The following is a 288,358-nucleotide window of genomic DNA, read 5'->3' on the forward strand; positions in this document are numbered from 1 at the left end:
AAGCAGCATCACATAGCGCTTCTGCCCGCGACAACGCCTCTAAACGTAGTCACGGTGGGTGGCAGGAAATTGCTGGGAGGACAAGTTGTGCAACAGACACCTCCCATGGAGATGCGGATTGGACATCATAGAGAAGTCATTAGCTTCAATGTCACCCGCCTGTCGGACACGCCTATAGTACTAGGCATGAGTTGGCTGGAGAGGCACAGTCCTGCGATAGCGTGGTACCAACGGCAGATCACCTTTTGCTCATCGTACTGTGCTCAACATTGCATCCAGTCCAGCCAGGAGGAGGGGGCGGAGCAGCAGCTGCAACTTGGCATGGTGCAGGCAGTTCCTCACAAGTACGAGAGTTTCCTGGAGGTTTTCTGCGAGAAGGAAGCTGACCAGTTGCCGCCCCACAGACCTTACGATTGCGCGATCGACCTGTTGCCGGGGGCGCAGCTGCCGACTGCGAAGCTGTATTCCATGTCTGAGGACGAGATGCAAGAACTCAGGGAGTTCATAGAGCATAATTTGAAGCGTGGATTCATCCGGGAGTCCAAAGCAGTGGGGGGCAGTCCTGTGTTTTTTGTAAAGAAGAAGGACACGCCCCAGAAGAGACTCATTGTGGATTACCGGGCCGTCAATTCCATGACCAAGCCCAAGGCCTTCCCCATGCCCAAGATCGATGACCTCCTAGCGCCTGTGCGGAAGGGCAAGATCTTCACCAAGTTGGATCTGCGTGGAGCGTATAACCTCATCCGTATCCGGGAGGGCGATGAGTGGAAGACGGCCATGTTCACGCCTCTGGGCACGTACGAATACAGAGTTATGCCGTTTGGTCTCCAAAATGGATCTCACGTCTTCCAAGCCTTTATGCATCACGTGCTGGCGGGGCTCCTCTACAAGAAATGTGTGTGTTTCCTCGACGACATCCTGATCTTTTCGGAATCGCAGGAAGCTCATGAAAGAGACGTGAAAGAGGTCTTGCAGAGACTACGAGAACACAGGCTCTACGCCAAGTTAGAGAAATGCCAGTTTGATGTGACGGAGGTGGATTTCCTCGGCTACAAGCTGTCTGACAAGGGGCTGGCCATGGACAGCGTCAAGGTCCGCGCCGTGTTGGACTGGAAGAGCCCACGCAATCGGAAGGAGGTCCAGAGATTTGTCGGGTTCGCCAATTTCTACCGCAAATTCATCAGGGGTTTTGCAAAGGAAACGGCAGCAATCACGGACACTCTCAGTTCCAAGAAGAAGAAGTTCGCTTGGACGGAACAGGCGGAGCACTCTTTTAAGAAGCTTAAAAGCCTCTTCGCTTCCGAGGAGCAGCTGCTGCACGTGAATCCGGGCAGACCCATGCGAGTAGAGACCGACACCTCAGACAGAGCGGTGGGAGCCGTGCTCCTGCAAGAAGATTCGCAAGGAAATTGGAGACCCGGTGCCTTTTACTCCCGAAAGCTCAGCAAGGCGGAGCAAAACTACACCATATGGGACAGGGAGCTGTTGGCCATTCATGCTGCCTTCAAAGCGTGGCGACACTTCCTCATAGGAGCCAAGCACACGGTGCAGGTCCGTACGGATTACAAGAACTTAGAGTATTGGCGCATGGCGAAGCTCCAGAGCCAAAGACACATGCGCTGGGCTGAATTCTTCGCGGATTTTGACTTCAGGATAGAATACATCCCGGGGGATTCCAACGTTATAGCCGACGCGCTCTCCAGGAAACCGCAATATCTCGAGGAAGCAGCGCCAGTGGCAGCCAAGCACATTTTCGCACCGCAGGCGTGGACGTGCGCTACCATCGCAGTCGACCTGGACGCGGTGCGACGTGCGTTGCAAGTGGATCGATTTGCACAATCCAAGATGGAGGCGCTGCGCAGGGGTTCGCAGAGAGACGATGAGTTCCAATTACACGATGGGCTGTTAACTCACAAAGGTGCCCTCTACGTACCGGGCGAAGAGCTCCGCGCAAGGGTTCTGCAGCAGTTGCACGACGCCCCCAGTGCGGGCCACTTCGGCAAGGAGAAGACAATAGAACTGGTGGCCAGGGACTTTTGGTGGCCCCAGATGCGGGGGGAGATAGCGGATTACGTCGCCAGGTGTGACACTTGTCAGAGGTCCAAGCCAGTGCACCAGAAGCCAGCGGGGTTACTGGAACCGCTGGAGACGCCACAGCAACCGTGGGAGAGGGTGGCGCTGGACTTCGTCACTGACCTGCCCAGCTCCAGAGGCAAGACGGCGGTGCTGGTGGTGGTGGACCTGTTCACCAAGATGGCGCACTTCATTCCTTGCGCGAAGGTGGCAACGGCGGAACAGACCGCCAAACTCTTCGTCGATCACGTGTTCAAGGTGCATGGGCTGCCGCAATCCATCCTGTCCGACAGGGGGCGCCAATTTGTTTCTACTTTTTGGCGGAAGCTTCTAGGTATCCTGCACGTCAAGATCAACCTAACGTCGGCAAGGCATCCGCAGACCAACGGCCAAGCGGAGAGAGTCAACATGATCATGCAGCAGTACCTGAGGTGTTACGCCAATCAGCGCCCGGCGGCGTGGGTGGACTACCTGCCGATGGCGGAGTTTGCCTACAACAACACGAAGCACGCGTCGACGGGGGTGACGCCGTTCTTCGCGAACAATGGTCGTCATCCCAGAACCTTCCCGGGGTTCGTAACACCGGGAGAGGGGGTGACGCAAGAGGCCGACCAGTTCGCAGCAGAATTGCAAGAGGTGCACGAGGAGCTGCGGAGACATTTGGAGCTAGCCAAACAAGCATATAAGGTGCAGGCAGACAAAAACAGGAGAGTGGGAGAGGACATCCAAGTGGGGGACTGGGTATGGTTAGCGGCCCAAGCGATGCCAGCCAGGTCGTTGGCTAAGAAGAAGCTGGGACACAGGCAGCTAGGGCCATACCAGGTGGAGGCTAGGATCAACCCTGTAGCTTTTCGACTGGCCCTCCCCGAAGGTTCCAGAGTGCACCCGGTCTTTCATAGGTCGGTGCTCACTCCCTACAAGACCCCGCACAGGTTTCAGGAGTCTGAAACAGTACCGCACCCACGCACAAAGTCACCCGAGAGGGAGGGGGCGCCCAGGGCCGAACCACTCAACGAGGTCACTGAGATCCTGTACTCGAGATGGGGGGTAGAGGGAGTAGAATACTTTCTAGCCAGAGAGGGTACCCCGGCCAGTGGCAATATTTGGGTGCCGGACTACGCTTTAGACGAACCTCTTCTGAAAGACGAGTTCCATGCACTTTTCCCGCATAGACCCATGCCAGCCGAGTACTTTGATGACTGGCTCTTTACGCCCACACTTTCAGACAGTACTTTCAGGGGCTTTTCTTCCGCCGAGGAGAGAACGCCAGACTCTAGCCCGCCCAGGGGATCGTGTTCGGGGGTAGACACAGAAGCCTCTTATTGGTGGGACGAGCAACCAGAGGAAGACTGGCGCAAGAAATGGCTGACGGGGCCTTGGCAGGCAGCACCAGATGAAGTAGCAATGGAAGAGGGAGCCGAGAACACCTTGGGTGAAGAACCCGCATTCGAACACACATACACCGAGCTGCTAGCAGAGAACATTGAAGCAAACGAACTGTATCCTGCATCTACCTCCGAGGAGCTACGGCTCCCACGACCTGCCTCCGATGGCCGGGAGGGGGGAAGGGGGGGCTTCGAGGGGGGGATGGATGTCAGGGGTTCAGGGAGAGAGGCGCAGATGAGGGAGGAGACAGAGAGCGAGGGGGAAGGATTCCAGGGTGACGAGGAAGAGGACGACAATGACCCAAGATTGTCCATGAGTCCGTCCAGTGAATCGGAGGACTCCCAAAAGGGAGCCCCTCTGGTCAAGCCAAGGGGAGCTAGAGGGGGAAGCAGTCAGGAGCAGGGAAACGAAGGGGGAACCCCCAGTGGGAGTTGGAGATCGGGACCGGCTGCTCCGCCGGAACAGAGTGAAGGGGGTGGAGTGACCAGTGTGTCAGAAGGAGCAGAACAGGAAGCAGAGAGGGGAAGGAGATCAGGGCAAGACGTCCTGCCGGAAGGGGAGGAAAGTAGTATCGAGGGCAGTGTAACTGTCGAAGGGAAGGTCAGGAGCAACGTACGTGCGCCAAGTTCAAAATGGGAGGCGCGCGGAAGTGAAGAGAGTCCTGGGGAGGAGCCTGGTCCCAAAGCCCGAAGGAGGGGGGAGGAGGCGCCAGAGGATTCAGCCTCTGGGGAGTCCCGAAGGGAGAGAACACAGGGGGGCAGAAAGACCCTGCGGAAAAGGAAAGAGAGGAAGAGGTGGACCAGTACAAGCCTCTTAAACTGGTGTAGAGGCGGGACTGACTCAGAGGGGACTTCAGCGGTCTAAGCGTAACAGACGTAGAGTCACGGAGCTCGGATGTGAAGCTAAGAATGTTCTTCAATAAAAGCTTTTGTACATAACCCGGACTGGACTTTGGTCTCTTGTGAGCTGGGACCACGGGTGACTCTGACAGTATGTAACCCAAGGTACCACTGTACTTGTATAACCAGAAAATGTCATAAAAACACAAATTTTTATCAGGAATGTAAAGGAAGAGGAGGAGTCAAGCTCCAAAGATGACACAGCATGTCGGAGAGAGGTGTACTGCGGTCCCAGCACATGCTTGCCATTTTCCTTTTTCCATGCAGGATACTTCTTCGCCTCTGCCATCCCAACCTGCTGCTGCCAGGGGCACACTCCCCCCTCCCCCCCAGACACACACTGATCCAGGCTGGTCTAGAACAAAAGGAGAGCCTGCTGAACCAAGTGAAAGGCCCATGTAGTCCACCATCGTTTCTCTTTCTTTTTAACAAAAGAGGATATCATTCAATGCCTTCTTTCTCTTGCTTGCTTCACACACCGAGACGTGAAGCAGATATCACCAATATCTCTATAAGGAGCAGAAGCAACTTTTCTTTATTATTATTATTAATTTTTAAAAACAACACTTCGTAGAATAAGAATAAAATGTAAAAACCGGAGGGAGGGAAGGAGGGAGGGAGGGAGGGAGGGAGGGAGGTATACTATATCACTATAAGAATTAACAATTAAAATTCCATATATGTTGCTGTTGTTGTTTAGTCGTTTAGTCGTGTCCGACTCTTCGTGACCCCATGGACCAGAGCATGCCAGGCACTCCTGTCTTCCACTGCCTCCTGCAGTTTGGTCATACTCATGCTGGTAGCTTCAGTAACACCATCCAACCATCTCGTCCTCTGTCATCCCCTTCCCCTTGTGCCCTCCATCTTTCCCAGCATCAGGGTCTTTTCCAGGGAGTTTTCTCTTCTCATGAGGTGGCCAAAGTATTGGAGCCTCAGCTTCAGGATCTGTCCTTCCAGTGAGCACTCAGGGCTGATTTCCTTAAGAATGGATAGGTTTGATCATCTTGCAGTCCGTGGGACTCTCACGAGTCTTCTTCAGCACAATTCCATATATACTCAGCCAATATATATTTTGTGTAACGGACTCCTTCAGAAGGTGGTGGACTCTCCTTCATTGGTGGCGTTTAAGTAGATGTAGGATGGCCATCCGTTACGGATGCTTTAGTTGAGATTCCTGCATTGCAAGGGGTTGGACTAGATGACCCTCAGGATCCCTTCCAATTCTCCAATTCTGTGATTCAAATAGGCATTTGTGTAATAGGCACAGTAAGCATCTCTGCTAGGAAAGCAGAGGAACTGTATAGAAGCCACTAGATGTCAGTATAAGACAGAAAATGCAGAGTAGCTGTCAATTTATCCAGGGAACTTTAGGAACAGGAATGATTGACATACTGATTGACAGATTAATTGTATAAATTTGGCTTTTTAAAAAAAAATGGGGAAGGGGTTAATTGCACACATTTAAAGCCACAACATTAAAAAAAAATCAGTTTAAATTTAGACAAAGCTGCATAAGAACTCTTGTTCCATATTCACAAGTGGGTTCTCTTGTCTGATCTTATGAGCTGGAGCTGAGGTCACATCCATACCATACATACCATACATTTGCATACCATACCATACATACCATACATTTGCAGCAGCAGCATATGCTTTAAACTGGCATAGGTTTCCTCCCCAAAGGATTCTGGGAACGGTAGTTTGTTCTGGACGCTGAGACTTGTTAGGAGGCCTCTCTTCCTCTCACACAGCTACAAGTCTCAGAGTGGAAAACTGTGAAATGTAGATCTGTGAGGGGGAAAGGGGGTCTCCCAACAACTCTCAGCACCCTGGTTTTATGTCAGGAACAGGGAACCTCTGCACTTTGGGCCAAATGCAGCCCTCCAGGCCAATATGCTTGTTCCTCAAGATGATCCACATACCAAGATCCTCAACAGATCCTCTGCGCTCTCCTCAAGTTTCCTTAAACTATGATGGTGCTTTGTTTAACTAGATTCAGATATTGGGAGGTGCAGGGGGAGGGGGGTAGAAGCCTCTGCTTTTTGTGCAGCTGGAATCGAGCCCAGTTCAAAGATAAAAGTCACCTTCCTTGCTCCACTTCCCTATGCCTCTGATCCTGCCCATTGCTGGCATACAGTCTCTGGAAGGTTCTCCTCAAGTGAAAACAGTCCTTGTGCCAGAAAACATTCCCTATATCAGTTTTATTATGCTCCCAGGCCATTATCAGTGCAGATGAAGAGAAGACTATAAAGATAAAATCATAGTAAACAAACACACAATCAAATCACTGCTGAACTGCACCCACAATTGTGAGGTCTGAAGAGATGAAGGTGATGCCTCCCCAGCTTTTGCCGTTGCCTGTGAACCTCCTGTGATGTCACAAAAGGGCATGGTGGCTGAGCAGTAAAAGGCAGGTATTAATGGAAGGAAGAAGCTCATGAGAAGGAGGCTTAAGGGAAGCAGGGGCAGGGCAAACTGGAGAAACTTGGGTTGGCTCCTTCCTACCTACCTAAGTTGCCAACCTCCCCCTTTCTCAGGGCTCCTATCCCTGTAAACAGAAGTCACTGTTGATTGTTTAATTCACACTGAAATTGAGAATGCCTGTATGTATTGCTGAAAGGGCTTGACTGGAAGATTCCGCTGAAACTAAAGAAGAGCAAGAGCAGGTCTCTAAGCTCCCAGATGAGGTGATAATTAACTGTGATGGTTCTCTGCTAGCTAACGTGTAGTGTTTAACCTTAGATCTGGTGGTTAAGGTGTTGAATTGCAAATCACCATTTTGAAGGGAGTTGCCTTTGGTATTTTGTTCCCAACCAGAGTGGGTGTAGATTTTGCAAATGACTCACTCCAGGAACTCAGCAGCCTTGGGGCTGAAATGCAGGCTAATGAAGAGAGAGAGAGCTATGTTTGTCAGCTCTGATTATAAGTGATTTTATTTCTAAGATGGGCCTGTGCAGGGCATGCACATGATCTTATGGAACGGTTTGGATGTATCGTTTACTGTTGTGTGTGTTTTGTTCTGTTTTGAAAAAAAGTTCTGCAAGTAAAGCTTTGAATAATATCTAATGGGTCTGAACAATGTTTTATTCCAAAAGGAGTCTGTTTTTATGCATCCAGTTGCTTCATGCTGTGCAATATTAATTTCCGCAATAGTCACAACTGATTTGAGTCATATTGTGAAAAGGAGGGGATAAATTCCTTAAATAAAATACAGGTACAGATACCTACTTCATGCATTATCCTGGCTGCACAGTTGCCTCTGGGGGACTGAGCCACCTGGGTGCTGTTCTGCTTGCTTCGCTATCTGAGCAAAGCCCACATTGTTGAGGCGACGAGTCTTGTAACCTGTCTGCTAAGCAAAGCTAGCAGAAAACGCCGGTGACATTTCCGTCCGCTTCAGACCACGTGCATGAAGGCGCCTCTTGACACAACCAGCATAACAATGGGGAGTGACATGCACACAACTCAGGTCCCTGCAGACAGCAATGGATGGATCAGGCCTGTGTGCCAGCAGTCCTCCAGCTTTCAGTGACAGATGCCAGGATCATGAACTCCCTTCAACAATGCTCTCCCCCACAGCGATCCCTGGGTCTTGGCACAAGCTGTATGCCGCTTGTTAAAGGAGAACTGTGGGGCAAAAGGCTAGGGTGCAAAGCAAGCCATGCAATGCCTTTGCTTTCAATTAAGTATTGAAAGGTCATGGTGGTCGAGCACGGTGTCAGATGGAAGACACGAAGCACAGCTAATAAAAATGTTCTGTTGTGGACAAATAAGAAATTCTTAGAGCACCAGTGGAAGGGAGGGTATCAGCTTCATTTCCACTGGCTTCTCTGAGTCGTCCAATCGTATGTCCAGGCTGTTTTATTTACTCTCAGCTTGTTGAGACATCTCCAATTAACAAATAAGTGAAATTCCACTTTGCGACTCCTACTCACTTAATTCTAAAAGCCTTTTGCAGTTGCAGATAGCAAACAAGACAAGTGAAAATAATATCATCAGATACTTTCGGAAAAATAGGTGGGAGGCCTCACAGATTTTGTAAAAGCAGCTAGTCTTTGTTCTGCTTATTTTTTTGTTAATGCTGTATCTTATTGTCCCTAAATGATGTGTCTTCACATCACATCTAGTCTGCTGTGAAGAGGAGAAATTTTGAGGAACCTGGTGCCTAGGGGCCAAATGCAACTCTCCAAGTCTCTCCAACTATTGGGGTGCTCTCTGGGCAACACCCCCTCTCCTGGCCATCCTCCTCAACAACTTTTTTCCAGCTGGAATGTTTCCTTGGAATATGATAGTGCTTGTTTGGATGGGGGGTGGTATATGTGCTTATAGAAACCCCTGACTTTTGCAGGTTGCATACTATCCACTAACTAGCAGCAACATGCATCTTGGTAGCAGAAAAGAAAGGAAGGTAATTGGGACAACCCAAAAGCTGCCATTCCCTGTCATCTAAACACCAGTTAGGAAATGTGTGTTGATAGGGCTGGCCCAAAACACTTTGCTGCCTGAGTTAAAGGATGAGATGGTGTCTTCCACCAGAGGGCAGCAGGCTACCTGAAAAGCTGTGCAGACACAGCTCTGCTCTCAAACACCTTAATACCACTACTAGTTCTGCAGGTTCTGCCACCTGAGGAAGCCACCTCCCTTTGCTTAAAGGTAGGACCGGTCCTGGTGCCCATGAAAGCCCAGGCCATTCTGTTCTGGCAAGCTTCTGTCGGAGATACATTTCATTGACACTGTTCAGTTCTGCTGCCATTTTATTGTGGCTGTATTGTCGTTTTAATGGGTTTTGATGCCCCTCCTGTTGTTTTTATTGTTAGCCTTGTTAGCAGTCTTGGAAGGAAAGAAGTTCCAGTGTAATCCTATACCTGTGTTGTCAGAAATAAGCCTCACTGAGTTCAGTGGTACTGACTCCCAGGCAAGTGTATATTGGATTGCAGCCTTAATAATATAAACACCACCCCCCCCCCGTGATGTTTACTTCCACAGTTGCAAAGGCTCCTTCCCTGCAGATGTTTGTGCTCTGTGCATGTCTGTCAGCTATGGGGCCAGATGGCATGTCCTGGGACAGAATGCATGAGCCGTTATTTTGAATAAGGCAATGGTTTGGTGTGTGAGTCCCCCACAACAATGGGCTTTCGAGTTAAGAACCACCACCTTGAATTCAATTCCATTTCACTTTTTTTCATTTTGAATTGCTGTACCCAAGGCAGCTTACAAACCATAGAAACAACAAAATATACAACCAAGGTCATGCATTCCTATAACAACCCGATCCAATGCAAACAAGTCATCGTGAAAAATGTGGCTACGAGAATAAACAGCTTAAATCATAATATTCAATATTTTAGTATAATGCTACATGATAAAACCAACTCTTAAAAATAAGCAAACGATAAATTAACAAACAAAAAAATCACTCCAAACCAGTAGATTCTAATGAATTAAATTAAAGAGTGAAGTCACAATACATACAACACAACATACCATGTAAAAAAAGATCAATGGAGCAGCAAAGGCACACAGATTGTAAAATTACAAAATGTACACACATAGCCTGGTCCCTGAAGCCATGTGTTAGCAAGTACAGCACACAATGGGGGGGGCAGTGACCTTCCATAACATGGTGGGCTCCATCTCCCATCAGCCCCAGTCACAATGGCCAATAGTCAGGGATGGCAGGAGTTTTGGTCCAGTGGCATCTGGAGTGCCCCAGGTTCACCATCTCTGTAATACAGCTTCCCTGGAACAATTTGAGTCTGCCTCCAGCCACCTGCCCCACAGCAGGAACAGTCAATGGTATTCCAACTATTTGAAACTTCTGTCACACATGTCATGAATTTATAGCAGTCAGCCCTGGGAAGTTAGAAAACTGTGTGTCAATGGGGCAGCATCTCTCTCCTTCAGAAATGGTGCCACCTACATAGCAAGTGAAGTTGATAGAGGGATGTACAACCTTTACTACTGAAATATACTCAGAGTCAAGAGTGGATTTCATGCTCTTTATTCAGCTCATAGTGGTGAGGAGGAATGGAAGTTCCCCCAGAATGTCAGCTTTATATACATTATTTACACAATGGTCCCCATGTGATTGGCTAATTCCGGGATTCACCTGTAGGCCAATCAGGTTGCGGATTTACTTCCACCTGGAGCTGGATTCGGTGGCTCCTGTGGACCAATCAGACTGCTGCATTCTGAATCCTATTGTTCTAGGACCAATCAGTCTGCTGCCTTTTGGCTCCTATTCAACCCAGTACATAACAACTACCAACAAAGCCTGTTGATCAAAAAGCAGGATGGAATTCACACTCTCTCCTAGGCTGCTCACTTCCTGGGATGAATGCTGTCATCTATCACAGGAATGACTAGCTCATCCAGGCCATTGGGATTCCCTACTGGCACCATTTGTATCTTGTCTTCCTTCCTTCCTTCCTTCCTTCCTTCCTTCCTTCCTTCCTTCCTTCCTTCCTTCCTTCCTCCCTCCCTCCCTCCCTCCCTCCCTCCCTCCCTCCAAGGAGCTTAGGATGTATGGCATTCTCCCCCTTCGTCACTACAACTCTGGGAGGTATGCTAGGCTGAAAGAGCTTGGCTAATGTAAAGTTACCCAGGGATTTGATCTTGAGTCTCCCCAACCCTTGTCCAGCACTCTGATGACTACACCACACTGTCTCTTTAGCACCAGACTGTCTTTAAGGTAAAACATAGCTTGTTGTGTTGTTGCTGGAGAAACTCAAGTCCAGATTCTGACTTTAGCAACTCAGGTTTTGCCTGATGTTCCTGAGCATCACTGAGCTGAAAGAAATCTATGCCATTCCACAAACCTATTGTTGTTTATTTATCTTTGTTTCCTCTTTTTAGAGGTTTGGTTGCCTCTTTTGTCTTCCCTTTAATATACATTAATCTGTGAAATGTAACAGCATCAATGAAAACACAAATAAAATATTCCTGGAATTTATTCCTTCATCACTTTCCCTGACTAGCCTGAGTTCAGGATTCTGGGTTGCCTTGGCAACAGCTGATGACATCAAACACTGTACAATATGGACAGGAAAGGAGAAATCACAAACAGAGATGGAAAATTACTAGCCAGCAACTTTTAAAGGGTTTACAGAGAGGCCGGAAAAGAGCAGATAAACAACTCCAGAACCAGCCAATGTTTAAGAGATCCAGAATTTCACCAAAACACATGCAGGAAAGAGACAACTGAGCTGCAAAATTTTAGTTTGTCATCCAATTCCTTTATCTTTTTTTCTGTTTCTTAGTCGTGCACTACGTGCTGTGTTTTCCTTCAGCACTTGCCGAGACATCCTGTGGGTTTGCAGAGGCAGGATCAACGTTCGATGGCTGCAATAACAAGCAGTGGCTTGCATTGTTCAAAGAGCTCATTGCAGCCTCTGTGGCACGGGTATTCTGCTAAAGGTTCCCGCAACCATGAAAGTGCAACTAGGTAGCCCCAAGTCCCTTTAAGTGCGCATTGTGGCAACTGGAGCCCTACCAGCTTTAGTCTTATTGGCTTCCCTTTGAAAAGAATTTGAGGATGGTGAGCTTAGAGCAAGGGATGCACCTTATAGTTTAGATTACACAAATATGGAGTGGTAAGACACTGCCTGGACTATGTCGCTTCATGCTGAATAGGGATGGACAAATCTGACAATTTGGGTTTCAGTTTCTCATTTTTTCCAGCCTTAAATTCAGTTCCCCACATCTCTTCAACAATCTTCACTTTTTATATATTAAAAAACTATCCTCCTGGAATTTCATCAGCATTTTAGGGCGCATTTCTCCTAAGTAGCACATTCATGCAAAATGATTTTACCCATCCTTATGCATTGCTCTATGTAATTTCCCCCAATATGATTTTTTTTTTGCACCCATCCTTCAGCTGGAGAAGTGCACCGCAAAATGCAGAGAAGTTCAAATTTCAAAAGATAATTGGGTTTTGGTTTGTGCACAGTGTGAATGAGATAGTTTCACATCAAAATGCTAAGAAAAATCCCCCTAACACACACAAATAGTTCATCAGCAAAAGGGTTCACTGGTATGTAGCCTATGGTATTTTGTTTGTTCTTAATATGGAAGAGCATCCAATCATTTGAATATACACCCAGCCAATGGTACACGCCAGGAACAATTTGGCAGTTTCTACAAACTAGGTCTCAGTCTCTATTGTGTTATTTTTTCCAGACGTTGGCAGGTGTGGGCTAGGAAGGGCAAACACTCAAGACCATTGGCTTCTTCTGCTCCTTAAATTTATGGTTACAAATAAGGAAAAGGAGCCATCACTGCCTGTCTAATCCTTTATGGAACACACACTGTTCAGTCCAAGTGTACATTGTCCCTAAGCCAAAAAATCTGGAAGGCCAGTGGCCAGATTAGAAGAGAAAGTAATGCAATATTGTTAGATATTCTCCAGGCAGCCCAAGAATAACCCTGCGAAGAAAACCACGAGCCATTATCCTCCATTTATGCCAAAGGCAGCCACTGAGGATCTGGTCCTCTGAGCGTCATCGCCTTGGAATGCATTTTCATTAAGACCAGAGAACGAACCGTGTCAGCTGGTCTCTGTGGTGGTGATTCATTGCCAGTCAAGCTATGACAATGCCTGTGCCAAGGGCCCGTGAACTTTGGCTGGGCTTCTGACACAGCAGCAGTAAATATTATGGAGGTGACATGACTGTGCTCAAGTCAGGCAATGGCTCTGATTTCACAGCCATTATTTGCAGGGATGAAGTCATCCTCTGTCCTTAAGGTCGTTTCCCACCAAGGACAACCCAGAGGGGTTTTTTTACTGCTGTTTTAGACTGAGGTAACCAGGGCTTTTTTTTCAGCCGGAACTCACAAGAACTCAGTTCTGGCACCATTCAGGGGCATTCCAGGACCTCTCAGGTCAGTGCCATTGCCATTCTAAGAGAATATTCACAGTGTGTTCAGGCACTTCTTTTTCTATAATAGTAGCACTGGAGGTAACCATGGTTAGCCGATCGTGAGGGCACTGCAAGCACTGGTGGATGGGTCCCATTGAGACCAGGAGGGTGGATGGCAGGGAGGCTGGCAGAAGGTGGTGCCAGACCCAATGAGGTCTACAAGGGCAGCACTGAGACAGAGGAAGAAGAAGATGGTAGTCAGTGCCACCCCCTTGACTGACTGTACATAAGGAGACAGGGATATGGGTGCAGGTTCTGGTTGGAGTCTGACTGAGGTTGGTGGGGTGGTCTTCCATTTGCCCAAGTGGACCAGCCCTCACTGACTGCATTTCTAGTTCTTCACTCTTGGTTCCCCTCCTTCATTTTCATTGCTAACCATGGTTAGTGTTACTTATGTACCTTAGTAAGGTAAAGGGACCCCTGACCATTAGGTCCACTTGTGACCGACTCTGGGGTTGCGGTGTTCATCTCGCTTTATTGGCCGAGGGAGCCGGCGTACAGCTTCCGGGTCATGTGGCCAGCATGACTAAGCCACTTTTGGCGAACCAGAGCAGCGCATGGAAACGCCGTTTACCTTCCCGCCTGAGCGGTACCTATTTATCTACTTGCACTTTGACGTGCTTTCGAACTGCTAGGTTGGCAGGAGCAGGGACCGAGCAATGGGAGGTCACCCCGTCGCGGGGATTTGAACCGCCGACCTTCTGATCGGCAAGTCCTAGGCTCTGTGGTTTAACCTACAGTGCCACCTGCGCGTACCTTGGCCATCGTCAAAGCCTAGGTGAGCGAGCCAAAATTGCAAGGTCAAGTTTATTTATTACGTTTATGCACCATCTTTTCCTCCAAGGAGAGCAAAGTGTGCACGGGTTCTCCAATTCCCTGTTTCATCTTCACAACAACACTGCAAGTGGATGGCTGGCCCAAGGTCACCCAGGGAGCTCCACAGCCGAGTGGATATTCAAACCCTGGTTTCCAAGGTCCTAGTCCAATGCTCCAGCCCTTGCACCCCACGAGCTCTCATGCTGAGCTGGGAGAGGACAGCAGTTCTTCCACTTTTTACTTTTTACTCACTGAGAGAAGGTGAGGTGTATGCTGGCTGGGACTGGTGGGCAGCTGTAGTCCAAAGGATCTGGACAGCAACAGGTTGGTAGGGGCTGATTTAGGTGTGTATGTGTATTTTAATGAAATGAACAGGGTGAAAGATTATGAGTCCAAGTGTGTGCATGGATATCAATTTAATAGTGTTTAGATTTTTTTTTTAGTTGCTATTTTGTTAACATTGTTTTGAAGATTATAAATGCCTTATTGATTTCCTAATCATATAATATGACATGCTGTGATTGTGATATTTAGCTTATTTTTAATTGCTGGTTTGTTCCATAGGTTATAATTGTTTTACTGATGGTTTGTTACTTATATGATTTATGCTGTACTTTCTGCTGATCTATTACCTTATTGCTGTTTATTGTTTGTAAGCCACTTTGGGATTTGTTTGAATGGGAAGCAGCATAGAAATACAGACCATCAGTCATTACCTTTTGACCTGCCCTGGTATGTCAACTGAGCTGATTTTTCACCATTACTGGTAATAGTTTTAGTGCTCTGCTAGTTTTAAATCTTGTTGGTTTCAGTGCAGTCTTTAATCACATTTGATGCTTGCATTAATTCAATGTAAACTCCCCTGGAAGGCAGCATATAAATTAAATTAAATAAATAGTAGCATGCAATGGGTATTTTTATTTATACAGCAGAATAAATCTGCCGTCATGACACATGCTGTCCGCACTAGTAAAGCAGTGTGAAGTGGCAACCTGTCAGGATCCGTTTCCCTGCAAATAAAACACAAGCTTAACTGCCACATACTATTTTATAATTCCAATGAAATTCATCCATTTACAAGGAAGCATTTAAAACTTGGCCTGCACAACATAAGATGTGTGGGCTGGTGAGCAGACCTTTCCTTTTTATTTGGGATCTCCTGAAGGAATTCAACTATAATTTGTGGTCCTTTCTTACATAAGGGGAAACAGCTAAGCCCCCCTTCAGACTATCAAACCTGATGGATGGGTTTGTGGGGAAATGCCTGTGTCACTGCTTCCCCTGGATTCAGAGGTACAGGGTAGCCAAGTTAGTACCTATTTTTGCAGGCAGCAACCCATCTCATTCAACGTGAAAATTCCTAGGAGAGTGTGTTTGTGTGCACTGGCTGCCTAACTCCACAAGGAAAGTTGATGGAGATGAGGAGGAGGAAGGGGAGCAAGGAGAGAGATGAAGCTTCTTCTTATATGAAAAAGAATCCTGTGGAGTATGTGGGGGCCTGTGAAAAAAATGGACACTTGATGATCGAGGGTACAGGAGTCCAGCAGAGAGCTTCACCTGGAAGTCCCTTTTTTTGGTTGTATTACATTGTACTGTCAAGCAGCAGTACATTAGATGAGAAGTAAGCAAGGTGGAGCTAAAGAGATCTAATGTCAGCTTTGTGCCAGTTTCTCAGCCCCCTGTGCAGCCCCCTCTGTCACTGAAACAGGACTATTGCAGCAGCTGCTGTCAAAAATCTAGCACAGAAGCTCATAATAGCAGTCCCATAGCCACACTTCCAAGGGGAGTCCAAAAATGCAGGCAGCAAGGTCCATAAACTACCCAGCTGCTCTGTGAAGATGTCATCACTTCTGGGGTGGGGGGAAGTCTCAGAGCTCTGTTTCCAAGAACAGCAACATTCCCACTGATTCGACTTCACATTTCACATTATTCTGCTGCTGTCTGGATAACCCAGCTCAAGGGTTTCCAAACTTTGGTCCATGGACCAACAGTGGTCTTCAGGCTTCATTCAGGTTGCTTGCAGCATGACCACATTAAATATCCACATTGATTTTAATACATATTTCTATTGCTTTGATGATTTCTTGTATTGTACTACAGTTCGGATTAAATGGAGTGCAAAATTTATTATAATAGAAAACCATATGAGAAATAAAGAAAGCCATAAAAATACAATAAAAAGCGTACAGCATCTAACACGGTGCATTGCAATTGCTGCAACATACAGAACAATTATTAAGTGGTTGTCGGGCTGGGCAGAGGAGGAGGAATGGTGGAGACTGCCTCCCCATCCTGGCCCTTACAGAGAAGAGGAAGAGGGAGACAGTATAGATTTACAACAGGAGGTTGAGGGAGGTCACAGCTCAGAGGCAGATGAGGGGGGAAGTTGGAAATAATGGGAGAGCCGGAGCAACACCCAGCTGACATGTTGTCATTAGAAAGCATTGCAGACCCACCATCTCCCAGAACCCGGCGAGCATTAAAAGTAGGAGAGCAAAGAGCTCAAAGACAGAGAGCACTTAGCGGCACCCGTTGAGGAGGTGATGATGATGACAAATGAGGAAGTGGGAGGGGGGTGGAGATTCACTTGGGATAACACCATTATCCAAGAAGTTCTATAGCCTCTCTCTGTAAAGTTTGAACTGAAAAAGGACAGTAAGAAACTTTTCTTTGTCTTTATACTTTCCTAGGCAACCAGCTGGGAGCCACTGACAGCATTCTGACAGTGATTCACCATATAACATTTACTGCACATGTAACTTGTAGCTTGTTAAGATACAGTTGTGCATTTATCCACTCCATGTTTACAGTATCTCCAGGCTTTGTCTTGCACATGGCACCTTAGTATGTTTGTTGTTTGAATGGTTACAAGTCTATCTCTATTCTAGCTATTATTCTAGTAAATTTGGTTTTATACTTATAAGCCAGTTTGTGGTGTTGTTGTTTTGTTGCGTTATTATTACTGTCACCACATTTGATACTTTGTGTATATACTTTGCAGCGGTTCACCAAGACCACCAGCAATTTTCAAGTTGTCCAAGGAGAGAAAAGTTTGGGAACCACTGACCTAGATTGGGAACCACTGTCAAATGCACCGAACCAGCTGTTTTCGGCATTGCGTTCTACATTTGGGGAGATTGTGGCAGATTCATTGCAAGCAGCAGTGGCACAGAGCATCCAGCCAAAGCAGTGATGCAAAGGGATGGGATGGGAGTGCATGTTCAAAAGTGCCTTTTCCTAATATTGATAATTCCATGAGCTCATATGCACACACACACACACAAGTTATATAACTTGGGAAATAAATTTTAGTTGGGTCTGGTGTCACGAGCCAGCCTTTTCCCCTCTGAAAACATTTCTGTGTGGACAGTACGTCTCCTGCTTCGGAAAGCAGCAATTCCACTTGTAAATCTTGCTTCTTGACAGACAGGGTTGGAAGGAATTTAAAGCAAAGATGCCTAAGTGGTTTCAGATGTAAGGGCACAGTATGTCTTCCTGTGGTATAAATGCCAAGATAGGGAGAGACTTTTTTAAAAAAATGGTTTTGGGTTACTGAGCAGATCAGTAGGTTGCTGCTATCTTGTGTTCACCAAATGTGTTTTTCCAGGCTGGCCTTAGGTCTCACATGCACTGTATTCAGCCTATTGCGCACTCTGATGTGGTGTGACCTTATCACCCCTGAGGACACCTGAACTCTCAATTATGGCCAACTCACCAAAGAATCTGAAATAAGCTCGACATCGTCCTGGCTGCATGAGTAATGTATTTATTTAGCCATGGGAGAGAAATCCATCTATGTCAGCTCTGAAGTCAGTCCCTCTTTTCAGTTCCAGCCATTTATAATAGGAACATGCAGAGCTGCCTCATACTCAGACTGACCATCTAGCTCAGCATGGAGAACCTCAGAACCAGAGACCAAATGTGGGACATTATCTAGGCTATTGACACTCACAAGCAACACCTCTCAATGTGAGCCAAGCTGCACTTGGCTGGAATGTGTCCTTGAACCCTAATAATATTTCTTGCTTGCTTAGATGTAGGGTGGAAGGGGTGAGTAGAAACTAGCCTACTGTAGAAACGACTGCCTCCCTCCCTACAGACCTTCTTGGGTGTTAACATATGCTGAGGAGGGTGTTTTCTCGGTGGTTCCTCCACTCTGAGAGGCTTCGGGGGTGGGATGGCTCAGGAGAGGGCACCCCCCACCCTGAGTTGTGGAACTCCCTCACCTCAGATGTGCATCTGGCACAGCTTCCAATGAATACTGAAGAAGCACCTCCTTACCCTGGCTTTTGTGGTATCTATTTTTGGGACCCACCTTGTTTTATTGCAAGTTGCTTGAAAAGCTGTTTTTAATCTTGTGTCTTGATGTTGTAACCTGTCCTGGACCTTGGTAAGTTGTTGTTGTTGTTGATGATGATGATGATGATGATGATGATGATGATACTTCATCACTCTACCCACTTTAGCCTCTGGCATGTGGCTCCTTAGAAGGTTGTCCTTGGTCTACACCAGGGTTTCCTAAACATGAGTCTCCAGCATTTAGGGATGGTGACTCTCATCATCCCTAGCTGGAAGGAACAGTGGTCAGGGATGATAGGAATTGTAGTCCAAAAATAGCTGGTCCACACTATCTAGCGCATCAGCATTTCAGGCATTTCAGACCTATCTGGAGACTGAACTTTCTGCATGCAAGGCACATAATCCACCATTGACCCTTGACCCTTCCCCATAGAGCAGAGATTATTTGCTCCTGCATCTCATCCATACAAGCCATGCTTTGCTTCATAGGTGTTTTTTTTCACAAGTTGCTCACTGTTCTTTCAATTTGTTCTAAGTCATCCACCAGGGGATATGTGATCCTCCCTTGTGTAAGTATTCTTTTACAGCCCCATTCCAATGGTGCTTACACTTCTCTAAGTTTAAGTGTGCATAGGATTGCAGCCATAGTTATTTTCTTGAGCAAGATATAGGGTTGGATTCAACTGACCTGGCTCACTAGCAGAAGCTAGTGCAAGGACTCCCATCAGCGCAACAGGTCTCCCCTCTCTCTTTCCCTCTGTGCCTCCCCCAAATCTGCTCTGGAGTGTTGGGAGACCCCTGAAACAGCACACAGGGAGGGAGGGGCAGGACAGGAAAATGTGGACTAGATCCAGCAGACCCTTCTTATGTTCTTAACTTAGATTTGAATGAATGGAGAGATTTGCCCTGGCAGCTGTCCTTCTGCAAGCTCATGAGATTTCATCTGGTTTATTTAATGAAATACTTTCACCTAGTTTGTTACTTGCAACTGTTTGAGAATTTCAGCTGGGAAGATTTGCATGTGTTCTGAATCCTGTGGCATACCAAGTTCTCACACTTTTTAAAAACAAAAAACAAACCTAACCGTTCTGATAAGATTTCTGCCCTGCTCTGATTACAGTCTGGAACAAGGTTTAACTTCCACATGATCAGTGTTTGTTTGTTTTTTTGCTAAGCCATCATGATCCACAGTAGCCAATGCAGTCTAGGACTCATGTGTTTATGGGCATAAAATATTTCCCTGTGCATCTAGAAGAAAGCCATCATCTTCCTGACTGGTTTCTCTCTGCTCAAATCACCTCAGTCCCAGTTAATGCAGTTGACTGCTGAGTAGATAATTCTGTGCTGTACTTCCACCAGTCTGAGTGGATGACAGACTTACATCCCTCCTCATGTCTTAGAGCAAAGCTGGCACAACGTTCAGGTTCTCAGGTTGAGGGAAGGTCCATAGCTCAGTGATAAAAGTGTCTGCTTTGCACACAGAAGATACCAAGTTCAATCACTGACATCTCCAGCTGGAGCTTATGGGAATGCTCCCCTGCCTTGGAAACCATGAAGACCTGTTGTCAACAAGTGTAGACAACACCCGTGGTCCATTCCAATTCTACAATTCTATGATTGTAGTGGTCTGAGTCTTAGACTGCATTGGTGTCAGGGACTGGACTCAAGAGGGCAAGATGGAGGAGGAGGAGGAATGGTGGAGATCACACACACACACACACACACCCCTTTTCCTGGTGCTGCAAGAGAAGAGGGAGGCAGCCTTGATTTACAGCAGGGCTTTGAGGTGTTGGAGGAAAGTCAAAGCTCAGAGGAAGAGCTTTGCTTTGTGCTAGAAGAACGGGGGGTAGGGGGCTGTGGCAGGGCAGTCAGATGACACATTGTCACTAGAAAGTATTTCTGACCCCCCCCCCCTCGCCCAGAACTCAACTTACGTTAAGAGCACAGGAACAATGGAATCAGAGACATTTGACCACGAGGGGAGGACCATAAGGGAAGATGCTGCTGCTGGGAAGGAGGGAGGAGGAGCCCAGTTTGGAGCAACGCCACTGTTAAGCCTTGTGTTCTTTTGTCTCTCACTATTAGAATTGAATAAAACTCATTAAAAAAGGACTCTACCTTGTTTTCTCTTCTCTTGCTGAAACTGGGGGAGGAATAGCTTTCCCGAAGCCTTGACAGAGACTTGACAATTGGCTGCATTGGCTGGCCCTGAATGGCAGACCTGTTCTGCCCCAGTCACGTATAAGCTGAGGGAACATGGAGGAGGGCAGAGAAACGAGACACTTTACTTCAACCTGGAGGTTCAGATATCAGCTCTAGGAATCCAAAGTTTGGAACTCCCTCCTGTTACGTATCAAGGTGGGCATTGTCTCTGTTATAATCTCGGCACCTGTTGAAGACCTTTCCCCTCCACCAAAGCTGTTATGTGGAGCTTTTCATCCCAGTTGTACAAGAGCTGAACTAGAAACGATGCTTTTATATAGCTTTTTAAATTGTAAATGGCTTCGGAGTGTTACATGGGAAGCGATTTACAAATGAGATTAAAACAAGGAAATGAACTAAATGTTGAGGGCACTCCATAATGAGTTATATTTGTGGAGATGAACAAAATGATTTATTCTTATATCACCCAGCACAGGGTATTTATCCTGTTTCACCCCAGATGACTGCAGAGTTCAGAACGAAGACAGCACAAATAATGACACAGCAGTTTTCAACTAAGTGACCAGCTTCCAGAACCAGAGGTGATTTGTCCTGAATGTCAGAAAAGACAGGTTCTGAGGGATAAAGCATGTACGGGTCAAGGACAAACAAGCTATATCTTCATTAAATAGGACTGCCGTGACAGAAATCAGAGGTGGACTGATTCATCATAACATTGCCTAGCTTAGATGTTTCAGCCTATTTGCATTTTTGCCATGACTTGCAACAACTTCTTCTTCTTTAATCAAATTAATTCCTAAACAACAAACTGAGTCAGGAAAGTACAATAATCCCTAATGATTTTGCAGATAGTCAGGCTTGTATTTCAAGGTTGTGTTCAAGCACCAAGAAAACCTGAGGAAATAAAAATGCCATAGCCTGGTGCCCAAAAACTGACAATCTTGATGCCAGGAACCTCCCAAACTCCTGGCACACATCCACTTTAGGATCTTTTGATACTGAAACCTGAACAGCCTCCAAAATCTGGCACCTCAAGGATCAATAAGGACAACAAAGATTAATGGTATCAAAAGCAAATTAGCATACCTACACACACAAAAAGTGAACAGATGTTCATACGCACTGTTGGTTCTAAAAGCCTCCCTAAAAATATACAGCACAAGTAGGATGCATTACACCTAGCCAAGAGAAGGGGGGCTGTGTGTCCACAGCAATAAAGGTAAATTATTCTGAAACATCAGCCTTAAGAGACCCCCCAAAAAACACCAAGAAACTTCCAAGGGTGAGTGTGTGAGCATGTGAAGGACTTTGTGGAAAGAAGCAAAGATGGGCACAATTTCTTGATTTTAATAAATGAAATTAGTTTGGATGCGATTGGAAAAGGACAAAAAGTCCAGTTGTGGAGAGCTCCACTCTGGGTGCCGTGATCTCACACAATTTCATGCAAACATCTCACCTGAAAAAGTGCTTTCTCCCCCTGGAAAAAGAGTGCTTTTTGGGAGACTGCAACCTTGCATGGTCCCGAACAAAGCATATCTTTTGGGCTCCATAATCTTGCACGGAAGGACAGGTGGGAAGATTTGTGTCCCCGCTTGGGCACTCAATATGTTGGAGGGCATGTAATGTCTATCCTCATATCTCAGACATGTTATATGGGCGGCTTCTGAAACACTTGACACACCAAAATCAACTTTAAACAAGCATAAAATGCAATTAAAACAAACAAACCGAAAGAGAAAACAGTATAAAACAGGCATAAAATCACTCAACCCTTTGCCAGCCCTGAAGTCCTTTGCTTCTCCCACAATCTCCTCATTCACTAGCTAATGACACAATCATATTCAAGTGACTGGCTGACTAACAGCATTCGACTCCCTATGATAGAAAACAGAGGGTTGATTCAGAGATTACATTCCAGTGGGACAGGAGTTTTCATCCTCATAGAAATGTTGTCTGTGAGTAAGAATGATAAGAATAGCATAGCTGGATCAGGCCAGAGGTTCATCATGATCACTTTTTTTATTTCCATTACACTATTCCACAGCATTCATTTCAGTGCAAAGGAATGACAACACAAAAGGGTTAAAAATAGTGGGAGTTTGAATAACTGCAATGAGTTGTAAATGGGGCTGTCTCTGAAAACTGTCCAGAAATATTAATTAATCCAGAATATGGCTGTGAGGTTGCTAACTGGTTCTCAAGTTTTAGCTGCATCACTAAAAAAAATTTTAAACTTGATTTATTACCATATAAGTTTCTCTGACTTGCTTTTTTATTATATGGCAGCCTATAAGGGCTGGGGGGAAGGGAACCTAGCCTCCTTCAGTTCTGTCTGTTCTTGGGCAGTGCACAGAGTGTAAATTTAGCTCTGATATGACTACAATGAAGTTAGTATGCAACCAATGATTCATTTGCCCCATTTGAGCTCTCAGTTGATGTCATTTGGGAATGGCTGGCTGACCTGCTGAAATGCCTTAGGCACATAGCACGGAAAAACAAGGGAATCTTCTCTCGTTACATGAGAAACATTATATGCTTTTGCAAGCAGCTATTTTATGAACGACCACCACGAAATAATAAATCACTTCCTCAAAGTAAACTAAGAAAGCCAAGTGAAACCAGCTATTGCTGTTCAGTAAATCACACTTTGCATCTCATTAAAGAATGCTCAGGACTTAGATGATTCTGCACAGGTAAGGCTTTAGTCATCCAAAAAATGTCATGATGACCACCAGCTTGGATAGGATTCAGACAAATTCATTGAGGATAAGCCTTTTGATGGCCACTAGCCACAATGGCTATGTTATACCCCCAGTGTTGGAGGAAGTACACTTCTGAATGTCAGTTTCTGGGAATCATAAGTGGAGAGAATGCTCTTGCACTCAGGTCCTGCTTACAGACATCTGCTTGGCCACAGTGAAAACAACATCCTAGATTAGATGAGCCGTTGGCCTGATCCCTCAGGGCTCTTATGTTTAACCATGCTTTTCTTCCCATTCATAGGCTGGGAACTGTAGTAAACAAAGAGTGAACTGAAGGAAAAGAAGCCTATAACACACTTGGGATAGAGACAGGCTATTTTTGAATGCACAGAATCATGGCCCAAGCCAAATCCTGTGGTCACGGCAAACCCGCAGTATGCAGTTCAGCTGTGCATGCAAAAAGCTGCCTTAGTGTGCAGCCCTTTATTGATGAATAAGAGTGATTGACTTTTTAACTGATTGATAGCCAGGATATTTCTGGCATTGCCTAATTCCAAGCATTTTCACTAACTGATTTGCCTGAGTGCAAAGAGCGAAAACCATCCCATTAAGCAAATTCCGCTACATAAAACACGTTTTACTGTCAAACCGAATGCATGACTAAGGTACCTTTAGAGAGGGCACATACAGGTGCTGTTAATTTCCATCACAGCTGTGGCTGTCCTGCGTCACCCATGTTTACCATATCCAGTGTCCCATCTGCTGAGGTGAAATGCAAGCCTGGGCTTTTTAAAAAAAGAACACTGTCAGAGTAAGGATCCTCTTTCCATGTGAGAAATGCTTCCCATACTTTCCAGCATCATAAATCCCCACCACCATCTATTTAAATCCCTACCATTCCCTTCTGCCAGTTACTTGCCACAGGGCAGCCTTAACTAAGTGGTGTTAACGCAGGGATGGGTGAGGAAGCCACAGGCAACACAATGTCTCCAGAAGAACAGCTGAAGAAGAACGCCCCTGCCCAGAGGGCCATCAGAAAGATCCGTACGGCTAGCCTTGTCATCAGCTTGGCACGGGGTTGGCAGCAGTGGGCATCTGACCACCATACGAAGCAAGTCCAGGAGCCCAGTGGATGGGTGCCCTCTGAGGAGAATTCCCCAAGGGAGAGGGTATTTCCAAAACCACCAACCGATTTCAAGAAAGACCAATCGAAAGATGGAGTGTCCTTTCCATCAGTACATCAGGAGCCAAAAGAAAATGGAGAGCAGGCCCCAAGTGAATCAAACGAAGCCCTCCAGAAACTTAACATCAGAAGCAAAGAGGTGACAAAGACCATTGTAAGTAAAGCCTATGAAAGAGGCAGTGGTGTGAGCCTCCTCAGCGACAAGTATGAAAAAGACAATGGGTGTTCGTCAACAGACAAGAGTACCGAAGACATTGATAAGCTTCTCAGTGGCAAAATGTCCCCTACAAGGAGGAGGAAGTGTTCTAACCTGGTGTCGGAGCTGACTAAGGGGTGGAAACAGATGGAACAGGAAGATAAGGCCGATGAACCGGAACTACAGAATTATCGTAGCGACAGCTTAGATACCGAGGACAGCGGTTATGGAGGAGACGCAGAGGAGAAACTGGATGCTGGCAATAGTAGCCAAGAAATACGGACTGTGAGGATAAAACGGCCTTCATCATCACTGTGAGTAATTGTTGAGTTTTCCAAGTATAGGTCTAGGTGGGCTTCACAAGGGCTGCTTCACCCAATGAGCCTGCCAGGTGGAGATCCGCCCCCCTTGAAACTGCTTCCATCTGATGGATGCTTTATTTATTAAAGGCATTTATTATTATTTAAGGCATTTATACACCATTTGCATTTCTGCAAAGTGGGCTCATGTTCAGTCGTCACTACAGTGTCTCTCCCATGATGCTACATCAAGAACATTTTGGCAGTGGGTGGAGAATAAGTCATTGGGTGTGTGATGAACTGGTCGGCACAATGGCCCATGTAAGGACCCATGAGGAGTCCTCACACAGAAGCAGTTTCCAGTGACCTTTGGGTATAGCAGATGCTAACATGTGCAGTAAAATATTTTTTCAACTGTCTTTGAAATAACCCTAACAATGGAAATACTAGGCTATGGTTGGTGGGTTCTAGTCACATGATAGCTCCAGAATTAAGGAGAGGTTCAGTAGCTTACAGCAAACGTTGGTTTGCACAATTAAAGTGGCTTAAAACACTCTGCTGCAACAAGATAACTGAATAAAGAGGTTATCTGGAAGACCCCTGAACCTACATTACTTGGGGTTAGCCAACTTGGGTAACTCTAGCACTGGTGTTAAAGTTTTCAGATGTTTCCATCTGTTAGCTAGGTGCTTCCATGAAGTACAAACAAAAACCACGGATGCAACAGCCCACTGCCCTTGTTTGTTGTCAACACCTGATATTCATGCCTCTGGAAATGAATGTTCTATTTAGCTTTATCATACCTAAGGGCTGTTGCTAGATCTATCATCCATTAATTTGTATAATCCTTTTTCTATAGCCAATGAGTTTAGTGGCCACCAACATGTCACATGGCTAAACATCCTATTTTGTCATCTACTGCATGTATAGAGAGATTACAGGGGGGCTCAAACTTTGGCTATCACAGATCTATAAAGATTGATGCTGATTAGATAGATAGATAGATAGATAGTTACTACTAATACTCTACAATTAATTACCCACCACTCACCTCTAAAAGAGGGACGCGGGTGGCGCTGTGGGTAAAACCTCAGTGCCTAGGACTTGCCGATCGCGTGGTCGGCGGTTCGAATCCCCGTGGCGGGGTGAGCTCCCGTCTTTCGGTCCCAGCTCCTGCCCACCTAGCAGTTCGAAAGCACCCCTAAGTGCAAGTAAATAAATAGTTACCGCTTTATAGCGGGAAGGTAAACGGCGTTTTCGTGTGCTGCGCTGGTGCTGGCTCGCCAGAGCAGCTTTGTCACACTGGCCACGTGACCCGGAAGTGTCTCCGGACAGCGCTGGCCCCCGGCCTCTTAAGTGAGATGGGCGCACAACCCTAGAGTCAGACACGACTGGCCCGTACGGGCAGGGGTACCTTTACCTTTACCTTTACACCTCTAAGAACAAAGTAAAACAACTGTTTTAATACATAACTGTTAGAATAGCTACTTCTAGTATCCTAGTGGACGAAAGTTTGTGTTAGCCACTTGGAGAGACAGAAGGAGATGCTTATTAGCTTACTCTGTAGGAGAAAGCTGCACACAGCTGGATTTTGCCCTGGCCCTCCCATGCAACTGGCCTTTATGAAATGCCAATTATCCACACAATGCAAATCTGGAAAGAGGGACAATTTCCGATCTGTTGTTTGCAGGAAGAAAAACTACTGCAAAGTACCTATAGCTGTGTGCAGCCACTTCACCTGCCCTGCCCTGCATAGAAGAATAATGACTGCAACATTTTCTTTCCTTAAAAAAGAAAGAAAGAAAAGCATTTGGCCAGAACCACATGAGTTGCCACCAGACGTGTCATGTAGCAATTGAACACACCAAAGGAATAATGACAAGAAAGTGATTTATAGGATAGGTTCGCGACACCTGCAGTTCTGTACTTTCCCCACATTTACTTTTCAGTTTCATTTACGTGCCCTTCAACTTAAGCCACCATTCTCACACAGCTGCATAGAGGAAAGGGTGATAGTTTTGAAAAACCTTTCAGTTTTTGCAGTGCTGATCATTTCCATACATAGGAACATTGGAAGCCGGAGTATACTGAATAAGACTGTTGGCTATCTAGCTCACTATAGTCCACACTGATTGGCAACAGTTCTCCAGGGTTTAAGACAGGATTCTCTCTCAGCACCTGGAGATGCTAGGGTTCAAACCTGGCGCCTTCTGCATGTAAAGCTGATAGATGCTCCACCACTGAGCTACGGTCCTTTACCAGCTGGAGGAGATGCGGGTGGCGCTGTGGGCTAAACCACTGAGCCTCTTGGGCTTGCTGATCAGAAGGTCAGCGGTTCGTATCTGCACGACAGGGTGAGCTCCCGTTGCTCTGTCCCAGCTCCTGCCAACCTAGCAGTTCGAAAGCACATCAGTGCAAGTAGATAAATATGTACCACTGCCGCGGGAAGGCAAACAGTGTTTCCATGCACTCTGGCGCTTGTCACAGTCCTCTGTTGCACCAGAAATGATTTAGTCATACTGGCCACATGACCCAGAAAGCTGTCTGTGGACAAATGCTGGCTCCCTCAGCCTGAAAGCGAAATGAGCGCCGTAACCCCATAGTCGCCTTGGACTGGACTTAACTGTCCAGGGGTCCTTTACCTTTAGCTTTCACCAGCTGGACCTTGAAATCCTGAACTGAGCCCCCGTCTTGGGAGTCCTCAAAGTTCCAAGGCATTCCTGTACTTTTGCTTTTTTAATGCAATATTCAATTATTAGAAATGTACCCAAAGATATAGCTTATATATTGTTTGTTTGCTTCCTTACACACACACACACACACACACACACACCACTTGATTGCAAAAAACAAAAACAGAAAAACTTCAAAGCAGTTTACTAAAAGAATAAAACAAGAAGCTCAGGGTTCATCCCTACAGTCCCCAAACATTAACCTCACAACAACCCTTGTGAGATTGGCTGGCTATATCCTTGCTGAACGTTCATGAAATACTAGTCTGATATTGACAATACTCACCAAATTTTGGACATTCACTGTCACTTAAATAATTGACATAAAATAGCAACATACCTTGTCCTGCAGTGGAGGCAGGAGAGAACAATCAAATGATATTTATCTATTTTGGAATGCTCCTAATCTAGTCTGTTTTACTGCCAGAGCAACCTGGACTCCCCGCCCCCCCATCCTATTACCAAGCTGGCTTCTCCACTCATTTCTGTATCCCTGCATAGTCATTCACACCTGTTTAAAGAGGGTGTAAAACTATCACAGGAGTGGGGTACTGGCTTTCGCACCCACTTGAGACTGTGTAAAACCTTCAAGCTGTCAAGGATCATGGCCAGTCCACTCACCCACTTGAACTAGAAACCTAAAATTAAGACTGGTGGGACACTGCCAAGCAGGCAAACTTCCTGTTATATATAGTTCTGTAGTGTTCATTTTGACCAATGGCCCAACATTTCTTTTCTGTATTCCCAGTAACTTTGGATGGCTTCGTTGCCAATTCAGATCTATTCCTGAAAAGAAGAGGGTCAAATTTGCCACACATATACAATTTCCACTAAACAGCCCATTCAGTTCATCCTGGATTAACCGAACTACTCACTAAAAATAAAATGCAACCGTAGTGATGATGTAAGTAACCTTTAGCCAGTGTCACATGAACTTCTCAAATATTTTCTGAAGAGCTTCACCTTAACACGGCTGTTCAGAAGCGGTAAAGAATTATTTTATTTTATTTTTATTTTGCTGGCTCCCAGCATAGGATTTTCTCTGGTGCTGTTTTTATTATATCTGCCAATTCTTTTGTTTTTAACATCCCTCCATAAAGGTGCCTTGCAAGGATCTGGCACTAAAAAGTGTGCTAGAAATATATTAATAAAGATTAGTATGTACCTTAAAATCTAAAGAGCAATCTTAGGCCAATCCAGCCATGGTTAGGATGGTAGACTAGGATCTCAGAAACCAGGGTTCAAATCTTCAGTCAACCATGAAGAATGCTGGTCACCTTAGGTAGGCCAGTCATTCCCCCCCCCCCCTTTTCAGCATAGCCTACCTCACTGAGGAGTTGTAAGGATAAAATGAAGAGGGAGAGAACCATTTATGCCACCTTGACCTCCTTGGAGGTCAAAAGAAAATGCAATAATAAATATTCTATCTCACTGCCTCAGGCAAACCAGCCCTCAGAATTAGTTTTTGCAGGCCCATGCACCTCTTTGCATTGGCTTTTCACATTTGAGGTGTATATGTTCAGGACCCACCTTGTTTTTGTGATTATAAATTGATTTAAACTGTTTTTAATATTGTGTTATAATGTTGTAACCCACCGTGGAGCCTGAGGTTGAAGGTGCCCACCTTAAATCATCATCATCATCATCATCAATGATTAGCATTGATTTGTACATGTTCCAGCGGTATTAATTTTACCTCATGATTTTTCTCTCGTTATGAGTCAGATTGGCGAATCGCTAAAGATGGAAGAGATTGGACTATCATGTGAGGGGAAATTTTCCTTCAAATCAGTGTCAGCCTGTGAAGGAAATTGCCTTTAAAAAATTCTGCCTGTGAGAAAGAAAACCCTTGGGCTGCAATACATCCCTTGCCAGCTGAGTGTCCGCTTGAAAAACACAATAGTCTCCCCCAAAACTTTTGTTACTCCACGTGTAGAAAAGCACAGGTTGACGTATAGCTAATTGGATGGCAGACTTGGCTGGAAAGGGTTTCAATTTCTCCTCCCTTTCCTCACATGCTCCTGCTCCATCCGCACCCATTGGCATCTGCTTTACCTAAACACTGAACCCCCCGTTACCTGTAATTTGGTTCTCACTCAAGCAATAGACCTCTGTGTGGATTGTACTGCCAGATTGCCAATGGAGATGCCCACAGAATTCAGTCCGTTTTCACAAACAACCATTTCCTGCACATAGAGAGCTGGCCAGTAAGGAACATGGCTAGTCTAAAACCCTCCCTAGCATCTAGCTTTCTATGTGTAGGGGCTATTTTTTGTATGGAGGGGCATTAAATCACACAAGGTCGCACCTGCAGAGTCACCTCATGTGAACCTCTTTTTTTTTCTTTTTTTTTTTTTGCAGGATAAAGATGCTTTAAATAAAGAGAAATAAATATAACTTGGTCTCCGTACTCTAGCAGTAACTATCTGGCATTACATTGGTGTGGACAAAACACAAACCACCCACACTTTGGGCTGTGTTAATAGGACACCGAGTGTTTCCCTCCCTATTTAAAAAACAATGCCTTCGAGGAAAGTAACAGGCAAGTGGCATTGAAGAAATCCCGGTGTGTTTATACAGAACTACAAAGTTTTGAATTCCACGAAGTTGCAAGGTCGTTTTGAAAGACCTTTGCATTTCCTCAGTATGCCTAGCTTGGCTTGCATCCAGATGGTTGGTTCTCACATGGCTGGCCTAGCACTGAAGTGGCAGGGAAACATACCTTTGAGGGAGAGGGAGAGGGAGAGGGAGAGAGAGGGAAGAATAGTTCCCCTTTCAGATTGTGTTTGCTGTTCTGATCACAGGCAGACTTTTGGTTCTCAGATTTCAGCAGCGCCCTGTGCAATGCTAAAATTCAGCACCCCCTCCCTCACACTCTGTTCTACAACATTGTTTTGGCGCTCCCTTAAGTGTGGCACCCAGTGTGACCAAACCAATCGCACCACCCTGTTCTGATCCTTCTGGTGGTTAACAGGTCTGAAAGAACTCTCAGAAATTCAAAATTAACAAGCACATTTCTAACCTTCCTTTCCTCAATGGAACCAAGTCATGTACAAGACTTCTCCCCTACCTCTCTCTCTCTTTCTTTCTTTCTTTCTTTCTTTCTTTCTTTCTTTCTTTCTTCTCACAACAGTACTAGGGAACAGGGTTCTAAATTGCAAGAGGAACCTACTACACACACACACACACACCAGGCTCTTCACTTAAGACTCCCCCCATCCTGCTAAAATAAAAAATCAGGGAGGCAGCAAGCGCATAATGGCGGAAACAAGTCCAGCAGACATACCTTTGCTCTTCCTCCAGCGTGACTGTAATTGTGTGAGGGGAGAGCACTAAAAAGGGCTTCTGGGATGGTGCCCAGTCTAGCTCAAGGACACCCAGTGAGCTTTATGGATGACTGGGGTTTAAACTCAGGTTTCCCTGTTCTTATTTTGACATACACCACAGTGGCTCTGGACAAGATCACTGCTATATACTGTAGTAATGGGTAAACCCTACTGGCTTCACTGCAGGCAGTTTGGGTGGAGAGTAGAACGTTTGCATCCAGCTCCACCAGAATTCAGTTCAGTCCACTCCTGACATGTACCACAAGGTCTAGATCAGCCTAGTGCCCTTCTCAATGGCACATAGCTGTGAAACACAAAGATCCTTCCCTGACCCTCAAGATGTTGCTGAACAGTAGTTCATGGCCAACAGTTAGGGACGTGCTAGAGGACCACACGTTCCTGCCTCTGCCTCAGACTATGTGAAGTTGTAGTCTAGAGTTGCTGGTAAATGCCCTTGGGTTCCATGTCTGTTAATGCTACCAGCCTCAAGGAGAAGCCCAGTGCTGGATTAAACCTTGTGGAGGCCCCATGGCAGTCAAAATCTCATGGTCCCCCTTGTGCTCATGCTCTAGTGGGATAATATTGAGCTGAGAAATCTTGATTGTAATTTTCTTTCAAAATCAAATCAATATTATTTTGATCCACTGTCACCAGGCCCCTAAAAAGCATAAGTCAGTGCATGCTTTGCCTATTTGGTAATCTGGCACTGCATAGGCCACATTCACACTGTACATTTAAAGCACTGTGGTACCACTTTAAACAGTCATGGCTTTCCCCAAAGAATTACGGGAGCAGGAGTTTGGTCAGGGTGCTGGGAGTTGTTGGTAGACCCTTATTCCCCTCACAGAGCTGCAATCCTCAGAGTTCCCTGTAAAGATTAAGGCATTCGGGGAACTGTAGTTCTGTGAGGAGAATATGAGTCTCCTAACAACTCTCAGCACCATTAACGAACAACAAGGAAGCCATGACTATTTAAAGTGGTCCCTTCTGTGATGCTTCTGCGGTGTGCCTGTGGCCATAGCGATGGTGATGTTCTGTGAGTCCCCGTTTTGTTTCTGATAATACTTCTGACCCAATCAATTGGCGTTTCCCAGCATTAGGCTGCTAATAGTACAGAGGACTCAGCTGGCCCTTTCTAATAAAAAAATGAAAAATTGAAAAAAGAAATATGAAAGGGAAACAGAGGCAGGAAGTGTCACAGCAGAAGATTCCTATGAGAAAGGAAGAGAGAGTCGGCGTTAGATTATGTTTGGGTGTCAAAGCAGCAAACCAAAAGCAAAACAAGTGGTGCTAATCTAGCCCACTAAGGAGAAGATTAAAATGGGAAGGTGATAATAGTATTTAGTTTGAAAGGAGGATTAAAAGAACTAAGTGGGAAGAATGGAGGGGGTGGGAGCAAATGTCAGAGGCACAAAGCAATCAGAAGTTTTAAAATAGGATCCGGAACTTAAAGCATCTTTGCAGCTGCTTTCCTTTCCCTCACCGCTTCCAGCCTTTGTAACTTTGCAGGAATCAGACAAGGAGGAAGGGAAGGCACGCAAGGCCTAAGAAGTCATAGACCGGGAGACTGGGAGAGGACAGCTGCTGTACTGCATCTGCATCTGCCTTCTGCGTGACTGAGCAGATAGCAAAGATATCAGAAAGAAGGTTCAAAATATAGGTACTTTGGTGAGCTATAATGGGTTTTTTCCCCTCCCTGAAGCTTAGGAGTACCATTTCACTTAACGTATTTCACATGCGTTGTCATTGGACTTGTAACAACAGAGGGACATTCAGCAGATGGAATGCTGTTCGGGCTGACCTTTCCAAGTATTCATAGCTTGCAACCAGCATGCAAGGTTGTCCAGGAATTCAGAAAACAGAGCAGCGGTTTCAGAAGGGGGACGGCTGTAAACAGGAGCTGGGGGGGTGGACAAAACTAGGAGCAAGTGGCCCCTTTTGCTGTCAAGGGCTGCATTTCCCTCGGACAGGGTTCCTCAAATGGTGGAACAGGGCTACCAGTGAGCCTCAGCTCCAGGTGGGCTCCAGTGCCACAGCCTCCTCATTCAGCAGCCCTACCCCCTAGCTGAATCGAAGACTTTTGGTTGGAATTATACCACCCCCGTCAACTCCCCATAGGCTGGGCAAAGATGATTGGGAGATAGAAGTCTAGATGGGAGGTGTAGTTTTCTACTGGGCCAGAGGAGGTGTAAAAGGAACGCCGCAGCTGTATCATATCTTAGCCCTTATTGTACCAATTTTTAAGATTCCGTGGGCACAGAGATGCTTTTGGTTCCTGTGCCGTTAACAGTGAAATTTGTTTCCTTGGGATCTTCCAGTGGAACTGTGAAGAATTTTCGATTTGGACAGGCTGACACAGGAAATGTGTGATTTTATGTATGTTTTATTATACTACAGCACTGTGTGGTATGGTGGCTAGAGTGCTTCGATGTCCGCCCTGGAACTCAGAATCATTGAATCATAGGACTGTAGAGTTGGAAAGTACCTGAGGGTCATCTAGTCCAACCCCTTGCAATGCAGGAATCTCAACTAAAGCATCCATGATAGGTGGCAATTCAACTTCTAGTAAAAAAAAACCATTCAATGATGGAGAGTCCACCACCCTCCAATGGGGTCCATTTCACTGTCAAACAGCTTTTACTGTCAGAAAGTTTTTCCTAACGTCTAGTCGGAATCTCCTTTCTTGTAACTTGAAGCCATTGGTTCAGGTCCTATCTTTCAGAGCAGGGGGAAAAACCAAGCTTGCTCCATGAAGCTCACTGGGTGACCTTGGGACCATCATTCACTTTCAGCCAAACTACATCAAAGGTGTGTTGAAACCATCAGGTAAGGTTGCCCTCCGCCTGAGCTCATGGGACAAAGGACCGTGCAGATACAGCAAATAATAAGCCAAATAAAGGGTTATTGTTCTTGACAGGAAAATAGTAATAATGCAATCCTGAACAAAATCTGGCGTTCCAAGATAAAAGAGATGGCAAGGAGACAGTTGTAAGCATGCTCAGATGAAGCTATTATAAAGATGTGACTTTTAGAATTGGTGATAACATGCCACCTAGTGGCCTGCCCTTTAAAGCAAAAGATGAACAGTACTAAAAGGCATTCCGTTGCCATTTAATGCAGTTCAAAAACCCATCTATTTCTTGGTTCTTTCAGTGCAAACAGAAACGTCAAGGCCTCCAAGAAATACAGCCCTGTCCACAATCTGAGAGGGAGATGGGAAGACTGGGCAGATGAGCACATGATCACACAAAAGCTCAACCCCTTCAGTGAGGAGTTTGATTACGACCTGGCCATGTCCACCCGCCTGCGCAAAGGAGATGAAGGCTATGGCCGTCCTAAAGAAGGTACAAAAACGGCAGAAAGGGCCAAGAGAGCGGAGGACCACATCCACCGAGAGATGAAAGACATGTGCTTCATCATCAGAACGATGGCTCGGCACCGCCGTGATAGCAAGATCCAAGTCACTTTTGGTGACCTGTTTGAAAGATACGTCCGTATTTCGGATAAGGTCGTTGGAATACTCATGAGGGCCAGGAAGCATGGGATGCTGGACTTTGAAGGAGAAATGTTGTGGCAAGGCCGGGATGACCATGTGATAATAACTTTGCTAGAATAATGCTATTCTTCATGGGATAACCCAAAGCATTATTGATTCCTGGTAACTCCTGTCAACTATATGTTGACTACTCCAGCTGAGACATCCAAGTTCTTCTTGGGGTAGCCAGTGTTTTGGACTATGATACCCATCAGTCAGCACACCCATTGGTCAGATCATGGGACCTGTAACCCATAATAAGTAATAAGTAATGTCTACATGTTACTAGCAAGTTCATGCTTCTTCAGCCAGTTTTATAAGGCTGAACTGCACAGAGTAGACTAGCATATAAGGGAATGAAGTTCACATTATTCAATCAGAATACAAGTAGCATTGCATGTGTTCAATATATACTGTATGCTTGTTGGGTTTAAGAGTGGTAACAGCAGCAAATTTATCTATTAACATTTGGAAGTAATGTTCAAGTACCCCGATACCTCAGTTTTAATACTAAATCAGTGGAAACTGGGGCCTGAACTCTTAAGTTTATGGCATTCTTTCTACATGACATTTCAGGTGACTGGAAAGAAATCCTAGACTAAGTATAATAAACTATACTGTAGCATTACTTATATAAACTGTGCAATATGCACATTTATATTTACTAAGTCACGATAAACTTCAGGATGGCATCAATTTTATACACTATGTAAGTCAACCTGTAGCTGCTTCAAAATGTATAGCTGGACTATTTTGCTGTGTTTAATTATTTATTTTTATAACTATGTATTTATGACGCTGATTGACAAGTGCTTGAAAAACGTATGGGATAGCCTCCGGATAAACAGTACAGTATTATACTTTTACTGTTTAATGTTAAAATGTACCAAAACAAAATCTACTCCTACCCCATGTTTTCTTTCAAACTGAAAGATCACACATCTTCTCACAGAAGAAAAAATGATGTATGACTATTTTCAGTCATAAAGCTAATATTGTCAGAAATGTTTTCCAGGCATTACAGATAGGTTGGCAAAAATGTTTTGACTCACAATACAAACTTATTTATTTGCAGTAAATTCCTTATTTTGCTAAGGAATAAATTTCCTACATATATAGGCATGGAATGAGACTTTAGAGATTTGCATACTAACATTGTTTGCAAAACAATTGCTTTGAAATAAGTGGTGAAAAAAGGCAATACTCTCCTTGAACAAAAAAACTGATTGCTTTTGAGACTGCAAGATTGAGTTCTAATGTATCACTTCAGCTCTCTCTATATGTGATTTTATTTTGAAGATTGTTTGCCCTTTATAATGCCATTATTTGCTTAGGTTCTATACAGAGGTGTGTGCACTTTAGAGCTGCTTTGAGTACCAGTAGTTCTCTAGAATGGGGTCACAAGTGTCCCCGGTCTGCAGATCGCAAGGGTATGTTGTCAAAAAATAATGTGTTGGATACTATTTCTGCCAAATACAAAAACCATCAATCATCAAATTCTTCTTGTTCTTTTACATTAGCAAGAAAGCATTATACACACACTCTCTCTTTGGTTGAATCAAACGCTAGTCCAACTCAAAGTTGACCCATTGAAATCATAACCTAAATTAGTCATGTCCTAATTTCAATGGATCTACTCTGAGCAGGACTAACACTGGAGAAAACTTTATACGCACGCAGGCACACAAGGTGGGTTCCATTGCATTATTCTGATTGGAAGCTATTCTTTAAGGTGTTGCTTACTATACTATATTGTGACATGCAGCAAGCAGAACAACTGTTGCCTATTTCTCCTGAGTCACTGGAGAGGATCCACTACAGAAATTTCTCACCATAACAATCAGAGGGGGTTAATCCTAGATTAAAATGTAAGAGCCTTGCTGGTCATACCAAGGTCCATTTCAGCTAGCATCTTTTCTAGCAATGGCCAGCAAAATGCCCACCAAGAACCTATAAGCATCACAGAAGGGAACAGCCCTACCTGTGACCAGTAGCCAGAATTGTATCACCTCTGAACATGGACATTCCATGCAAGTATCATATCTGTTTACGTCATCTCAGTTCCCTTGATTCGAGTTACCACAAGTCTAGCAACCCCGAGATGAGGATGCTTGAAAATATTTGCAGATGCAATTGCAGTCAAAATCGTCAGTAAGTATTGATCAACACGAACTCTGCAGTTGCAGACAAAATCATCAATAAGTATTGATCAACATGAACTCTGCATACAGCTACAATGAAAAATATTTTTGTTGGGTTAAAGGAAGATTCTAACTAGGTAAAAATTTCAAAGGGCCTTTATAAACCTGTAACAGGGACGCGGGTGGCGCTGTGGGTTAAACCACAGAGCCCAGGACTTGCTGAGCAGAAGGTCGGCGGTTCGAATCCCTGAGATGGGGTGAGCTCCCGTTGCTCGGTCCCTGCTCCTGCCAACCTAGCAGTTCGAAAGCACATCAAAGTACAAGTAGATAAATAGGTATCGCTCCGGCAGGAAGGTAAACGGCGTTTCCGTGCGCAGCTCTGGTTTGCCAGAAGCGGCTTAGTCATGCTGGCCACATGGGTCATGTAGTCCAACCCCCTGCAAAGCTGTACCCCGGCTCCCTCGGCCAATAAAGCAAGATGAGCACCGCAACCCCAGAGTTGGTCACGACTGGACCTAATGGTCAGGGGTCCCTTTACCTTTACCTTTACCTAAGATACTATTGACCCCTAATACTGTCTACAATGATACTAGGGAAAGTAATCTGTCTATTATGAAAAGACAAAATATTGGATTTTTCACCCTCTATGCTTCAACTGCAGACGAAATAGGTTCTCCGCCAAGCATTGGTAGGCAAGAAAAACCAATAAATTCAAATAGCATTTTGCAGGGGCACCAATTTCTAGAACCTTATCACATGGGGTGGCATTCAATTAAGTTTCACTGAGAGTAGCCCTACTGGGTTTAATGGACCCTAGTCATGGTCATTAGTTTAAATGGGTCTACTCTGAGTAAAACTTAACTGAATACCACACACTGCTTCTCAGTTCTCACAATATGGATGAAATTGTCCCCAAATATTGGTAGAATAAACACATGGGTGTCAGAGAGAGCAGCTGAAACACAATGCAATTCAAATCTCATGACGACAAAAATTTGGACCATGTGTCCTGCCCCTCCCTCCCATTTGATTCCAACCATTGACAAGGTTAAGAATTTGAAGCATGGAACTACTGGTAAATAAAATACAAGAGGGGCCTGGAAGGAAATATTGCAATGTGGAATATTCCTAGACAATGCCCCCAAATAGCCATTCCAACCTATTTTCAGTTCATCATCCATGAATGCGGCCACTGAACATTCTCAGTCCTCACTGGGTGTCTTGGGGATTTTGGGGAGTAAGGGGTTTAAATTTTTATTTCTGCAAAGCTTGGGATCCTCCCAAGTCTGCTCAAACCTCCATCTTGTGCACGGATGGTGCTGTCTTTCTGCTACTGAGCTCCAGCATTCACACTCTGACAACTGGAAATAAGAGGTAGAATCATACGAATTGTAGGGTTGGAAGGGATCCTGAGGGTCATGCAGTCCAACCCCCTGCAAAATGCAGGAATCCCAACATGCGGTCCCCCATCCAAATTGAAACCATACCGGTAACAATTCCTTCTTTCCTTCAGGGAATGTGTGTGTCTAAATAAAGTCCCAACTCAGGTTTCATGTTACATGTACTTAAGATTTATTTGCTCTATATCAGTATGACCTTATAGTACTTAAAATCCATTACAGGATTGTTTATAGTTAGTCTTAAACCCACAAAGACAATAATACTGCTGTGGAAGACCAAAGGGGAGAAAAAGCCATTTAATTTATTTACAGTTTCATTTGTAAACATTTAATCTACATATATTGTACTATGTTCTAACAGGAGTAAAGAGCTATACATTGAGACAGAAAACGATGCCCTGTATGTTTAGTTGTATTAAGCATGAGCATATTGTAGAGATAGAACACCCCCTTTCCCGTTACCACAGCAGTAAACATCCTTCCGATAAGTGTTTGAACTTCTGAAAGAACTTTATATTAGCGACATACAATACAACTACAGCTAATGATTTAAGCCAAACCCTTTGGCTTCTTATTCCATTTCTAGAATAATTTAAAGTGCTAGAAGCAACCCGTCAATCAACACTTTCTCTCTCTCTCTCTAAAATAACAAAAACTACTTTTAAACATTAATTTACAAAGAAATATATACAATGTTCATCTGGAACAGCTGAGATTTCAGCACAAAATCATTCACTGTCACACTTAACAGCTTTTTTTTTTTTTTCAATTTTTGCTTTTGCATAAACATAGAATATAAGCTTTGAAACAAACTGTTGTCGAGCGATTATTGCCACAATGGCTTTTCGGTTCTCCTACAAAAGTGAACGAGAGCTACTGATTAACTGTATTTTAGCCTGTCTTGTTTTTCGTTTTGAGGTCACGGAACAGTAAAGTTTGCATATTACAAGTCTACTGGGTTACAATGTCTACCTAGAGTACATTACCTCATTGAATCAGAGCTGGTGCTAACTGCAGTTTACAACATAGATCCACTCAAAAGGAAAAAGAGAGAACACCACACCTATATTTTTTCTCTTTTTTTTGGACAGGAGCAAGTCTTGGAGACGATGTGCTACAAAGCTACAACAGAAAAACTATAAAACAGTATATATATCTATATATCTGACACTTTATGCTGTTTGGGGGAAAATGCATCTGTTTCATAGTCTTAGAACATATAATGCCCCTGCTATAGCTATGACTTCTCCACTGCAATACGCTCACTTTGTCCAACTGAGCATTGGTATTTTGTTTCTCTTGACCATGTAGCTCAATCGTTACCCAACATTTGTCCCAATCCTGCAGATCATGAACAGCTTGTGCAAAATACTTCAATACAATCAATAAGGGCAGCTACATTTTTACTGTTAAATACAACAGACATGAATTCTCTACGCATGAAAGGAAATGACACCGTTGAATGTGGATGAATACTTTGTCTAGTAAGTGGCACCATCTGAATGGTTAAAAAAAAAAAAAAAATGGCCCAGACTGATCACTGTCAAAAATTTCAGAATCTCCATTTCTCTCTTATTTAGACCAATAGGGGCATGTTTCACTACAGTTTGTATAAATAAATGTTTTCTCAATGAAATAGCCCAAAAGAGTATAAGAAAGCTTTGGAGTAGTGGGGATAGGGGAGGGGGAAACCCAGGGATGACAAGCCACATGACAAGAGAGACCTACCTTCCCCTACAAAGTAAAAACTCCAATTATGACTTATGAGAGCTACATCCTTCAAAAATATAGCAGGCTGATTAAAAATAACCTAAATAATGTTTTATGTAAAGGTATTTAGATGGCCATGCAGAGAATTTTGAAAGGCATTGCTGCATTATATTGCTTCAAGGGCTTTTTGAGCTGCACTGATCCATTTCAGGTTTGGGACAACCTTTTGTAGTAGCAGTTTATATTTTATTCAAAGCCCCAAATTTCAATGTCTTGAATAATGAAATCTTCTTTCTTAGAAAGAATGCGATTCCCAAATGTTTTGCAAGAATGACTTCTTCCATGGTAGAGATCGCCATCGAGCCAAAGTGCAAATTCACCCCTGGAATATGGAAAAAGAATTATTTCTCCACAGTAGGAAGCCACCCTCCTTACATAAATTAACACATACATGATTAGAACTCAAGAACAACAGGCATGTTCCATTTCTTTTCCATCCCTGAACACAATTGCAACTGCATTTGAAACCAGCGCATTTTGCTAGGAATTCTTTCCTTGCCATAAATATTTCTGCATCCCTTTTAACTGAAGGGTGAACAGAGACTAATCAGTTAGCATTAAGATTTTGACTGTTTAGTTACACCTATTTAGTTACACACACTACTGAAGTTTGGCACCTGCAGAGCACAGAACAGAAATGCAACCTGGTCCCTCACTAAGTAGTTTTTGATCTAATAAAACATGAATCCAGTCTTCCTTGTATTCATCCAACACTGAAACACCTGAGGGAAAGGTTCAGAGAATTTGGCAGAAGATGAGAGGCCCGGGGCAGAAAAAAAAATCAAACTTGGGAGCTCGCATGAAGATGGATCAGCACATCACTATTAATCTGCAAACACCACATAGAATTTATATGTGTTCAATGTGTTTCACACACAATCTTCTGGCAATCATTAGAACAACCCTGTGAGACAGGTCAGTATTCATCTCTCCTGTGTTGCACAAGGAATGAAGCTGAAGCAATAGTGGCTCACCTTAGGCTACATTGAAAGTTCCAAATGTTTGAAATGCACAGTTTTGAATTCACAGCTCAGTGTGCTAGCCGTTATGCTATACCTGCACTAAATCTAACATCTGGAGGGCACCAGATTGCAGAAGGCAGTGCAATAGGGAACTGGTGACCCTCCAAATGCTATTTTTTTGGGGGGGGGGGTTCAACTCTCAACAGCTGCAAATGTCAGGGATGATGGGAACTGCACTCCCACAGCATCAGATTCCTGCCTTAGAGCTATTCTCTCTACATTGCTTCACCTCCCACTCTTCTCTCCATATCTCGCTGCCCTTGGACATTCTGTTCATATGAAGGGAATATTCCATTTCAACTGAAACTGTGAATGAAGGTTATACGGGAGAGAGAAGGAAATACTATAGGAAATGATAGCTCGGAAACAATATTTAATGTAAAAGAAGTCATCATGGCCATGAACAAAGGGGATTAATTCTTGGATGTGACCCAAAAAATTATATTTGCAAACACTGGTAAGTGTATAGATTTATCAAGAAGCAAAAGCATTAAGATGTCTAGAAGCAGATAGAAGAGGAGAAATGGTACAGTGTCTTAAGAAGACCACTTCAAAGTGAGTATATATATGAAAAAAGGCTGTAAGAGCTGCATTTATAATCAGGACTGCATAATTCCTTCAAAGTAATGTTTTATTATTCAAGTATCATAGCTACAAGGTTCAATATAGTTAACAGCATACCACTTCTGTATCTGAGGGGTTTATCTGGTGGAGGGGGAACCCACCATAAAAACCAATCCTTAGTAAGAAAATAAATAAATTCATCACTCACCCTCCGCCACCAAAAGCTAGGGCATCCATGTCGCCTTTAAGAAAGAACATATTGTCCCCAGTCCACGTGAAAGTCTAATGTTAAAAGAATGAAAAAACAACAGCCAGACACAGTGATTATGTGAAATTACTACTCCAGGGAAAAAATGGCCGGGGGTGGGAGGGAAGTAAAGCAATGTCAATGGTTTTTGTTTCAGAGAGTGCTATGGATAATGCTTTATAAGCAGGACCTGCTACAAAATGTTGCAGCATGAGCCTCCTATGCCTTCTTCTTGGATATACTATTCCTGCATTGCAGGGGGTTGGACTAGATGACCCTCAGGAACCCTTCTATCTATGAGTCTATTATGCACCCTTACCAGGTTTGTTTCTTGATCTTTCCTCAAAAGAGACAGGTTTTCAGATGTATTCATAGTAAACCCATAAAAATTAACAGACATAACTTGTCACATTGGTTAATTTCAGTGGGTCAATTCTAAGTAAAACTTAGCTGAATGCCACACTGAAATTTGGCATTCTATGGCCACAGAGCATGTTTAAGTCCTCTACAGAAAATGAATTTCATAACTGAGAAGTCACTGTTACATATGCTCACTGAAGCAGACCCTCTGAGCTAGATCTTAAGGTCCTTTAAGTAATAATTCCCTTCCAAGTCATTCAGGGGCTTATGGGCAATAACTGAAGTCAATTATTAGTATAGAATATTATATGCACACTCACACCAGGTTCATCTTATTTTAAGATGACACATAATCATCTTGCAGTTCAATGACATTCCTTCTTAGGGCAATTTTTTAAAGAACTGCTTTATTAGAGCAAAGTCCACAGACAAATAAAGCAAAACATTAAAATTACAATCAAAAGGAGAAGTTATAGAAAGCTGACAAGAACTTTACATATTCTCTGAAGGGGGCTTTTAAGATGAGTATCAACAAAAGCATAAAATTCACATGTTAATTATGCCGTATTGTATCAACCAACCTCTTTTCGTCCTTACCTCAAAATCTGGACAAAAAGTAAAAAGAAAGGTTTCTCCAGTGCCATAAAAACCATCACTCACTTTAAAGGGTTCGGAAGCTAGTGCCCCAAAGATCTAGAAAAATAATAATTAAAATGACCTGGTGTTCATTAGGTTTCTTTCCTTAATATATCTGTAAGCAGTACAATTAGAACTCTGATACGTTCTTTCTTCATGTCCAGATTAAATTAGATCCCTCCACTAATTTCTCTTCAGATTGAATGAATTCACCGTATTTTTTGCCCTATAGGACGCAATTTTTCCCCTCCAAAAATGAAGGGGAAATGTGTGTGCGACCTATGGGGCAAATGCAGGCTTTCGCTGAAGCCTGGAGAGTGAGAGGGGTCGGTGCCAGCTCGCAGAGTTGCCTGCATGCTGAAGCCTGCGCGCGCTGAGCTCAGCGTGCCCAGACTTGGCGCAGCTCTCCGCAAGGCGCGGGAGCCCGCCGGGGGGGGGGGGGACGACAAAATTTTTCCCCTTTATTTATTTCCCCCCCCAAAAAAAAACTAGGTGCGCCTTATGGGACGGTGCGTCCTATAGGGTGAAAAATACGGTACTTCTCCTTACTTACAATGCTGAGCTAATATTAATTATCTTCAGGAAGGTATTTAATGTAACTATTTTTCCAAGGCAATTCCGGATGGCAGCTTGCTTAGGAACTAGATAATCAACTCAGGAAACACAAAAAGAGGTACTTATTGATGCAAAAAATAACATAAAGTAAAAATAATAGCAGTGACTGACTGCCATTGTTAATGTCTATGATGATTAGCCAATTTGGGACTGCAGTTATCAGAGTAGGATCACTGCAACTAATTTAGCTTGCTTTCAGCAGGCATGCTGATTCAGTGTGCCTCTTATACAAGCAAATCAGTTTCCTGAAAACCCAATAGAACAATCTTGAGCCTTATCCTGCTCAACTGAGCTCCACCCTTCCTCCTCCACCTCACTACCTCTGCTTTCCTATTCTGCTACAGTACAAGACTTGCTGCTGTTTTATTGGCTCAGAGCAAGAAATGTGCAGCTGCCAAAACACAGCACCATAAAATGCAACTCTGGGGTGCTATCTATCTCCTGTGGCCCTGTATAACTCTTCTCAGGAGAATGAAGGAAAGCAGAAGCAGTAATCATAGCACACCTTTGTGTTTTTCCAGATGGACTGAAATTAGAGGTGGAGTAGTGCTTTTAGAGCCCAACATTCACCTTGTGCTTGAGAAGAGCATTATGAACCACAGAGATCTGTATTTCCAAATCAGGAAAAAATAAAACCTAGTGACATTAGTAAAGTTAGTTCTGATATTTTGCTGCAAATGGCCAAGCCATGTGCTATGGCAAATTAAAAAGCCACTACAGTGGTACCTCGAGTTAAGTACTTAATTCGTTCCGGAGGTTCATTCTTAACCTGAAACTGTTCTTAACCTGAAACACCACTTTAGCTAATGGGGCCTCCCACTGCCGCCAGAGCACGATTTCTGTCCTCATCCTGAAGCAAAGTTCTTAACCCGAGGTACTATTTCTGGATTAGTGGAGTCTGTAACCTGAAGCGTATGTAACCTGAGGTACCACTGTATATAGATACAATATGCACTCAGGTCTTAAGGTTTGGGGCTCTATGTGGTTGTAATACAAGAGTCTTCTATTTTAGCACCCTAAATTTGTTTTAAAAAATTGTGGCAGATGAAATAGACACCTAAGTACTTTCATAGACAAAATACTACTTCCTACAGCACAATAAATGTGCCAGCCTTTAAAGGGCCACAGGACCCCAATAACAAAAAAAACCTTGCTATATGTCATATTCCTCCTATCTAGAGTAGTCACATGTAAGCCAGCCTCTGCCTGTTGAGACCTCTGAAGTTTCTCCAGAGACAGGAAAAAGAAGATAGAAAGGATTGCAGAAACACACGCAAGCAACAGCTTCTGCCTACTTTTCTCCAGCCCCCTGCTCCATTAAAGTTAAGCAGAGAAACAATACTCAGCACTGGCTCATTGCTCCTCTCCTGTGAATAGTGTAAAATGTAGCTAGGCTATACGATGGTTAATTTAAGAGGTTTTAAACTTTGGGGTTTGTTTGATTGGGGAGAGAGGGGAAGAATAGTGTTCATTGTTTCCTTACCTGTCCATCACTGTCTTTGATTACCATTAGTACTGGTGTGTCCAGCCCCATCATGGTTCTGTACAGGGTCTTCAAGCTCATGCCATGCTTTGCAGTACTGTAGACAAGGGTCCATGGATACCCAATAGTTCGTGGTGGAAGATGTTTTGTGAGCTAATAAAAAACACAGATGCAAATAATGCATGCATACTGAATATACTGGATTAATTATTTTAAAATAATAATAATAATAAATCTTTAGGATGAGACAATTCAGACACATATGACCTATCTTCCTTCTGCTAGACTTCTGTATTTCATTACTCCAAGTCCAACACTTAAAACTGCTTTACACAAAATAGTCGTAATATTTAATTTCAAACCAACAACAACAAATGGGACAAGCTGTATTTTTAAAGTTAATTGCTTGAGCTGAAGTCACAGGGATTTACTTCCAACTAAAAGCATTTAGGATTGGGCTGTTAGGCACAATGGACAATCTGTCTTGCCCACATCAGAAACAATTCACGGGATCTAAATTGTTTCGCTGAATGTCCAGCAGATGTTTTGTAAACTAATACAGGTCTCAAACAGGATACGGTAAAGATCAGAACTTCACCTTTCATTTTCTATTACTTGCTGAACCATCTAGACATACTGTAATTTGTGGGACACATTCCCATGGCACCCAGTTACTGATAAGTCATGGTCAGTCACGATCACCTCATGTTTTCACAGTGACCAAACAGATGCCCATGGAAAGCACAAAAGCTGGACAGGAGGCCAACAACACCTGTGCTCTCCACCACCTCTGATGCTGGAGGTAAGATATAGCCATAATAAATAGTACCCTCCCCTCATCCTCGGTTAAGGAACATCTTATCCTGGATTAACAACCAGATACAGTACATATAATTTCTAGTCCACCATAAGTGGATTATTCATATAATTATTATACAGAGAGAAGGAGCACAAATATGAATTATAGACTAGAACTAACTTAACTAGTTTTGAACCTTACCAGAAGTATTTTGGAGCCAGGAGCCAGCCAGTATTTTGCAGTATTACTTCAATAAACCAATCACATGAACAATTTCCTCCTTTTATGCTTAATTGATTTTTGGTAACTTGTTTATACCAGCATCTTCAGGAGAAGTGGTGCAATATTTACTTCAACACTTCAGCTTTTTACAGCAATGTTGAATAAAATGTCATAGCTATCATTTTGAGGACCGGCATACCTTTCTTATTTCATACCTTTTCAATTTGCTCCGCTTGTAACAATTCACTGGGGTCATTAAGATTTGGCCGAAATGCCTCAGGCTCCAGGGTCGCCTTTATCGTTCCCTGTGTTGAAGGTGTATCTTCCCTTGTGGTGATCTGCAAAGATGGAGGAAAAATTAAATAAGCATTCAAAATACCATGCAACATATCTGAAAATCTGAAAACACTTGTTAAAGCTTTCAAGGCCTATACAACTATACTCTTCCCTATTGTAAGATAGCCACAGCATGCTCCAGTATACAGTACATTGAATGACATATTAAAATAGCTTCTGGCTTTTTCCCTCATCACATATCTTCTGTAATATTTGAAATAAAAGTTTTTAACCGCTTGCAGAATATTTTCAACTGGCATGGCACAGGGCCAAATGTGACAGATGGCAGCAAATTATTGTCTGCACCAGTCCCATCATTCAAAGAAAGAAAGAAAGAAAGAAAGAAAGAAAGAAAGAAAGAAAGGAAGGAAGGTAGGTAGGTAGGTAGGTAGGTAGGTAGGTGAAGGCCCATGCTAGCCCAATTGGGAGAAAACCACACTGGGAGGAGACTATTTTGCTGTTTAAATTGGACCTCCCCAATCTCCAGCTTTCTGCGATTTAAGATAACCCAACACAAAAATAATCAACCATCAAGTTTAGCCAGGCTCTTAAAAAGGGGGGGGTGATCTATTAATATTTTTCTAGTTAATACTATATTAATTTGTGTTTACATTTAAAGGATGCATAGAAACTGACCCCCAAACAGGAGCCACAGTACACTTCACCATCCACCCCAAGTAGCAAGCAGCTTCTTCCCACTGATGAAATGCAAATGACAAATGTACTCATCAGTGATTCAAATGCTGATAAATACACCTGTATTTCTCCCTGCAATGCCTTGACTGGGCCACCTGCCCCCCCCCCCCTTTAAGCACAGCATAATGTTTGCCACTTTAAGACAACTATTTTTAAAAGCCGAAAAACATCTTAGGGAGGAGTATCAGTCAGTAAGTGTTGTGCATAGCCAACTTCTGTTGGAAATAAGCAAAATTGTTGTTTGTGTCCCGAGCTTGATTTCTGGATATTGTACATCAGAACAAAATATGATGAGTGCATTCCAGTGCTCAGATTAAGTACATAAATGCACACCAAAAAGCTTCCATTCTAATTTTGGTGAATTTAGTAAAAAAGGAGTTTATTCTCTCTTTTGGAAATGTCACCTTACTGATTGGCACAGTGTACTTACATAGGGCAGAATTACACATTCCTGTGGCAGATCCCGAAACAAGAAAATGGACATCTACCAAACAGCTTTAGAACCGCAGGGTGGGAAAAGATTTCATGCAAAGCATGGGCTACAGGGATAGTGATGCAGCTGCAATTTGGGGGGGGTCGTCTAATATGCCCAGTCGCCTAATACACTGGGCAGCTCCGCGCCGGGAGAAAGCCACCCAGCATGGAGCTGAGCCTGCCGGTTCGCTGCAGCTGCTTCCGAAGCAGCAATGGGGGCGGGCTCAGCTCCGCACTGGGAGAAAGCCGCCCGGTGTGGAGCTGAGCCTGCCCACTGCTGCTTCCTAAGCATGGAGCCCGCCTACCTTATACCTGGCGTATAAGGTGACCCCCGACTTTTTAACCTCTTTTACGGGGTTAAAAAGTCACCTTATACCCCGGAATCTACGGTAAGCAAGAAACATCAGCTCGCTTTGTAGTACAGCTCAAGATTTCTTTAAATAGACTTTCTCTACCTTCCTGAACACATTCCTGTTGCCATTTACATATGATCATATAAGTTGCTATAGCCAAATCCTAGGGGCTGTGGGAGCTTCGGTCCCCGCAAAAAAATATTTGAGGGGGCTGGGCATTGCTATTCAAATGGTGTGCATGCACAGTGTCATGTGATCGACTATGTGGGGAGGGGCTTACCTGGGCCCCCGCAATATTTCATTTAAGTTGGCATCCCTACAGAACCATTATGTATGTATGTATGTGGGGTGTGTGTGTGTGTGTGTAAAACACAATTATTTTCTGAAACACATCTATCTTTCGAAACTCCATTTATGGGTGGGAATGCCCTCTGGCATCCAAATTTTGGACCGAGATTTTAAAGATTTATTATTAGTAGTAATTATTATTAAATGTCCTATCCATGTTTTCCCACAATGCCCTTTTGAACTTGTGGGATGACCTAAGGAATTACGTGGCAGCTGGCTGCAGTGAGAACTTCTGTGGCTCAGAAATGAAAGACACTATAGGACTTTAAAATCTCTCCTTGTGGTACAACAATATTTCAGAGAAAATAACTCACAAACATGTTTCAAAGGATAAGGAAAACCAAGAACATTCCTATGCAGTTTGGTGGGATTTCATTTCTTTCATGTCAAATCTTCGCCACCCAATTGCCAAGTTTGGTGATCATGATGTGTCTTGCTCCTTTTATTTTTTTTCCCATTACCTGCTCTCTGTTTGTTTGTTTGTAAAATAAATCTGTACTGCTCCTATGTTTTGTAACTTTGTTTGGGTTTTCTTTTTTGTCTCTACTTTTGATTTTACATTAAAAAAAAACTCTGTTAGAAACCCTCCCTAAACAAACCTCCTCAATTCAAGGAAAAGGAACAAAAAAGTCAGAGATATTCTTTAACACATAAGCAACCCAAGCATACTGAGCTATGCAGTTTACTGAGTGCATGGCTCTTTTATCTCCTTCCTGGTCTTTTTTTTATTATTCTTGCAATCTTTGTATAGCAGAATCTGCAGATGTTGACATGTAAAATAAAAAAATGGTTGGGCTTAACATGTTATCCAAACTCAGGTTAAGCTCTCTCCTCGCTGACCATGAGTTGTACCTCTCCTGGCTAACCACAAGGTTTGTTCTTGGCTATAGTTTGTGGTTAACGAGTTGAGCGAAAATGTTAAATACCCATTCCATGTAAACGTTTTCCCACTTCTTCTAAGAAAGAAGTATTATCACACAAAACAAAAACGAATCCAAACATACACATTAGTTACAAACTAGAGAAAGTTATAGTATAGTTGCAGGATGTGGTGCATTTGTCTCAAAAATGTTAACCAGTGATGCTGCTGGCAAAATGTTTCATTACAATTAAGAGAGAATTTGCAGTCCTGAAGCCCATCCTATCCCTTGACTGTGTTTAAGGAGTACTCCTGTGCCACAATTTCTCTTTGGAGAAGGAAACAAAGTTTATCAAGCATTATTTTAGCTCTCCTTCCTATTGTATAGTGGCAGGTGCTATTTATATACGTAAAGGTAAAGGTAAAGGTACCCCTGCCCGTACGGGCCAGTCTTGACAGACTCTAGGGCTGTGCGCTCATCTCACTCTAGAGGCCAGGAGCCAGCGCTGTCCGTAGACATGTGACCAGCGTGACGAAGCTGCTCCGGCGAACCGGCACCAGAGCAGCACACGGAACGGCGTTTACTATTTATATATTTCCAGTTATTGTGCAAATAGCTATTGTACAAAAGCCAAGTTTATCTACTGATCGTATTCTGAAATATGAATACAAATATCTGAAAAGTACAAGCAATTCAGCATCCAAAGTTAGCAAATAATTCATATGCAAACAGGTATTTTGCTGAACCGACCAAGTGACATTTTTACCCATAGGAATATAATAAAATGTTGGTTCCCCCATCTATTCTTTCCCCATACTGAATTATATCCGCAATTATAAGAGGCTATCTTTTGGAACATTGAACCTATTAAAGACATTATCCCAAAGCAGAAAAAGTATCCTTCACTCACATTATCGGGACTCTTAGCTCATTGCTAGATAGCATAAAATAGGTCAATAAGGCACCACTTGAAACATTAGCTTTTCTGGTAAGCAGAATTAGGAAAGCAATGAAAGCATTTTCTTCCACATTTAGCCAATTGTAAATATGAGCCAGAAAGACAAAGATTTTAAAAAACCCTTTCAGTTCAGTCCATATCTCAGTTAAGTTGAAACATATTTGGATTTATACTGATTTACTCAGACTGAAGTGAATGGCATTATAGAGGCTTAAAATCCAAATGCTTAGCCAAGCTCTGGATCAGAGCTTTTATTATTCATTTGATAATATTCAATACGGTTTATTTCTTCAAGCTTTAGAAAATGCTCGTGCAGTTTTAAAGATATGCTTTCAGTAACAATGTACACAACTATCTTCATGTGTACATATGCCAAAGCGGAAAGAAGTGTATCTGCTGAGAATGCAAAAGTGATGGCAAGAAACTTAGAAAGAGTTGGCGTTACCCAAGAAGCTTAAAGCAGTGGAGTAAAGGGGAATAAAATTGTACATCTAGTTTGTTCTTTTGACTCAAGACAAGGGGTACCATTTGGCCAGTGCAAAGTATGAGAAAAACAAGCCTCTTAAGTGTTGAGCCATACATAGGGCACTTCTTTTAAGCTTTCTGACTTGTGGCCAATGATAAAGATGATCCTTCACAAACATTTAAGGGGGTTCAACTAATATTGCAGTTGGGAATTGGGGCTAAAGCAAGCTCTTTGCATTCTCTTTTGAAATGCTCTTAATTCAACGCAAACTTCCATCCCAAGCTGTGAAGTAAGTCCTCAGCAGTCTAGAAAAGATGTGCAGCAATGAGAGCAAAACTTCAAAAAATAAATAGACAATTCCCTTGGGTATAAAATAATTAGAGCTGAGCCAAAACAGTCTTTTTGGTTCTATTTTCACTTCTGTTATTGCCTCCATTTTATGGCACGGTTTCACCTACTAGCCCCAAATTTCACCCCCGTTTTTTTGTCCAGGTCCTGAATTCTAAAACGTAAAGGGGCTGATTTTTAAGATTCAATGGTACAGTGCAGCCAACCCCTTCGGCCACAGTGAACCTTAGAAAGCTATCCCAACCCAGAGCTAAAGTTTACACAGAGTTCCTTTATTGCGATCCTGCCAACCTTGTCTACAGCCACAGAGGATGGAGAAAAACATACCAAGAGCATACAAAGGAATCCTGCATGAGGTTTGGCTTAGGGGAGCCGGGAACTGGTTGAACAGTCTTCAGTAACCACACATCTTCTGCTCAGAAGAGTAGAGAGATTCTCAAGCTGCGTTCCATGTGCTTGCTCAGGGTCTATGTAGTTCCCATGAGCATTAAAAGCAGCCTTGCCTTGGGGAGCTTTCCTTTGGCTTTATCTGATCTGTAACTAGCATCCAGGATTTGGACAAAACGTGAAAAAGCACTTTATTTTAATAGATTTTGCATGCAAAATTTGCATGCATTACAATTTTGATATGAACATTGAAAGTTGCAAAAGTTTGGCTAAGCTCTAGAAGTGAACCACTTGCCACAAATGTCATAGCATTCAGCCATACCACTACATAGGGAGACAAATTCATGAGGAATGAATTTTCTGCTGGGTTCTTGCAGTGTTGTAACCAAAACAAACACAATGAATATGAGACTAGTCTGATCAAGGACACTACAGAGAAAGAAGTTCTAGCCTCGGGATGAGGGCTGGTTAACTACTTAAGAGAGCACCTTGAGACGTCTGCAGAGTGTGCGCAGTTCTTCACTATTTAAAGCATCGATCCTGCGGTGATACTCAGCCACTGACACTACCTGAATATGGAGACAGGAAGACAATAATTCCACTCATAGTTAAAGAAAAATAAAGAGCAAGAAAATAAATGACAAGATTATGGAGACATTGGGCAAGGTAAAAAAAAAAAAAGGACAAGCAACATACAAAACAAAACATAAATGAAATAAAATGTAATTAGACGTTTATCATTGTAGTGATGTGATGCTCGGACACATTTCAAATTTAGAATGAACACATATAACAACAGACGTTCCCAACAAAATAATACCAGAAATCTGATATATTTTCATCGGAGAAGCACATCTTATAAAATAGTATGTAGGCATACACATCACTAAATAGTTTCCTTTCTTAAATATTGCCTGTCCTTTTTAGCTGGGCATCAATGCTGACTGATGAAAAACAAGTATATCCTATAACAGCTTAGATGTTAAGTGACCACAGTGCAGTGCCATCAATGGTTTTGCATTCTTCTTAGAACACTAGTATATCAGATTACTTATAAGTAATAAAACTGCCTAATGTTAATTGTGAAAATGCATGCAGAGATACGGTTTACAAAACTATTTGTGTCTGTAGAAGAGTAAGCAATTATGTAACTATAAAATAGAATATATAGAATTTTTTATTTTTTTTAAAGAACCAAAGTGATGGAATCGAGCCAGAACTCTCAATAAGCTTAACTTTTTCTTCTTCATTATAACACAGCAGCTGTAGATTTTAAAGCAACTAACTGCAGTGTCAATCCCACTGCACAATAGTACCAGGGAGGCTGGTTGCCTCCATCCAACTTTAAGGATGTTTCTGGAATCTCACACCAAGGATTGGATTATGGGAATTCATGTGGATTACAGGTGCAGTACATTAGCAACTACTAATATACTAGAAACAGTCTTCTTTAAAAATACTGTTTGTTTTCATGAAAGAAAGAAAACTAATCTAATTTCTGTATTTTCTGTTGACCAAAGAAGCCATTAATGCTATTAATATTACCCCAAATTGGGCTGCATCCAACAAAGTCATTCTGTTAACAAAGGAACTTCCAGTTGCACAATGGAACTTCCCCTCCCTGCAGACCTCCTGCAAATTTGTTCTCAAGTTTTCCCCAGCCCCCTGGAGCAGATTAGTGGGCGTGTGGGAGTCCAGTTGCACAGACACAAGTCCTAGCACTAAAGGAGCTACTTTGTTGGATACAACAATCTCAGGACTGGGCTGAAAGACACGCCCCTGTACTTATCATGCCCTCAGGACTCTCACAAGGCCATCCACATGCCTCACTGGCCCTGCTCCATGCCCTCCCCCCAGAGAATTTCGCCTGACTGGAATGTATCTGTGAACTATGATAATACCTTGAGAAGGTGCATATTTGTAAGCCTCTGGCTTGGGTGTGGCTGGAATGCAGCCTATTGTATACAGCAGCAGTGTCCAACTGGCCGACAGGTAGATCGCCTGGGTGATCCTGGTCAATCACAGGCAAGTAATGTTCCTGCCTCCCTGGCCAATCGCCCCCCCCCCAAAAAAATGCACGCTTTTTGCTCTGCCTACTTATGCCTCTGGACCTTCCAACCACTGGCATGCAAGCACTAGCATGAACAACTGCCCTACAAGGAAAGGTAACAACATTTGGGGCTTTGGAGGTTTGTGTGGCACGCACACAGCAGAAATATAAAATAATGCATCTTGTAGAGAAAGAAAGTGAGGAGGCATTACTCTCTCACCTATAATGAAGCTAAACAGTGGGAGAAGCAGGACAAAGTGAAATATTTTATCACAGAGTACATAGTTGAATGGTAAAATTTGCTACCAGGAGATGTGGCGATGGGCACCAATTTAGGAGCTTTAAAATAGAATTACAGAGATTCATTTACAAAATTTATATACTGCACAATATAAAAATCTCTAAGCATTTACATAGAATAAAATAAAACTTTTAAAAAGCTAAATAAAAACAGAACAAAATTTGAAGAATTTACAGAAGGTAAGGCTTTCAACAGCTGCTAGTGATCATAGGTATTTGCTACCTGCAAGGATCAGAGGCAGCAACGTGATTCTGAATGCCTGCATCTGGGTAACCACAGAAAAGGTCTATTGCCTATTTCCTGCTTGCAAGCTTACCACAGGATCACGTTATAGGTCTTTATATATGCTTAAGTCATAAAACAGTGTTAATAACACAAGCATGGGTAACCTAATTAACACCTGTTCCTCATGATACACTGGAATGGTTTTAGCAGGGAGCTACAGGTGAGACCACATGGTATTCTGTCAGTTTCTCTACAAACATCCTAGGCAGTGATTAAACCCTCTCACAAACCCGAAACAGTATGGTGTCAGCAATATTCTGCTGACACACAGCTCTACTTATCCTTTACATCTGTAGGTGTGGCAGTAGATATGCTGAACCACTGTAATGCCTCATTAATGGACTGCATGAGAACCAACAAACTGAAGCTCAAGCCAGGTAAGGCTGAGGCATTGTCTGTGGGTGGTTCCCTAGACTGGATGGATGGGAGGCTGCCTGCCCCTACATGGGCTACACCCCTTTCTGAGGGAGCTGGTACACAGCTTGGGGTTACTTATGGATTCTTTGCTGTCGTTTGAGGTTCAGGTGGCCTCAGTGGTGCACAGCCCTCCATCAGCTTGGGCTGGTGGCCCAGCTGCACCCCAATCTGGACAGGGATAGCCTCCCTTCTGTTCTCTATGCTCTGGTAACCTCTAGGTTAGATTACTGCAATGTGTTATTTGTAAGACTGCCTCTGAAGATGGTTCGGAAACTTCCACTGGTGCAGAATTTGGTGACCAGGTTGCTTATCTGTGCAATGCTCTCCCCAAGGAGGCTTGCCTGGAGCCTTCATTACATATATTTAGGTGCCAGGAAAAAGTTTCTCTATAATGTTCTATGCCCTTTTAAATGTGTTTGTGGGACGGGGAGATATTCTTGTTTTTGTTTTATTATGTATTTTGTGCTCTTATTTTCATTTTTATGTTGAGAACTACCCTATGATATTTGTATGAAGGGCAGTATACAAATTTAATAAATGAAATAAAAAAATAAATAAGGAACTTCAATTCTATTAGCTGTGGCCTGAATCAAGATAGTGGCTGTCTGCATTTGTACCCCCCTACAACCCACCCATGCCAGGATGTCTTATAGTATTGCTTTAGGAAAGGTCAATGTTGTGACCTTTAAAAAACATATATTAAAAAAACTTTCACACAACTGTCTGCCTGCACTTTTTGAATTTAGATTTTCTCTCCATCCTTATTCCTCTTCCACAAACATGTGTGTGCATAGCTGCCAACTTAGGATAACACTCAATATACCTGATAAAGTGGACTCTAAGCCTTTTTATCAAGGGTTGCCAAGCTTTATTGGACAGTGGGAACATGGGCAATTTTGAGAAGATGCTGTGGGTTCCAGTCACAAAATGGCTGAACCATGGGCCATAACATAATGCAATATGCTGCCACAGAAAGCGACATAATCCCAAATAAATACAGCATGTATCCCTTCATAAAAAGACATATATGTAGGCGCCACTGTGCTAGCTCACAATGGTTAAGCTCTTTGCACTTCTCCTTTGCTAGGAATAGAAGGGAGGATGGGTGCTCAATCCTTGCATTCAATGAAGTCTGGAGACGCTCGAGGAAGTGTTTATTGTAGGAGAAACCAAGTCAGTGCAAACATGAACTGAGTAGTTACAGATAGGTAGCCGTGTTGGTCTGCCATAGTCAAAACAAAACAAATTCCTTCCAGTAGCACCTTAAAGACCAACTAAGTCAGTTCTTGGTATGAGCTTTCGTGTGCATGCACACCATGTGGTATCTGAAGAAGTGTGCATGCACACGAAAGCTCATACCAAGAACTGACTTAGTTGGTCTTTAAGGTGCTACTGGAAGGAATTTGTTTTGTATGAACTGAGTAGTAAAGGCAACTAGTCTCTTGTGCACTGTGAGGTACTGGCACACATACACACAAGCCTGCAGGTGTAGATATGTGAAGTTCCAGAAAAATAGGAAAAAATCCAAGGGAAGAATTTAGCTCCCTTGCTTTGGAGGAGGGAATAGGGGGCACAGAAAAAAATCTAGTTCTCCTCCCTCCAGATTTCTCCAGGGTACTTCACCTTCTTCACATATTTGCACAGGTACCATGTTGTCAAAACCTCATCCAAGATGTCACACATCTAGCCTTTGGGGGAAATGGTTACAATGGCAGGTGAAGTCTGGATCCCCAAACTGAAATTAAGAGCATACCAAATTTCATTTTAATCCATGTTAGAAATGGTCACATGTAAGGGCAGAAGGGGTTGGGAAAGTTCATGCAATCATCTATGCAATCACGGTGAACATTTTACAGATCTGTTCAAGCAGGTAAGGTAAAGGTATATGACCCCTGGATGGTTGAGTCCAGTCAAACGCGACTATGGGGTGCGGCACTCATCTCACTTTTTAGGCTGAGTGAGCCAGCGTTTGTCTATAGACAACTTTCCAGGTCATGTGGCCAGCATGGCTAAACCGCTTCTGACACAATGGAACACCATGACAGAAGCCAGAGCACACGGAAACACCATTTACACCATTTACCTTCCCACCACAGTGGTACCTATTTACCTACTTGCACTTTCAAACTGCTAGGTTAGCAGAAGCTGGAACAGAGCAATGGAAGCTCACCCCATCGTGCAGATTCGAACTGCCTACCTTCTGATCAGCAAGCCCAAGAGGCTCAGTGGCTTAGACCACAGCACCACCCGTGTTCAAGTACCAGGAGTTAAATGAGGATGTACTCAACCAGTGAAAACAATTAGAGTTAACAAAGAATACAGAAAGAAGGAAAGTGATTCAAAATAGCTAATACGGTACACATTTTAAAATCAAGACCCCTAAAATGCTGTTTCAAGTTACTTCAGAATTAAATAAAATAATTTTTGATTAAAGGAGGGTAACTTTCAGAAGGCCTACAGAAAGAACTCTGTTCTGGTGCTGCACTGCAATAATCTCAAATGACACCACACAAATACATTCAGAATTGAATGCAATAATTTAGTTTTTTACCACCATCCTGTGCAAATCCAGAGAAACATCTCAGCTATGTAAAGGATTCCAGGCAGCATTCTTATACCCACCCTAGCACTTTCTCTTTATTGTGCTATCTCACATATTTAGTGCTTTGAGGACGCTACTCACATTTTACAAACTCTGGGTTTTAGAGCATTGTGAGAGTGAGATGACAGGCCTCAACTTGATGTAAGACTTAAAGGAGCTTTACCTTTAATTATGTGTCAAAATGTTTGGTAATGGAGACATCTTATTTCAGAAATAGATGTACAAGCAAGAAAAAAAATGTCAAAGTATGATTTCTATACCTGCATGCAAAGTTTCTCCCCATAGATGAGTCACCATTTTCCATTCCTCATTTCCAATTACATTACATGTATTATATTATGTCTATCTCTAAACAAAGAGAATAGAATGCAAATGACAGTGCCTAAAAATCCTAAAAAGGATCGAAACTGATGCAATTACCAAGACACAGAAAAAATGTGATATGTTCCCCCCCCCCGGCTTAATTAGTCCCATTTTCCAATTTCAGATTCTTAAATCAGTATATCATGAAATACCATTATGACAAACATAGAAATACAGAATTTGGCACCAAGTACAATTCCAGTTAGCAACTGCTTACTGTGAGGAAATACTCCTCCCTCCTGAAAGACGAATTAGTTTATACAAGTCACAATAAGTTCTGCAGAAAGTAGCCTTGCAACTACAAGCAGAAAATCCATGCTTTTATGATGCACTTGGTTACAGAACTTCTCTCAAGTATTCCACATGCAGTTCCTTGCTTCCTGTTTCTGACAGTTACACAAGGGACTCACTGAGCTACAGTGACAAGCCAGACACATAGTGACTATCCTCCATTTTATTTAAAAAAACCCAACAACTTCAGTAGCACTAATTGCTTCCTACGAGTCATTTTCAAAATACTAACATATAAAATAAAGATAAAATAAAAATAAGCTAACTTCTGCACACTGGATTTCAGATTCAATACAAGGTCTTGGGATACAATTATTCAAACTTCATATTTAACATTTGGAAAACATGCGTATTTTTAGATTAATGCTATGGTTTGTAAATAATCTTTAGCTAAAATACACAAGAACAAGCAAGTTGCTATAACAAACTTCCTAAAAGGCATTTTCCCTCAATGCCTACAACAAATTGCTACATCCTATGTTTAAACCAAATCACTTTAAAGCATTATGCTCAGGTTGCAAAGTTCAACTATTAAGTAAATATTGCACTGTTTAGAATTACAGTATCTTTGTAAGGCAACAATTATCTAAAATTCTGCTGGTAATCTTAGAATTAATAAAGCAGGAACTACTGCTAGTTTGCCATGGTATCATCATCAAAATGACGGCCAAAACATCAATAAAATATTTCTCAAAGGAATTACCAGGGTATATTTATTTTTCATTGAATGGTGCTTTCTTCCTTTCTTGCCATACCAGAAACGAATCATTTCCCTTGGAAAAATAAATTAAAGCAATTTTAGCTTTACAGGAGGATTTCCACACAACATTCTCTCTACCTGCTTTCAATTCCAGGCACAGAAGAGTCTTGCTAGAAGACAGAATAACGTGCTAGTCACAGACAACTGACTGACAGGACAGAACGCTAATCGGTGAATAGTATGCACCCACTGGGGTGTGTCTTGCCTGGTGAATGAACAACAGGAATGTTTCTATATTCAAGGGAGGTTGTAGTGCACTAAAGTGCTCAAAAGGCTGAATAGTTTAAAGAGACAGAACAGTATTTTAGAATCTAGTAAGAATTATGTCAAAACAGAACTGCATCTCTTCAAGAACAGTGTTAACCCACAATTAATTACATAAAATGAAAACTGCCATTTGTTTCAGTTAACTAATTTTAATAAGCTACACTTGTTCTTTTTTGTAATCACAACTTTTCTGGAAGAAATTTGATCGACATTTTGCACTTAAATCTTTGCAGAAAAATATGCTTTTAAATAACACACATTGCTGAAAGTATGCTAGCCAACCATCTCAGATGTTCTGTCTGATACAATTGTGTAGTTGAGAAGTATCAAAAGGGAAAGAGGGAGTTCTATGCATGTAGGTAGACAACTGGGCAGTGTCTCATGGGATAACCTGAACCCCAAGTTTCTCAGGTGTAAATGGAAGTAACAGTGCCATCAATATTAACATTTTGAAATATTTTGAGGGGGGGGGGATCCTTGAGCACCTGAGACTAGAAGTAAAGCATTACAGACACAAACATGTATATTAAGCACACCCTGTAACTCAGTCTCACAGACACACACAGTATACCCCATGAATACTGATTGTATATGCAGTATACAGTCTGTGTATGCAGTGACATATAATAGTACAGTGGTACCTCGGATTAAGTACTTAATTCGTTCCGGAGGTCCGTTCTTAACCTGAAACTGTTCTTAACCTGAAGCACCACTTTAGCTAATGGAGCCTCCTGCTGCCGCCGCGCTGCTGGAGCATGATTTCTGTACTCATCCTGAAGCAAAGTTCTTAACCTGAGGTACTATTTCTGGGTTAGTCTGTAACCTGAAGCATATGTAACCTGAAGCGTATGTAACCCGAGGTACCACTGTAGTACAAACATGTTTCACAAAGTAGCAATTTCACAGAGTTCTCATTACTCTAGCTTAAACATCTAGGAAGAAAGTGATAATATGCCTGTACAAGCCCCGAAAAAGAATTACGCAGCATGGGAAGTGTACCTTCCCACATCACAATAATGTTTATAAAGATGTCTTGTTGAAGGGGCACAAGCAAGATTTGTACCGATAAAAAAATTCTTACATGAGCAGCACAGATTTTATACAAAACCCTATTTAAAAAATGTATCATGTTCTTTGTTCACGGAAATGAAGTGCATTTTGGCCTTACAACAAAAGATAGGCAACAACAACAACAACAATAATAATTGTTTGGTGCCACCCAGTACGTTTCATCTGCAGCTGGGGTTTCCCCAGATTGCTGGACAGGGTGAAAAATATAGACAGGTGAACAAAGGATTTAAGTCACCACACAACTCAAACCTTTGCACTACAGCAAATTCCCTAGGTACATTTCTTTATTTCATATGAAACCTACTCACATAAATTAGCTTTGGTTGCTACGTGGAAAATATGTATATTCTCCTCCTTTCCCTGCATGTGGAGAGAAGAGACAAGACGTGCTATGCTCTGGTCTACCACACACCCCTTACATTTCACAATCGTTCCTCAGAGGCAGAGTGTTATAGACTTTACTAGCTGGCCTGAGGTCCTGCAATATACAGGCTTTTCCTCTACACACCCATCTTGGCAGGTATTTTGCTGGCTTTGTAGATGAAGATTAGATGGAAAAACCTGATCACCTTCCTGTCAGACAATCCTGACTGGAAAGCATCATCTGTACAATGAATTCAAAATTGGAAGGATGACAGAAAGAGCTGAAAGGTGCATGTGGTGCAAACAGGCTGTTATTGGATAGCAACAGCATCACTGTGTGCGTGTTCCCCATAACCAGGTCAAGCAAGACATAGCTGACTTCCCTTGTGAAGCATAAAGTTGTTGGGGGGTGTCTGTCTCTCCATTTCTGTGTTATGCCACACTGCCTATGGGAGCCATCCTGCATTATACCACATCTTCCCTGTGGCGGTGACTGGTACTCCCAGTACACTCGGAAAATTGAAATGTGCCTACTAGTCCAAAAGGTTTGGCAACCCTGAGCTAGGGAGTTAAGAATTCACTCTCACAAGATGCAGTGATGGCCCACAACTTATTTTATTTATCATATCTATATCTATTGGCCTTCTTCCTAAAGGAGCCCTGAGCAGCAGTTTGGATGGCTTTAAAAGAAGATTAGACAAAGCCATGAAGGCTGGCTATATTCTATCTCCACTGTCAGAAAAGAAGTGCTTTTGAATACCAGTTGATGAGAACACTATTTGTGGTTCTGGGCTTTCCATGGGTATCTGGTGTGAGAACAGGTTGCTGGACTAGACGGACCTTTGATCTGAATCAGCAGGGCTCTTATCTTCTTATGCAAAGGTAACTTCTATCATCAGGTTACAGGCAAGAGCCACATACTAATGTTCCACTAGTGTTAGTAGTCTTTATTTACAAAACCTAAGTTGTTTTTACAAAAACATCATGATGCATATTTCAACATGGCTAATCTCAAATCGATGATAACATATGGGCCTCTGGGGGAAGTTATTTTGTTCTAGTTTGTTACAAAAGCTAGTTCAGGATTACAGATGCCAAGTTATTTCAGCTGTGTGCAATGCACCTTGAAATTATTTGTGTATTTTGCTATTCCCTTGATACAGGATAGGTAGCAAAGTTGTTAGGAAGAATCACTAAAAAGGGAACACAAACTGAGAGGAAGAAACTAAGAATTTATTTTTTACAGTACTGTAGTTTCAAATTCTTCTAATGACCAGCTGGAGTGAAAAAAGCTCAAGAGGAGAAACCAAAAGTTGGTGGCCTCTCAACTGCACCAGGAGAGACCACCTGAATCCCTTCTCTTCTGTCCGCAATCACAGCCTGATATAACAGGTACTGCAAAGTGGCTGCTGAGGGAGGTTGATATAATGGCTGCTGTCAGGTGACAGTTCTGCCAGGTGCTTTATAGGAATATTTAAATCAGCGCAGTATGAAAAAAGTATTTGATTTGTCTCTCGCAAACACAATCATATGTAGCAGTACACCTAGGGAGAGCAATAATATGAAGTTGACTGTTATGACAACATGTCATCTTACAAGGCTTACACTCTTTTAAAATGTCAATTTTGCCCTCAAAATTGATATATGACAATGAATGGTTTACAACCTACACATGCACATTAAAAAAATAAATCCTGCCTCTTGTCAAAAGTTAATTTGACCTTGATACCTTTAACTTTGACATAACACGCAGGGAGACTTGCAGAGGATTTGAATTCTCAGAGCCATGAAGATGAATGTAAAGAGAACAAACTAAAAACAGTATTTAGAGACTGCAGAATCTTATTTCAAGGCTTATTAAAGAAAGGTGGGGGAAAGTTTCACGGTTTATTAGTAACGGGAATTAGTCCAAATATTGGAAAGCATCCAAATCTTAATATTTTCAATAAGCATTACACCTGCTATTTGTATCAATACAGGATGTGGTTTCTTAAAAACAGCTTCCAATAGAACTGGACACAGGTCAAGAAGATTTATTCTACTGCAGCTTAGAAATACCTTTTGCAGGTTATTTATTTATTTTTAGGTTAGTGTGCAGGTGTTACTGGAACTGGAGGGCCTGCCCTAGAAACTGTAATGCAGGTGACCTTCTCTCAAGGGTTGTATTGAGAGAAGTTGTATTGTTGTATACCAACCTCGGAGGACGGTGAAGTCCCCCAGAATTTTTCTTATAATTTGGCATAATATTTGAATTGTTTGATTATTGAATAATATGTATAACTCAGAATATATGATGTGGTTTGATTGGATTGTTAAAATGGAAAATTTAATAAATAGAATTATAAAAAGAGAAAGATAAGTTGTATTGTGCTGGCAGGAGGAGCAGTCCATAAGTTAATGGCTCCTCCTATGTAGAAAAATATATCGCATCTGATGTTAAACAGAAAACAATCTGAACAGGTATTTGCATTGGAAAGACAGTTCCAACAAGCTTACAGTCATTCACCTTTTTACTATTTACCTCACCTACCAGCATCATGCATTAGTAATTTTGTGTTGAAATATGCAATGCATGCACATTTGTTAATTGTCTTACACAAAATTGATTTTTTTTAAGAAAAAGTTTGCGTTACTGTATGTATATCACACACAAACCTAACTGTTAAACTAACAAACCACACTCTTGTAAACGGCAGTAAGCACTCCATTTGAATTCCTTTTTTTTAAAAAAAAAGACTTGACAGTACAAACCCATGCATGTGTTTAGAGAGGCTTACTCCAGTGAGTGTGCGTGGGAATGCAGCCAGAGATGGTAAAGATGTAATCTGGTACCTTTCTGTAGGCGTAAAATGCTGCTTTGATCACTGTTATATATCACTAAAGTCCTTCTTCCTTTTTTCCATCTGGAAAGTGCTGAAGTGTAAATTGGGTGAATTTACAAGATAAACTATGGACTTGATATACTGAGAAGTAAATGGTAAAGTTGGGGACCAGCAAACAAATGTTCTGTACATCAAAATAATTTAGCCCAGAACTGTATGTTGCTGCCCTCATAGCTGAAATCAGACCTTTGTTTCTAGAATAAAGGTAAAGGTAAAGGTACCCCTGCCCGTACGGGCCAGTCGTGTCCGCCTCTAGGGTTGTGCGCCCATCTCAGTGTGGGGGCCAGCACTGTCCGAAGACACTTCCGGGTCACGTGGCCAGCGTGACAAGCTGCATCTGGCGAGCCAGCGCAGCACACGGAAACGCCGTTTACCTTCCCGCTAGTAAACGGTCCCTATTTATCTACTTGCACCCGAGGGTGCTTTCGAACTGCCAGGTTGGCAGGCGCTGGGACCGACAAACGGGAGCGCACTCCGCCGCGGGGATTTGAACCGCCGACCTGACGATCGGCAAGTCCTAGGCGCTGAGGTTTTACCCACAGCGCCACCCGCGTCCCTTTTTTTCTAAAATAAGTTTAATTAAAAAAAAAAACACACACAAACCAGAAAACCCCCCCACAAAAACTCCAAACCCCATAAAACGCTTAAAGAGTAACAGAGGCATTAAAATGTCTATCATCAACAATACTGCTCAGCTGTTTCTACCTTTAACACCATATATGCAAAGGATCAGCACTAGCTTTTCTGCATTTTTCTCTCTCAACAATCCACAGCTTTACACCAGCAATATTTGAGTAGGTAACTTACAGAATGCCCCCACACACTAGGGAATTAATATTGCTGTTTCACTACACAAACTAAATCAAAGACAGGCATACTCTTCCAGTAGCAATAACCTACTGCTGGCAAGAAAGCCATGAAATGGTTGACTTCAGGAATCTTTGTCCTGAAAGCTCCTGTAAGAACAGCAGAGTATACTAAAAATGGATATAACAATGGTCACTTGCGTTCCAAAAGAGCAACTCAGTTTTCATTATTTCAATGTCCAAACCATAACTTCCTCTGCTTTTTATGCTCCTTCCCTTTAAAATGAACCTCAAAAGACTGCTAATACGAGATTCAGATCTCTCAGAAAAGAAAGTGCATGGACTAAAAGCATTAACCTTTGTAAACTGACTTTTGCTAGGATATTCATGAAACGCTCTCAGTAATCGCTGAATTCCCATAACAAAAAGTATATAACTATATACCTATTATATGGAAATTTTATTTTAAGTCTATTTTAGATTCATAAAATGGCAATATCAAAATACTGAAAAACAAATGTACATTAAATAAACAATCAATAAAGCAGAATTCATTGTTTTCTATTCCAGAGGTGCTTCATTTTATATGTAATCTGTTTCTGCACAGATGTCACATTAAAATTCACTCATATTTTCCTGTCTTGATTTCGCAACTAATAAAAAAATACAGCAGATTCTGATTTAAATCCAGGAGTAACACACTGTAACGTTTAGAATCAAGACCAGCAACTGGAACATCTACAACATCTACAAAAGATGAACCAAGCAAGTCTTCATGAGCACAACAAGCGTACACTGAGTCACATAATATTATGGAGTACATAAGTGCGTGTGTTTAGGAACACCAGCACACAACTAAAATAACATGTTAAGCGTATGTACATAAATACATACATACATTATACTAGAAACTAAGCCCGGGCAACACGAACATTTGGTTTATTACATGTACAAATTAACATGCAGGTCTATTTTTCCTTTCGCAAAACAGTACAAAACTGCATATATCTTTTGCAAGGTAGCAACTGTTCGAGCCAAAAGCTCATCGGTTTCTTTAGCAATGAACAAATGTAATGGTAATCTGACAGAACTTTTCAAACTGGGAAAAAAAGCAGGGTGAGGAGTGGGAAGTGATTGAGATAAGTAAAATAGTGTGGGGTGGGCTCAATTCCTTCTCAACAAGCTTGCAATTCATGGAGAAGAAAAGCTGCTGGGAATGAAAGTCTGATAAGGAAAATGTTTTACGCATTCCCTTCTCCAATTGCAAATTACCTCTCTCCAAAATGGCTTTTCCAATTTAAACATAGTCAGACTACATGTTATATACACACCTGCATGTAACAGTAGTTTGGCTCAAAATGCACCCTAAAAATAGAGATTGCATTTAAAAAATCTAATTTATATTTTCCTCAGGGACATTCTTCATATAGAAAGTTGAAATCTTTCAAACAAAAGCTAGGTCTTCCAGTCACTAAGAAATCTTTAAAATCACTTACCTCCCACTCCTTAGCAGATGCTTCATTAATTGAATCTTCACTGGCTTCAGACTCAAATTTTTTTACCACCATAAACCCAGGCTCTCTACTTATCTCCTCTGTATCTGTATATATTTCTGGACTCCACTGAACAAAAAAGGCATACAGATGCTCAGTCCTTTCAGAGAGCAAAAGAGAAAAGTAGTTACTGAACTTTCAAACTTACAAAGACCTATACATGTTTCAAATTTCTTCCAAATACCTTTCCACTGTTGCTTATACACTATTCTCTTTGAAAAGAAAGAACTTGAGTGAATGTTCATTACAATTTTTAATAATGTATTCCAATGAAAATTTAGAATACAATCAATCAGAAGCATAAAAGGGACTACTGATTTTTCTGGAAAACTATTGTATTGTACTTCATTCTTTCATCACTCATCCCTAAATAAAACTAGTAGTATCAAGAGCCATCTTTCAATTGTTTACAGGCATACTGACTAGTAGCCACTGAAAACCTTATCCATGAATTTGCCTAAACAAATTTTAAGCCATCAGCACAACTTGCGACAGTGAAGTCCATAAATTAAGAATGTGTGTCTTTCTCAGGCATTAATAATATTGGGGAAGCCCAGGTAAGCCCTGCCTCGCATAATCGGTCACAAGATGTGGTGCGCACACATCATTTTAATGGCAATGCCCATTAACTTTTTTGGGGGGTGGCCCCCTCAAATATTTTATTGGAGGGATCAAATGGACCTCGGCCCCTACGAGTTGGCTCCTATGAGCTGAAGACTTTCAGAGTCTGGTAGAAAAATAGTTTGGTATACTGAAAGAAAGCAGCAATTGTTAAGCTGAAAAGTGACAAGGCACTCCTTTATGATGGCTATATTTACAGAAAAGCATTCCCATCTTACCTTTCTTGCGGCACAGCAAACCAGTACTCATGTTTCTTATCTCTCTGTGCATACTGTTGCATGGATGCACTTGCCTGTGATACAAATGTTTTTCTCATTGGCTTGCCAACTCTGAGACATAAGAACTTGTGTAATCGATGTCTTCTCTTCTCCTTTGTTAGAGAACCTTTCATTAAAGACGATATTAAATGTCAGGTCTTTCTTGGCAAGTTTGATCAGGTAGTTTACTAATGCAGCAAAAGCAACATGGGAGGCAGCAGTTACAAGTTACTGGTCTCTGCAGCCACAGTAGGTGCTGTGATTCTCCAGTGGTTTGACTTCACCCCCAGAGGCACACTCCATTGTATCTTGAGTCAGACTGATGCCAACAACTTATAAATCTCTCTGCTTTTATGCAATTGCATGCTGGATAACCCCTCTCCCCCTAATTGTGCCCTTCCAGTTCCTGTGATAATTGCATTCAGTCAAAAAATATGTATACCCTTTCCAGTTGCTCTCTTTTCTCATAGCTTGAACTCACCCAACAAAGAATCATTTTCTCCTCATCTGTGCAACTAAAATCTCTGGTTATTGTGTCTTGAGTTTCTCAGTGTTCTTTTCTTACAAACACTTTGTACTGGATCCTGAAATCCGCTGTCTGTTCTTTTTAAATACTTCCCCCCTCCCTTTTCACAGGATTCCCCATTTCATCTATTGAAACGCCTTTAAATGCTTTCCTTCTCTATCTGAACTGTCCTCATTACTTTATCTCTGTGCACTTTCATTCTTCCAAAACTAACCTTTGAAAACTGACTTTGGTGTATAAGCCCAATATAGATTGGAATCCAAGTACCTGAAAGAGCATCTTTCTCCCTACCAGATCAGGCCTTAAGGGCTGCAGGAGATGGCCTGGTTGTAATTCCATCAAAAGCCACAGTAGTATGATGACACAGGGCAACATCTTCTCTCTTATGGCATTCCTTTCCATTGGAGATACAGATGTTCAACAGCTTTGCATGTAAATACATATTTTGACTAGGCCAATGAATTACCTTTTTGCTACTGCTTTCATTATTGTTGTGGGTATGGATTTTACACTATGGAAGTTTACCATAATAAATAGTTGACTTTATCTACTTAGGTTGAGACTTTTATTCTAGTATGGCCTTTTATTGTCTAGCATGGCCTTTTATTCTAGTATGGCTTTTTATTTATGATTTTTATTGTCTACTATGGCTAGGCAAAATCAAGTAAGTGACTGTTGCGTCTGAAACAAAAAGGTTATAAATTTTAAGGGTCCCACTGCACATAACAGTATCTTCTATTAGCAGTGGGGAAGTTGGTGGCCTCATCCCCAGTCAGCATGACCATTGGTCAGGGATCATAAGAATATAAGCAGAGCCTGCAGGATCAGGCCAGTGGCCCATCTAGTCCAGCATCCTGTTCTCACAATGGCCAACCAGATGTCTGTGGGCAAATCCATGTTAGATAAAGCTATTTGTTGTTCTCAGAAAATTAATGTATTAAAAGCATTTCTCTTCCACCTTTCCATTAAAGGATCCCCAAGTGTTTCATGCAAAGAATGTTACATGAGAAAAATGCTAAATGTTTCCTTAACTGGCATAGCTGTTGCTCATAATCTACAAACTGCGTTCTGAATATAAACGTGATAAATACTTCCAAGACACGTTTTATCACTAACAACGGGAGCTATTCAATGATGTGTGATAAGGTTACCTCAAATAACAAGATGCTAAAAAAACTACTTTGTGTTCATTTAATTTTTTTTAATAATAAAGACAAACTTATGACACAAATTTATATTTAATCATCTTTAATGTAGGCATAAGCAATTCTTCCAGCTATGACAACTACTTCTCTTCATCTGTCAGTGGACTAAGCTGGTATAGGAATGGGCTATATTTTCCAGCCACACCACTGCTAAAAATATATACATATTATACTCTAATATTTACTTACTTACCTTCTATTGTTCCATCAGCTATTGCTACTTTGTGCTTCATTTCCTTATGTGCATCTTGGTGCATGTTGTCCCTTTGTTGTTTAGTTTGTTGCATAGTATGGCTCTTCCAAAGTTTCCGCAGCATATCAATATCTGTCTCAGAATCTTGAGTTGGCTCTTTCACAAGTTGCCCCTTATTTGTAGCATCCCTTTTAGAACCATTTTCTTCAGAATGCAAACACTCCTCACCTTCTGGTACATTTTCCTGATCTGTGCCATGTGGTGTCTCTTCAGCATCAGCAGTAGTTCCCTCTACAGTGTCTTGTACTTCTTTTAGTGTTGTGTCTGCCGATTCTGAACCCACAGTATCGCTAACAGACTTGCTGCTGTCATTCAAAGGATGTTCTAGACTGGAGTTTACATTACCAAGTACATTGGCAGAGTCTGAAATAGCTGTTACATGTTCTGTGGCAGTCTGATTTACTGTTTGGACAGATTCTGATGAGGCTCCAGAAGATTTGTCTTGCCGAAGTTCATCCGAAGAAACAAGCTCCTCCCTTATTGGAGAGAGTTCTGATTCAGTGAACACATCTTCCGAAAGAGACTCCTCTGTGCTCCTCGGAGCAGTGCTGGCACTATCATTCCCTGTATCTCGCATCCTTGAGTCCATTTCATCAGTATTGCTTCTTGCGATTTTCCTGAAATGGTAGAGATCTTTTACAGACAATTGATCCACATCACTAAAAGAAAAGGGGGAAAAAAGGGGGAGAGAGCTTTATGTTAAAACCAATAAGATAAACAACACCTATGTTTTTACTAGAATCATAGAGTTGGAAGAGACCACAAGGGCCATCGAGTCCAACCCCCTGCCAAGCAGGAAACACCATCAGAGCACTCCTGACATATGGTTGTCAAGCCTCTGCTTAAAGACCTCCAAAGAAGGAGACTCCACCACACTCCTTGGCAGCAAATTCCACTGTCGAACAGCTCTTACTGTCAGGAAGTTCTTCCTAATGTTTAGGTGGAATCTTCTTTCTTGTAGTTTGGATCCATTGCTCCGTGTCCGCTTCTCTGGAGCAGCAGAAAACAACTTTTCTCCCTCCTCTATGTGACATCCTTTTATATATTTGAACATGGCTATCATATCACCCCTTAACCTCCTCTTCTCCAGGCTAAACGTGCCCAGCTCCCTTAAGGCATACTAGCCACATTTTAATTGTGTAAGTTGGGAGGCTTAATGCATATGACTCTCCATCAAACTCAATTCCACAGTGTACCTGATTTGCTTCTTGCTTTATGGCAGATGGATGGATGGATGGACCAGATACGCCTTATATTTAAGCACTAGCATGGCAACCATAGGTGAAAAGGAATTGCAGGCAGAAAGACACAGGGAATTCAATGCAGGGATAGCAGTTTCCCCCTCCTCTTTATCTAGCATAAGGGTCAAGCAGGGGCCAGAGGAGAGATGGAATTCTGTCAAACTGCAGTTGGCTAGTCATTTATTTCACAGAATCACAGAATTCTAAAGTTGGAAGGGACCACGAGGATCATCTAGTTCAACCCCCTGCAATGCAGGAATCTTTCACCCAAAGTGGGGCTCAAATCCACAACCCTGAGATTAATGCTCTACCTACTGAGCTATCCCTCTTGTTTATTTGATGGTTAGAAACATTTGAGAGGTCAGAATAGATGCAATTCCATATTCTCCAGGTCTGAATTTTGCACAATAAATGATTTAAACCAAGGATGTCCAACAGTTCAATCAGGATCGACTGGTTGATCCGCGGGAGGTTCTGGTTGATTGCTGGCTCCTTTTCCTTTTCCTTTGCCGCTGTAAGAGCATCTGGACCCACCCTCCATTTTTGCATGATCACTGGAACGGAAGACGAAGTTTTTGCAGTGAGGTGGATTGTTTGTTTTCATAGCAATCTTTTGGTGAGTGACTAATCCCAGTGTGGTGTAGTGGTTAAGAGTGGTAGACTCGTAATCTGGGGAACCAGGTTCGCGTATCTGCTCCTCCACATGCAGCTGCTGGGTGACCTTGGACTAGTCACACTTCTTTGAAGTCTCTCAGCCCCACTCACCTCACAGAGTGTTTGTTGTGGGGGAGGAAGGGAAAGGAGATTGTTAGCCGCTTTGATACTCCTTAGGGTAGTGATAAAGCGGGATATCAAATCCAAACTCCTCTTCTTCACTTTTGCCAGAACTCTCCAAAAAACGGAACTGTCCTCCCTAATTAAAGCTCAACAACTTTGGCCTGACCGCCCCCCCCCCCAGGGGTAAATCACTGCCATTATTTTTTCCCCTGTGAGTAGATCAGAGTCCCTTGGGGGTTGGACATCCCTGGTTTAAACAAACCATTTTTTTGTACAAAGTACCATGAATGCAGTATTGTAAAATGAGGCAAGCAGTTGATGACTGGAAAGAGATATTCTATACTACAGTGATAAACACGATATATTACAACTGCAAGTACAAAACGGACTGACATCTTGTTAAAACAGTATATTATAAAACTGAATACAAATGTTCAAATGAAAAATAATAATGCTGATGTGATGCTGAAGATAAGAAGATGCAAAACTGTTTCTCTTTCTTCTTTTCAGCTTTATATAGGCAGAAACCTTTTACTATTAAAGTGTTTCTTAATGCCAAACCATTTTTTACTCTTGAAAGTAAATAAAATTATTCAACAAAGCTCAGAAAACACATTAAAAACCTTTTCTTTTCACTCTTTATCCCTCATCACTTCAAAGAGCAACATCCAAAGGAAGGCACATGGGCTTGCCTGTGTAGGAAAGGCTTTGGGCACTTGGCAAATACAAAACCAAAACCATACCCTGCCCTTCCTCCTGAGAAATGACCTGAAGAGAGATACAAGCTCATTTTCCTATTGAATGGAATCCTCCTCCCTCCACTAAGCTTAAAGCCCAAGAGAGGAGCTAGGGATTTCCCCTGAAACAGTGCAACAGGCTTCACTATGAGACCAAATTTATCTATTTGCTTCCCATAATATGATTGGGGGAAGTTCCAGTGTGGTGATAAGTATTTATTTTTCTGAGTATCTCTAATCATTAAAAACTTTTATTAAAAAAAATATCGTTATAGGTTATCTCCAGCCTAAACATTTGTTTACGTTACTGAGTCTGTTCTGCCACTAAATCAGTTGGCAGAACTCAAAATACCCTATAAAAGCAACCTAATAATCATACTGGTGGAACATCATGATCTGCTGAACTAAATATCTTTCCCAATATGAAGTGATAAAGCATGGAGTCTTGGGATCAGATCATGAAACAAACTCACGGCATAATAGAACAAAGTGACCTTAGGTATCCTAACTGGAGTAGGGAATCACATAACATCTGTTTTAATCACAATTCCAAGATGAACTGAGAAAGATTTTATGCCAGCACTGAAAACCAGAAGTATGTGAAAAACCTTGGGGTGGTATCCAATAGTAGTTATACTTCAAGTATACTCTTTGAAATCAATAGACCCTTAATCTGTTTACTTTCAGTTATGAGTATGACTTAGATGTCATGCCTGATGTGGTGCCGCACACAGTATTCCCACATGGTGGTGGGAAGAGGGGAGAATCAGGGGCAGAGCAATTTTTTTTCACGTTTAACTGAAAAAGATTAATCTTCTTAAATATTTTGCAGGAAAAAAGCATTCAACTGCAACCAATACTAGTTAAATGTGTATAGCTGATTAGTGGAAGTTGGTGGAAATATAAAGATAAATAATTGTAAAATACTAAAGAGAGAAGGGATTATGCTTCAGCAATAGCAGAAAAAACCTGGTTGGGATATCACAGGTATTTCTACTCTTAAGAGCAAATGGGAGACGGAAGACATAAGATGGGGCAACACACTTTTATCTCCCTCGCTTTTTAAAAGTACATAAACATAGAACCTAATTAAGACTTATTTCAAAGGCTATGAAAGTGGCAAGTGGCACAGAGCAAATATTTAGCAAAATCTTACACCATCTTAACTTGAGAACCGTTGTCTAAACTCTGTTCTTCAGGTTCCTAAGACACCAAAAGCATAGAAAATATTTCTACTAATAACATATTTAAATCCCAAGAGAATAACTTGCCTTTAATTTTCTATTAAATAAAAAAGCACACACATCTAATATTCCCTGCACGTTTTTAGCTTACCTACAACATTATTAGACAGAGATGTGCTACTTTCAGAATTTGCTAGGATTGTATTCAATCTGATAATCAAGTGACATGGAAAACTTTTCAAGGGTATGTTTCAAAAAGCCATGAAGTAAAACATGTTTTCAACTCCGCTTGAATTGAGCTGAAACTAATTCTTTTGTTCAGTGGGGGGAAGCAAACAAAGCCAGGAACATTATCTTCACAACTAAGCTAAAAACAACAAAAAGGAACACTGTCTTGAAGGAAGGGCGGGGGGAGAGATCAGCTCTTTTTCTCTGTAAAAGTCATCTTATTATTAGAGACAAACGTAACAAAAGGTGAACAATATGAACCACTGTGTATAATTTATACTGATTACCTCTTCCTAAATGTTGAATTTTAATGCCTTTGAATTTAAGAAAAATTAAGCTAGTCAGCATTAAGATACTGGCTTTTCCCACAGTCATCATTGATGCAAAAAGGGGAAAGGCTGTGCTGAAGTTGGAAAGAGAACATACATCACATAAACAAAAGCTAGAGCCTGTCATGTACTTTTTGTTGCCTTAAGTCTTGAATAAAAGACAATTTGTATGATGACATAGAAACCACTACCATGCAGTTTAAAAGCAAACTTTGTATCTATAAAAATGTATTTATCCACATACACACACAGAAAGAGAGAGAGAATCTAATTTATCTTACATGGGTAATGAATCCTTTACTTTGCCGTCTACAATATCTTTATACATAGCAGCTGACATCACTTCTTCCATTGGACACATGATGCCATAGTCTTCACAACCATTCTCTTGAACCAGTGGATCCATTTTATGTGGATCAAACATTATATTATTTGGCGTCACTAGCAGCACACCATTGACTGTTCCCTAAAATAAGAAGAAAGGGGGCGGGAAAATGTTTGATGACCTAAGATTAGCCAAACGGTTTTCAAAGCATTTCTACAAGTAACAGCACTGAATACCTAATACCTAATACTCAACACTCCTGTAAGCCAGTGAAGGATTGTAAACCAATCCACGAGGAAAACATTTTTCCCTAGTAAAAAAAGATGCCTGAATCAATATTTAGCCATCACTGTTTTAGAAAACAAACAAACTTAGGTCTGTTAACTAGTAAGACTTTTCCCTCAGCGTGCTAGCAATTGGGAAGAGACTCTCTTCCACCTAGATTAGAGAATTTAAAAATTAACTTTATGAAAGCATTTCATGAATATGAATGGGACTGGGCTAGTATCACCTTTGCTTGAAGCATTTAGTTCCAAAGCTAAAAGGCGGTGGGGAAACACCATCAATTTGCCTCTAGTTTCTTTGCATAAATAAAGCAACAGAGATGCATGCTGAGAAGCAGCCTTCTCCTGGAAACCTACTACAGTGGTACCTTGGTTTAAGAACCTAATCCGTTCCAGAAGTCTGTTCTTAAACCAAAGCCATTCTTAAACCGAGGCGCACTTTCCCCAATGAGGCCTCCTACTGCCAGTGCCCTTCCACCATTCGGATTCCATTCGTAGACTGAGGTAAAGTTTGCTAACTACTTCCGGTTTTTCAGAGTTCGTATACCAAATAGTTCGTCTACAGGGCTGTTCTTAAACTGAGGTACCACTGTAAATAGAGGCATTAAAAAAAAAGAACCTAATCAATCAGAAACATATTAGATTGGGTCCAGTTATGCCCTTTCTCTGATAATGGAAGAGGAGGCAATTTTCACTGGTTCCCCTTTCTCACTACAGCCCCTCAAAGATCTACTCCTCCAAAACAACGAAGAAGGTGGTGTGTTTGGTTATCTGGCAAAGGAGGGGGCTAAACTGCCTCATGGCTCCCTTCTGTCAGCAGGCTTCTGTTGGATCACCAACAGCAAGGGTAAAACTGGATTCAGTCCATGGATTTAATTGAATGTGTCTTGGAGCTCCATTCCTTGGTATGCACTTAAAGTTTATGAAAGTTTCAACATATGGTAAAAAAGATTCAGAATCTAGCTCAAATAAGTTGCAGCAATTACATAGTTAACGTAAGCTGCAGCATAAATGAAATCAAATCATGCAATATCTGCATTTAAAATAGATTGTGAAATTCACTACATTTTCTGCTTATTAAATAATGGTTTTATGTAAGGCATGTCATTTCTTAAAGCTATCTAATGATTTATATAACCGGAAATGCATATGATCTATTATTTTTGGAAGGAGAGAGGTTTTGGCGAAAAGCGCTAGCGGCATGAGGGACCAAGAGAAACGTATTCATAGCCACAAGTTATTTTTATTACCAAGCACCATGTAATAATTTTAGAATGTGGAAACAGTTTTTGCAAAAGGTAGGAAATCTATAAGAGGTATACAGTGGGAGCCTAGCTGAACAAGGAATATGAAGAACGTATTATGAGTTTTGAAAATCTAAGGTTACTAATGAAATAAAAGAGCCAAGCAAAAGTTAAGATGGTATAGTAACGAAGCTCAGAGCAAATGGAAGCCTTTGGCCAATTTTTAAGGCGGCGGGGGTTCATCAATATACAGGATTAAACCAATGTAGGTTTGTGGATGAACAGAAGTCTAAAAATACATTCGTGGACTTTTAAGTTCACCTGTCTTGGGACAGAAAGAGAAGGAATCAAATCAAATATAAACACACAATAAGAAAGATTTGAGCTGAAAATAGCAGGCACACACTTCTAGAAAACTGCTTTATTATTTTTACTGAGAAAGTACTGAGAAAGTTATTTCACATGCCATACCGAATGCACTGCCTTTAAGAAAGATGTAAATGTTTTGACAGTTTTTCCTGCACAATATTTTGGCACTACCAAGCCTCCCACATATTTTATTTTTTAGAAGCAGGCGTAATTCTGCTTTCAGCATTGTCTATCAGTTTTCCGAAGCCTAAATTGCATTGATGGCTCTCACATTTTCCTCAGTGTTCTTCTCCTGATATAATTGCCTACTACTACTAGATCTGAAAGACAATGGGGCAAGTCTATACAGTTAGCTTGTATCTTACATAGGGGTCATGTTCCAGGGATAGCACATAAAGGTGAAATTGCATATAGTGAAAACAACTCATTGGAACCGCCCCTGCACAAGCACTCTTATCTTCCTGAGCCAGCATGCAGAACAGGTCTTACCCTCCAAGGGAAGCAGAGAACTTTTAAGCTCGCAGTCTTGTTCACCTAGTATGCAAGGTGGAGAAGCTTAAAAGTACTTTCCGCACAGGGAAAACCCAGCACCAAAAGATCTGTTAAGCTCTCTGCATTCTGTGTGTTTAATTTGTGAAATTTCAACTGGCTGCCTGTCATGCATGTAAAGTTGCAACCACGTAAGTTAAACGCATGTAAGTTGTGAGTCGACTGCACTAATTTGCCTCAGAAAGCAATACATAAAACTTGTGGCTTGAGAAATTTGCTGCTACTTCTAGCCACTGGTATAAGAAATGAAATAATTCAAACAGAGAATTACACAAATACAGAAATACTGTGGAAATGTGCACACATAAATGTAATTATTTCTAGGAAATAATGGAACACACTATCTGTATGTGATCCTCTTATGTGCAGCCTCTGTTGATTTCAAATCCACAACTTCCTTCTATTTTACCAAAACCTAATATTATTATGTCAAAAGGCTGGGGTATTGTTTATGGGATTTTGTTGAGAGGTTTTGCTACTGCTATTGACATTAAATTTTTTGGATCTTTATTTTTAGACCTTATTATTTATGTGAAAATTGCTCAGTTTGGTTGTGTACTTTTTGATGTGTTTTATTTATTGTTTAGGACTACTTTTGTTGTGTTTGTAATTATGTAAATCTTTTCTTGTTGCAAGCCGCTTTGGGTGGCCCAAAAGTGGCATATAAATGTATGAATATGAAAGTGAAAATCTGTAATTTACAAAAATATAGATTTGATAATTTTAAGTTAAGGTACATTTTAATTGGTGTGAATTAATTGCCAGTAAATCTCAAAAAATGGAAGACCCTCAAATAAATAGCTGGAGCATGACGCTAGAACCTTCTGTACCTTGCTGTTGGTTATGTATTTGCAATTGATTTTGAGAAATTTTTCTGTGAAAGCTTCTTCCTCCTCTGATGTGGATGATACAACTCTTGCAGGCCGAACACATGTGTAAACTGGTGTGGGTGTGGCTTCTTTTCCATGGACCCCATCTGAATCCTACAAAGGGAAAAAACAGTACTATTTTATAATGACCAAAATTAACACTGTACATTCTTTTCCAAATCCTAGAAATCACAGCTTTCAGTTTTTTGAATTTTTAGCTTGGATAGTCGCAGCAAATTTATAAATAAAAAATATACAATATAATATTCTAGAGCCATGGGTACTGTACAAACTCTCTGGGTAAAAGATAGATAGAAAATCCCTATATTAGCATAAAAATCTATAAAGTATGTTGAAGGAATCTACAGCCCCTTCCTTAAACAATTTTTTTCTAGCCCCCACCCCTAACCCCACACCAAATTTAGCGCTGACAGCAAAAAGTCCCACTTACCCCCCCCCCCAAAGGAGACACCAAGCTGGTAATAATGCCCCTTCCTCAGCTGATCAGTTATGTGCACATGTGAGTGTCTGGGATGGCTACACCTATTTTTAGCCTCACTCAGTGCTAGCATGTGGCCCCCAGAGAGTTGGCCAAAGATGAATGTGGCCCTTGGACCCCCAAAAAATATTAGCCACCCCAGGTCTGAAAGCAAATCCTTATAACTCTTTCAAACAATCTAGTCAAGATCTTTGCCAACACAGTTTTTGATTTAAAGACACCTCGGCACCAGTCAGATGAGCGCAGTTTCAAACATTATCCCTTCAGGAATGTTCTTACAAGTTTTTAAAAAAGTTGTTTCCCTTTATTCCAGCAACGTACTTACACTTACAGCTGTCTTCTCAGCCTCTGCTTCTGAAGATGTAGGTGATAAAGGACTTATAGGACTAAGTGAAGGAGAACTTTCCACACTGGAAATATATTCTGGATCAGGAACATATAAAATCTGTAAAAATAAGCAAAATACTTCCAATTGAGATGTCATCACCAGGACTGAAACGTAAGTAAATTAAGATGGAAATACATTTCATACAGAGGCTTTGTGTAAGAGATGCTTCAATACATGAACAGACAATTATGAACTGTCACTGTAACTACTTTGAATTCTCAGTGTTCTTTTTTTTATTTTGTGTTCCTCTGATCTCACTCCTCCATGCCACATGTGAATATATGCCTGCATCAGACAAATGATTCATTTAGCTCAGTAGTGCCTACACTACTGGCAGCAGCTCTCCAGGGTTTCAGACATGGGGCTATACTACTCAGCCATGACCCTTAAGAACGTCAGAGCCTGCAGGATCAGGCCAATGGCCCATCTAGGATCCAGTTCTCAGAGTGGCCAACCAGATTCCTTATTAAAAGACTTCTGCACATGATTATTGGTCAGTTGAGAGCTGAGTGGATGAAAAGATGTGGTAGATGTAAGGAGAGTGATGGTAGCCGAGTGATGGTGTGGAGTTGCGTTTTTAGTTGTAGTGCATGCAGTTGAATGTCCTATCTCTAGTGCCTGCCATAATCCTGACTTGTTGTTATACAAGAACCAGAGATCACAGTTTAAAACAAATGCTGGCTAGTTAAACAAGCCAGTTTCATAACCCATGACTTGAAGTGGCTAATTTGTTTGGTTTAAATCATGATCTCTAATTGTATGTAATGAAAAGCCTAGATTCTTTGGAAGCAAAACTAAATACTAGCAATGCCCTTCTCCCAGCCGTGCAGGAGGCAGCAATGGGAAAGCAAGCAAGCAAGCTGGAGGCTTTGCCATTGTTTAGTACTAAGTCTTCTTTCCACTTAAAACATAGAAGTGGACCTGGAGTTACAACTTCAATCCAGATCCAGACCAACAAGGGATTGGTATTTGATCTGAGGTTTGTGGCAAGTTAGGGGAAAACCATTCTCAACCATTTTTTTCAGATTTCCTCCATGGCACAATTAGAGCAGAGTCAGGACCTGTCTTAGACAGCCCGCGATCAGATTTCCCCTAAAAATAGTTTAATATATTTGCCTCAGTTGCTCAGTCTCCCATATGCTATATAAAAGGAAGTACCTGTCCAGGAACGACTGCTCTGGAAAATAGCTTGTTTAACTGGACCAGTTCATTAGGTGTCGTATCAAACTTTAGGGCAACAGTATTCAAAGAATCTCTTGATTCAACCTGTTAAGAAAAGGTAACTAGTGTTGAAATACAGTATTCAAGTTCTATTTAGCTTCAATTCGAAAGCCTACCAGTCTTTACAACCTGTCCAATAAAATATTCTTGTCCAAATCCAACAGGCAGAATGTGATTTTCTTGATCATGCAGCGGCTTTGCAGACCCAGTTCACATGAACAAGCTTTCCCTTGTAAGCTTAGCGTGGCACAGGTTTATCACTAATTCCCAGAATGGAAGATGGCAGGATTTTCAAGGACATGCTCTATGGAGCTGCCTCAGGCACCAGGCCCATTGGCAGACCAACTCTGTGTTACAAGGATGTCTGTGAATGTGACATGAAGGCTGGCAACATCAACCCCACCAGGTGGGAATCCTTTGGAGACGACCACAGCATCTGGAGACAATCAGTCAAGTTGTGTATCCACAGCAGTGACCAAAGGAGGAATGAGCACTGGGAGGAGTGCAGAAAGAAGAAATGCCATGGTACAACTGCAACAGCACAATCAGACGCCTTCATCTGCCCTAGCTGCAACAAGGCATCTCTCACACACATATCTGTCTCTACAGCCACAGCAGGCGCTGTAACTCCCCAATGGTTTGACTTCACCTCCGAAGGCACACTCTTCCATTGTCTCTTGAGACAGACAGATGCCAACCAATAACTAACCGTATCCTGGTTCTCCTGGATATGGTTCCTAAGGAGCTTCCTATTCATGTTATTTTCAAGATCACTTACTGGCCTTAAGCATGCAGAGAACTGTACAGTGGCACCTCGGGTCAAGTACTTAATTCATTCCGGAGGTCCGTACTTAACCTGAAACTGTTCTTAACCTTTTTTATTAAATTGGCATATCACCCTTCATCTGAAGATCTCAGGGTGGTTCACAGCATAAAAATACAAGGTAAAAACACAAAATACATAACAAAAACAAAAACAAAACAATAACCCTCATTCCCCCCACCTCCTCCCAGAGACATATTTAAAGTAGTACACAGTGCTACTTTGGATACAAACCACGTCTCCTCAGAAATAAATATTATTGAATTCAGTGTGACATTCCCAGGTGAGTGGGTTTAGGACTGTAGGTTTAACTACCTGCCTTGGAAATACCATAAGATAGAAATTCAAACAAACATACATGCTACCAGTGCATGGAAATGGGTGGGGACAGGGAGAAGAGGCAATACTTTGTCAGTAAGAGGAAAGTGAATAAGGGAAATGAACTCCAAAGTATTATGCAACAGCTACATTTAACATTTTAAGGTAGAAAATTGTAACAGTGTTGGATGAAAGGTTTTCAATCTCTTCTGTAATCTGTTATCACTCTAGGATGGAACATGCAGTAAGAAGCAGTAGAACTGGCAGTAATGAAACTGTGAGGGTCTAAATTACTACTGCTAAACATTGTTTTAAATCAATGTTTTAAACTCCCTGCCAATTAATTAAGAGTGGTATATGTTCTGCACCTTATTTAGTCTGAATACTACAAGCTTCTGAAACAATACAAATACTTAAGCAAGGTACTACTATATTGTGATTCTGACCATGACACAGAAGGGTATATGGTTCACTGGAAGCTATGTCAACTTCCACAACAAGACTTTCTGTAAGTGCTTGAAATATTACTGACCATACTACCAAATACACCAAATTATAGCCAACTGTCCAATATTTTACACCTATTTATACAGATACAATACACATCACATTCAGTAATTGTTTTTAATATTGTAGTTAATAGATTTCTGGAACCCACCCTGGAACCACATGGCAAAGACTGGGTAAACAATCTTAAGTTATTGCAGAGGTTCAGAGAAGCAGCATGTATCTGGTTAATGCAAGATACTGAAATCCATTTTGTTAAACACAGAAGCATGAGAGCTGACAGATCAGCCTGCATCACTTTGTTTACTCCAGTAATTTGCTTAATATGAAAGAATAATTTTACTTCCTAATTACATTTCACGCTTATACTGATCAGAATTTCTGGAATTCCAGCCAATCACGTTGTCAGTGCAACTTCAGAGTACATAGTAGTTTTACTGTTAAAATATTTACAAAAATTATCCATGTTCTTAATAGCATTTTAGTTTAAAGCACATCGTTTTTATTTTAGAAATCAGATTAAATTATTTATAACATGCCAGTTTAATGTGCCAATTTAAATATTATAACTTTATAAGTCCTAGTTATACAGGCAATATGTAGCAAAACATTTCTTAATTCAGTTTCCCTTAGTAACCAGAAATACGAAACACTCGACTGCAGCACTGTTTGAGGGTCATTTGAAGAACGTAACAGTTACAGAAAGGCTCCATTTTCAGATACTGCTGGAAAAAATAGAACTATGCTTCCAAGTAGCAAGAGATCAATGGAAATTCTGAGAACATAAGAATGTTATTCAAAGGCCCTGCAAAGATGGACTAACATCACCATCACCTGCATTCAACGGACAATGCTGAAAGCTATAAAGGCAGTAAGGTATTTTAAAAATCTGGTTCTTTCTTGGAAGTAAAATAATTTGTGCATCTAAAGGAATGTCCTGCTGATTTACAGTTATTTACAACTTGATAACCTCTACAGGAATACTAGAAAGGTTAACTTTGCCTCTCCAGAATTACACTGCATCATTTCTGAAAAGACTCAAAATAGTACTCGTCAATCCTGTTAAGGTGATCAGCTGCCTGCCAGAGCTACAGACTGAATAAACAAAAAGGTAACATGCATCACTTTTCTTCTTAAATAGCATTCAGAAAACTAATATCCAAATATTAAACATATCCAAATCTTTATAGATTTCTCTTGCATATTATGTAGGTGAGTAGTTACTTACTGTGTACTCTATAGTCCCTTTAGGCTTTTGAAAAGACATTCGTCTCCCATCTTTCTTGTCTAGGGTCTTTTTCTGGCCAGTATCTGAAAAAAATTGAGGCAAGGCACGCGTTACATTCATTTTTCTCTCTCTTTCAGTATTGTCACAGACTGCTGACTACAGCCCCGTGGGCAGACATCTATTTCACCAGTTACACAGCTTATACCCTGTGACTCTCAACTCAGCCTAACACAACTAGCTGCCAGAACAGGGACTTCACTCCTCTGTTTTGCTTTAAGGATTTGACCAATATAAGCTACTCCAGTGATTGGGAATATCTTCCTAGTTTCACAAATACCTGCAAACATTCAGAGTGTTATCAATTAAAAAACACACACGCTGTATAACAAGAATTGTATAGGACAAGGTTAAAATAATTCTAACAATTATAACATCAATTAGTTCTACACTGCACAGGATATGTCCATAAGCTGCAACAGACTGTGCACAGCTTAGTAGACACAATTTTAAGATGCAGATTTCAAAAAAACATTAGCATTAACACAAAGGATGGGCCTTTTCATGTAAAGTTGGCCTTCTGTATACAGATTATATGCATGTCCTTTTTAAAAATTATAGTACAAATGTTATGCAATGTCATGTTCCACTCAGAACTACTTTGCACCACAAATGCTAATTTGTAAGGAGCTGTGAACTCAGCTCAGAAGTGGCCAATTCACAAGGAAATTCAGACAACGCCCCTCCTCCCTTTAACTGCCTTTCAGTTACTTTTCCTCCTATTTATTCCTTGAGCATTTAAGTAAATCTGAATAAGCACACCAAAGAAAACAGGATGTGGGTGGAAGAAGCACATGTATACAGCCTGTGAGATGTACAAGTGGGAGATGGTAGGTGGGGTCACAAAATTCATTCAGATACTAAGTGTTAGGAAATGGCCCAATCAAAACGGGGGTGGGGACGGAAAGCAACACAAGGAAATTATATTTCTCCTTCACAACCAAATTTATCTGCATAGATTTTTATACTTTCTACTAAAACTGTTCTTCATTCCTCTGTCGTATCACAAGATTAGTTATCAAAACGATAGATGCCATCAGATTAAATGATACTAAAACGATAATCAAAATGATTTCATTTCAAGAGGAAACACTGAAAGTTGTAACTATTCCAATTAAGTTATTAAAAGTGTTGTAGAGGACAAGCCTGTAAGACAGAATAAGGAATTGTTTGAAAACCCTTCACTATGTATAAAATTTCACCTTTCATTAAAAACCATTTGATAGCAACCTTATACTACAAACCACAACTTAAATCTCAAACATCTGGTAAAGGTGCCATTATTTTTAGCTCTATCCCGGAAGGTTCTTACTTCCACATCGGGTTATCAGAACAAGGGTACTCTATTTAGTAGGAGTAATTTCCCAACAGTTCTTTGACATCCTACTTCCTATGTAAAAAGCAACGTTGGTTCACCCACACCAGGATACCTTTATGAGAAAATGTCAGATTTGCCCATTAACCCTTTTCCTCTCTTCTTTTACACGCCAGAGGAAGAGAATGAAACTAAACACAGCACCCTTTGACATTCAAATTTGAGGAAAGGTGGTTTGTTTCAACTATGGTTAGTAAAAATAACAGACAATCTGAATCCACTGTCTGATCCTGGCTTGTTCTAACCATTGTTTAAACAAACCACAGTTCTGAAGTTTAGACATAACAGAGTACTGTGGATAGTTTAAAAGGAAATCGGGAAGCTCTTCAGCCTCCTCTAGTAGCACGGTAAGCAGGGGGAGAGGATAGAGGTATCTGAGTGCTTAAGTATCAACCATGGTTTCCTACTGATGAAGTTTTTCCTGTAGAATTAATCATAATTTAATGTGATATGCATTAGCAGGATTGAGCCATACAGCAAGCCTCAGACTTGCATACTACCTTCTTTCCCCACTCCCCTAGCTGTGACAAACTGTGGTTATTATTAACTATACTTGTTTCAAACAAACCAATTCAAAACATTGTTACTGAAGTTGCCTTGTTTAAACCAACCAAGATTACACATGGTTCTAGTTCTGGACATAGCAAGCTATGATTAATCAAAAGTGGAAGCAAATACTTCTGAACTCTCCTCCCAGCAGTACAGGAGGAGAAGAAAGGGAGAATTACACAAGGCTGAGGCCCTTCCTTCACTTATTTACACTAGTGGATACCACAATCCATTTCTGAAACATAAAAAGAAGCAATGTTTAATATAATAAAAATCGGCAAAATTAGAGGTTCTCATTACTATTAAATATGTTAACTACCTGAATTTATTTTAATTATCAATATGGATGTGGTAATAAGAGAAGCATTATGATGCTAACAAAACTGAGATACATTAATGCATTGTCATCATGTAGTGTTTCTAAAATCCTTATTTTCACCTTCATCCTGAATAATTAAACAACATTCAATCAGAAGAAAATCAAGGCCTTTAACTTAGTTAATAAGAAGTACTTTCAATAGCCGCTGAACAGCTGGTTCAAGATAGCCTTCAGATACACATTATTGTTCCCACATACCAAGTTATCTACGCAGATAAGGTACCGTAATTGTGCAGAATTAATGAGCAGCAGGAAACTGGGATCTTTCAACACATACCCCAGCAAACCTTCCCCATTCCCAAGCCTGCTTGATATCCCTAGGTTGAATAAAATACTACAGGTATAGCCCAATCCCTGCAACCTTTACAGTCCTATACAGAAAATGCCCCATTCGGAACAATGACATTCAGAGGTAAGTCAAAGGGCTGGAGTGTTCAGCATCAACCCTTCAGTGCACTATATGAGTCTCCACCGATTAGAGCCAAATGTGGCAAAACCTTCAGAAGAGCAAGTCTTTAAAAAAAATATATGAAAAGAAGAATTGTATATTACTTATTAACATTGGCATGTGAATCTGGAAGTACACAATACTAATTCAAATAGAGATGCACACAAACCAGTGAGACAAGATATACCAGTTATATAATATTGCATTTACATCCAAAACCATTTAAGATACACAAGGTTAAATTACAATTTCCCAGCACCATGGAGCACGTATACTTTAGTTTTTACATTTATTATTCTTTTTCCTAGCTTGTTATACTGAATCTGATCATTGATCCATCTAGCTCAGCATTTTCCACTGACTGGCAGTGGCACTCTAGGGTTTGAAGTCTTTTCCTGACCAATCTGGAGATTCCTAGTTTTGAAGCTTGGAACCTCTGCAAACAAATAATGTGTTCCACCACTAAGCTACATTAAAGCTTAATATTGTACCAGAAACAAGCATCTATGTTGATCTTTCTATTTCTTGGATGAATTATTTGCCATGATTATTTGACACATCTTTACGGACAGTCATAGGCTACAGTTGAAGGCGAGACCAAAAAAAACTTGGCTAGTTCACCTAGCTGAGGTTGTGTTTGTGAAGACAAAGTCAAAGGAAGGACATATTTTAGAGGGCACTTTCAAAAGCTTCAAAATAGGAACAGCTAAGCACTGAAAGTGTTTCAAATGCATTATCTCTGTAAACCTGTCAACATTCTGTAAAGTACAGTTGGTTTATTTACAGTATTTATGCATGGCACTAAAACAAAGCTTGCAACACAAAACAAATTAAAATTGAATAAAAGCTTCACAAAAATAAATCTAGTGCAGCAGAAAAATCAAGAAGCAGAGACTAAACAGTGGACTAAAACAAATTTACCTGGTCAAAACATATTTAATAGGCCAGGAAATTAAAAAAAGTATTTGCCTAGTCATTACTAATAATCACTTCTTTATTTCTGCAGTTTCCTAAGAACTGCATCCAGAGAGATGCTGAGAAAGAAAATCTATTGAGTTTATGACTGAACTGAAATTTGAAAGAGAACTCTCAGCTTGCAGCTCAAACTCTAAACCCCCAGGTTTATCAGACTGATAATTATTTATGCTGGCTGAAAAGTTGAAAGTGCAAACCCCTGAAAACCTATCAGTAAGCAACAGATATAAAATCATTTTTGACAGCACAACTAAGGGTGGCATGCTAAACTGAAGCAAGCTAGACAATTATAAAGACTTCAGACTCACATCAACTTCAGTCTTGTTCATACCTCATACACACAAGATTATGTAAGCTCAATAGTTGTTATCCCAGAAGAAATAAAACTTGAGTTTCATTTGTCTGGCTCACACGTACCAAACTATGAGACAGACTGGATGAGCAAGTTTGCTGGTACATACTGTCAACGCTGTGGTCATTTTACTCCTCCCACACTCCTGGGAGATAAACCATGGTTGGCTTAGCATGTCCAAATCCAGTCTGATGGTTTGTTTGGAGCAGGACAAACCACAAGCTTGGGTAGAGATGCAATGCTAAGCCAAACCATGGCTTTCCTCCTAGTAATGCAGAATGGGAGAGGGGGAGCGGGAGGAGAGAGAAGTAATGTGTCTGCAATTTTATTAAGGTGTGCCAGCAGTCTTGCTCACTCATGCTAAACCATACTTTGGATTATTGTTACATGTGAATAAGGCCACCAATTTCAATTTAACTGAACTACAAATGCAAGCAGGTTAATTTTAAGTGAGCTCACATATTGCTGATGCAAAATAGCCACTCGCTCCAGCATTCAACACCCCTTGCTTAAAAACAACTGTATGCAACTCCTCTCGTTTAAAGCTATTTCAGCACTTATTCAAATAGAAACTTCTAATTACTAGGGTTTTACTACCCTGAACAGCCATTAATGAAATACTATGTTTTATTAGAGCAAGACCTGTCATTCAGGCTAAGAAAGGTTATTTAAAATAATTTCAAGTAGCAACAATTCCAAACTCTCCAATTTTCAAATCTTAAAAGAAGAGAATGAAGGGTAGATTAGGATAGAGAAAATAAAGATGCAACTCTTAAGTATCTATAGCAGGGATGGGGAACTTGTGGCACACCAGATGATGTCTGAGTACAAGACCAATTATCCCTGACTATTGGCAATACTGGGTGGGGCTGATAGAAGCTGGAATCCAAGAACACCTGAAGAAATGCAGTTTCCCTGATCTATGCAGCTTTTCAATGAGCCTGGTTAGAAAGATAGCATAAAAATTCCTATGTCAATAAATACAGAGCAATAGATGAGCAGACTAAACAAGCAAGTGGTTAATTCTTTTCTGCCCTGGTTTGGAAAAACTGCATATTCAGTTCTGGAATGCACTTCTTAAAGGATGGGGGAGAAGGCTCTTCACATTTTTATTAAACTGAAATATGGAGTTTTATGCATTTCAGCTTAAGCACTGCCCACTTAAATCTCTTCTTTTGCTACTTATCTCTGTTCTCTTGGATGGATTACGAAGGACATCAAGAAGTATTCTTCCTTTTTCTCACTTGAGCTTTTATACTTTTCATCATCACTCTGTAGATCAAGGTCTTTCCATGTATTAGTTGGCAGTAAAGCCAAGTTTATGACCAAGTGTACACTTGACAAGAAGCTGTCTGATTAATGTACCTTTATGTACGGTTCCCATATTTCAAAAAGTAAAAACTAGGACACCATTATAATGTGAATAATGGGGAAAGCAACTTGAATTTGAAAATAAACTATCACCAACTCATCTGTTGTCCTTTGTTCCCTTTTATGAAGATTTGAAAATTTGTTTCTTAATTTATTATTATTTATTATTGGTGGAAACCAAGGAGCTAAAAGTGGCATACGTGGCTCTCTCTAGCTTCATATCAGAGGAGAGAGAAAGGTTGTTTTCTGCTGCTCCAGAGAAGCGGACACGGAGCAATGGTTCCAAACTACAAGAAAGAAGATTCCACCTAAACATTAGGAAGAACTTCCTGACAGTAAGAGCTGTTCCACAGTGGAATTTACTGCCAAGGAGTGTGGTGGAGTCTCCTTCTTTGGAGGTCTTTAAGCAGAGGCTTGACAACCATATGTCAGGAGTGCTCTGATGGTGTTTCCTGCTTGGCAGGGGGTTGGACTCGATGGCCCTTGTGGTCTCTTCCAACTCTATGATTCTATGATTCTATGATTCTATGATATTTTCCATGGAACCACCCTGTGAGGTGGGTTAGGAAATAAATCCATATACAATGTACTGATGTTGTGCAGCCCATTGGGAACACAGGGTAATTTACAAGCCTCACAACATTTGCATTTTGATAGGCAGATAAGGAGCCACTATCAATATTCTCTTTGACTATGCATTTCAGAAGAAAATGCCTATGGAAATTAGAGATGCAATCTCAAGAATAGGCCTATTATGAAAAAGCATTTTCGCTACCAAAAACACCCTAAAAGCTCAGAAGTGAATGACCAATAATGAAGCCAACAGCCTACTCTTAATGGTTTCAGCATTGAAACCCTTATCATGCATGGTTAGAAGAGTAGGCTTTCCCCTCCTCATCATGCTTACTCCATGGGTGCAGAAGGGGGAGAGGAAGCAGGGCTTCAAAACTTTCACAGACAATTAGCAGCACTAGAGGTGGCTTCCAGTGTTTATACCCTCTGGCATCTACAAAGGCTCTTCTACTGCTTGTGGCCCTCCATATGTTGTTGGATTCCAGCCCCTATCAGTCCCAGGCAGTATTGTTGGTGCTCAAGGATGTTAGGAAGATACATCTGGAGACTGAGGAAAGTTCTTCTAGGACCAACCTACAAAGACTATTGGGAATGTGATCTTCTTCACTTCCCGGTGGTCCCAAGCAACCTACAGAACTAGAGGCACTGAGCAAACCACTGTTTGCTTGTGAAAGCAAGTGAGCCTTGATCTCAAGGAATGGCCACCGCTACCTCCAATCCCCCTCACCTGTTCTCTCACTCCAGAGGTACAGCAGGGTCTACGCCTAGAATACTACCCTAACTGCCCTCGCTCCAAAAGAAAAAGCAAGTGTGCAAATAAATGGCAGAGGCTCCTAGGAGCTTGAGGCATGTGAGCAACCAGGCTGCTTTCCGAAACTGGCCCAGCCCTCCCTGCTGAGCTTTGACAGGGGAAGGAACTGCTCCTGCAAAGCACAGCCCTTCTCTTCTTGCTGCAGCTGCAAATACAACTTTTACTACTCTCCCCCCCCCCACCCCACCCCATGCTGGCAAAGTGATTGTATTGGTCTTGAGCCACACCTCTTTCTTGCCCTCCTGATTTCCAGGTGTCACAGCTGAAAAGATCAGGCTCCCCGGCCCAATCTCCACCACAACAAGCAAGTCGACATGTGAGAGGAATCCTTGCGCAGAAACAGCTGCCTCTGCACACCCACCCAGCATGCCTATATCTTTTCCCTTTGGGTGTCATCGAATACAGAGGAGGAGGAAGACCACGGGTAGACTACATACAATATGTGTGTGTGTATACACTCACATATAATATTGTGCATGCACAGAAAATACATATGCAACACACATGTACTTACTGACAAACACACACGTACATAGTCTGCATGTGGCGATATATATATATATAGATATATATATATATATATATATATATATATATATATCTCACATACATACATTTATGACATATATACTGCTGCCTTTCTGAGCACTTCCAATATTGGATAGCTTCAGCATGCTCAGGGACCCAAAGTTTGGTGTCCCTTTTGTAGTAAATGTATACTTTCCCGTGCATTCTGCAATCTCCATTGGGCCCACACCCAGCCTTCTTACACTTGTGGGCCCGAGTTTCTCCTGACAGCAACGCAAGGCGCCAGTTCCCTTACTTACCCCGCCCCACCTCTGGGATGGGATGAGGAGGGGAATGGGGAGTCCCCCCTAAACACATCAGGATGCCCTTCTCTCCCCCACCTGCAACCAGGCTTGAGAAAGGGGGCGGGGGGCTCTTCCAACTTCCCGCCCCACCCGAGCTGAACTCTGGAGGCCCGCTCCGCCTCGGCTTCCTCATGGCTCCCCAGAGGCCTCCTTTCCCCCGACCCAAAGTAGCCCTGGCCCTAGAGAAGCCCGCATTCCTATACCTTTCGTGACGTGTGTGAGGGCGGAAGGGGAGAATAAACGGGGGGGGGCGAGGAAAATTTCTCCCACAGGACCCCCTTCCTACCGCCCCATAAGCGGAGTTCCTCCTCTCGAGTAAACCCCGCACCGTCCCGACCCCTCAGCGCCACGGGGAGGCCTCCTACCTATCGGGGGCTCCGGCTTGGGCTCCCCCTCGTGCACGGAGTCCTGGAAGTGGACCTGGCGGGGGCCCCCGGAGCCGGGCGCGGCGCCCCACAGGCGGCTGGCGGTGCCCCTCAGCAGCCGGCTGCTCTTGCCCGTGAAAGTCGTGAGGTACTCCATGAGGCGACACGGACGGGGAGCGCGGCGCTTGGAAAGGGTCTTCTCCCCACTCCGAAGGCCGGGGGGGGGTTGAGGGGGGGGGGTCGCGCCGCCTGCCTCTCGAGCCTCCCTCGGAGCCGGGGGCCTCACAGCCCGCCCGCCCGGAAAGCCAAAAGGGCCGGCCAGAAGGGCTCGACCCGCAAGGCGAAAAGTTGGGCAAAAGTTTTTCTTTGACAGGCTCCGCCTCGAGGCTGCGGCGCTTAAAGGGGCCGCGCCGCGCGGCGTGGGTCGACGTAGTACTGTACTATCTATCCTAGATGTGTAGGGTTGGAAGGGAGCGCCCGGGTCATCTAGTCCAGCCCTCTGCGTAGTGCTGGGGTCCGGCGTGGGCTGGAACCACCGATCTTCTGGTTACCGGACGCACCGACCCACTGCGCCATGGTGGCGGCCGTACAACAGTTTATTATTTTGTACATAGATGTGTGTGTGTAGGTACTACGTACACACGTACACACTACGTACGTGTGTGTGTGTGTGTGTTTGTCGGTAGGTGCGTGTGTGTTCCATGTGTATTTTCTCTGCATGCATGCATGCATGTGTGCCCGTGTGTGTGTGTGTGTGTGTGTATATATATATATATATACACACACACACACACACACACATATATATAATATACACACACATACATATGCACACATACATATGTGTATGTGTGTGTGTATATATATATATATATATATATATATATATATATACAGTGGTGCCCCGCAAGACGAACGCCTCGCAAGACGGAAAACCCGCTAGACGAAAGGGTTTTCCGTTTTGGAGGCGCTTCGCAAGACGAATTTCCCTATGGGCTTGCTTTGCAAGACGACAGCCCATAGGGAAATCTCCGGGACAGTGGGGAAGCGCAGCTCGTCTTCCCCGCTGTCCTCGGACCTCCTCCAAAGCCTGGCGGCGGGGCGGGGACACCTCCTCCGGCCGCCGGGCTTCGGAAGGATGCCCCGATGCCGGGCGGCGAGGTGGGAACGCCTCCCCCCGCCGCCCGGCATCGGAACGATGTCCCGAAGCCGAGCAGCGGGGCGGGAACGCCTCCCCCCGCCGCCCGGCTTCGGGGCGGGAAAGCCTCCCCCCGCCGCCCGGCTTCGGGGCATCGTCCCGATGCCGGGCGGCAGGGCAGGAACGCCTCCCCCCGCTGCCCGGCTTCGGGGCATCGTCCCGATGCCGGGCGGCGGGGCGATAAAGCCTCCCCCCGCTGCCTGGCATTGGAACGATGTCCCGAAGCCGGGCGGCGGGGCCGCGAAGCCTGGGCGCGCTGGCAACTCTCCGCAAGGAGCGCTCCCGCTGCTTGCGGAGAGGTCCGCGAAGCCTGTCCTGGACCCCTTCTGAAGGCAGGCGGGGGGCAAAAGTCTTTGTCCCCCCTGCTTGCCTTCCCAGGGGCTTTTAAATCGCCCGGACAGCGGAGAAGTCCTCCGCTGTCCCGGGCGATTTTAAAATGCCGCCCGCCAGAAGAGGTCGGGGGAAGGCGGTTTCCATAGGAACGCATTAATTGATTTTCAATGCATTCCTATGGAAAACCGTGCATCGCAAGACGAAAAACTCGCAAGACGAAGAGACTTGCGGAACGAATTAATTTCGTCTTGTGAGGCACCACTGTGTGTGTGTGTGTGTGTGTGTGTGTGTGTGTGTGTGTATATATATATATATATATATATATATATATATATATATATAAAATATTTTGTTACATTGTGCGAAGTTTGAGCAGGCCAGGGCTGAATTGATTCTACCCTTGCTGGTGCCTTTCCCGGGAAAGTCAGAGGCTCACTATGTCAGGTTCCTACTGGAAGACCGGACAAAAGCTAGAACTTTGGCAGTGGCAAAGTTTCTATCGGTGGTTGCAAGAACAAATGAGCCCTATATTCCAAACAAAGTGCTTGATTAACCTGAAGGTAGGCTGTATGAACTCTGTATTGATTTGTAATGTTTTGTTGGTCTCTGGACCGTAATAAAGATTGTTGTTGTTGTTGTTGTTGTTATATATATATATATATATCTCACATCACATCGCACACACACCATATTGTATGTAGTCAGTGGGATCTTGCCTCTGTTTGTGTGTAACACATACACGCCATGTATGTGTGTATTTGTAAGTACATAGATACATGCCCTCGTATTCCATGTGTAGTTTCTGTGAATGTGCTATATAATATATATGAGCATGTGGGTGGCTGATATTTCCATATGCAGTTCTGATTAGTGTGAAGTTATGGATAAACCTGTGCCCAGGATTGCACCTTGAGGCTTTGTTTCAGCAAGGATTGAGGGGTTAAGGGGTCCTGCCAAAAGTTTTACATAAAAGCTGTTTTTTTAAAAAAGAAAAGAAGGGCTGTTAAGGAAATAAGTGATGCAAGGCCATGCATATTTCCTGTGAGGCAATTTGTTGATGGGCTGCTAGTTTGAAGAATGGTTTTACTTTTGTTCTCCCAAGAATTCTGCACTTGAAAATACTCACTTAAATCCTTTTTCTTAAACTTAGATATGTGATGGCTGTTTGTGACTTACTCATGATGGCAGGATTTGGATTTTTTAAAGCATTTGTATGTATTGGTGGGAGTTTTTTTAAGGCCAGGTAATAGCAAGTATTAATATACTGCATTATAGTTACACATAGGTTTGTGGTACGGGAGTGAACTCAATTATTGAGTAATTTTGACATGTGTGCTTTACACAAGAGTTCGACATCTCATACAATGCTCTGAGTGGCCGCAAATAGCACAACACCCATTTACTTGAGGCCTAAAGCTGGCTAATGAGCCCCACTTTAAAAAAAATTAAAAAAATTACATCACATAAACAAGAGTTCAGTCATTGAGCAAATGACTCAGTCACTTCTGTAGGAAGAACAGCATGTCTTGGAAATATAATTTAAAAATATAGATGCCCTGTATTTTTACCCAAAGCTAATTTAAATAGTTGGGTGTTTCAGCTATGGCTTATACCTGCAGCCCTTGTTTGTGAAAAAGTGCCTAGAATGGAAGACCCCTTCTGAAGCTTGATTAAATCCATTGCCCATTATTTTCCCACATTGCTTGTAGCAAATAAACCATGTGGTAATAAGAGAGTGGGTTCTCATGGTCTGTTTGCTATGGAAAATGTGGGGAAACGATGGTAGACTATTGTGCCAAACAAGAAGTAGAACTACAACTGGCAGTAAATAAATTTTCTGCTTTTGGTTTCTCCTGCTGGTGTTTACTGGCACAGGAGTCATGGCAGGGAGGGCTGAAAGCCAGAAACTCTTGTTACTGGTATGTAGGCTGAGCTTGCTATGTGTCCACTTCACCCAGGTCTAGATTTTTCAGTGTAGACCAACATTTTACCATAGTTTACCACACTCATTACTAATCAACTTTGGGAGGTATGATAACTTACCCTCCATGCACTGCTGAGGGAGACCCCAGGGTGGTGAAAAGGGAGAGGGCCTTTTCAGTTGTGGCTCCCTGTCTGTGGAGTGCTCTCCCCAACGAGCTCTGCCAGGCACCTTTGTTGACATCCTTTTGGCCCCAGGTAAAGAGTTATCTTTAGGACACGGGTGGCGCTGTGGTCTAAACCACAGAGCCTAGGACTTGCCGATCAGAAGGTTGATGGTTCGAATCCCCACAATGGGGTGAGCTCCCATTGCTCCTGCCAACCTAGCAGTTCGAAAGCACGTCCAAGTGCAAGTAGGAAGGTAAATGGCGTTTCCATGCGCTGCTCTGGTGTGCCAGAAGTGGCTTAGTCATGCTGGCCACATGACCCGGAAGCTGTACGCCGGCTCCCTCGGCCAGTAAAGTGAGATGAGCGCCGCAACCCCAGAGCCGTCCGTGACTCGACCTAATTTGCCTATCTAAAGACTTATCTTTAGATAGGCAAATGTGATATTGTTTTGCTGCCAAAGCTTCCTGTGGGTGTTATGGGGGTTTGTTTTGTTCTGTTTTTTTGATATAGTTTATTTATTTTTATGTTTTAAATGTCTTGTAAATTGCTAGGAGACCTTCGGGTAACAAGTGTTTAACAAGTGCAATAGTAATAAAAAGGTTGGGTTTTTTTATTTAAAAAAAAGGTAAAGGACCTCTGGATTGTTAAGTCCAGTCAAAGGCGACTATGGGGTTGCGGCACTCATCTTGCTATCAGGCCGAGGGAGCTGGTGTTTGTCCACAGACAGCTTTCTCGGTCATGTGGCCAGCATGACTAAACCATGTCTGGCGCAACGGAACACTGTGACGAAAATCAGAGCACATGGAAATGCCATTTACCTTCCTTCCACAGTGGTACCTATTTGTCTACTTGCACTGGCGTGCTTTCGAATTGCTAGGTTGGCAGGAGCTGGACAGAGCAACAGGCACTCACCCCGTCACAGGGATTCGAACCGTCGAGCTTCTGATCATCAAGCCCAAGAGGCTCAGTGGTTTAGACCACAGCGCCGCCCGCTCCCCTTCAATAGTAATAATAATAACAAATAAAATGGATATATTATAATATTTTGGTACTATTTTCACAATTAACATTACTGGTTGGTTGGTTGGTTGGTTGGTTGGTTGGTTGGTTGGTTGGTTAGTTGGTTTTACAAGTGCAGTATATTATTAAGATTTGGTTTTTAGAGTTATTTTCTTGGTTGGTAATAACAGCAAAGTTAAACTTCACCTCCAGTTGCCACCCTGCAGTTGCAGAGCAGAACTAACAGGAAGAAAGGACACCAAGGTCCTGCCAAATTTCACCTGCAAATGCCTATCTTGGTGAGGAAAATCACTGTAAAGAGTGGGAGTGGTGGGTGGGAAAGGGAGGAGCTTTTGCAAGTGACTTTCTGTGAGTTGAATCATAGAATCATAGAATCATAGAGTTGGAAGAGACCACAAGGGCCATCGAGTCCAACCCCCTGCCAAGCAGGAAACACCATCAGAGCACTCCTGACATATGGTTGTCAAGCCTCTGCTTAAAGACCTCCAAAGAAGGAGACTCCACCACACTCCTTGGCAGCAAATTCCACTGTCGAACAGCTCTTACTGTCAGGAAGTTCTTCCTAATGTTTAGGTGGAATCTTCTTTCTTGTAGTTTGGAGCCATTGCTCCGTGTCCGCTTCTCTGGAGCAGCAGAAAACAACCTTTCTCCCTCCTCTATGTGACATCCTTTTATATATTTGAACATGGCTATCATATCACCCCTTAACCTCCTCTTCTCCAGGCTAAACATGCCCAGCTCCCTTAGCCGTTCCTCATAAGGCATCGTTTCCAGGCCTTTGACCATTTTGGTTGCCCTCCTCTGGACACGTTCCAGTTTGTCAGTGTCCTTCTTGAACTGTGGTGCCCAGAACTGGACACAGTACTCCAGCTGAGGTCTGACCAGAGCAGAATACAGTGGCACTATTACTTCCCTTGATCTAGATGCTATACTCCTATTGATGCAGCCCAGAATTGCATTGGCTTTTTTAGCTGCCGCGTCACACTGTTGGCTCATGTCAAGTTTGTGGTCAACCAAGACTCCTAGATCCTTTTCACATGTACTGCTCTCAAGCCAGGTGTCACCCATCTTGAATTTGTGCCTCTCATTTTTTTTGCCCAAGTGCAATACTTTACATTTCTCCCTGTTAAAATTCATCTTGTTTGTTTTGGCCCAGTTCTCTAATCTGTCAAGGTCGTTTTGAAGTGTGATCCTGTCCTCTGGGGTGTTAGCCACCCCTCCCAGTTTGGTGTCATCTGCAAATTTGATCAGGATGCCCTTGAGTCCATCATCCAAGTCGTTGATAAAGATGTTGAATAAGACCGAGCCCAAGACAGAAGGAAGAATTATACAAATAATAACCCACTTCTCGCCTGCTGATTCTCCCCTGCTTTCGCTCAAGTCCTGTATTACAGGAAAAGTGGGGAAATGTGGGATTGGTCTTCTGTGCAAGTTTTGGCAACTCACAGTCCCCGTCCTCCCCTTGCTGGTAGATTTGACCGCTCCCATCACTTACCACCCAATAAAATGGCCAAGAAACAAGAGGCCAAAATTAGCAAAAGCTTCAAGGCACAGGAAAGTTGTTGTGTTTTTTTAAAAACAACAACAGAGGGTTAAGGTAAGAAAAGGTAAAACTATAGAACAGCATGTGGCGGTGACCTGTAATTACTCTGGGGACAAATGTGGTGCCAATAAAAATAAGTGCTAATTGCAGCAGTGAATGCCAGGCATACTGCCAGTAGATGCTGTGGAGCTCTCAGGGAAATTCTGCTTGCACAAATGGCTGCTGAATAACTCCTGAGGCACTCTTGCCAAATTTCCATGATACTCTGGTCTTCAGATAAACATGTGCCAAGCAAAAAGGTGCCTTATTTCTCTGTTGTCGATTAAATCTGAATTAGTTCTTAAATGTGAAAAATCTACAGTGTGATCATGTCCCTTCTATATATTGTCCAGGGGTACATGCATGAGATGGATATCTAGCGCATAGGCTGGTGCATGTAATTTTGAGGAGCCTGGCCAATGCTTACAGCGGGTGACCATCAACATTCCCCTTAGTGAGAACCAGCAGCCCAGTGGCCCTAGATAGTCCTGAATCGTGCCATTCATATGCAGCAAGCGCACCAACTCTTAATAAATAACCTTTACCTATGAAGGGCTGTACAAAAGGGCACATTTTGCCAAAGGCCAATTGCCCACCAGAATGCTGCATTGACAAAAGAAAGATGGGAAAAACAACCCTGTACCTACTGGAGTTTTTAATGATAATATTTATTTTTAAGATTAATATGAATCATAATATCCAGCGGCTTAATAGAAGATCCAACATTGCAGTTCCCTCCCTAGTTTATGTTCCTATCCTTTCCATTCGCAGGCACAGGACCAATAAAACTCATGTTATGCAGAGACCACTACATGAAATGATATCTGGGGGGAAATGAAGAGGAACCCATTTCAGTTAGTCTTCACTAACACACTTGAAGAACAAGGGCCACAAAGTGCTTAAAAGTATTAGTCACGACCCGGTTGTTGGTTTTTTTAAAAAATGAGCCATCCATTTATTGACTGCCAAACAGGAAAGTTCTAGCCAGTTATGAATCCCAAGTACAGTAGCTGTTTTCCAAAGCCTAAGAATAATTTCCTTAGCTATTATAAAAGCTCTGCAGAGACAGGCTGCCTGTGAGTCAGACAGGGCCCATGCTATTGGTACATAACCTAAAATATCATAAGTAAACATACAGAACTATATTGATTGACATGCTGGGAAGGACACCCATCACAGGCCAATTCCAGAGCATAGGTGTTGAAGTTGCACCTCTAGTTTGCATCTGATTCTACAACATATGTCAGGTGAGAAGTGACTTATTCTCCTGTGGTTAATGTTTAGTTGAATTAGGCCTACCTCGTATACAACTCTTAAAGGTACAAGAGAGGTCACATGGGCTAGAAACTGCAGCACTATGTGCAACTCATCTTCAGTCACGTGATGTTTAGCAAAACTCAGACTACATTACTGCATTTCTTCTAAACATGCATATAAAAATTCCATTATGCTTTTTTATGTGGACATTTTTTTAAAAAAAATGAGATTGCTAATGTACAGAAATCAGGCTCCACTCCTGAAATCTAAACTGAACTTGAATAAATAAATTTTAAGTGTCACATTATATTTGATTATTTATTTTATAAAAGTATTTACATACCATTATATCATGAAGTATCAGGGCAGTATACAACATTAAAACACCGAACACCTTTAGAAACAATACAGATAATCATGAAACTGACTGGCTAATAAATAAATAAATAAATAACACAATTTAAACAGCTACAAAGGCCTGCCAGCATAAAAAGATCTCCCAAGAGTCGCCTGAAAGTCGAAAGTGCCTACTGAATCTCTGCTGGAAGAGTGTTCCATAGCATTGGACTGGAAACATTAAATTTCCAACTTCTAATTGAGGCAATTTGGGCCTCTGTAACACAGGGGGCAATTATTTATTATTTTTATTAAATCTGTATACCACCCTTCATCCGTAGATCTCAGGGTGGTTCTTGTATAAAAATGCAAGAGAAAAACACAAAATACATAATAAAGACAAGAACGAAACAGCAACAACCCAATTAACACCCCCTCCCCACAAATGGGACGCGGGTGGCGCTGCGGGTTAAACCACAGAGCCTATGACTTGCTGATCAGAAGGTCGGCAGTTCAAATCCCCGCGACGGGGTGAGCTCCTGTTGCTCGGTCCCTGCTCCTGCCAACCTAGCAGTTCGAAAGCACGTCAAAGTGCAAGTAGATAAATAGGTATCGCTCCGGCGGGAAGGTAAACGGCGTTTCCGTGCACTGGTCTGGTTCGCCAGAAGCTGCTTAGTCATGCTGTCCACATGAACCAGAAGCTCTACACTGGCTCCCTCGGCCAACAAAGCGAGATGAGCGCCGCAACCCCAGTCAGCCACGACTGGACCTAATGGTCAGGGGTCCCTTTACCTTTACCCCACTAATAGTGCTCTTCCAGATTATCTCAGTGATCGAGTTGGGAAATAAGGGCTCAGGTGGTCCTTAAGGTATCCTGCACCCAAGTTGTTTAGGGTTTTGGAAATGGACACAAGAACCTTAATCCTGTCCGGGTAGCATATGGCAGCCAGTGCGCAGCTGTTTTAGCAGAGGTACCACATGTTGTTGGCTTTCTGAGCCACTGCATTCTGCATCAGTTGGGAGCTTTTGGACCTATCCCAAGAGCAGCTCCACACAGAGTGCATTGTAGTAATCTAGGAACAAGGTTACTAATTCGTGGGCCACACTGTCCAAGTAGTCCCAGTCCAGACATGGCTGTAGGCTGACGTACCAGACTAAAGCGGTAGAAGGCACTCCTAACCACATAGGTCACTTGGGCATTTTTGTTGAGTTTCCAGGATCCCCCTCCTGCCCCCAAGGCTCGTACCTGTTTCTTTAGAGAGAGTGTATATGACTATATTTCAGTTTATAGCTCAGGGTAAAGAGCTTTCAACAAATGCTGAATCTAGGAATTTTTCATGCACAAGCCTCTTTGGAAAGTATCCTTCCATTAGTTTAAAGTCATTCCTTTTGCAAAGGATTGCTGTGGCATTTCTGTCACAGATCTTGCTGCATTGTTCTTGCAGGCTGAATGACTGCTTGCACAGCAATAATTAGAATTAGATTCCGTTTTTTGTGTGTAACATTTAATTTCAGTTAACAATCTCAGAAGAGTTTTATGTTTAACATGCATTCAGATTTTACTGTTATCTTATGAAGTCTAATGAGCCTAAAAGCAGAAAAGTCATGCCTGTCAGATGTTATTTCCTAGATAACTAACTCTCCTGCTCCCTCTGTGGCTTGTATAGGATCTGAGAAATACATGCTGTTAAGTTCTCAGTATTTATTTTTGCTTCTAAAACAATTACAGCTTGATCCTGTGCACGTTTATTGAAAACTAGGTCCCATTACATTAGTGGGTCTTACAGTGCAATCCTATACATGTTTACAAAGAAGTAAGCCCCCGTGGGTTAAATGAGGCTTAAAGTAAAAGGTAAAGGTACCCCTGCCCGTACGGGCCAGTCGTGTCCGACTCTAGGGTTGTGCGCCCATCTCACTTAAGAGGCCGGGGGCCAGCGCTGTCCGGAGACACTTCCAGGTCACACGGCTAGCGTGACGAAGCTGCTCTGGCAAGCCAGCACCAGCGCAGCACACGGAAACGCCATTTACCTTCCCACTATAAAGTGGTACCTATTTATCTACTTGCACTTAGGGGTGCTTTCGAATTGCTAAGTGGGCAGGAGCTGGGACCGAAAGACGGGAGCTCACCCCGCCGCGGGGATTAAATGAGGCTTAGGCCTCCTCAATATTCCCTTTTTATTGCGCATTCATGATTATGTGTGTTCATAATGCTATTGGGGCAGCACACGTGATCCTGCTTTCAATACTGTTTGTGCCTGCAAAAGTTTTGGGGCAGTCACACTACTTCATTTCCGATCAGTGCATATCCTGTACCTTCTTGCTGAAATCCTGTACCTTTTTTATCCCACAAATGTTCTGGTTTAATTTGGTCCCATTTTCATTGTTCTGTTGACCCTCTGAACAGCAATAACATGGCAGAAATGGGGAAGAATCGCAGAACAAACTAAAGCACAATAAACGCACAACTTATGCACCAATTATTGTGTCAAGAACGCGTTGCAGATTATGCCTGCAATAAAACGCTAGACATTTCCTATCCTTTATGGTACTTAAAAAGGAACGTGGGTGGCGCTGTTGGTTAAACCACAGAGCCTAGGACTTGCCGATCAAAAGGTTGGCGGTTCGAATCCCAGTGACAGGGTGAGCTCCCGTTGCTCGGTCCCTGCTCCTGCCAACCTAGCAGTTCGAAACACAACAAAGTGCAAGTAGATAAATAGGTACCGCTCTGGCAGGAAGGTAAATGGCGTTTCCGTGCTCTACTCTGGTTCGCCAGAAGCAGCTTAGTCATGCTGGCCACATGACCCGGAAGCTGTACGCCGGCTCCCTCGGCCAGTAAAGCGAAATGAGCGCCGCAACCCCAGAGTCGGTCACGACTGGACCTAATGGTCAGGGTTCCCTTTACCTTTATGGTACTTAAAACATCTGCTACTTGAGATGGGCTGCCTTACCATGGCCATATTTCCACAGAGCTCAACTGGGATTCTCAACAGCTCCCCACTTGCAATTCTCAACAGCTTGTATTCAGAGGAAACTGCCTCTGATACTGATGGTAGTTAAGGCTGGGCAATACCTGGTTTTCAACACTGTGGCATATCACTAGCTAAACATTGTGATATACCAATATATCACGATGTCTGAAATAAGGATGGAGCTATATAGAGGCATTGGCTGGCTTCACGGTTTTTCCTGCATGGTGATTTTTGCCCATGCCTGCTCTTGTGATTTGCTACCCACCGCATAAGGTAGGAGACAGCTGAGCCGTCAGAGTTAACAAGAGATGCAGGAATCGAGAGAAGCATTGGCTGGCTTCACAGTTTTTCCACATTGTGATTTTTGCATAGTGCGTGCGCGCGCACACACACACATCATGATCTGCGATATATTGTCAGGTCAAAAATTATGAAACCGATATCACAATATGGACTTCAAATCTGTTTCAGACGATATATCAATAATATCGCCCAGTCCTAATGACTGTACACAATCATTCCTGGTTCTCTTCTCTCACTGTAGAAGACATAAATGTTTGAGGCCATTATGACTCTAGCTTTTAGTGTCAGTTTAGTACTGGGGACACCCAAGTTCGTATCGCCATAAACCTAATTCTATGTAATCTGCTTCACAGGGTTGTCATGAGAATAAAAGTGGACTTGGGGAATAATCACAAAAAAACAGCAAGATAAAAATACAATAAATTCCAGCTTTTGTCACCCTCCTTTCTTTGATATTTGTCTAAAGAATAATGACTTTGCTGTGGCACCTAAATAACTGAATTGATTGCCCATATGATGCCCTGGTACACAGTTGGTGCTTAATTCACGGTAGGGGCCTCCATGTAATTATAGTATGAAAAGTACCTGGAGCACAGAATTTGAGATTTCCCAGAGTGCCTTGGTAATAAACAAAACACTGTGCACAGCTGAGCAGTATTAAGACACATGGTCTGTAAAAAGTCTTTGTGCCTGGCAACCTGAGAGACAAAGAATGTGTCAAGAGTAATCATACGCTCATTTCTCATAATCGTATGACTAGCCTCAATCTGAATATCAACAACATGATCTGCAGATTATGCACAGCTTGCCTTCAGCCTCTGGAAGTGCATATTTTTGAAATTTATGCCAATAAACTGTTTCAACAAACAGCAAGCAGCTTTTCTGATAACTCTTTTGCCACATGCAATATTTCCCCATACCAACTTTTGGATCAGCCTGGACAGCTAAACTTGCAAGGCTGGCTTTGAAAATATTTTTTGCTACTTGTTTTCAGTTTGTCAGTAACAATACATTCCATGTATGTATGTATGGATTGGCATGTAGGCACTAAAATATGTGTGTGTGATACACTTTTCAGGTAGTTTTCTTTTCATGTACCATTTAAGTTACTGTTCAATTTTGTCCCTGCTGACTTGGTGTTATTCTAAAATTAATCACCAACTTCGTTAGTATAAAAAACTATAATGCATATACAGTATTATAGTCTAATCTAATTAAACCTGCTTCACGTGTCCTGTATTCCACCTTAAGACTCTTAACAAAGTACATACTTAATTCGTTCCGGAGGTCCGTTCTTAACCTGAAACTGTTCTTAACCTGAAGCACCACTTTAGTTAATGGGGCCTCCTGCTGCTGCTGCCGCCACCGGAGCACGATTTCTGTTCTCTTCCTGAAGCAAAGTTCTTAACCCGAGGTACTATTTCTGGGTTAGTGGAGTCTGTAATCTGAAGCGTATGTAACCTGAAGCGTATGTAACCCGAAGTACCACTGTACAGGGCAGGACGTTACTTAAGACCACCTTATTATCCCTTGTACACCCAGTACATAGCTGCAACAGTGGCAGACTTTGGGCACTCAAATTACAGAAGCACTCTGTGTGATGCTAAAATTCAGTGCTCTCCCCCCCCCCCACTCCTCTTGAGCTCTGTTCTACAGCATTGATTTGGTGAGACTTTTAGGGTGGTTGCGCCACTGTAAAACCACATCTGGCTTCAGTCTGAGGGAGATTCTCTTCTGAAAGTTCCATAGATCTCAGAAATGCTGGTTTTGACCTATAAAGCCTTAAGTCTCTCAAGACCATAATAACTCAAGGACTGGTTCTCTCCATATCAACTGACCCAGACCCTATGATCAACTACCCTAGAAGGAGCGTTGATGTACTACTAACCCTCCTCTAACACCTCACTTGGTTGGAATGCTTATCTTTTAATGAGGATCTGAGAGTGAGCTGGGCTAGGTAAGGAGCAGATCTCACTTCCAGGGGTGCTGTGGTCTCTCTTTAGCTTTCTCAGAAGGCAACCAGAGCTGCTCTCCCAGTCCCTAAAATGCTTCTCCCCAGAAACAGCTCCACCAACTTTCAGTGGTGACCACTGGAATAGGTACCACGGAATAGGATGAGGATCTGGAGATAAGAGTGATGCTTTTTCAAACTGTTCTGTGGAGCCCAACAACAAAGGCTCCTCATGTGTTTAGCTGAGCACTCGACGGCTTGGAAAACTTCCTTAACTTGTGCTCATCAGGCTGACTCTTATGCTCATCAGTGGCAGCCATGGGGAAGTGCTATGTTCAGATGGGTTGGCATGGGGCCTAATAGACCAAGGTCATTGCCCCATGTTAACCTTGGAATATATCCCAGAACTCTCAGTCATGCGCAAGGATTCCATGGCAGACATTCAGGGGTTAGAAGTTGAAAAACTGGAAAGCAGAGTGAGACTTGAGCTCCAATCTGTCATCGGACAGAGTGCTGGATACTCTTCCACAAGTCTCACACATACATTTTGTTTCAACCTCATCTGCAAAACAGAATAATAATCCTGTGCACATATGTTTGGAGGCCTATCTCACTGATTTCAATAGGACTTGTGCCAGCAATGGGAAACTTGTAGACTTCTAGATGTTGCTGCACTGCAACCCCCATCATTCATAACCCTTGGCTGTGCTGGTTTGGGGCTGGAGTCCAAATACAGTGGTACGTCGGGTTAAGTATTTAATTCGTTCCGGAGGTCCGCTCTTAACCTGAAACTGTTCTTAACCTGAAGCATCACTTTAGCTAATTGGGCCTCCTGCTGCCGCCGCGCCGCTAGAGCACGATTTCTGTTCTTATCCTGAAGCAAAGTTCTTAACCTGAAACACTATTTCTGGGTTAACGGAGTCTGTAACCTGAAGCAGCAGCAAGAATACTCATTGCAAAGCATTGGAAGACACAAGACCTACCCACCTTGGAAGAATGGCAGATGCAAGTAATGGACTACATGGAATTGGCGGAAATGACCGGCAGAATCCGAGACCAGGGAGAAGAGTTGGTGGAAGAAGATTGGAAGAAATTTAAAGTCTATCTACAGAAACACTGTAAAATTATTGAATGTTAATGACGTTGGAATGAAACGAAATGGTTCTGGCATTAAGGCAAAATAAGAATATGCAAGAATAGATTGCTATCAGATGAAAATTTGAAGTTAGAATATGTGAGGATAAATAATCAAGGGTAAATTAAGAGGGGATGAATTTGCTGAACAAAATTTTTTTAATGGAATACAAAAAAGGGAGGTGTGAGGAAGTCATGAAAATAAGTAAATGAGTGGTAAGACATTAGAAAGAGGGATTTTTATTTATTTTTTATTTTCACGTTAAATTTTGGTTTTTGTATTTTCTTTGTGTGTTCTTTGTTTATTGTTCACTGTTTTGTAATCCTTTTTTTGTTAAAAACTTAATAAACATTATTTGCAAATACAGTGGTACCTCGTGTTAAGTATTTAATTCATTCCGGAGGTCCGTTCTTAACCTGAAACTGTTCTTAACCTGAAGCATCACTTTAGCTAATTGGGCCTCCTGCTGTCGCCGCGCCGCCGGAGCACGATTTCTGTTCTTATCCTGAAGCAAAGTTCTTAACCTGAAACACTATTTCTGGGTTAACAGAGTCTGTAACCTGAAGCGTATGTAACCTGAACCATATGTAGCCCGAGGTACCACTGTACATCTGGAGGGACTGATTTACACCTGAGTAAGTGAACATTTGGGTTAAATATAAAAAAGTGATCTATGGGTGGTATTCAACTCAGAGTAGACCTACTGAACATTATACTCATTCATTTCAACAGGTCTACTCTGAGTAAGACCTAGCTGATTATCACCCTTAGTTCTGCATTAGAAGCCCAAATTGAACATACCTTTCATTTGTGAGTAGAGCATGTCTTCAGATCGCTGCAGGATCAGAAACAGCAAGGGCTGAATTGGCTTCAGCAGAGGCAGTTCTGCTTTTATAATGGTTCAAGCTCCAAGCTGCAAACGAAGTGCTTCGCTGCTAGGGATCGGCTCTCATTCACATGAAGTGCTCCGAGGAGTGGGGTGCCTGCTTCCTTCTTAGGAAACAGGCCCTCGCTGCTATAGTGATTCAGTCACCCCACTGGAATGACTCTTAACAGTAGCCACAGGAAATGTGTGGTTATAGAACTAACTGAATTGGTTACAGTTAGTTCTGTAATACACTGGGACAGCAAACTCTTTTTGAGGTCTGTTACTGAAACTAAGCAGAAGCAAAACAGACAGTCTTCAGACCATTTTAATCATTCAAGGACACACATCTCAATGTTAGCACTTAAAGGAGGAATAGGGAGCCATTATGCTAGATCTAGGTATGAGGGACAGCATTGTGCTGGGTTCAGATAACCACCCACTGCTTCCACTTTGGGAACTTACCCTAGCCTGCCCAGTTGTTAACAGCTGAAACATGCTTGGTTCATCAAGACCACTACCTGTTTTGGATTAGTGTTTTTCAATGTGGAATTTTATCCTGCTGTTCCTATTATTTTGCTCTGTTATATATTTCTGCCCTGTGACGATATGGCAAAGGGTGCATTATCCATTTTATAGATTGTGCTCTAGCTGTTTCCTTTTTGTATGTTCCCTCCTTTCTCTCTAGGAACTTTTATCCTTCCCTTTCCAAAAAGCATTCCTGGTGCATTGCACGTTGCTTGGGATATTTTATTTTATTTTGAGCAAGTGATCTATAAATTAAAATGTATGTATATATTTATATGTTTATCTGCTCTCCTGCCACACTTTTAAGCAGTGTGCACACTGCTTGTCCGCACTAAACCACAGCTTGTTCTAAACTAAGCACCGGGCCAAAGTCTGAAAAGCTAATTCCACAAGCGAATCATGCAGTGATCTCATTGCAAATTAGCTATGTTCAGTTTCTTATTAAAGATCCTGGTTCAAATTCAGCCTTGGTTGTAAAGAGCGAAAATCTAATTGAAATCAAAGTTGTTTTGCCTTCTTGTGAGCATATTGCTATTTTCCCCAGGGCATTTTTAAATGCAAAATGCAATTGCATCACCATATCAGGCCTCGTCTGCTACACACTACTTATTTAAAATGTTTAAAATACAATTGCTTTGTGCCTCCATTGTCTCTAAATGCAATATATGAGCATCTAAATGCAACAGATATATATTTTTTCAGTCATTTGAAATAACCCAACAAACCTGTTGTTTTCCTTCTCTATAATTTTGCCCATCTAAGCTCCAAACATTAATCTTCCACCAGGCATGAAGAAAGTGTGGTTTACTTGCTTGCACAATTCAAATGGTTAGCAACTGAAAACGATGAGCAACAAGGGACCATGATAATATCTTAGCAAAACATGGTGCTGCTTTATATAGCAAAGTATTTTATAGCTGCTACAATGGGTTCCAGGGGGAAACATACTGGATGTGCTCTCACAAGGGAAGTGGGACACTTGAGACAGAAGCAACCATGTGTAGCGAAGACAAGATGATTTAATGGGATTTGCAAAGCCCTTGTTGGCGTCACAGCAGAAACTTTAAGAGTTCTCCAGATATCAGTCAAAATCTATCCTCCAGTGGATTTTAAGCTCACATAATTGACATGATATATGTGAGTTGCTGAGAGATCTAGTGGGGAGGAGTTGGGGAGGAGAGGGTTAATGTAGCCAAAAAGGCTGCAAGAAATAGTAGCAAAGATGCGAGATGCATTTTTTTATTGGGGATGAAGCCAGTGGATGCATTCTGAATGGCTGGGAAATAACAAGAAGGTCCTGGAGCAGAGCATGCTAGTGATTTTGAAATATATATTCCATGAAATTTACATACCGTTTGACTGTAGAAAAAAAAAACCTCAGTGTGGTTTACAAAAGGGATAAGACAATAAAATTATCACTTGTAGAGGCTGGGATGGAGCTGACCTGCATATTTGTGGTGAGGATGGCACCAACAGGTATGGACCTGCCTACTCCATGTGCCTGCTTCTTGGGAGAAGAGTGATGACAAACCTAGACAGCATCTTAAAAAGCAGAGACATCACCTTGCCGACAAAGGTCTGTATGGTTAAAGCTATGGTTTTCCCAGTAGTGATGTATGGAAGTGAGAGCTGAACCATCAAGAAGGCTGATCGCCGAAGAACTGATGCTTTTTAACTATGGTGCTGGAGGAGACTCCTGAGAGTCTCATGGACTGCAAGAACATCAAACCTATCCATTCTTAAGGGAATCAGCCCTGAGTGCTCACTGGAAGGACCGATCCTGAAGCTGAGGCTCCACTACTTTGGCCACCTCATGAGAAGAGAAGACTCCCTGGAAAAGACCCTGATGTTGGGAAAGATGGAGGGCATAAGGAGAAAGGGACGACAGAGGACAAGATGGTTGGACAGTGTTCTCGAAGCTACTAACATGAGTTTGACCAAACTGCAGGAGGCAGTGGAAGACAGGAGTGCCTGGCATGCTCTGGTCCAACAGCAACTCCATGTGTTTACAGAACACATGGAGAAACACTTGTGAAAAGCCCTATAACAGTTCACAGTATGCTAGGCATGTTTACCTGGAAAGAGTCTGTGGAGTTCCATCCCAATAAGTGTGCTGACCCACCCATTGGAATGACCAGAACAACCTATATAATGTCCCAATATATGAAGATTGGGCTACAATGCAGCCAAAGTTAGGAGTTGTAGTCTCATTTGTTTTGATGAGATTGATTTTAAGGACATGTTTTACTTTCTGTCAAAATCACTGGGATATAAAATGTTGAATCTACAATTTAGTTCTAAGCAAACTGGTTCATGAACCCGTAGCCTAATTTTTGGTACTCTTAACTTGCCAGCATGTCACACCAGGTCACAGACATTACTAGTAATGAGATAGCTACAGATCTGGGGGATTAACTAATTAATCAGGAAACTGTGACTGACAAGGAGAGCCTCTAGCACCAAATATAAATTGGCTTGTTTTCCTATTCTCTTTTTAAAAATAAATACCCACAGCACATTGTGAAGTGCCCTCTTTTTGTTTACAATGTAGAAAACTAATGGTGTGAATGTATAATACTACACAGTGAATGTTATGCCTAATGCAGAGTTATGCAAAATTAGGTAGCAGATAATATTAAGATTTCAGAGCCACACTAGAAGAATAAAGTGTTTCAAATGACTATATTTTGAGCGACAAGAGGAATCAGAGTTTTGTGGTTGAAGCAGAGAAGGAAGTTAGACATATCTAATGATGGAACAATGTTCTTGTGACCCTGTGCAAAGGACTTATGACCAACATTATTGCTGTTTTAAAAAACCCCTCAGTATTTTAGCTGCACAGCAGTTCCTTCTGCATTGCCAAAGTCTTGAAAAGCTAACTTAATGGATAAAGAATAAGGAGAAAGGGGGAGGAATGTTAAAATTTAGTTATGTGTTTTGGTTTTGGTTTGTTTTTTAAAGCATAGCAAAGATCTTGTTTTTGGAGTAATGAATTGGATTAAAATTAATGGAGAGTTAAGAAAAAGAATGTAAATCAACTGCATGCAGAGTTCTTGAAATATGGGTTAGGTTTTGTTATGAATTCTTACTGTATACTCGTGTAAATTCGTATAAGTAAAATCAAATTCATATCTACATAGATACGTAAATAAAATAGAACACATAGAAACGTAAATAAAAGCATCACAAAAAAGAGGAAGCAAATTTGCATAGTCGTGTGTGTGTGTGTGTGTGTGTGTGTGTGTGTGGACTTTATTTAAATTTTACACAGGAAAAGCCAAGCCAATTAATTTCCCATCCAAATGACACCAAATAAAACTTTTAAATCACTCCAAATCAGTAGTTTGTCTTCAATTACTTTTCACCTAATTAATTTCAAACTCAGATACTGCTTTAAAATGTAATCAATTCCTCTTCAGTTAATTACTACCATCCATCAATTATAATTACCCCCCACAAGTTAAATTCAAAATAATATAGATAGATGATAGATAGATAGATAGATAGATAGATAGATAGATAGATAGATAGATAGATAGATACAGATAGTGTAAAATTCCATTGGCAGGCAAGAGTTTACTACTAGATAAGGTGCCCAGCGGTAATCTGACTCCACGTTGACTTAATAAGCAAGCCATCAGCTCACGGCTGAGATTTAGAGGTATAAGAAATCTTCCCTTTAAATCTAGGTCTTTCAAGGGGTATACGTATTTAGAAAGTTGTTTGTTTTTCTGCCATGTTATGGATACAGACTCTTTGAAGACAAAGCTCTCAACTCTGATAGTGTATATGACTTGATAACGTTTATGGACAAATAACTGCTCACTTGTTCATCTCTCTAATCGTTCTGCTTACTTCAAATCTAATTTCATGCATAGAAACAAAGATGCTTCTTTTAGATTAATTACTTCTTTTGGCACACTAGCGCACACTACATTTTTCAGTATTAATGGAGTCATCTAAATACGAAGGTTTGGATAGGCTTCTGTAACATTACAGAATAATGTTATTCTGGCATAACATAAATTAGTTATCATCTGCTTCCCACTATATTTTACAGAGTAGCTATCAGGCAAAATGTTTCATGTAGGAACAGACAACCTAAGCTCACTGTCAAAATGTATGATGCTTTAAAATTCAACAGCAAAGACCTTGCAGAAGTCAGATCACTCGTTCTCTGATAACATATTAAAGATCAACGATGTATTAAGAATGTAAACTTAAAAGTACGACAGATTCTTCACTGTGCCTTTGGTTTACTAGAAGTCTATGGGAAACTAAAAGTTTTGGAAGAAGCTGCAGTGTCTCTCCCTGGACAGTGCCCCTAAATAAGAAAAATAAAAAGTTAAGGCTGCAATCCTAGGCATGCTTAAGTTCCATTTAAGACAGTGTTCCATTAAGTTTCATTAACGACAACCTTACATCCAAATGAACATGTATAGGATCCAGGTACATATATCCATGTTGTAAGTAATTGTTCTTGTTTGTGGCAGTGAATGTTATCGCCTGCTTTTTATAACCAGTAACAACTTTGACCCCCCACAAAAAGGTCAACAACCTACTGAGATGCAGGTGGCACTGTGGTCTAAACCCCTGAGCCCTTGGGCTTGCCGATCAGAAGGTCGGCGGTTTGAATCCCCACGACAAGGTGAGCTCCTGTTGCTTGGTCCCAGCTCCTGCCAACCTAACGGTTCAAAAGCATGGCAGTGCAAGTAGATAAATAGGTACCACTCTGGCAGGAAGGTAAACGGCATTTCTATGTACTGCTCTGGTTCACCAGAAGTGGCTTAGTCATGCTGGCCACCTCACCCGGAAAAACTGTCTGCAGACAAACGCCGGCTCCCTCAGCCTGTAAAGCGAGATGAGCACCGCAACTCCAGAGTCATCTGGGACTGTACTTAACTGTCAGGGGTCCTTTACCTTTACAGTGTACTACTGGTAAGACCTAGGTTCAAATGCCAACTCTGCCATGAACTCGTAATCTGGGGAACCGGGTTCGCTTACCGGCTCCTCCTCTTGCAGCTGCTGGGTGACCTTGGGCTAGTCACACTTCTTTGAAGTATCTCAGCCCCACTCACCTCACAGAGTGTTTGTTGTGGGGGAGGAAGGGAAAGGAGAATGTTAGCTGCTTTGAGACTCCTTTGGGTAGTGATAAAGCGGGATATCAAATCCAAACTCTTCTCCTTCTTCTCCTTCTTCTTCTTCACTGGGTAATCTTGGGCCAGTCCCCATCTCTCAAATGCAACCCACCTCTCAGAATTATTATGTGCATAAAACGATTTGGTCGTAGCAGAGGTATAAATGTAGTTAATAAATAGCTTGAATGTTAAGAGTTGAGATCAACATGCTTCAGCTAAGCTAAAATTATATCTTAACAAAATTATGTTCTTCCTGTTTGGAAGGGGAAGAGAGATGGCACAGAACAGATGGCACCTAGCAGATGCTTAATATCCGATCAATTTCTGTGTATTTTTGTATTCCATCCTTGTATCTGTACAGTTTTAGTAGCTTGTTTTCCTTCTTTAAAAAACAACTGCATATGAGTGGCAAGGTATAGATTTTAAGAGCTTTCTCCAGACAGTTGTACTAACTTTCTTTGGATTCATAGCTGATGCTGTTTACCTGATGGTTCTACTTCATAAATATGTCTTAAGGTTACGCTAAGGAGCTGAATTTTTGTTCATCAGCTAAAATGTGATTTTGGGGAGCATGGCTGCCTCTTGAATGAAGGAGGCCAAGGGCAGGGAAGCCCTGCAAGACCTAGCAATGGTAGCTGTCACATTGCCACCATGTCATCATATGATGAACCAGGTCCAGCCAAGAGAAGAAGTCATGTGGACAGACTTTTGGCCTCAGCAGGAAGGACCCAGCATTGCTAGAACTGATCTGCAAGGTTATATAGTCAAACTTTATGCAAATCTGTTGTCTTCTTTTCAGGTTACGTATTTTCTCATATTTTTTTGGCAATGCATAAAGGGTGGGAAACCAGTGGACCTCCAGATGTTTTGGGACTCTCATCAGCCTCACCCAGCATGACCAATGGTCAAGAATGACTGAAGTTGTAGTGCATCAAAATCTGAAGGACCAGATGTTCTACCAACATAAGTGGTCACCCTATTCTCTCTCCCACTACCACCTGATAATTTGGCCTAGTCACTGTTTGGCTGGAAACCCTCTTAGGAACCCTGTGTGTCACCTTGAGCCTCCTGGAGGGAATGTGGGATATAAACAAAATGAGTAAATAAATGCCAGCAAACACTTACTAATAAACCATCTGTACTTTCCAACACAAACGCAAGTGGATAGTAGAAGGACTTTAATTACAGTAAACATTCCACACCCCTTTTCCACAAGCTGAAGCGCAGAAGCCTGCAAAACAGGTTTCCCTCTCTTGCTGAGCTCTAGATGTTTATATGGGGAAAGGCTGCAAAAAGGTGGGCGAAATAGAAGACCTATAATGACATACAGCATGAATTGGCATTAAAGGAAGGGGAGAGAGAGGCTGCAAGCAGAACAAGCTTTCTGAAGAAAGCTGACCAAGTCATATCAGATTTACAATAAAACCAACAATCATCTTCATCACACAAGGGAGGTGTTCTCAGTGATGGGCTACCCAGTGTACTAAAACTGCCATCTTTGCAACAGAAGTGCAAAGGTAAACAGAAGTTTTCAGAGGCAGAGGTGCACTAAAATGGAATGTCCCTTCTTTGAAAATATACTGAGGCATGCTGACACATGGTCTTATCAGTCTTATCAGGCTGGCAGACCCATGTGTGGTTAAACTGTCCGTTGCACAGGCGGGCGTAGGAAAGGCCTACTTCCTCAATTTAAAAGATGCATACATCTTTCAAATCAGGGTTCCGCTAGGTGTAATGATTTAATGACCTGCCTGTTTCATGCAAAACTCAGATTTGGGAGAAATCTGAGAGACATACACACTGCAATTAAATTCGCAGCTATTTGGGAGCAAGCCCCATTGAACCAAGTTGCTTCTGAATAACTATATTTATTAGTCAACACTAATCAGGTAGAATTCCTACCTCTTGTGCTGCTATTAGGCTTAGGAAAAGGCTTAATAAAAGGGAAGGTTTAACACTTTCCACTTCCTGCAATACATATAAAAGTTTCTATGAGCCTTGGGAAGGCTGCTCAAGAAAGTACACAGCCCTGTAATCTGCTGGGTACAATTAAACATGATTAGCATGTGGATTATGCAATGGCTGTTTCAAGTGGCTGCTCTTTATTAGTAGACTCTTAAAGAATTATTGCACCATGGTTGTGACTATGTTCTTAAGCAATGGTAGGAGGAGACAATTTCAGAATAAGAACATAAGTAAAGCCCAACTAAATAAGATGAAGTGTACAGCATTCTATTTCCTAGTGACTCTGATCAATGTGCCCGGGCCTTAGTTCAGTGGTATAGCTGCTATCCTGAAATAGTGGTATAGAATACAGAAGATGCTACACGAGCTGTAGTCGTATCTGGATCAGGATAATTTTTGGCCACTGTAGTCCATGCACTGGTAACCTTGAGACTAGATTGCTGCAATGCACTATAGGTAGAGCTGCCTTTGAGATGGGTCCAAAAGCTCCAACTCATGCAGAATGTAGTGGATGGACTGTTGATGGAGGCAGACAGCCAACAGAATATGGTCCGTCTGCAAAAACATCTACTCTGGCTGCCAATATCTTACTGGGCCAGGCTCAAGAGTCTTTTGTAGATTTACAAAGCCATGCAAAACTGGAGTTGAGGATGCCTTAGGGACCATCTGAGCCCTTATATCCCAACCTGATCAGGGAGATTATCAGGAGGGCTGTTAGTTATCTCCCATGTTATAGAGACCTGATTTGCCTCAACTGGAAGTTGGGCATTTGGTGTCATTGGCCCCATGCTGCAGAACACTCTCCCAGCAAAAATTTTGACTTTCAGGAATTATTTGAAGAGTTTTTTTATGCTAACAGCCTATGAAGTTTTTTTGTGAGTTGCCAGTCATTGCTTTTAAAGGCATTTACACTGCACTTCAGCCACATGACTTCAGTCTACAGACAAACACCGGCTACCTTGGCCTGAAAGCTGAGATGAGCGCCACACCCCATAGTCGACTTTGACTGGACTTAACCATCCAGGGGTTCTTAACCTACACGGCTTTACCCCACCTGCAAGAGGGCTGTATATATACTTTTATAAACACATAAAGAAATAAATAGCAACAGCAGACGCACAACAAGTTTTACTGGCCAAAATGATCACTTCCACACTAATCGTTCACCCTTCCTTATTGTTCATTTGATATAACCAGTAATATAAGCTATAGGTTATATTACTTAGACTTAGATTGTGATGGACAATGTGACCCAAAATACCATCTTAAGTTTTTGCTGCTAGGTGAAAGACCGGTACATGGAGGATAAAAGGTCAGAGAGGAGAAGAGGGCTCTGTTAGCAGGTTCCAACTCACCAAATTAAAATTAATGCACTTGACAGAGTCTTGTTTAATGCCAGACACACCTTTCTGAATGCAAAAATCCATGTCTCCCTGAGGCGGTCTGCTCCATTTTGAGATAAGCTATTTTGACAGTGGAATGGTACAACCTTAAATATGGTAAACTGGTACAGACTGTAAAAATCTGCACATGATCATATATTATTATTATTATTATTATTATTATTATTATTATTATTACAGTATTATTATCAGCCTTAACTTTTCTTTATCCTTTTCGGCCAGCAGTCTAACCAGGCAATTTCTTTCTGCACACCACTGCAACATATTTACCAGATGTCAACACAATCTAGTTCCAGTGTTTCCAACCTAATTTATGTTTCACTCCTAACACACGAAAGCTCATACCAAGAACTGACTTAGTTGGTCTTTAAGGTGCTACTGGAAGGAATTTGTTTTGTTTTGTCCTAACACAACGTTATTTTCCTACCTAGATGGTAGAAAGTGCCTTATCTCAGCAAGAAGCATGTGCCCACATTTGGCGAAAATCTTGGTTGCAAGGCCAGGCGAGACCTTTGCAAAAGTGGAATCATTTGCCAGAACAACTGCATCCTAAAATATACCAGTTATTCATATATATTGCTTCACATTCTTCAAACAACAACCTCTCCTCCTGCCATCACCACCTCTGAGTTCCCCCATATCCAAGAGATTTGCAGTGGAGACAGTATCCCAATTAAAACATGTGAAAAAAATGCGTGACTTTCCTCTGAGAAAGTATGTTGGAGGCATGCAACATGGGCAGTGTTTGTTGTTATTATCATTTGTTTACATAGCAGATATAAATGTGGTCCAGCAAATAAAAAAAATTGTTGCTCTCAAGCATCTTGCGGATTATACAGTACAAAATGCAATGACCTCAGCATGCTTTATAATTACCTTGAAACCCGTACGTAAGCCCCAGACCACAATGAACCAGCTGAGATTTTCTAGCTGGTCTGGTGAACATCCAGTCCTTTGCCTTGGACACAGGCATCACTTTACCATTACTGTTATGGAAATTTAAGGGCAGAACAGTTTATGGCTGATTACATAAAACAAGACACCTAGGGATAAATGAGAGATGGGCCACTCCATCAAGGGATGGTCTCAATTTTACTCAGGACGGAGAGAATCCAGCCCACCTTGTTTAAAGCAGGGCTGGGGAACCGTCTTTCCTGTGACAAGCGATTGACCCCCAGAGCAGACGGTAAGCAGAGCCAGAATTGGGCTGAGTTTGCAGCACTGAAGAATTCTGCAGCAATTATTTACCCTTGTGTAAAGAAACTTTCCCCTCTCTCTTCCCCTTGCCTGTGCCTTCCCCATATCTGCCTTGAAGGGTTGGGGGAACCCCCTAAGACAGATTTAGGGGACACATGGGGGGGAGGAGAGGACCCCATTGTGCAAATAGAAATCTGATGGAATGTTCAAAAACTTTTGATACTGTACAATCCTCTCTCTCTCTCCATCCTAAGCTATTTTGCTGCCCAAGGAAAAGATGGGTCCCCTCTCCATTACCCATACAGAATCCCGCTGGAGTGGAAGTTGAATCTTAGTTTCTCATTGGGATGGCACAGGAGGGCAAGGGTATCACTAACCCCACTGGCTATGTTCTACCCTCCCTGTTGGAGCCAGGATGCGTCATAATACGATGTGCTGAAAAATCGAAAGTGGGGAAAGTGGGCACCTGGTGAATTTCGAACACTGGTGTGGTGGTGTGATGGCCTGGGACTCGGGCTTGGACTCAGAACCAGAGGAGTCGCAGTCCGCATCGGATCCTTTGCCTCAGGCGGCATCTGAACCAAGTCTGGGCCCTGATTCTGAAGAGCCCCAGTCTGCACAGGTTCCCCTGCAATAAGCACCAGCTGGGCTGAGTCAAGGGCCTGAGCCTGCCCTGGCTCCAGATACGGGGATTACCTCATTGCCTTCAGCTGGGCCATCGCTTACAGCTGCTCCACTACCGGGTGGGTCAGGAGAGGGTGAGGTGGCCTCTGGGTCTAGTAACCCACTGACATCTCCTGAGCTGCAGAGACTGAGGTCTGAGATAAGGAGAGACCTGAGTACTCACAGGAGGAGTGCTCACCTTCAGGTGAGACAGGGAGGTGAGTCAGCAGGGGATCAGGACTGGCTGTTACCCCGACAAAGATAAAAGGCTGTCGGACCCCGCCCCAGGTTGCGGGAGCAACATTGCTGTTTGTCAGAACCTGCCTGAGAGACCCTGTGCCTGACCTTGCCTGGTTATCTGCCTCGTGTCCTGCCTTGGCCCTGTCGGACTGACTCCTCGTGGAACACTTGGATTCAGGACTGGACCTGGACTTTGTTACTCAAGTTACCCCTGGGACCAGCACAGGTGATATGGGAAATGCAATGAACTGGACCGTGTCCTGAGGGGCAAACAGATATGCCTATAGGGCTGTATTTGGCTCCCAGGAATGAGTTTCCCCTCCCCTGCATAAAGCCCTAGGGTCCACACCAATTGTTTATGCAAACAGCCTGAGGCCAGTGGGTCTCCCTGCATCCTGTGGCATCCAAGTTCTGGGTTCTGGAACCAAGCTAGCCAGCCCAAACCCTGACTCCTTGCTGCTGATGCAACTCTGTCATAGCACCATTATGTCTTGAAATAGGATCTTGGTCCCTCAAACCACCAGCACACCTGGATATTCCACAATTGCTGCTGCCAACCCAGCACATGGTCTCCTTATGATGCCACCCACGTGTGTCGTATCATAAAGCCATATGGCAGCTGGAACTGTGGCGCTGGCAGTTACTGGGAAGAGGGAGGCACACAGATGGGTATCCCTGTGAGCATCTATATGCTTCACTGCCTTGCAAATTAAGCCAATCTAGGGCCAATCTGTTGGCAGCACATATGGTACTTGGGGAAGCTGCAGTATGGAATCCTTCAGGTTACTTTTTTATAATTATTTTTTTAAAAAACACACATTTTTCTAACAACCGAAAAACTAAAAAAAGGAACTCTGGGCTGGTTATCTCGTGTAGAAAAACACTAAGTGTGAAAAAAGCAGCAGCTGGGAACTCCGCAAGGCAGTAATCAAGCAGGAACTGCGGAGAACCCCCTGCTGACTGAGCGACAAGAAGCCCAGGCTAGAATGGGAACTGTCAAAACACACAGAGAGAAAAAGCCATTCGGAAAGCAGCCCAGGCAGGGAATCAGGGAGGGTGATGAGTGCAATGGCTGGAGCTTCAAAAGAAAAATGGGAAGCGCCATGGAGGTTCTGCAGAAGAAGATGGGAGGAGATGGTAAATGCGGGGGGGGGGTAGTTAAGAACAACTTCTGCTAATGCTTTATGGCAAGGATGGAGAACTTTAGACAGTAGGGGACAAATATAGTTCCTGGGCTCTCTATCAGGCCCCATGGACTCTCCCCAGGACACACCCCTTCCCCAGCCACTCCAGGTCACCTTGGCAGTCATGGTTTGCACCCTTCTTGAGTGTTTTGGATATGTGTCCTTGACTCTTGACAATGCCCCTTGCTTCCCAGGTTAGAGGATATGTGCAAGTGTGTGCAGAAACATGCCTACTGCATAGAGGTGTCATCCACTATTTCTGCTCCATTCACTCCTGCACGTGGCTTCCAGAAAAAGTGCCAGGAAGGAAATGGGACCCTTGGGCTGAAACAGGATCCCTACTCCTGCTCTAAGGGAATGGATGTTAGGTTTGGGGAAACAGTGGTGGCTTAAAGGTTGTCACAGGAAGCTTCCTTATGCTTGACAGATTAGTTGACCACCTAGTCCAGTATCGTACACTCTGACTGGCAGCATAACTCCAGGGTCTCGGACAGGAAGTTTTTCACGTATCCTACTCCAATTTGTTGGCATCCATCTATCTCAGGAGACAATGGAGGCGTGTGCCTTTTGGGGTGCAGTCAAACTGTTAAAAGGTTGCAGCACCTGCTGTGGTTGTAGAGGTCAATAAGGGAGAGACATGTTTTGTTGCAGCTGGGGCAGATGAAGGCATCTGGTGCAAGTGCACCATGGTGTTTCTCTTCTCTTTGAGCTCCTCCCAGCTGTCATGCCTCCTCTGGCCACTGCACAATGTGTCTGTCTCCAGGTCCTGCAGTCACCCGCAGTCACACAGCAGGGTTGATGTTGTCAGTCTGCAAGTCATATTTGCATACATCTTTGTAGTGCAGAGTTGGTCTACCAACAGGCCTGTTGCCTGAAACTAGCATGTCCTTGGGAATCCTGCCATCTTCCATTCTGTGGGCATGATCAACTCAGAATAGACATCGCTGATACAAAAGTGCAAATATGTTGGGAACGTGGGCTTGGGAGAAGACATCTTTGTTTGAGACTCTGTCCTGCCATGTGATGTCCAAAATCTTGCTAATGTAGCACATGTGGAAAGTGTTGAGGCATTGCTCCTGACAGTTGTAAGTTGCCCACGACTCACTTCCATAAAGCAATGTGGTCAACATGCAAGTCTGGTAGACCTTCATCTTGGTACTGGACATTAACATCACATTCTCCCATACCTTGTTGGAGAAGCGAGCTATTGCCATACCTGCCTTTCCAATACTGTACATTTCTCCAGCACAGCATCAATGGAGAGGTTGCTGGTTATGGTGGAACCCAGGTAGGCAAAGTGTGTGGTCATCAGTGCTGAAGCTTGGAGTGCTGAAGACCTCCTGACCTACAATGTTGGCCTTTGTCTTTATAACTGAGGATTGAACCAAAGACATTTTGCATGCAAAGTGTCTTCTGTCACTGAGCTCTCATCATTGTAATTTCTCACAACCAGTAACGTCCTCAGCACAGTGATCATTTGAATAACCACAGTGCTTTTTTCTGGGGGGACGCATACCCCTAAACATTTTGTGAATCTAAATTTGGTCTCATTGAGGGGCAGTATTTCAATATGAGTAGGAAAATGAGAGTATCCCTAAACATTATTAATTTTTTTTAGAAAAAAAGCACTGTGAATAATAAAAAAAGAAAGCCTAAGAATGATTTACACTCACATAACCTTCTTCATCTACTGAGAAGCTGCCATTGTAACTTGCAGAGAACATATTCCAGCACCTTGTTCCATCCTGACAACTGCCCCATAGTGTCAATGGGCCACAGTAACTTGCTTCCCTGTTATTGCAAGAAATCTTACATTGCAGACAGAGGCTATAAATATGCATTGAGGCAATTTAAATCCCACATGGCAGCAGCCTAATTTATCATTTCACAGTATCTGATTGTAGGTCAGGTTTTCACCTCACCCATAATTGTGCAGGGTCATGTCTGTAGATTCTGTCGCAGATATGAATATAATAAAACACCTGTCTGACCTTGGAGGAGGTCATAATCACTGGCAGAAAGAAAGAAAGAAAGAAAGAAAGATAATAAAAAGGAAGTTAGAATAAGAAAACAAGGTTGAAACTGGGCAATCGTAAGATTATGACTCCATTAATGAGGAAACATTAATGCGTTTTGTTAGCTAGGTTGCTCCCGCAATGAATAAAATGACAAAGAATCACAGCTAGCATGCAGCAGGGGGCAGCAGCATACTAAATATGAACTGGAGATTTGATAACGAACTAAAGAAGTGACCATGTACATTTCCACCCTCGCTCTCTTTTGCAATTTATGTATTCTGCTGCTGGCTATCTTGTTTTGCTTTGATACCTCCAATCCCAGAAGGAGACAGGGAGGGAGCATGACAAAGATGGGGGTACTTTTTCACTTTTTATCTTTCCTCACCACTCCCACCGGAACAACCATCTCTGTGCAAGTTATCACTTGATCAGGAACGGCAGGCCTTAAATTCACAGAACCATAAAACTGCATCTAGTCATCTAGGGTCATCTAGTCCAGCCACCTGCAAATACAGTAAACTGGCACATCTGAATGGGACTCTGAGTGCAGATGTGGGCTCTGCAAACTGTATTACTGTTAGTGGTGTTGTACTTGGATGCATGCCCCAATCTGCTTTCTAACTGGGATGGAGACACACTTAGAAAGCATGTCAAATTTGCACTGTGCCAGAAGCCGGGCAGCACAGATAGCGACCACTTCTGCACTTAGAAGCACGTCAGCTGGAGTCTTTAAACTATGAAAAAGCATCCCTGCACATAATTAAAAGATTTCAAGTAGAGGAAACTTCAGCTCAGAAAATGAACTCAAGAATTCCTTCCCGTAAACCCCTAAGAGAGGGGGACGTGGGTGGCGCTGTGGTCTAAACCACAGAGCCTAGGGCTTGCCGATCGGAAGGTCGGCAGTTCGAATCCCTGTGACGGAGTGAGCTCCTGTTGTTTGGTCCCTGCTCCTGCCCACCTAGCAGTTCAAAAGCACGTCAAAGGTGAAGTAGATAAATAGGTACTGCTCCGGCGAGAAGGTAAACGGTGTTTCCATGCACTGCTCTGGTTCGCCAGAAGCAGCTTAGTCATGCTGGCCACATGACATGGAAGCTGTCTGTGGACAAACACCAGTTCCCTCAGCCTATAGAGTGAGATGAGCATGCAACCCCAGAGTCGTCCGCGACTGGACCTAACGGTCAGGGGTACCTTTACCTTTAAACCCCTAAGATACCACCTTCTTGAAGTTTCCAGGATTCTTTTGAGGGGTGTGTGTGAAGCTATCTTACAGTATTTGTGCCTGAAAGTCAAATTCTCTCCCTGCCCCCCCCCATTTGACCTGTGAGGAAATAACCTGCCTTACAATGTACAAGATTGGGGAGGTGGGTGGAATCAGGCTTGAAAAATGTTTGCCTGAAGCCATGAGTTCTCCAAAGCTTCCCCCCTCTATTTTAGAAGCAGTTTCAATTGAAATGGCTTGGTGCTATCCAAGCTAGCCCCCCACCCCCACTCCCCAATTGACTGGTGGCTGGACAGGGAGCATGGAACCACTGGTAAAAGAGAGCTTACTCTTTCCATGTTAGGAGCGGTTTCAATGCAAATGTCTTAGTGCTGCTGGAACAGCAAAGCCCCTTGTGTTGTCGTTCCCAAATGCCCGACAACCAGCTGGCTTTGGGACACTTAGGAAGTGCTGCACAACAGACTTCTGACAGCTGGGTGGAGCAAGCCACCCATCAATCACCTGATGTCACAGTGACGTAAAGTTGGCATGTGGGATGGTGCCAGAAAAGGATCTGGTTGCCAGCTCAAAAAGGTTACTCACCCACCATTTAGAAAATCAGTCTTAATGGCCCAGTACCTGGCTCCCTATTGTTTCTCAATGGCTCTGCACTTAGCTAGCCCAGGCGAGTTTGCATAACCTAACCCAGGAATTTCTTGTCTGGCACAGTTCTGCAGCTTGCATTTTCCCTCCATATCCCTAATATTATCTAAATATCACTGTTTGTTAATTCCTACCATTCACTAACAGACTCTAATACCCTAAATCTATGACAAGATACATAAAGGTAAAGGACCCTTGGATGGTTTAGTCCACTCAAAGGTGACTATGGGATGCAGCACTCGTCTCGCTTTTCAGGCAGAGGGAGCCAGTGTTTGTCCACAGACAGCTTTTTCGGTCATGTGGCCAGCATGACTAAACCGCTTCTGGTGCACGGAGGTACCTATTTATCTACTTGCACTGGTGTGCTTTTGAACTAGGTTGGCAGAAGCTGGAACAAAGCAACAGGATCTCAACCCCATCGCACGAGTTCAAACTGACAACCTTCTGATCAGCAAGCCCAAGAGGCTCAGTGGTTTAGACCACAGCATATTAAAAGACCACAAAAGAATGATTTTATTATAAAGGGGGGAAATAACCAAAAAAATCTATAGGCAGCCGTAATAAAAGGGGGGGGGGAGAGAAGAGACATGAAATAGCAACTATTCCAAGGGGCAGTCGATTGACCCCATTGCTCTCAGCCAACTGAATCGAGCTCAGCTTCCATAATCTAAAAAGCGGTTTTATCTGCTGAAGCAAATGATCTGAGCTTCTTAACTTTGGCATGTCATGATAATGGGTAATCCCGAGGAAAGCCATCCAAAGAACTAATTCCAAGTGAAATAAGTTCGTCGTTTCGGGTGGAATGCAACATGGCACTATAGCTTGCCAGATAAAATGATCCCTCCTTCTTCTCCCTCCCCCCACGTGCTGTTCTGGAGGTTCTAGATCACCAGAACGTGTCGGCATCCAAGGCAGCTGATTATTTGAGGATTCAGGTCAGACAAGCCTGTTATCTTTGCATTATGTATGCTTTTATAATTGCAAGCTGCTTTTAGACTTTTATGAAGTAAGTGACGAAACACTGATGATGATGATGATGATGATGATGAAACACAGCCAGTGGTTCCCCTCATAAGAAATATAGGTGTCAGAATGCACCTTTCTCTCATATGCTACTACTTAGGACCTGGTGGAGAGCCACATTTGTTTAGCACCCAGGAGATATGTAGGCATTGTACAATTGCTCTGCAGATAAATTTATTTATTTACTTTAAAGCTCATTGCAGGGGGGAAACTCTGAAACCACAGTGCTGTCAGCTACTGTCCTCTTCATCACTACAATCCTACCCACCCACGAGCTGCCGGCGGTGCTATAGCCCAAGCTGTGCAGACTGAGTGATCCATAGTTGCCCCAGCATTTGTCAAAGTGATCTACAGCTACAATCTTCAGACTAATACAACAGTGCTTCTTCCTCTGCACTGTGTGGGCTTGGAGTTGCACAGCTATTCCTGGCTGTGATGGTTCTATCTGTCAGGCCATCGCTTGCGTTAACTAGGCACCACCATCAGAGTCCAAAGAAAAAATGCATGTATTCTCTAACTGAGTATACAGATACATGCTGAGCATTTCCTCTCGACATAGTTCTTATACCGGGAGTTTACAGTTTTGTCCTAGATGCGGGTGGCACTGTGGTCTAAACCACAGAGCCTAGGGCTTGCCGATCAGAAGGTCAGCGGTTTGAATCCCCGCAATGGGGTAATGTCAGGGAACTGCCATCGGAAAGGCAGGTGGTGGAGGGGCTCTCGGAAGCTAGGAGAGACTCAGCAGCGGAGGAAGGTACCAGCAGGGGGAGAGAGGGAGATCAGAGAGAAAGTGAGTCGAAGGGATGGCTCAGGGAGTCTTCCAGCGAGAACAGTGGAGAAGTCTCAGGACCTCCTATAGGTACACCCACTCCTCGCCGGAAACTGTCGCGCAGAGAATCCAGAAGACGCGTTTCCGTTAAGGAGCTTTTATGCTGGAGTAGATTCCGTAAACGCCCACTGTCGGATACTGCCAGCGATTAAGGGAGTCATGTTTAAGGGCTCCGCTAAGGACAGAGTTTGAGAACCATGCCCAAACTCTGAGGGACTAAGCTTTTACGCACAAGCAGCTCATCATCCCATCACAGCAATCCGACAGTCCCTGAAAGCCGCTTGTGCAAGGAGAGGCATCATGAGCAACCCAACCGGAGCCGGAGACGCAGGAGGAGCTGGAGCGGGTCCAAGCCTGGAAGAAAGGTACAGGGTGTTGGAACTCCAGCTAGCGCTGCAAACGGCGAGGCTCGAAGAGAGGCGGGCTCAGGATGCAGACAAGGGAAAAACCACCCCACTCGCAAGGAAGGTGCCAGGGTTGGTGCAAAAGTTTGGGGGTGATCCCAGAAATTATCAAGCCTTTAGGACAGAGATGCAATACGCCCTCAATCTGCAGTTTGATGACTTTCCCGATGAGGAATCAAGAGTGGCGTTTGTCATTGGGCATCTCGAAGGGGGGGCGAAAGACTGGGTGAGGCCCCTGATGGCAGCGAACAATGACGCTCTAAAAGACTCGAGAAAGTTTTTTCGCGCCATGGACCTGATGTTTTCCAGCGAGATTGAGCAAGGGGTGGTGCGCAGACAGTTGATGGCGTGTAAACAGGGGAACCGATCCGTCCGAGAGTACTGGACAGAGTTTACCATGCTCATCCATAAATTGGGGTGGGACCTGTCTGCGGACCCCATTCAAATGCTGTTCGAAGAAGGGCTGTCCTCGGGGGTGAAAGACGAACTTTCCCGCGCGCCCAGGGCGGAGTCTATGGACCAGCTGACCAAATCCGCGCTTGCCATTGGAGCGCGCCAGGAGGCGAGAGCCTTGGAAAAGCGGGAAGGGAAAGGGGAACGTTGGAGTGAGTTCCGCATTCCAGAGATGCCAGTGCAGCATCCCCCGCCGGCAGAGCCGATGGAGATTGGAGCAGCGCGCGCGCGCGGAGCTTCAAACACCAACGAAGGGCGGAAGAAGGAGGGAAAGAGCGCCAAGAAATGTTTCCTCTGCCAACAGCCAGGTCACTTTGCCAGAGTCTGCCCTCAAAGGAAGGGATGGCAAGGAATGGCGGGAGCTGTTGGGGGTGAAGAGGAGGGGGTTAAGGAGCAGGTAAAAGCCAACGCCTGGTTGCCAGCATCGGGGCACAGCAGCCGGGTCAAAGATCAGTGAATGTGCCCAAACCTGAACCCCCAAGACCAGCGCTTGTCGTAGAGGTGGTGCTAGAGCTACCAAACGGACATCCGCTAAAGATAAAGGCGCTATTGGACTCAGGCAGCTCCTGCAATTTCATGAGCAAGGAGTTTGCAGCTGAACACCAGATACAGACTATCCCCTTGAGTAACCCTTTGCAGGTGACAACAATTGATGGGAGGGAACTGTTGGGTGGAGAAGTTAACCAACAAACTGTCCCCATGATAATGAAGGTGGCAAGACACACGGAAGTAATAGCGTTCAATGTGGCCACCCTGGGAGGAGCGCCCATCATATTGGGAATGAGCTGGCTAGCGCTGCACAATCCGCTAGTGGGTTGGCACCAGCGGGTAGTTTCCTTTGGGTCAGCACATTGCCTAGCACACTGCAAGGAGGGGGAGGCTCAGGGAGGAGCCCAGGCCACTCTAGCAGGGATGGAAGTAACAGATAAGGGGAAGGTACCACGACAATACGCCAATCTGGGTAACGTCTTCAGCGAAAGAGAAGCAGATAAACTGCCCCCGCATAGACCCTTTGACTGTCAAATTAACCTACTCCCAGGAGCCCAGCTGCCAGTGGGCAAGCTGTACGCCATGTCCGACAGGGAGATGCAGGAGTTAAGGGAGTTCATTGACAAGAACCTCAAACGAGGTTTCATCAGGGAGTCACGAGCGGTGGGGGGTAGTCCAGTGTTCTTCGTGGACAAAAAAGACATGAATAAACCCAGATTGGTCGTGGATTACCGGGCCATAAATGCAGTGTCAGAACCAGTGACTTTCCCCATGCCCAGAATCGATGACATTTTGACCCGAGTGAGGAAGGGGAAAATTTTCACCAAACTGGACCTGAGGGGGGCTTATAACCTGATACGAATGAGAAAGGGAGACGAGTGGAAAACTACCATGTTCACCCCCTTGGGGGTCTTTGAGTACCTCGTTATGCCCTTTGGTCTACAGGCGGGCTCAGCCTGTTTTCAATCGTTCATGAATCACGTCCTGGGACCTTTACTTTACAAAAACTGTGTGGCATTCTTAGATGACGTATTGGTGTACTCAGAAAATGAGGAGCAGCATGTGCAGGACGTAAGAGAGGTACTGAGCAGACTGCAAGCAAACCAGCTGTGTATGAAACTGGAGAAGTGTCAGTTTCATACCAGAGAGGTGGAATTCCTGGAGTATCGTTTGTCAGACAAGGGATTAGCCATGGATCCCAGCAAGGTTCAAGCGGTACTGGAATGGAAGACACCTAAAACAAAGAAGGACGTGCAAAGGTTCCTGGGCTTCGGAAACTTCTACCGGAAGTTCATCAAGAACTTCGCCCACTTAACGGCGCCCATCACGGATTGTCTCAGCAGCAAGAAGAAATTTGTCTGGACGGAAGAGGCGCAGCGAGCGTTCGAAAGGTTAAAGAAGGCGTTCGCGGCGGAAGAACAACTTTTGCACGTGGATCTGCGGCAACCGATGAGAGACCGACGCATCAGACCGAGCGGTGGGGGCGGTGCTTCTTCAGCCGGGAAAGGATACGTCGGAATGGAGACCGTGTGCCTTCTTCTCGCGGAAATTGAACAAATCCGAGAGGAACTATACCGTGTACGACCGAGAACTACTCGCCATTCATAAAGCGTTCCGGAGATGGCGACACTTGCTGACTGGAGTGCAGCACAAGGTCCAAGTGCGCACCGACCACAAAAACCTAGAATACTGGAGAACCGCCCGAGTACTGAACCAGAGACAAGTGAGATGGGCCCAGGAGTTCTCCAAATTCCATTTTGAAATTTGCTACGTGCCAGGGAAGGAGAATGTCAGAGCGGACGCTCTCTCCCGAAAACCAGAGTATTTAGAGGGAGAGGGAGCGCCAGAGGAGAGACATATCATCCCCAAGGACCACTGGGTGTGTGGGGCGGCATTGGTGGGGCCGAGAGAACTGGTAGAGGGAACCGAGAACGATGAATACGCCCAAGAGAAGCTCAGAGGACTCCGGGGAGATGGAGAGAACACAGGGGGGTTTGAGGAAAGGAACGGAACGTTGTATTACAAGGGGGCACTGTACATACCCGAAGGAGAATTGAGGGGCCGGGTACTCAAACAATTGCACGACAGCCCCACAGCGGGGCACTTCGGGCAACACAAAACCATGTGGTTGGTTACCAGGGAGTTTTGGTGGCCCAAGGTGAGGGAAGACGTACGAGAATATGTAAGGGGGTGCGGCCGATGCCAGCGAACAAAAGGGGAGAGGCTGGCACCAGCGGGGCTACTGGAACCCTTACCCACACCAGAAAGGCCATGGGAGGCAGTATCCATAGATTTTATGACTGATCTGCCAAAATCCAAAGGGAAAACAGCTGTCATGGTGGTGGTAGACCTATTAACTAAGATGTGCCATTTTATAGCCTGTTCGCATGCAGTCACAGCGGAAGAAACCGCCAAGTTGTTTGTAAAACATATTTTTAGGTTGCATGGCGCCCCCTTGAGGGTGGTCTCAGACCGAGGGAAACAATTTACTTCCAGGTTCTGGAGGAAGCTTATGAGCTTACTGCACGTAGAGGTCAATTTTTCGACTGCCCGACACCCAGAAACAAATGGGCAGGCGGAAAGGGCAAACGGGATTTTACAACAATACCTGAGGTGTTATGTTAATGACAGAGAAAATGATTGGGTAGATAAGTTGGCCCTGGCAGAATTTGCCTACAACAACGCGGAGAATGTGTCCACAGGGATGAGTCCCTTCCTGGCTAATTATGGGTGTCATCCCAGGGGATTTCCAGGAGAAGGAGGGGAAAGATGGAGTGTCCCGGCAGCGGAACACTTTGTTGAAGAGATGGAAGCGATCCACCGGCAACTCCAACTTAACTTAGAGAGGGCCAAGGAAGAATACAAGAAGCAAGCAGACAGAAGCAGACGGGAAGGTGAAACCATAAGGGTGGAGGACCGGGTGTGGCTATCCACCCAAGGACTGCCGTTCAAGGGAGGGTGTAAGAAATTGAGACCCAAACGGCTGGGACCCTTTGAGGTCATACAACAGGTCAACCCGGTGGCATTCAAACTCAGGTTGCCCTACCACATGAAACTGCACCCAGTATTTCACAGGTCCTTACTGTCGCCGTACCGAGAGGGGCGGGAGTGGGGGGGACGTGAGAGGGAGGTTACTCAAACACCAGTCATAGAAGAAAGGGAACGCAACATGCATGTGGCAGAAATAATTGATTCCAGGTGGAAAGGGAATCAGGTGGAGTACTTGGTAGAATGGGAAGGGGAACCGGAGTCAGAAAACACATGGGTACCGGCAGAGGAGGTCAATGACGAGGTTTTAATAGAAACATTTCATCAACGGTTCCCAAGGAAACCTCCGCCCGTGTTTGAATCCTCTGATGATGAGGAGTGTTCTTTCCGGGGTTTTCCATCCTCACCGCCAGTAGAGGAGGGGGCGGGAGGGGGTGAAGGGGGCCCTGGAGGGGAGGTGGATGTCAGGGAACTGCCATCGGAAAGGCAGGTGGTGGAGGGGCTCTCGGAAGCTAGGAGAGACTCAGCAGCGGAGGAAGGTACCAGCAGGGGGAGAGAGGGAGATCAGAGAGAAAGTGAGTCGAAGGGATGGCTCAGGGAGTCTTCCAGCGAGAACAGTGGAGAAGTCTCAGGACCTCCTATAGGTACACCCACTCCTCGCCGGAAACTGTCGCGCAGAGAATCCAGAGGACGCGTTTCCGTTAAGGAGCTTTTATGCTGGAGTAGATTCCGTAAACGCCCACTGTCGGATACTGCCAGCGATTAAGGGAGTCATGTTTAAGGGCTCCGCTAAGGACAGAGTTTGAGAACCATGCCCAAACTCTGAGGGACTAAGCTTTTACGCACAAGCAGCTCATCATCCCTTCACAGGTAAGCTCCCGTTGCTCTGTCCCAGCTCCTGCCAACCTAGCAGTTTGAAAGCACGCCAGTGCAAGTAGATAAATAGGTACCGCTCCGGCGGGAAGGTAAATGGCATTTCTGTGCACTTTGGTTTTGGTCACGGCGTCCGGTTGTGCCAGAAGCGGTTTAGTCATGCTGGCCACATGACCTGGAAAGCTGTCTGTGGGCAAACACTGGTTCCCTTGGCCTGAAAGCAAGATGAGCGCCGCAACCCCTTAGTCGCCTTTGATTGGACTAACCGTCAAGGCGTCCTTTACCTTTACCTTTTACAGTTCTGTCCATAGATAGGTGAGATACAGCATGCAAAATCAGCAGCCAAAAAAGGATACGTACATAATGGGGACATTTGACAGTTACGTTGCTATTTACATACATCTGCTCTGGTGGCTCAGCTGGTAGAGCATGAGACCCTTAATCTCAGGGTTGTGGGTTCGAGCCCCATGTTGGGCAAAAGATTGCTGCATTGCAAGGGGTTGGATTAGTTGACCCTCGTGAATGATGTGAATGATGCACTTTGTTCATCTCCAACAAAAGGCACCTCTACTTTGGGAAAAAGGCAGACCCTTGTGGTCTCTTCCAGATCTACAATTCTATGATTCTATGATGAATGTAAGCCCCTTCCAGAAGTCAAATGTTTTAGGTATTCCTCTGTTCCCTCACTCTCCAAGTTCTTCATTTTTTTGTCCTTTTCTCTCTGCCTTCTCTCCATTTTAATCTTATTATTTTTTCTTTGAGGGGGAAAACTGTGCTGAAAAATTTGGCACAGCTCTAGTGGTAACATATAACCTCAGTTATCCCTCATATGGACTACACAAAAGACTCATGCTCACTTTTCATTTTCAGTGGCCTGTATTTTATTTTGTAACACAGATAAGGCCTTAAAATTGGGGGGGAACCCAGGGGGGAGAATAGGTTTGCATAAATCCCACTGGAGCTTGTAGCTTAGACATTTCATTTTCCTCTGGGTTATACTCATTTCAGCACATCTACACTATATGTGTTTATCTGCTTTATAATACCTCAGCTCCATGGCATCTCTAAAAGAATCTTGGGTGTTAGAACTTGGGGAGAGTCTAAAAAATGTCCCTCCCCCCTTCACAATCTATCGGCTTAGGAGAAAGGTGACATTTTCTATTTTGGATGCGAACCATTAAGTATCAAATGACATCACTCCCATGAAATACTCAGGACAGTGTGACCCATTAAGCCTCTAAAACGACAATGGAATTACACTACGTGTTGGATTAAGTTAGTAGGGCTTCAGTCCCACTGAAATAAGTGCAGCTATTCATGATTAACTTAAATCCCATTGATTTCAGTGGGCCTTCATATGTCGTTGGACCGCAACTCCAATCAGTCCCAGCCAGCATGGTGAATGGTCATGGATGATGGGAGTTGTAGTCTAGCAGTGGAAAACCTCTGAGCAGTAGGCCTAATTAGGCCCGGCAGGAGCCCTAATTTGGCCATTTAGGCAAACCACACCCAGATAATGACATCATTGTTTATTGGCCAATGGGGTTTCTAGTCAGCATATTTTAACCCTGGCACTGAATGGGAGACCCACTGGAATTGGTTCCACTTGGCAACTCCTCAGTGGAGCCAATCCCTGCCGAAAGCGGGACTTGCAGCTACCACAGATCAGCTGACCAGTGGTGGCTGCAAACCTCACTTCTTTGTCCCTCTGCCATCATCAATAATCGCTTTCAATATTGCATTCATGTTGAAATAAAGTTAAGACTTTGTTAGGATTTTCAGTTGGAGTCCTGCAGTTGTCACTGCACCTAACAATAGAATAGAACACAGAATAATTATGCCCTAAAATATGTTTCAATCAAACATTATAAAAGGGAAGGACTTGCATTGTGGAATTTGCACCCTGTCAGAAGAACATAAAATATCCTGCCAGATTGTACACATAACATTTCAAAATGTTAAATACATGCAGTCTTAGTTTTTTTAGAATAATTTATATAAATGGTATTTGAGATGCAAATCTAACTTGGAGCTGTTATTTTTCAATGCTTGCATAAACTTTTTTTATTCAATTGTCTTGAACGGGACACTTGAGCCACTTTTTACAAACTACCATTGATGGGAATTGTTATGGCAGAATCACTAACCTAAATCGTATGTATCTGCAGTACAATTTGACTGGCCACATGGAAGCCAGATTTAAGCCCGTGCAAACTCTATTAATTGGATTTTCTTCAGGCAATGCATTTATTTTTCTAATTCTCATAGCAGAAAGTAAAAATTCAAGAATACATAAAAGAAGCTCATATCTAGTCTTGTCCTCGGAAAAGGCTATGGCATATTACAAATCAAGAAATATGCACTAGAGAGTGCTTGAGAAACTCTGTCACCCCTGGCCAACTGGAAAGAAGGTGTGAGGTTGCAGCACTTTGGAACATGAGCATATACTGGTGTCTTCCTGAACATGCACCCTACATCGCTGTCTTTCGGCGGTAATGACCATCAACTTGCATGGCTCTGAAACTCATTGGAGATTTTTAAGCAGAGGTTTGATGGCCATCTGTCATGGATGCTTTAGCTGAGATTCCTGCATTGCAGAGGGGTGGACTAGATGAAACTTAGGATCCCTTCCAACTCTACAGTTCTGTGACTCTGAGGACCAGGCAGATTCACAAAGGACAAGACTATCAATGACAACTAGCCATGATGCCTGTTATGTACTGAAGTTCTCACCCTAGGCCAGCAGGGGGATACTGTAGATAGTTTTCACTCAGGTCCACATATGCAAATAAGGGATTGAAAGTGACGTTCAGTGACTTCCGGAGGCGGCGCGAAGGGTAATGGCTGCCCTTTCCTTACGGGAAGGGAAGCTCCGCACGAGAAAGGGTCGTCCGCTACGGCGCAGCGGAGACCCAGAAACGGAAAACCGCAGGCAGCAGAAGCCTGCGGTCCCGGGACCCGGCGGGCGCCAGAAGCGGCCACCGAAACGTTGAAGGAGCCTCGTAAGGGGCTCCGGATCGCGGAGGAGGCTGCGGCGCTGTGGGTCGTTCCGCAATCGGCGGAGTGAAGCCGCGTAGCTGTTGCCAGTGAGCGCTGACCTTTCTTCCTGAAATTTATGCTTTAAAAACAACAACCCGTGAGTAAACAACGGACTGTATGTAATTCGGGACTTTAAAAAATTAAATTTGGCTGAAAGCGGATTGACGAAAAACAGGAAGTCCGTCTTCCGCTCCCATTGAACTTGAACGCAAAGAGCGTGGAAGAGTGGAGGCAAAGAGAGACCTTTTAAACTATTCGATCTGAGCACCCATTGAACTTTATTTTAAGTGGAATAAATAACCTCATGTGCTGGACTTTTATGAATTTTAGTTATATTTTAACCTTTCTCCCTTTGGAGCTATATTTTAACTAAAAACCCCAGGCGCTGGAACTGCCTGAGAAACTGAGCTGTCAGCTTGCAGTTTGCAGCTTGGATACTTTGAATCTGAACTTTGAAACAATCTGAGAGAGTCTGAACTTGTAACTTTGAAGCATTTGGATTACCAGCTTACACCATCAGAAATACTGTTGTTGCACTAAACCTTAACTCTGCTGAAAAATCTTTTTATTGAAGGTTCTTGGACTTAGAAATTTGACTTTATTTTAACTGAAATTGATTTCTTCCCTGAAATATTTTAAACTCCCCCTAGAGGATTTGGGATTTATAACAGTGACTTTTACTTTACTTTCTTTTTCCCGGCTCCTTATTGACTGTGACCATCTGTGCTGGGGCTTTCTCATGGGAACAACTCAGCTTGACCTTGAATTTTAGATAACTTTGGAATGAGTGGTACAAGAAGGAGAGGAAGAACTAAACAAACAACTTTGACAACTTTAACCGCAGCCTCACAGGCACGTAGATCATCTGTGCCTACTTTGCCCTCTGAGGTCGAAACTGTTTCTCTGCCACGGGCAGGGGAGGGAGAAACTGAGGAATTACAACTGGAAGATATGGCCTCGGGGGCAAGCACTACTATTTTAGAGAAAATTTTTGAAAAATTAGAATCTTTGGATAAGAAAGTAGAATCTCTGGACAAGAAAGCTGATGAGCAAACATACAAAATTGAGCAGAACATAGAATGTTTAAATAAATTATCTGGACAAGTCGCACAGAATACTCAAGCAATCGGAGAATTGAAGGAGGCTGCAGGGGAAAATCGGAAATTGGCTGAAGATACCAGCCAAAAACTTGAAAATTTAGAACAAGAGGTAAGACCACTCTGCAAGCAAGTAGGCGAACATCAGACCTATTTGTCCATGCTTGAACTGCGGAACAGGGAGAGCAATTTAAGGATAAGAGCAATACCAGAAGTGGAAGAAGGCAACCTAGCTGAATTTCTGACTAAAGAATTTTCCAAATTTTGGAGTTTAGAGGAAAAGGACTTTAAAATTGTTTCAGCTTTTAGGCTCGGAAGACTTCTAAAGAAAGAGAAGCCCAGAGATTGTTTGATAATATTGAGGTCAAAGGAGGAAAGGGATAAGATTTTGGGCCTACACTACGGAAAGTCACTGGACATTTTGGACAAAAGAATTGAGATCTACAAGGATATTCCTAAACAACTGCTAGATCTTAGATCTGACTATTTGGAGTTGACAAGACTATTAAGGAAGAATTCAATCATCTTTAGGTGGGAATTTCCTCAAGGACTATCTTTTACCTTTAGAGGGAAGAAGATCAAAATCAGAACATCGGAAGACAGAGATAAATTTCTGAACGTATACGGAGAGGACCTTCACAAAGGAATTGATCAACTTCCAGGGCCTGAAACACCAGAGGCATCTGCACCCTTGGACTCTGAAGATTCTCTGAACAAGATACCACCCCTTGAAAAATAACCAGATTTATTCAGGATGTCTCTGCAACTTTTGAGTTGGAACATTAATGGCTGCAATATCCCGGAAAAAAGGAGGAAAATTTTTCATATATTAAAAAAAGAACAATTGGATATTATTTGCTTACAAGAAACACACGTGACTAGGCTCCATAGAAAGGTGTTAATAAACAAAAGACTTGGTCAAGAATTTATATCTTCGGACAGAGTAAAGAAGCGAGGAGTGGTGATATATGCAAAAGAGAGCCTGTCACCTAAATTCTTATTCAAAGATGAACATGGAAGAATATTAGGAATTGAGATACAACACCAAGGAGAAAAGATTCTGATATTAGGAATTTATGCACCAAATGACGGGAAATCGGAATTTTACAAGAAGTTGCATGAGACTATGCTGGACTATCTGGACTACAACAACATCATTATGATGGGAGATATGAATGGGGTCGTATCGACAAACATGGATAAGTCACAAAATCAAAACGTTACAAAAGACGGCAGACTACCAAAGACCTTTTTTGAAATGGCTGACAATATGGACTGGATTGATATTTGGAGAACTAAGAACCCCCTGGGAAGAGAGGGAACATTCTTCTCTGAAGCCCAACTGACTTGGACAAGAATCGACCAAATATGGATATCTAGAGGTCTGGCACCCAAGGTCAGAAAAGTGGAAATCTGCCCAAAGACCTGCTCCGACCATAATGCGCTGAAGATGGATATGACACTATTGCCAACCGGCTCCTTTAGATGGAAGATGAATGATAGCTTGTTTAGAGATCAGGAGATTCTCAAAAAGGCCCAAAAAACCTTGAAGGATTATTTTGAAATAAATATGAACACTACGGTGGAAAAAAGAACTATCTGGGACGCAAGCAAAGCTGTGATGAGGGGGTTCTTGATACAACAGAACACTGTAAAGAAAAGAACACAAAATGAAAGGAAAGATAAGATTTTGCAGAAAATTAAAGAATTGGAGAAGAAATTAAGATCAAACTCGAAGTCACAGCCGATTCTGAGAGAAATTAAACTATATCAAGCCCAATATTCTAAATTGATAAACCAAGAAATAGAATGGAAGATTAAATTAATGAAACAAAAAACTTTTGAATCGGCAAATAAATGTGGAAAACTGCTAGCTTGGCAGTTGAAGAAGAGACAGAAATTAAATATAGTTACAAACCTAGAAATTGAAGGAAGAAATATCCAGAACCCCATGGAAATTAGAAAGTGCTTCCAGAGATACTTTAAAAAATTATACACTCAAGGGCCGCAAGATGAGGTTGAGATTAAACAATTTCTGGAAAGAAATGGATTAACAAAGTTGTCACAAAAAAACAGATTAATCCTGAACAACAAAATAACACAACAAGAGATTGAACAAGCTATCCAGAACATGCAACTGGGCAAATCTCCAGGGCCAGACGGTTTGACCTCCAAGTATTACAAGACATTAAAAGACTATCTGACCCAACCAATGATGGAGGTCTGTAATGAAATTATGGAAGGGAAGAAGGCGCCGGAATCGTGGAAGGAAGCCTTTATCACATTGATACCAAAATCTGAAGCTGAAAAGACACAACTCAAAAACTATCGTCCCATCTCCCTTTTGAATGTGGATTACAAAATATTTGCAGACATTTTGGCAAGTAGATTTAAAAGAGTGCTTAATGAAGTAATTCATAAAGACCAGGCAGGCTTTCTCCCAGGTAGACATATGTTTGCAAATACTAGGAACATTATTGACGTTTTGGAACTTTTGCAAACAGACATAAATACAAAAGCAGTGTTAATTTTCATAGATGCGGAGAAGGCCTTTGACAATATTTCTTGGAAATTTATGAAGGGAAATTTGAATGAAATGGGAGTGGGACGGGGGTTTGAGAATGGGATTGACGCAATATATTCAGAACAAAAGGCCAAACTGATAGTTAACAATGTGGTTACAGAAGAGTTCAAAATTGAAAAAGGAACACGACAAGGCTGCCCGATTTCCCCTTTGTTATTCATTTCGGTTCTGGAGGTGCTCTTGAACTTGATCAGAGGGGACCGGTTGGTGGAAGGGATTCAGGTCGGAGCGAAACAATACAAATTGAAAGCTTTTGCAGATGACCTAGTTTTGACTCTGCAGGAGCCAGAATCTAGTACGAAAAGAGTATTACAACTGATACAGGATTTTGGTCGGGTGGCAGGATTTAAATTAAATAAACAGAAAACTAAAGTGTTGGGGAAAAATTTGACAGATACAGAGTCGGAAAGGTTTCAGAGAGAAACAGAACTAACTATGGTTAAAAAAGTAAAATACCTAGGGGTAAACATAACAGCAAAAAACCTGAGTCTATTTAAGGACAATTATGAAAAATGTTGGTCTGAAATTAAGAGAGACTTGGATAGTTGGACAAAATTGAAGCTTTCTTTGTTAGGCCGAATTGCTGCTATTAAGATGAATGTATTGCCAAAAATGTTGTTTTTGTTTCAAACATTACAGATTGTGGACAAAACGGAGTGCTTCCGGAAGTGGCAGAAAGATATATCTAAATTTGTCTGGCAGGGCAAAAAGCCCAGAATTAAGTTTAAGATATTAACAGATGCGAAAGAAAGAGGTGGCTTTGCCCTGCCAGACTTAAAGTTGTACTATGAAGCCGCAGCTTTCTGTTGGCTAAAAGATTGGCTACTTCTCGAAGACACTGACGTGCTGGACTTGGAAGGTTTTAACAATGCTTTTGGTTGGCATGCATACTTATGGTATGACAAAGTTAAGATCAATAAGGCCTTTAAGAACCATATTGTCAGGAAAGCACTGTTCAATGTCTGGACGAAATATAAAGACTTATTGGAAAACAAAACTCCAAGGTGGCTCTCACCTCTGGAGGCTAAGGCCCTAAAAAGACCCAATATGGAGGCCAAATGGCCAAAATATTGGGAATTATTAGAAAAAGATGGAGACAATTGGAAATTGCAGAGTTTGGAGAAAATGAAGGATAAGGTGCGAGACTGGTTACATTATGCTCAGATTAAAGAAGTTTTTAAAAATGATAAAAAGTTAGGGTTCCAGGTGGAGAAATCGAAGTTAGAAACAGAATTGTTAGAACCCAAAACCAAGGTATTATCTAGAATGTATAACTTGCTGCTAAAATGGAACACACAAGACGAAATGGTTAAATCGGCTATGATAAAATGGGCACAGGATATTGGGCATAACATTATGTTCGAGGACTGGGAAAGGTTGTGGACCACTGGGTTGAACTTCACTGCATGTAATGCTCTGAAGGAAAATGTTATGAAAATGATATACAGATGGTACATGACCCCAGTTAAACTTGCCAAAATATACCATTCGTCTGACAATAAATGTTGGAAATGTAAAGAAAATGAAGGAACATTCTTCCACCTCTGGTGGACATGCCCTAAGGTGAAGGCATTCTGGGAAATGATATATAATGAGCTGAAAAAGGTATTTAAGTATACCTTCACTAAGAAACCAGAGGCCTTCCTTCTGGGTATTGTCGGCCAGAAGGTGTTAAAGAAGGATCGAACATTTTTCATGTATGCAACAACGGCAGCAAGGATTCTCATCGCAAAAAATTGGAAAACTCAAGATTTACCCACACTGGAAGAGTGGCAGATGCAGCTGATGGACTATATGCAACTGGCCGAGATGACTGGCAGAATCCGAGACCTGGGAGAAGAAAAGATGGAGGAAGACTGGGAGAAATTCAAGATGTATCTACAAAAACATTGTAATTTGTTTGAATGTTAAGAAGGATGCTAGATTATAAAAAACTGGCCACCACTAAACTAGACTTAAATTTGATGATAAGTGAGACTAAAGAAAATATAAAAACTTTATTGGAAAAAGTGTTAAATTATATTGGAATGTGTGGACATGAGATTGTAAACAAGTTGATAATTTGTTTGGAAAAATTCTTTTTTTAATGATGTAAATGGGAGAGGGGGACGTGAGGGAGTCCAAAGAAGTGAAGAATTTGTTGTTATAAAAGTAAGATTGTTTGATGTGTGCATTTATATTTTAAAAAAAAACCTTAATAAATATTTTTAAAAAAATGAAAGTGACGTTCAGTGATTGGATAGCTACAGAAAGTGGTTACTGTTGCATTGTAGTGGAGCTTTATATAAGCAGGCTGGCTGAACCCTTCAGTTCAGTTCTGGCCTATGAATAAACAAGAGCTGTTTGAAGAATCGCTGTGTTGTCTGATATGTTCACCCACAATTTAACAATGCCTATGTATTACCCCCACTATTATAGACACTATGCATCTGAATGCCTGTTGCTCGGAATCACAAGTATGGAGAGTGACGATGTTACAATTGCTTTGTGCATGAGCCTACATGCATACATTGTACATAGGCCTAGGGACCGGATTTTTATTTATTAATTACAATTATTTGTATGCTGGCTTTAAGCAGAAAGCAAAAGTGCTTTGGGATGTGAAGGTATTGGATATTTTTTTTAATTAACTTATTGGTGAGTTTTATGTCCACATTTGGTGTATTTCAAATGAGACCCCTGCTTGGAGATTCCTGCGCCTGAAACATCGTTGAAAGAAGCAGGAAGGATTTTGATAAATAGCAGGGTCATTTCTCAGCGCCCCCTTGACATTTCCGCCCATTTGTAAGGCTGTTCGATTAGGTTACAGGCATATTAGCCAGCTGCCCTCCTGCGCCCCTGCTTTCCTCCTTCATTGTGGAAATGATTTAGATCCATATTGCTTCCTTCATCCCTACATAGAGGGAATGTCTAATAAGGACTCTTTGAGGATTAGCATGAAAACAGGCATGTAAAAGGAAAGTAAGCCTGGCAGTCTAAAAGCCTTGTTAGATTTAAATCCACTTTGGATTCTTTTGCACTACCTAATTCAAAGTTATTTATTGCAGGGATGCGAATGTAAGAACACTGTAAGGAAACGCATTCAATCCAGCTTGAGTTTCTCAAAGAAATTCTGTAATCAGTTTGACTCTTTGGCCTTAGTAAGAAACAGGATCATTAGGCTAAACAACAATGTCAGGTTATTCTCACTATCAGATTTAACCACTTGAGTGTCTGGTTTAATATCTGAAAACACATTTCACGCACGCGAAAGCAATTAATACATTGCTGGCACATAAGAAAGCATATATATATATATATATATATATCTATATATATATATATATATCTCCAGGGGAGAAACCCCAGTGGTTTTAAAAAGATCTTTATGGCTTTAGGAATGTGTAATCTATACTAAGTAAAAGAGAATTGTGTCAGCACTACTGTAGAAAATCGATGCATTACAATAATCAAAGTCCACTAATGGTGCTTAATAGGTAGCTTTTATGTAGTATTTTTAGACTGCGGTCCTATAGGTACTTAGGTGAAAGTTAACCCCACTGAACTTGGTGGGACATTCTCTAGACTTGGCATATTTAGGACTGTGCCATTACAGTATTCAAAATGCTTCATGTACATTTTTGTGTCCTAACCTTTACAACAACTCTACCATGTCAGGCAACCTAATTATTACGCCCATTCTGCAGATGGTTGGGCTGAGGCAACCTAACGAATTCTTAACCGGGATGAGATTTGAACAGGGGCTTCCTGACTCACAGATTAATTTCAAAACCACTCAAACCCTCGTTGGAATTTATAAAACTGCAGCCAAGTGTGCCACTTCTGCCCCGTCTGTGCCAATGTGGCATGGTTTGAAGAGGGCTGAAATGTGTGTCCACTGAACATCCTTATACATTTCCTTTCAACCAGGAATCTCAGACTGCACAGGGCTGTCCATCATGGGGAGACTTTTATGCATGCTCAAGTGAATTCTTATATTGTTATTAAGATTGGGGGATGATACTGGTTGGGTCCCTTCTGGGCCTGGGATTCTGTATCCGTGAAGTTCATAATCCAGTAGAAGAACCAGATGAACTGGTCAACCCAGTTTCTTTGTGGAGCGAATAGCTCTAGCAGGGCTACCCTCATCAGTCCCTTAAAGAGAGAGAGCCACGCTGCAATAGTGATCACAGGAGATGCTTCAAGGAAGATGGAGGTGGACCTTTTCCCACCTCACTTGGCTGAATGCCACAACATCCTAGGGAGGAGAACAATAGGCCAGGAGGGCTGGGTGTGTGTGTTTTGGGCTGGGCTAGAGGCTGGAGAGAGAGGCTTGTTTCTCTCGGTGTACTGAACCAAAGCCAAGGCCTTTGGGGCTTCCCAGAAAACCTAATGGAGACGCAAGATCCGTTGGAGTGCTAACGCTGTGAGCCCTTCCATCCTGTGCTCAGGCTGTATATATGTGAAAATAAAACCAGATATCCTAACGATACCACAGTCTCCATTAGCCTTCATTCCAAGGAAGCCAAACTCTGGGTAAGTGCTAGGACCCCTGGAATCTCCAAATGTGCAGAGATTGGGGTGCATGCAACACTATAATTATTATGAGCCAAATTCAATTAATGAGTTCTGCTAGAGGACGCCTGCAGAAAGACTTCCATGAAAACAATTAAGCTTTTTACCATTTCCCACCTTCGTGCCCAGCACGTGTGCCCCAAAATTGATTCAGGGCGGCTGGGAGAACCCCCAGAGCAGTGTGCCAGGGGAGGAGAGGGGAGAGCTGAAATGCAGCACTCATGGAAGAATTGCCAGAGAACTCTGTGCCTGGCATCCAATCTATTTCTTCCCCTCTGTTGTTAGGTTAGTACCACTCAGTGACTGTACCGTATGTTCAAACCAAGAAACTCTCTTTATTAGACCACCTTCAAACTTCATATTAAAGTCACTCTTCCAGTACAGATGGGTCCTTGGTAAACAAATTGACAGCTGTGGACTCTTTTCTAGAAATGCCTGGAGAAAAGTCTGGCAATGATTATGTTGTTCAGTAAGCAGAAACTAATTCCCACCAGTGTATGCACCCCCAGACATTCCCCCTCAGTCATCAGATCTTGATTCACAAAGTTATTAGAATTTCAGAGATGATCTTCAAGCTGAACATCGTATTGATCGGGCAGCAGACGTGAGATCACTGACTTTCAGAAGTAGCCAAGTGCAAACAGTGCGGTTCCTAGCATGGCCGTGGTGTTTGTGTGTTCCTTAAGCTCTGGCATAACAGAAATAAATTCAGTGGCTTGTGTCTCGATTCTGCTCAAAGTTTCCACAGCAAAACATCCAGAGGATAGACAAGCACCGATATGGGAGAAGACGAGTACAGTCATACCTCGGGTTAAATATGCTTCGGGATGAATATTTTCAGGTTGCGCTCCACGGCGACCCAGAAGTAACAGGGCGCATTACTTCCAGGTTTCGCTGCTCGCACATGAGCAGATGCTCAAAATGACGTCGCGCTCACGTGCAGAAGCGGCGAATCACGATCTGCGCTCACACAGACGCAGGTTGCATTTGCTTCAGGATGCGAACGGGGCTCCGGAATGGATCCCGTTCGCATCCAGAGGTACCACTGTACAGTGGTACCAAGCAGTTACAAACTTAATTTGTTCTGGAGGTCTGTTCTTAAGCCGAAACTGTTCTTATAAGCTGAGGTGCACTTTCGCTAATGGGGCCTCCTGCTGCCACCATGCCACTGGTGTGTGACTTTTGCTCGCATCCCGGGGCAAAGTTCGCAACCAGGAGCATCTACTTCCGGTTTAGCAGAGCTAGTTACCCAAAGCGTTCATAAGAGGGATGGTACGTAACCCGAGGTTCCACTCTATGGGGGAACTTTGGCCCTCCAGATGTTGTTTATCTGCAACTCCCATCATCCTTTGCCTCTGGCCATCTTTGTTGGAGCTGATAGGAGTTGTAGTTCAGGAACATCTGGAAGGCTAAAGCAACAAATGCAAGACTGACTGTTGGGGGAAATAACTTTGAAACACACAATTCTAAAAATGATTCATTTTGAACTGAATATGATCGACTCGTTAACATATTTTCATGTTTGCCCTGCCAACAGTTATTTAAATTCTACTGGCCTCAAATCCCCAGCAAAATATGAAATGGTAATCAAAATATTAAGATCAAGACAATGATTAATTTGTTCCTCCCTTCCCCACATTGTGCACTGACTTGTAGCATCTCTTCGAGTATGGTGTTTATTTGGGGCAGATTGCCTCTAGAAATGAACTGCATTTCAATAGAACCACCCATTTTAATAAACAGACAGAAAGACTACTAAAAATATTTAAAACAGTGTACCCATTTTGTGCCATCTTTATCATGCTCGAATGCATTGTGCAGTTTGAGACTTTTGATTTTATGTTTTATTCCACGCACTACTAGAAGAATATATACAAAATGTTTTCCCCCACCCCAGTTCTGCAAATAGGCTTCCCATTGATGCACAATGCTTTACAGTTACACATTTCTGAAATACAAACTTAATTTATAAGCAGATGATACAAATTTCAATGTGCTTCATTTTGGCTGGATCATGCCCTTCCTCTTTTATGACTCATTATGCTTTTTCTTGCTTGCCTGATTATATTCCTGATCTTGAAACTTTCTAAGTCATTTCAAGTGGAACATCACTGATGGCACATCTCATACCTCTGACCTTAAAATGATGTATCTTGGTTGTTTGGAATTCAAACAGCTTGATTCCTATAGCCTTATTTAACATAACATATGCTGTCTACAGCTCTAAAGACATATGAACCATAGCATAGGCACGTTATAGTATCTATAACAAGGAAATGGTAGAAATGTTTAAAAATTGAAGGGATTATAGGCAACATATCCATATTAATTTTGCATAACTGTAAGGATGAATCTTGTCTCACTGGTCTATGGCTTGAAGACATGCCTTTTTTGTACACATATGTCCATTTGGACATATTCTGATGTAGCAAATTATATCTTTTGGGGATCAGATCTTGGTTGACATTATTCGAAGGCCAGAATATGAAAGCCCCAGCTCAAAAATGCACTGGGAAAAAGAAAAAGGGGAAATTGCTTTTATATGCATTATGCCTACATATTTAAATGTGGCAAAAGAACAATAAATTTCTAGCTCAAGAAAGCTGAGGGCAAATAGTAAGATACAGTTGATTTTATCAGAGCTTTATGTGACTCACAGCAACCCAGAAGGCCAATATTGTTATTCTAGGCCAGGCATCCCCAAACTTGGCCCTCCAGATGTTTTGGGACTACAACTCCCATCATCCCTAGCTAACAGGACCACTGGCCAGGGATGATGGGAATCGTAGTCCCTAAACATCTGGAGGGCCGAGTTTGGGGGTGCCTGTTCTAGGCAGACCCTCCCTTGAAGAAATCTCCCCAAATTATGATTCTTCAGAAATGCATGACTATGAGAATAATGTAAGTAAACAAGCATACCATGAATTTCCTTACTGTTTTTTTCCTTACTGTTTTTCAGTGCGGTGTTTTTTTTTAAAGGAAACAAGATAATTCAAAGTGTCAGCAGATCAAAAAAGTTTTTAATTACATACCTAAGTAGTCACATATGCTCATATTCCATTAGCAAAAAAATATTGTCAGCGAGAGCCTTGACATCTTATATCAACAACTCCAGCAGCGGATTATTCTTGCCTGTGTTTTGTTTTGTTTTTTTCCCTCACAGCACCGGAGAAGGATGCACATTTTATCTTATGCAAATTAAACAGATTTTTAAAAATTAAAATCGCTCTGGCATACCAATTAGAGTCACCAGACTGGTGGTGTGCTGCTGCTGCTTACTGTTATATAGCCCCCCCCCCCCCCAAAAAAAAACCCTATTTGGCCAATTAGCAACTATATTTACAAAACGGTAGCTGTCATAAATGTTGAATATTTGATGGCCTGAAGTTATTACATGCTCCTATGTGGCTGCCTCGAATCAATATGGAATCCTAAATGTTACTATAAAGCGGTAAATGCACGAGAAAGAACAAAGAAAGCAGGCTTGGAAATAATCCCCACCGTTTGCAAAAAAATAATAATAATGTGCTAAGAGACAGAACTTCCCCTTAAGCCAGGGGTTATCAACCAGTGGGCCGTGGCACCCAGGGGTGCTGCAATTGATGGTCAGGGGTGCTGAGGGCAACCCTAGTCTCTTTCCCTCTTTCTTTCTTTCTTTCTTTCCCTCCCTCTTCTGATGCCCTCTCGCATCTCTGCCTTGCAAAGCTGTTTGCTGCAGCAGCCCTGGCTACAAGCTCCCCAGGTGAATGGTGCCTCTGGGACTGACCAGAGGGTGCTGGTTGCCAGGAGCTGAGGCAGCTCAAAGACCAGGGGGTGCTGCGGAGGCTGCCTGGAGGACTCCCAAGGAGAGGGGAGAGGAGAGGAGGCTGAGGGAGCACTCCACAAGGGAGGGTGTTCGAAAAAGGGTGAGAGGCTGCCAGCTCGGCAGGCAAGGGATGACATAACTGGGCTCCTGAGCCCCACAGGGGTGCCACAGAAAAAGTGTAGTTGGTCAAGGGAGACGTGGACTCAGAAAGGTTGAAAACCTCTGCCTTAAGCAGATGGAAAAGCTTTGAGGTTTGCCACACTATCCTATGGAGGTTTACTCAGAAACAAACCCCACAAAGCTCAAAGGAAATTCCTCTGGCAAATGCATTTAGGATTGTGGCCCGAGGCCTTGTTCCAAACTGCATAGAGGCACCTTCTGTGAGCAGAGGGAACCTCACACAAGATGCCTCCATTCAACAATTAAGTACAGTGGTACCTCTGGATACGAACGGGATCCTGAAGCGAATGCAACCTGTGTCCGCTCGTGCGCAGCTTGTGATTCGCCGCTTCTGCGCATGTGCATAACATCATTTTGACCGTCTCCGTATGCGCAAGTGGCAAAACCCGGAAGTATTGCGTTTTGTTACTTCCGGTTCGCCATGGAGAGCAACTGGAAAATGTTCAACCTGAAGCAATTTCAACCCGAGGTATGACTGTATAAGCTTTTCTGCTGTATCAGTCCCACTGAGCAGTGCCTCCATTCTCTAGCCACCATTGGCAAGGATGGCCCTATCATTAGGCAGACTGAGGCATAAAAACATAATAAGACACAGCAGGAGGGAAGGCAGAGGTAGAGGCAGAGTTTTGGTGCTGACCTCAGCCTCAGCCGAGTATACCTGAAGGAGCATCTCCATCCCAATCTCTTGGAGGTTCTCCGAGGGTCTTCTGCTGGTTCCCTCACCAGGCGAAGGGCCTTCTTGGTAGGGTGCCCTCCCTGTGTGAAGGGATGTTCTCTTTCTATACCAGTATAGTAAAACATTGGTTCTTTTCTGTGTGGCATTCTGGGAGATTCTGGGAATCACTACTACCCTCCCTTCTTGCCTTTCTTGAAACACTCAAGTCTCACCTTTAATCCTATAGCTATCCTTATAATCCTTCCTGCACATACCAAAGATGTACCAGGCGCACAAGCACTCCGCTCTTTTAGTTCACCCTAAGTTCACACTGATATATTCTTCTTCAATATATAATTGATTATGTGCTCTTATGTTATGATCATAACATTAGTAATTGCTTTAGTCATATTATAATCAATCTTAGTTATAAGTGGATTAGGAGCTTTCATACCTGTCTAAGTTCTACCTTGTTTAACAGTCTTTGAACTAAACAAATTCCTTCCAGTAGCACCTTCCAGTTGGTCTTTAGACCAACTAAGTCAGTTCTTGGTATGAGCTTTCGTGTGCATGCACACTTCTTCAGATACATGCACACGAAAGCTCATACCAAGAACTGACTTAGTTGGTCTTTAAGGTGCTACTGGAAGGAATTTGTTTTGTTTTGACTATGGCAGACCAACACGGCTACCTATCCGTAACTGAGTCTTTGAACTATTGAAGATTAATGTGTATATGTAATCCTGCCTTGTACCCGCCTTATGCATATGTTAACCAATCAGCGATGAGTTTCTTTGTCTCTATTTTAACCAATCAGCCACTAGCACACTTGTGGCAATGCTTGATAATACTCAATAAAAGAGAGACTCTGAGAGCTTGCAAAAAAAGGACGTCTCTCGGATCAGCAACTACTTGTCTGTCTTGATTCCCCACTCCTACACCTGTGGAACACCCTCCCTTCAGATGGCAAGGAGAACTACACAACTTTTAGAAGACATCTGAAGGCAGTCCTGTATTGGGAGGTTTTTAATGCTTGATGTTTTTATTATGTTTTTATATATGCTGTAAGCCGGCCAGAGTGGCTGGGGAAACCCAGCCAGATTAGCAGGGTATTATTACTACTACTATTATTATTATTATTATTATTATTATTATTATTATTATTATTACAAATACAATTACATATACTTAAACTTGGTTACACTTTGGAATTGATACTAAAGGGTTTCTGTTAATTTTTAAAGATTTAACAACAAAATAGGTACAGATTCTTATGTAAACTACTCATTTAGGAACCTCATGTCTATACCACAAAAAGAGCATTTACCAATAAAAAACAAAAAACCCACACAGAATTTTGCATCCCTACTGTTACCAAGGAAACTACTTATGTTATCCACAGGTTGCACCAAGTCCGCTACAGTTGGCTTATCACTCACAAACAGGTAGACGAGTGCTCAGGAAACAGAGACGATTTCTTTTCCTCTCCAGATTCTGTGAGCCAACATTCAAAAGAAAATAATTGGAACAATCTCTCTATAAAAGCAGTGTGCATTTGTCGGGAATGTATAAGTGTGCTACTTTATTGTGTTGTGTTAATCAGAGTTGGAAGTATCTGGGTGTTTGTTTTGGAATGGGGCATGACAAAAGTAGAACAAAATTGGTGCAAATTTACCAATGAGCGCAAATATAAATATATGTTGTGTGTGCTCCTTTCTCTCAGGGTTTATTTTATGTTATGGAGGGTTACGTTCTCAATATAAACCTACTAATCTATTAAGATAACCAACAACATCCCTCTTTTGTGTCCAAAATCCATGTTTGCCTGGGAAATGCCATAGCTCAGTGGTACAGCAATCACCTTGCATGAAGAAGGTTCCAGCTTCACTCTCTGGCATCTCCAGGTAGGCTTAGCCCATACTGAGCTAGACAATACTGAGATACATGGACCTGACTTGGAATAAGGCATCTTCCTCTTTTATGGAAAAGGTTCTTCTAAGTGGCGGCACTGAGGCTCCAGAACCTCTTCCTTAGGAAGGCCTGTCCCATAGACATCTGCTTCAGAATGAAGCCTTTGGCTGTTAGTAGCTTCATGGAAGTCAGCCTGATGGTTTATACTGTAGCTTCTGTTCTTCACTGGTTTTATCTGCTTCGTTTTGTTTCAATATGATGTTTCATTGTTTTGGACTTCTGAACTGCTAATATATATATATATATTCCTTTATATTTTACTGTTAGTTACAGAAACATTGTAAAATTAAGGAATGTTAGAAGGAGGCTGGAATGAAGTTATGTGGCTTTAGCAGAAATATTATAAAGGATTAAGTAAAAATAGATTGTTAATGGATGAAAGGAGGAAAGGTAAAGTTACATTATATTAAGATAAATTATAGGATAAAAATTGGGAAAGATGGAAAGGATTTGCTGAAATAGGTAACCGAACTAGAATACAAAAAAGGGAGGTGGGAGGAGGTCAAGGAAACAAGTAAATGAAAGATAAGTTATGGGAAGGTTCGTTGTGTTTTTTAATTGTTTATATTTTTCTGTTTTTCTGTTTTTTATAAAAAAAAATTCTATTCTCTTCTTTCTTTATTGTGATGTGTTGTTAAGTTTTTGTTTAACTTGGAATTGTCTTTTTTTCTTTTTGTAACATTTAAAATTTTAATAAATATTATATATATATATATATATATATATATATATATATATATTACTGTTAGCTTCTTTGAATGTTTAGGAAAGCTGTGAAATAAATATTTTCAGTCATTCAATTCATTACGTTGCCACTATCTTTGTGCCTGAATTGTGATTTCTTTTCCTTCAAAATGCTAATGGTGTTCTTACTAGCCAAGGTGTGGGACGCCTCTGGCCTTCCAGAAGTTGCTGAACTTCTGCTGCCATTAAGCATGCTTGCTGGGGCTGATGGGAATTGTAGTTCAGCAACATCTAGAGGTCCAAAGGTTCTCCATACCTGCACTAGCCTGTACTGTATAATAATGGGAACCTACTCCTAATGATGAATGTCCCATCGTAGAGCACCACCGCTGGTCCTAGAGCAGTGGATGGTTGCCATTGTCCAGGGCTGAGGCTCTTCCCTTGAGACCGAGTGGGCAGAAGAAGTTGCGGATAGGAGCCAACTGATGATAAAGATGCCAACTCAGAAGAAATCCTTACAGTGCTTGGCAGAGTCATTTGGTCCCTGGCAGCTGATGGTTTAAGAGAATGCAAGAAAGCACAGGAAAAAACTATGATGAGGCAACTTATGTTACAGTGGTACCTCGGGTTACATACCCTTCAGGTTACATACGCCTCAGGTTACAGACTCCGCTAACCCAGAAATAGTACCTCGGGTTAAGAACTTTGCTTCAGGATGAGAACAGAAATTGTGCGGCGGCAGGAGGAGGCCCCATTAGCTAAAGTGGTGCTTCAGGTTAAGAACAGTTCCAGGTTAGGAACGGACCTCCAGAACGAATTAAGTATTTAACCTGAGGTACCACTGTATTTCCACCAGAGACAGATTAGCAGTTGACTCTGTGTTGACTGTAGATACACATCTCACTGGCTATATGAAACTAGTCATAGGGAACCAGTTGCATGTGCCCAGCAGTGACTTAGGAGACAGATACTGTTATGTACTGAAGTTCTCACCCTGGGCCAGCAGGGGGATACTGTAGATAGTTATGCAAATGAAGGATCGAAAAGTGATGTTCAGTGATTGGATAGTTTTGTACGCAAATGAAGGATCGAAGTGACGTTCAGTGATTGGATAGTTTTAGAACGTTGCAACAGTTACAGTTGTTCTGTAGCTCTATACTGTATAAGCAGGCTGACTGAGCTCCTCAGCTTAGTTCTGTTCCAGCTTACAAAATAAAGAGCTGCTTTGGAGAAATTGCTGTGTCGTCTCCTATGTCAACCCACAACTTAACAGATACATGTCTCACTTTGCTGCAGAAGATGCATGCAGGCAGCTCAGATAAACATTAAAATGCAAGTGGATATGTGCATCCAGATCCCCATTAGAAATGCAGGTGGAAAGCTTCTTCCGTTTACTGACCTCTCTTGTTGAAACAGGGCAGCAGACAGGAGGTTTATTAATACTGCTGCAAGAAGAGTTTATTTAGTGTGTGTGTGTGTGTGTGTGTGTGTGTGTGTGTGTGTGTGTGTGTGTTTTAAGCACTATCATGCACATTTCCAGACTGCCATGAACAGCACAAGAAGCAAACTCTGCTAAGCTGCCATTTGAAATGCATCTTAGCTTTGGAGGGCCGAATGATGATGTCCACTTTAATTATTCCTCTCATTTGCCCAGCATGAACCTGTTTGAATATGCAGCTCATTATCCGATAAATATTGACTCTTAACCATGTGGTTTGGGATTAGCGTGCCACAAATTAATGCCACCCAGGAAGAAGCAAATCCAGTTGAGACAACTGGTGGGGGCAGAGGACCTGCAACTTATGCTATGTGTTAATGCAATTTCTTAATCCATTTATCATGGTAACGATTAGCCCATGTTGCTTGATCTTAAGACATTGATTGCTTCTGGCAGAGAACAATGTACCAACAAGGTCGGAAGAAGGTAAACTTTTCATGTCAAGTCTCTTGCTGGCCTAGTTAAATTAGTGAGACAGTTGTTAACTACATCATTGCCTCCTGTATGAAGAACTGTATGATGGTATGTGTGTGTGTGTGTGTTTCCTACACTTTACTATGCCATATGCAGACCCTCCAAGTGTCCCTATTTTCTAGGGACAGTCCCAGATTAACAGAAGCCATCCCAGTTTCTGATTTGATCCTGGAATGTCCCGCTTTTCCTGAGGATGTCCCTATTTTCATCGGAGAAATGTTGGAGGGTATGCATCTGGGAATACAATGGTAGGGCCTATGTTCACACTGCAACCTCTAGTTCAGCAGTTATGTCTTCTCCAAATAATTCTTGCAACTGTATATTTGTGCATTGAGAATTCTCTGTTATTATTACTAATTTCGGCTCCACACACAAAATTACAATCCCCGAGTTTTCCTGAAGAGAAGGAACGGCTATAAAAACAGTGTTAAGTCTGTGGCATAGAGTCAGAAGAGCTTATTAATCAGAATTTGGGGGGGTGGGGGGTTGGAATCCATTTTTATTCTTTAAATTTATGTCCTGGTTATTTAAGCCAGTAATTTAAGGTTTGCTTGTATACCAGAGGTATCTGAGACCATTCACAATTCAAAGTGTTGGTGCTGACCTTTAAAGCCCTAAATGGCCTTGGCACAGTATACCTGAAGGAGCATATCCACCCCCATTGTTCAGTCCAGACACTGAGGTCCAGCTCCGAGAGCCTTCTGGCAGTTCCCTCCCTGTGAGAAGTGAGGTTGCAGGGAACCAGGCAGAGGGCCTTCTCGGTAGTGGCACCCGCCCTGTGGAGCGCCCTCCCATCAGATGTCAAAGAAATAAACAACTATCTGAGTTTTAGAAGACATCTGAAGGCAGCCCTCTTTAGGGAAGTTTTTAATGTTTGATATTTTATTGTATTTTTTATATTCTGTTGGGAGCCGCCCAGCGTGGCTGGGAAAACTCAGCCCCAGATGGGTAGGGTATAAATAAATCATCGCCATCATCATCATCACCATCACTGTGAAAAACCATGAATAGAGGCTGCATAACACTTTGGTTGTGCAACAGCTTGTGAATTAAATCGCACACTGAAGGGAAGAATCTGGTTCATTTTCCTTGTGCCTAGCTGCCTGATACCACATCAGACCATTTGCCCACCTAGCTCAGTATGGGTGAAACTGACTGGCAGCAGCTCTCCAGGTTTCAGACAGAAGTCTCCCATTCCTACCTAAGAGGTGCCAAGGATGGAACCTGGGAGCTTCTGCTGTCGGAATCTCCGCTGCGACCGAGCTGATAAAGCCCATCTTCCGGAATCGCCCTCCGATGTGATTAACAACCTGAGCCTTTGATGAGGCTCCAGGCACATCCCCATTCAGCAGAGAATCAAAGCAGCACGTGGAAGTGATGAGATTTATGGCTACATCGCTGTGCTTTATTTCTTACTACGCAGACAGAAAACACATCCTCTCTCTGTGAGAGCAGAGAGCAACTGAAAAACAAAGGAACAGGAAATCAATAACGTCACATCCGTCTCCCATCTCCGGTGAGACTTCCAACGGTAGGGAATGTGTGGAATGCAAAACAGAGTCTTGTGACTCCAAAGCACTGCACAGTGGCAAACAGAAACTAACATCTGCATGGAAAGCAAGTATTCTGCCACTCAGCTACGACGGCCTTTCCCCTTTTGGAAGATAAGGAAGTCTGGGTCTCTTCAATGCCAGGATAGGAAGCAACATTGATCCACTATGTATGCACCTTGAACCCCATCATGAATTATGCTATTAATGCAACAAATAACTAGACTCAGTGGTTTCAAAGCTGCTGTCTTTGCTGTCTTGCTGGGAGTTTTCCATGTTCTTCTCGCTAGCCAGGAATGGGAAATCTATAAGAAGTATTTGTAAATATATTCCAGGAGTTGACTTCTCTTTCCAACCAACGGCACCCTATATTTCATTGCTCATCCTCCTTTCAGCAGCGATACAACACAGTTCGCAAGCCCGTCATGACACGCAGTAAAATGCATATAAAAAGCCACAAAAAACAAGACAGATATATGCTACTACATGAGGGAGCTGTTAAGCGTTTCAGATGTGGTGGCTGAACCTTACAGCTAACGCTTAATTCTCTGCTTTCTAGTCTATCAACAAAGATTTAAGATAGAATGTCACATTTGGGGCTGATGCTGTCTCTTGGGAACTGCTCACATATTAGGCAGAGAAGCGATTAGGCAGCTGCGCAAGGCTGCTTACAGATTTGCTAAGAGTAAGGAAACATATAATTATGCAGTTTGGCGTTTTATGTAAAACAAATCATTTTCACTGCCATCTTTATGCCTCCTTCTCTTTTGAAAAATGAAGCCCCGGCCCATTTGCCAATTAATAACCTTCACTTTTTACACCTTAATGAGAAACAGCCATAAAACTCCTTGAATAAACGGGGGTTTCAGCAGGATCTCATACGTAGGAAATTGCAAAAAGTTTCTAAAGAGCCCAAACACATCAAACACTTGGGTTCAAAACACTAATTACCACCAATCCACAAAATCTGCTGAGGTGTGCACATTAGTCAATATACACTTGCTTTAGGCATTCAAACTCCCTACTCTCAATGAAACCTTCAAAGTGGATTCAGATGTCAAAGAATCTTGCATAGAGGAAACTGTCTCATACTGAGTCTTGCCATAGGTTCATTTACTGCAGTACAATGGTACCTCGGGTTACATACGCTTCAGGTTACAGACGCTTCAGGTTACAGACTCCGCTAACGCAGAAATAGTACCTCAGGTTAAGAACTTTGCTTCAGGATGAGAACAGAAATCGTGCTCCGGTGGCGCGGCGGCAGCAGGAGGCCCCATTAGCTAAAGTGGTGCTTCAGGTTAAGAACAGTTTCAGGTTAAGAACGAACCTCTGGAACGAATTAAGTACTTAACCCGAGGTACCACTGTATTGTCTAATATTGACTGGCATTAACCCTGTAGGGTTTCAGACAGGGCTTTTTTCAGCAGGAACTTGCCAGAACTTAGTGGCACCTCTCAGGTGGGCGCAACTGCCAGTATAAGAGAACAAGGGAGGTGTTCATGGTGAGTTCTGGCACATCTTTCTTCCAGAGAAATAGCACTGGTTTCAGATAGAGGCGTTTGGTTACGTGCTTGGTTAGGGCCACCTCTTCCTTCTAGTTTTGACTTGCTGCATTACTCCATCAAGGTTATCCAGTCAACTTTGCATGGAGTAAATTGCATCCAATTTACAAGTTTTGGTGATAGTCTGAGCACATGGAGGAATTATTTTAAAAGGTGCATTAAAAAGACAAGGAATGGTTTTAACCCTCTTTCATTGCACAGATTTTTGATCTGAATAAGCCTTTTATTAATAAGGCAAATACAAAACGCCGTATTTTTTAATAAAGTCTTGTTTGTAAGTGTCAGGGAACTGCCATCGGAAAGACAGGAGGTGGAGGGGCTCTCAGAAGTCAGGAGAGACTCAGCAGTGGAGGAAGGCACCAGCAGGGGGAGAGTGGGAGATCAGAGAGAGAGGGAGGCGAAGGAATGGCTCAGGGAGTCTTCTAGCGATAACAGCGGAGAAGTCTCAGGACCTCCCATAGGTACACCCACTCCTCGCCGGAAACTGTCGCGCAGAGAATCCAGAAGACGCGTTTCCGTCAAGGAGCTTTTATGCTGGAGTAGATTCCGTAAACTCCCACTGTCGGATTCTGCCAGCGATTGAGGGAGCCATGCTTAAGGGCTCCGCTAAAGACAGAGCTTTGCTAAGCTGAGCAAACTCTGAGGGACTAAGCTTTTACGCACAAGCAGCTCATCATCCCATCACAGCAATCCGACAGTCTCTGAAAGCAGCTTGTGCAAGGAGAGGCATCATGAGCAACCCAGCCGGAGCCGGAGAAGCGGGAGGAGCTGGAGCGGGTCAAGCCTGGAAGAAAGGTACAGGATGTTGGAGGTCCAGCTAGCGCTGCAAACGGCTAGGCTCGAAGAGAGGAGGGCTCAGGATGCAGAAAAGGTAAAAGCCACCCCACTCACGAGGAAGGTGCCAGGATTGGTGCAGAAGTTTGGGAGGGATCCCAGGAACTATCAAGCCTTTAGAACAGAGATGCAATATGCCCTCAATCTGCAGTTTGATGACTTTCCCAATGAGGAATCGAGGGTAGCGTTTGTGATTGGCCATCTCGAAGGGGGGGCGAAGGACTGGGTGAGACCCCTGATGGCAGCTAATAATGACGCCCTAAAGGACTCAAGGAAGTTTTTTCGCGCCATGGATCTGATGTTTTCCAGCGAGATTGAGCAGGGAGTGGTGCGCAGACAGTTAATGGCGTGTAAACAGGGGAGCCGATCTGTCCGTGAGTACTGGACTGAGTTCACCATGTTGATCCATAAATTGGGATGGGACCTGTCTGCAGAACCGATACAAATGCTCTTCGAAGAAGGGCTATCTTTGGCTGTGAAGGACGAACTTTCCCGGGCGCCCAGGGCGGAGTCTATGGACCAGCTGACTAAATCCGCGCTGGCCATAGGAGCACGCCAGGAGGCGAGAGCTTTGGAGAAGCGGGAAGGGAAGGGGGAACATTGGAGGGATTTCCGCATTCCAGAGATTCCCGAGCAGCATTCCCCGCCAGTAGAGCCGATGGAAATTGGAACAGCGCGCACGCGCGCAGTTTCAAACCCCAGTGAAGGGCGGAAGAAGGAGGGAAAGAGCGCCAAGAAATGTTTTCTCTGCCAACAGCCAGGTCACTTTGCCAGAGTCTGCCCGCAAAGAAAGGAATGGCAAGGGATGGCGGGAGCTGTTGGGCGGGAGGAGGAGGGAGTTAAGGAGCAAGTATAAGCCAACGCCTGGCTGCCACCATCGGGGCACAGCAGCCAGGCCAAAGAGCAGTGAATGTGCCCACGCCGGAACCCCCAAGACCAGCGCTTGTAATAGAGGTGTCGCTAGAGCTGCCAAACGGACACCCACTAAAGATAAAGGCGCTATTGGACTCAGGCAGCTCCTGTAATTTTATGAGTAAGGAGTTTGCAGCCGAACACCAGATACAGACTATCCCTTTAAGTAACCCTTTGCAGGTGACCACGATTGATGGGAGGGTGCTGTTGGGAGGAGAAGTTAACCAGCAGACTGTCCCAATGATAATGAGGGTGGCAAGACACACAGAACTGATAGCGTTTAATGTGGCCACCTTGGGAGGAGCGCCCATTATTTTGGGGATGAGCTGGCTAGCGCTGCATGATCCGCTAGTGGGATGGCACCAGAGAGTAGTCTCATTTGGGTCAGCGCATTGCCTGGCACACTGCAAGGAAAGGGAAGCCCAAGTAGGAACCCAGGCTACGCTAGCAGGGATGGAAATAACAGATAAAGGGAAGGTACCACGACAATACGCCGACCTGGTTAACGTCTTCAGCGAAAGAGAAGCAGATAAACTGCCCCCGCACAGACCCTTTGACTGTCAAATTAACTTACTCCCAGGAGCACAATTGCCAGTGGGCAAGCTGTATGCAATGTCAGACAGGGAGATGCAGGAGTTAAGGGAGTTCATTGACAAGAATCTCAAGCGAGGTTTCATCAGAGAGTCACGAGCGGTGGGGGGCAGCCCAGTGTTCTTTGTGGACAAAAAAAATACTAATAAACCCAGATTGGTCGTGGACTTCCGGGCCCTAAATGCAGTGTCAGAACCAGTGACTTTCCCCATGCCCAGAATCGATGACATTTTGACCCGGATGAGGAAAGGGAAAATTTTTACCAAGCTGGACGTATAACCTGATACATATGAGAAAGGGAGACGAGTGGAAAACCACTATGTTCACCCCCTTGGGGGCCTTTGAGTACCTCATTATGCCCTTCGGTCTACAGGCGGGCTCGGCCTGTTTTCAATCGTTCATGAATCACGTCCTGGGACCATTGCTTTACAAGAACTGTGTAGCGTTCTTAGATGACGTCCTGGTGTACTCAGAGAATGAGGAGCAGCATGTGCGAGATGTAAGAGAGGTACTGAGCAGACTGCAAGAAAACCAGCTGTGGGTGAAACTGGAGAAGTGTCAGTTTCATACCAGAGAGGTGGAATTCCTGGGGTACCGGTTGTCAGACAAGGGATTGGCCATGGATCCCAGCAAGGTTCAAGCGGTACTGGAATGGAAGACACCTAAAACAAAGAAGGACGTGCAAAGGTTCCTGGGCTTCGGAAACTTCTATCGGAAGTTCATCAAGAACTTTGCCCACTTAACGGCGCCCATCACTGATTGTCTCAGCAGCAAGAAGAAATTTGTCTGGACAGAAGAGGCGCAGCGAGCTTTCGAAAGATTAAAGAAGGCGTTTGCGTCGGAAGAACAACTTTTGCACGTGGATCTACAGCAACCAATGGGAGTGGAGACTGACGCCTCAGACAGAGCGGTGGGGGCGGTGCTTCTACAGCCGGGAAAAGATACGTCGGAATGGAGACCGTGTGCCTTCTTCTCGCGGAAGTTGAACAAATCCGAGAGGAACTACACCGTATACGACCGAGAACTACTCGCCATTCATGAAGCGTTCCAGAGATGGCGACACTTGCTGATTGGGGCGCAGCACAAGGTCCAAGTGCGGACCGACCACAAAAATCTAGAATACTGGAGAACTGCCCGAGTACTGAACCAGAGACAAGTGACGTGGGCCCAGGAGTTCTCCAAATTCCATTTTGAAATTTGTTACGTACCAGGACCAGAGAACGTCAGGGCGGACGCTCTCTCCCGAAAACCTGAGTATTTAGAGGGGGAGGGAGCGCCTGAGGAAAGGCATATCATCCCCGAGGACCACTGGGTGTGTGGGGCAGCATTGGTGGGGCAAAGAGAACTGGTAGAGGGTACCGAGAACGATGAATACACCCAAGAGAAACTCAGAGAACTCAGGGGGACAGGGGAGAACACAGGGGGGTTTGAGGAAAAGAACGGGGCGTTGTATTACAAAGGGGCACTGTACATAGCCGATGGGGAACTGAGGGGCAGAGTGCTCAAGCAGTTACACGACAGCCCCACAGCGGGGCACTTCGGGCAGCACAAAACCATGTGGTTGGTTACCAGGGAGTTTTGGTGGCCCAAGGTGAGGGAAGACGTACGGGAATATGTTAGGGGGTGTGACAGGTGCCAGCGAGCGAAAGGGGAGAGGCTGGCACCAGCGGGGCTATTGGAACCCTTACCCACACCAGAAAGGCCATGGGAGGCGGTATCCATAGATTTTATGACGGATCTGCCAAAATCCAAAGGGAAAACAGCTGTCATGGTGGTGGTAGACCTATTAACTAAGATGTGCCATTTTATAGCCTGTTCACACGCGGTCACAGCGGAAGAAACCGCCAAGTTGTTTGTAAAGCATATTTTCAGGTTGCATGGCGCCCCCTTGAGGGTGGTCTCAGACAGAGGGAAACAATTTACTTCCAGGTTCTGGAGGAAGCTCATGAGCTTACTGCACGTAGAAGTCAATTTTTCAACTGCCCGGCACCCAGAAACAAATGGGCAGGCGGAAAGGGCAAACGGGATTTTACAACAATACCTGAGGTGTTATGTAAATGACAGAGAAAATGATTGGGTAGATAAGTTGGCCCTGGCAGAATTTGCCTACAACAACGCGGAGAATGTGTCCACAGGGATAAGTCCCTTCCTGGCAAATTATGGGTGTCATCCCAGGGCATTTCCAGGAGAAGGAGGGGAGAGATGGAGTGTCCCGGCTGCGGAACACTTTGTTGAAGAGATGGAAGCAATCCACCGGCAACTCCAACTTAACTTAGAGAGGGCCAAGGAAGAATACAAGAAGCAAGCAGACAGAAGCAGAAGGGAAGGTGAAACCATAAGGGTGGGGGACCGGGTGTGGCTATCCACCCAAGGACTGCCGTTCAAGGGAGGGTGTAAGAAATTGAGACCCAAACGGCTGGGACCCTTTGAGGTCATACAACAGGTCAACCCGGTAGCATTCAAACTCAGATTGCCCAACCACATGAAACTGCACCCCGTATTTCACAGGTCCTTACTGTCGCCGTACCGAGAGGGGCGAGAGTGGGGGGAACGTGAGAGGGAGGTTACTCAAACACCAGTCATAGAAGAAAGGGAACGCAACATGCATGTGGCAGAAATCATTGATTCCAGGTGGAAAGGGAATCAGGTGGAGTATTTGATAGAATGGGAAGGGGAAGCGGAGTCAGAAAACACATGGGTACCGGCAGAGGAGGTCAATGACGAGGTTTTAATAGAAACGTTTCATCAACGGTTCCCAAGGAAACCTCAGCCCGTGGCACGGTTCGGGAGGGAACACTTCGGCACCACCGATGAGGAAGAGGAGTTTGAAGGGTTCCCAGAATCAGGGGTGGAAGAGGGAGTAGACTCTGACGAGGAAGAGGACTCAGGGAGAAGAGACGGGAGGCAGTGGAGAGAAGTGTTTGAATCCTCTGATGATGAGGAGTGTTCTTTCCGGGGTTTTCCATCCTCACCGCCAGTAGGGGAGGGGGCAGGAGGGGGTGAAGGGGGCCCTGGAGGAGAGGTGGATGTCAGGGAACTGCCATCGGAAAGGCAGGAGGTGGAGGGGCTCTCAGAAGTCAGGAGAGACTCAGCAGCGGAGGAAGGTACCAGCAGGGGGAGAGAGGGAGATCAGAGAGAAAGTGAGTCGAAGGGATGGCTCAGGGAGTCTTCCAGCGAGAACAGCGGAGAAGTCTCAGGACCTCCTATAGGTACACCCACTCCTCGCCGGAAACTGTCGCGCAGAGAATCCAGAAGACGCGTTTCCGTCAAGGAGCTTTTATGCTGGAGTAGATTCCGTAAACGCCCACTGTCGGATTCTGCCAGCGATTAAGGGAGTCATGTTTAAGGGCTCCGCTAAGGACAGAGTTTGAGAACCATGCCCAAACTCTGAGGGACTAAGCTTTTATGCACAAGCAGCTCATCATCCCATCACAGTAAGCCACCCAATTATTGTGCGCACTGTCCTGCACTATCTCTGCAGCTTTCTTATGGCACCTGACAGCATAGATTTGATCCAAGGTGGGAAGAGTGCACCGAATTATTCTCTCCGCAGTCTTTACAACCCTGGACAGCATTGGAATGTATTGCTAAGGAACAGCAAGGAGAACAACAACAGTAACAACGGTGGCGATAGGAAGTCATAGACCACAGAACTGAATGTTTTTTTAAAAACAACAACACAAAACTAAAAGCAATGACAAAGCACTCCTATATCTCTTATTGAAGTGACCTGCATAAGGGCAAACTCTTAATGCCCACAGCAGATGAGAAATCAACCCGCACCGAACAACAGAAAACCCAGCAGCTCTGATTCACCCAATCAATGAACATGTGATTGATTGTTCCACAGCGAGAGCTTTCCTTCACTGAAGGAGATTACACGTTTTTAAGGGGAAATATGGTGTATGTGTTTTGGCTCACCAATGGTGTAGTATCTCTTCAGCTCACCCCTCCGCGGGTTGCGCCGTTGCGTATTCGCAGTGTTGTACTTATACACAGATATATCTCCCCCCATTTTCTTAAATCAGAGTCCCCCAAAATAGGGGGCATCTTATATATGGGGGCGTCTTATAGACTGAAAAATACGGTAACTTCTTTCTTTGTGCTTAGGAGAAAAGCTTGCCCGTTAGTCAGAAACCTGGCTGGCCTCAGTTGCCCACAACTGAGAAGATAGCACTATGTGTTTCTGTCACCAGAGATCCCCTCTTAATCTCTGCAGAAAACAAGCCCTCTTTCAACACATATCCCATGAATAAGAGCAATGGATATTTAGCTCATAAGAGCTGCAGAGACAGTTTTTCAGATTTGTTGTTTTCTTTAGTTTGAGTAGCATTTGCTTCTTTCGGGGGTGGCAGAAATGGAAATAGACTCCCATTACAAAACACTGATCTATGTTCCTCATGTAATAATGGTAAAATGCAGCTCCCGTTGATTGGCAATTTTGTCACACAGTGCCAGGCAGACTTCTGGCTCCAGACCAAAAATAAAATAAAAATTACTTTTTGCCGTTCGTGATTGCTCTGTGCAAAAGCTGGAACCCAATTCCCACTAAGGTACAGTTGCACCTCAGGACATTTCTCTACCAGCGCAGAGTTCCTAAAGTAATAAAGGATGCTCAGCTGGTATTGAAATGGCACCTCACATTTATGGCTCAAGAAAAGTTCTTTGAACATTTCATGGTCTTAAAGGATTGCTTAAACACTAGCACAAAAGTTTATTAAAAAGAAATTGAGGAAATTTAGCTTGTTTCAAACTTTGGCAGCTTCGTTATGAACAACTTGAATACCTGACTTTTCAAAATAATTTTTTTAAGCCAATTTTCCTTTAAATTGCTGCTAGGACGGTCCAGGTGATTCACCTCCCACTGTATGGAAGAATATTGATGCAATCAACTCCTTTGGGAGGAAAGCCAGGATATAAATTTAATAAATACCTCTGCCAGGGAGACGGGGCTAGGGACAGCCAGAATCTTAGTGGCAGTTGACAATGCAGAGGCACACTAAGGCCTGGAGGCTCTACAAAATGTTTGCTTTGGTCACTGAGATGCACTAACAAGGCTTTGATGCTGCTTGCCAGACAGAGAGCCTTTCACGGGCCTGTGCAGTTTGCTTGTTCTGTTTTACAAAGCAAGTGAGGCAGCTGAGGTGGAGACAGCTTTGCAACTCTACTCCTTAACTGTAGACAGGTGCATGGAGGAGGCAGAAGAGTTTATTGGCAACCTCCTCCATCCATGTTTGAGACTAGGTTTGGAGGGAACAACCAGGTTAAAATACAACAGAGAGGCAAACTGGTGACCTAATAACTAATGAATGTGGAGTCGCACAAGAATTGTGGTTTAAAAGGTAAAGGTAAAGGGACCCCTGACCATTAGGTCCAGTCGTGGCCGACTCTGGGGTTGCGGCGCTCATCTCGCTTTACTGGTCGAGGGAGCCAGCGTACAGCTTCCGGGTCATGTGGCCAGCATGACTAAGCCGCTTCTGGTGAACCAGAGCAGCACACGGAAACACCGTTTACCTTCCCGCCAGAGTGGTACCTATTTATCTACTTGCATTTTGACGTGCTTTCGAACTGCTAGGTTGGCAGGAGCAGGGACCGAGCAACAGGAGCTCACCCCGTCGCGGGGATTTGAACCGCCGACCTTCTGATCGGCAAGTCCTAGGCTCTGTGGTTTAACCCACAGCGCCACCCACGTCCCTTTTGTGGTTTAATGTTTAACAAATAAAATGATTCTACAGATGCCATACCCTGCTACACAAGTCAGTGTGTAAACAGTGGTCCAAGGAGCCATGAGGTTCTGGGGTCCCTGAATTGGAAGAATCAGCGGAAGAGAACAAATTTCCCCAGGAACATGGGAAGGTGCTTTATTCTGAGTGAGACCATCGGGCTATCTAGCTTAGCATTCTCTACTCTGACTGGCAGAGGCTCTCCAGGGTCTTAGGCAGGAGTCTACTGGGACCTTCTTCAGGCAAAACAGATGTTATGCTACAGAGCTGTGGTCCTTCCCTGACAAGAGAGCTTTCCTACCACCAGTGCACTCCCCATGCACTATATTGGGTATATTGGAAGTCACACTTTCAGTTGATGGAGGACAACAGCAAGGCTTAACAGAAATGGGCAGTTCTGTAGGTGGACATGTCTTGGAACACCTTGACCCCAGATCCCCAGCAATGAACCAGGGATCTGTGCAGGGATCTCCGGACAAGCAAAGGATAGGAAATAATTCCATAAAAAGAGGTCAGGAAAGAACCATGAAGAGGATCAGAACTAGACAAACACCATTTTAAGCCAGCAACCACTACCCTGAGACAAGAGAGAGCCACACATTGCTTGCTCTGTTTTTTTTGTAATCACTACTGCTCCCTTTACGATACGATAATCTTTATTGTCATTGTCCCATACAGAACAACAAAATTGAAAAAATCTACATCAGACATTCAAAAACCAGCAAGCCTGCTATCCCAGCTATCCCAGTCTGGTTAGCCCCCTAAATACTCTGATACCTCATAATTAAATACAATATACTCCCATAGATACTACCTTACACTGCGTTTAAAACCAAAATCGCATTTGAATAGAAACTGTTTCCTAGTCTTTATAACCCTGTACCTTCTTCCAGAAGGCAGAAGCTGAAAGAGATCATTTCTGGGGTGCGCACTGTCCTGCACTATCTCTGCAGCTTTCTTATGGCACCTGACAGCATAGATTTGATCCAAGGTGGGAAGAGTGCACCCAGTTATTCTCTCCGCAGTCTTTACAACCCTGGACAGCATTGGAATGTATTGCTAAGGAACAGCAAGGAGAACAACAACAGTAACAACGGTGGCGATAGGAAGTCATAGACCACAGAACTGAATGTTTTTTTAAAAACAACAACACAAAACTAAAAGCAATGACAAGGCACTCCTATATCTCTTATTGAAGTGACCTGCATAAGGGCAAACTCTTAATGCCCACAGCAGATGAGAAATCAACCCGCACCGAACAACAGAAAACCCAGCAGCTCTGATTCACCCAATCAATGAACATGTGATTGATTGTTCCACAGCGAGAGCTTTCCTTCACTGAAGGAGATTACACGTTTTTAAGGGGAAATATGGTGTATGTGTTTTGGCTCACCAATGGTGTAGTATCTCTTCAGCTCACCCCTCCGCGGGTTGCGCCGTTGCGTATTCGCAGTGTTGTTCTGCTCCTCTTCGGATGTAGCTGTGTTTGTGACAGGCGGCGGCTTAGGTGGTTGCATTGCATGTTGAGCAGCAGGTGCCAGAGGTTCATAACTTGAAGCAGAAATATCGATAGACTGTGACTTTTTCTTTAGCCTGGAAACAAATGGTGATAGCATACTATTAATGTCTTCGTTGTACAAAGCTGATGGAGGAAATATAGCTAATTCAGATTCGGTTTTTTCAAAGAGGCACACATCCACACCCCGCAGCAGAAACTAGTTAACAAGATCTGAATTAGTTGTGTGTGTTTTTAATGAAGGCAATCCCCATCAAGTCAGTGGGGATATGTCAATCAATGAACCGCTTTGTATTTTAACTGCAAAAGTTCCAGTGGTTTTTTTCTCCTTAGTAGAATTTATTGGTTTTGGATCAACTCTCTGAGGAAAAAAAGGCTCCACAATGCTAAGATTGTGGTGTGTTTTAGAGCAAAAACAAAACCCCACCATCAAAATACATTTTGAAAGTAGGAGTATCAAACAGCCAGCAGTTTAGTTGCTGAAAAGAAAAAAGGATTTGAAACATTTATTGTGAAAAGAAAACCATCTCTCAGGAGACAGGAACACTGTATACCACACTGAAATATGAGGTTGCTGTAAAATTGTCAGAGAACCCAGCGCCCGCAGAGATGTGAAATTAAAAAAACAACAACACTTTATACAATTTTATTTGCAGAACTAAGAGAGTTTCTCTATTCTCCTAAATGTACGAAGGCTTTGATACACATGGAGCGTATGAGAGAGAATATCTTCAATTGAAGATGTTTGTGTTCTATTTGCAATGAAGCACATAGAGCACATGAGCTACTATTGGTCTCCTCCCCAAATTTGTGGTTGTGCATGCTCATTTTTAAATACAGTAATTCTGCATTCATGGAATAAGCAATCCTGAATAAGTAAATACACAGAGAAAATACGATTTTTGTATTTTTAAAAGGGACACATGAAACATTGTGCTCTCTGGAGTCTTCAAACTTTATTTTAATGATACCTTTGATATTCAACATCATTTCACTTATTTACTTTTATGGATTTGTAGACCTTTCCAATTGCTGCATTTCCCCAAGACAGCAGCAGCATCACCATCATCATAACCAATGACGTTAACTCACAGAACCTTTAGTTTCAAATTGAAATACGTGAGCTTTCCAAAGCTCCCCTCAGAGTAACTGAGAAATTACCTCAGCTAATTTTTCCAAGCCTGTTCAAGGGCCTGTAAAATTCACCCCGCCCTGCTCTGAGGAAACGGGGGCTTTCGTTCTATGCTGTACAGTGGTACCTTGGTTTGTAACCAGTTTGGATTACAACCGTTTTGGATTACAACCACGTCAAACCCGGAAGTACATGTCGCCCCTTTTTTATATTACAACCTTTGGGGGGGGGATTACAACGAATTTTGGGGGGGGAGGCCCCATTGGTGAAAGCGCACCTTGGGTTACAACCTGTTTTTGTTTACAACCGGACCTCCGGAACAGATTATGGTTGTAAACCAAGGTACCACTTTACAGACTGACTGTCTTTCTCCATTATTTTGCATGGGGAACAGGTAAAAGATGTTGCAGGAGCAAGGGGGGGGGCAGGAGAAGAAAATAGCCATTGCAATCCCCTGTAGAAGACCTCTATGGGTAGCCTTTTCCTCCTCTGAATGTCCACCCCCTGCCACAGTGATTACTTTGCATGGGGATTGGTAAAAGTTGTTGTAGGTCTCCCATGAGAAATGTACTTCCCCTAAAGGTAAAGGGACCCCTGACAATTAAGTCCATTCACAAACGACTCTGGGGTTGCGACGCTCATTTCGCTTTACAGGCCGAGGGAGCTGATGTTTGTCCGCTCCGCAGACAGTTTTTCTGGGTCATGTGGCCAGCATGACTAAGTCGCTTCTGGCACAAGGGAACACCGACAACAGAGCAGCGCATGTAAACACCATTTACCTTCCCACCGGAGTGGTACCTATTAATCTACTTGCACTTTTTGGCGTGCTTTCCAACTGCTAGGTTGGCAGGAGCTGGGACCGAGCAACGGGAGCTCACCCCATCGTGGGGATTTGAACCGCCAACCTTTTGATTGGCAAGCCCAAGGCTCAGTGGTTTAGACCACAGCGCCACTCGCATCCCTATGTACTTCCCCTACCCTGGTCCAAATCCCCAACGCTGGTCCAAATTGAATATAATGAGTGACATAGCTCCAGTACATTCAATAGGGAGGAACTGAGCCAGTATTTTTTATCCTGCTTGGTTTTTAATCCAAGAGGGAAATAATTCCAGAACTTGTATTGCTTGCCTCTTCTTTAAGGTGAGTTTTAATGAGTCCCTGAAGTTCTTTTCTGGGACTTGACATCTCTAGTTTCAAATAAATTGTGTTCATCAGCACATCTTAGATTTCTTAAATGTCACTCATGGATTATGATGCTAAGCTCCACCATTCTACACCTTAAACATTAAAGCTTTCAAAAGCACACCGAGGAGAAAAGAAATATTTGGCAAATAAACTCTTAACACCAACCCCCCACCCAAAAAAAAAAACCCCTCTGGTGGCTTTTCAATTTTCACATTCAGCTACTGCTTTTGTACAAGGACTGAATCAAGTAAATTAATTTTCCCTTTCTTGACATTGTTGTTCACTTGCAAAGATTAATTGCATTAAAGTTGTTCTCTTGGTTGTCTAGGAGAGGAAGCAAACATGGTAGATTAAATTATTTGATTGCCTCCACAGTAATAAACAAGTCCACTGTTTGATACTTCTGTGCTAAAAACCTCCATTGAAGTAATTTTGTGCATGTGTCACAGATAAACTTGCCACCTTCCCCATGTGCACTGAATCCTTTGGAAGAAGAGCAACATAATAGAGATACATGATAAACAAATACAGAAGTGACGGGGTGGAAAAGGAGAGTCAGAAAGGATAAGCCAAGATCAGAAAAGTGGCTTAGAGCAATCAAAATCTCAGCCGAGAAAGTAGTTTCAGTTCAGATTTCAGAAACTATTGGCATAGGTCTGAAACCTCATAGAAAGCAATAAAATGAAGTTTGCTGATGGCCACGCTGTCAGGGGCAAAAGGGCGTCGTTGTCCAACAGCATTTGGAGGGAACCACATTGGGTAGTCAATATGGTGCCCTCTTGATGTTGTTATGAACAGGTTGGACACAGAGGAATGGTGGGAGAACCAGCTGATGAACCATCAAGGGAAGATGGTTCAGAGACTGGGAGGAGCTGCTGGAAGCTGAAGGGGATAACAAGGCTTAGTGTAGGGTTACCAGATGTCCCTATTTCACGGGGACAGTCCCCGGATTTGCGAATAAGTCCCCAGACAAATTCCATCCCCAGAATGTCCCCAGATTTCATCTAATGTCCCCGGGAAATGCAGCAGCGGCAGTCTCAGCAGACTGGAGCAGTTGGCTCTGCTGGCTTCAGGAGCTGCTCAGAAGTCCCCATATGATGGTAGTGTCGGGGCTCTAAGATGCAGCTTCTGGGCTGCCTCCACCTTCCCTGACCCCATCAACTAAGCTGTGAAGGGAGGCTTCATGCTGCCTATCGGAGGGAGCAGGGGTCTCTCAGTTAGGCAATGGGAAGCCTCCCTTCCCAGCTGAGGAAGCAAGTAGGAATGGGATTGGGGCTGCTCCGATGGGAAGGGAGGCATTGCGCTGCCTGAGAGATCCCTGCCCCCTCCTGCTTGCACGCAAGAAGGCTCAGAGACTAGGAGGAGGTGCTGGAAGCTGAAGGGGATAACAAGGCTTTGTGAGCAGGGAGAGTCTGTGGTAGAGAGAAGTCCAGAATCAGAGGCAGAAGCTGAGGCAAGTGGGAGGAAGAAAGTCCAGAGGCAGAGATGAGTCAGGCTGGTGACAAGTCATGTGTGTCATCCCACTGCTATGACAACCTCCCTTTCCCCCCACTCTCGGTACCAGAAGAGGCAATCGACAGGAGGAGCAAAGACAAGGGGCATGCAGGCGCAGTCTCCAAATGCCTGGGAAAAGCCCCAGAAAGGAGGAGACCTAAATGGCTGAGGGAAGGAGGGGACCTTTAGTTTCATGGAGTAACTGGTTTCATGGAGTAAGATCTACAGGGAATGAGGTGCTGTGCTCAATAGGCCTGACACTCAGCCAAATGTGTTTCTGCTAATAAAGTGTTAATGCCAACTTTGAACTATGTGATTTATTGCCCAGCCCACTCTACAACAGATGTTTTGGATCATCATCCTTGGCAATTGGCCATGTTGGCTGCGGATGATGGGATCTGCAGCTCCACCCTGGCTGCCCCAAAGATATCAAGGCTATTTGGGTAAATTGTAAGCCCAAGTCAATAACATATGCATCCTTGGATTATGGAAACAAGCCCAAAACAAATGTTTCCCTATCTTCAAGAGTTCCATCTTGCTCTTCGTTTTTAAAGCGGTTGCGCATCTTTATTTGATACAAAGAAACAGCATAAAATAAGAATAAGAGTGGAATGAGCAATTAGTTGTGACTCCTGCTGGCCAGCCCTATCATAGCTAAGGAGGTGTTTGTTGAAGAGAATGAATATTTAGCAAGGATTCCTGCGGAGCTTATAAAGCGGTTAGCTTGCTTGGCTGAATACAACCTACCCTTCCATGACTCATCATTGAAACACACAGTACGTGTAGAATGCAAGCTTCTTAACTTCCTCAGTAACAACGCATAACATTCTTTAAAGCAGCAAAAAGAAGAGGGGGGTTCATGTGAGCATCCTTGATGAAACCTGAGGTAAAAGTTTGTGCCATGGAGAAAACTGCTTGTTTTGAAATAGCCATTGCCAATATTGGCCAGTGAATTACCTTGGAGCCAAACTAATCTTCACCACAGATAGCCTTCATACCCTGGGTGATAAAACTCTTGAGGCCTTTGCTGCTGCTTCTCCTTGCTATCACTGTAGGCTTGTTTAGCTCTCCAAGCACGCAAACAGGGACAGGAGGAAGGCCTCCCTCCTGAGCCTTCAGGTTGCGATGGACCAGTAACTCAAGGAAACAACCCCAAAGCAGCCTTAAACTTTGTTAAGGGAAAGGTACTGCAGAATGTCACAATTGCAGCACTTTCTCTCTTTGGCATCCAGCCTTGGGCTTCCAGGCTAAACTAATGCAAATCTAGGGAAAGCACACGAATTATGAAAACCTATTCTTCCAAACAGAAAGTATGCTTTTCTTCAAGTGTCACACATCAGCAATATTATGCCGCTTTGATGGTCTACCCAAGCAATTTCATTTCCCTTCTCACCCTTCATTTTCTCCTAAGCTTCATGAAAGCCTTTCTCTCTCTTTTTGCCTTCCAACTTCCTATACAAATAAAACTCCCTCTTCACTCTTAAACCTCCTTGGAGCAGCCTTTAAAATCCTTTGTTGTAACTCATTTTCTGCTCCATGTGGCACCCCATTATCAAAGTAACTTTCTTTTGATGATGCGACCATCCGAGGACATCACAGAATGACATATGGAAGCCCTAGATAATGGATTACATATCAATGAATGACGTCCCCTCCCTATATATATATGCTAGCGTCGGTCTTGCTCATCTCTGTCAACTGATGAAGTGGGAAGGACCAAAGGCTGGATTAAACAAAACGCTGCTATCAGCTAATTCTTCAAACCAGCTTGAGAGCCTAGCAGGCAAGGGGAGTTGTGTCTTCCTCAGCTTACAAATAGGATGGATGGCCCATCACTCACTGTGCTCTATTGAAGAGTCCTCTGTAGTAAATCAAATCCCTGTTACTATCATTATAACACTGGGGAGCAGATAGACGTCTCTCTCTCTCTCTCTCTCTCTCTCTCTCTCACACACACACAAACACCACATTTGCTACTTCTTCTCTATAACTCAGCACCTCGGAAAAGCTTAGGTGCACAAAAATGTTCAGTTATTTTAGAAGCTGTCATCTGAGCTTATTACTTTAAAGTTGCGATAAGGAGAGGGGGTTCATGTGAGCATCATTGATAAAAACCTGAGGAAATAATTGGTGCCAATTATATCTGTGGTATACAAATGTAATAAATAACTACTATTACTACTACTATTACTGCTACTACTACTATTACTGCTACTGCTACTGTTATTACCCTGTCAAAGGTGAGACGGGGAGCTGCATCTTGAATGCATACAAATCTTACTGAAGACAAAATACATTAGAAAAATGTGAGGGTTGTTAAAATCATTAAAATGTGGAGCAATGAACATTTGGTAATATGTTTGTATATATTCATATAATGTTTTTCTTTCCCTTTTACACAGTTGTGTAATATAATTTGCTTTATAAATGGAAAAAAATTCAATGAAGTATCAATTTTAAAAAAACACTATTTGGTCCTGACAGAAATAGTGCACAGTTATTAAACTATGGAATTTCTACCACAGGATGTGGTGTAACAGATGCTGGAATACATAGGCCTTTGGCCTGATCCAGCAAAGATCTTCTTAAATTCCTCCAACTTTCCCTACTTCCACATCTCTAGATTGGGCTAATGGTCTATTTCAGTGTTTCCCAAACTTGGGAAACTCCAGCTGTTTTCAGACTACAACTCCCATCACCCCAAAGTAGCAGAATCAGTGGTCAGGGATGATGGGAATTGTAATCTGATAACAGCTGGAGTTTCCCAAGTTTGGGAAACACTGGTCTATTTCATAGGAGGATCTGCAAGAACAACAAATGACCATAAAGTTCTGTGCGCCCTAAAAAGTCTAGCAATCAAGATGTGTTGCATAATGAGACTTACCTAATAATTCTGAAAGTGTTTGCTTTGTATTCCTATGCAAATTCCTCATTTTGAGATACTTGCTCACATCGAAGCAACATTATTGCCTTTGAAACCAGAAAGGTTAGTCCCAGAACTTTGTGAGTGCCTTTACAAATAAGAAGATTAGCTAATGTTTGCTTCTTTTGGTGCTAGTGGCTCTCAGTCTCAGCATGGCAGGCTTCCATTTCATCCACACAGAATCATATATCTCATCTGTAATATTCATCTTTTAAGTACAGATGTTGCTCTAAGAAACAGCAGGCTGAAAACCCCTGGAGACTCAAGACTCTCCCAGGTTGTGGGTGAATACTGCCTTCTTACATGGAGCTGAAAGGCAGCATTTTAGCCATATTTCACCCTTCTCATAACTGATTTTCCAGTTTGTCAATCACTGCTGGTTAGTCTGCCATGCGGTCCCTGTGAAAAAGGAGTGGATCAATGACTCCCATCAACTTCCTTGCCGCTGCTCACACATTTTCTCCTTCATCTGCAAAATCCATCCTCAATACAACTCCAGAGGCTAAAAATGTAAAGTGCCTTTTACAGGTCTAACAAAACATAAAAGCAGGCCAGAAAAAGACTGAAGTTTTTTTTTAAAAAAGTTTTCAATGTCAGGGAAAGGGAAGGGAAGATTGCTTTTTGGCTCATACACATTGTAGCCTTCAAGCTCTCTTTATTCATCAGCAGCTGAAGGTTAACTCTCCCGTGACATTTAAAACTTTGTGATGAAATTATGCAACACCTGGGGACCTGCCATATCACTGCCCAAATGTGGCTAGCATCTTCATTCTTCATACACCCCTAGCCAGGGGTGCTGGTTCCTCTAAAAAGTGTGTGTATGGGATTCCCAGCCATTCCCATCATGCCTTTCCTTGGATTCATCTCTGCAAACCCCCTCTCACCTCTTCCATCCCAACTCTGCCATAATAGCTAAAGGGATTGTCTAGTTTTAGAGACAGCATATCCATGAATAAAGGTAAAGGGACCCCTGACAGTTAAGTCCATTTGCAAACGACTCTAGAGTTGCGGCGCTCATCTCGCTTTACTGGCCGAGGGAGCCAACGCTTGTCCACAGACAGTTTTTCCAGGTCATGTAATAATAATAATAATAATAATAATAATAATAATAATAATAATAATATCCCGCCCATCTGGCTGAGTTTCCCCAGCCACTCTGGGCAGTTTCCAATTGAGTGTTAAAAACAATACAGCATTAAATATTAAAGACTTCCCTAAACAGGGCTGCCTTCAGATGTCTTTTAAAGATAGGATAGCTGCTTATTTCCTTCACATCTGAAGGGAGGGTGTTCCACAGGGTGGGCGCCACTACTGAGAAGGCCCTCTGACTGGTTCCCTGTAACCTCACTTCTCGCAATGAGGGAACCGCCAGAAGGCCCTCGGCGCTGGATCTCAGTGTCCGGGCTGAATGATGGGGGTGGAGATGCTCCTTCAGGTATACAGGACGGAGGCCGTCATGTGGCCAGCATGACTAAGCATGACTAAGCCACTTCTGGCAAAACCAGAGCAGTGCACGGAAACACCATTTACCTTCCCACCGGAGCAGTACCTATTTATCTAATTGCACTTTGATGTGCTTTCAAACTGCTAGGTTGGCAGGAGCAGGGACCAAGCAGGAGCAGGAACCGCCAGAAGGCCCTTGGCACTGGACCTCAGTGTCCGGACAGAACGATGGGGGTGGAGATGCTCCTTTAGGTATACTGGACTGAGGCTGTTTAGGGCTTTAAAGTACCTCCTGCATGCAGAGAATGTGCACTACTACTGGGTTGCAGTCCTTCCTCAACTCATTTCATGCTACATCCAAGGTTGTTGTTTTTAAAGTATTATCTACATATGTGCCATTTGCTCATGTCACCTGGTGTGATGGGGAAAAGGCAGTAAATAAACAAATATTATTCCCCTCCTATTAAATTAGGCATACATTATGAAATTACAAGCTGCTGGAAATCTCCATTTCATGCTATTTAGAGAAGGAGAGATGGCACTTTAATATACCAAATAAGGCAGCCTTGGGTAGAGGCAATTCACTTAGCAGTCTGCCACCTAGGCACATGACGTCACTCATCGTCTGGCTTTCATAACCAAGGTTCATCTCCATCACTCTAGAAAATTTTTTTTATGGCTCTCCTGAACTTTAGAATCTAATGTGCAGCAAAATGTATTGCCGGATCTGTGGCTCTCCTTAAATCAGAACCATAATCCAAGATGTCATGAACAGTTTGGTTCCTGGAAAAATACAACGGACAAAAATGGGTCTTGAGTTTTTCAGCAGCAGCAATATATAATGCCACTTGAAATCTATCTCAGTGAAAATAGCCTTCTCCTGTAGATCGCTACCTGAGGGTCTCTGCTGTCTCAAAACCCTGAAGTGACTAGGCTTACTCTACTTCTCTGTAATGCACTGGGGGTGGGGGAGAGAGTTAAATTATTGGAACGAGTTTACAAGGAGTTGCCTTTGTGAAGACTCTTTGGAAACTGCACTCGATTGAGCAGCAAGGATAGACCTACTTCAGTCATTTTATCTCTCACACATCATACAAATACTGTTCTGTGAGGCCTTCCCACATTCTCCTACCACTATTTCTACAGCCCCCTCCCCCCAAGTGTTGAGGGCTTCAGCTTCTGCAGCAGAGAGACCACCATTACTCCAAGAGGCTCCTCATGCAATTTAGAACCCATATTTTCCAGGATTCTACTTGAGTAGCAAAAGGTCCCTCCAGTGGAATTCCAGCTCCCAATTCAGGGAGGGGCCGGCAGAAATGTAGATGGGAGGTGCAGGAGAGGGCAGGGTTAACAGCCTTGCCCCTGTTCTCCCCATGCATTACAGCAATTCCTTGCAAGGAGGGGGAGAAGAATGACTGGAATAGAGCCCATGTCAGAGGAAACCACGGGGCCATATGAAACCATCTCTGCACCAGTTACTAATATGTTTCTGGGTGCAAGTCAAAGTGTTGCTAATTGCATTTAAAGTCCCAAGTGGCCTGGGTCCAGGATACCGGAGGAAACTGCCTATCTGCTCATTAAAAACTGAGTGGAGAGGACCTTTTCTCCTCTTTCCTATGGGAGAAGAAGAGTTGGTTTGACACGAGGTGGTGCCTTCACAATGGCTGCACCAATGCTATGGAACACTTTACTCCGCAAAGCTTGAGTGCCCCTTCTCTGGTTGTCTTCTGCCAGCTGGTAAAGACTTTTAAAACAGGAAATCCTGCAGGCTTCTGGTTTGCCAGGTACATGTTCAGAAAAGTGCCACTGCCACTTTTCCAATCACCTCCAGCCCTAGTTTTAGCTTTACCACGGTGTGACCAAAATGATGTTCAAATGCTCCTATGACTGTTCCTCTCTCTCGCTCATACACACACACAACCATGTGCTAGCCATTCCCCCATCTGCAAAACCCATCCAAAAGTGACATGCAATTTGCTTCCAACTGGGACTGAAATTTTTAGCCAATTAATTTGTTAAATCAATCAAAATATGTTTTGTTTAAAAATATTGCTAATTTTTAACAAGTGTTGCACTGTGGAATGGTCATGCTCAAGGTTCAACCCAGCCAACGTTTTTTGTATTTCTCCAAATCTTGGGCTTCTGCCAAGACTGCTGGTACTTCCTTCTTGTAATGTGTATGGGGTTGTTTTGGGTAAACAAGGCACTTTCCAACGCTTGGAAAATAAGTTTGTTTGTAGAATACAGTGGACGCTCGGGTTGTGAACATGATCCATGTGGGATGCACGTTCGCAACCTGCAGCCGTGTGTCTGCGCATGCATGGGTTTTGATTCAGTGCTTCTGCGCATGCGCAAAGCGCCATTTAGCACTTCTGTGCATGCGCAACCGCCCAAACCCGGAAGTAACCCGTTTGGGTTTTGGGGGTCTGTAACCCAAAAAAAGTAAGCTGAAGCGTCTGTAACCCGAGGTATGACTGTACAAAGAACATATATAGGCACTCTGACATGCTAGAGGGAATACTTCTTCTGTGATTGCATTTATGTGGCATATGAACTGACCCAGACCCTGCAGGCGTCTGAAGCCCTTCTTCATGTGCCTCCTCCTTGAGAGGTTCAGAGGGTGGCAACATGAGAACGAGCCTTTTCTGCAGTGGCACTAAGCAAAAACATTCCTTTTCTCCTAGGCCTTTGGCTAATTAAAGAATCCATGGCCTTTTAAACTGTGCAGAGAGGTTATCGTTTTTGTTTGTTACTATGTTGTGCATTTTTGTGTTTTTATATTGCAAACTGCCCTGTGATCCTCAGATGATGGAGGCAAGAAAAGTGCCACATTTTCAAGATAGTTCTTCCTTCCGTTTGCATCTCAGGACACTTATGCCTCAGCTTTATTGGACTTCGCAGTTCGTAAACAGCTGTTTTCACATCTCCAGGAAATGTAGGACAGTCTGAATCTTTCTCTCTCTCCCCCCTCATTGCAGTCTTTCAGACCTTGAAGGTCAAGTCTGAAAGGGATGCACTAAACCTCTAATTTCCCCAAGGTGGACCGTCTTTGAGGGGGAAAAATGAAGAACCACTTGTATTGACGTAAAACAAAAATAGCCAAGGTGAACGCAGCAATCCAGACCCTGCCAATAATCATGCCAGAGGTGGCTAAGAAATAAGTAGAGAAGTGACTTGTTCACGTTTCATAATCACTTACAGCCCAACCAGGTGAGCCAACGGGCTTGTTTTAGTTAGATAATATCTATGACCTGTATAGTTGTCATTTCTTGCTTAAGATCATGTGTATGCGGCAACAGTTTGAGAATAAATAATTTCTTTCTTTTAAAAAAAGGAAACCTATGAATATGGTGAAATATTCGGAAGGACAGAATAATCCTAATGAGTGTGCATAAGAGTAGGGATGGAGAATTGCACACAGAAGGAGATGCCAAGCCTGTCACCATCACTTCCCTCCTGCCTTGGCTGGTGCAAGCCAATTGGCCAATGGAAATTCTGGTCAAGCCATCCCTTTGCATCCCCTTCCTCAGGTTTGCAGTACAAGAAGAGGATTATACCTGGGATAGATAAGCTGTTGTAAACTAGAAGTGCAATTCATTTGAGGATGCAGCACAGCATGACTTGCATAATATATATATATTTTGAGGCTCCTTGTTTGTCATGTGCCTGAGTAAGCCAAAGCAAACAGAGAATGAAGAGCACTGAGTCGGCTCCCAGAACATTGCATTATTCTGGACAGTGGCATTTGCTGCAATTATACAAACACTAACTTGCCTCTTGATTTGAAACAGCTCCGGCTGACATGACAAATTCATTTGTAACACCACAGTGCCAAAGTGCGTAGGAAAGACCTCAAGCCACCGACTTTACAGGGCTATTTAATTAACACAAATTGATTTGTGATCTCAGGACATGGAGGCTGATTTAACATAAATTGGTTTGTGATATGGAAGAAAAACTGGATAGCTGCTGCAGTTTCCTAATGAAAGTCAAAAAGATATTTCAGCATGATTTAAGTACAATGCGAAGAAGAGGATGTGCTGTGTGTGTGTATGTTAGTTCTACAGTGATTATTCTTATGAAACTGCTGCCTGTTAACTGAAGTAAACCCTTCAGCTGTAAGATATTTTGTCTTCGGGGAGCATTATAATCATACTTTGTATCTGTGGAATTCTTTCCCCAGTTTCAAACCCTGCAGGCTGGACAGTGTATGTGCAACTCTGTATTTAAACCGCTTGAACATTGCTTTCCCCCAAATATAAGAGAGATATAAAAAGGCAGGGAACCCCATAGGTTGTGTGGTGGCATCATCGGGACACACATATAGGAAGATGGAACAGATCCAATCTAGCACAGCACCCCCAAAATGCTCTGTTCCTCCTTACTGTCTTGGTAATTATATGGGAGAACTTGCAGGATAGAACGCTATCCCATATTCTTTCTTATTCTTAGAATCTTATGAGTTGGAAGAGACTCTGACAATCATCTAGTCCAGCCTTTCTCAACCTGTGGTTCCCCAGATGTTGTTGAACTACAACTCCCATCACCCCTAGCTAGCAAGGCCAGAACTCAAGGATGATGGGAGTTGTAGTCCAACAACATTTGGGGACCCACAGGTTAAGAACCACTGATAGTCCATGGGTAGGCAAACTAAGGGCCGGGGGTGGATCCGGCCCAATCACCTTCTTAATCTGGTCCGCAGACAGTCTGGGAATCAGCGTGTTTTTACATGAGTAGAATGTGCCCTTTTATTTAAAATGCACCTCTGGGTTATTTGTGGGGCATAGGAATTCGTTCACCCCCACCCCCCCAAATATAGTCTGGTCCCCCACAAGGTCTGAGGGACAGTGGACCAGCCCCCTGCTGAAAAAGTTTGCTGACCACTGAATTCTAGTCCAACCCCCTGCAATGTAGAAATAGGCCGCTGTCACTTACGGGGATCAAACTTGCCTTGCAGCATAATCAGCACCACACTCTAATCAACTGAGCTAATAATTGAGGATGGTGCACACCTGCCTGCAACAAGGACAACATGAGAGACTTTATCCTGGCTAGGTGATCCCTGTACTATCCTCTGCATGTTAATGGAAATTACTGGATGGGAAATTATTTTCTTTTTATCAGGATAATGAAACATCTTCTCCTCTGAAACTGTGATCATGCAAATCCGTCAACGGCACAGAGAAGAGAGCACAAAGCCACCTTGCTCCATGGCAACAGAGAGTTACTGCTGACGCCACTGAGATTCATTGGTAAATGAGGCCACCTCAATTCAGATTTCTTTGCAAATCAGTGTGTTTCAGCCCACAGTAATTAAAACCTGAGATAGGCAGTGGGAAGAAGAGTGCAAATGACCCTTGATCACCTGACTAAGTCAATCAATAAGAAGAGCAGAATGCCAACTCCCACATGGAAAACAATATACAATTATGGCCGCCTTCAAACCAATGTTTTATTGCAGCTGTATCCTGCAATATGTTCTTGGCTTAATACAGAACTTACCGGCATTTGAGGTAATTTCCGGCACTCTGTATCTAGAAAAATAGCACTAGAGCAATATATATTGCAGGGACGCGGGTGGCGCTGTGGGTTAGACCACACAGCCTAGGACTTGCCGATCAGAAGGTCAGCGGTTCGAATCCCTGCAACGGGGTGAGCTCCCATTGCTCGGTCCCAGCTCCTGCCAACCTAGCAGTTTGAAAGCACGTCAAAGTGCAAGTAGATAAATAGGTACTGCTCCGGCGGGAAGGCAAACAGTGTTTCCGTGCACTGCTCTGGTTCACCAGAAGCGGCTTAGTCATGCTGGCCACATGACCCGGAAGCTGTACGCCGGCTCCCTCGGCCAATAAAGCGAGATGAGCGCCGCAACCCCAAAGTCGGTCACGACTGGACCTAATGGTCAGGGGTCCCTTTACCTTTAATATATATTGCATTCATAGTAGATGTATCCTGATTTAGTTTGTTCTGCAATGCTTCCTCGATGCTACTCATGATTGCTGTCTGGAAGGGCTATAACACAACAACAGCGGTACAAAAAACTAGAATATTTGTGGTGCAAAAGTTATGGGATTTCATCGGGAAGTTAAATCATTTGCACTGACTGGAAAATAAGCAGTGTGACTGCCCCAAACAGGCACAAGCAATATTAAAAGTGGGATCAGGTGTGACCCTCCCCAATAGCATCATGAGCACAAATAGTTATGAAAGCATCATAACATATACAAAGGGCATCACAGGGGATAAAGAGCAAAGAGGGATTAAAGATAAACTAGGCATGCTCAGATGAAGCCTCTCAAGGTGGAAAAAGCACATTGGCCCCTTCTATATATAGGATCAGGGATGGGACCACCACTCTCTTTATTTTAAGGAATCTGGTTTTTGTTTTGGTTATTTTTGAAGGTGGGAGCAATGATGGTGGACTGAGCTGTTCCTGGTGACAGGAGGGGATGGGGGGAGTTTGGAAGTTAACTTCTGCTGGGCTAACTTCTGCTAACATCTTTCAACATCTCTAATATCTCTTAACGTAATTTTTAAAAATATCAAATTGACAGGCTTTAGCATTTGTAGCTGAGGTGTTTTGCTGTGATAATTGGATTGGTGACTGGGATTTGATTTGTGTCTGTGTCAGATTTTATGGCTGGATTTTACTATTCTACAGTTGCTGGTTGGTTTCACTGATTTATGGTTTTATTGAATAATTGAATGCCTATCTACTTTATTGTGTATGTAAGCAAGTGAATATTTTTTTATTAGGCAGCTCATAAACTGAAATAATAAATAATTTTGTTAGCAATATTGGGTGATAGCCATTAATCTTACTCAGACCAGACCCACTTAAATCAACAGATGCAAGTAATTTAAGTCATTTGATTTCAGCGGGTCTACTCTAACTTACTTGGATATTTCTCACTGGCAGGGCTTTTACTTGATATGAGTGGACAGGGTCCAATTTACTGGAATTTCATTTAAATTGGTGTTTTCTATGATTATGCATTTGAACCATCATGGTTACTGATAATGGGTGGTGTTCTGCTAATGTGTTCTATCAGCAGAAGTACAGTGGTACCTCGGGTTACATACACTTCAGGTTACATACGCTTCAGGTTACAGACTCCACTAACCCAGAAATATTACCTCAGGTGAAGAACTTTGCTTCAGGATGAGAACAGAAATCATGCTCCGGCGGTGCGGCGGCAGCAGGAGACCCCTTTAGCTAAAGTGGTGCTTCAGGTTAAGAACAGTTTCAGGTTAAGAACGGACCTCCGGAACGAATTAAGTACTTAACCCGAGGTACCACTGTATTTGCACTTTTACAACAGAAAATTTTCCCCTCCTGTCCCCATGTGTGCCCCTTCCTGTGGTCTCCCCAAATCTACTCTAGTGGGTTGGGGGAACCCCTAGAACAGATTTAGGGGCTGACCTCATTTTAATAGATTGTTAAATCAGTCAGGAAGCCATAACTATTTTTTTTATTTAAAAAGTCACATAATAAAATATATCTCCCACTAACTGTAATGCACAGTATCTTTATAGGTTCTATTACTCTCCAAATAACTTTTCTAAGAAGATAATCATTCTACCCTTCTGGTAATGATTTTTTAAAAAAAGTTCTATGATTTTATTGCCATGTAGGCAAATTTCCAGCTGAAGAAGCAGCAGGCCCCATTAAACAAAACGAAGTGGAATCCAAGAACGGTGATATCAGTTAGTTAAGCTATTCTGCAAAACAGAATGAATAGTCGTCTCCTGCAACTGGAAAGTCTAATTCAATCTCTTCTGCAAAACAGAATTATCTGTCCACCATTTACATTTGCAATCTAAATAAATGAGGTAACAATGATTAAATAGTTTATATCAGTTTTTCTATGCCTAGGTAAACCTTTATGTTCCTCAATATGACAAGACCCAACCATGATGTGCCAACTCCATTTGGGGAAATTTCATGGAAATTCCAGGCAGGCTTGACCACAGTCTGACTTGCTCAATGAACTCAATATTTCAGCTCTCATTTCGCCCCCCCTGGAGATGCTGGCTCTCTGCAGTACTCCAAAAAGAGAAAAGCTCAAATTAACAGAGAAAACTTTTTTTTTGCAGTGGATTTTCTAACCCAAACGTTTGCAGACATCCACATAGTGAGCCCTAAATCCTGGGAAACTAGCAACTAGGCTGCAGTGAAACTGTGGAAGACCTTAATGTTTTATAAGTACAGGTAAAAGTTAATTTTGGTAGGCGTTACCTAATGGCGGCTCAACACAACCTTGAACAAAGTAACTTCCGGAGGAGCAGTAAGGATTCTAGGCTTAGGAAAGTTAGATCATGTCACACTTTGATATTGTACCATGTGAGAGCCAGTGGTGGTGTAGTGGTGTGAGTGCTAGGCTAGGAGCTAGGAGACCAGGGTTTTAATCTCCAGAGAGCCACAAAGCTCACTGGACCAGTCACTGCCTCTCAGCCTAACCTACCTCACAGGGTTGTTATGAGGATAAAATGGGGAGGAGTATGTATGCCACCTTGAAGGAAAGTTGGGATATAAATGTAATAAATTTAAAAAATGATGAAAACAGTAATTCACATCTGGTAGGGCCTATTGAAGAATTCATAGCTCATTCAACCATGTTCGCTTAAAGCTTGTTGCTTTACTTCATTCTGACCCCTTTTCTTCTACTCCTTTCTCCAAAAATATCAGCTAGCTTATCCTCTCTCCCTCCTAATTCTTTCAGGCCTGTGATGGTTCAAAGGATAAGATTTAAATTCAAATTGCAGAATTATAACTCCTCAGCATACTAGCGCTATTTTTAAGAATGCTCAGGACAGCAATCTGAACTGATGAAAGCTTTTCTGATTTGAGATTGTCATCTTTGTTATTTATCAGGACACTGTGCTCTGTAAACAGTGATGGATAGTTAGCGGCAAGGGAAGATTTGTCACATGGACAAACATGAGTTCCTATGTCTTATGGAGGGAGGCTTAGATATTCTGTTCCTGCAGGTTGAATTCTGCTCTGTGTACGATGTGGTGCATCATACAAATGACCCCAAACTGGGCGAGAAGTCAGTTTACACCAGAATAAGTCACACACTTCTTTGAGCCACTTCACGATTTGTCCATTTAAGGACTTCTCTCACAGTGTGATATATGGAAGTCAAAACTGTGCTTTGGGGTGTACTTTCCCCCCTTTGCATCTCTGCTGCTAAAGAGAGTAAGTTTTAATTAGTATCATGTGTCTGCAAATGACCCAATTAATTATGCTGCTTAAGAAAGGTCATCTGACATCGTATTGTTCTTCAGATGGGGAAGTTGCAAAGAAATTTAAGGAGAATGAGTGTGTCCCTTGCAGCAGATGTGCGGGCGTAATTGCAGGCCATATGCCACTGGAAGAAAATCTTCTAAAATGGGGGGATGAGGAGCCAGAAGGTCACAGCACTCCTACTCGTCAACATGTCTACTTCGCCAAGAAATGCACATTGCATCTTGGAATCATTACCCACTCTTAAGAGAGAAGTCAGGTAGTGAGTGCTTGCAGAAACGAGACCCAAATGGGGCCACTGAGAAACAGGAGCGGGTATCAGCATGTTTGGGGGAACCCCAAGGTTTGCAAAAATACAAAACAAAAAAACCTAAGAGGAAAACACATCTCCAAAATGGTAAGAACTGAACACGCTCAGTACACAGAGAACCAGGAAGAAGAAAAGTGAAGCAGAACTGGAATACCCTGCTTGGAAGAAATGGCTGGAAATGCTGCTCCTGCTGCTGCTGCTGCTAATAATAATAATAATAATAATAATAATAATAATAATAATAATAACCCACCCATGTGGCTGGGTTTCCCCAGCCACTCTGGGCAGCTCCCAACAGAATTTAAAGCACAATAAACCATCAAACATTAAAAACTTTCCTAAACAGGGCTGCCTTCAGATGTCTTTTAAAGTCAGATAGTTGTTTATTTCCTAGACATCTGATGGGAGGGCATTCCGCAGGGTGGGAGCCACTACCAAGAAGGCCCTTAACAGCAGCATTCCTGTTGGAAGGTAGGATATACTGTCATATTTTTGTTGTGGGCCCAACTTACTTTTCCCTAATCATGGAGCATAATTGCCCAGGAACATTTTTCATGCAGACCCTTGGAGATTGTCAAGCGGTTGTAATTCCACCAGCAGCAAGAACTGGAAATGACTGGAGCACACAGAACCATGCCCCGAAGACTGGCAAAGCAATGAAACTTAAGCAATGTATTGCAAATTGTTCTGAGTGAGCAGAGGTGAAACAATTGGGAGTGCATTTGGCATAACCTACATTCTCCTTCCAGAGTGGTAGTCCTATTAGTCTATGCAGAAAAAGACCAGTATCTGAAAAACTAGCAAAACTTGCTAGTATCTGAAAAACTAGCAAAATCATGCAATGCATGTGTTTATCTTTAAAGTATCACACTTTCCTTTCAGAAAACCATAAAGATAGCTACATCTATGGGAGACCAGTGCCACATCCCTTTTCAGACATTACCTGTGAGCTAAATGAAGATACATTGGCAGGTTCCACCTCTGAACTATGTGTGATCATTAGCATCTGTGTAGGGGCACCCCCCCCCCCAAAAAAAATACATGTGTACAAGGGGATAATTTCCTATGTGTGATCAGGAACACTGTGTAACCTGTCCTGGGAACATTGGTGAATGGGGGGGGGGCATGTAAATCCAATTAATCACACAAAAGAGCACCTTCATTGTCCCCCTAGAGCCACTATAATGCAGTTGAAAGTGCATGAATTGTGCATGCACATGTAATGGGGGGGGGGACCCCAAGCATAACCCTGTTGCAGAAAAAAGAAAATTAGGGCTGCATATATGTGTGCAGTGGGTATATGCACATGCACACACTAAAAAATAGTAATAGAAACCGATGGCAGAATCATAAACCTGGCCCTGTACTGGGTAAAAGGAAAACAGACAAGTGCACAGTATAATGTTTGATGATGTCAGGAGCATGGATTGCTGGTACTTTGCCAAGAAAGAGACACACACCAGCAGTGTAGACATCTCCCACACGGTCAAAATAAAATGAAAAATGGTTAGAAAAGAAAGCTAGAAATAAGAGACATGAAGTATCAAGTCATTCATTCATGTATTGCCTTAGAAAAATGAACAACAGAAGTTAAAAGAGATGTGAGGGTTGTTTATATCGCTCCATCCTTTCTATGTTGCAGTCCTGCCCGTTATCTTTCACAGAATTAGCTTTTAATTCAGCAGCTGTTAGAGCTGTGTCATTTCCCCCTTCCATTAAGAAGAAATTTAGAGAGGGTTGGGTTTTGTTTTTTTACAATTAAATAGCCAATAAAAGATTCTAGTTAGAATAGGTAATAATAATTCCCTTCCAAAAATATTTTTATAGTTTAATAGTGTGTTGACACAGCCATTCTGAAGACGTAATTGTGCAGCTTGGAAGTACAGTGGTACCTTGGGTTAAGAACTTAATTCGTTCTGGAGGTCCATTCTTAACCTGAAACTATTCTTTTTATATATATATAATAATTTTTTATTCATTTTCCAAACATTTTTATACAATCAACTCATATTAACTCTCACATTCATCAATTTTTGACTTCCCTCAGTTTCTCTGCAAATTTTTCGTTAAAATTTCTATTGTTAACGCATTTCTGAACTTATTATTGCCTTTAACCATTCCTCTTCCTTTCTCCTACTTTCTTTTTTACAATATTTCTTAATTTTTCAGAGACATTTTTCAGAGACTCTTCAAAACCAACAAGCGTTGTCTGTGCATCACATATGCTTTTCAGATAATCTGTAAATTTCCCCCAGTCCTTGATAAACTTTTGGTCTTTCTGATATCGAATCTTCCCAGTCAATTTATCCAGCTCCGCATATTCAGTCAGTTTCATTCTCCATTTTTCCACAGTTGGAATTTCTTCCTGCTTCCACCTTTGTGCCAGAAGTATTCTTGCAGCTGTTACAGTGTACTGGAAAAGTTTACAATCTTTTCTATTAATTTCATTACCTACCAATCCTAGTAAGAAGGCTTCTGGTTTTCTAACAAATGTATATCTCAACATCTTTTTCAGTTCCTTATATATCATTTCCCAGAAGCCTTTCACCTTTTTGCATTTCCACCACATATGATAGAAAGTTCCTTCTTTTTCTTTACATTTCCAACACTTGTTACATGTTTTATACATTTTAGCCAATTTTACTGGCGTTATGTACCATCTATATACCATTTTCATTACATTTTCCTTCAACACGGTACACGCCGTAAATTTTAACCTTTCATTCCATAATTTTGTCCAATCATCATATTGTATATTATAACCAAAGTCTCTAGCCCAATGTATCATTACTGATTTCACCTCTTCATCTTTCGTATGCCATTCCAACAACTTTCTATATATTTTAGACAAATTTTTATACTCATTATTCAATACCTCTATTTGAAATTTTGATTCTTTTCCTTCATATCCACACATTTTACAGTCTTTTTTAAACATTTCACTAATCTGGTAGTAGTGCAACCAATCAGAAACAAATTCTTTCACCTCTTCATAAGTCTTCATTTTCCATTCCCCCCCCCCCTTACTATCAATTCTCCATAAGTTATCCACCTCCCCCTCATGTTTATCTTTTTCACACTCATCACTTCCAATGGTGAAAGCCAATGGGGGAGTCTTGGTTCCAACAAATTTTTATACCTCTCCCACACATCTATCAATGATCTTCGGAAGATGTGGTTTTCAAAGCCTTTATGAATTTTTTTTTTTCATACCACAGATATGCATGCCACCCGAATCTATTATCAAATCCTTCTAAATCTAACAACTCTCCATTCACTAATTTAATCCATTCCTTTAACCAACAGAAGCATGATGTTTCATAATATAGTTTCAAGTCTAGCAGGGCGAAGCCACCTCTTTCTCTCACATCTGTTAATAACTTAAACTGAATCCTTGGCTTCTTGCCCTGCCAGATGTATCTTGAAACTATTTTTTTGCCATTCTTTGAAAATTGATGCCCCTTTAATTATCAGAAGTGATTGGAATAGAAATAACATCCTTGGCAGCACACTCATCTTTATCGTAGATATCCTTCCCCAAAAACCTGAAACTATTCTTAACCTGAAGTACCACTTTAGCTAATGGGGCCTCCCACTGCTGCTGCGCTGCCGATGCACAATTTCTGTTCTCATCATGAAGCAAAGTTCTTAACCCGAGGTATTATTTCTGGGTTAGCGGAGTCTGTACCTGAAGCGTCTGTAACCTGAAGCACCTGTAACCCGAGGTACCACTGTACAAGGAAGCCAAGATATGCACAAGTCTTATTCTCTGTCCTCATGCCAGTCCATTCTTCTTCCCATCTTGACACACCATAATTAAACCGCAAAGCAGTTAACCATAGTTTCATGTTACATCCAGACCAGGAAACAATGGATAACAAGCTCAGAACCAGATTCCTGGTTCAGAATTAAAAGTGAAACTATGGTTGACTGGTGACTTCCTGGGTTAATCATGGTCTGCCAAGAAGCGAGGACCCAAAGACTAAGTGTGCATGTCTTAGCTTATTTAAGGGTAGCTCAGAGGTACCTTTGTATTCAGGTGGTCCTAGTTTCCATCTATGACATCTCTAAAAGGAACAAGTTAACATGTGGTGAGAATGATTCTCTGCCTGAGATTCTAAAAAGTTGTTGCCATCAGCTTAGACAGCAATGGGCAAGATGTACAAATAGGTTAACCTAACATTCAGTAGCTTGTGTCTCTTCCTCAACTGATCTTCTTATTTTCTTCTTTCAAGTACTGGCTTGGCCTAATTTGATTTTAATATTCGGGGCTGGATCCTGGAGTGTACTAACATCTGCCATCACTCTGCAGAATTTAATATCTCCAATTATTATAATTACAACTCTTCAATGAGATGGATCAAGGACTGAAGAGCCTCTTCTCCCTTGACAGGCACTCCTAATTTACATATCGCAGAGGAGATAAGGCAGTTTCCCCTGAGGACCTGAACTCCAGCGAGCTGAATTTAGGGAGCACAGCTATCTCTTAATTAAAGATACTTTCCAAATAATGGAAAGAGATTATTATTTTTTAAACTGCACTGATTTCAAATACTTTACTGCTGACCAGCAATGATCATGCGGGCTATTTGCATAAAAATCTGCCATCACCAAACGTGGTTGCCAATGTTCTTTTGTTAAAATAAGTCACAAAACTGAACAAGAAAGTTCCAGTACAAAGACAGTTCCTTACTACCTGAGCTAGATGACAGAGAATTTTTTTTTTTTTTCTTAAATAAGGGTAAACTCCTTGGCATAATGTCAGATCCCCATCTAATGAATTATTGTGGAACTTGACCAAGAAGCATCAAAACAAAGGAAAGGAGAATTCCTAGGATGTACACAACGTGTGGAATCTCTCTGCCACCTTCCCATCATTTTCTACCCCCAGCACACCAAATCAAAACAAAGATTATATTTGGGGAAGTGACTCAGAAAAAGCAAACAACAGGAAGAAAGCCCAGGCTTACAATTTAATTTAACAGCCAGAGACATAGCTGGACAAAAAACACAAACCAGGGGAGATAAACAGAACTAAACTCAGATGTGATCGCATTTTCGTGTAGGAACGGGCTACAGAGAAAAGGTCAAGATTCACCGGGTTCTTGAATATCCTCAAAAAGAGAGCACCAAGGAGATGCTGGGTAAAACAAAACAAAATAATTATAGAGAAGGGAATATATTGCTATACCATATTTCCAGTACTGCACCACCACCCTAGCAATAGACCACGCATGTTCCAGGCTAAGGGAAACATCCGAGAAAGGCAAGTGGAAGATCAAGGGAGTTCAGGCTTGTGGAGGTCCGTGAGCTGAGCAAGAGGGTGGTGCAGTGGTGTGGCAGACTGAGTAGGGGCAGAACTAGAGGACTGTATGCAAAGATTTTGAGGACTGCTTCAACTCAATATGCAGTTCTCATCTCTGCAGCTGCTTTTCATTGCTGATCCTGTGCGCTTGGGACTGCCTGTCATGTTCTCGAGCCATAATCTACAGTGCTACTCAAAGGTGGACTCAGAGGAAGGGCCCAGGAACCATCACCCTCTCCTCTCAGATTATCCAGGACAGAGGATGTAGCTTTGCCCAATATCAGAGGATACCCCTCCTAGGCAGCCCTCAGCATCCCCCATGCTGTGAGAGCCAGCAGCTACAAAATAGGGCAGTGGTTCCTTAAAACAAGAGAGCTTATTGGAGTGGGTTTGAGGTATCAGGCCAGCCAGCCTTCAAAAGGCTCCAGAAAGCTCTAGCGTGCTGCTGAGGCAAGCTCTTGGCAGGCATGCCCTCCAAGACTCAACAGCTCAGCCTGTGAGTGTCCTTCATTCCTTATGTAAGTCCTTCTGCAAACCCCATACAGGATCTAACTTTCTCATCCAATGGTAGCCAGAAGAGATCCACAGAACATGAGATAAGCAAAGCTGATCCTGCCTCTCTGTGTCATTAGAAAAAAAGTTTCTCCAGTCATTGAAAGATACTCCTCTATCTGGAACTATCCTGGTACATTACAAGAGTTAATATAAAGCAACAGCAATATGAAAACACAGTGCCCAAGATTCTCAAAACCTTCAATACTCTGGGTACTGGTAGCAAGCAACTTATCTCCCTTCAATTCAACACTTAGATGTCCCTGCCAGATCCCTGATTGTTCCACCCATTTTCTCCATGTTCTGTGTCCCTGAGTCTCAAGGGCCTGGAGTCTGTCTGGTGCATTCAAGGAATCACTTGGGCAAGATCTAAGTCAGCCTGGTGCCTTCCTGATGTTTTCATCTTCATTCCCCATCTTCTCCAGCCAGCATTGCCAATGGTCAGGGATGATTGGAGTTGCAGTCCAAATCATATGGAGGGGACAAGGTTACGAAAGACTGAACTAAGTCTGTTCACAATATAAGGAGCTTTGTAAAAAAAAATTGGGGGGGGGGGCTAGTATCCTGGTTTTCACTCAGATTCAGTCTTCCGTATAGTCAGTTCATTGCAACATCAAGACAAGCAAACAAGAAGTTGCCAGTTCCATGGAAGAAAAGCACTATGGACTGAGGGTGGGTGGATTCTCTTTAACTTACATTGCATTTCATATGGGTGCTCTCAGCTGCAGTTTTATCTTTTTTCACAAGTTGGCCCGGTGAATCTTCAAGGAACTTCAATGGAAGGAGATGCAGCAAATTCCAATTAGCAGCGAGATTTTGCATTGCAAAGAACTTCTGAAATGCTGAAGATGTAAATGTGGAGCTACTGATCTGCTGAATCCCCATCTTGCTTTGGATATTTGGGTAGCCAACAGCTTTAAATGTTTCAAGGACATAATTGGAATATTCATTTGGAACACAACATTAACATTCCTATGAAATTACCCTCTCAAAATATTATGCATTCAAATCTCTTTCCTGAAATTGGCAAGAAGATACATTTGCTGCAGCCAAGGATATATACTGGAGCATGGTGTTATATATGCAGTGGCTTTCTGCTGGTTTTATTTTGCATTGACTGCTTGGATTCCAAATGTGTTGCAAAACCCACTAAAGTAAATTCTAAAATGTCAACGATTTTTCCCCGAGCTGGCTTTGAGGCAAACATTTTGGTGAAATTTTATTACTGTATGGACAACCCAACATAATGCTTAGCGGGGAAAATCCCAGTGAATTTACCAGGACTTGCGGCTAAACAACATGTAGTTAACAGAGGTGGAGCCCCCTACTGATGGAGGCCAGTAGATGAGAACTTCCATCATAATCTAACTCATGGGTAGGCAAACTAAGGCCTGGTGGCCGGATCCGGCCCAGGTGCCTTCTCAATCCAGCCCACAGATGGTCCAGGTATCAGCGTGTTTTTACATGAGTAGAATGTGTCCTTTTATTTAAAATGCATCTCTGGGCTATTTGTGGGGCCTGCCTGGTGTTTTTACATGAGTAGAATGTGTGCTGCTATTTAAAATGCATCTCTGGGTTATTTGTGGGGCATAGAAATTTGTTCATTATTTTTTTCCAAAATATAGTCCGGCCCCCCCACAAGGTCTGAGGGACAGTGGACTGGCCCCCTGCTGAAAAGGTTTACTGACCCCTGATCTAACTCCTTCAGCAGCAAAACCAAAACCAAAACCAGGGAGCTAGGATTGTTCTCTGATCTGTGAGTTTAATATATTTAAACCCTTTTTAATTGACAAGCCAGCCATATATTATTGCTCCATGTAGCCACACAACTTGTCTTGCCTTGCCTATTTCATCCAGACTCCTACCCCAGGCTGCCTTTGACCATGTTATCTTCCTTCCATATCTTGGACCTTGGACTGAGTCTCAGATCTTGGCCAAAGTCTCACACAGCTCTAGCAGGAAGTTACTCTCCATTCTCTCCACAAGTTTTTGCAACCCCCTGTGTAAGAAAACAAAACAAAGGGCAGCTGCATTTCTAAGAGCTGCAAAAGTTTTTTGAATTTATTCCTTGATATTTCAAGTATAAATTGTTGTGCCACACTAAGCCAAAAGCAAACCCCTGTAGTATTCATTCACAATGGATGAGCAATTTCTCTAGCATTACACAGACCTGCCTCTAATTGGTGCGTGGAATTCTAAAGAGGTCTCGATAGATAGACAAGCTTTGCAGGCATGTCGAGAATAGTAATCTCAAGGCATGCATTTTCAATAGACCCTTCCCCACCCACTTTCATGGCTCCTGTGGGCCATTACTTTCCACCCACATCGTATAAGCAAACAGAACTCTAAATCTCTGCAGGATGTCAAAATTTTGGCCTGGCTAAAGAAACAACTCATATCTGAAGGCAACCTCACTGCAGTCAACATGAAATATGAAATAAACACACACACACATTAGTTAGCTGGAACAAGTACTGCACTCACAGATTTGTATCGCTGCTAATCTTTACTACGCTTGGAAAAAAGCTGGAAGAGCAACTGGAAATCATTTTAATATGCTTGCTTAAACAGTGAAATGAGCTGTTAACTTTTAGCTAGATAAGCCGACAAAGTGTATGGCTGCCCTTTGCATAATGAAAACAGAGCTAAATAATGAACTGTGTCCACATAAAGCATTAATGTGTGTTTAAGTGCACATTAGTGTGCTCCTATCACCGGCATCTGAATGACCAGCTAGCTTTCATCTACAGGTATAATTTATTGAATTAGGCAGACCCAGTGGCGTAGCGTGGGTTGTCAGCACCCGGGGCAAGGCAAGTAATTTGCGCCCCCTAACCCGTGGATTTGCGCCCCCTACCCCCACCCCTACCCCTACCCCTAACCCCCAGATGTTGCGCCCGGTGCGGCCGGCCCCCCCTGCACCCCCCACGCTACACCACTGGGCAGACCTAAGGGAGCAATGCTATGGTGAGATCCATCAAGATGAGTTTCGGATGCAGCGGATCTTGGGCTCAGCCAACTGATTCCTGGCTCCGCCAACATCATGTCCCTAACCTCAGCTCTGCCTAAGATAACTCAGCACTGTTTAAAATATCCTTGCTCCTTTTTGTCCCTGTGGTTCCCGACTGGTGGTCTGCAGACCCCAGAGAGTCCGCATAACACACCCAGGGAGTCTGCAGCACCATTCACACAACAAAAACTACCATAGAGATATCAAAATCTTCAAAATAGGGGATCCATGGCTTGGCTCCTGAAAAACAGATCCACAGTACTTAGCTCATTGGAAACCACTGGTCTATACTGACCAACAGTGGCTTTGTATCAGGGATGTGGCTGAATCAAATGCCTGGGAAGGGTCAGACTCTGAAGAGGAAGGAATGCCTGTACAAAGGGAGATAGAGTCTGACTCTGGAGACGAGGAATTGCAGCCACAGCCAGAGCAGGAGTGGGCTAGTTCGCCCCACCACCCCCTTCACCAAGAGTTCCCAGACTCTGAAAGCTCACAGGCAGAAGGAGGGGAGGAGATAGGTGACATTGAGGGGGTTGTTATGCAACCGGGAGGCAGGCAGTGTTTAGAGGGCTCTTCGTTTGATAGCAGGGGGCAGGTTCACCCACCTTCTCCTCGAACCAGAAGAGCTGAAAGGATTAAAATGCAATGGAAGAGTATGAGGGGAAGGACTGGACTTTGGCACCCTTTGTGCCGTGACAGGGGCGGAGCCTAAGGTGACCAACTCATAGCTAATGGCGGCAGGCCCGAGTCGCACTGTGGATATAAATTGTAAATAAACGTACATAAAACTGCTAGAGACTCATTAATTCTTATTGAAGCTTCCTTGCCTGCCTAATATCATTACAGGTTTTCATATGTTCTCCCAATGAACCATATTCCTTCTCATTTGGACAGGGAAAGGGTCTCTGGCGGAGGAAGCTAGCATCCATTCTTCTGTGCATTTCCCCCCACATTTGTTCAGAAATGCTGCTTGCTCCAGCAGCTTTTCTTTGGCGCCATCTTGTTTTTTTACCAAACCTAAATGACTTCTTCACTGGATGTGGCCGGACATTCGGGGATTCTTTGTGAAACCACATCCACTGGGCCCGTGATGATGCCATCGCTGGGAGCAAATGAAGCCATCCATTGCCCTCACTCTGAAACGGGAAGAGAACGAGCGAATGCATCCCTGTTGACCAAGCAACGAGGGCCGATGCTTCCTCACTTCCTGGTACCATCTAAGCACATAGACCCTGAGCATGTTCTGTTTTCCACTCCCCACCCACTCCCTTGAGACTTATGTTTCATGGAATGGGGTGGAAATGTCTGCAAACCATATACCCACACATTCTGGCTCAGCAGGACTCCATTTCCTTACACAGAAAGGGAAAGAGGTCCTCTAGATTACAAGATTAATATTGTGCAGGACATGAAAAGATGTACAATATTTCTTACGCAGCATGAAAGCCATTTGAAAAAAAATGTTAATGTATGGGTCAAGTCCAGGACAGCAGGCAGTTTCTACAGAGGCATATTTTTAATCCTTTAATCATCTTCCCAATTGCACAGAGTTTCATTATGTTAACACGGGGCCACTATCTTCTATAGAGTAACTCAAAAGCTGCTTTTCAAATATACATTTCCAAATTCCTTTCTTTAACCCCCAGCCTCCAAGCCCTGCACACAGAATCTCAGAAACAGAACGTTTCCTTGCTTATGTCTGAGAGAGCCAGATAACTGCCACAGAGGCTTCAACAGAAGAACAGCATGTTTTTTAGCACATGCGACCAATGGCGCTAACTGTTGGAAGATTTGGGACAGAAAAGAGGAGGTGCTTCTTTACACGGTGAGGAGTTAAGCTATGGAATTTGCTTCCACAATATGTAGAAATGGCCATCAATTTGGACGGCTTTAAGGGTGGATTTGACAAATTCATGATGGGGAAAATAATAATAATAATAATAATAATAATAGTAATAATAATAATAATAATACCCCACCCATCTGGCTGGTTTTTGGGTTTCCCTAGCCACTCTGGGTGGCTCCCAACAGAATATTAAAAGAACAAGAAAGCATCAAACACAAAATACTTCCCTAAAGAGGGCTGCCTTCAGATGTCTTCTAAAAGTCAGATAGTTGTTCATTTACTTGACATCTCATGGGAGGGCGTTCCACAGGGTGGGTGCCACTACCGAGAAAGCCCTCTGCCTGGTTCCCTGTAACCTCACTTCTCACAGTGAGAGAACTGCCAGAAGGCCCTCAGAGCTGGACCTCAGTGTCCAGGCAAAGCGATGGGAGTAGAGATGCTCCTTCAGGTATACTGGGCCGAGGCTATCAGTTAGCTCCTAGCCATGTGCACTACCTCTAGAACCAGAAGCACCATACAGTAGGCCTGCAACTTATGTTACATTCCAAAGATCATGCCTAAAACCAAGATCGTGTATAGGCAGAACACATTGGGTGCAATGGCAGGTGGGATTGCCAACCCCCTTTCCCACAGAGACATCTGGTCGACCAGCATGAGACTAGGACACTGGACAGCTTTCTGGTGTTCTCATGACACACACACACCCCATGTTTAATCCTGCCTTCTGGATCAGAAAGCTGGAGAAGTTGAACCTAAGCCAAGCTTAAACCAAGAAAAACAGGGCTATCAGAAATACTTTTATAAAAACATCCAGTTTGCACAGATTTGGGTTTTGTTTTGAGGGGTTCTCACATAGCTTGTAGCATACACATTGGTGATCTGAACTTGTGACCCTGGGCTCTCGCAAATCGTTCAACACATGCACACATTCTGAAATATAAACAGTGATGTACTATATGATTTGTAGCGGGCATTATGGGCTTGAAGCAGGTTTCCTCCATCCTGTTTTACATTGCTGTTTTGAAGGTTTTCAATGACAGTGACGTCTGTGTGAGGATATATGTACCTCAACAGCTGTAACCGATGACGAGCATTGAGTGAATTACTGCTTAGCTAGTGAAGAGTGCAATCACCGAACTGAACAATCCTTTTGGGAGCCTACAGTAAGTACCTATACAGAAGGAGGGCAGGTTTTTTGTTTTTTAGCAAACTTGGGATCAGGCACTGCAAATCGCAAGAACTGGCTTCCAGCACAGAATCCTGTGCAGCTGTCAGCCTTCCCAACTTTCAACAAGGCTGGAGGAATAACTATTCAATTGTGTTTGTGTATGTGTTTTAAGGATTCATTAAAATCTCTCAGGCCAGAAAGGGGTGGGGGGGGGTGTATATCTTGCATTGTGATTTATTGTGGCCTCCAAAGTCATGAGCAGCATATTAATACAACGGAAGATACATCCATTTTATTTGTTGGCATCCGCCTGTCTCGAAAGACAATGGAATGCGCCTCCAGGGGTGAAGTCAAACCACTGCATGAGACTGAAGTGCCCTCCTCAGGGGTGCAAGTGTATTTGGAGGTCCTGGGCTTCACAGACAACAGAACCCCCCCCCCTCTCAGCCTTGCTGATGTGGTCCAAAGGAAAGCAGAGCAATGTGGCTCCCCTCAACGGCTCCTCCGTCAGGGTCAGTGAAAGGAGTCGGTTTCGATACGATAAGATAATCTTTATTGTCATTGTCCCATACAGAACATCGAAATTGGAAAAAATCTACATCAGACATTCAAAAACCCACAAGCCTGCTATCCCAACTATCCCAGCCTGGTTAGCACCTAAAATATCTGATACCCCATAATTGAATACAACATACTCACATAGAGACTACCTTACACTGAGTTCAAAACCATAATCACATTTGGATAGAAACTCTTTCTCAGGTGGCTAGTCCTAATCTTTATAACCCTGTACCTTCTTCCAGAAGGCAGAAGCTGAAAGAGATCATTTCCAGGGTGCGCACTATCCTGCGCTATCTCTGCAGCTTTCTTATGGCACCTGGAAGCATAGATTTGATCCAAGGTGGGAAGAGTGCACCCAATAATTCTCTCCACAGTCTTTACAACCTTGGACAGCATTGTTTTTTCCCTGACCGTGCAGCTGCGAAACCACACACAGAGACCATAGGTTAATGCACTCTCAACAATGGTAAAATCCCATCAACAGGTCCTTTGAGAGATTATTTTTCCAGAGGATTCTCAGAAAATATAACCTCTGCTGTGCTCTCTTCATTAGGTCTTTGCTGTTTTCTCCCCAGAATATTCCTGCACTTCGGGTCCCTTCCAACTGTACAATTCAATGATTCATTGGGTACCTGGGTACCCGGAGAGGTCTACATCCCAGCCACAGACCCTCTTTCCGTTCCCTGCTGTCTCCTGGTCCCATTGCTCCTGTCTGCCTCCGCCTGGGCAGCTGATCTGAGAGAGCGAGAAATGAGAAGAGCGGACATACAGGGCAGTCACCTTCACATGCCGGATTCTGTCCCTCTGGAAGGTGGTGCAGACAGAATGCAGAGAGGGAGATCCCTGCAGGCAACATCCCTGCCTATTGATTCAATAGCCGACACGTTTATTTTTATTTTTATTTCAAATCAGTGTTGTGAATGCCAGATTCATTTGTGAATTATGCAGCTTAAGATTTCCATATATTGTATCGTTTAGCATTCATTATTTTTTAAAACGCTCTGAGCTGCTCCGAGCTTTCGCGTGCATATAAATAATTAAATGGGCATATTAAATGAATAAATAAGGAAAAGGCGTAAGGGGGAAGGGGGAAGGGGAAGGGGAGTGGGAGTTTTCCAAATGGAATTGCAGAGCGAGTTACCATCACCCAGCTTAAAAATACTGCATCAAAGCATTCATTCTGGGGGAGGGGAAAATCAGAAGTTAAAAACAAATAAATCCGTGCACAAAAATGTGAAAATGAGAAAAATAGTGAACTTTAAAATAAAATAAAATGGGCAGACTGGTAACCTAATGAGCAATTAGCCTATAGGTTCCTCATTTCAGTGTTGGTTTTCTACTTTGCTTGCAAGGCTCACATGGAAGAGGATTCGCTTCCAAGTTTAGAGCATGCTTGTGTGCTATTGCCACCTACTGGATGAAAAACAACACGCTGCAGTTTCAATCATGGGGATGAAGTGGGAATAAGTTGTGTGTTATTTATTTACTGGGTTTCTGTCCCTCTCTTCTTCTCTGAGGATCCCAGGGCTGCAAACGGATATGTCAGGCATTCTAAACATATGAAAGCAAGCATTCTAAAATGGATCCAAAGATTATAAAACAAAAAATTACAATTAAAAACATCTAAAATCATTTTTGATTTTTCAAAAACGTCCATTTGAAAAATAAAATAAAAACCTTCTTCCACCCAATGATCTTAGGGTTTCTTGGAATAGTATTATTCAACCAGGAACATAGGAATAAATATTTGCTATTGTGTGGAATAGGGAAGGCTACTGCGGCATTCAAGGCTAGTCCACAGTTTCTGTAACTGTTTCTGTTTGTGATGTCATCACCTGCGCATGAAATTCACACATGAGAAAACTAGCTCTTAGGTACACATTAGCTGTGAGACTTTGCGTCCCTGAGAAGCCACCTCAGCTACCCAAGGCAAAGATGGGTACAAATTCATCTGTACTTGGTGCCATGAGACAGAAAACACCTGCTCAGGATTATATAAAAAGTTCTGCAACCCCCTCTACCTGTTTCTCTCTCTCTCTCAGCCAAACTGCACATGACACAACACACGGTTTTTATAAAGATCCCTCACAATCCTTGATTATTTTCTATTTTTAAAAGAGAAAACAATTATGGGATGCTGGCTGACTGGCTGGCTGGTTACTGCTTAATCCTTTCCCCCTTATATGTTGTTTTCCTCACACCTCAGGGGAAAAGATACGGCTCTCCACAACAGCTGGGAGAGGTAATTTTGGACTGGAAATGGCCCTAGAGGAGAGGGTTAAGCAGCCTCTTTTCCCCCTGCAGGTGATCCACTCAAAATAGCAGCCTCCGCTTTTGCTTTTCTTTTTTAAAAAAAGATCGGGGACAAGAGGGGGATGATAGTTCCCTGAGCCACGGTGTCGTGCGACCTTTAAAGGCACACAGAACGGATTTTCTGAAGTGAATTGTCAAAGGAATAATAAAGCATTAAACACTACTCAGACCCACCTCGGAGGTGGCGAGGTTTCAGGTAATCCTGCTTTAACTCTGATTATTCTGGTTACGTAGGAGTTACACAGGACAGTGCCAGGAGAACAGGGATGTCTTCCCGTGCCAGATGACTTCTGAGTTAACCACAGGCTCCTGCAGCAGCTTGCATCTGGCTGGGTGGTGGTATTATTAGTTTCTCAGATGATAAAAAAATAAATAAATAAATAGTCAACCTCCCTTCTGTTTGCCTGACATTAAAGGAGAGAAGTTTGACTGCTGTAAGTAGCAGCAGCGGCAGCTCAGACGTGGCGTTTCACTTTGCCAAAAATCATCAGGTTCTGCTTCCTGAAATGGAGACAGACAGGTGGTGAAGGAACGCTGGGATTACTGAAGCTTTATAAAGCACACACGGAAGGGAAAAAAATACTTCGTGTTGGGAAGCACCATCTGGCGCCAAACACTGAAGTTCCTTTTCAGTTTCCTTCTTTCTGAGCCTTCCAAACTTGAGCCATAACTATTTTGGGTTGAGATGCGGGTTCAGGTGTTGCTGAATGAGCTTTTGTCTCTTAAGAGATGCAGGAAGCATCTCCACCCCCATTGTTCTGCCCGGACACTGAGGTCCAGCACTGAGGGCCTTCTGGCAGTTCCCTCGCTGTGAGAAGCCAAGTTACAGGGAACCAGGCAGAGGGCCTTCTCGGTAGTGGCACCCGCCCTGTGGAACACCCTCCCACCAGATGTCAAAGAGAACAACAACTACCAGACTTTTAGAAGACATCTGAAGGCAGCCCTGTTTAGGGAAGCTTTTAATGTTTGATGCATTACGGTATTTTAATATTTTGTTGGAAGCCGCCCAGAGTGGCTGGGGAAGCCCAGCCAGATGGGCAGGGTATAAATAAATTATTATTATTATTATTATTATTATTATTATTATTATTATTATTGTCATTATGTAACCCAAATGGCATCTCCCACACACAACGGGGTGGTATTGGCTGGGTTGGGGAAATCTCCAAAGTTTGAAGAAATGCGAAGGAAAGGCATTCCCCCCCAGGGGTTGGAGAGAGAGAAAACCGCACAGTCCAGTGGGTACTGAGCATGGACAGAGGGCAAAGGAATACTGACTGGGGTGGTTGGGAGTGGGGAAGAGAAAAGCAGGTGGGGAAAATGGAACAGAACACATGAAACCCTGAACAGAAGACATCCACACTGCAACAGTTTGTTGCAGCCCCACAACTGTAAAGTCTGATTGCCATGGAACAATACCCATGCCTATTTGTCCTCAGTCATATGCTGGGCATGTGTGTTGGGGAGGGGAATAATAATAATAATAATAATAATAATAATAATAATAATAATAATAATAAGCTGCAGCTCCTATGGATTCCGTACGTTCAGCATCAGGCTTTGTAACACTGAGCCTAGGATAAAGCCATGCTTCGTGAAAAGATGTCCCTTCCAACTTGAGAGATAAATTTTTGATTGCTTACAGTGGAATGGAAACACGAGAATGCTGCAATTTCTCTCCCTTTCAGTCTCAGAAAGGTATGGCACAGCAAGGAAAACATGTATTGAAAGTACAGTGGCAATTTCCCATTAATTCTTCCTTTCTGAATAGGCGCCTGCTATAAAAATCTTATCTGCTAAGTGCACAGTTCTGCCTTTAAGAGCGCAAGAAAAAGAGCCACATGTTGATAGGAAGGAGCAATATGAAAGGGGCTGAGCTTAAAGGACAGGGAAATATAGGGGAGCCCTGAAAGCTGGCACCAAGATCCGTGGAGGTTGAATGGCACCACCAAATGGAGCTGAGGCCTTGGTGTGGGTCCCCAAATTGCTCTCCCAGGTGCTTTTCAGCTGATTTGGGATTCATTCAGTTGCCATTCAGCACTGCAGTTGCCCCAAACTGTTCAACCTCAGCCCAGTCGTCCCAACCCTCTAAAGGAAGAGAAAAATCTTTTGATACAGCCACTGCTGTTAACCTTCACTGTTTCATATTTCAGCCTATTTATGCTACTAGAAGAACCCATCTGAAGCATTTAAAGTGGCCGCGGCAGAACATTGAGTTGTGTATCCCCAGTGCTGGGTTTCCATCCACCATAAGTCCCTAACACCCTGATCTTAAAACCTAGATTTCAATGGAACCTGCTTTCACATATATGAGTTTGTTATCACTTCTTTCAATAGATACCATGTTAAGCAACTGTTGCTCCCAGTCAGGGGCAGTCAGGAGCCTGAGAGGTGAGGGGAACATGTACACCCTTGTGCAAATTAATTGAAACAAACAATGTAGTTTATTGTACAAAACTCACATATACGTACATTAGTAACAGATACAACCTCTGCTATTTTTAAGCAGCATTTGAACACGGTTCGGCATGGAGTCTACTAGTTTCGAACAGTCACTGTTGATTTTCAGATCCCTGTACCACACTTGAGTCAGTGCCTGAATGAGCCTCTCTATAGTCATACAGTCCACAGCACGGAGGCGACTTTTTCATATAGCCCACAAATTCTCAAAGGGATTTATGTCCGGGGAAATTCCCTGGCCGATCAAATACCTGTATTTGCTGCTCTTTCATGAATTTCTTCACCCCTTTTGATGTGTGACAGGGGGCTAGGTCCTGCTGGAATATCCCAGTACTGTCAGAATACCTCTTTTCCAGCTCTGGAACAACTCTCTTTCATAGAACCTCAATATATTGTGGCGAGAGCATCATTCCTTCCATTGGCTGCAGGCTTCCGACACTATAATGATCAACTGACTTTTCGTGTTTGTTTTGAGTACAGCCATACCTCATATTAGTCCGCTTCATGTTACGTTCTTTCATGTTCCATCCTGCGGCGACCCAGAAGTACCGGAAAGGGTTACTTCCGGGTTTCGCCACTCACCCATGCACAGAAGCGCAAAATGACATCACACCCATAAGTGGCAAATCGCAACCTGCGCGTGCGCAGATGCGCCACTACGGGTTGTGTTCTTTTCATATTGCGAATGGGTCCCATTCGCAACCAGAGGTACCACTGTACAGGATTATGGGTAAGATAGAAAACATGCTTTGTTTCAATTAATTTGCACAAGGGTGTAGGCAGAGGAGTTGGGTGGGGGGTAGGTGGGTGGAGATGATCCAGGGAAATGGGCCAGGGATTTCTGGAGTTCCATGCCACCTGGGAGCTCTCCGTGCCCCCCTGGCAGCTGAGGGGAATCAGAGGGTCTCTCAATATTCTGGAGCAGTTTTGAGGGTACATGAGGGGAGAAAAGAGGAAATTTTATTGTGTGAGGCTGGTACAAGCCATAGCATGTCCTTTACTTTGTTTTCATGCTCCATATTAGTCCTACTACTACAGTCTACTTAAAAGCAGACCTACCTCCAGGTTAGAGAGAAGGGGCTTTGTATGAAATTTTCCTACAAGGCTTCAATCATCATCCTGCTATTCCTCTCCCAAATACATCATAGAAAACTTCACTAAGAACTGCAAGGACTCCCACTATTCATCTGTAATACAGAGAAGCTTCAACAACAGTAGTCAATTTGCTTTTGCCCCAAACCACTGAGAGCCTATTATATAATGCACTGAAAGTGACCCCTTGGATTTATGTCACTCTAAGGACATCAGACTCTAGGCATAGGAAGATTTCATTATAATGGTCAAGTAACTTGATTGTTAATTATATAATGCCTCTTCTCCTAAAACATCCTTTGGCAACTTTCAATCTCAAATGCAGAGACTCAGAGGAGTTTTCAAAGCAATGTTTCACAAGCATAAATCCATTAAATTCAAGACATTGTTTTATACATGTCAGAAACTTTAAACACTACTTTAAACACTATCGACTAAGTTCCAGTTAAGTGAACTTCTTTTGCAAGCATTACCAGTCTATATTTCTATAAATAGCATATTGCCAGTTATTGTGGGGATAAAGCCATAAGGTCTGGATCCTGCTCTCCCTGCCCCCATCCACCACAACTATTGCACCTTCCTCAGATCTGCTCTGGAGCATTAGGAGAACCACCAGAAAACTGGCCGGGGAGGCATTATTCCATTAGGGAAGAAGAAATGCTTCTGCTGACACAACGATCAGAACAGCCAAGCATTGAACTCCTCCCTTAGCATCCAAAGCATTTTCAAGATGCCATTGAAAAATCCTTCATTTTCTCATTTCTAGGAAAGACATGTGAATCTTTCAAAGTTTTGAAAGATTAATTAATCGTAACAGGGATACAATTCTCCCATTGCCATGACAGAGAGCAGTAAAACATAAAAGGAGCTAGACAAATGAAATGTGCACCTGCTTATCACAGGCAATTAATTCATCTTCTTGGATTCTCACTGACGTCTAGTTTTCATGAACACCTGGGCTGCACCACCAAACTGCAAGTGGGTGTGCAAAAGTATTTCCTGCCCATGGAAAACATGTAGAAAACAGGGTGAATGGTTCCAGCCTCACCATCTCCCTGACATTATCACCTTTCCATTGGAAGACATCTTATTTTTGTGGTGGGCTAGTAGGTCCTCTGAGATCCCACTTGAAATGTGATGCACGCAGTACGCAAAAGACACTGTTTGAACTCCTCACTACTAACAGAGGACTCAGGTGGGGGGTGCTGACAGTACTGGAGCAAAAACAGGTCAACAGAGAGAAGGAGGAAGACATCAGCAGTCTTAGGGGAACCTCAAAGCTCACAAAGGTACAAAACCATTTTTATATTTTAAAAAATGTAGAACCAGGGGGAACTTGCCCAAAATAACCAAGGAGAAGTTGTGTGGTGTCTGAATTGAGCCTGTTAGTAAGTGTGGGGTTGTTGCTCTTCCTTCCCTTTTCCCACCCACAACACCACACTTGGGTGAAGGAGTAGACTAGGAGATCCCACAACAAATATGAATGTCTGCTGTCTACCTCAGACTAGTTTCTACACACGTTCTTACACCGCCTCTCTATCCAGCCAAGCAGGAGTCATCAGCAGAGTTGAAGGGCACATTCCAGGCAGGCAAAAAGACTCAAGGAGTGAGGGGGGTGGTTGGGGAAGAGTCCTGAGGGCCACAGAGAAAGGTTTGTAGGGCCGCATTCCTCACTCCCCATGTATGGGATAATTATCGCAGATTATTGTACTTTGAGGAGATAGTGATCTGGAGTGGTCAGCTCTTCCGTCCCTGGTTATTCCTTCCTGACTCTGGTTTCTATGTTTTATTGCTTTCAGTATCCTTTGTGAAAAGGCCCTTGATGTATTGATGAAATTGGTCAGCAAAGCCTTTGATGTAGTGTAGCTCTGGTTGAGCCTGTGTTAGTCCAATAGGACACAGGTCTATAAAATATCTAGTTTTGGAGCATGCCAAGTGGGAGCTCTGCATAGACTGTGGCCACAGTGCTATGCATCAAGACTTCCTGGTGGTTTCTTCGCCACTTCTAACAGGGCTTCCCAGTGGCCGATTGAAGTGCTTCCTTGGTAATGTATATACTGCTTGCTATTTGGAATAAAATCTGTAATCTTCTCAACCACTTGCATTTGTGTTGATCCTGAATCTATTTTTAAAAGAACCATCTTCCATTAGGCAAGACACCCCAGTCCTAAGATTCCCCACCTCTAGAATAGGGCAACACTGTGCAACACAACGACCGTAAGAGGAATTCCCCCAGCCTTCCCCGGTAGTCAATACACCTTTTATTTTCAACGAGCCTTTCAAGTCACAACAATTGACCTTGACAAGAATTTCAGGTGTTTCATTCTGCGCACACCTACTTCTTGTATGTTACTGCATCCCTTTCTTTCGAAATGACTCAACAGAAACAACACAGCAGAGGAAAAGGTCGCCTGTTTCAAAAATAATTAATGGAACCAAACTTGTTGATGTTACTAGTCAGACTTATCAGAACAAGTCATGAAAATCATTCCCATCTCGTGATTCAGCATCTTGCCCCAACCCCTTGCCTCCTGCTTTCCCTTTTCCATTTTTTTAAAAATCCAGTTTCTGTTGCAATGTGAAAAACAGAGTTACATTTTATCCCAGGCCAGGAAGACAATAATCAGGGGGAAGGGGAAAGAAGAGAGGGAGGGGAAAAATGCTAGCCAGATAGATAGTTTTGCTGTTGAAAACAAAATACTCAACAGTTTCGATATTTGGTCTTTATGTATTTATTTTGAGAAGGTTTTGGGTGTATTTTTGCACCATCTATCCAAAGTTAAGCACTTTAAAGTTGCATTCGATTTAAGCGGAACAATCAAACACATGCTAAAATCCATCCCCCTGAAATCAATTATCATTAAAAGTCCTTAACCCTGTCTGGATCACACTCAACACTTGTCACACCTGGTATATAGCAGAGATGAGAACCTTGTGGCTCTGCAGATGTTCTGGGACTCCCAACTCTCATCAACCCCAGTCAGCAAGGCCAATCGTCAGAGATAATGGGAACTGAAGGCCAACTACAGTGCTGGCAAGGGGGGCACAATTCTCCATCACTGCTTTGCTCCTTCATTCCTAGACCCAGTCATGGTTAAGAGGGGTTATGCTTCTTCAGCGAAAGGTCCCTGCCATTAACAGATGGAGATGGGAATCAGGCTGAAGTTGGAGACTGAAGTACACTGGGCAGAATGTGCTCCTCAACTCACCAGGTAAGAGCATTTGGGAGGTAACAATTTCGTTCTTATTAGGTAGACAAAATACAGTGGTACCTCTAGTTACAAACTTAATTTGTTCCGGAGGTGCGTTCATAACTTGAAACTGTTCTTAACTAGAGGCATGCTTTCGCTAATGGGGCCTCTTGCTGCTGCTGCGCGGCCAGCACACGATTTCTGTTCACATCCTGGGGCAAAGTTCTCAACTAGAGGTAACTCTTCCAGGTTAGCAGAGTTTGTAACCTGAAGCGTTTGTAACCTGAGATGTTTGTAACTCGAGCCACCACTGTTTGTACATCAGGCATCTCACATGCCCAGATCTTGACCCTCACTCAGTCCACACTGCTTCCGTAGGGAAGGGAAATAAACACAGGCCAGAGATTAGATGTTGTGCATACTTAGGAAAAGCACTATTTCAATACTAAGCTCATGTCCCAATTTATAGCAGCTGCTTCTCACAAAGCAAAACAATAATATTCTCAACTCAAGGCAAAAAGCAAGAAGATCGGGCAGCATCACTCTTGGGGATGCTACGAGGATCCGTGAAAGGTGCGCCGGCCTGCAATTGAATTGCAAATTTAAGAAGCTTACATGTAGGAAATGTTGTTGTTGTTGTTGTTTTGTTTTCTCTCTCTCATGCATGCACACACAAACGCACACGGCAAGGTGTTATATTCCACATTCCACGACAAAGCGCATTCCATGCTGAAATGTCAGCATTTCCAACCAGCTCCTGTCCAAATACCTCTTGGAGCTGTCCGTGTTTGGAAATCTGGCACCTCCAACACCGTAAAAATCAATGGGGAAGGCTTAATTTTTTATGCCCATTTGAATGCAAGCACTCCCTCTACGTCTGCAGGGATGCAAATCCTTTGCAAAACCAACCATTAAATGGCTGCTAGCTCAGAGAGCGCCTCAAGACGCTCTGTAGGCACTGTCAAATCAGAGGAAGCCAGCCATGTGTGATGTTGTCACCGGTCACCTTCGATATCCATTTGTATTTACTGGAGCTTCACCCCTTCCGCATGGGGGGGCGGGCGGTGAGTCAGGCGGGATCTGTCTTCATTTGCAGTAATGGGCTGCCTCTAATTCTGTAGCAGGATTCCGTTCCTGTGATTTTCTGCTCACTGCCTGGCCTGAGGTTACAGCCTGCACTACTTACTGATCCTCATTAATACTGATGTCATGTGGGATCAGTTTAACTCGGCTTTAACGGAATATTATGGAATCGCCTGAATGTGCAACCTCCCTTTGAAGTCAGGGCTCGGAGTTCACAACACATTCAAGCACCTGTCACATGCAATGTAGTGAAACTGGGAACGGATGTGCAAAATATGGGGATGCTTAAAACTAGACTTCGGATGAAACAATGCAATGCAGAACTTCTTCGCTACCCTGCGTGCCCTCTCTAGCATCTTCAAGGGTGGGGAAACATTTCTGAGACAAGCGTCGCATTAATCCCCACCCACCATGGAAAGCTGTCCGATGCTACATTGCAGTACTGGGGCAGACCATCCTCTGCACAATCACACACACTCATACACAGCTACTTCTTATGCAAATATATATTATTATTATAATTAAATCTACTCAATTTCCCCTTCCAGTACTGGGGCAGACCATCCTCTGCACATTCACACACACTCATACACAGCTACTTCTTATGGAAATATTATTATTATTATTATTATTATTATTAAATCTACTCAATTTCCCCTTCCAGTACTGGGGCAGACCATCCTCTGCACAATCACACACATTCATACACAGCTACTTCTTATGGAAATACATTTAATTCTTATTAAATCTACTCAATTTCCCCTTCCATTTTCTCCTCAAAACCATAAAACCAAGTTTGCTTGTTTGCTTTTTAAAAAGCTTTCGAACACCCTTTATCTGTCCTGCAAAAGTCGAAACCGACTCAACAATCCCAACTGAAGATTGTAAACAATGTCGGCACACAACTAAATTGCAAGCCCCGCTTTGTAGCAGTTCAAAGCCTCAAACAGCAAAATGCAATTGCATGGAATTGCACAGAATTCATAACAAACGAATGGAAACAATTACTAAATGCATGGACACTTTATTCATACTGGCAAGGAACACAAGTTCTCTGTCTCTCTCAAGGTATATATTCCTGTCTGCTTTGATTTTCTTGCAGAAGAAGGTGGTGCGATTTAACAGCATCAAAGCCCCTTCTCTCTCAGATGGGGGGGGGGGGGTGTTGTTGCACCATGAAATCGCATGAGACCACGGCAACCAAAATGGCTGCCACTCTCTCATGATAAAAATCAGGATGTTGTGGTTCCTAGTTCAAAGTAGGGGAAGGAGAGAGAGATGTTCTGACATAGAAGTTTCACAACTTTTGGTGGACTACAAGTCAGATGATTCTTTGGGGAAGCCAAGACAGTTAAGCTTATGTTAAACTGAAACACGTTTGCAGATGTGTCCTGAGCAATACGAAGTGGAGGTCTGTGTCAAAAGCTTTTTCAATCATAGCGCAGGAGCCGGGCTGTCTTATATAACAGCTCTCTTATATAACATTCACCCACCCTTCCCCAACAAAGTTATTTTCAGGCATCTTGGACTACAATTCCCATCAGCCCCAGCTAGCACAACGATAGTCCAAAACATATGTTGGTCACCAGGTTGCAAAGGGTTACCCTGGGAGGTAAATGGCAGGAAGAACCTGACAGTTGCAAATTTAAGTAAGCAAGCCGGTGGGGTCTTCTAGGAATCTCTGTTAGCCAAGTCTGCTGATGGTGCCAGATAATTTATCACGGCAAAATTCCAAGGAGGCTGCCAAACTAGGGAGGTATTTTGGTTTTGTATATTTTTTTTAGTACCACAGCTTTATTGGTTTTACGTTGTGCCTTTGTTTTAATAATATTTTTTGTTTCAATATTGTACAATGCTTAGACATTTCTAAAATATTAAGTGGTTCATAAATGCTTTTAGATGATAGGTGATAGATAGATAGATAACCTAAAAGCCACCTATCAATAGGTGGTTCATGAGGCACAAAACAAGCCAATGAGGGAAGGGTAATGGAACTACCAAATCCAAAGCTTTATAAAAGCGCAGAGAGAGAGAGAGAGAGAGAGAGAGAGAGGGAGGAGGAGGAGGAGGAGGAGGAGGAGGAGGAGGAGGAGGAGGAGGAGGAGGAGGAGGAGTACCCAGCCCATCTGGCTGGGTTTCCCCAGCCACTCTGGGCAGCTTCCCGTTTTGCCCATTCACCTCCTATTGCACCCCTGTGGAAGAGCAAGCAGGGAATCTCCATTACACTGGCAGAGGTTCACCTGAATACTCTGGATCTTACCTTACTCATTCATTCATTCATTCATTCATTCATTCATTCATTCATTCATATATAATTGCAGACCTCTAAATGTATTGCACCAGTAAAAGCACTATTTTATTTCTACAGCCAGATGACAATGGCTTTCCCTGGCTTGGAGAGCTAACAACTTACAAAACCATCACCGAGCATGAAAATATGTCCTCGTGTGACTGTTCTAACAAGGCAAGGGATAGCATGCAGAGCTATTTCAGCATTCGTGTATTTCAGAACAGAATGTGTAATTTCCTTTTTATTCGTATAACTAATCATATTTAGAGCACAAACCTGTGCATGTCTAAAAAGTAAGCCCTACTGAGTTCAATCAGCTTCAGAAAAGTGGAAGACAAGTTTTCTTAGCAGCAGATTTCAAGAACTTCTGCTTGGATATAGCAGAAGCGTGTTGCGTATTTCCTCCTTTCTCTCTAACTCTGGTAGCAATCGCAAGCAATTTAAAATTACCATGCAGTCAATTTTCTTGATATGGATAGCTTCTTATAACAAACACGATCTCAGTGGCTGTGAATCACAAGTGCAGCTGCGCTCAGTTCCTGCTTGCGGGCTTCCCATAGGCATCTCTGGTGGACACTGTGAGCTCCATTGGCCTGGTCCTGCAGAGCTCTTCTTGTGTCCTTAAAAACTCGCAACAATCTGCCCCTGGGAGCAACAGTGATTCTCATACTTCCCACTGCTGATACTGACAGTACCTTGCATCAAAGATGGTATTCAAAGAGCTTCTTTGAGCCTGCTGAAGGAAGCAGATATGCAGGCGGTTCAGCTTTTGAAAATGGTCAGCAGAAATTCTCCATGCTATTTGTAGGCAGCAAAATAGTGTGTGTGGAATTTCACCAAATGATCTACAAGGGATGAGCGAAGTTCTCCAGCTGTTCAGGAGAAGAACAAATAATTTTCTGACATAGGGGAGGGGGGGGGAATTTTTTGTTAGGAATCAGAGGTGAGATACCCACATAATGGAAGCTACCCTCAGGTCCATTCCTCATACACAGAGGCAGCTTAAGGTCCAAAATAGTTTGCTGCTGTAGAAGAGTAGATAATACAGTTCTGGATGTTGATATAGTGGTACCTCGGGTTAAGTACTTAATTTGTTCTGGAGGTCCATTCTTAACCGGAAACTGTTCTTAACCTGAAGCACCACTTTAGCTAATGGGGCTTGCTGCTGCTGCCATGCACCAGAGCACAATTTCTGTTCTCATCCTGAAGCAAAGTTCTTAACCCGAGGTACTATTTCTGGGTTAGCGGAGTCTGCAACCTGAAGCGTAAGTAACCTGAAGCATATGTAACCCGAGGTACCACTGTATATACATACAGCCTATAGGGCTGTGCAGATACAGACATGGATATATACAAGCACAAAGCACCTCTGTTGCTCCAGATGTAACACAGTCTCCAACTCAATTCACAAGATTCACTGGCTGGCTAACAAGCTGACATACCTTAATCACTTATATAGACGGCCCCGGACCATTGCAATAGCAACTGGCTTGGCTGACCTTGTGCCTGTTGGCTTATCTCATATGTGGCTTGATTTGTGCCCACGAAGGAAATTAAGCCCTTCCTCCAACCATTTTGGCTCACTATGTTGAATTAAACTTTATTGTCAGTTCATACTTGGCTGTGAGTCGTGGAAGACCTGCTCCGTACCTTGTAGGCCTTTTCCCAACTGGCCTGGGACAGTGTGGCCCTAACTGACTCTAGTTGCAAAAGCTGAGGCTGATGAAGAAGCTAGAGACAATCTTGGCTGCCTTTTAGTACAGACTGCCATGAGCCACCATTGCAATGATTGGTAGCAACAGGAGTAGATCTGTTCTATGCTTATGATAACATTTTATTTTCTCTTGCTAACAACACATATTGTTTTAAATGTGCATTTTCTGTTTGACTTCCCTTAGTAACGTTTTCTTGTGAAATGTTAAGATTTTTTTGTTAAGTTTGGAGCATTGCGTGTGAATTCTGTACCTGACCTCCTTTGTAATGTTTTATTTTGAAATCTTTTAAGATAAAATTTTAGTTTCCTGTTGATTATGTTGCTTTTTATATTTGACTTTCTTCAATGTTTTCTTATGGATTTTTTTATTTAATGTTTTAATGTAAGTTGTAAACCACTTTTCTCTTAAAAATATAAAGTGGTATAGAAATGAAATTAATAATAGTAATAATAAAATAAGGGAGGGGGTAGGTGCCTAGTCCAGTCTTTCCACCCAACAATATTAAAATAATATTAAACAATACAAAAAAATGGATCTATCAATGTGCCCAAAATTCATGGTGGCTAAACTGGGGAGGCCATTTCTTTTCCTATACTCCAAAAGATGGCTAAAATTATCCAAGTTCCAGAGAAAGTAAAATGAAAAAAGCCAGGAAATGATTTTCTGTTCATTTTTAGATCAGTCCTCCTCCTCCTCTCCTTTCAGTAGCAGACCCTCCTGGCATACCTAATGTAGCTTTTAAATCGTCTCAGTTTCAAGAGAGGTCTGCTCTGCAGCAGAGAGAGCTGTAATTTTAAACTCCATAATTCTGAAATTCCGATTTTGGATATGGATCAAGTTTGGTCCATTTCACTTTTTATGTCTCAGATATGAAATAAAAAGTCTGTAACTATGAAGAAGTGATTTCCTACATACCACCATAGCTGGGTAACCTGCTAACACATGGCTTCAAAATACGTATTTGAGCAGTCCATGTTTTCTCCAGGCTTTGATTCCCCCCCTTCCTCTTAGCACCCTAGTATTGATGCATTTGTTGATAGACTTTTCTGAACATTTTGCAGTTCTGTTTGCTCTGTCCTGTCCACAGGAAAACATTTTTATGTAGATTTTTTTTTCATTTTTTAGTGACTTGTTGGTGCTGTAAATACTGATTGTCTTTGTGAAGCTGGTGCCTGGAATTAAAAGCTCTAAGTAGCGATGAAGAACTGCTGTGCATATACCCCGACAATTTGCTTCAGGAAGTGCAAATAGGCCTCTGCCCCCAATTTAATATAAATTGTCCAAATGGGGAGGTCTGCAACTATAGTGGCAGGTTTAATGTGGCGTCATTAGCCTGAGCAAACATTCTGTGCACAGAAAAAACTTAAATCTGGTCAGAATAAAACACTTCCTGCACAAAACTGGACATCTTTTAGTAGCATTCTCATTATGTAAATATAAACAATCTCAGTAACAACCACTGTCACTACTTGTCAAAGGTATTAATAGCTTTATACCAGGTAAGGCTATTTGTCAATCTGTACTCTGACAGGCAGTGGCTCTTCCAACATATCAGACTGAGCCTAGGACTGTCCTCATTCACTGCATATTGTCTACAACTGAGCAATGGTCCATTGCCCAAAGGCAAGTTGGACCTTCCTCCTACCATTTTCCAATAGCAGAGCTTAAACTTGCACCTCCCCTTTCCCATCCTCTTGCCAAGGGAAAGGAACCTTTAGTCCTTCAGATGCTGCTGGATTGCTGGGTGAGAGGAGAACCATAAATGCAATTTGGGGGGGGGGTGGATGGAAGAAGTAACGTCATAGATCTGGTTCCTAGAGGAAGGAAGGGAATGGCTACAGTAATTTATACATGCTATAAATGGCTAGTAAAGGTAAAGGTAAAGGGACCCCTGACCATTAGGTCCAGTCGTGGCTCACTCTGGGGTTGCGGCGCTCATCTCGCTTTACTGGCCGAGGGAGCCGGCGTACAGCTTCCGGGTCATGTGGCCAGCATGACTAAGCCACTTCTGGCGTACCAGAGTAGCGCACGGAAACGCCGTTTACCTTCCCACTGGAGCAGTACCTATTTATTTACTTGCACTTTGATGTGCTTTCAAACTGCTAGGTTGGCAGGAGCAGGGACTGAGCAACGAGAGCTCACCCCGTCGCGGGGATTCGAACCGCCGACCTTCAGATCGGCAAGTCCTAGGCTCTGTGGTTTAACCCACAGCGCCACCCGTGTTCCTCATAGAGAAGCTATTAAATAGGCTATATACAATTGGGGTAATTGTGCAGCTGTTCCAATGTGCTTAAAAGAGTTAAGGTTTTCTGAGCTCTGGGGGGAAAGGGGGTGGCGACAGAAACTGAACGTGAAAGATATATATTTTGATCCTGACATATAAATGAACATAGTGTGGCTATTCTGTAGTGAATGGTCGTTCCTTTTTAAGATGCTGTTATAGCGCTGTATGCACTGCAAACTCGCACTGTCATTCTGGGTGGTGCAGATTATGGCTGCAGTTCTATAAATACCTGGATGTAAGGCCTATTGAAATCAATCTAACTGACCTCAGAGTAAACATCCAGAGGACTGCATTATATATTTCCATATGGGGAAGTTAAGTTTTTTTTGGGGGGGGATATGGTGATTTCTGTGCACTTTCTACATCTTACCAATTAATTTGCAACAAGTCCCTTGCAACTAAAATGACAGCAATGTTAACTCTCTCTTTTTTTGCTACTCACACAAAACAAAACACAGAAGAAATAGGGACCTAGAACAACAAACCCACACGAGTAAGTGCAATCCAATCCCCTCTCCTGAAATCCTAAAGAAAGCCTTTTTTGTTTGGCTTAATTTAGCTCCAAAAGTCCACTCAGCATAATAGGAAGCTCAAGGACATCTTTGCCTCAAGTTCCTCTTTCCAAATATATACACAGAAGGTTTAGTTGTAAGAAATTCAAACCCAGTCTGCAAAACCTGTGCATATTTACAATCTATTCAGTGCTGACTCCAGCCTTTGTGAAGGCCTTGAGCAATGATACAGTGGTACCTCGGATAAAGTACTTAATTTGTTCCGGAGGTCCATTCTTAACCTGAAACTGTTCTTAACCTGAAGCACCACTTTAGCTAATGGGGCCTCCTGCTGCTGCCGCGCCGCCGGAGCACGATTTCTGTTCTCATCCTGAAGCAAAGTTCTTCACCTGAGGTAATATTTCTGGGTTAGCGGAGTCTGTAACCTGAAGCGTATGTAACCTGAGGTACCACTGTATCCTTATTGGAGGCCATCCCTGCCTCCCTGAGAAGGTCTATCTGTTCCTGGCCAGTGTATCCGCTACTGCCCCTTCACTTATTATTATTCTTAATTCAACTGTAACAGAAAGAAAGAAAATAACAGTGGCAGCTCACATTAACAACAACAACAACGAAAAGAGTTAATCACTCTTGACGGACATATATATATGCAGTCTTTATGTCCAAACAGATGCAATCATTTGTCTCATTTGGATAATGCAGAAAGGACAGTGAGACCTTCAGGCCGCCGAGCGATAGATGGTGGGTGTTTGCCCTTCCAAACTCACACTTCAAAAGTCTCTTCGCAACAATAACAGCTTGCAGGATCCAATTTCGTCGTCCATCTGTTAATTCCCACATCACCCGAATATAATTTAAAAGTATGTGAGCATCTGTAAATATCGAGGGTCCCCCCCAAAAAAAACCCACAGTTAATATGAACAACAACCTCTAACCAGAAAGTTTAGGGTGCACCTACATCGTATGCCTCCGACATTCTTTCCTGTGAAGGCACTGCTGAGTCAGAACAGGTCTGGAAAAACCATTTTTGTTGAATCATTGGCATTTTTAAGTCTAAAGAAACACTGCATAGAGACACCAAAGCATCTCCCCATTGATCGAGCTGAGTGTTCCCTATACCAGAGGTTCTCAAACTGTAGTCTGTGGACCACCAGAGGCTCACAAGCTTCATTCAGGACTCTTTGGTGTGTCTGCGAATTTGTGGTTGAAAATGAAAGGTCACACATCCATCCCACTGAATATTTATATTGATTTTTAAATTGCATTTTTATTGCTTCTTTTATTTCTTACATTGCCTTTTATTGCATTGCGCTTTGAATTCCGTGGCATTACAATTGCTGCAACAGGCAGAAATATCTTTAAGTGGTCCGCCAAGACCCACAGCAATTTCCCAGTTGCCTATAGGGGGAGAGGCTTAGGAAACACTATTCCATTCATCTCTATGGCCCCAAACCTCTGGTTTACAGCATTCCAATAAACATTTATAAACAGGTTTAACTTTCTGTAAAGATCCAGTTATTTCCTCACCAATATAGGAGATGCTGAGGCACCCGAAGCTGATGGTCAAAAACAGACACCGAAAAGTGTTGTAACTGAGCACTACTAGGGAAGTTGTCTCTAAACTGCATGTTGAAAATGACAAAAATTATCGCGTCCAATCCTATTAAGTGATCTAGCACAATCAGCTCACTTCTAAATCTATTGACCCTGCACCACCACGACTTTTCTCTTCCACTGCCACCAACCAGGTTTCCCCCTGTAATATATTCAGACCCAGTCAGGTTGTAACATATTAACAAAGATTCCAGTTTATTGTGAACACAAACAAGTTTTAAATACTTTGAAACACTGTAATCTGATTCACTCTCTCTGTCTCCCCTCCGTCTCTAACTCACTCTGATTCCTATGCCTCCCAACCAACCGAAACTAACTGCCCAAACCCCTGTGTAGAGCCTTAAACACAGTTAGGCTCCGCCCCGGGCTTTCTTATTGGTCAGCCTATTAACCCTTTCTCTCTCTCCCACAGTACAACATCTCCATAATGAGTGGGCAAACGCCACAGCTTCATCTCCTACGAAAGAGGTGGAGTGGGTGGAACAGACACCCAGCATTATTATTATTATTATTGCAATTTTCAGGACCAAATGGGGGTGTTGGCTTACCTTAGTGTTCTCATGCATTCTTGAGCATGTCAGGAAAGCCTAGCATTTTCTATACCTATATATTTGGAAAGATGTCTGTCTGTTTGTCTATCTGTTTTCTATGCATTCAGACTCCCCTTCAGATACCGCCACCAACTTGGGTTTCCAAGATGGAGCAGCAGTTTTTTTTGTCTAAATTCCATCAAACACTACCATCAAACACTATTTTCAACCAAAATGGTAGACTAAATCATTCCAAAGTGCCCTGATTTTAACCAGATTTCACACGATGGTTCCTGAGATCAAGGAGCAGGTTCTAGTTTTGGTTTGGATACCACTGGGTGCCATTTTGAATCAAGATGGTGGACTGAACCTTTCAAAGCTGCATGCATTTGGACATCTTTTAAGGTATTGCCGTTGTCATGCCCCTGCTGGAGGAATCCTCTTCAGAGCAACTGCTGCTTCCCAAAGCAATCATTACAGGCTGTGTCAGTGGGCAGTGAGACAGAGCAGCAGGATCAAAGGCTTTCAGGTCACAACACCACAACTTACTTCAGAAGGCATAGAGCAACCCTGCAGAGGTGGGGCCTGAACTGCCACAGAATCCAGCTGCCACTTCAGGCCCGGCCAGATGCAAGACTGCTGATCCGAAGAACAAGGGCTCCTTAGGAGCAAGGGGTTACTCAGGCAATCCAGAAAGCCTGCAGCTGCGCTCTGGGTGGGGCAATGAAAGTTCATGGTTAAACATCTCCAGAGTGTGCTGGAACAACAGTATTGAGCCATCTTCTTGAGCTGGCTGGTGACTGCACTGTCTCTCTTGTGTTTTGATTTTGGACTGTGACCAGACCAGACCTTTGGATTGTTCATGTGAGTAGACTTGGGACTGCTGGATCAGGTTTTCTCAAAAGCAGGACAGTAACTGGATTTAGCATGATGTTCCCTGAGATCAATGAGCAAGTTTTCATTGATGTTAGGATACGATTTTGAATCAAGATGGCAAACTGAATCTTTCGATGCTGCATTTATTTTAACCATTGATTTAAAAACTGCACAGATGTTTCTGTTTGTTTCTTAGAATTCCCAAGTCATGATGGGCACGAGCCTGCTAGTGCTATATATTCTGCTACTTTGTCATCTCAAATTCTACTGCTATCAGTCTCTGCCTCCCAGTGCTGTTTTGCCAGCACTCAGAACTGCACAATTACATTTGCAAACCAACCTACATACAACGCTCAAAACTCGTTAGAGTAACGAATAAAAGATCCTTTATGGTAATGATCACAACATTCCGCAATCCCTGAAATAAACAGAAAATAGCCACCAACCACACAGCAGAGGTAATGACAGAAGCCTGAAAAGTATATTTCACTTTGCAAACAAGTTAAGAGATGTATTGCTCAGTCCTCACCGCAGAGAGATCAGAAGGGAAGCTTATGCAGAAAGATGTATTATTCTGTTCAAGAGCCTTCTTTCCTGAAATGAATACCTCTGAAGCCTCCAAACCCCTGTGCAGTAAATCTAGCCACTGACATTGGGAAGGGGGAATACATTTCATTATTTGCATTCTTTAAATAAAGTAGCGTTGACTTTTCTGTGATGGGGGAGGCAACTGGAATCCAGTTCACAGGCTGTTTACATTCACTGTCTAGTCCTCCAAGGCTCATGAAAAAATAATGTGCCTCGGGAATTAAAATGGGTCCTATAGCTCTATCTAATGTATGCATTTTGGAGCCTCACACTGCAAGTATTGCACTTGAAGGGCACTTTGCTGGTGGGTGCATGCATAGTTTGAAAGACAGGTCTTTTCATTTAAGATACATCCCTACCTAGTTAACGACAATGTGAAAATCTAAACAGGATATACAGGTCTAGTGCCAATGGAATGCTGGATCCCTAAAACCATAGCTAGCTGATCAGACGCTGGGAACATGTGTCCCCTCCTCTCTGGAGCCAGCGTCAGGCCAAGGCATTGTTCTGTCAGAGGCAGAGCACAAAATGGTGCCCACACCTCCACCAAGGTCAAAGTTTCTAGTACCCAAAGCTTGCCAATTTATTTTGGTTCCTAAAGCAGAAAACCCCAGAAGTCCTTAATTACAAATTAAGCAACGTACCATTTCCGGCCCTGTCGCAACATTCCAAATCTGCTTCCTGTGGCAGCTGCCTCACTCTACCTAATTGCAGAGCAAATTCCCTCTTCCCTTCCTTTGTTGGCGTTAACTACGGTTTAGTGCTACACGTGCACCGATGCTAACCATGGTTACTTCCAGTTATGGTTTCATCGTGCACGACAGTTTGAATGCACTGTGTAGATTGGGGGCAACTTGTCCTACATGGTTGTCCTCAAGGTGACCTCACAGTAACATTTATCTGGCAGGGGAAAGAGTTCTGGACACCATATTTCAAGACATTCTTAAGAGAATGACGTAACTGAGACAATCTAAATAGCCTAGAATTCAGCCGAGGTTATGGGATTCATATCCAATATGAACTCCAAGTATATCAATTACTCTAATGGCTTTCTGCAGTAAAGTAGAACACTGTAACCCACAGTCTCATAGTAAAGAGTGTCCTAAAAATAATACATAATATCAAGGCATGAAAAATCAGTGCCTTTCTCTATATTTATGGCTGTTTTTTCTGTTCTGGTATTCCAAGAAGGGAACAGTGAAATCTATATTAATGTCATTTCTCTCTCTACTTTTTCAAAATCATTATGCACTGCATGGTTGCTGATGTAATGCAGAAAGCACATAATCCTGTTTAGAACCGAATGTTGTTGTTTTTCTTTCAATGCTTAGGGGCCAGAATCAATGCATTAAAAAATCATAATGCACAAGATTAAAGCGCAATCTTTACAGAGAGAAGCTAGTAGTCTGATTGTTGCTGTTTTCGGATGTTACTGTGGTCTTGTGATTTTATGTTGCATAGTACCTTATGACATTTTTACGCAAGTGCCGTTGGAGGAAGCAAAGAAAGGGCAAGAATGCTGCAGGATTTGGGCAAATGAACTGTGCACAGATGCACAAAGATGCACCACCACTCCCTTTTTTGCCAGAAGAAGTCCAACTGCTTAATATCAGGAGTAGGGAGCCCTCAATTCCCCTTCCTCTGGAGATAGATTTGGGCCATAGCTCAGTGGCAGGGCATGTGCTTTCTACGACAATGGTCTTAGAGTCAATCCCTGGCATCTCTAGTTAAAAGGGTTCAAGTAGCAGGTGATGTCTGAGACCCTGGAGGACCACTGATAGATAGAGTGTAGACATACTGAGCTAGATGGACCAATTGTCTGATTCCTATCATCCCATGAGACTGAATGATGGCTGTTCACTTGTGCATGTAGAAATTGTGACGGGCACTTGCTGGCATGAGGACCAGGCATCCAGTTTCACCAGCCACTGAACCATCCCCAAGTGCAGCCTGTTCACATTTATGCTGTGGACCTCTATGGCTCGGCACTGCATGATGTATTGGTTTGGAGCCCAAACTCACGTTTCACGGTGGCAACGTTGTCCCATGCATGAGGAAGGGCAAGTAGGTCCTGGAGATGTGCCCAGAATTCCAGTTAACTCGGCCACTTCATTGCGTGGCAGAATGCAAGTCTCCTCTCTGCCCACACCTGACTGGCGCAAGGCCTCGCGCCAGGGTCAATCTGGACTTGATGCACCAATGACTCATCCCAAGTTGTTGTTGTTTCCCTCCCTGCACAGATCTAACAACACAACTCACCATTATGTGCTTTTGCACTGGACTGGACTTTGGTTTCTGCTGTTGTGTGAATAGTAAAAAGGTAAAGGTAAAGGACCCTTGATAGTTAAGTCCAGTCGCAGACCACTCTGGGGTTGCAGCACTTATCTTGCTTTACAGGCCAAGGGAGCAGGCGTTTGTCTGCAGAGAGTTTTTCCGGTCATGTGGCCAGCATGACTAAGCCGCTTCTGGCACAACGGAACACTGAAACCAGAGCAGTGCACAGAAACGCTGTTTACCTTCCTGCCAGAGTGATACCTATTTATCTACTTGCACTGGTGTGCTTTTGAACTGCTAGGTTGGCAGGAGCTGGGACAGAGCAACAGGAGCTCACCCAGTTGCAGGGATTCAAACCGCCGACCTTCTGATCGGCAAGCCCAAGAGGCTCTGTGGTTTAGACCACAGTGCCACCCGTGCCCCTGTGTGAATAGTAGCAATACCAAATAAAAGGAGTTGCTTATGATCATGTAGGCATTTGTGAAAGGGGTACAACCACTCAAGGCACATTTCAGAAAACCACCCCTGCTGCCAAACTGCAAAAGAAGCTCTGAAGTGACTTAGCTCTGTTTCAGCGGCTCCAATCACAGCAGTTCAAGAGAGGAGAGCTGGGAGTTCTACTTTATTTCATTCTAAGTTATCTTATAGCCCAAGGCAGAAGCAGCTGATAGGCATTATTAACTACTCTCGGTGTCCTCCCCAACAGTTAAGCTGCTCTTGTTGCTTATGCCGATAAGTCACTACAGTAAGGCATTCTTTAAGCCTCCTTGCACTCAATTAGGTTGTCACACCTATCTGTATTCAAACTTAATGACATGCAATTTCATGCAGAGCTTATAGTTGCAAGGCTGGAAGTTGCCGCATGCTGACTACTTTTATCTTTCCTGGTGTAGACCAGGGAGGAGAAAGTCAACAACAACAAAAACCACGAACATTAACTTTTGTAATAATGTATTTGTAGTTTTGAAAGGTTGAAAACACACTGATGGTGGAGGGGATACAAGAAGCAACATAAGGGTTAAGTCAGTCAAGGTAAACAATAGGGAAATATAAATTTCTACAAAACAGCAAAGAGGCTGTTTTCACTGGAGACGTAGTAGGGCAAACTAAACATTGCGTTATATTGGCGATCACATTCAATGTCTCTTGTTTGCTTTAATTTAGGGGTGGGGACATTTTGGCCTCCCCAGTTGTTGCTAAACTGCAACTCCCATTATTTCCAACAAACATGGCCAATGGCCAGGGATGATGGGAGTTGTAGTTCAGCAACATCTGGGGAGGCCAAAAGGTTCTCCACACCTTTTTGTCCCCCAATAGCAACTGGGTGTGGAGGAAGAGGAAATTAGGTTTCGGGCTGTGAGATGCAGGGAGGGAGGTTTTCACACCCTTTCCCTCTGTGCTGCAATCCTAGTAAAAAATCCCCAACATCCTGGCACAACCGGCCCTACCGTTAGGCAGAGTGAAGCAGCTGCCTCACACGGGAGACTAGAGAGAGCTGGGAGCAGCAGCAAGATGCTGGAGGGCAGAGCTGGGAGTGTCACATTACCTTGTGCCCCTTAAGTGAGCTCTGCTGCCCGCAAGGGTGGTGAAGGATACTGCCCAATTATCAGCGTCAAAGGAAGATTTCACTGCTTATCTGGTCAGGTTCTGGATAAAGAATTGCCACAGGGGGGCAGTTCACTTCAGGCAGCAAAATGTCTTGGACTGGCCATGCTCCCCATGCCAGCACTCAGCTGCTATTTATCCCATGAGGGGAACTGCTGTTGGTTGCAATAACCACTTCTCTGTCATAGCAAATAATAGCAGCTGTGCGTGTGATTTTGGTGGGACTCAGACATGGCATAAAGGTTTTGCCCTTTCCCCACATGAAGTTGCCCCAGTTCCTTATTAGGCTACCCACAAGTGCTTGTTGTTGTTTTTAGCAAAACATTGAATATGATCACACACTTTTGGTGATGCTGGTCTCTGCCTTTTGCTGGTGCTGTATTCTCTCTTTAGTCCATCAGCTAAAACCTATTTGTTTACGGAAACAATGGTTTTAGCCATGGATCCTAAACAAACACAGCTCAATGCTTCCCGGAATGCACAGCATGCATGCAAAGTGAATCTAATACTCACTGAGTGGCCTCGGGTGAGTGACTATCTCTCAGTCTCAGTTCCCATCTGCAAAAGCAAGAATAACGTTCTACCTCATGGGACAGTAAAGATGGAGGCAAGAAGGAAGGAAGAGCAATTTGCACAGAGTTGCTATAGATCACAGGAAATGCAAATAATTATGAAATAATATAGTTCATAGAAATGTTCTTAACATGACCATTAAAACGTAAGCGTAAAGCTTCAACAACATTCTTAACTGATTACTTCAAAAATACCAAAGTTAATATACATATGTGTGACACTTTTGTTATATGTTGTGATCTAATTTCAAACAAATAACATACCAGAGCTGCTCAGAAAATGACAATCCTATTTTGCTTTTTGCCTGCCCATTTCAGAGCTGTTCCATGCCTCCAAATGTTTTTATTTGCTTTCATTTCTATATTTTTACCGACACTCTTTAAGTAGCAGAGAGAGCAGCTCTGGAGAACAGAGAATAGCTACTGCCAAACACTAGCCTTTAAAATCTTGCCAGAGCTGAATTCTGCTGTAATCCACTCCTAATGTCCCCCAAGCCACAATCTGCATCACATCCTTGTCTGTGACCCAGCAGTTCATCCAGAAAGCGTCTAGAAGAAGCCAAGTAAAAAGTGAAGATAGATTTTGGCTAGTCATAAAAGTCCCCATTCAATGCATGCAGAGTCTCACGGCTTTAAGCACATTATTTCTCTGGAAATGGTGCACAACACACAAGGCCAAATGCCAAGTTATATTTAGCAGATCTTTTAAAAGACTGTTATGCTGCCCTTTAAGTATCTGCACTGCAAGGATAGTGACATCAGGCCCATTCAGATGCATAACCACACATTAGACCAACGAGTAGCCGCAGCCCTGCCATTGCACATGTTGATTACCCTCCCCGCATCCCTGGCACCTGTGTGTACAGTGCAAATGTCTGCAAGGAGGGTGCTGTGCATGAAGGCATCCAAGTGATTTGGGAACCTGAGCAACCGAGGCTTCAGAGTGCATGGCAGAATTTTACACAAGGCTCCCTTGCTGCAGATGCATGCGCGGTATGTGCAGGTGCAAGGGCAGAGCTAGTCACGGTCTGCAACATTGAGGGCATGTGTGGCTACTTGGTGAGGCTTCATTCATGTTCTGGCTTTGCACATAGAATATACGACAGATAGACTGCATGATACTCCATGCCGCACAAGACGAGAGGAATCACATGGCTGCTGTACTGATTCACGAAAGCAGCAGACACATACAACTGCAAAGGAGGACATTTGCACACACAGAACTGCAAAGGAAGACGTTCAGAGAAATTTGGGGAGAGCCTGGGAGGCGGAACTGGAGGCAAAAGATTGGACTTAACCCAGATCTTTGCTTCAGCCAAGCATCTTTTAGAGATGTCTGTGTTTCCCCCTTCCTGCCCTGCATCTACACTTGCCCTGTCCCTTGTCACCCATCTATGCATGTGCCTACTACAAAATCTGGCAGCAGGGCCCAGGTGCTTTACTCCTTGTGCCACAGGGACAGTTTATAGGGAGAGAGGTTGGCTGGCCTGAGCCTTGCTGTCCCTCAGTGTGTCCTGCCAATGGCAGCCAGCCCTATCTATCTAAGAACTCTCAAAGCATCTATCTGGGCAACTTGTGGATATACAAAGGTGCCAAATAAGCTTTAGCCTTAACTTGGACCACAAACCCATCCTTAACCATCTGGCCTTCTTGATCCCAGTCACCTAATCTGGCATCTGATTCATCAACCTGTCTCCAATGTTCTCCACCTCCAGCTTCTTGGATCCATGTTTACCAGGCTCAGAGCCCAACCACTGGCCTGTTTGGACCGTGCCTTTTGCCTTTCTCTGATTTGCTACTTTCCCCTGGCAGCTATTTTCAACACTTGACTCCAGTTCTCCTTTTGAACTGGTGACTGACTGAACTGTCTTCTCACTTCCTCCATGTGCGAATTCATCTTCAGTAAACGAGAGAGAGAGAGAGAGAGAGAGAGAGAGAGAGAGAGAGAGATCTGGCTTAAAATGAACAAGTTCCACCTCCTCCATGACACATGTACACAAATCATGTAAGTTTAGGAAGCCAAATGCATTTGTTATCATCATTCCCCAACAGTTATCTTGAATAAAGAATAAAGCAAAGTACAGCTCTTAACTCTAAAGGCAAAATAAATACCTCTTCACTGTGCCTGCCCAGAACCCCTGTGTGTTTAAATTCCTGGCTTCAGTGAGCCAAGTTCACTTGCACAAAGCACGTTTGCCTCATTCAGATATGACTGAAAAAGCTTCATTCCATTAGCGCGGCTGCCTTTCTCATTCAAATCGCCCTCACAAGCCACTTCTGATAGTCAACACACATTCTCCATAACAGCTATTTTATGTCAAAGCAGAAAGATCAACATCAAGCAGCATGAGCTTTGAAGCATCCCCCCCACCCCCAATTCATTTAGAGATTGTGAATTATAACACATTCATGTCTTATCAGATTACTCTTCAATAAGTCCTGATTGTTAGCGATTTCAGTGGATCCTTGAATGCAGGGAGTTCAGCTACTGTGTTGATTCTCAGTACCAGTTCCTTAGCACCTTACAAGATTAATGCAACACTGATCGTGACAATGTGCCTTTTTAGAGAGCTTTTTACAGTATGCTGAAAATATTTTGTTAAGAGGCAGCATGCCTCTTAATGGCATCTGTTTGTGCAGGTTGGCAGAATGCTGTTGTGCTCATGTCCATCTTACAGGCTTCCTTCAAGCAGAGCCAGTGTGGTGTATTGGTTAAAAGCAGTAGACTTGTAATCTGGGGAACCGGGTTCGCGTCTCCGCTCCTCCACATGCAGCTGCTGGGTGACCTTGGGCCAGTCACACTTCTCTGAGGTCTCTCAGCCTCACTCACCTCACAGAGTGTTTGTTGTGGGGAAGGAAGGGAAAGGAGAATGTTAGCCGCTTTGAGACTCCTTAGGGAAGTGATAAAGCGGGATATCAAATCCAAACTCTTCTTCTTCATCATCTGGTTGGCTCTTGTGAGAACAGGTGCTGGACTGGATAGGCCATTGGCCTGGTCCAGCAGTTCATCTTATGTTCTTATTGTGAGAAAACCTGATGATGTGGTTAAAAAAGTAAAATATCTAGGGGTGTACTTGACCTCCAAAAATTTGAATTTGTTTAAAGATAACTATGAGAAATGTTGGTCAGAAATTAAAAGAGACTTGGAAATATGGTCAAGATTGAAACTTTCCTTGTTGGGCCGGATAGCAGCTATAAAGATGAATGTATTGCCGAAAATGTTATTTTTGTTTCAGGCCCTACAGATCGTGGACAAAGTGGAATGTTTTGGAAAGTGGCAGAAGGATATTTCCAAGTTTGTTTGGCAGGGCAAAAAGCCCCGAATAAAGTTTAAAATACTAACTGATGCGAAAGAAAGAGGGGGATTTGCCCTGCCAGACTTGAGGTTATATTATGAATCTGCAGCCTTCTGCTGGTTGAAAGATTGGATTTTATTGGAAAACACTGATGTCCTAGATCTGGAAGGGTTTGACAATGCTTTTGGGTGGCATGCATATTTGTGGTATGACAAGGTTAAAGTTCACAAATTGTTTAAAAACCATATTGTCAGAAGAGCAATTTTGATGGTCTGGACAAAATATAAAGACTTATTGGAGAGTAAGACTCCGAGGTGGCTCTCACCGGTGGAGGCCAAGGCACGTAAGAGACTTAACATGGAAGCCTACTGGCCTAAATATTGGGAAATAATTGAAAAAATTGGAGACAATTGGAGGTTGCTGAGCTTGGAAAAATTGAAAAACAAGGTGCGAGATTGGTTGCACTATGCTCAAATCCAGGAGGTTTTTAAAGTGGATAAAAAGGTTGGATTCCAGGTGGAAAAATCGAAATTAGAGACAGAACTGTTAGAGCCAAAAAATAAACTACTTTCGAGAATGTATAACTTGCTGCTTAAATGGAATACACAGGATGAGACAGTCAAATCCGCCATGATAAAATGGGCGCAGGACTTGGGGCACAACATTATGTTTGAAGACTGGGAAAGGTTATGGAACACCGGAATGAAATTTACGGCATGCAGTGCCTTGAAGGAAAATATTATGAAAATGATATACCGGTGGTACATGACCCCAGTTAAACTTGCTAAGATATATCACCTGTCTGATAACAAATGTTGGAAATGTAAAGAGGCGGAAGGGACATTTTTTCATCTCTGGTGGACTTGCCCGAAAGTGAAGGCCTTTTGGGAGATGATTCATAATGAACTAAAAAAGGTACTTAGATATACCTTACCTAAGAAACCAGAGGCCTTTCTTCTGGGCATTGTGGACCAGAGAGTACTTAAGAAAGATAGAACTTTTTTTATGTATGCTACCACAGCAGCAAGGATCCTGATTGCTAAGCATTGGAAGACACAAGATTTACCCACGCTGGAGGAATGGCAGACGCAGTTGATGGACTATATGGAACTGGCTGAAATGACTGGCAGAATCCGAGACTTGGGAGAAGAAACAATCGAGGAGGATTGGAAAAAATTCAAAGACTATTTGAAAAAACATTACAAGTTGTATGAATGTTTAAAAATGCTCTTTTTAGAAATTTTTGCTTCAGCATTGGTAAACTAATGAAATGGAAATTAAGGTACAAGAATTTAAAGGTGGAATAATGAAATAACTTTATTATGTTTAAGTCAAAACATATAAGATTTGAATTACAACAGCATGGAAATTAGGAAACATGATAAAATGAAAGATACAACAAGTTTGGAAATAAGTTAACAAATTGCTGATATTCTGTATTACAGAGAATGCAGGGTTTGGAGGATGTGGGGAAGTCCAATAGATGGAAAAAAGGATTATGGAAATTTGTAATCTCTTTACTGTATTTTTCTCTCTACGTCTTTATTTCTTTTTTCTGTACTTTATAAACTTAATAAAAATATTATAAAAAAAAGAAAACCTGATGATAAATCTGTGGTCTATCTAGCCTAGTAATCACCCTATTTCTGGAGTTGGCTCCCCAGTCTTCATGTGATGAAGGTAAAGAGGCCTCCCAAGGCAAGTTAAACATATTTCATCTGACAATCTCTTATGTATATTGAGCTGTGTAAAATTTGGCCATCTTTGGATTAGTGAAGTAGCTGAGTTTCCATCTGGAATGTCACAGATATCTGCTTTTTCCACCAAACCTCTATAAGCCTAAAAATACTGGGCGGGGGGGGGGGGTGGACTTACTCAGGGCTTAGATTTTACTAGGCTATCCAAGATAACAATAAATGAAAATGCAGAAGGGAATGTTTCAAGGCAAGGGAGTCAACCTTTCTTAGCAAGCAGGGAACAATTTGTCTGTATTTTTGATGGCAGCTCTGTCAATATATATATCCCTAGAATTATCACTCTGCTCATTTTAGGAGTGAGTGAACTTCTTACCCATCAGCCTCTCTTGCAAAGGACAGTAATATATAAAGCACAATCCTTAATCCTATATTTTATTGAAAAGCTGTCCAACAAAGAAAATTTAACGCTTGCCATCTTCTCTCAAATCTCACCGGAGGCTCCAACCAGGAGTAATTTGTGTTCTGCCCCAAAGAGGTTCTTAACTCATTACATAAGCCTTCCCAACACTGCACAGGAAATTGCTATTACTATCCGTAAGTTTTTTTAGAAGGCAATCGTTTTGGTCCTACTGTAACTGCCATGGCCCAAACCTCAAGCTCAGAGTCAGAAGAAGACAACAGCCTGGCTGGATCTAAGGCTGCTATGACACTGGCTGTAGTGGTGGGTCAGGCTCCTAAAACTGTGAGGCCACCAAACCAAAGCCCACCAAACCCAGGTCCCCATGAGAAACCTACCTTGAGCTTGAGGAGCCAAGTGGCTCCTTCACTACCATGCCTGCCGAACAGCATGCCTGTCAGGAGACCCCAAAATAGAGAAAGAAAACCCCTGTGCCCAGGCCAGGCTTCTGGCCCTCTTAAAGTCTTCTTTAAGCAAGGGGTTGGGATTTAAGACAGGTAGGCTGAACAGGTGAACAGCCTTCAACAACCTCAGGCCATCCAGATGTTATTAGACTACAATTCCCATTGTCCCTACTGGCTGGGGTTTATGGGAGTTAAGAGTTCAACAAGGTGTGGAAGGAATGGGGAAGGCTGGGCAAGAGACAGGTTCCTAAAGGCCTCAATCAATTTTTGTTGGAGCAATTTGCTCAGACAAAGCTATCCATGGTGTTTGCCTTGCTCCATCATGAATTACACTCTCCTTATTGGGACCAGCACAAGACAACAGGCACAGAAAGAATATGATACATCAAAAACAGAATTCATTGAACTTACCGATGGCATATTCAATTTCATTTTAAGTACTGCTTTGCACCCTTTTGCTTACTTCTCCCATTTATATTCTTCAAAGGAATGTATAGAAGCTTCTCAGTTTTCTCTTATCCTTTGACATAGGTCAGCCAGAGAAAGAATGAGTGCTTCAAGGCAGCCAATAAATTTTATGGCTTGATGCAGATTTGAACCCAGGTGTCCTAACTATTACACTTCACTGGTTAACTGGCAATGCTAGTCTGTGTGTGCGCACTGGACTACAGCTAGAAATTTAATTCTCTGCTGACTCTGTTAAGTTCTTTTACCATAATATCCTAGAACCTGATATAGATTATAGAATTTGCTTCTGATTTGTATTGTACTGTGCTCTAGGCTTGCCAAATAACTCAGGCTAAAAGTTTGAATAACAACAACACCACCACATGGGAGAACTGCTTAGTCATAGCTGTAATATTTCAGTTCATTAATCGTCAAGAGCAATAGGCAGATACATTTATAAAGCTCTCTAATACAAGTGAAGACTTAGCTGAATGTAACCGATACATCCTATGTGTGAGAGTAAGAGGACAGATCTTGTTACCTTTCTGTAATAATAGCTTTACCATACTTCCTGTTTACATGACTTATGTGAAGGCACCTCTAAAGTCTTCCACTCAATATTGTGTTGCAACATTCAGCTCCTAACAGGGCCAAAAGATATGAAAAGCTGCCCCAATCCCCCCCCCCCCCGACCAAAGACACACACACCAAAAGAAGGATTCTGTGGATTGTCAAGTTTCGGGGGGGGGGAGCGTAGATAATTTCTTGTCTGAGCTGGTGTTTTGGTGCCAATGATGGGCAGGGAAGAAAGAACATTTAGCACTATCATACTCTATACACACCTCACACAGCGGGTGGTGCTGTGGGTTAAACTACAGAGTCTAGGGCTTGCCGATCAGAAGGTCGGCGGTTCAAATCCCCGCGATGGGGTGAGCTCCCGTTGCTCGGTCCCTGCTCCTGCCAACCTAGCAGTTTGAAAGCACCTCAAAGTGCAAGTAGATAAATAGGTACCGTTCCAGCGGGAAGGTAAACGGCGTTTCCATGCGCTGCTCTGGTTCGCCAGAAGCGGCTTAGTCATGCTGGCCACATGACCTGGAAGCTGTACGCCGGCTTCCTCGGCCAACAAAGCGAGGTGAGCGCCGCAACCCCAGAGTCGGCCACCACTGGACCTAATGGTCAGGGGTCCCTTTACCTTTACCTTTACTCTACCTATATATGATTAACGCATATGGAGATTCACTCAAAACACAGGGAAAGGCATGATGGCAGAGAGTTGGTAAAATCAGGAATATATAAAGCAAGTGGAAGAGAGAGAAAGTATGTCTCCCTTTCCTCAAAATATGAGAACTCCCCAGCTCAAGCCAAGTCCTACTTCCTAACAGCCAGTACTAGCCAAAAACCAAAGGGGCAGGTAAGCCCTGGAACTGCAAAGGACCCAAGGTGACTCAAGGCAGCTATGCTGTTTCCTCTTTTGTGCCCCATGGCAGGAGCTTTGCTTCTCCCACTCTCAAGATATTAGAAATTGGGTGTCACCTAATGATTGGTGGTAGGTTGGGGACATCATAGGAGGGGTGTATTTAGCTACCCCACCCCTTCCTTATGGAAGGCTTGCAAACTGCTGCAGGAGACAGGCTGTGAGCAACAGCACGGGAAATGTTTCTCAGACCCTGTTATTTCTCTATCACCAGGAGTTGTAAAGTTGTTAATGTAATGTTTTTATATTTATAGCACTGATTTATTTTTTTGTTATTATATTTGCTATTGTTTTGCTGTGTTATTACGAAATGGTTTTTTTGCACTGTTTTGTTTTTGAAACGCATCCCTGTTTTCTTTGTTGTAAGCCACTTTGAGCATGATTTTGTGTGTGTGTGTGTGTGTGTGTGTGTGTGTGTGTGTAAAAGTGGCATACAACTAAAATTATAAATGAGTGAACGGCAAGCAAGAAGAAATGTATGAATAACTGGAGAAGAGTGGTGATGGGCTCCAGTTTAGACAACTTAATAAAAAGATTAGACCTAGGCAAGATTAGATCTAGGTAGATTAAGGGTTATACTGTGGAATTCCAGAAGCTGGAGAAAATAACAGGGAATGGATATCACTTTCACATTTTCCACATATTTCTCCAGTGGACTGCTTTGCCTTGCCCCTTACAGAATCGGCTGCTGTAGCTTTTCTCACAAGGCTGATGTTTTCATTCCTGTGTGAAAGCATCTGAAAGTCTGGCTTATGGAATATGTTTCTGGAAACAAAAATGTGCAATTGCATTATCTTGATCTGATTCTGCAAAGCAATTCTATTCTTATGGGGCTGGTAGAATCTAAAAAGATGCATATACATGTTTGCTTTGGAACCCTTGCTTTCTCCTGGCTGCTTAACCCTTTTCTGGGACTTTATATTTGGGCAGGATGTCATCGTGTCAATCTTACCACACTGTCCCCTTAAAATGCTTTGATAGCTTATGCAATTTGCTGATTATCTGGTCATTCATATTTGTATCCTGTTTAAACTTTGTTCCCAAAACTTGTGCAATTACGGAGTTGAGAATCACTTTTGAGGTATGAGTGACTAATCTTTTGGCAGGGATGTGGGAGGATTAATGGCTTTATGGCAAAACAACATTACTAGCAGCAGACCCATCTGCCTGCAAAGAAACAGCAAAGAGGAAATGCAATTTTCCCATGGCAGGTCAAACTCATTTAACAATGTGCAGCAGCTGTTAAAAAGGACACAGAAACTTTAGACCATATGATTACTAGGGGGGGGGAATCATCTAAATCACCCAGGAGAGTACCTCTCTCTTAAATTTTATTATACTTTTGCCATCTCATCATAATAGCCCTCCCAGAAGAGCTACAGCAGAATCTCTCACCACATCCTTTGTCACCCATCCTAAATTCAGTGTAGTCAATGCAGAACCTAGCAAGTGAATGTTGCCATTATACCACACAAAAAGTAATTTCCCCCCAGGAATTACAGCAATTATTATTGGCCAAGTACTTATTTTGACATTAAGAGCTCATTTAAGAGCATGCATGTTTGTCAGAGGCCAAAGGGATTACTTTCGGTGTTTTAAATTATGCTCCTGTCTCATGTATTTATTTGTTTATTAACGTACCTATCTACCACCAATCCATACAGTGTACAGCAATATATACAATAAGATATGACCTACCATAAAAGCAGTACATACCTTTCATTCTGTACAGTGCCACACATACTCAAACACAACATTATTAGTACAAGTCAAGAATTCTCTTTGTTTTAAATGACAGAAGAGAATGCACTTCACTCTTTCCTCACAGTATTCTAGCTTTAAATTTGTTAGTATTTTTTATTTTTTTTAAAAAAAAGTTTTTTGTGGTATTAAAGTAGAAAGTTTCATAACAAAACTCATCTAGGTTTGACAGTTAGTCACGTTGAGGTGACATGACTTTTGATTCTGTTTCATGGCTTTTTCCTCCCCTGCACCTACTCAATCTCTTTTTATTCCACAAACACTAATTTCAGCACCAAGGACAGTTTCACGCTGCCTGTATACTATTTCAAACCAATCACTTTAGGTTGAAGTAATTGTTTTGCATCTGAAAGCAGTCCTGAATTTAATGTTTGACGTTTGTTGTGCTTTTATTATGTTGTAAGCCACCTAAAGTGGCTGGGGCAACCCAGTCAGATGGGCAGGGTATAAATAATAAAACTACTACTACTACTACTACTATTATTATATTACTTGCCATCTAAGACAGCATTAGCTTTCTTTATTTTTAAAGAGTTCAAAATTCACTGGAAACCAATACAGAAAGATTAATGCAACTTCCAAAGCCACCATTTTCCATTTTCCTAATAAAGATCCTAAGTTGCTAATTACTTCAGCTATTGTGGCAGCGAACATCTGCTTGCACACTTTTATCTTTCTAGTGGCCTAATGAGATTTAAAAAGCTGATGCATTTTTGAAGCAGGGATTGTTTGTGGCTTACAAGCTGTCCTGTCAATTATTTCTTTCAGCAAAAGTGGTGAATTACACTAAAACTAGAGGCTTGGAAACCCAACGTTCTGCTGGTTTGTTTACTAAGGAAACGTTCCCCTCCTGTAGACACAGATCAGACCTGATCCACAGCTTCTAGGCTCCTTCTGCAACACACTCTGCACAAGGCTGTTCATGAAGGCAACACAGGAACTTCAACAGGTGCAGAATCCTGCATGCCACCATCCTAGCAGTGAATGTTTGACCTGCATTGAGCCATTTCTTCTGGACTCATTCAAGGTCCTGTTTCTCATCTTTAAAGCCTAGCATGACTTTCAGGACTGCCTCCTTGTATAATCCAACATCAGGTGAGGATGAGTGAGCAGGCTTTATGGCCTGTGCCTTTTTTTTTTTTTTGTGGCAAGTTTGGGTGGTAGTGCCTAGGAACCAAGCTGCTTTTTCAACTGCCCTAAGTTTGTGGAGCATCATTCCTAAAAAGGAAAGCTATCTTCTTGATAGTTTAGAAAGAATTGTAAAGCACACCACTTACATCAGGCTTTCGCTTATCGCAATTGTCATTTGTCTTCCATTGTTATATTGTCTAATATTAGATGGTCGGCTTGTAAATTGTGTTTTTGTTATGCCACCTTCTCTTGAAGCTTTTTTGGAAATGTGGTATATTAATATTCTAAGTAATAAATATAAATACAGACCTCCTCAGTGCCTTATCCTGATGGACTAGCTCATTGGCTTTATTACCCTTTGAACAGAATTGGGGCGAGGAACCTTTGGCCCTCCCAATGTTGCTAACTAAAACTCCCATCAGCCCCAGCAAGAATTACTAATGCTTGGGGATGATGGGAGTTGTAGTTCAACAATATCTGGGAGGACAAAAGTTTCCCCACTCCTACTCCAAGGTGGCTTTCACCTCTGGAAGCTAAGGCCCGAAAAAGACCCAGTATGGAGGCCAAATGGCCAAAATATTGGGAAATATTGGAAAAAGATGGAGACAATTGGAAATTGCAGAGTTTGGAGAAAATGAAGGATAAGGTGCGAGACTGGTTACATTACGCTCAGATTAAAGAAGTTTTTAAAAATGACAAAAAGTTAGGGTTCCAGGTGGAGAAATCGAAGTTAGAAACAGAATTGTTAGAACCAAAGACTAAGGTACTATCTAGAATGTATAACTTGCTGTTAAAATGGAATACACAAGACGAAATGGTTAAATCGGCTATGATAAAGTGGGCGCAGGACATTGGGCATAACATTATGTTTGAGGATTGGGAAAGGTTGTGGACCACTGGGCTGAACTTCACCGCATGTAATGCTCTGAAGGAAAATATAATGAAAATGATATATAGATGGTACATGACCCCAGTTAAACTTGCCAAAATATACCATTCGTCTGACAATAAATGTTGGAAATGTAAAGAAAATGAAGGAACATTCTTTCACCTCTGGTGGACATGCCCTAAGGTGAAGGCCTTCTGGGAAATGATATATAATGAGCTGAAAAAGGTATTTAAGTATACCTTCACTAAGAAACCAGAGGCCTTCCTCCTGGGTATTGTCGGCCAGAAGGTGCTAAAGAAGGACCGAACATTCTTTATGTATGCAACAACGGCAGCAAGGATACTCATCGCAAAAAACTGGAAAACTCAAGATCTACCCACACTGGAAGAGTGGCAGATGCAGCTGATGGACTATATGCAACTGGCCGAGATGACTGGCAGAATCCGAGACCTGGGAGAAGAGAAGATGGAGGAAGACTGGAAGAAATTTAAGATGTATCTACAAAAACATTGTAATTTGGCTGAATGTTAAGAAGGATGCTAGATTATAAAAAATTGGCCACCACTAAATTAGATTTAAATTTGATGATAAGTGAGACTAAAGAAAATATAAAACTTTTTGGAAGAATTGCTAGATTATATTTGAATGACTGGACATGAGATTTGTAAAGAAGTTGATAATTTGTTTGGAAAAAACTTTTAACGATGTAAATGGGAGCGGGAGACGTGAGGGAGTCCAAAGAAGTGATGAAACTATGTTTGTGACAGAAGTAAGATTGTTTATTATTTGTGCATTTATATTTAAAAACTTTAATAAATATCTTTAAAAAAAAAAAGTTTCCCCACTCCTGATCAACAGAAGAAGAAGAAGAAGAAGAAGAAGGAGGAGGAGGAGGAGGAGGAGGAGGAGGAGGAGGAGGAGGAGGGGGGAGTTGTTGTTGTTGTTTTAATCAACTTCTACACAATTATTTCAAGGCAATACAAAATAAATAAAAAAACTGCAAAATCCCCAGTTACATATGCACACACAAGAACTACAGCAACTAAATTTAAAACAAAACTAAAACAATACAAAATAGACACTCATGGTAAAGACTCATTAATCCATCTGAGAAAGCTTATTAGAACAAAAATGTTTTCAGTTGTCTCTAGAAAGTGGGTGCCTGCCATATCTTTAAAGGAAGGCTATTCCACAAACCCGGGGCAGATGTAGAGATATAATGTGGTGCTGTCCCTGGATACTTTCTGAAGGCTTCAGGAGTGAAGCAACAAAACACTCCACATTCTTACAGGACCCGATAGCTAGTATATATAACCATTTTGCTCCCTTCTTTCCACTCCCATATATGCACAAGAAACAGCAGGGAAGCAATTCCTGCATACTAACTATGGAAAATACCCATTTATAGAGTAAGTATTTTTTTCCAAGCTGGCAATATTTTCATAAAGAGATATCCTTTATCTGAAATTCATCTGGGCGTTATCAAGAAATCATTCTTCAGTACATCTGGAGCAGAATTAAATTTTCTATCCTGGGAGCCTTTGATTACCTCTCTGCATGCAGCGACGTGTGCTTAATTAAAACTCTAATGGAAAGTGCCATTAAAAATAGACACACAACACATACCAAATTGTACTTAAGACTCCCCACCAGAAAATAGACAGAGCCGTATCTCCCTGGAACTGAAATGGCAACAGCGTTTAACTTGAAGTACCCTCAAATTGTGAGATTTATAGCCATGTTACATATAAATATTGTACTGCCATAAAAAGGCAACATATGGCAAGAGTCATTTGTTAGCATTTCATGGTGTCTGATAAAAGCACCATACCCATTTTGCACTGTAGGCTAAATAACTGACAGTACCATTCTATGTCCAAATGGGATTTCTTCACATGGTTGGATTAACACATTTTTAAAATGCTTCTGCTGATGATAATAAAGTTTTGTAGAAAGAATAGGATTGCAATAGATCTTTGATTTTACCTGCTGGCAACGGCATTCCTAGCAAGTAAATCTGAACAAAAATGCACCTATAGCTACAGATATTCCTACTGTATACTCAATCAGATTGTATGGGATTTTTTTGGTTAATGAAAACCAATGTTTTCATACATTAATCTTTTACGATTACAGATTTTTGACAATAAATCTGTAAACAGGTAGATAGCAAACTGTTGGGTTCAAGCAATAATTAATAAAACTGAAAAGTATGCATTAACTTGGCAAAAAAAACAACTTGCATTTTAGCTGAGAAAAATTAACTGAGGTGATCTGGGAAAGATTTTGAAATTGCCAGGTCACATGACTGAGCTGAACAGGCTTATGATCCAGGCTAAGTCCCTCCTCTCTGGTTATGTTTCCACCATGTCCCGGGCACATAACTTTTTTAGAGCTTATGCCAGTTTAAGATCCACTGGGCTCAGCTCACCCAGCTGGCTACCTGTTGAGACAGGATGGGGTTGTCAGTGGGGATATGCTGGCATATCTCTGCCTGTGTTGAGGATGAGGGAGTTAAGACACCGTTGCACAGCTGTGCTGGGGTCCCCCGGCTCAGACAGAGATCTGCTAGATCCTAGCTCACTCATCTTGTCAGATCTTGCTATAGGGTTGTTCCTTTAATTGCCAATGTCAACATCTCTAGGCAACATACAACAAAGGAGTTAAAACAAGCAAGGTGTTTTACTATTAATAAGGTGTTGTATTATTGGGCTATCTTACTGATTAATAGTAAAACACCTTCTCTTCTGTTCTGAACAACTTTTGTACAAAAGCTTTTTACATTTGGGCACCACATTTATTCAAAACAATTATTACAGAACACAATAATTTGTTATATATTGACTCCTTTCTTGCTCTGCTTTTTGAAAGACTTTTGACATCAGTTCTCTGTTCATTTTGGTTCTACCTGTTTGTTTTCTTATTTTAACAAAATTAACAAATGTCATATGAAATACTCAAGAACTAGACCCCAATTTCTGTACTGTCTCTTCTATTCTGGTGGAGCCTGACTTAAAATATATACATATAATGGGCTTGAAGCTAAATCACATGCAATCTTCCACTCCTCCCATAACCACAAAAAGATTCTCTACAATATACTGTATGAAATCAGTGAGGCTGACTTTGTCGGCATGTGCTCTGTTGGTTTTGTAAAATAAATTCTGTGTAAAACACATTTATACTTTGAGATTCTGTCCTGCTTAAAGCATGCCTTATTGAATAAGTAAACAATGCAACCTGATTTCTGCATCCTGGGGCAAGTTGGTAGCAGAGTGACAGGTGATAACATCTCAATAGAACTGACATGCAAGATTCCTTGCATTTTATTTCACCCATCTACTTGCAAGTCTGCGTTTGTGATTGTAAAGAGAGTGGTCTACGTGTTCACAGCAGAAAATGTCAAGAGGCAATCCTTGGCATTCAAACGTTAATCCCTGGAACAGAGTTGGCCGTCCTGACTCCTGCCCCAAAACATGACAGCAGATGCTCTTACTTGTACGTAAGTAAGCAATCTTTACTAAAGCAGAGTAATGGTACAGACTCAGAAGGGAGAAAGGAGCTAATCCACTCACCAGAGTGGTGCATGCTCTGGTTATCTCCCGCTTGGACTACTGCAATGCGCTCTATGTGGGGCTACCTTTGATGGTGACCCGATACTACAACTAATCCAGAATGTGGCAGCTATACTGGTGACTGGGAATGGCCCCCGAGACCATATAACACTGGTCCTGAAAGACCTGCATTGGCTCCCAGTATGTTTCCAAGCACAATTAAGTATTGGTGCTGACCTTTTAACCCCCTAAATGGCCTTGGCCCAGTATACCTGAAGGAGCGTCTCCAGCCCCATCATTCAACCTGGACACTGAGGTCCAGTGCCGAGGGCCTTCGGGCGGTTCCCTCCCTGCAAGAAGTAAGGTTACAGAGAACCAGGCAGAGGGCCTTCTTGGTAGTGGTGCCTGCCCTGTGGAACGCCCTCCCATCAGATGTCGAGGAAATAAAAAACTATCAGACTTTTAGAAGACATCTGAAGGCAGCCCTGTTTAGGGAGGCTTTAGTTTTTGGTGTTTTATTGTGCTTTTATTTCTGTTGGGAACTACCCATATGAGAGGGGTATAAATCATCATCATCATCATCCATCCTTGGAGCTTTCACAATGCAAAAGGTTAGCAAGGATGAGTATTGGCTCGGTTCATGAGCCCAGTGACAAGAAGTTCAAGGCTGTATGGGGGCTGAGAAGGTGCTGAAACAAGTTTCCACACCTGCCTGGCAAGCTTTAAAGGTGAGGCAGGGTGCAGCCCTTACTTATGTGAATATTCCTGCAGGACTGTCTCACCTGCAAGCTGATACTAAATGTAGATAGAAGCATTACCTTGTCCTGGGAGAGAGTGCTGGGCCTGTCTCCCTCTCTCAATTCCATTTAGCCACCCCAGGTTGTGCTTGGCAGCCTCCCCAAGACTCTGGCAGGGCCCTCATCCACACAGAAGAGGGGGCAGCAGCTGGAACACCTGCCCCAACCTTGGAGCCAGTTGTGCTCCATCTGTTCCAGCCCCACACTTCCATCCCTTCTCATCTCTGTCCAGAGTCTGCCATCCTGTGCCTGAGCCCAAAAGCACAAAAGGATTCATGACATCTGCACTGAACAGCAGAACTAGCCTCCCTCTTGTCACTGTTGGACAATCTTTAAATAAAAACCAATGTTTAAACAGTTGATGCTTGCACTTGCAAAAGAACACAGCATGTCAATGATCTGCAAGAGACCATCCTAGACAAGAAGCCATTCTATAGATAAATGTGTGAATTAACATTTACAAAAAAAAACCAAAACAGCCTGTCTGTTGCAATCGTCACATATACTTGCCACCCAGAATAGACCAACTGAAGCGCAAGCCCTGTTGCTCACATATTATAATATCATTCAATTTGTGTGCTAAAAAGTAAGAAAATACCACTAAGTTCCATGCACAAGATACGGGAATAAAATGAAAATCATTCTGCTTTAATCAGCTATTGCACTGCCAGTTCATTCCAGAAATAGATTTCAGCAATATATAACAAAAAACACAGAAAGAAACAGAACATGCAAAACTTTTGAGAGAGAAATAATTGAGCCAGTTATAGTATATCATAAATAAGTAATCTAGACCTGTGTTAAATATAGGCATCCAATGAATAGCCATGACTAACTTAGGTCTATTAATTTCATTGGGTCTACCCTAAATAAAATTAGTTGTCAACAAGCCTTCATTTCTAGGTCACTTTTGAATGCAGCTGCTTTTCATTCCTAAATACCTCTTTCCACTTCTTTGAAACTTTTTAAAGAAATTGTGAAGGTGATGGCAATAGCTTCCTATTCAAACCCAAGCTAAAGAAATCTCAGCCAAATAATCCCTGACAGATGACTATCCAAAACTTTAAGTGAAGGAGAGTTTACCACCTTCTGAGATAGTCCACTCTACTGATGAGCAGTTCTTACTGTCAGAAAGCTATTCCTGATGTTTCACCAGAATCTCCCTTCTTGTAATTTGAATCCACTGGTTCGCATCCGGCCCTCCAAAGCAGCAGAAAGCAAGTTTGCTCCATCGCGCATGGAATTTGCCACTTGCGCACAGCAAAAGAAATTAGAAACAAGCCAACATGTAAGGCATCCTAAACATATAATAACGGACAGGAAGGAGGACAATGCTGCACAAAACACGAGAAAATAGTTACCTGCTATTCTTATTGTGTTAATTGCCTTTCAAGAGGTGGGAAATTCCAACCGAGGAGGGGAAACATGAACTGGAAGCAAAAGGTGGGACTAGGATAAAAAAAAAGTCATGCAGAGCACAAGGCAGCCAGAGTTTGACAGAGGACCACAAATAAAGCATGATTCAGTCTCATTCATCTCAATGAGACAAATTTAAGCATGGAATCCTCAGTTTATAGGAATTGCACCCCAAATCAAACTGCTGAAAATCTTGATCTCCAGTTTCTTTATTTTAGTTTCAATTAAATGTAGTAAAGTCACATCCAAGAGCAGGAAGCTATGGTTACCAGTGTGGAGAAATCTAGGATATAAAAGCAGGGTTTGAAGCTGGTTTAAGTCCCTGACTTGTTCTTATTCTGGTATGCATTGTTTCTTTGCAGGGGAAACTATGGTCCATTGAAGATGTGTTGAACCAAAGGTGGACTGCTCCAGAAGCTCTGCTAATGCCATCTTGGTAGTCAAACCAAACCCCACAATTAACTGGTATTTGTTGTAGCAATTGGCTCATATATGTTCAGATTCACTTTCTTTAATAATAATTAATAATAAAAAATTTATCATTTATACCCTGACCATCCGGCCACTCTATTAGCTTTGAGATAAGGTAATTGGCATGCTTTGATGTTATCCTTATCTGTGGGCTTGGCATGCTGGGGTGCAAGCCCAGAAAGGAGAGTTATCTGTAAAACTTGGGTATTCGCCACCTATGCCCTTATGTGGGCAGGTGAAGCGATGGGAAGTCCTAGAAAAAGTGACATATGCTGTGTTGTATATAAAGAATGTAAGCCTGTTTGCCTGAACATGGACAAGCCATCTCCTTGCTGCAGTGCCCATTCCACAAAGGCTAGGAGAACTGGCAGGCTGATTTGCTGTAAGTCTACACTTTTCTTTAAAAAAGCACCAGAACTGATCACTCTGGTGTTTTTTGACATCCTTCTTTGGTATCCCAACCACTCCCACAAGCCCTCCTGTGGGCCTGTGAACTTCCTGGGTTAATCACTAAGAAAGGAGGGAAGAGGTGATGGTGCACCGACAGAATGGTCATAAGGCTTATACATATATTAGCTTATTAAGTCAAGATCTGTATTCTGAACATGGGCCATTTAAACCTGTCCTAAAGCTATGAGTTTAACAAAGAAACAAATCTCAAAAAATAGGCGCATCACCTATTTTTTGTTACAGCTTGTTTGCATGTATTTGTTATCTATAACCAGCTATTTTCCTTGATTATGACCTCAAAGTATGACAAAGTTATTCTCAAAGTTTCTCGGGTCTCAGCAGGCAGAGATGATTCACTAAATGCAAACCTGTAGTCAGCAGGTAAAACGCTTCATACCACAGTGTTTTGCCTGCCAACCCAGCCAGTAGGGAACAAGTTTTACGCTTGAAAATGGGATTGCGATGAGATACGCAGAGCCCGTTCACATTGTAAATGCCACTATGATATTAGAACACTTTCAGATTTCCTGTGAGAGCAAACCCAAACTTTTAATTCTCTTTATAGAGCAATTTAATTTTGCTCTACTTAAAATGGCATTTTCCATCGGGAACGTGAAAGATGGTCTACTAGGGCAACCTTAAGTCTGTCCTCAGGTCACCTCCCACCTGCCTGCCTTCTTACAACCTGTCCAAGGGATGGCACTGGCTGCCAACAACAAGGGGAAGTCCTTATGAGGCTTGGAAGAAAATGGCACATATTGAGGAGAGGCCTTGGGCTCTGAACGTTATTCCCTGCCAGGGACCATGGGCTCTATGGTCAGGTGCCACAATCAGAGTGGAGGAGAGTTGGCAGCAGAGCCTCTCTTCTCGGCTGGGCTGGGCGGAACACATGCAGGAGCTGTCAAGGCAGCTTCCTGGCACTAAACCGCAGTTCCACTGTGTGCTGGGCCTGGGGGTTAACCTGAGCCACACGGTCCACATCCGGTCCTGAATCCAAGGATTCCGCGAGGAGTCAGTCCAACAGGGCCAAGGCAGGTAACCCGGCTAGGTTAGGCACAAGGTCTCTGGCAGGTTCCAGCAAGCAGCAATGTTGCTCCCGCAACCTGGGGTTGGGTCTGGCAGCCTTTTATCTCTGATGGGGTAACGGCCAGTCCTAATCCCCCGGTGACTCACCTCCCTGACTCACCCGAAGGCGAGCACTCCTCCTGCGAGTACTCAGGTCTCTGCTTCTCTTAGACCTGAGTCTCTGCAGCTCGGGAGATGTCGGTGGGTTACTAGACCCAGAGGCCGCCTCAGCCTCTCCTAACCAAACTGGTAGTGGAGCAGCTGTACGTGATTGCCCAGCAGAGGGCAACGAGATAATCCCCGCATCTGGAGCCAGGGCAGGCTCAGGCCCCTGACTTGGCCCAGCTGGTGCTTGTTGCAGGGGAAGCTGTGCAGACTGGGGCTCTTCAGAATCAGGCTCCAGACTCAGTTCAGATGCCGCCTGAGGCAGAAGATCTGGTGCGGACTGAGACTCCTCCGGCTCCGAGTCCAAGCCCGAGTCCCAGGCCATCACACACTGCAACTCTGCTCCCAGGTCAAGTCTGACCTGGGGACAGTGGCGTAGCGTGGGGGGTGCAGGGGGGCCGGCCGCACCGGGCGCAACATCTGGGGGGGGGTGTGCTCGCAGTCGCAGCTCTCTGCCCCTACCTGGCTCACGGGTTAGGGGGCGCAAATTACTTGCCTTGCCCCGGGTGCTGACAAACCACGCTACGCCACTGCCTGGGGAAGGAGTGAAGAGTCAGCGGCAGAGAACTACCATCGCTCTGCTGGGCTGCAGTGAGCTGCAGCGGGCTCCCTCTGTGCCCTGCCCTCTGAGGGGACGTGCCTTGAGTGCCCGCCCCAGGCAGCAGGTGCATACGCTTTGCCAGTGGTGCAAGGTGTACATATGCTACTACAGAGGGGCTCTCCCACCTGGTCACCTGCCTGTTACCTATCAACTTTCCCCCTAGGGGAAGGGAGAGAACCAGCAGAGAGGAGGAAGAGCAGAAAAGGAAAGGGGGGCTTTGATTTCTCAAGGGCTGCAGGTGATCACTTTAAAAACTGTCAAGAGTTTTTTGAGTGTTTGACTTTAACTCTTAAGCAGCCCAGTTCATTCCGGCGACTAAGTAAGTGGGCGCTCTTTCACCCCCCCCCAAATTAAAGGCAAACAACAATTGCAATGCAGTCCTTGCAATGCAGTTCATATGCTCCACATCAAGCTCTCCTGAACAAACGCATTCGCTGTATGTTGTCTGGATGGATTAAAAAAGACAGAGGAAGGTGAGAAAAAACAGATACTCACCTTTTAGTGCTAAACATAATGTCAGGTGTTTTGCTTCACATTTATGAGGAATCTGCGGTCAAACCTGTCTTGTTCTTGGTGGCCTGGTTGGGAGAGAAAAACATGAAAATTTCAGGTTAAGCAGATAAGCTGGCATTACCTACCACCTTGAATAAATATTTTCCAGTAAACATGGTTTACATGAACTTGAGGAGTAAGGTCACACTGCCCACCAGGCATTTCTACAAAAACATGCAAAACATTTCCAGCCATATAAACTGATGGAGCATAAGGTTAAGGAGAATAAAATGGTAATGTGGACTAATGAGGTTGAAGATAATAAGGTAAACAGTGAGTGCCAAACATTTTATCCAATGGATGCCCAAAAAATTAACACCCATGAATGTAAGAACAAGGTTTCTAGTGTTAGCCCAGCCATACATGCCTATTCAATCACTTCAATCTGTGGAGCTTGGATTTCTACAAGCGCCACCCAATGTTCATTCCACATTTCCAAGGAGTTATTCCTTTAGTGTGGCAACACCGGACCACTGGAACTGCATGCCTGTTGGCATTAGGAAGGCCCCTTTGCTATCCTTTTTTGGATGCCCATTGATAGCTTTTCTGAATAATATTTATTAAAGTTTTCCAATTAATTACAAATTAATAAAACATCCAATTTCAAATCTTTTTCCAATTACATCCTTTCAGGACTTCCCCTTCCCTCCCCCCCTTGTATTCCAAATCTCTCAAATGATCTCAACAAGTTCTTCTCCTCAATTCAGACTTGTTATCCTTAACCCAATTTTTTTTTTTTAAAAAAAAAACATTATTTTCCATTCCCCTAAAATCGGCTTATTCCCACCACGAGTTCCCCACTTTAGAATACCATGTAGATGTATATAGCCTAAATAAAACATAGTTTACGCCCTTTGGATTCCACATTTCCCACCCCCCCTTTTCCCGGTTGCGTTCCCAATGTTCCTCAATGTCCGATATTTCCACGTCTCTCTAAGTCATAGTCCTTTGCCAGTCCTCTTTAGTTTCGAATGTCCAATCATGGAAGGATTCTGTCTCAAAGAGAGGCCCATTTTTTCCATCCAGATTTTTATATCCAGGAGTGAAAAACTCCAAATTATAATCCTTAAGCTTGTCAAATCTGGATGTCCCAAATGTCCCCACTTTTGACTTGGTCCAATTCTTGTTGTTTTGTTGTTCTTATTGATCACACTCCTCTTTCTATTTCTTTCTGTCCCTGTTTTCCTGCACAAATGTCCTAATTCCAAAAGTTAGTTCCTTTACAGAGGCTTGTTATTCAGAAACAAAACATTACGTCAAGTTCCTTTCATTCCACAACAGATGATTCCATTGTCTTCTTCGGTGTAGTGGCCTCTGTAGTCATAATAATGTTCCATTTCTGCAGTTTCCCAGGAGATAAACAGTTCAGTTCCAATTTCCAGCTAAAACCACTTGTAATATCCCTCGGCTCCTCTAGGTGGATTGCAAAAACTGAGTTCTCTTCCAGATCACGTCCATTAGCCCTAGTAACTTTATAATCCTTATTTAAAACAATTTGTATCCAATTTATAACAAATATAACCAGCAAAGTCCTTGTAACATAGTCTCTATCTTATTTTCCGCTTTGACAGCTCTTTGACAGCTGTCAAAACTTGCCTTTCTCCTCTCCAAACTCCGTCATCGATCGCTCCCGGGGTTCCAGGGGGGGTTGTTTTTAAGTCCAAATTCTACTTTCCTCCTCCAGCTCAATCTCATATTCTTCACTCGTGAGGTTAAAAACTTGCCAAAATGATGTTACTCCGATCTTAGTTATCAGATCCTTTGCTTTGACCCTTCTACAATGGAGGGGGTGGCTGACTTCCTTTTTTGCGCCTCCCCCGCTCGCTCCGAAATTTTTAAAATTTTTGTCCCTCTTTTTAGTCCAAGTTCCAATTACTTACGGGTTGTTCTTTTAGGTCCGAATTTTCAAAGGAAAAAGCCAGCGCTCTCCGCCGAATGGCATGCGGCTTCGCACGGCAGGGATAGCAGAGGACTCAAAACACCACGCTTCTCCCCGGCACCCGATCCGTAGCCTTTAAAAAGGCTCCTTCACGAGTCGGGAGGGCGCTAACGGTGTCAGCCGAGTCTCCATGTCCACGGCCCCCGTGGCCGTGGTTTTTAAGGGTCCCCGCATCGCCGGTGCGGTAGGACCCAGCCCCTGCCGTGCAGGCTCCCTCCGGAGCTCGGAGGGAGTCCGCCATTCGGCGATGGCGCCGACCCGGAAGTCCATTGATAGCTTTTCTGTTTCAGCAAACCTATCCAGACACATAACCAGTTATATTTGTTTTAGATTATAACTTAGTTTTAATACTATTTTTATGCATATTGCTTTTTGTATTTCATTCCTCGTTTATGTATAAATTGCACTTCTACGCAACTTGGGAGAGCATTTTTGAGTAAAACAGTTTTCAAATGTTTTAAATCAATAAATACTGTAAATGTGTTAAATATCTAACCCCCACAGGGAAGAACCTCACTCAAACAACCTGACATAATAATAAAGCATAACATTAATACAGCATGTATTCAAAAATGCTTCACCAATACTTATTACGTACTTTAGGAAATCATAGCAATCGCTGGAAAATGTTTTTTTAAAAGGCCAGCACTATAATGATGGCGATGGAGGGTGTGTCACCAGAGGCAGCGCCGTTTTCTTCTGCTTTTCTCCCAGCCCATCTCTCTTGCAAAGATACATGCGACCTTTAAGCCAGGCTATAGTGCAATTTCTCAGTATCTAACTGAACTAAAAAAACCCTGAGGGTTTTTGTGTGTGTCAGTTGTGCGGCTGGAGCTTTGCAATTCAACTATTTTACATGTGCCCGCTCAGACTCAAAGCTCGAAAAAAACTTTAAAGGAAGCATTAAATTCATTCAATCACAGTTGTTTCCTCTCACAATTCTCTGTGCTGTTTGTGGGCAGATAAATTTGGGATTGAGAACCATTTCAGAAAATTTATCCAGCAGGAGGAGATATTCTTCAATAGCTTCCCAGGAACAGGGCTTGCCATTAGCAGCTGCCGTAGCACAGCTACTTCCTTTTTTACCTTTAAAGATGGTGGGGGTTTCATTGCCACTGCAATTCGTAACAGTAGCACATAGGAACGTGGGAATCTGAGTCAGGCCATTGGTCCATCTACCTTAGTATTGTCTACACTGACTGGCAGCAGTTGTCCAGGATTTTAAGCTGAAGTCTCTCCTAGCTCTTCCTGGAGTCACCAAGGGTGAAACAAGGGGCCTTCTGCGTACTACCACTAAGCTCATTCCATTCTGTTTATTTCATTTTAATAACTTATAATAACAACAGAACTTCTAAGAGGTTCACACCATTTGCAATCATACAACCATGAGCAAAAAGTCGGCACGATACAGTAAGGAAACCACTAAAAACATTAAGCAAAACTTTAAAAGAGAAATATTAAACTATGCTGCTACAATGCTTGAAAGAAAAGATACAGTGATCCCTGTTCAAACCCTACTTCACAATCCTATGTTTGAGTTATGCACAGACGATCTGGCCATCGTTCTGCATCCTCCATAAATAGCCCAGATCAAGTGTCATCCTGGGACATCATGGGGAGAAAATGGTGGAGAATGTTTAGAGAAGATTCTGCTAAGTCAGGGGCATGGCGTGGGCAATGTCGGAGGAGGGCATGGCCCTGAGTGCAGATTTTTGAAGGGGCATGAAGCAGGTGCCCCCAGTGCAGCATGGCCCAGAGCTCCTCTCTTGGGGTCGCTCCAGTGGGGTTGGCCAGCAGCCAGCTCCTTCACCCAATGTACCTGAAATATACTCAGTCGAGAGTGGATTTCATGCTCTTTATTCAGCTCAGAGTGGTGAGGAGGAATGAAAGTTCCCCCAAAATATCTGCTTTATATACATTATTTACACAATGGGCTGCACGTGATTGGCTAATTCCGGGATTCTCCTGTAGGCCAATCAGGTTGTGGATTCACTTCCACCTGGAGCTGGATTGGGTGGCTCCTGCGGACCAATCATACTGCTGCATTTTGGATCCTATTCAACTCAATACATAACAGTACCCCACCCCTCCAGGGCGTGCACCTGCCCTGGGAGCTGTTTGCTCATGTAACTGCTGTGCTAAGTGGCCTTCTTTTTCATGGAAATTTTCTCAGACTACCAAGAGATTCTGGCTCAGCTGTACTCCCATACGTTAATTGCTCTCGCAACACAAATGTATTCAAGGATTTAGTGGCCTCTCCCTGTAAGAAAAGATGGCTATCGGAAGACATTTAGAAATGCAGAATCTCTAAGCAAATTGCTTTTTGTTTGTTAAGAATACTCTCCGATTAAGTTACATTTGACTGAAAGATTTCGGCTTAAAGAAAGAAGTTTCCTCGGTTTGGGAAACGCTTTAGGGAATATGACATTGGCACAACCATTTTGATGTCATGCCAGGTAAAATCTTTCATTACTCTGTGTTTGGGCAGTGACATTTTCATCTTGGCCTCTCCAGTTCTCTGTGATTTATCGTCACAGTTTCTCTTACTTTCTGTGGGAAGAAAATACAGAGCTCTCCTGCTTCCCTCCACCTATAAATTAAATGTGCACCTCCTTGCAGAGATTATCCTTGCACAGCAAGGAGTAGAAGTAGACACCCACCATTTTTACCTCCAAAATTTGCTATCTCACCCACCCACTATAGATGCAGAACAACACCAAAGCAAGCTGTCCAGTATTCACACTAGATTAAGGTCAGTGCATTACATATATTGTTAATACTTACTTACATAACCTAACCCTCCACATGCACACACAACTCCCATTCTAAATGTTTCCTTCCCCAGAAATTATCCTTTGTGTGTTGGTCATTATTCTACTCTTACCCCCGACGTGTGGCCTCAATTACAATGCGCTTACCTTTTGTTCCTTCAGACACATTCTCTACTTATGTACCTGCAGGGCTGATATGGGAGACAGAAACACCAATTCATTCAGACCCTTTACTCCCAATGGCCACCAACTGGGATTTGAGAGTAATTTTCCAACCCCAGAAAGTTTTTCAGAAAACATGTGTGTTCAGGTCTTTAGAAAAACCGGCACTAGTTTCTTTGAATAAATGAAAATTGCCAACGGAAAGTAGCTCCCATGATTTTTGGAGGGGAGAGACCTGTGACTGCTTAAAGTGGTAGCATATTGATTGAAATCTGTGGTTCTCAAAGGATGTGGTCACCACACTGCTGTACCAGGAGAGGATGGTAGGTGTGGCAGGAAGATTCAAGGACAATCAAAGAAACATTTAAATATTTCAGTGTAGTGTAGTATCAAAATACTATCACCCTGCGACGGTATCACAAAATAGTATTACCCCGCGACGGAATGAGCTCCTATTGCTCTGTCCCAGATCCTGCCAACCTAGCAGTTATAAAGCACGCCAGTGCAAGTAGATAAACAGATACCGCTCCAGTGGAAAGGTAGACGGCGTTTCCGTGTGCTCTGGCTTCCGTCATGGTGATCCATTGTGCCAGAAGCGGTTTAGCCCTGGCCACATGACCCAGAAAGCTCTCTGTGGACAAACGCTGGCTCCCTTGGCCTGAAAGCAAGATGAGCACCGTAACCCCATAGTCGCCTTTGACTGGACTTAACCGTCCAGAGGTCCTTTACTTTCACCTTTTACCGTGTGTGTGTGTGTGTGTGTGTGTAGTAGGAGATGGATAGACAGCTTTTCAAAATGAAAGCACAAACATCACGCAATACCAAAGACAATCCTAGTTGTGTTTTCCAATGTATTTCTTATCAATAAAAAGTTTGGTGTGATACGAGCAAATTTTATTCTGAAAGCGTGGGGCAGAGAAAAATATTTGAGAACCAAACATTAAATGTACATTGCAGATGGGGCCTTAGTCAGTATTCTGTGGACACTGAGACCACTAAGTCCTTGTTAGGCCATTTCATAGCTTTCCATCCCAGTAAAGATTTTGTGTACTTCTGCCAATCTCAGGGGTCCCCCATGAAGATGGGCAATTGAGAGAGTGCAAGCCAAGGCAATGTCTGTGATGTTTGGAATCACTTGCTTCTTTATGCTTCTTAAACAGCTGTGTTACTGAGTTTCCAGAAACTGGTGAAACATAGGACTGTTCTGTGTTGTTTGAATGTGTGTTGAGCCCTTTGGTGTTTCACTCCACAGATCAGAGATCGGTAGGCCCATCCCCATTACTTTCTTATGGATATGGGGGATTTCCTAAGATGGAGATGCAAATGCAGAACCATACCCTGCCCCACGACTTCCCTTGCTACTCTGAGTGAGCGATGTGCAGCCTCCTTAGTCTGATTTAAATGAAGCTTACGCTCCAAGTACATGTGTACAGGACTGCAGCCTTGACGGGATACCGGGCACGTGTTTATGCACAACTAACTGACGCACAGCATTCTCACCCTGCAACACAACCTATTGGCCAAGTATATGGACTAATGGGACGATAACAAGAGCTTATAAAGAAACAGGTCATCCCTTAACCCATCAGATTACTGCCCGTGACAAGATGACAATAAGAGCTGACAGGGATGTAGCCAATAGATGTAATCTAGTTGCATTTCAAGGCAGCTTGGGAGACAAAGCTTTGCAAAGCACTGATAACAACACAATCATTAATACGTCCTGCCTTATAGGGGAAACTTTCAATTGGGTGATGGCATATTTGACTTGACAACAGCACTGCTAATGGAGAAGCAAAATGTGGCATGAGATTTGTCCCCAATTGCTTTATTAGATTATTTACCATTTTACCACTCATGCTGCTGACCAGGCGGAAGAGCATTAAGAGCGGTTAATTCATATATTTGACCCAGTACAGTACAAGTGGTTAGAGCAGTGGTTCCCAAACGTTTGGGGGGCACTGCTCCCTTGATTCCATAAACTCATTCCCAGTGCTGCCTATAAAAATCATTATTCAAAATAGCAATTTGCAGGATCCACCAAAGGGAAAAAAAGAATAAATTCAAAGCAATAAAAAAGTATTTGCACATTTATTCAAAATCCAATTAGAAGGATTTCATCAACAAAACTTGATCCAGTGAGACCAGCTTTTCAAAGTCTGATAGTCATTTACAACTTCAGTGCCACCCCCTGCCACCCCATTGTCTCAATGTGCCCCCTAGGTAATCCCACTGCCCCCCTCCAGGGGTCAGGACCACTACACTGAAAACCACTGGCTTAGAGTGTTGATCTGGGATACCAAGGCTTGGGTTTAAATACTTTCTTAACCCCAAACCTCACCAGGTGACTGTCTGTATTTCTTAGTCTAATCTGTATTTCTGTCTGTATTTCTTAGTCTAATCTATTTTTTAAAAGAATTGCTGGGGTGGGGGGATCTGGCATGTGTGCTACCCTGAGGTCCATAAGAGAAAGATAGGACAAAAATCATTTAAATCACTCGGCCATTTAAAAATTGAGCCAGATCATGGAGGACTCATGAAATTCAGCTTATGAAACCGTTTCCAGCATTTAAAATACAGTGTATGTTTTCCTACAACTATAAATTTATAAAATGATTACTTTTTCCTTTTCAAGATGCAGTGAGAAAGCAAAACAGAAACAAAAACAGCAGATTGTATCCCTCAGATGAATTTCCCTAGAAGTCGCCCGCTGTATTTAGAGAGTGTAGCACAACAACTGCAAATGAAAAAATAAAAAAGAAAAAGACTCCTAATGAAGGAAGGGTGCGATACTAAAAGTAAGAAATTAATAAAGAAAGAAAATGAAGGGAAGACCCTGTTCTACTTTCTATATGAATAAATAAGGAGTAGATTGAAGCCATGTCGTTTGGATGAGGACGAATAGGATGCACAAACAGGGAGAAATTTGCCAAGAGGGATAACAGGTTTGTGATATGGGGAAGTAAAAAGAGACAGAAAAGAGTGTCAATATATGCCATAAAAGACAATTTAATTTTGGTATCATAGGCAGTTTTTCAAATGAAATCTAATACATTAAGTTTTTCCATAAATTGCTCAAATGTAGATGTTTATAACTCTCTGTAAATGAGTCTTTTCAAATACGTACAGCAGCCACTGAGATAGCATCTCCCATCTTACTTCTTAGTTAATATGCAGAAAGTAGAAATTTAGTGAGTGCCAGTGTAGTGTAGCAATTATAGTGTTGGACACCCAGGTCCACACTCAACCATAAAAGCTTACTGGGTGACGTTGGGGCAGCAACTCCCTCCTTAGCCTATCTTAGAGGTTTGTTGTGAGAATACGCATGTCACTCTCAGCTCCTTGGAGGAAGGGTGGGTTAAAAGGACATAATTTAACAAGACAGCATGAAACTGGTACCCCCAACTAACCACAAGATGCAGCATTTATGGAAGAAGAAGAGGAGGAGGAGGAGTTGGAGTTTGGACTTGATAGCCTGCTTTATCACTACCCTAAGGAGTTTCAAAGCAGCGAACCATCTCCTTTCCCTTCCTTCCCCACAACAAACACTCTGTGAGGTAAGTGAGGCTGAGAGACTTCAGAGACGTGTGACTGGCCCAAGGTCACCCAGCAGCTGCATGTGGAGGAGCAGGGATGCGAACCCGGTTCACCAGATTACGAGTCTGCTGCTCTTAACCTCTACACCACACTGGCTGCTTGGAGCTTTGGAGAAGGGATGTAGCTTCAGTGGGAAGGTCACAGATTCAGCCCCTGGTGTTCCTAGATAGGAATGCGCTAGATGGGGCAACGGTCTGACTCTTATGTCAGCTTCTTATGCTCCTACATTGACGCACTAGCCTTCCCCCAAACATCCAATTGCCTAGTACTTTTCAACAGTATTAATGCAGGGAAGCTGTGCTGATGGGATAGACTGTTTATTTTGGATTCTCAGAGGGCCTATATATATATATATATATCAGCTTGGAGCACAATTAACTTCTAAGCTGCATCTTAAGCCTTTCTTCCAGAAGTGAGGATTTTTATTTGGGTGGGTGGGTGTCCCGATCACATTTACTAACTAAAGTTATCTAAAATCTCTAAAAATTTGATGGTATCTAAAGTTTGTCAACAGTTGGTTGCAAAAACTTCTAACTGTTGTGTGGGATTTAATATCATTGTTTATTTGGGATTGTGTTTGTAAGCTTGTTAATATAATCTTCTTACACTGTGGCTTCCCTTTTATGAATTAATTATTTTGTGGCTTGCAGCATGTTCAGTTTAATCATGTATACTTCATCCTGCTAGGCAAGCCTTTACAATTATTTGTTTACCCCCAAACACTGCAGGGCTTTTCTGTCCTATTAGAGTCTCTCTCTTTTTATTAGTCTGATGTCCGTTCCCTCCAGTTTTTCATTTATGCGTGTATATTTCATATCTTGTGTTAGAAATATAAGTAAATGTTTAACCAATTTCAAGTGCAGTTACAGATCTCATAAATTTTAGCCACCTTCACTGGGCAACTGGGACTCGTATGTCGTATTCTGTCCTGAAACTTCTGGATAAAAGGTAAAAGGTAAAGGAGCCCTGACAGTTAAGTCCAGTCGCGAACAACTCTGGGGTTGCGGCGCTCATCTGGCTTTATTGGCCGAGGGAGCTGACGTTTGTCTGCAGACAGTTTTTCTGGGTCATGTGGCCAGCCGCTTCTGGCGAACCAGAGCAGCACACGGAAACACCGTTTACCTTCCCGCCAGAGCGGTGCCTATTTATCTACTTGCGCTTTGATGTGCTTTCAAACTGCTAGGTTGGCAGGAGCAGGGACCGAGCAACGGGAGCTCACCCTGTCACAGGGATTCAAACAGCCGACCTTCCAATTGGCAAGCCCAAGACTCAGTAGTTTACACCACAGCGCCACCCGCATCCCTTTGAGACTTCTGGATAGCACTGAATAAAACTCCGCAAAGTTCTCATAGACAGATTTATTGAAGATCACAAGGCACATGTAGAAATATTTACTCACATTCCAATAGGCTGTTCTTTGGCTCTGAATGAAAGTGGTTAGAAGCTTTTTATGAAGTTCTTTGTGTAGTTATGTAAGAATGAGTGAATTTGCCCATCTTCCTGGTATGCAAGATCACTGAAACAAAGCAGGAAGGGAGGTTTCTTCCCGCTCTGGGTAGAGTCAATAGAAACTAGAATCTTGCTATGCCTACATTTCCCAACCTGATTTGAGGTCTAAAAAGGGGGAAAGGCACTATCTTTTCTGAAAGGGGAAGCACTGTTATTCCTTCTACCTAATACTAATACACAGATTTGCTGTCACTAATAACTGAACCCTGTGGGGGCAGAACACGTTGAATAATTAGGCTTGCCATATTTTGAAGAGCAGAAAAGAGGACGCATTTGCCGACTTCTACTTTTAACTATGGATCTCTATGACAACTCTCATTTCACATACCTATGAAAAAGAGGACATGTCCTGGAAAAAGAGGACATAGGGCAACCCTAGCACCTGCTTACTGCTGCTCTGACTAGTCCCATTCTCAACACTGCACACACCAGCTTGCCATTCATGATGACTTGGCTTGCTCCATGACATCCACCATGTATAGCATGAACATCTGGAGCACGTACAGTTATATGCAAGCATGTACAGATCTTAACGCTGTATGCATGTGGTTGTAAACATAGAGACCACTACACACAGGGCGTGGAGCCTAACATAGTCTAGCCCCTTGTGCTTACAGTGGCCAACTAGAGTGAGAGCACTGGTTCATCTAGCAAAGTATTGTGTACACCAGTGTTTCCCAAATTTGGGTCTTCAGCTGTTTTTGGACTCTAACTCCCACCACCCCTAGCTATCAGGACCAGTGGTCAGGGATGATGGGAACTGTAGTCCAAAAACAGCTGGAAGACCACAGTTTCCCCATCACTGAAAATAAAGTATGTAGCACATACGTAGTCTTTCAAAATGTTCATATCCAAGGCTTCAAGTAGCCCCTTGGGCTTAGTGGATTTTGTAGGGCAAGGGCCAAATTGATACATTTTACATTCTCCATTTAGAACCTAACAAAAAAAGGCAGTCATTTAATTAAATGATTCTGTTGATAATTACCACACATCCATAATTACAGAAAAGTGCCACAGCCTGTACATTCAGCCATAAGTCTATAATTATCAAATGCTATTTATAAATTTCCTATTTACAGGAGAAACTTCATGAGTTCCACATGGCCTATTCTGCAATATACAAAGGTAGATAAATTATAAATGTGAGCATCACTTATTAATTAAAATTTGAAGAATATCAATGTGTTGAACTTGTCCCTAGCCTGCGGAAGAATCTGCTTTAATAAACGGCAATACAATTCGTCTGACTATATTACAAAATGTCCATCTGCAGGAACTTTATTGCTGTAGCAGACTCCATTAAAAAGTAAATTGTCTAGTCACTGCACTTGTCTATAATTCATGTGCCACACATGAGCTAATTTGCAGGCTCACTCTTAGCACTTGTAACCTGGGCAGCCATTTCCAAACCTAGGCTTATAGGATTAGGCCGAAGAGAACCCATCTGGTCCAGTATCCTTTTCTTACAGCGGTCATCATGGCTGCTAGTCATTGACAGATGCATTGATGGAGGATAACACTCTTTTAAAGACCATCCCAAGTTGATCACCATCACTACAGTTATACAAGCACATCTACTCCAGTCTCCATCACTGAGAAAAGAGCACTGTCCTCTGACCATCATTGGCCTGCATCTTATTATCAATATCATCATCATCACTGTCGTCTTTATTAAATTTATTACCTTGTCCTTCACCAGCAGGTAATTAGAGGGTGTGTTGCAACTACAGTGGTACCTCCGGTTACAAACTTAATTTGTTTCAAAGGTCCGTTCTTAACCTGAAACCGTTCTTAACCTGAGGTACCACTTTAGCTAATGGGGCCTCCCACTTCCGCACGATTTCTGTTCTCATCCTGAGGTAAAGTTCTTAACCCGAGGTACTACTTCCAGCTTAGCGGGGTCTGTAACCCGAAGTGTTTGTAACCCGAGGTGTTTGTAACCCGAGGTACCACTGTACTCAGAATTCAAGATTAAGAACAGTTAAAACAGATTAAAGTCACAAGAACAGGGTGAAATCCATATTAGGTGTCAAAGAGTAAACAGCTGCATCGCCTCTTCAGCACTCGTTGAAAGCTGTATAGTGAACAAGACAGACATACCTCTGAGGGGAGGGAACTCCACAATTTAGGGGCTTCTCCTGGGCCAAATCCCACCCCCTGAACTTCTGAGGAAGGTGGAACTACCAAGGTGCCCCCCTCTGCAGATCTAAATATCCAGGAGGGTCTGTAGGCAATATCACGTTTATGTTATGGCTCAGTTGGTTAAAGCGTGGTGTGAATGACGCCAAAGCTGCAGGTTCGATTCCTGTATAGGGCAGCTGCTAATTCCTGCTTTGCAAGGGATTGGACTAGATGATCCTCAGGGTCACTTCCCACTTAACATTCTAGGATACTATTGTTTTAGCTAGAGATGAGCTAAACTTTATCAAAATACATATTCTGAGAATTTACTCAGAGTATGCTATTTCTCACCACCCCAGGGGGAAAAAAATCCCTAGGAAAAACTAAAGAAGCTGAACTATCACAGCCACTGCTAATGGTGAGCTCCAAGGAACAAATGAACATATGAGAATTAAAAAAAAATCCCACTTTGGCATAAACATAGGAAGCTGTCTTACACCAAATCAGACCATTGGTCCTTCTTAGGTCTGTATTGCGTACACTGGCTGGCAGCAGCTGTCATGGGGAATTTCCTAGCCTTACTTGGAGCTGCTAGGGCTTAAATCTGGGAGTCTGTGCATGCAAAGCAAATAGGTCTATCACTGAGCTATGGCCCTTCCACTCAATGGACTGGCAGCTGTGGGATTCAAACCCATATCCGTGAAGTGACTGAAGCCTCAAATCCAGTGCCTTAGAACATTCAAGTCATACTACAGAGTAAGCCTTCCACTGGTCATCTACATTTCCAAGTAGCTGACCTAAAGGTCCAAGAGGATGTTAAAGTGTGGGGCAAAAAGGGAAGGCAGAACTTGATCCTCCAGTTGTGTTCCTCCCTAGGAATCTATGCATTCACTTTTCAAGCACAGCAGGAAAAGTAGGCAGTGGTGGAAGATAAAGGCAAAGAAGGACAAACATCACCTCTGCTGTTAACGCAAAGAGAGAATCACAGACCTCCAGAACCAAGAGGGGATACTGTGTACTAGTGTACTGTGATTTCATCCAGCTGGTTTGAGATTTTGTAATACGAACAGAGCAACATGCTTTTGGAAAAAAAATCAAACTGAACTTCAGCAAATGTACTGAGACAGTGTACCCCCATGTGAGGAAAGAAGAGCTAATGAGGGACAGGGAGGGGGACATGCAAAAAAAAATCAAAAAAAAATCCCAGAGTTAATTTTTCCACTAAACGACTTAGAATAATAAAAGCTATGGATGACTCATATATATGTAGGAGCACTATGACGGAAATGCAGACCTTATCAATGAAATTACTTTTGAACGCTATACGCTATAATGAATGGAAGCACTTTCTACCTCCAGCAAAGAGGTTATGAATAGATGCAAAATTGCACAGAATGAATGAACTCTACTCATTATCTTCTGCCATTGAAGCTTTTGACACCGAAGCCAGCTAATAGGCTCACGCAGCTGATGTGCACTACGGCAACGTACGTGGTTCCAAGCGAGAGAAACAGAACGCCGAAGATTCTCACAGCTATTCCTCCCACGCACTCTGCTTTTACTTTTACGCAATATGCCTTGTTAAAATTAAGATCCCACTAAGGGCAGGTTAACGCAGCCTAACTATTTCGGAGAAGCATGTTGCTGACCTCAGCTACCCAGCTCCAGTTTAAGAAACACTAAGGAATTGGAGGGGGGGGCAAATAGTTAGGATTTTAAATCTGTAATTCTGTTAGTCAAGTTGCAAACTCCACTGCAGAGAGCAGCAGCTGGAAGGTCTAAAACACAGTTTAGTATTTAGACTACAACTCCCATCATCCCTAGCTAACAAGACCAGTGGCCAGGGATGATGGGGATTGTAGTTCAAAAACAGCTGGAGACCCAAGCATGAGAAACAACAGTATAATCCAAACCTGACTCTGTCCATCAGTTCCAGTCCAGAGTCGTGGTGGCACCAGGGGAAGAAAATCAGGAGGGGGCACAGAAAGATATAATTCTAGGTGGAAGAATTGTGTCCCACTTGCTAAGATCTCTGAAAGAACAATGTTAATGGCAGGAGTTCAGCAACTGTGGGGGGGCGGAGCCCCTTGTTTGCAGGGGTGCTCCCTCCCCACACTGCTGTGGTGCCAACCATGATCCATTAGCAAAAGAAGTGTGTGGAAGGGACTGTGGGAAGGGACTGTGGGTTAGAAAAGCATGTTTTCTATACAGAAAGACGCAGATTCAATCTCTCATGTCTCCTGTTAAAATAAAGTGCCAGGCAGCCATTGATGTTGAAGACCTTGGTCTGAGGCAGTAGGGCAGGGCTGAGGAATCTCAGGCCTGGAGACTGAATACAGCCTTCTCTCTCCTCTCTATCTCCCCTGCCCACACCAATTAAGGGCACACTGCTCAAGTGCTTTTGCCCGGTGTGAATGTGCCCTTCAGCTCCAATAATGCCACTTGCTTGCCCGGGTGAAGGAAGGAGAAATGTGTTAAATGCATGCAAATAATTTCTGTGTGGCTAGAATATTGCATACTTCTGAAGAGGGATTAAGAATCGCATCCACTCACCCGTTGCTTCTTGCGGTGGTCACCACTAATTCCCCTACTGTGGCAATGGGGTCACTTTCTTAGCGTGTCCCTCTTATAAACCAATTTCCTCATTAGGGTGCTTCTGTTTTGTTTTCTGAGCAGGGGAGGCCTTCATTTTAAGCCTAGAAATATTAAGGTTAAACGCAACATCAAAAAGAAACAGCACCTGAATGCTGGGGGCAAGAATGATATGTTTAGATCTCTAGGAACAAGAGATATCCTTCTCCCTCATGCCTCATTTGTGAGCTACCCAAAATTGCCACGTTGGTACAGTTGGTGGCGCAATGGAGTTATAATCTGGTCAAGTGAAGCAATTCCTTGTCTAAGGCCCAGTTCCTACACTCCACACATTGGTATGGGAGTAATAGCATGTCACTAAAACAACAATAGGTGGGACGCGGGTGGCGCTGTGGGTTAAACCACAGAGCCTAGGACTTGCTGATCAGAAGGTCGGCGGTTCGAATCCCCGCAACAGGTGAGCTCCCATTGCTTGGTCCCTGCTCCTGCCAGCCTAGCAGTTCAAAAGCACGTCAAAGTGCAAGTAGATAAATAGGTACCACTCCAGAGGGAAGGTAAACGGCGTTTCCGTGTGCTGCTCCGGTTCACCAGAAGCAGCTTAGTCAAGCTGGCCACATGACCTGGAAGCTGTACGCCGGCTCCCTTGGCCAATAAAGCGAGATGAGCGCCGCAACCCCAGAGACGGCTACGACTGGACCTAATGGTCAGGGGTCCCTTTACCTTTAAAACAACAATAAACAAACAAACATGTAGCAAGGAAGACCGCATGAGACCCGTGAATCTCTCATGCACCAGAATAAAACAACAAAGCCGCCATGTAGAAGCAACAATCACATCACTATGGTAAGACAGGAATTAGGTCTTATTAATTATTATTTCATTTAAAAAAACCAAGTATTATAGCATTCATAGCAAGGCAAGGGAGAGATTTTACCTTCAAGGACACAAAGTAGTTGTGGGGCAGTTTAATTAAAGTTTGGTCAAGTCCTCTAAAAACCGCAAGTTCTAAACTAGTTCCAGACACTTCATCTTCCTCCCTGCCCCTTCATCCAATTGAATAAAAGAATTAGAAGAAAACCCCTTGGATACTTGGTAGTCATAACAAAGAATAAACTATTGTGTTCCTTTTATATTGCTCACTTTTACACTGCTAAATTTTATTATGGCCGTAATTAAGCATAGGCCTTGCAAGGCAATAAAAGGCGCAAAGAGAAATCAAGCTTTATTCCACTTTATTCCACTACATATTAAAGAATGATGTATGAACAGCTTTCACTAACTACAATTTATGAACAGCTCGGAGAACCACATACAAACCCTCTGATAACCTGTTTCATATATCTATTAAACCCAAGAAAAAGAAAATGAAATCAATAGAACTACACACCAAAGAGTAAATAGTTATTTTCCCTCCACTACACTCAAGCCGAGAACAGCTCCCACTTGCCTTTTAGCAAAATGAATTGCTCCAGTCAAGCACTTGGTTCTAGCCGAGATCCAAGTTTTCCCTTCATTTCTATTGGGAGCCTTTTGGAGCATTTCTTGCAAAAGAAAAGAAATTAGGCATCGCTTAGGAGTTCTCATAAAAGCTGTGTAGCTTTCCTGGGTGCCAGTGGTAAAACCACAAGCTTGGGACTAGACCAGCATTCCATTAAAAGGAACAATTGGTCCCCACCAGCGATATATATATAATTTCAAGCCATTTTGCTGCGTAATACTCTTGGGCATTAATCTGTGGTCCAGTTCAGCTCAAAACCAAAGCTTAGAAAATGCAGCCCAATGCAGTCAAGCTGTCGTCATGCTTGCGGATCTGGGCCCCATCCACCCCATACTTTTGAAGCTGTATCATACCACTTTACATAGTCACTGCAGCACCCTCACAAAGAATCCAGGGAACTGTAGTTTGTTAAGGATGCTGAGAGTGGTTAGGGGACCCCTATTCTTTTCACAAGAGCTACAGTTCCCAGAATTCCAGGGGGGAAAGGATTGATGGTTAAACCACTCTTAAGAACTGAAGTTCCGTGAAGGGAATGGGGTTCTCATAGCAACTATTGGCACCATTAACCAACTACAGTTCTCAGGATTCTTTGACAGAAGACATGATTGTTTAAAGTGGAATGAAACTGCTTTAAATGTATAGTGTAGACAGGGCCCTAGTGTGCTGACATCATCATCATCATCATCATCATCACCAGTAAAATTACAGTAAAAACATAATGGGGGGGGACCAATTTAAAATACAGGTTAAAATGCAATTTAAAATGCAGCCTCATTTTAAAAGTAGCCCATAGATCAAAACCATAAGGGGGGATGCGGACATAACAGTCAGACCGAGTCCAAACCAAAGGCCAGGCAGAACAGCTCTGTCTTGCAGGCCCTGCGGAAAGATGTCAAGTCCCAAAGGGCCCTAGTCTCTTGTGACAGAGCGTTCCAAAGTTGAGGCCAGTACTGAAAAGGCCCTGGCCCTAGTTGAGACCAATCTAACCACCTTGCGACTTGGGACCTCCAAAATGTTGTCATTTGTGGACCCTAAGGTCCTCCGCGGGGCATACCAGGAGAGGCGGTCCTGTATGTAACTTCCTATGTTCAGTTCTGATCAAAAGGAACTGTGTGCCATATTAGATGCTCCTAGCATCATCATCTGTGATGGTAATGGCTTGCATGCTGAAAGTCCTAACTTTAATCCCTGGCATCTCTAGTTAAAAGGACCGAGTAGCAGGTGATGAAAAAGATCTAGGCCTGGAGAGCAGTGCCAGGCAGTGTAGACTATTGGGCTAGATGGACAAATCTTCTGATCTGATATAAGGCAGACTCTGATGAATATCAGACTGGAAGCATTCATAAGCTTCCAGAAATTCACCATATGAGCAGAAGTATTGAATCAGCTAAGAAAAGCAAAATATATCACTAATAAAAGATAAAATTGGTGTCCCTGGAGCATGCAGAAGAAGCAGTGTTTACATATGTAGATGTTACTGATTTACTTTTATCCTAGTTTGCCATGGAAACAATGAGAGTTCTAGAGGAACCTAAACTTGCACACAAACATTTTTTTCAAGAGACAAGCATGCACACATGCAGCTCCAAAGTGCAACTTCTACATCTAGTGGCTGATCGCTGAACGGTTTACGGTCACTGATAGCTAAGGCTTAAATCCCATTGAAGTCATTTGGCTTAAAACAGCCTAACTCCACAGTATTTCACTCCTTACACTTACAGAATATGGGACAACGCTGCCAGAAATGTCACCAGCAGTTTTGATGTGCAATTATGCCAGTGATAGGTTGACATAAACATATAAATGCAAACAGTTTGCACTAATAGGAATAAAAGCCTCCAGTGCCAAATTGGAAGCTCTTAACTATTTCTGAAGGCTCAAAGGATGCATCACTTCTTCATGTCATTAAGAAATTATGAATACAACTGGTCCGAGAACTGTTTTTCTCTATTTATGGAGCTGAACTAAAGGAAACAGCATCCTTCCTGGTGCTTAAAGGTAAAGGGACCCCTGAACATTAGGTCCAGTCGTGACCGACTCTGGGGTTGCAGCACTCACCTCACTTTATTGGCCGAGGGAGCCGGCATACAGCTTCCGGGTCATGTGGACAGCATGACTAAGCCGCTTCTGTTGAACCAGAGCAGCGCACAGAAACGCCGTTTACCTTCCCCCCGGAGCGGCACCTATTTATCTACTTGCACTTTGATGTGCTTTGGAACTGCTAGGTTGGCAGGAGCAGGGACCGAGCAACGGGAGCTCACCCCGTCCCGGGGATTCGAACTGCCGACCTTCTGATCGGCAAGTCCTAGGCTCTGTGGTTTAACCCACAGCTAAGAACATGAGAAAAGCTCTGCTGGATCAGGCCAATGGCCCATCTAGTCCAGCAACCTGTTTTTACAGAGGCCAACCAGAAGCCCATGGGAAGCAGGGCAAGAAGGGCAACTGCACTCTCCCCACTGAATAATAATAATACCTTTATTGTCAATGTAACCTGTGCACGATGAAATTAACCAAGCCTCCCTCCCCTCCTCCACAGACACTCAATCTCATTGCACTCTGTGTGCTTGTCACACAACACACCAACCCTGAAAGTCAGCTGCACTATATTATTTTCCGTTCAGCAGCCTAACAGCCCATAGATAGAAGCTGTTTTTTAGCCTGTTGGTACGTCTGGTTATACTTCTATATCTCCTGCCCGAGGGTAGAAGATTAAAGAGGTGTGGCTAGGGCGTGAATCGTCCCTGAGATTTTCTCTCACTCTCCTATGGCATCAATCCCTTGCAATGTCATCTAGAGGGCTCAGGGGACAGCCCATGATATCATGTGCTGTGTTCACCACCTTCTGTAAAGACTTTCTGTCCGTGGCTGTCATGCCAACGTACCACACTGTGATACAATATGAGAGGATACTTTCTACAGTGGTACCTCTGGTTAATTCTTTCCAGAGGTCCGTTCTTAACCCGAAATCGTTCTTAACCTGAAGCACCACTTTAGCTAATTGGGCCTCCTGCTGCCGCTACGCCGCCAGAGCACAATTTCTGTTCTCATCCTGAAGCAAAGTTCTTAACCCGAGGTGCTATTTCTGGGTTAGCGGAGTCTGTAACCTGAAGCATATGTAACCTGAAATGTATGTAACCCAAGGTACCACTGTATTGTGGACCAGTAGAAGGAGGTCATCAATTGTTGTTTAACATTGTTCTTTTGCAAGACCCTGAGGAAATGGAGTCTCTGTTGGGCCTACCTAACCACCTGAGTTATATTGTTTTTCCAAGTGAGGTCTTCACTAAGGTAAACTCCCAGGAATTTAAAGGAAGAGACTTCTGATTCCCAGCAACTGGTATTCATAGAATCACAGAATTGTAGAGTTGGACGTCAATGGTCATCTAGACCAACCCCATGCAATGCAGGAATCCCAGCTAAAGCATCCATGAAAAGATGGCCATCCAACCTCTGCTTAAAAACCCACAAGAAAAAAGGTCTGCTACCTCCCAAGGGAGACCATTCCACTGTTGAACTGCTCTTACTGTCAGAACGTTCTTCCTTATGTTTAGTTGGAATCTCCTTTCTTGTCACTTGAAGCCACTGGTTCAAGTCCTAACCTCCGGAGCAGGAGACAACATGCTTGCTCTACCTTCCATGTGGCAGCCCTTGAGATATTTAAAGATGGCTATCAGATCTCCTCTCAGTCTTCTCTTTTCCAGGCTAAACATACCCAGCTCCTCCAACCGTTCCTCATAAAGCTTGGTTTGGAGACCCTTGATCATCATGGTCAGCCTCCTTTGCACACGTTCCAGCTTGTCAACATCCTTCTTAAATTGGCATATGCAGAGGCATAAAAGGAAAATGTACTCATGATATCTAGGTTTATGGAAAGTAGAAGGGTTGGGTATTATTCTAGAGTAAGAGTTTTCCATATGTTTTTAAAGCTGCTAGACAGAGAATCGGAAGTCTTTTTCTTTTCTTTTTTCTTCTTTGTTTTCTTTATTTTAATTTTCAAATTAAAAAATGCTTGATATTTGATGTTGACCTATATATTGTTCTTTCTTTGTTTCTTTTTCAAGCTTTAAAAATAGCTTTAAGAGAACCACATAGATCACCTTGTACTCCCTGGAGGAAATGATAGAAATATATATTATAAATAAAAACAATACCACCAACCTCCCATTTCCTTTCCAAGTGAAGAAACACTCGGTGGTATAAAAAAAAACCACAGATCCAAAAAACTCTGAATTTTTGACTGGCTAGCTTAACAAACATCCATCTACTTCTTTTAAATTTCTGCAACAGCCAAAAGTTTGTGTTCCCAAAACATGAATCAGATGTACCATTTTGTACAGGTTTACACTGAGTTGTTCTTGTTTGAATTTAAAGGCTGAGAGAGCACTCTTCTATCATGAGCAGCCCTTCACGGGAAGCTAAAAATGTTTCCTATTATGACTGTAAAAAAAAAACACCAACCACTTGCATATATTATGTTGCACACTTTAATTGAAGATGAAAAGCAGGCCTTTTTTTGCAGAAATCAGTTGCTGAGCTACATAATATAGCTCTGTGCACCAGAGGCCACAAGCTCTGTCTGTTTACAAACAGGCAGATTAGGGCTCTGGTAACCTGCAGTCCTAAAAGCTCTTTACAAAGCAAGATTAACAGGAGGGTTTCTATTTATCATTGCGATGTGGCTATAAATGGCCTCCTGCTCAAAACATTGAAAACCGGGTTCCCTGTTTTCATCAGTACAAAATAACACAAGGGCTTACTGCACAGTTCACCGAACCACAGTCACTTGCTGTTACCACAGCAATTCTTGCCCAAAGCATAGAAAGCGTTCAAGTAACAGACGGGCAAAATTAACAACTTTCCACCAGGCTTGGGGAAGGGGGGGTGGGGGCGGGAATCATCAATGACCTCAGGGAGAGCAACAAGCTAATAAATCTCTGTCACATATATATGTTATATGTTATTTATCTTCTGCCTCTTCTAGCCATGCAGGCTGTTCAGAGCAGCTTCCAGGTACAATAAAATATTAAAATCATACTAGAATCATAACTACTCCTGCAGTAATGCAACAGAAAAAACTAATATGTTGAGGAATGCTTTGGCTGAGTTGATGTTCTAAGCCAGGACTACAAGCCATGTTATTCCAACAGCCTTCTGTTGCAAATGCCTGTACAGTGGTACCTCGGGTTAAGTACTTAATTCGTTCCGGAAGTCTGTTCTTAACCTGAAACTGTTCTTAACCTGAAGCACCATTTTGGTTAATGGGGCCTCCTGCTGCTGCCGCGCCCCCGGAGCATGATTTCTGTTCTCATCCTGAGGTAAAGTTCTTAACCCGAAGTACTACTTCCGGGTTAGCGGAGTCTGTAACCCGATGTGTTTGTAACCCGAGGTACCACTGTACTCAGAATTCAAGATTAAGAACAGTTAAAACAGGTGTCAAAGAGTAAACAGGTGTCAAAGAGTAAACAGCTGCATCGCATCTTCAGCATTCATTGAAAGCTATAATAATAATAATAATAATAATTATTATTATTATTATTATTATTATTATTATTATTATTATTTATACCTCGCCCATCTGGGTGAGTTTCCCCAGGTAATAGTAAAAGTTCTTAACCCCAGGTAATATTTCTGGGTTAGCGGAGTCTGTAACCTGAAGCGTATGTAACCTGAAGTGTATGTAACCCGAGGTACCACTGTACTGTAGAGTGGGAGAATCTGAAGCTCAAAGCTAAGAGTCCTGGACAAATTTTGAAGGGAAGAGAAGTTACTCTTAGTGGTGGACAAAAAATATTTTCCCTCCAAAATTTATCAAGAGATAAGTCCCCCTTCTTTGTGGATGATGCAAGGGCCATCTGTCATGGATGCATTAGTTAAGATTCCTCCATTGCAAGGGGTTGGGCTGGATGATCCTTGGGGTCCCTTCCAACTCTATACTAAGGGCAGCCCCTCATAAAGTGCATTGCAGTAGTCATGCCTTGAGGTTGCCAATGCATGGACCTCCGTGGTCTGCCTGTCACAGTCCAGGAATGGCTGCAGCTGGCATTATTGTTATTATTTGTTTTTATTTATTAAATTTGTATATCACCCCTCATCCATAGATCTCAGGGAGGTTCAAATTACAATATTAAAAAGAACATGAGAATAGCGTAAGAAAAATAAGAAGAAAAACAAATAAAAATAACAAAAACAAATCAATAATCCCTCTCCCACAATAGCCAGAGCTGGTAAAAAAATACTCTTGGCCACAGAGTTTACTTGGCCCTGTAGTGACATATTTGGACCAGGAAGTACCCCCAGATTACCTACTTGCTCCTTCAGATGGAGTGCAACCTCACCCATTGCAGGCAGCGGACCTATCTGGCATACACAGAAACCACCCAACCACAAGATCTCTGCCTTTCCAGGATTCAAGGTCAGTTTATTGACCCTCATCCAGTTCAACACTGCATCCAGGCACTGGTCCAGAGTTTGCAAAGCCTCTCCTGACTCAGATGTAGCTGAGATGCATCTCATCAGCGTACTGATGGCACCTTGTTCCCAAACACCTAAACACAGCTCCCAGTGGTTTCCTATAGATGTTTAAGAGCAGTTGGGACAAAATAGTGCCGTGTGGCATCCACCAAGGGAGTGGAGAGCACACTCCCAATGCAACTCTCTGGACACCAACCCTACATGTAAGAGATGGAGCTACAACACTACAGAGCTGCCAAAATGCATCCCACAGAATCGGTACAGAAAGACAATGTGGTCATAGGTGTTGAAAGCTGCTGAGAGGCACAGCAGAAGGAAGCAGCAGGGCTGCACTTGCCCTGACCTTCTCTCTATAAAGGTCATGGGTTGGAATTGCAGTAATCATGGTACAGTGTATACTTGGAAATAAGCCATTCTGCTTATTCATTGGAGCTTAATCCTGCACAAGATTGGATTGAAGTCTTACTGTATCTTGTAACAAGGCTGCTCCAAATGCATTTATTGCCTTTAACCAATCTTGAAAGATTACAGCAAACCAATTGGCACCAAATGCGTGATTTTTAGCAGCACATTTGCCTGCAATACCAGTGTGTCGTTCTGTTTTAAATGAAGCTGTTTTCAAAAACATCCTGGTGAAACGGGAAACTAGTCACTAAGGAGCAGCAAATGAATCAATTTTGTGGATATTAATAATAATACCTTATAGCCAAATCTTCCACATCTATTCAGAAGTAAATCTTACCTAGTTCAATCATGGGTGTAACCAAGATTTTTGTTGGGGGGCGGATTTTTATAAGGGGGAAGAATCAACATGATTGGTCAGTTAGTTATTTCTATTGTTTTACTTGATCTGGGGAGACAACTGCCCCCTACACGCATGAGTTCAATGGGGTTTAATCCCAGGTAAATATGTATAGGCTTGCAGCATTAGCATGTAATTCCCTGCATACTTAACCAGGAGTAAGTCCCACTGAACTCAATAGGCTTTACATCTGTGTAGATATACAGAGAATTCTTTTCCTCGGCTCCTAGCACTGTATTCTTATAGGGGTTAAGCTCCCATGCTATTTATCTATGCTACATGTTGTATCTAACTTTTCACTTTATAGTCTCCCAAAAAGGGATTTCTATCCAAAATTAATCTCCTTTTGTGGGATGGTAGTGTCTTGCTTGCTACTGCTGCCTTGGGGTTTCTATTGATCTATGGTTTTACTGTAGAATTTTAACTGCATTTGGTTAGTTTCAAAATGTTTTTAGATTAATGTTGTAAATTCTGAACTTGAAGTGTACGTACCTCTGTCCTGGAATCTTGGGGTTGTCTCCAATGCTGCTGTTCTGCTAGTAACACAGATGGCTTTCCCCTCCCCTTCACTCCCTGTGCACCCTCGAAATCTTCTACAGAAGGTAGGGGGATCCCCTGGAGCAGATTTTGAGGGCGCCCAGGGTGAAGGGTTGTGTGAGTGGAACGCCATATATGCAGTGTTGGATGAAACCCGTCGTTCATATTTGCCAGCCTTGGGGACAGGCAGAATTACTGGTTTCAAGCGGAAAAGAGTATGTGTTTTCCTGTACTGTACTTGTTCATTACTATTTGCTGTGGAGGTGCTCCTTTGTTATTCCACCCTTCAGAGAAGTGCATTTGATGCTGGCCCGAAAAAGGCCTTCACTGTGGTGGCACCATCTGTAGTGAAGCACTCTCCATTCAGCCAAGACAGTTGTCGACACTATGGGTGTTTCAGCATCTCTTAAAGATGCAGGCTTTTGCTGGTTTTGATTCCAGTGTATGGTATCAATTTGCACTGGATTGCTGCTGTATGCTATTGTTTGTGGATTTTTGCTAATGATCCTCATCATTAGATTTGCTTTCACAGTTGCACCAAGTTGGCATTTTCATCAAGCTATCCACCATGACCCCAATTTATCCGTTCTGGCTGGTCACCACTAATACAGACACCATGGAGTTATAATTTTGACTCTTCTCTTCCATTTTAATTCCAAGTCACCCAGTTTAGAGAGATATTTTTGGTGCTCCTTGCAATCTCTTTTTGTTTTCATTGCCCTATACCAGAGCTGGCCAGCATTATGGTATCAGCAGTTTTATTTTCCATCCCTTTCCTAACACGGAATTAACTTCTCAAAGCAGCTGCCCACTGATTTGACATCTTCATTCAGCTACACATTACAACCCAGATTGTCGCACAGCCCTCAATGAGTGTAGCAAAACCCAACTGTTGGTGCATCTTCATCTAGAAAGCAGGTCATCAAAGATCTCCATAAGGAATCTTCAGCAGAATCGTTTATGAGTATCATGGAACCTCTTTTGCGCCAACAAAATCTTCCGCTGTTCAAAACAGAAAGATTGCAAACAAATAGGCCAAGTAAAAATACTATAGAATGTTCTGTACCCTTCCTCCTCCGCCTAAGCATTTGCAAAGATTAACTTGGAAAAGAGGACAAATGACTCAGATATTAAAATCATTCCTATTCACTGTAAAGCAGATTACCAAAAGCAGAAGGTGTACACAAGACTATGGAGGCTGCTAGCCTCAGAGTGGTGAATGGGCTCAACACAAATCCTTGCAACTTCCGTTTTATCTCATTCATAAGGTGGCAGTCCAATAAGCTAGGGGGGTGCAGTGGTTGGCATGTTAAGACTTAGATCTTGGTTGGTATCCTTACTCAGCCCTGAAGCTTACTTCTGCCAGTCCCCCTATCTCTCAGAAAAAGAACCATTGCTCAAAGGTACAGCACATGCTCAGCTCACATCTCCAGGTAGGATTAGGAAAGGCCAGTATCTGAAACACTGGTGAGCTGCTACCAGTCAGTGTACAACCAATAGCCCAATTCAGTGCACAGAAGTCTCCTTTGTTTAGCCCAGGGATAGGCAAACTCTGGCCCTCCATGTGTTTGGGACTCAATTCCCATCATCCCTGACCATTGGTCCTGTTTGCTAGTGATGATGGGAATTGTAGTCCCAAACATCTGGAGGCCCAGAGTTTGCCTATGCCTGGTTTAGCCTAACCAAACTCATGGTATTGTTGCAAAACTTTCCTTGGAAGCCTTGAGTAAGGCAAAGCATTTATTGGAAATGTATTTAAGTTGAATGGTACTTACTCTGATTGGGATACAAGTGACCTTATTTGTAATTCATTTATGAATGAAACAGACCCAAATGTTAACAACACTGGTGATAATTTGCACTGCCAACATTTTACCTCCATTTCCCCATCAAATGCAGGCATCTGAGATGGCAATGATGATACCCAATACCCATGCTATCATTCATAATGCATGCAATTGTAACAAACAAACACCACGCAATTACAGTGAAAGTTACATTTCTCTGTCAATTAACCTATTTATTTCAAAGCAGCCCCAGTCTACTGTGCTTTGGGATTAGGTAGTTTGTTGTTTCTCTGCTGATTAGTAATATTCAGCATGTTCCTGTTCTTGGTATTGATTTGCATTGTAAGGAAATGCTTATTCCTGCAGGCAGAGGACATGGCTACTTCTTAGTTTTGTGCTGTAGAACAAAGAAAAGGAAGCAGGAATGGTTCTAGCAATGCTGGGTGTCTTACGGGATAATTACAAGATGCACTATCTGACCCAGCATGTGTTAAAGGCAATTTTGTGAACCTCAGCTATAAAATGGATGGTAAATCAAGGTTTCTAGACCTGATGGTTTGTTTGTTTGTTTGTTCGTTCATTCATTCACTGCATTTTTTCTCCAAGGAGCTCAAGCTGATGTGCATGGTTTGTCCCCTCCTCACTTGACCTCCACAAAAACCCTGTGAGATAGATTAAGCTGAGAGGCAGTGACTAGCGAAGGTCACCCACTGAGCTTATTGGCTGAGTAGCAATTTGAACCCAGGTCTCCTAGGTCCTAGTCCAACACTCAAACCACTACACCAATCCTTCAAGACTCTCCAGGTTTCTATCACAACACACTATGACTACCCATCAGTCTTCTCCCCCCTTCCTTCCATTTCTAAAAAATAAGTTCCATAAATACTGAAATAATGATGATAAAAGCATTCATATCAAACCACATTATGTTTACAAAATGCAGATTTACATAAGTGGCATACTTTGGCTTTATGCCATTTTTTTGTTTCTCGGTGGAATTTCCTAGGACAGCTTAGTGAATACCCTGAGTTCCAGGTATAAGATCACTGATGGTCTCTATGTTTCATCCTGAAGCTTAGTAGCAGGATTCTTTTTTTAGCCAATGGAAGCTTATGTTATAACCCGTCTTAGCAGTGACCCTTAGCAGTGACAAAACAGAAGAGAAGAGCACCAGAGATAATGGGAAGAGCTATTAGTGCAAGGATGTATTTGGGTCATTAGCATAGCTGTCAACATTTCCCTTTTTCAAAGGGAAATTCCCTTATTCCGAATAGGATTCCTCACAAGAAAAGGGAAAAGTTGACAGCTATGGTCATTAGTCTTTGGAAAACAGAACTGCAACAATATATCTTTACCATGGCCAGTTCATCACTATTCCTTAAAAAAAAATAAAAAAATGAGTTTCTAGGTCACTGGTCTTCAACTGGTGTGTTCGGACACACAAGTCTGAACTGAATATAAGGTGGCTCAATTCCTAGTCTCCAGAGGGAGGGAAAATATTTTTTAAAAGAACGGAAGAGAAGTATATACATTCCATGGCATCAAAGCAACTCCACCAATGACACAGCAGCAGGAAGGGGATGGCCTAGAAGCAGAGTGAAATTTGCTTTTACCGCGTAAGACGTGCAATTTTTTAAAAAAATGCAAACAAAACTAATTGGAACTCAAAAGATGCTAAAATGCTAGGTATCAATGTACAGATGTTTTTTGTCATAAAATAAAATGCATGGACTCATGATATTGGCTTATTTGTTTGTTTTTGTCCTGCTAAACACACACTGACATATTTAAGTGTTTATCATCTGTAAAATATTTCCATGAGTTGGGTTTTGGCCTTAGTTTGCAGGAGAGAATGTGGAGTTTCTTTTACTATTATACGAAATTTCAAACAAAGATTATAGTTTTCTCATCTGTAATGTTTTACTTTTGGAAAAAAAAAAGGAGCAGGTTTTAATAGTTAAAAGTCCAATTCTGTTTAATGGCACAGTATATTTTGAGGTGTTGGGCAATACCCTTTGCTACCCACAACTAGAGACAGGTTAGCTCAAATTAGATTGAGTAATAAAACAAAGGAGCCCACTTCTATTTTTTATGATACCAAAATGAAGAATCCATTAAAAAGAAAAAAGAAAGAACTGTGAAGAAATATGCCAAAACATTTTCAATTCAAAAATGAATAGTATAAGAACTCTAAAGGGCATTGTGACAAAAACTCCCTCAATTCTCAGATCTACAGCAGAAAGTAATTTAATCCCTGCATGGAAACCAAATGCCCCACATTCTGAGACATTGTCTCTTTCTAAAGCTAAGAATTACAATGTACAATGTCAGGTACACACATCAGGAAAGCTAAAAACAGCTTTTACTGTTTTTCGCTGATGGATATCTTTATAGATTGACTTTGAACTATGAGTTGAACCAAGATGGTTTTCAAACAAGAAAACTTACTGAGGAAAAATGCTGTGGCTTTGAAGACAAAGAATATTTTGCCTATAACATGTGCACAGTATTTATACTTGATAGATTGGAAAGATGTAGGTAATTTTAACTGATGCGTCTGAGCCAAAATTAACTGAATTATTTCTTTTGGAGGAATTGTAAGAATTTAATAAAAGTATAATAAAAGCCCACCGTAAATCAACATCTGCAGATATTAAGCAAGTCCAGAAACACATTCTATTGTCATAGCAGCTAATCTTAACCCAATAATTAATTGCATTAAAAGCAGTATACAAGTTAACATGATTATGCTGGGGGCTTTGCTGTTAATTTCTGTCTGCTGTGTCAGGCTAACCAAACCAAGCTGATCAATTAATCATAAAAAGTCATTTGAGCTGTACCAGCATGTGCCTTCCTATCAAAGCTGATTTTTACTTAACACCTTAGTACAAACCAATATCACTCTCAATGCTATAAAAATTATTATTATTAGAATTTATACAATTTCAAAACGGATGGAGAGAGAAGAAACCTGGAACTTTGCAAGCAAACAACTCCCTTTCAAAGAACTAGAAAGCATAATTAAGATTTTAAAATGTGAGATATTTGTCACTATTATCTGAAGCATCAATTGAATGATGATGCATTTTCTTATCTTCATGATCTACAAGTGACTGCTCTAATATAAGAGAATTCAGGGATGCTTAGAGCCGTGCTAGCAGTGCAGCAGGGGGACTAATGCACTGGAGACTTGTGCTTGTAGACTATTTTATCCCTGGCTATTTTTATTGCTGAAGAGAGTTTTGGCTTTGCAGGTATTCTCCAGCCCAAACCAATAGTAGCAGCAGAATGTGTGGGAAGAGGGGATTTCCTTCCACTCTTAAGCTTCTCAGTTTGTCCACATGCATTATGGGTACTGGCCAGTGTCATGGAACTGAATAAGTTGTGAGGTTTGTTACTGCATACCTGTCAACTGTCCCTGGAAAAAAGGGACATATGATTTTTTTTTTTTCTCACAAGAGGACAGCCGCCAAAATGGTTGCTGCTATTTTGGGCCACATTCTCACCCCAGAAAAAAAAGAGCACATTTTCAGAACAGTGATCTTGCATGGCACCCCAGGACACAGGTTTTTGGGCGCCCTGCATGAAAAAAGAGCTTTTAGGGGCCCACAATCTGAAAAGGCTTTCTCCTTTATAGCAGTACAGTATAACAAACCTGTCCTAGGGAAGGCATTGGAGAAATGCTTCAGCTAAAGAGCTTAAGAGACAAGGGAGTTGCTATAGGATTTAATGTGGTATAGTGATTCAAGTGCCGAACTAGGACCTGGGAGATCTCTTCAAATCCCCACTTGGGTCATGAACCTCACTGGGTGACCTTGGGTCGGCCACAGTCTCTCAGCCTAACCTGGCTAACTTTGCTGTGGAGATTAAATGGGGAGGGGGAGATCCAGGTATACCACCTTGAGCTCGTTGGCAGAAAAGTGGGATATAAATGTAATGTAATTAAGATCTTCAAGTGACACCTTGCTCCAGGTAACCCTGTCCTCAAATGTTAGGCAGGTGATTGCACCTTTCTGTGAAACTCCCTTCAACTTTGCCTGGTGCCATCATTACTGTCTCTCAAGTACTGCAGCAGAATTCATCCTTTTTAAACAATATTAATGCTGCCAATGTTATTTCACCAGATCTCTGGACTATTACGGTGTGTCTTTTCATAGATTTACCCAGTGTTGTTCATCTTTTGTGAGCTTTTTTGCTTGTTTGCTTCCTTCAGCATAATTTTAGTAAAAATGTGTGACATATGTTTTGCTAAAGAAACACATATTTCATTGTATTAAAATGCTGTCTGTTGTTTTTAATAAGATGCACAATAGTTTTCACTAAAACAGTGCCCAAGGTTTACAGAAATTAAACGCATCAGTACAATTCTGAGATACACAAAAAATGAAGAACAATTGGTGGCGGGGGGCGTGAAACTATAAATGATAGAGGATAGAAGGGTCTTTTTAGTTATGGTTCCTACTCAGTGAAATTCCCTTCCTAAAATATGGCTGGCTCCATAAGAAAAGGTTTAAAAATCCATCTATTTTCCCTTGCTTTTAAATTTAAAGCTTTTATTGTATAGGTTGCTGCCGGATGTAGGGGGAAGAAGTGTGTTGGCATACATTGAACTTCATTGTATTAGGCTTATTCAAGCTGGCAGAGTAGTTACCCTGAAGTACAGCTTATAAATCTTAAAAATAAATACTATTATATTTTGAATTGCCAGTTTAAAATGTTTGATTTTTATGGAACTGTATAGGTTTTTAAAACAAGCCACCCTGGGAAAGCTATGGTCTTAAAAAGTGACTTAGCTGCATCTAACATAAAATGCTGCTAATATTGTTTTACTAGATCTCTGAAATAATATCATCTACCCTTTACAGTTCCCACCCCCCAATTGTTGTTCAACTTCCATATGCATAAGAGTTAAATGTAAATTAAATGAATAGATTATAAAAGGGGAGGGATATATGAAGTCATATCCCATGCATGTTTGCCTGAAAATAAATCAATGAATTAACTGAGAGTAGGTGTACATAACACTGCAAACCTCAAATCCAAAATCCAGAGTAGTATTGCTAGTTGCTGAACTGAAACAGCTATTTCCATTCAGTCTCTGAAGAAAGCGATACTTTGTTTTCTTCCCTAATAATGAACTTAAGAACAACTTTAACTCGTCTTTCTGTTAACTACAACAGCTGCAATGTATCACTCATCCATGTTCACATCGTCAACATAGATCTTGTCATTTCATCTGAAATTAATGCACAATGCACCTTGGGATTCAGTTATCACTGCAAAGGCAGACAACGGACTGGATTAAGTTTGCAGTGGCGATATCTGTACATGACATTCTCCAATTTCACAACAGTAGCATACCAAATGGGCAAAACAGGCTATTTGTTTTCATGATGTTAAGTACATACGGTTGGATCCAGCCTTACTTCCAAGAAAGTGGGCTTAGGACTGCATCATTAGTCATGATTAAAGCAGACCCAGTGGCCTTTTACACCTAAGATGTGTGTTTTCAGGGGCCACCGTTTTCCTGTGACTGTACTTCATTTTAACTGTTTTTAATTCTGGGTTTGAAATTATTGCATCCTGCCCTGGGATCTGTTGGTGAAAGCCAGGTAATACATCATCATCATCATTATTGAATTATCCAAAGGCAGGCAAAGAAAACCAAACTCTTCTTTAGGCAACTAGGAAATTGCGAGAAGAATTCTTCCTGCTCCCCTAACCTGGAATCAAACAAAGACCATAATGCCAATTATGAAATCTTCCATTTTAATCTCTCAGTGGCCAGAAGCAGCCCAAGCCATCACAAGACCTTCTCAAGATCTCAGAAATGTCCTTTATCAGTCTGCCACCCACTAACCCACACACCTTCAAAGGAACTAGGCAAGAGGCACCAAACGCCCTGGGTCTGGCAAGCCTCCTCTCATCTGACAGGGTTTTCCACTGGTACAAGGGATCTCTCTTATTTAGCAATAAAAAATAAAAAATTACAACTTTTTTATTACAATAATATAATAACACAGAAACACTCCAATAATGAATCCTTAATAGCCCAAACCTTTTCACTATACCCATTTTGACACATATCCGTTATTCAGACCAGTGGCAAGGAACTTTTCCCAGCTTGAGGGCCGTATTGCCTAACATATAACTTTCTGGGGGCCACATGCCACCTGTGAGAACAGCCGCCGAAACTGGGCAGGGCCAAAGCAACATGCACACCCCATTCACAAATTCCCCACCATTCATATACATCAGCACACATCCCATTCATCTTCTTTCTTAAATGCACCCAGCACAAATAATCACAGTACTGGCATTGGCTCATCTACAATTTAGCTTGAAAACTTTTCAGCTGTGTCTTGATGCAAACCTTCATGTTGCATCCTCATGGCTGTAATTCCATTAGGATGTTTGTCTCTCAGAAGCTTCCATAGTCTGTGTGATGGGCACAATTCTCAGAATGCTCATGGGGGAGAAAGAAGTGGAAGGTGTTAAGTTAGCAAAGTGTGCTCTGCTCTGCTCTGGTCTGGCATGACCCCTTGTTAAAAACAAGCTATGAAATTCTAGTTCACAGCATTACAAAAGTCAGCCGTTTTTACCTACTGAAAATTTCTAGCCATGAGCAACCCTGCAGGGGGTGACGTTTGCTTTTGACAACACATTGCCACAAACGATCATGAATGCAATGTGAATATAGTAGAAAGAGTACTTTTAAGAAAAACAAAACCTCTGCACTGAAAAAAGACTTGACAAAAATAGCTCACTATTCTGTTTATCCAAAGAATTGTTACAAAAGTAATGGAGATACAACACACAGTAGTTTTCCCTGGTGTCGTATTGCCATTGTTGCAATTTTCTGATGAAGACGTTCACCATGCACATCGCTAAGTTGTTGAGGAAGAAATCCAACCGGGAATGGGAAAGCTGTTAGAAACTGGCTACCAATATAATACTTTCATGCATCTGCTTCCATGATTAAGCTCTGTAACTTTGCACACTTTGAATAGATACTTCCAAAAATTATACAGTTACTTTCTGTAGTGAGGTCGTCTTCTTCTTCAAGGAATTCACTTCATAGGGGTGTGTTGTGTGACTCAGGTTCTCATGCGCTTTGTCTGAAAAGGGCTTAGTACTAGTACTCCGGCAAGTCAGACAGTAAGTCAGCGAAAGGCAGGGTCTTGATTTCAGAAAAGCCATTCATGTTTGTGTATTACCATGTTTATCGTTGCGACGGGGAAGGTTTACTTACAATTGGAGGAGCCAGCAGGGATTGTGTTAAATTAGGCGATTTTATTTCACTCTAACAGCATTAACTAAAGTGGCTTTTCTTGGAAATTAATTGTGAGAAATGTTGGCACCTTGAGGCCTTCGTCTCTAGATACATAAGTTTACATAAATCTTTCATTCAACAGAAAACACGCTGTTGGTGGAAAAAATGAAGGGCCTAGCTAACTTGATGTAAAAGCTATATAATTATATAGCAACAGATGCGTTTTGCCATTAGTGGCAAACATTTTAATGGGTGGGGAATAATTCTCATAAAGGAAACAAACCTATATCTTAGGTCAGGCTTCCTCAACCTCGTCCCTCCTGATGTTTTTGACCTACAACTCCCATGATCTCTAGCTAGCAGGACCAGTGGTCAGGGATGATGGGAATTGTAGTCTCAAAACATCTGGAGGGCCAAGGTTGAGGAAGCCTGTCTTAGGTCATACCACTCCAGGTTGTGGGGGTGGCACAGCTCACCTGACTGAATGCACCCCACATGCAAAAATGATCCCTCTGCTCTGAAATTCAGATCAGGAGGAAAGTTTCTTACCCATCATGTCTGACTCCTAAAGTGGTATGATACCATTTGAAACAGCCATGCCTATCCCAAAGAACCCTTGAGTACATTACTTTGTTAGGGGTTCTGGGAGTTGTTAAGACACCTCTATTCCTCTCACAAAGCTACAATTCCCACAGTGGTTTAACAAACAATCCCTCTTCCTAGGATATGTTTGTTGAGCTGCTTTAATGGGCTGCAACGCACACCTACTGCCTTCAAGCTACCTGGAGCACTGCAGAGACCAGTACCTGTGACAGAGATTACAACAGCCCACAGCCCCTTTCCCCCAGTTACAAACTCTAATAATACAGATGCCGTTACTGTTGGAAATAAATCAAGGCAACCTTCTTAGAAAAAGAAGTCTGGTTTTTTTGTATTTAAGTCATCCAATCCACAGCTCCATTTTTTCAATCCGGTACTAGGAATGCTCTATAATAGTTATAGAGCGCTTATGCCCCCTTATTTTATAAAAAAGAAACATTGTGAGAATGAAACTAAAATAATGGTTTAAAGCAAAGGAGTGTGTGTAGAGCTTCACTCAAAACGTAAGTGTTCACAGAAGCAGAAAAATCAGAGTTAGGTTTGACAGACTGTGTAGGAGGAAACCTATGCATGAGCAAGATTTTCGCAGGTAATTGGCACCTGAAATATCAGCTATTCTCTCATATGAACGGACGACTTAGATATTATCAAAATCAAGCTCAAATTAATAAGAGCAATACTAGTGTAGGAGCTAAACATTCCCACAGGGGTGAGGGAATCTATTGAGAACATAAACATTTTTTATTGTTTCCAGGGCAGCTAGATTTAAAGCCCCGTGACACCCTGGATTGCAACCTGTAGAAGCAATTTTTATTCATTAAGGTTTATGAAGACTTCAGGTTCCATAGGGCAGCACAACCAGCAACCTAATTGAAAGAGGATTTAAGGGGGGCTGTTAACTCTTAAGAGTCAACATAGCGCCTGTTATTGTATTATTTTACGAGAAGCATCCATCTAAGCTGCCAGAATCACATACGTTCACCTAATTAAGGAACATTACTGAAACTGTTGCACCCATACCTCTTTTTCTATTAAAGAAGACACGGTTTTCTTCTTGTGCATGGTAAAGGACCCCTGGACGGTTAAGTCCAGTCAAACTTGACTATGGGGTGTGGCGCTCATCTTGCTTCAGGCTGAGGGAGCCGGCGTTTGTCCGCAGACAGCTTTCCGGGTCATGCGGCCAGCATGACTAAACTGCTTCTGGTGCAATAGGACACTGTGATGGGTGCCAGAGCGCACTCCTTAAAAGCCAGAGGTGTTGCATCTTCTAAGTTCTCAAGTCCAGGAGGTAATAAGATGGCCTGTAATGTACGGACCTCAACTCCCCTGGAAAGAGCAGGTTCATAACTTGTGGGTGTTCCTGGACCCAACACTGGCACTTGAGGCCCAGGTGGCCTCAGTGGCTAGGACTGGCTATTTCCAGCTACAGTGGCTTTTGGACAGAGATGACTTGGCCACAGTACCCCATCGCTCTGGTTAACTTCAATATTCAATTGTTTTTTGCAATTTGTGGGGCTGCCACATAAGATGATTTGGAAACATCAACTGACTCAATATGCAAAGCAGATTGCTGTAACGGGTTGCCTTTAGAACCCTGATCTAAAACAGCCATTGGCTGTTAAGTTTTCAGAGCTAATTTTCAGGCCCAACTGAAGGTGCTTGTTCAAGTACTTAGTGCCCTAAATGACTTTGGTTCCAAATATCTGCGATACTGCCTCCTTCTCTACAGACACCCTTCAGATCAGAAGAGGGGACCTTTTGACAGTTCCACTCCACAGGCTGTGGCCTGGGGGGAGGCATTTTCAATGGCAGGAGTCAGCAAGTTTTTTCAGCAGGGGGCAAGTCCACTGCCCCTCAGACCTTGTGGGAAGCCAGACTACATTTTGAAGACGAAAACATGAACGAATTCCTATGACCCACAAATAACCCAGAGGTGCATTTTAAATGAAAGGACACATTCTACTCATGTAAAAACACACTGATTCCTGGACCGTCTGCAGGCTGGATTTAGAAGGCGATTGGACCGGATCTGGCCCCCAGGCCTTAGTTTGCCTACCCATGTTCTATGGCAACCCCTAGGTTTAACTGGCGGTGGAAGTTCCTGTCTGTGCCCACTCCTAAAGAAATAGGCTCTAGGTACTTTGGGCTGGGGGACACGGGTGACGCTGTGGGCTAAACCACAGAGCCTAGGGCTTGCCGATCAGAAGGTCAGCGGTTCAAATCCCCGTGACAGGGTGAGCTCCCGTTGCTCGGTCCCTGCTCCTGCCAACCTAGCAGTTCAAAAGCATGTCAAAGTGCAAGTACCGCTCTGGCAGGAAGGTAAACGGCGTTTCCGTGCACTGCTCTGGTTCGCCAGAAGCCGCTTAGTCATGCTGGCCACATGACCCGGAAGCTGTACGCTAGCTCCCTCGGCCAACAAAGCAAGATGAGCGCCGCAACCCCAGAGTCGGCCACGACTGGACCTAATGGTCAGGGGTCCCTTTACCTTTACCTACTTTGGACTGGAACAGCTATCGGCCAGTTGCCAATATTCCCTTTCGGGGGAAGGCGGTGCAGAGCAGATGCAGGCATTTGTGGGGGATGAAGCTTCTTGAGATCCATTCAAATCTGTGTTCATGGAACCGAGTCGATCTTGATTGCCCTGTTGGATGAGCTTTGCAGAGAGTAGGACGGGGGACTGCTACCTTGCTTCTGCTTCTTGATCTCTCATCAACGGTTGATACCGTTGACCTTGGTATCCTCCTGGACCGGTTCCAGGAAATGGGAATTAGGTGCACTGGATTATGGTGGTTCCAATCCTACCTACAGGAGCAAGCCCCAAGAGCAGCATTCGGAGAGTACCTTTCAGCCCCCTGGCGACCACACTACTGAGTGCCGCGGGGCACAATCTTATCTCTGGTGCTATTTAATATCTACATGAAGTCTTTGGGAACGGTCCTTAAGATGCTTCAGGGTGAGGTGCCATCAGTATACTGTCTTGGTTAGACAAGCCTACCCAGATGCTTAGAAAGTTTAGGTAATTTTAATCTGTTTTAGCATTTCAACTTTTGTATGCTTTAAAGTATTGGCTGTGAATTTTTCTTGATGTCATCGCTGTCTCTTTTTTGCAAACCGCTTTGAGGTTGTTTTCATTCCTGCTTTTAGTTATGTCTTTTATGTTTTTTTATTTTGTAATTTCATGTTGTGTACTGCCCTGAGATCTACGGAGTGGAGGGCAATATACAAATTTAATAAATAAAAAATTCAACATTAATTAGCTTGTTTTTGAGATTTTTATGGGCAAAGAGAAGGCAAGTAAAGGAAGGATTCTCTCATTTCAAAATGTCTAGTGTTACCTAGCTTAGGTATTTTATTTTCCTTAGGGGGGAAATATATTCAATCAGACTCTGAAATTGACACTGATTAATACAAAGTGGATGTGCTTATAGATATAGCTGCGGGTCTCCAAAACTTATGAAGCATGTGAAATTTCCAATTCACCACTCTTATGGCAAATGGGACCTACAACAACATACTGCATTCTTAAGTGCCTACTTTCCAACTTCTCCTATTCCAGGGATACTCCATTCCATTCCTGCCTTCTGTATGGTTTCCAATCCCCCCTACCATCATTAGTCAGCACTGTATTGCAGGGGGTTGGACTAGATGACCCTTGGGGTCCCTTCCAACTCTATGATTCCATTCCCACTAAACATGCCCAGTCTGCACTGGCCCGTGTTGGGATTCCTGGACATTGAGGACTGATCTTTCTCCTTTTCTTTTTGTATTTCTACAGATCTTCTGGTTCCACCCAAGCCTGGTGGCATCCCATTCTCATGCTTGGATTGTGTCATTTTCACTCCACAACGACCAACACCCTGAAAACTGAGATCAGTATTAAAATACAAATTAACATATAACATATGGGGCTACCTTTGAAGGTGACCCGGAAACTACAACTAATCCAGAATGCGGCAGCTAGACTAGTGACTGGGAGCGGCCGCCGAGACCACATAACACCAGTCTTGAAAGACCTACACTGGCTCCCAGTACGTTTCTGAGCACAATTCAAAGTGCTGTTGCTGATCTTTAAAGTCCTAAACAGCCTCAGTCCAGTATACCTGAAGGAGCGTCTCCACCCCCATTGTTCTGCCCGGACACTGAGGTCCAGCGCCAAGGGCCGTCTGGCAGTTCCCTCGCTGCGAGAAGCCAAGTTACAGGGAACCAGGCTGAGGGCCTTCTCAGTAGTAGCACCTGCCCTGTGGAACACCTTCCCACCAGATGTCAAAGAGAAAAACAACTACCAGACTTTTAGAAGACATCTGAAGAAAGCCCTGTTAAGGGCAGCTTTTAATGTTTAATAGACTATTGTATTTTAATATTCTGTTGGAAGCCGCCCAGAGTGGCTGGGAAAACCCAGCCAGATGGGCGGGGTAATAATAATAAATTATTATTATTATTATTATTATTATTATTATTATTATTATTATTACAGTGGTACCTCAAGTTAAGAACTTAATTTGTTCTGGAGGTCTGTTCTTAACCTGAAACTGTTCTTAACCTGAAGCACCACTTTAGCTAATAGGGCCTCCTGCTGCTGCTGCGCCACCGGAGCACGATTTCTGTTCTCATCCTGAAGCAAAGTTCTTAACCCAAGGTACTACAGTGGTACCTTGGGTTACATATGCTTCAGGTTACATACGCTTCAGGTTACAGACTCCGCTAACCCAGAAATATTACCTTGGGTTAAGAACTTTGCTTCAGGATGAGAACAGAAATCGTGCTCTGGCGGCACGGTGGCAGCAGGAGGCCCCATTAGCTAAAGTGGTGCTTCAGGTTAAGAACAGTTTCAGGTTAAGAACGGAGCTCCGGAACGAATTAAGTACTTAACCTGAGGTACCACTGTATTTCTGGGTTAGCGGAGTCTGTAACCTGAAGCGTATGTAACCAGAAGTACCAATGTATGTTGATAGCCAGTTGATCTCTCATCTAAAAAACAACTTACTGGGCCAAATTTGATTTGCTTCAGCATTGGAATTGCATCATATACCTCTCACGCTATTCTCCAGGTTCCAGCAGACTGGCCATCAATGTGATGAGCACAATGTGTCTAAATATCCCATAGAACTGGCAGTAGGGGGGCAGAGTGCACAGACATACTGCTCATCTCTGGAATGCCTCTGTCAATGCAAGTCCGGCCGTCAGTCTCTGCATTTCATGAGGATGTTTCCATGCTTCAGCACTGTCTCCAAGTGAAGCGCATACACAGAGCCACACGAGTGAAGCACAGAGTCACATTTAGAAATGTCCCTGGGGTAGGAAGTTAAAAAAATAAAGTTCCCCGCCTACAACTTCAAAGTCTGAGAAGCGAGTCAAGATATCCCCCCCTCAAGTGTGACCTCTGTCACTATTCTTCCATAGAGCTCAATGGCAGCAACTGGGAGCTGAAGCAACTCTCCCATGCGCAGTTTACCCACTTTCATATGCATGTTCCCATGTGGGAATTCCGTTTTTCTGGTACAACATCAGAATGTGACAGAAGCCTGCGCTCTATTAAATGTAGCTCCTGTAAATCCAATAACGCTCAATATAAGCATCTGCTTATAGGAGGAGCAAATGCTCTGAATAATCCGGAGATCTGAAGCACAAAAGTAGAACTGGATAAAGTAGAACATTTGGGAGTTCCAAACAGGCATTTCTTCTTAAGGCACACTCCTAGCAAAGCAGCAAACGAAACAGCCTGCAATTCTCTTTACAAAGAGCACATTGCCATTAAATTGCTCTTTAATGAGACAGATACTTTAAGCATTACACACACAAAAACCCCAAACATATTCCAAAGGTAAAAAGAGGATTCACCTCATTTTAAACCAGACATGCCATTCTTAATCAAAGACAACTACATTTTATAAAGAGGCTGTCAACCTTAGTTACTAAGTAATTACAGCCCAACAACGGGGGGGGGGGGGGGGGAGCTTAATTTGCCTGGATAATGTATGCTATTTAATGTGATACTGTATATCCATTGAATGTTAATACTTTTTTTTTCTAAGTTAAATGTTACCATCCCATGGCTATAGTTGGAAAACATATTTAACAGTTAATTAATCATGCAGTCACCACTATTAAATATGCAATGTTTATTTCCTGGCTGAAACAGCTCCATTTCATTACACTGACAAGCAAAGTGATGAGTTAATAAGTATACTTCGACCCTCTCCCTGAACAAATTGAAAAAATATATTAAGTCACCCCCTCTGAAAGTTTCAGGTGAACTCACCACCCAAGATGATGTGTTTATACCCTCCCACACATATATGTATGTGTGTGTAATTATATATATATATATATATATATATATATATATATATATATATATACACACACACACACACACATAAACATCTCTCTCTTCTGCCCACAACTGCCCCCAGGTATCTGTTAACCTTATGCAGCGAAAACAATGAGACTTGTGGCACCCTAAAGACTAACAAATGAGTTGCAGCATAAGCTTTCGCAGGCATTGTCCTGTGTTGCAGGTATACTGTCAACATAAGTAGACATATTTTTTGTAACTTCATTCAAATTCAAAGAACTGTTTCAATCCATCTTTCACTGTGCCATGGGTGACATCATGTTTGGCCTCTTCCCACCGGAGTTTACTTCTCCCAAACAGCTCCAGTGCATTAATGATGTTAAAGTCTGCCTTCAGTAATGACAGCTATGGCACAATAGCATCACTGGTGTAGTCATCTCAGCAGATATGCATATTTCAAGAGGCTGCTCAATGGAGAAAGAATGAGCCCGGTGCAGGGGTGCATTTCCAGTGGCAGAGCAAGGCACGGAAGCTGAGCAGCTCATTGGCAAAGCAGCCTCACTCCTCAAAAAGAACCAAGGGACCGCTTAAGATGGCAAATGAATTAGGATTCAAAAAAAAGAAAGAAAAGACAAAACCACCAGCACCACCACCACCCCAAAAAATTCTTGCAGACAGCTGGAGCATGCTAATTTCTTCTTAAGCGAATTAGGCTGGTTTGTGAATGGCAGCGTTGGCTGAATATTAAGGGAGGAATGAGGGAAGGCAGACAGCACCTGCATGTTCCCTCATTCATGGGGCGGGGGGGGGGGGACCTTGACATTTCCCCAAGAAAGCCGTGAGAGAAAAACCCATGGCAGTGGAACACATGCTGCTGCTGATGTCTCACCAAAAGGCTTTCCAGACACCCACAGGCTTCCAGCCTGGCAGAGATGTGCAAAAATAAACAAACGCCAAGCCTCTGAGCCAAAATCAGAAGCTTCCTCATGCACACCACCTCTGCAGTCCCAGCCTGACTCCCAAACCCATCCTTGGAAGCACTGCTGACACACAGGTACATTAAGCAGGAGGCTGCCACGCTCACTTCCCTGCAAAGCAAGGCAAAAAGCAGGCACCTCCGTGAGCCCATCCAGGTTGTGCTGGTGTTTTAGAAACATTAAAAAAAAAAAGTGCAGGACTGCTGATCTATGCACTGCAGTGTATGGGTAGCAGTGTCAGTAATTCGTCCCTGCCTTTCACCCCTAGTTCTCTTGGTGCAAATTTTTGGGTTTGTGGGTTTCAACCAGCTTCAGTCTCCAAAAGGGAGAGAGAGATAGAAAGAGCGCACAAGGACAACAAGAGCCAGCACACTGCAAACGCCCCTCTCTCTCCATCCTGGCCCCCTCGGTCAACCTCTCACCACTCAGCCAGACTGCCTCTTCCCCTTAATGCCTAGTAAGTTCCCACTGCCCAAGCCTTCAATTCAGATCAGCACCCTTAATCCGCTTCTCCCCCTTCAGTGCCGGGTTCTAATCCTGGCCCATTCTGCTTCTGCCCCGATTCTCCCCTTGGCCCGCCGTCCTACATCCCTCCCTCTGCCCTTTTCCCCTTTCCCGGCAGGAAAGGAAAGGACGGCGGCAGGATGAGGAGCTTCTTCCTCCTCCTCTTCCTCCTCCTCCCTGACAAAATAATATATATGTTAAAAAAAAACAACCTGTCCAGCCCAGACTTAAAGGGAATGATCCACCCCGCGCCACCGTCGCAAGGAGGCGTCAGGAAGGACGCTCCGAGCGAGCGCCCCTGTCCCGAGGAAGCAGCAAGCAGCCGGGGCATCGCTGCGCCCGGCGGATTGGAGAGCTGGCGGCCGGCTCCCCGTCCATCGCGCTGCGCCCCAGCGCCGGGAGCTTCGGGGACTGCAGGGCATCAGGAAGGCAGGATGGAGGGACCCTGAAGAAGCAGAGAAGAAACTTACTTGCCAGGAGGAGGAGGAGGAGGAGGAGGAGGAGGCGGGCAAGAGCGGGCTGCGCTCGCCGCGGCTGCTTCACTGCGCCCCGCAGAGCATGGCGCAATCGCTCGCTCGCTCGCTCGCCGGGCGCCGCCGCCGCCGCTGCCAGCCAGTCAGAGCGAGCGCGCGAGCACACGGCGGGCCGGCTCCTTGGCGCTGAATGGGATGAGCCGAGCGCGCAGCCGGGGCTCCGGAGCCGCCGAGCAACATTCAGGCATGCTCAGTCGGCTGACCTTCTCGGTGTGGGAAGTACCACTGCGCGAGGAAGACGGGGAAACAAGGGGAGGGAGGGGGGAGAAGAGGAGGAGGAGAGGCGAAATGGATGCTACCATCAGAGAGAGAGAGAGAGAGGCGAGCTAAAAATAGACGCAGGCGAAGATGGGTGGGAGGAGAACGAGAACAGCTGGAGCTTAAAGAGGCAGGAGCCGGTCTGCAGGAGCGCCTCTCTCTCTCTCTCTCGGTTATGAAGCCAGGACCCATGGGGCGGGGAGGGGGGCTGCGGGGTGGCCTACAAATGGGACACTCACAGCGACCTCGTGGAAGGGGTGCTGCAAGTTAGGGAAATCGTCTCCCCGAGTGCTTAAATCGAATAATACCCCCCCCCACTTTCTCTCTGTCTGTTACACAATATCTTTCCTCCCTTTATTTAAACAGAAAAGGGGCTTCAGAGGCCACAGGCATTTCCTACTAACAATATGCATTAGTATTAAGTATTAGCAGCTCACTAGAACACCTGAAGCTCAGTTAGCTTCACAGGCACATAGCAAGCTGCCTGGTCACACTGTTGAGGCATCAATCCCAATATTGTCTGCACTGACTGGCAGAGGCTCTCCAGGGTTTCAGATACAGGTGGAGATGTCGGGGATTGAACCCCAGGACATTCTGCGCGCAAAGTGGATGCACTCGTGTTTTGCTACACAGTTGTCATGGCACAGTTAATCCCCCGCCTTTGCTCGCGTTCAGGCAAGGTTTGAATTGTGCGCTTAATACCTCAGTCTTAAACCTCTTACATGGAAGGAACGGCCTTTGCAAATCATGAGCTTTTTGGGTGCAGGTGTCATTCATTTGTCGGAACGGGCAACCTTTCTCAGCTGCAATATTTTGGTCATTGGGAAATGCGATTCCAACCCTCTCCCTAACTCACTAGCATTTTTCCAGTTACAGATAGGTAGCCGTGTTGGTCTGCCATGGTCAAAACAAAATAAAAAAATTCCTTCCAGTAGCACCTTAAAGACCAACTGAGTTAGTTCTAGGTATGAGCTTTCGTGTGCATGCACACTTCTTCAGATACAGGTGTATCTGAAGAAGTGTGCATGCACACGAAAGCTCATACCTAGAACTAACTCAGTTGGTCTTTAAGGTGCTACTGGAAGGAATTTTTTTATTTTGTTTTCACTAGCATTTTGTGAATGTCACAGGCCCATAACAGGTGGTGCTGGTGATGCTGCTGCAGCATAGATCTTTGTGGGGTGCTATTATTATTTGCTGAATTTGTTAAGTTGCTTTTATCTTGCCCAGGGCGACCCAAAGCAACTTGAAACCAGTGGCGGAGCTTCATGCTCCGGAACCTGGGGGCTGTGGCATGCCGCCTGCAGGGGCGTGGCTCCCAGCACGGGCGGGGGGCAGCCGCCATGGCACCCCACTGGGATCGTGCTGCCAGGGGCGGTGTGCTCCCCCTACACTCCTCTCCCTCCACCACTGCTTGAAACCAACTAACCAACAGACAAAACCCTCCACATAGATACATTAAAACTAAGGGGAGAAAGAAATTCATTAAAAACACCCTCTGCTTCTTCTCATGGCCACCCTGACCTCGGGTAACAATGGCACAGAAAGTGGGGCCTCTGGATGTTCACTGTGTGACAACAGGACATAGCAGGTGCACAAGATGGAGCCAGCCAAAGGATTACGGCCCCATGCTAGGAACTAGCTCCACAACAGTGCTCCATAAACACCAAATGGTAGACACCAGTCGCAATCTGCAAACTGTAAAGTCCTGGGGGCTGCTGCTACTACTACTACTACTATCCTCTTGAGATGCCTCTATAACATAACCTTAGTTTCATCTGCCCAAAGATGTCATAAGATAGGTGGTCCAGCTGAATGGCCTCCTAGAGTTCCTTCCATTGCTGAGAACATAAGGCAACCCTGCGGATCAGGCCCACTGCCCATCTTGTCTTGCATTCTGCCCAACCAAATGTCTGTGAGAAGCCCACCAGCTCGACATGAGCCCAACAGCACTCTGTCTGCCAGATTCCCAGCAACTGGTACCCAGAGGCATAATGTCTCTTGACAGTGGAGGTAGAATTTAATAATCACAGCTAGCAACCACCGACAATGCAATACTGTGATAAGAGTTATTTAGTGCTTTTCTTCTAGGAAAAAAGGGTGCTGGTACTACATACCCTTGAGTACCCTCGGGGGGGGGGGAGCATTGGATTTTATGCCTGCCCCACTTGGGTGCTTGCAGGAGGCAACTGGCTGGCTACCTTCAGAACAGATTGTGGACTAGATGCACCTGATCCAGCAGGGCTCGTCCTCTGTGATTGTAACCAGGAAAGCCATTTCAACTAAAGCATCCATGACAGATGGTCATCCAGTCTCTGCTTAAAAACCTCCAGTGAAGGAGAGTCCACAACCTCCCGAGGGAGTCTGTCGAACTGCTCTTATTGCCAGAACGTTCTTCCTAATGTTTAGCTGCAATCTCCTTTCTTGTAACTTGAAGCCATTGGTTCGAGTCCTACCCTCCAGAGCAGGATTAAACAAGCTTTCTCCGTCTTCCGTGTTGATAGCCCTTTAGATATCTGAAGATGGGTATCATACCTATCCTCTCAGTCTCCCCTTCTCCAGGCTAAACATACCTAGCTGCTTCAACTGTTCCTCATAAGGCTTCGTTTCCAGACCCTTGATCATCTTGGTCACCCTCCTCTGCACACGTTCCAGCTTGTCAACGTCCTTCTTAAATGCTGCTGCCCAAAACTGGACACAGAACTCCAGGTGTGGTATGACCAAGGCAGAATAGAGTGATACTGTTACTTCCTTTGAATGGGACTTGTGGATGCAGCCTAGAATAACATTAGCCTTTTTTGCTGCTGCATCACACTGTGGACTCATTGTGTTCCACTAAGACCCCTAGATCCTTTTCACATGTACTACTGGTAAGTCAGGTGTCCCCCACCTTCGCTTGAGAAGTGAAGACTGGTTTGGCTACATTGCTTTGGGATATCACTTATATTTAGAAGGTTTACTGATTGCTCTCTGCAGATAAACCACAATTGCTAGGAAATGTTCTGAAAGGGGACTGCCCTTTTGGAGGAGGATACATGTGCTTAAGTCCTGCTTTCAGGCTTCCTAGTGAAAGGGAAAACAGGATGCTTGACTAGATAGGTCATTGGCATGATCCAGGAGGCTCTTCTTGTGTTCTTTCTGCCTCTACCTTTGTCTTGGGATGAGGTCCTTAAGCTGTGTGCATGAACAGCAGTTTTGGGAGAAAGGCAGATAGAGAACAGAGTTGAGTTGGTGCTGGAAGCATCAAAGGGTGCAAACTCTTCCCTGCCAGACCTGATGTGGGAGTAGCAGACTTTGGAGTGTTTAAACTTGTACATTTGTGGCTTGTACATTCGTAAAAAACAGAAAATATTAAAAAAAATGTCAGAAGCCTCCTGTGACCTCATTCCAAAGGACACAAGCCAGGTGAATTCTGAACCCCGAAGCTTCTTACTACTCAGAGAACTGGGGAACTCATAACAACAGACTTAGCTTCATCAGCCTAAGAGTTGCTGTGTTTCTGCATAACTGGAAAAAGCACTTTCTCTTGGGTGTCCATCACAGTCCTTGAAATCTACTGGAAATGCTCTTGGAAACAGCATCTGTGTACCAAGTCAGGCCTCACAAAGGACATGTAGAGTGGCATTTCCAATGTTAACTCCCAGATCGCAGAACACTTTCTTTTCTAAGCTCATATGGATAACCCCCATGCCCTTGCTATACTTCCACAACAAGTCATTTTGGTAAGAGCTGTTCTTAATGGCCAGAGACAAGAGGAATGGCTTGTATTTTTAGTTAATTGCAGTTTAAATTGCAACATTTTATGGTTTGGGTTTTATTTATTGATGCATTGTGCTGCTTTTTGAGCACTGGGTCAGCAGCTTTCTGATTCCAGAAAGAACAGAACAATTATTCACCATCAGAGCATGGATAGAATACTAAGGCATGCTTGCAACCAACAGGACACAGAAGGCAATCCAGGTTCAGGTCTGACCTGCTCTCTTTGTTAAAAGTATCAAGGAGTGATGTGATGCAAAAGACCTTTCTTTTGCTTGCTACCCTGATAAGAGGTGCTTCCAGTCTGAGTTGACTATACTAAGGTAGAGGGAGAAATATCTTGGTATGAAGGAGCTTGCCTATGTTATCTTATAATAGCTCGGAGATGGCAGTAAAGTTTTCATTTTCTAGGTGCCCCAAAGTCACTTGTCAGATCTCTTGTACGCTGAACAAAGAAGTCACTTCAAAATCACCCTTGAAATGCTGCAATGAAATTCTTGGGCTTTCAAGCTAGACTCCAATCATCCCATTTCATTGTTCACGGAGGACATGATGGGCGCATCACAAAGTATCTGAAAATTGAGCCTATTCTTGGTTTTCTTCCAAAAGTCTAGACATTGTAAAACTGTGCGCTCTGGTGTAGCATATTGAGTTCTACCTGGAAAGTTTTGGTTGACAAGGGTTTGAAGATGGGGTCTGTGTGTGTGTGTGTGTGTGTTTGGTATCTAGTTGGCAAGTAAACTGCTGCGGGTTTCAGCTGCTGCTTTGGAAACTATTACCTTTACTGTAATGTTTTCAGCACCTGCTAAAAACTTTACTTTATTAGCTAATTGCTTTAAAACTGCTGGTTTTAATCACATTTTATGCCTATTTGCTTTCAAAGTTAATCTTGTCTGTATTTTTACTGAATATGTGATATAGTTATATCTAAATCACTTAGGTCTTTGTTGATTAAACAGTATACAGATCTTGTTAAATAAACAAATGAACCATGGAATAGTTCTGTGCTTTCATAATAGCATTCATGGCCATAGGATGAATTGATGCAATAAGCCAGCTTTTAAAAGGGGATGGAGCCATATAGCCTTGGCAGCTGTATGAAACCTCCAGTTTCATAGTTGGCATAGCACTAAATACCCTTTTGGTGGAAAAGCAAAAGCAGCAGAGGACTATTGCCTTCATCCTCTACTTGAGGATTTCCTAGAGGCATGTGCTTCAAGAAGAAGGATGTTTCTTTCAGACTAGATGGATTCCTGGACACGCTCTTAGCTAGCACTGTTTCCACTCATGTTTGCCCGATTCTGTCAACCCATACATTTGGTAATGAATGTATATTTCTAAAGGCTACACAAGTCTTCAGTGCTCTTTCTCACACAAGGGAACTGTTATTGATCTGAAGCTTTCTACCATTTTTTTTAAAAAAGCCTATTTCTTTCCAGGCAGTATTCTAGCAAAAACAACACAATGCTAAACTATCTTTAAATGTCAGAGGCGTAGCTGAGCAAGTCTCTGGCAGCATGAACAGCCCTATGGCTCCTTAAATACTCACACATTTATTGTGGCATAAGCATTCTTGGATCAGAGCTCCATCTATTTTCAAATGTTCATGCTGGGCATTATGTAGCCAAATCAGCACCACCCTGCTGTTGGGTGTCAGCAGGCAGGCTTGCGAGAAGCCCACCTTCTGCAGAATTACCAAACAAAAAACCCCAGCCTTTCAAAATCCTTAACATGGGGAAAACCTCAGATACAGCTAAAGGGGTGCTGAGCATGCTCACTGGCCATGGAATGTTGACTGCCTGTTGGGAGATGGGGAAACAAAATGGTGAGGACTAGTCTCCTGAAGAGCAGGCATAGGCAAACTCGGCCCTCCAGATATTTTGGGACTACAACTCCCATCATCCCTGACCACTGGTCCTGTTAGCTAGTGATGATGGGAATTGTAGTCCCAAAACATCTGGAGGGCCGAGTTTGCCTATGCCTGCTGAAGAGCAACACTCCACGTTGCAACATTTGCAGGTCCTAATTGGATGTGTGTGTGTGTCCCTTTTCAGTCTCAAGAACCACTAAGCAAAACCTACGTATCTATTTCCACATATGCTACATGGATTTATGTATTTCTCTTCCTGTATGCATCTGGTTCGCCACTGTGAAAACAAGATGGCGGACTTGATGTGCCACTGACTTGATTCAACAGCCTCACCTTATGCCTGTTTTTTCCTGACAGTGATTCCAGCAGTGCTCAGTGTTTTTGCAGAAGAAGGAACAGGGGCCAAGTCTCTCCATTAAAAATAAATAAATCTAAACCTTGCTTCCAGGTTTCTCAAACCCGTATTTAAGAAGTCTGTCAGAAAACGTAAAGGGGTCATGATTGTATTCCCCTATTAATTTCAGCACTGGTTCCCAGTGTAAAAACCAACATGGAGTTCTGATAGACGCATAGCCCCAACTTTGATCCTAACAAAGGAACAGTTTGGAAATACTAAAATGCTTAAGACTGAAGAATAATAAGGGAATAATCCTACTTCAATTTGACAGGCTACAATGGTTATATAAGTTTTTAAGTTTCACTATCAATATTCATCAAGTGTGGCTAAAGGAAGTCTCTCGAGGCATGACAAAAATAGAAAAGTTCCATCCAGTCTTAACTCGTGACTGCCCAAATCCTGCAACTTATGCCATACTTGGAGCAGAAGTGGACCACAGAGGTCACAGCCCTTAGCCTATATTGTTATGACCACAGCTCAGAAGTCCAAAAAGCTTTGATATTCGAATGTCCTCCTCCTGTGTACCAAGGACAAGTCAATAGAAGACGCCAATGAATCTGCTTCCTTCACCTCCACTCAACTGGGCGGATGACACAATGTTCCATATGGCATCATCTCCTCCTCCATCACACAATAGATAACTAAATTTTTAAATTCACTGTTACAGCATGTGATGATGCCATCTAGCTTTGCTGGATTTTAAGAAAACATTAGATTAGTGTATGGAGGGTTACCTCTTGTTGGAGAAATCAAAGAGTCTGTATTCATCAGGCACTGCTTGCAAACAGAATGCTGAGCTAGCCATCTAGCAGATTTTTTTTAAGTCTAGCATTAGAATTTCTGAAAGAGAACATTTTCACGTGGTGCAAAAAAGGCACCCCATGCTTATAAAATAATAGGTTCTTTCAGACTTAGGGAGAGCATTCCAATAATGGGGTGCATCACTGTGACGGCCTAACCTCTGGTCAGTACCCATGAGCACTGCTAAATTCATACACACACTCTCCATGCTCCCATGACTCCTAATATTTCATTCTATTCACCTCATTAAAATACACATACACATAATGCCTATAGCAGCAACTCCCTTCTGGAGGTTCCTCAAGCTGGAGGTAGGGAAACACAGGCGAAACCAACCACCCCGATAGCAAACAGTGTTTTTCCCCTCACACTTCTTCCTCTGGAAACAGCTCCCTTATGAAGGCTCCTAGGGCTGGAGGGTAAGGCAAGGCAGGTGGGAAAAGCCATTACATGCTGGCCCTCTGTTGCTCTGTTAGTGGCTATGCAGTCACCTGACTCACCACGATTGGGAACAGATGGACTAGATTGATATTTGATTTGATCCACCAGGACTTTAACTTACTTAAGTTCTAAAAAAGCCAGTAATCATTTACTAAATCCTCCGTGTCAACATTACTCAATGGATTGGGAATAAATATATTTGCCCCTCCAAAGAGCACAACCTAGTTAATAATCTACTAAAAAGATCTGTTAAAACAACCCCTTTGTATTTTCTGTGCAAATAACACCCTAAAAATATTATAGCGAAGGTATTCTGAATTAATAAAGCATCCATTTTGTAACACCCACCCAGAGGGCTTTAAGATTACATTTGGAAAGCAGGTGTTGCAAGATGCAATCTCTTCCAAGTACAGTAGTACCTCAGGTTAAGTACTTAATTTGTTCCGGAGGCCTGAAACTGTTCTGAACCTGAAGCACCACTTTAGCTAATGAGGCCTCCTGTTGCCGCTGCGCCGCCAGAGCCCTATTTCTGTTCTTATCCTGAAGCAAAGTTCTTAACCTGAAGCACTATTTCTGGGTTAGCGGAGTGTGTAACCTGAAGCGTATGTAACCCAAGGCACCACTGTATTGCCGTAGCAGTTTGCCCATCAATATTGTTGGGGTTTTTTTTTCTATGGTCAACTAAAAGTCAATTTACTTCGATGTTCTGTGGCTTGGATACAGGATGCAAGAAACTCGATACAGTATGGCCTGGCAATAGTGGGAAGTCTGTTTATTTGGTTGATAGGATGAGTCTGTAAGGATAAGGATAGTTTCTTTTGGGAGTCATGGCACAAAAATTGTAGGGCTTAATATACCTTGTCCTTTTTCCTCACTGACTGACTTGGAATATGTTGCTGACTTTAAATATGAAAACAAATGAAGTTGAAAAACAATCAAGAGCCAACTGCAGCCCCTTCTCAGATTCCCTTTCTCTGCACATAGCTTCAGAAATATCACGCTAACATAGAGAGTGCACTGTTGTGAAGAGATGTGCCTTATTTCATAACATGCAGAAGCAGCATGTGAGATGTAGGTCAGGGCCAGGTCACAGCTGTGGGCTGAACTTAATTGTTAGATGCTGGGAATTTCTTCCAGAATATCAGCCTTCACTGAATACTCAAAAGATACTGCTTTTTCTATACTAATGCTACTCCCCATAGGAAAAGAGGAGGAGGGGTACATTCTGGTAGCATAGGACAGAGGCTGGAAGCTTGTGGCCATCCGTAGAGGATGTTAGGTTCCAAATCCTTATCAGCCCCTGCCAACATGCCCAATGCTCAGATTTTTTTAATACTACTAATGTTGTTGTTTTTAATACTACTTCACATTTCCAAAGGAATTTCAAAGCAGTGTACAACCTGTCTTAATAATAAAAAAGAACATTGCAAGATATCAAAATAAAACATTGCAATCGAGAAATCAGATACCAATGCAGTAATGATCCACATTTTAAAAAACAGCATAATCAAGAGGAAAACAGCACATCAACTTAAGCCTTAAAAAGGAAACGTTGCAAATAGAAATCAAAGATAAATGCAAAAAACAGTTCTACATCTACACATAATTAATGACAAAGCAAAATAAATGGAATAGAAGCTGCGTCCACAGTTGAACTGCCCCCATCCCCGGCAAAGCACTTTAAGCATGATTTACAACCAGCTCATTCTCCCAACCTCCATCTAGGACAACACAATATTATGCAAACAGCAACATAACCCACCCACGTTAGAGCCAAATTCTACACCAGTTCAGTGAGCAGAATTAAGCAACTTTAGAACACGGGAACAGTTGCAAGTTCAACTCCCACTCTGGGCAGCAAAACCCCCACACAGTTCCTGTTATCACCCAATAGTACATCACTTACTGTGTCCTTTATTTTTCCTACCAGAGAAATACAAAATTAAATAGGGTGACCCCAAAGGGCCAATGCCAGAGGCATCCTGCCATAGTCCAGGGGCACTGTTCTCTGGCTGCGAGTTGGAATGCCAGTCTCTCCTGCTCCTTCTCTGGAATCAGCTCTGACTCACTCAGCAACAGTGTCCTGGCTGGCAGGACAACTGGAAAGAGGGCGGGGGGCAGACAAGTGAAATGGCTTCTCCCTTGTCCTAGGGCAGCCTTTCTCAACCTTGAGTCCCCAGATGTTTTTGGCCTACAACTCCCATCACCCCTGACCACTGATCCTGTGAGCTAGGGATCATGGGAGTTGTAGGCCAAAAACATCTGGGGACCCAAGGCTGAGAAAGGCTGTGACCTAGGTGCTCTTGCCAGTAGCAACAGCCAGACAAAACAGGTTGACATCTTCTCAGTGGCCCTCTTGTCTGGTCCGTGGGTTGGAACACCAGTCAACTGGCAGCAGCTGTTTCCAC

The 288,358-nt window shown here is 43.0% G+C and overlaps 2 protein-coding genes and 1 long non-coding RNA gene across 14 annotated transcripts; 2 read left to right on the forward strand and 1 right to left on the reverse strand.

The window, feature by feature from the left end:
• The first annotated feature begins 13,270 nt into the window (after positions 1-13,270).
• On the forward strand, positions 13,271-17,425 carry LOC309347782. 4 transcript variants are annotated; one of them, XR_014159036.1, is made up of 3 exons: positions 13,271-13,318; positions 14,124-14,419; positions 17,097-17,425. It is a non-coding gene; the product is annotated as an uncharacterized lncRNA (long non-coding RNA). The 4 variants fall into 4 exon arrangements; XR_014159037.1 differs by lacking the exon at positions 13,271-13,318 and adding an exon at positions 13,393-13,476; XR_014159038.1 differs by lacking the exon at positions 13,271-13,318 and adding an exon at positions 13,394-13,501 and having other exon boundaries at positions 14,124-14,439.
• A 6,730-nt stretch (positions 17,426-24,155) lies between these two features.
• ABRA (actin binding Rho activating protein) lies at positions 24,156-36,798 on the forward strand. The gene is made up of 2 exons (XM_081874527.1): positions 24,156-24,952; positions 34,149-36,798. The coding sequence occupies exons 1-2, from the start codon at positions 24,216-24,218 to the stop codon at positions 34,609-34,611; spliced, it is 1,200 nt and encodes a 399-aa protein (XP_081730653.1). The 5' UTR covers positions 24,156-24,215; the 3' UTR covers positions 34,612-36,798.
• A 1,421-nt stretch (positions 36,799-38,219) lies between these two features.
• Positions 38,220-236,489, reverse strand: OXR1 (oxidation resistance 1). Of its 9 annotated transcripts, none has more exons than XM_081874127.1 (17): positions 236,403-236,489; positions 215,774-215,818; positions 160,535-160,734; positions 81,009-81,091; positions 78,070-78,177; positions 76,849-76,968; positions 75,986-76,138; positions 72,666-72,850; positions 67,829-68,505; positions 65,866-66,031; positions 64,970-65,126; positions 51,504-51,584; positions 46,005-46,127; positions 44,769-44,921; positions 42,632-42,727; positions 41,636-41,709; positions 38,220-40,163 (listed from the first exon to the last, which is right to left on the reverse strand). In XM_081874127.1, the coding sequence occupies exons 1-17, from the start codon at positions 236,417-236,419 to the stop codon at positions 40,028-40,030; spliced, it is 2,574 nt and encodes an 857-aa protein (XP_081730253.1). In that variant the 5' UTR covers positions 236,420-236,489; the 3' UTR covers positions 38,220-40,027. The 9 variants fall into 9 exon arrangements, with proteins under 9 accessions (XP_081730253.1, XP_081730252.1, XP_081730255.1 ...); XM_081874126.1 differs by having other exon boundaries at positions 67,829-68,547; XM_081874129.1 differs by lacking the exon at positions 51,504-51,584 and having other exon boundaries at positions 67,829-68,547.
• Positions 236,490-288,358: the final 51,869 nt, after the last annotated feature.

This window comes from Podarcis erhardii, assembly GCF_964252035.2.
Source record: "Podarcis erhardii genome assembly, chromosome: 8".
In the NCBI taxonomy this organism is placed as follows: domain Eukaryota; kingdom Metazoa; phylum Chordata; class Lepidosauria; order Squamata; family Lacertidae; genus Podarcis; species Podarcis erhardii.

Coding starts and splice junctions, on each gene's coding strand:
- ABRA (XM_081874527.1), top strand. CDS start 24,216: ATGGGTGAGGAAGCCACAGGCAACACAATGTCTCCAGAAGAACAGCTG. Junction 24,953..34,148: donor AAACGGCCTTCATCATCACT/GTGAGTAATTGT, acceptor TGGTTCTTTCAG/TGCAAACAGAAACGTCAAGG.
- OXR1 (XM_081874126.1), bottom strand. Junction 78,178..81,008: donor AAGGGACTATAGAGTACACA/GTAAGTAACTAC, acceptor TTTTCTTAACAG/GTTGAATCAAGAGATTCTTT. Junction 65,127..65,865: donor TTTGCTGTGCCGCAAGAAAG/GTAAGATGGGAA, acceptor GCTCTCTGAAAG/GACTGAGCATCTGTATGCCT.